Source organism: Sorex araneus, chromosome 2 (assembly GCF_027595985.1).
Source record: "Sorex araneus isolate mSorAra2 chromosome 2, mSorAra2.pri, whole genome shotgun sequence".
In the NCBI taxonomy this organism is placed as follows: domain Eukaryota; kingdom Metazoa; phylum Chordata; class Mammalia; order Eulipotyphla; family Soricidae; genus Sorex; species Sorex araneus.
Window position 1 is genome coordinate 312,251,035 of NC_073303.1, and position 266,154 is coordinate 312,517,188.

At 38.3% G+C, this 266,154-nt stretch overlaps 2 protein-coding genes across 11 annotated transcripts; one reads left to right on the plus strand and one right to left on the minus strand.

Annotated features, from left to right (window-relative positions):
* Positions 1-67,010: 67,010 nt before the first annotated feature.
* On the minus strand, positions 67,011-166,715 carry SERPINI1 (serpin family I member 1). 5 transcript variants are annotated; one of them, XM_055127130.1, is made up of 10 exons: positions 166,570-166,586; positions 151,910-152,004; positions 101,515-101,782; positions 99,798-100,028; positions 97,315-97,509; positions 95,509-95,713; positions 86,221-86,318; positions 69,636-69,722; positions 68,090-68,179; positions 67,011-67,338 (listed from the first exon to the last, which is right to left on the minus strand). In XM_055127130.1, the coding sequence occupies exons 3-10, from the start codon at positions 101,762-101,764 to the stop codon at positions 67,262-67,264; spliced, it is 1,233 nt and encodes a 410-aa protein (XP_054983105.1). In that variant the 5' UTR covers positions 101,765-101,782; positions 151,910-152,004; positions 166,570-166,586; the 3' UTR covers positions 67,011-67,261. The 5 variants fall into 5 exon arrangements, with proteins under 5 accessions (XP_054983105.1, XP_054983104.1, XP_054983103.1 ...); XM_055127129.1 differs by lacking the exon at positions 166,570-166,586 and adding an exon at positions 166,143-166,560; XM_055127128.1 differs by lacking the exon at positions 151,910-152,004 and having other exon boundaries at positions 166,570-166,715.
* A 204-nt stretch (positions 166,716-166,919) lies between these two features.
* On the plus strand, positions 166,920-222,656 carry PDCD10 (programmed cell death 10). Of its 6 annotated transcripts, none has more exons than XM_055129175.1 (8): positions 166,920-167,059; positions 183,789-183,997; positions 193,670-193,723; positions 198,926-199,043; positions 201,118-201,244; positions 218,086-218,164; positions 218,372-218,454; positions 222,183-222,656. In XM_055129175.1, the coding sequence occupies exons 2-8, from the start codon at positions 183,902-183,904 to the stop codon at positions 222,262-222,264; spliced, it is 639 nt and encodes a 212-aa protein (XP_054985150.1). In that variant the 5' UTR covers positions 166,920-167,059; positions 183,789-183,901; the 3' UTR covers positions 222,265-222,656. The 6 variants fall into 6 exon arrangements, with proteins under 6 accessions (XP_054985150.1, XP_054985149.1, XP_054985152.1 ...); XM_055129174.1 differs by having other exon boundaries at positions 166,946-167,094; XM_055129177.1 differs by having other exon boundaries at positions 166,949-167,059; positions 183,871-183,997.
* Positions 222,657-266,154: the final 43,498 nt, after the last annotated feature.

Sequence of the window (266,154 nt, forward strand, 5' to 3'; positions counted from 1 at the left end):
ACTGGAGCTGTCTGTATCCTTTACATAGAAATGCAAGAAAAGAACAATGACATCTCACTAACAGAATTCTTGAAAAAAATATTGTTGGTTCTATAAATATGATAGCTACTGCACCACAGGAATGACTCAGAAGCAAAAATCACTCTCCTTGCAAGCCGTTGAGGCCATGAATGTCTATGGTTATGAATTCTACCTGTTGTTCTATCTGCATCTGCTGAACATGTTGCCAGAGACCAGAGACTTTTCTGTTTCTGATAACTAGTACTGCCGCAGTTTGCTATTGTGCAAGATTCACAACTGAAAAGTATGTTCAAATACTACAACCAGGTATATGGCCCTTAGCAAGCAGATGTGCATAATCCACAACTAAAAGTACTAAGAAAGTCTCCTGAGAAGCACCACCATCATCGCAACAATTACCAACAGAAGGGGAAGGGAATGAAATTGTGGCTCTGGCTAACAATTTCAAATATTCAAGTATGTTTCTTTCATACCATTTATTGAAATATCCTTCAAATTTTAGTTTGCTGTCAATAATAGCAATAACCAAATTAAGTCAGTAAACATTGTAAAACACAATAGTCACAAAATATCATACAACAAAAATGTGGGATCACAAAATCAAATTTATGTTTATAAAAATCATTATGAAAATGTATGAATGTGTACATGTCTAATAAAAGTGATGCTTTTCCATTTGTTAAATTTCACGGAATCCTGGTAATAGAAAAGCAAGTATAAATGAGGTTGCAAAGAAAACATATGCAATAATACAATACCAGATGTTTTATGGGATTATCATTATGTCCTTTATTACATTGTCTATGGTTGGAAGATGTTTGAATTATTGATAGAATTTAGTTATAATTCAATGCATTATATATTCAAGGAGAAATTAATGTACACTTATTTACATAACATGTATACACTTATGGACAGAAGTTGAAGTATGAATGGTAGTGTCTGCCTGGGATCATATATTGACTTTGCTACTTCCAACATTTACACTTGGGTAAATTCATTTGTCTATTCAATTTTCTCATCTGTAGTTGATATAACAATAGACTTAGGATGCCCACTCTCACCACTTCTCTTCAATATAGTACTGGAAGTACTTGCGATAGCTATTAGACAAGAAAAAGAGATTAAGGGCATCCAGAGAGGAAAGGAAGAAATCAAACTCTCACTATTTGCAGACGATATGATACTATATCTAGAGAAGCCTAAAGCCTCTACTAAGAAACTCTTAGAAACAATAGACTTATACAGTAATGTTGCAGGCTAAAAAATCAATACCTAAAAATCCATGGCCTTCCTATACACAAACAATGAGGCAGAGGAAAGGGACATGAAAAAAGCAATCCCATTCACAATCGTGCCCCAGAAAATCAAGTACCTCTGAATCAGCTTAACCAAGGAAGTAAAAGACCTCTTCAAAGAAAACTATAAAACGCTACTCCATGAAATAAAAGAGGACATGAGGAAATGGAAACATATACCCTGCTCGTGGATAGGGAGAATCAATGTTGTAAAAATGGCAATACTCCCCAAAGCATTATACAGATTCAACGCGATCCCTATAAGGATACCCATGACATTCTTCAAAGAAACGGATCGAGCAATCCTAAAATTCATATGGAACAACAAACGTCCACGGATAGCTAAAACAATTCTTGGGAAAAAGACGATGGGAGGCATCACCCTCCCCAACCTCAAACTTTATTACAAAGCAGTAACAATTAAAACAGCATGGTACTGGAACAAAGGCAGAGCAGCAGACCAATGGAACAGGGTGGAATATCCCTACACACAACCCCAAATGTATGATCATCTAATCTTTGATAAGGGAGCAAGTGATGTGAAGTGGAGCAAGGAAAGCCTCTTTAACAAATGGTGCTGGAACAACTGGACAACCACATGCAAAAGAATGGGCTTAGTCCTCGACCTGTCACCATGCACAAAAGTCAGATCAAAATGGATTAAAGACCTCAACATCAGACCACAAACATAAGTTCATTGAAGACAAGGTCGGCAAAACCCTCCAGATATTGAAGATAAAGGTATCTTCAAAGATGACACAGAACTAAGCAATCTAGTAGAAACAGAGATCAACAGATGGGACTACATTAAACTAAAAAGCTTCTGCACCGCAAAAGATACAGTGACCAGAATACAAAGACTTTCTACAGAATGGGAAAGGATATTTACACAATACCCATCTGATAAGGGGTTGATATCAATGGTATATAAAGCGCTGGTTGAACTCTACAAGAAGGAAACATCCAACCCTATCAGAAAATGGGCCGAAGAAATGAACAGAAACTTTCCCAAGGAAGAGATATGAATGGCCAAAAGGCACATGAAAAAGTGCTCTTCATCACTAATCATCAGAGAGGTGCAGATCAAAACAACCATGAGATACCACCTCACACCTCAGAGACTAGGACACATCCAAAAGAACAAAAGCAACCGCTGTTGGAGAGGATGTGGGGAGAAAGGGACCCTTCTACACTGCTGGTGGGAATGCCGGCTGGTTCAACCCTTTTGGAAAACAATATGGACGAGTCTCAAAAAATTTGATATTGAGCTCCCATTTGACCCAGCAATACCACTTCTGGGAATATATCCCAGAGAAGCTAAAAAATATAGTCAAAATGACATCTGCACTTATATGTTCATTGCAGCACTGTTTACAATAGCCAGAATCTGGAAAAAACCCGAGTGCCCGAGAACAGATGACTGGTTGAAGAAACTTTGGTACATCTATACAATGGAATACTATGCAGCTGTTAGAAAAAAGGAGGTCATGAAATTTGCGTATAAGTGGATCGGCATGTTAAGTATCATGCTCAGTGAAATGAGTCAGAAAGAGAGAGACAGACATAGAAAGATTGCACTCATCTGTGGAATATAGAATAACAGAGTAGGAGACTAACACCCAAGAATAGAAGAATAGTAGAAATAAGTACCAGGAGGTTGACTCCATGGCTTGGAAGCTGGCTTCACATTCTGGGGAGAGGGCAACTCAGAGAAGGGATCACCAAGTATAATGCGGTCAGAGGCCATGCGGGGGAAGGGTGATGCGGGCTGAATGTGGTCTAGAGACTGAACACAGTGGCCACTCAACACCTCTATTGCGAACCACAACACCTAATGAGAGAGAGAACAAAAGGAAATGCCCTGCCACAGTGGCAGGGTGGGGTGGGGGGAGACGGGATTGGGGAGGGTAGGAGGGATGTTGGGTGTACCGGTGGTGGCAATGGTGAAGGGATGGGTTCTCAAACTTTGTATGGGGGTAACATGAGCACAAAAATGTATAAATCTGTAACTGTACCCTCATGGTGATTCACTAATTAAAAATAAATAATTTTTTAATAAATAAATAAATAAAACAATGGACTTAAAACATAGTGGATGTGAGAATGAAAGGACTTGAAATATAATATATATATAATACATATTATAAAATAAATACTTTTTAAAAATGTAACAAATACTTAGTGTCTTCTTTGTGCCAGATACTTTTAATTCTGGGGACATCAAGATAAACAAGAAAGAGAAGACGTCTGTCCTACTGTGAATGTGGCTGCTATTACAGAACAGAGACCACTAAGAAGCCTGTACTATTGAAACATCAAATAAGAATTGTAAGTGCTAAAAGCACAGCAAAAGATTTACTTGAGAATGACTTAATTCACAAAATAGCTCAAAAGTAATATTTTAATTTTAATAAGTTAATATAAACTTGCATATATACAAGTACATAGGAGTGACTTGTATATATGCATATATACAAGTACATAGGATTGGATTTTGATGCCATCTTAGTCAAGACTGATAATTAACTTTTCTAGATATACCCAAGTAATGTGTTTCTGCTGAACACAGGCTGGATGCTTCTTTCATGTTTTATTCATGTATCTTCTATGAGCACACCACTTATTTTGAAGACTATGCCTTCCAACTCCATTATACTTCTCATAGTGAAGACTGTGAGTCACAGACTGCTGAGAAACGGGACATTTGCCTTGCACGCAGCAAAGCTAGGTTGGATCCCGGTGTCCCATATGGTCCCCCAAGCAGCCCCAGGAGTCATTCCTGAGTGCAGAGTCGGGAGTAACCCCTGAGCATCACTGAGTGTGACCCAAAAAGCCAAAAAAAGAAAGCTCACAGATTACTGCGAAGAATCACTCCAAGTATATTTTGGGGGGTGGGAGGGAATGCCTTGGGATAAGAGCTTTTATTAACAAGGTATGTCTTTTCTCTGTTTGCTGATATTCTCTTGATGCCTTCCTCAGAATCATTATCCGTTGCCTGCTGACTCTCATGATAAGTTAAGACAGAGACTACGTGGAGCTTGGAGCCCTAACAACACTCCCTTTTAGTGCTGCATTCTGGGACTCCTACATGTTTCAGGGCTCCTAAAGCAGCTAATACTGGAGGAAGGAAAACTGCGTTTCTGTCCAGCAAGGGGAGATGCTGGTGCGTCTGATTGTTCCAGCAAGATGTGTGGATTTGATTATAAAGGCTTTTTGCAGAGACAACTGCATGATCTCATGCATTTTCCCTCTGTGTGTTTGTGTGTGTGTGTGTGTGCGTGTGTTGGGGGCTGGTTGTTGGGGCCACACCTGGCTTCGAGCTCAAGGATGGAACTCGGACCTCTGTGCAAAGCCTATGTTGAGCCAGCTTAGCCATCTCTATAGTGCCATAGATATTTTTCTTTAGCATCTACAGAACACCACAAGTGCATAATGATCTCGATTTCATCCCTACAGATTGGGGGGGGGCAAATAGGTGGTTTTGTGGACATGTGTGAAAAGTAGTTGGAAGATTAAAATAGTTGCACAGTTGTCTCTAAATTCAAGTGCTTGTTCCAATTCAGGAGCCTACTTTGAACATATACAATTACCGAACTAGCTTTAGTTACTGTACTCACTGTAGCTGAGCAAAGGAAACAGTCTGGGGGCGGGGGTGCTGGAAGGGGTCAGTGGTCTCCTGGAATAGCTGATAGCAGAGTGGGCTGTAATTTGCATAATAATTACGAAGGAAGAGCTTGTTTTTAATCTATTTATATGAAAGCAGGACAGTCAATATAGTTTTATACCAAATTGCTGAGAGATTCCCCCTCTGGGAGAAACTGGCAAGCTACTCAGAGTCTCCTGCCCACATGGTAGAGCCTCGCAAGCCTCCCATGACGTATTCATATGTCAAAGCCAGCAACAAGCTGGATCTCATTCCCCTGACTCTGAAAGAGCCTCCAATGCGGGATTGTTGGGAAGGCCAAGTAGAGAAAGGCTTCTAAAATCTCAGGGATAGGATGAATGGAGAGGTTCCTGAGACCACTCAACAAATTTGATGATCAACGGGATGATGATGATGATGATGATCACGAATCACGAAATCCCCATTAATCGTTGATTTCTTGAGTGGGCTCAGTAACCTCTCCATTCGTCCTTTCCCTGAGATCTTAGAAGTCTCTCTCGACTTGGCCTTCCCAACGATGTCGCACTGGAGACTCTTTCAGGGTCAGGGGAATGAGATCCAGCTTGTTACTGGATTTAGGATGTGAATACACATGAGAAGCTTGCAAGGCTGTCCCATGTGGGCAGGAAACTCTCAGAAGAAGTAGGCTACAAGATATCTTCTGGGAGCTTGCTTTTAAGTCTCTCTCTGGATGTTGGTCATTGATGGGATTACACACACCTGGGTTCCTCTGCCAGTACCTTTATGCATGAGGCCTGTCCAAACATGTGGAGAGGGGCCTTGGGCATGGCTGTAGCTAGGTTCTGGTGGTCTTTGGCTGCCGGGAGGTCTGCTCAGGGTGGGGAGGGAAGCTGGAGCCCATCCCCTCCGAGGGGCCCCGGGGAAGATAGCCAGGCATGCGGGCAAGAGACTCTCTTGCTCTCTTCTATTTTATGATGATGATGATGAGCCTGGAAAATAAACTTTCTTTTGGGGTTGCAACTAAAACATATTTTCCTTATTGTTTAAGGAATGAGTGCCATGACACTTCATATGTAACAGAAATAAGACCGTCATGACACTTTATATGTGACAGAAATAAGAATATTATGACAGTAAGCCTCTCCTTTGCTGGAATGCCTCAGGAGTTCTACTGCTTTGCCTTTTGTGCCTGATAATTTGTTAGCATCAAAAGTTATGTGTGTGTGTGTTTGTTTATATAAATAAACAGAGCAGACCATACGGGGGGAAAATTAATGAAATTTGTAGTTGACAATATTTGTTTTTCAAACAATTCTCTGATATTAAAGTAGTGCATGCATGCAACATTTATAATAAGTTTTATATGCTGAAATTAGTATGAATTTTAAAGTCTTGATTGTAAAAAATGTAAAGAATTTACTAGCTTTTTCTGTGCAATCTCTCAAGATAATAGTAATACAGCTTTCTTAATATAAGTTGGATCTTCAAGAGCAGTGTTTCATAAATAATTTTGTGTCTGTTTTACTTTAATACATTTTTATAAAGATTGTAGCAAGGAAATTGTGTCTTGAAAGGCAGTACCTAGTTATGCAGAACTTTTTGAATGTTGGATGTTAGATAGCAGATAAAATATTCTTTCAATTACTTAAAATGTGTACAAAGCATTCCTTCAAGATATAATAAAAATTCAGTTTGCTCTCATTTCTCTCAACTCTTTTGAAAGCATATTAGCTGTATTATTTTATTCTTAGAATTCCTATGAAGTAGGTATTGGTATCATAAGACTTTTTAAGATAAACTGAATCTTGAAGAAACTCCAGCAATAAGACTGATAACAATTATATCTATCATTGGCACCATGTCGATTTCTGAAGCTAAAATTTAGGAAAAAATGCAACTCAAATTAACAATTATGTAAATAAGCTTTTATTATAATTAGGATTATTTTCAATTTCAAATGATTCAAAGTCTAAAATAGACCTCCCTAACTTTGTAAATATAAATTTATTAGGAAAGGTATTTGTCATTTGGATCATAGAGCACTGCAGCTGTTCATTGTGTTTTGAGTGAATGGTTGCTGTGAAATATCTTCATTGACAGCCTCCACAGTCTGCTCTAATATATTCTTTCTCATTTTGAATCACTTGTGTTAGTATAGGATATTTGTTCCACTTCAAAGACTGATGATGTGTTATAGTTTCTTGCCTGCATTGGCAAGGTAGGGGCTTTGCAGCTCTGACTGACAAGTGAGACACTATTGATTGAGTAGATCAACAATGAGACAGAGACAAAATAGACAGATGGCACTTTTAAAACCTATTTGTTTTGAACCTTGTTTTTGTAATGTCTTCTACAATAAAAATTCAACTCTTAAAAATAAATAAAATAATAAAAAATCAACTCTAGAGTTAGATTTATTTTTTTCTCCTCCGGGAGATCATTATAAACATTCTTGCTTAAATTAAAACAAAAAGATACTGGAGTGTATGCCAGAAATGCAATAAAGCTTGAGGAATTTTGGATTACAATTCTTTCTTAAAATAATAATAACATGACTGGGGGGGAAAGATACTTATAAAGTTTTCTTAAATATTTTATCCTAGATAAACAATTAGCAATTTATTTTCTGTTTGGATTTGCAGTTTTATTTCAAAATGTGTTATTAGGGCTGTAGAGGGGTTTTTGCTTTGCATGATGCCATTCCACGTTTGACACTGTATCATTGTATAAAGTGACGTGACCACTGGTGCCAGGAGTTATCCCTGAGCACAGAGCCAGCAGCAGCTCTTCAGATCCACGAGTCAGAACCACAACCTTCCAAAAATGATTTACTGGAGCAAACTTATTTCATAAAATTTACATAAGTTTCAGGTGAACTCCTTCATAAATCAACATCATCTCTATGTACTATGTAATATCAAAAGTCAAACTGCCTCTCCTCACAAATGAGTTTACCTATCCCCCATTTTCCTCATAATCATTGCTTTTTTAATGTCTGAAAATCTTTTTATTTTGTTCTTTTTATTCATTTTTCTCTATATTTCACATATGAATAAAACTATGCAGTTTGTCTTTATTTTTTTCACTTCACTTAGCTTATTACTCTTTCATGGTAGAGCCTGGCAAGCTACCCATGGCGTACTTGATATGCCAAAAACAGTAACAATGACAGTCCTCATTCCCCTGATCCTGAAAGAGCCCCCAGTATGCCATCGGGCTACAGTAGCACGCAGCACGGACGAATGGAGACGACGTTACTGGTGCCTGCTTGAGCAAATAGATGAACAATGAGATGACAGTGATACAGTGATTATTCTTTAATGTCAACCATGTTGTTGGAAACGATGAAATTTCACCTTTTACATCTAAGTAGTATTTATTTTAATCAACTACATCATCTTTGCTCAATAAGTAGACATTTAGTTTGTTTCTTTTGGGGTTTGGGGGGTGAGGGGCACACAGTAAGGCTTATTCATTTTTGGTGGGGGGGCACACCCAGCAATGTTCAGGTGTTACTCCAGGCTTATACCTGGCAGTGATCAGAAGACAATATAGGAATTTTAGACTACAATTCTTTTCCAAAGAAAATAATAAGAACATGGACTTAGAAATAAAAGATATTTATAAAGTTTTCATAAATATTTTATCCTAGAATAAGCAATTGGCAGGTGCCCTGCCCACTGTACTATTGCTCCAGCCCCTTAAGTCTTACTCCTGATTCCACACAGGGATCACTCCTGGCAGTGTTTGTGGGACCATATAAGGTTGCTATGATTTTACTAAAGTCAGTTGTATGCATGACAAGTACCATAACACATGACCTTGACTTAGGTTGTTTCTAATTCTTTTTTATTTTGAACCATATTGCAATGAAAGTCATTGTTCACATGAATAAAATAAACAATCATAAAAGTTCGAAGCCATAAAAGTCTAGAGTAGTCGAAATAATGCAGAGAAAAAGAATGAAAGTGGAGACATCTGCTCCCTAATTTCCTACTCTACTGCAGAATGATCATTTGCTAGCCAAAGGACTAAGTAAACACACACACACACACACACACACACACACACAAAGTGGAACAATAGAATGCTTAGAAATAAAAGTACACATATATAGACTAATTTACAACAAAGGAGCCAAAGGTATAAAATAAAGCATAAAAGCCCTATAAATATATTAAATTTGAAATACTAGATTACCACAGGCCAATAGATAAATAAAAAAACAAATAAATAAAAAGAAGGAACTGGACCACTCGCTAATGTCATACACACAAATTAATTCAACAGTAAAGACCTGGAACCATAAAATACATAGAAGACAACATAAAAAACATGCTTAACTTTGGTGTGATAAGATGTCTTAGAAAATTGCACTCCAAAGACAAGAAAAACAAGACAAAACTACATTAAACTAAAACACTTCTGCACAGCAAAAGAAATTATCACTGAAATATAATGTTGTCTTATTTAATGAAAAGTCAGTTTTATCTCATGCTTCTGAGTAGGGATTAATATTAAAAATATAAATAATTTAAATAATGAAATAGCAACAAAAAAGTTCACAAAAAAATCAAAATAAAATGTTCAGAGAATCTGAATAAACACTTCTCCAAAACAGATATACAGTCAACAGTCAACTGAAAATATCATCATCTTTTATTGTTAGGGGAATGCACTCAAAACAACTATAAGATGTCATCTCACATTTTGATAATGATTTGTTAAAATTACAAATAATTGTTTGAGAGGTTGTGATCCAAAAAAATACCTGCATATTATTCTTGAAAATGTGAATTGGCACAATCATTAAAGAAAACAAAATGAAAATTGCAAAATCAAACAAAAACCCTAAAAATCAAAACACCATATGATATAATTAAACAATGAAGATGTTTTGTAGCATTATTCTTCCCCTCTTCCTTGCTAGACTTAAAAAGTATCTGGAATTAAGACAGGTCTGTGTCGTGAAGTTTGGAGTATACGATGACCCCTCTCTTGAAGAAGTCACCTTGGTACATTCTTGAGAGCTTGTTTGGAGGTTCTAGCAGGGGAGCGCAGCTACTCGTGCACCCTCGACCAAAGATGGTTCGTCTCAATTTGGAGAAGGCCTTCCTCTTCAACCGTGTTACATTCTTTACCAATAATTGGACAAAGAGCCTTTCAAATACTGTAAAAGACATAAAGACTCCAGATTTTTGTCTAGACAATACTCATCAATAGAGACTGTGCAATGTAAACTTCCTAAACTTTAGTCATTTTTCTCATTACCATACTAAAAATTATGCCCCTAATGGCATCTCTTTGTCGTTTTCTGGATATGTAATGGTTGAAAACTGTTCATGCCCACCCATACCCCTTAAAATATGCATGAGTTTTCCTTAGAAACTACTAAATAAGTCTAGAGTGATACATCACCTTAACTTTACCTAGCATAGAACTAGACCTCCAAGTTTCTCTCTGAAGATTATTCTATAATCTATGATGACTAAAGTACTTTTACAACTTCAGTTTTTTTTCATTAGACCTATAGTTTTTGTATGGTTGGTGGACCAAAGAATATGAAAACTATAACACACTAAGATGCATGTATACACACAGCAATTGTTTATAATTCTCTCTGCATGATTTTTGTTTGTATTTATTCAAATTTTTATCACTAGAGGACATAAGTGGGCTAGAGCGATAGTACAGCGGTTGGGCGTTCACCTTTCACGTCGCCGACCCGAGTTCGATTCCTCCGCCCCTCTCGGAGAGCCCGGCTAGGAAATTAAAGGGAATTGGCACTACCTGTTTCACTGTGGCTTGCCAGTTCCATTGTGGATTGTAGTTTTGTAGATGGTAAGTGAAGGCTGGAGGTATTTTTTCTGTAAATTTTGTGAGTTGGCATTTCTTAGTGAAGATTGAGTGGACGAGTTCTGTAAGAGTTAAAAGCTCTTCTGTGAGGTAACTGAGATAGAGCAGGGATCACTAAGTCAATGATGGTAGGAGGGATCATAGGGATGGGAGATGGGTGCTGAAAATAGATAAAGGACCAAACATGATGACCTCTCAGTATCTGTATTGCAAACTATATTGCCCAATAGTAGAGAGAGAGTAAGAAGGAAATTGTCTGCCACAGAAGCAGGGGGTGAGGTCAGGTGGGGGTGGTGTGGAGAATACTGGAAACATTTGTGGTGGAAAATGTACACTGGTGGAGAGATGAGTGTTTGATCATCTTATGACTGAAACTCAATTATGAAAACATTGTAACTGTATGTCACAGTGATTCAATAAAAAAAAAGAGTTCTGTGGACTGGCATATCCATCATAGATAAGACATGTTGGGGTTCCGGGCATTGACTTTTTAATAGTGTGATTGGGATTCTCTGCCTGGGACCATTTTTCTACCATTTTCTCAAATGGACTATTCAAAGTGGTAACTGCAGTAGAGGGAGTCTTCAAGCCTAACACAGGACACTTCCTCTTGGTACCCAGGTACCTGGTACATGTTTCGGCCATATTTCATCAATATGCTATTCAAAAAGGGATGACTCTTCCTTATGTAAGCTTAAGACTGAGCATTCCCTGGAGCACAGGTCTGGTAATGGAGGCCAACTTCACACCTCCCCACATGGCGTGATGACCTATAAAGACTGTGTCCTCAATTCAGGGAGCTCCAGGCAGAGCAAAGAAGAGAATGCTGATGCTCTGGTGTTGTGATTTTAAATTTCCAACTAGCCACAAGACAACGTTCTGCTTCTGTATCCCACCTTCCTGTGGAATGTTAATCTAAATGGCTACCTCAGTTCATCACTATGTTGTCTGTTGAGTTTCCCAACTCGTCTTTGGGCCCAGGAAGGTGAAATACTAAACCACCTATAGTCCCAAGAGACTTTGTGCTATTCAAAAGATGACCTTTAGAGTGTGGCCAGAGATGTGGAAACAAATAAAGCTTATCATGGTCAGTGGAATGGAGATAGGTTAAAAGCGCTACTGGCTCCTGAGATGTATTCTGGCAATGCACAACCCACACCATTACATTTCCTGTACCATCAATCAGTTGAGAAGTACTACTTGCACTTCCTTGCAGCTACTATCCTGCACCATCATCAGTCAGCTGAGGAACAGCCAAACTGTACTTGCACTGACAATGCAGTGAAAATGGTGGCAGCTCCTTCACAACAATCTCATCCCCAAATCCCAGCAGTGGTTCCTTTTCTGCACCCCACCTCTGAACGCGGCTGCTTCTCACAAATCCCTGTCTATGATTAACAAGGCCAGTAGGGTTTGAAGGAAACTTTAAGAAAAACTGGTAAGGAACCAAGTCTCTGTGTCATATTGGACCAGCCAATATAAGATCCTGCCATAACTGTTCCCACACTAGACAGAGATCTCTTTGCATTCCTGACTGAGGATCTGCTGATTGGTCTCAAGGGACCTTGGCAGTTTGACTCATGCTCTTGTACGTGACTGGAAATTGCCAGAAATAGGCCTGAATCCTTGCCAGGCTTTCCCTTGATTTCTTTGTATGACCTTAAGATAGATACTAGATAGGTCAAAGCCTGAAATAGTTGAGCTTTTACAGGAATATAATTTTGGTCTTTCACTTTCTTAAATTAATTTTTAATTGTTAGATTTCAGGTTCTTTTTAATGATATTAAAAAACTCCAGGCAAGAATGTCATAAATTCTGATGTGTGGTTCTCATAAAATGAATTAATTTGATATTAATAATCATTGTATTTCTACTCTATCTGGTGGTTGTTTATTAGACTGTTATTGGTTATTCATGATTTTGTTGATTCCTACTATTACCATATTTCATGAGAACCTGAACTCTGCAACTCTTTATAAGATGAAGTATATGATCAAAAAATATTGTATATACTAGAAAAGAATAATTAGTCAGCTAGTAGTAGATAAAAATTTTAAATATATGTGTAACTTTATAAATATTTGAAAAGAACCCTGCTGATAATATACATTGCAGTTTTGCTTGATTTAGTTTCTTTGTATTGCTGAATAATTTGTTTTATATATTTTTGATAAAATGTGCTTGGTGAATAATAAAACTTTGTGTTATGACTTTTCCTTAATATTATAACCTCTTTGTCTCACTAAACATATTTGTTATAAATTTTTTATCTTATATATTAATATTTTCAGTTATTTTATATTGCATTTTCTTTATAATTTAAAACATCATTTTACTTTCATATTTTATCTTTAATTTTTATGTATTTCTTAGAATAAACTCATGCCTATTATATATTTTAAACCCAGTTTGATATTTTCTGGTCATAATATGAAAATGCTCCCCAAAGCTAGCTTATAATGCTAAGAAAATATTATAATTTTTGTGTATCTGCTAACACACAGAAATTAATAAGTAAATATAGGAACCAAAGTATTTACATGCCCATCACTTTCTGTTCTCTCTTTCTTCCTCGCTCTCCCTTGAGAGGAGCCTTTTCTATGGTTCTTATATTGCTCTTCCATTCTGAGCAAACTCTTCATCCTTGTTATACCTGGGTATGACAGCAACAATCTGATTTTTTTACATATTTTATGGAAGAATATTTCTTTCTGTCTAGGAATATGTGTTGAAAAGTTCTAAACTTTTAATTTATATTCATATTATAAATTTGTTCTATGTGTGTATTTTACAATCCATGGCATCTCATGGTTTGTCATTTAAGGAATTTATCACTGTGACTCCACGCCAGGCTGTTTTCACTCGGGGCGCCCCAGAGGGGGCTGGTTGAGAACCCTTCCCACCCCAAGGGACCCAGCCCCCCAGCAGCCGACCTCTACTACCCAACCGCCACCAGGCTTCAGGCTCCTTTCTGGACATACACATTATAAGACACTTCCTACCCAATTTCCATAATTACCACACCATTTTTGATGGTGTTCAGACAGTCAGCAACAAATCATAGAGAGCCCTACCTTTCCGAGAGCCTGCTACCGAGAGTATCCCGCCCACACAGGCAGAACCTGGCAAGCTACCCGTGGCATATTCAATATGGCAAAAACAGTAACAATAGGTCTCATTCCCCTGACCCTGAAAGAGCAGACGAGTAAGGAGAGGCTGCTAAAATCTCAGGGCTGGGAGGAATAGAGACGTTACTGGTGCCCGCTCGAGTAAATTGATGAACAACAGGATGACAGTTACAGTGACAATGAGTTATTAAATACTCAAATGAAAGGCAGAATATAGTACTGCCTTTTTATGCCTTTGACTTTAGTATATCTTTCACATTCATAAATCAGATAGGGACTGGAGCGAAAGCACAGAGGGTAGGATGTTTGCCTTGAACGAGGCTGACCCGGGTTCAATTCCTCCGTCCCTCTCGGAGAGCCTGGCAAGCGACTGAGAGTATCCTGCCCGCATGGCAGAGCCTGGCAAGCTACCTGTGGCGTATTTGATATGCCAAAAACAGTAACAACAAGTCTCACAATGGAGATGCTACTGGTGCCCACTCGAACAAATTGATTAGCAACGGGATGACAGTGCTACACTGCTACAGTGCTATAATTCAGATAGTAGTATAAGCAAGATTCTATCATCTGCATCTTGCTTTAAATATTCTTATAAACTGAAAAAGAATTAATTGATAGCAATTAGTTAAGAGCTAAACTTTAAAGATATATATATATATTTTTTTTTGCTTTTTGGGTCACACCCAGCGATGCTCAGGGGTTACTCCTGACTTTGCACTCAGGAATTACTCCTGGCGGTGCTTGGGGGACCATATGGGATGCCGGGGATCGAACCTGGGTCGGCCGCGTGCAAGGCAAACGCCCTACCCGCTGTGCTATCGCTCCGGCCCCAACTTTAAAGATATTTTAATATAATTTTCTGCTGAAGTAATCTGCAACTTAGTGATATGCCAATCCCATTTTATAACTCAGAAAACTAACAGATTCTGCACTATAATATCCTTGATTTGGGGCTGGAGAGATAACACAGTGGGTATGGCATCTGCTTTGCATGCAGCCAACCCGGGTTTGATTCCCAGCATTCCATAAGCTCCCCTGAGCACCACCAGGGGTAATTCCTGAGTGCAGAGCCAGGAGTGACCCCTGTGCACTGCTGGGTGTGACCCAAAAAAGGAAAAAAAAAAAGAAAAGAAATCCTTGAGTTGAACTTGATATGTTCAAGCCTCCATGGGGCATTAAATGCTTCACAAATATCACATATTCCAAGAATTCACATTTTTTATTGGATGTAGCATTGTTACGTCTTTCAGAAATAGCTGAATAATTATTTTTTTATTATCTCAAACCTGTTAAAGCAGAAACTATGAAATAGCTCGAGGGAAGCACTGAATAATTTTATCTTATTATATTCAATAATGAGGCTCTTTCAGGGTCAGAGGATTGAGTCCCATCATTATTACTGGTTTTGGCATATGAATACACCATGGGAAGCTTTCCAGGATCTCCCATGCAGGCAGGAAACTCAGTAGCTTGCCAGGTTCTCTGAGGGGGAGAACTAGGCTTTAAGATGTTGAGTGGCCGCAAACCAGCGGCACGCTTCTGGGAGGTTGGTTTTATAGTCTCTGGATGTTGGCTGTTGATAGGATTACACGGCGCTGGGGGCAGTTTCTGGGTGTGACCACCTAGCTACTAGATAATGGGGGATCTGGGCAAAAGAGGCCCAGTCCCAATCTGAGTGGGCTTGGAGATCTCAGCCTCTGGTCCCAAACACCTGGGTTCCTCTGCCATTTCCTTCATGCTTGAGGCTCATTCGAGCATGTGGAGAGGGGCCTTGAGCATGGCTGTGGCTGGTTTCTGGAGGTCTTCAGCTGCCAGGGCTCAGCTCAGGACAGGGAGAGAAATACCACCAACCCCCCTTCGAGGGCTCAGGTGAAGACAGCCAGGCATGGGAGCAAGAGACTCTGTGTAGCTGTTTTCTGGGAGCTTGGTTTTTCAGTCTCTGTGTGTTGGCCACTGATGGGATTTCATGGCACTGGGGGCAGGTTTTGGGTGTGACCGCCTAGCTACTGGAAAATGGGGGATCTGGGCAGAAGAGGCCCAGTCCCAATCTGAGTGGGCTTGGAGATCTCAGCCTCTGGTCCCAAACACCTGGGGTCCTCTGCTGGTTTCTTCATGCATGAGGCTCGTCTGAACATGTGGAGAAGGGCCTTGAGCATGGCTGTGGCTGGGTTCCAGAGGTCTTCAGCTGCCAGGGCTCTGCTGGGAGCGGGGAGGGAAACTCACCCTCACCCCCTCCGAGGGGCCCCGGTGAAGACAGCAAGGTGTGGGGCAAAAGACTGTTGTTGGGAAGGATGAGTAAAGAGAGGCTTCTAAAATCTCAGGGCTAAGACGAATGGAGACATTACTGAGACCGCTCGAGAAAATTGATGATCAACGGGATGATGAGGATGATGATGATATTCAATAATGTGCTTTTGTTCAAGTCACATATGAAAGGATAAGGACAAATATAAATTGAAATTGAATTTTGCAGTAGAGGTTGGAGGATATATTAAATGCAGAGATTTAATATTGATGTAGGTCATGATTTCAGTCCTACACAAACTGAAGGATGAAGCAGTTTTGTGGGCATTAGAATATATGTAGCAAGAATAGTCCTACTTTCCCAGATATCTACAGAGTTTGTTTAATAAGGAATAACACAAGTTAGATGAATCTTATGAATATTACACACCTTTATAAACTAATTACTTTAACTAGTGGTAAGAATATAAATTGGTATGAATTTTAAGAAAACATATTGATGTGTCTGAATAACATTTCTTATATCTATACTTTGTATTAAGTAGTTTAGATACTATTCAAAATATAATTTCTTCAAGCTTTATATTAAGTAAATACTTATGTAATTGTGTAAAATGAATGTAAAATTAAGTTTACTCACTATTCTCAATAGAAAAACTGTTTAAACTTTTACAAACACTTATTAGTGAGGTATTTATTATTTATAGTATACATCCATATATTGAAGTTAAAATGGTGACTTGAATTTCTATGTACAGACATTGAATAATAGCCACAATAAATTAGTTGAAAGTGTAAAGATATCGACAAACATGTCCGTGTCTAAGTAGAGAATGTGTGCATTTCTACTAACAGATACATGAAAAAGAAAACTGTAAGACTGCAATCTAAAATCAAGCCAGGGATGTAGCTAAAATTTCAAAGTTCTAATCTCTGGTTTTCACCCCTAACATTACATTAACTCCCTAAAATTGTTATATTATCTGTTTAATGAGATCATATTAAATAAAATCTTAATTGTGGTGCTTATTTTTAGTAGTGAGAAATGTTTCCCATATTTGTTATGCTGTGGGTACTTTCATAAGTCACTGCCAGTACTTCTTATTCCCTGTTTCTTTTCTTTTCCTGTTTTGCTTTATCCTTCTCATTTTCTGCCTCTTGGGTCAACTCTGATGAAAACAAGAAGAATGAAAAAGAAGATTAATATAAAAAAGTAAAACAACCTGAATTTAAAAATATGAAATGTAAATACACGCATATTACTTTTCTAAAACAAAAGAACAAAGTCACTATATTGAATGTTGTTATTTTAAATTCATTCCCATGTGAAATAACAAGATGAAAAATGCCTACTAACACTGAAATCATGCAATTTTACTTTCTGGTAAAATTGTGCATTACTTCTGAAATTAAAAGTAAAATCCAGCACGGTAGAGAGATAGTACTGGGGATAAATACTTGGCTCATGTGCAGAAAACCCAGTTTCATCCTCAGAATCACAGATTGTTCCTGAGAACTTTTAGGAGTGAGCCCTTAGCAGAGAACCAGGAGGAAGCTCTGAGAACAGCTGACTGTGACTGAAAACCCAAAATTTAAAAAATAAAATAAAATCCACTAATTTTAATGTTGTGTCTGTGCAACATCATATGCTCTTCATTATCCGCAATAGAAAACAAATTGTCTAATGATGCCTCTTCGACAGGTCTGATTGTTGGGGGAAAATTCCAAATAATAATAGTGGGTTTGCTGTCTAAAATTGAATCTAATCAAAGCAAAGAGAGAGTAAAGTGAAAATTATCTGCCACATAGGCAGGATGGGGGATGGGATGGAGAGTATACTGGGATTCTTGGTGGTGGAACATGTGCACTGGTGAAGGGATGGATGTTTGATCATAGTATGACTGAGACTTAAACCTGAAAACTTTGTAACTATTCTCATGGTGATTCAATAAATCAAAAAAATTTAAAGTATTTTCTATTTCTTTAAAAATTGTGATCAACAAATGGATTAAAGACCTCAACATCAGACCACAATCCATAAGGTACATTGAAAGCCCATGAGTAAATCCTGCGGTGGCTCTTAATGTGGAGACTGGTTTTTTCCTAGTCTAGAAGTGTATAAATGTAGGAGGCCTATCACTACAATATACTTAGTCCAAGAGACAATTACATAATTCTCCTGTAAAGAACAGTAAAAAGGAGGTTATACTACCATCCCCCTATATCCTGTGACTCTCAGAGAAAGTAGAAGAAACCGCTCTGATTTCCATGGACTGCTGTCCAGGAGTACACAAGTCATAGTAGTAAAGGCTATAGGACTATATAGAACTATAAGAATTTTTTCATATTCTTATTTTTCTCCAGTGCTACTTATATGTGTGTGTTTGGTTAGTAGGGGAGATTCAGGTTAGAGGAGTTGTTCAGGGAAGGGTAAGGTGAAATGTTGCTATTTTATTCATAATACTTGGCACTAATTTTCACCTATGAGACTTATTCCACAAAATTTGAAAACACCAGTAACCCATAATGTACTTACCTGTGTCACTGCTATTATTTCCACTGCTCTACACTATTAATGCCTTCCCATTGCCTTTGAGAAAATGTAAAGTCATATTTAATGTATTTGTGTTTTTTAATCTAACATTTTGGCTCCTTTAATCTGTTATATTACAAATTCTTTATATTTTTACAAGATAGAATATCCTGGAAGATTGCTATATTGCTCATCCAAATACTGAATCAGGCACTCTTACAAGAATCAAGAACATTAGGGTAAACCAGGAGTTCTTCCTTAAGAAACAAAAATTTTTATCTAAGAGCAGAATATTTTTTAAATGTAATATTTTATATTTATTCTTTCTGCTACAACAGCTAAAACTCTTAGACATTACATATAAGACACAAATGTACAAAGATCAAAATGTGAAAAAGGATGGCAGATCAACCAAGAAATCCAAGAAACAATGATGGTTGATTCCTTGGGATTCTTTTTGATTCTTATATCTCAGATTGGGATTTAAATAAGCAATATAAAATTTCAAGTTATAAGGAAAGATGCGAGACTGAAAATTTTTATTTTAAAATCGCTTTATATACAATCTCTCAGCTTTCCCTTTATACTATTTCCCAAATCATTTATGAATTACATAATGCTTAATTCAACTCCTATGTAATATTTTGTATACCCTTTGTTGCTATAGCAATTTTAACAAACAAAATATAGTGACTTGCAACATAAATTTATTACCTCACAGTCTTGAAGGTAAGAGTCAGAAATAGACTGGCAGCATCATACTTCCCTCCTCCAGTGAGAATCTCTCTTCTTGTATTTTCTAGTTTCTAGATATCATGCAGCATCCCCTGATTATCTCTGTCACCTCCATTTCCATTCCCACATTTACTTCACTTAGAGAAACCTTGAGCATTACATTAAGTTTATCCAGATCATAATCCAGTACAATCTTCCACCTTGAGATCTTTAAGCAAGCATATCTACAAAGTCCCTTTAGACATATAATGATCATATAGATATTTTTCTGAGCATGAGTCACTGCACATTTGGGAGAATGGTAGCAAATATGCCTCAGATTTTGCTTATCAAATATGAAATCCAATTTCCTTGTATATCTGTACTGTAGCACTGATGTCCTGTTCATCGATTTGCTCAAGCGGGCACCAGTAACATCTCCATTGTGAGACTTGTTGTCACTGTTCTTGGCATATCAAATATGCTATGGGTAGCTTAGAGCAGAATATTTTTTGGTCTTGGTAAATTCTGTTTTTTAGATCTAAATTTTCTTCCACCACTCTTCTATCATAAATTAAATATTACCTTCACTGAGAAGTCTTTGCTCAGGTAGAGCCTACCTGTATCTATATTTTGTATTTATTGTTTGAAAGAACTTTGTCTCTATTTACTCAAATATCTCTCAGCTTATTTTGAGATCACACTCATCACAAAAATCTCTGATCTATCTTTGTATGTAGAACATCTGGTTTACTATGGATGCTTAAAAATGCACATTGAAAACAAACTGGCAAAATACAGCAAAAATAACACCAAATGTGAAATATATGAAGGTTACTAAAAGGAAGGGGGAGAAGAGTGGAAAGAAGAGGAAAGGGGGGGTCAGTATTTGGATTATGTGGTAGCACTGAGACTCTGGTGGTAGGGTTTCTATACCCATAGAGGTGTGTGACCATATTCCTGAAATTTTGTACTGTGGGCCAATGTAAATCAATAAAATTTGTTTTAAAATCTGAAAACTAAAATTTTAATGGGAAAATTATTTCCGAAATTATACCTTCTTTTTTTGAACCACACTCAGAAGTAGCCAAACAGGTTTGGGGGGAAATTCAGTGCCTAGAATCAAATCCTGAAATGCCACACACAAAGCATGCGATTCATTCATTTAAGCCATCTTCCAGCTTCAAGCTACAGTTGCAAGGCCCTTAATATCATTATTCCTGAAAAAAAATAAGAGGCTGAAAAAACTCAATTATATATTCCTTTCTTTCTTTCTTTCTTTCTTTCTTTCTTTCTTTCTTTCTTTCTTTCTTTCTTTCTTTCTTTCTTTCTTTCTTTCTTTCTTTCTTTCTTCCTTCCTTTCTGCTTTCTTTCTTTCTTTCTTTCTTTCCTTTCTTTCTTTCTTCCTTCCTTCCTTCCTTCCTTTCTTCTTTCTTTCTTCCTTCCTTCCTTCCTTCCTTCCTTCCTTCCTTCCTTCCTTCCTTCCTTCCTTCCTTCCTTCCTTTCTTTCTTTCTTTCTTTCTTTCTTTCTTTCTTTCTTTCTTTCTTTCTTTCTTTCTTTCTTTCTTTCTTTCTTCCTTCCTTTCTTCTTTCTTTCTTCCTTCCTTCCTTCCTTCCTTCCTTCCTTCCTTCCTTCCTTCCTTCCTTCCTTTCTTTCTTTCTTTCTTTCTTTCTTTCTTCTTTCTTTCTTTCTTTCTTTCTTTCTTTCTTTCTTTCTTTCTTTCTTTCTTTCTTTCTTCCTTCCTTCCTTCCTTCTTTCTTCCTTCCTTCCTTCCTTCCTTCCTTCCTTCCTTCCTTCCTTCCTTCCTTCCTTCCTTCCTTCCTTTCTTTCTCTCTTTCTTTCTTTCTTTCTTTCTTTCTTTCTTTCTTTCTTTCTTTCGTTCCTTTTTTCTATTGAACTTTCAAGAGGCAAAATTCCTCACTTTTATTAGAATTTTCATTGCTAGGAAAACTTGCAATGCTGAGCCATTTCATGGAAAAACCCACAATTTTCAATGGGGATTCAGAGATCCAGACTAACATGACTAGTTTTACATGAAATCATTATTTCCTGGAAATTACATATTTCACAAATTATCCTCTTTATGCAGAAAGACTCTTGCTTGAGTGCCTGACTGTCTTCTCCAGGGACCCTTGGAGGGGGTGGGCTCCAGCTTCCCTTCCCGCCCCCAGCAGAGCTCCTGCGGCAGAAGACCTCCGGAGCTTAGCCACAGCCATGCTCAAGGCCCCTCTCCACACGTTCGGACGAGCCTCATACAGGAAGGTGCCGGCAGAGGAACGCAGGTGTGTGGGACCCGGGGCTGAGACCTCCAAGCCTGCTTGGAGAAGAACTAGGCCTCTTCCGCCCAGATTTCCCATTTTTCAATAGCTAGGTGGTCACACCCAGGGACTGCTCCTGGCGCCATGTAATCCCACCAACAGCCAACATCCAGAGACTTAAAACCAAACTCCTGGAAGTGTGCGGCCGCTTTGCGGCTGTGAGACATCTTATAGCCTACTTCTCCCTCTGGGAGAACCTAGCAAGCTACTGAGAGTTTCCTGCCCACATGGGAGAGCCTCACAAATTCCCCATGCTGTATTCATATGCCAAAACCAGTAACAATGCTGGGTCTCATTCCCCTAACCCTGAAAGAGCCTCCAATGTGACATCGTTGGGAAGGATCAGTAAAGAGAGGCTTCTAAAATCTCAGGGCTAGGATAAATGGAGACATTACTGAGACCGCTCAAGAAATTCAACAATCAATGGGATGATGATGATGATGATGATGATGATGATGATGATGATGATGATAATGATGATGATGATGATGAAGATGATGAAGATGATGATGATGATGATGATGATCCTCTTTATTGGAAGGTGGGTAGATGGGGACAGGCTAACCAGTGCTCAAGGAGACCAGAGACCATGTCTGGTCATATTTGGGTGGCTGGATGATTCAGTGCTTAGGTTCCAAAGGACCCTACCATGGTCACATCTAGTGGTGCTCGGAGGATGATGTAGCACCTGGGATCACATTCCAGGGCTCTGTTTGCCAAGCATGCACCCCAACCCTTTGTGCCCCCACCATATATTCCCAAATTTGCTATTTTGTATCTTTGTCCTCAAACTTAGGACCTCTATCATATTCTACCACCAAGTTATATCCTGGCCCCAAATTTGTTCTTTTTTTTTTCCTTTATTGAATCACCATGAGAACAGTCACAAAGCTTTCATGTTCAAGTCTTGGTCATACAATGATCAAACACCCATCCCTTCACCAGTGCACATTTTCCAACACCAAAACCCCAAGTACACCCACCATCCCAACCCTACCTCTGCCTGTATGGCAGATAATTTACACATTACTCTCTCTCTACTTTGATTACATTCAATATTTTGACACCAGTCCCACCATTATTATTTGGAAATTTCCCCCCAATGCTCATACCTGCGAAAAAAGGCAATACTAAACAATTTGTTTTATATTATGGGTTATGAATAGCATATTATGTCATGGCCACACAGTCTTGGAATTCTAAACTTTAATAACTAGGATCTGGAGAGATCTCTGCCAAGAGCGGCTCGGTTCCAAGATTTGTTTGTGTGTTTCTGGGATCATTGCCATTAAGGAGCTTAAGAAGTAGCCAGGAGCCATTCATGGGTGTCATCTCAGGGTCCTGTTGGGGCATGGGAGTAGAAGGGCCGGCTCCTGCCCTATCCCATGAGGCCTGGCGTTTGCCGCTACTGCTGGCCCATACCTGGGTTTTCCCATGAATTCTGGAAGATGGCGGCTGCCGGGATTCCTGGGGAACAGGTGGAGGGATGGCATCTGCTCCTGTCTGGAGTGGCCGGTGAATGTGGCCTAATGCAAAGTCCAGAGACATTTCTGCCAAGAGCCGCTCGGTTCTGAGATTTGTTTGTGTGTCTTGTATTTGTTTCTTAAATATGTATTTTCTAAGCAGTCCATAACATTCAGAGAGTTGGTAAGCCAAGTTTAGCTCAGAACACTTACACAATAAAAAATACTTTGAAGAAATCTATTCAACACAGCAAAAGTTGAATGATTTAACATTTTTTTCTATATCTAAACAGTGAAGTTATTTCTATCTTTTGGGGGGGAAAGTAAAGCACATAGTTCCCCAATTATCCTTAAAATTTAGAATAAGAAGCTGCTATCATCTTGAAAATATTAAACTAGTTTGGCCATCAGAAGTTCATTTCAATGCATACAAAAATAGAGCTATATATAGTTAACAGAGAAGTGCATGTTGCTAAGTTATAATTACTGAGTCACTGATTAAGGAGCAGTTTACATCTATGGTTTGTCCTGAAAACTAGATTTTTTTAATCATAATTTTCTTCTTTCTCCTGTATTTTATAAAGTAGTACATAATTTTAGATGGCAACCTGATAGTTTCAGTACTAATAGTTGGAATTTATTGGTCTATGATATTAGAAAGCTGATGCATGTATATAAGTAGTTGATTGAAATCCTATTTAGCCTTGGAATCTACAAAACAAGATGATCTCAAACATATGAATGTGACACTAAAGAGTGACGATCTCAGCCTTCTATAGTGTCAAGCAACCCACCTGAGAGGAAGATAAATAAGAGAAACTTCAGGAAGATAGTACTGAAAGGAGTAAATGGCACCTTATGGCAGCAGAAATATATACCAAGAGAATGACTGCTATCTCAGGTTATAGCAACACAGGCTTATTATGATATGAGAACACACAAACACATATTGACATGCACACAAAATATTCAGCTCTGTGTCTATCCTGGTCCTCATATGTACTTCATTAAAGTGTCAGGGAAGGAATCCTGAAATGAATGATATTTAATTCTACCACATGGCATGCTAGTTTTGAAATATAAATCAATGGGGCCAGAGGTATAATACAGTCGGTATTGTGCTTGTCTTGCATGTGGCCAATCCCAGTTTGATCCCGAACCTTCCATAAGGTATTCTGAGTACTGCCAGGAGTAATTCCTGAATACAGAGCTGGGAGTGACCCTCAAGCGCCACCAGGTGTTGCCCCCAAAGCAAAGAAAAACAGATTTAAAAAAGAAATATAAATCAACTTGACTTATTAGGGAACACATTGTACACTTGGTTTTAAAGTTGATATGCAAAATGTTGCACTGAATTCCTGTTATGTATATATCTAAAGGATTCTAGAAGTACAACTTATAGGTCAAAATATATAAATATATATTGAAATATAAATATATGCCTACATATTTATATATTTCACATTTGTGTAGATACTAACAAATTTCACTTTAAAATTATATATATTTTATTTCTTTATTAACCATATACAGAAGTGTCTTATGTCTGATGTCTATACCAATATTTTGTCAGTAGTTTTCAAAGATTCACTAACCTAAAATATAACTTTCAATTTATTTTCACAGAAATCTCTCTTTTGGTTTGCTTTCAAAAAGCCCTTGCCCCAAAATAACTGCATTTAGCTCAATTCCAATAAAATCAAATATCATGAATTCATTTTTATCATCTACTTGTTTTGCTTTGAGGGCACATGGAATAGACACAGGACTATAGACTAAAATTTATTAGGTGGTTACTTCAAGCCACTATAATTTTATCATCCTAATCCCATTATTTCAGTAGCTCTCAAAGAGTGATCTCTAGGCAAGATTCATCTGGTATCTTTAGATATTCCAATCCTCAGGTTTCACACTACACCAGAGTAACCCAAATCTGCATAAAAGTCCACCATTCTTTTTGTCTCTTTTTGCAAGCCATCCAGATAATTCTAATGTGTTTTGGAACCTAAAAACATAGTATTCATTTTATTGATGGGGAACTTTTAATGTGCTCTAGAATTCAAGAACCAAATGATGAGTAGATGAAGCAAGCAGTTGGTTCAAAGTAACACTTTTATAATGCTTGCTTGGCTTCAAAATCAGCCCAATGCCTTTTTCCTGAGTGTAGAGGTGAATTTTATTATATACAAGACATAGTATGTGCTATTTGGATAGAGAGGACAATGCTGCATAGTATGACAGTGCAAAACTCAAAAAACCAAAAATCAGCAAGTCTTTGGTTCTTCCATCTACAGCTAAATTATATCATTAGTTTTCCTGGCTCTCCAGCTTTCAGCAAGCAGATTGTGAGACTTCTAGGACTCTATAAGCGCATGAGTCAATTTTAACAATTAAATCACCTCTATTTGTGTCTCTCTATATATACTGTGTTCTATTTCTGTGGTAAACCCTGACTAATGCAATATGTGTTTTACCCTTCATTTTTACAGTTAAAACACAAAAATCATTCTATTTTTTTTTCTCCAGATGGCTCTGCTTTTCTTTTCTTGGTTTAATTAAACTTATTTTCTTTTGTATGGCAAAGTAGGTGAGCAGTCTATCACAACTATAAACTGGGAATTCTAGTAGACCTTTGGTTTCCTACCCAATAACCAATTATGATTTTGTCAATGGATATTAATTTTTTTTAAAAGAGGAAGTAAGCTTGTATTAAAGAAAAGAAGTTTTTTCCTTAATCAGAAGTGTGAATCTGTCTGGCTAAAGACCATCTTGGTAATCAAATTTTTCCCTATATGAAAAGTAAGTAAATCAATTTATGCATTTAATTTACACAGTAAGTCCAAATTTAATGTAATTAAAAAGTTCTTGAAAACTGTGATTCTAAGTGAAATTATGTTTAGAAAAAACAGGCTTTCAAATTTTATTGTTTCATCTAACATCCATAATATTTTCTTTGTTGCCAGCATTAAAAATAAGCAATGTTGAAAAAAGTGGTGTTATTTGAGGACTCGCTGTATTTTTATTTTCAGAATAATCACGGTTCTTGGTGTTGAGGTATAAGCAAGACTGGCTAACAGCCCCAAAATGGGAGGCCTATGTTGAATTAAAAAAAAAAAATAGCACAAAAAAATTCTACCATAAAGAAAAGTTACTGTGTGCAGTAAGACTTTAGAATTGAAATTCTAGCTTATTCTGGGAGAAGACAGAGAAATAGGGTTCAGGACAATGTTTTTAGTTAGAAGAATTTAAATTAAGAAATAGTACAGACCGCGGTGGGGGGGCCTCCCCGGGGGAGCTGGGAGGGAGGGTGCATTGAGACATTGGTGGGGTAAGTTGACCCTGGAGGTTGGAATGGTGTTGGGATATTTATGCCTGATCTGCTATAAGAATCACTATGTAAATCACAATGTCTTAAAATATGATAATAAAAAGAATCCATAATAAACTTGTGAAACTTATATAAAACAAATATAAAAATATGTTTAGATTATACAAATCACAGGTACTAAATGGGGTTATATCATAGATGTTAAAGATTGTGTTGGGAATTTTAAACCAGCTAACACAAAATATGAGAAGTCACTGAAGGATTTTAAGTCATAAAAAATTGATTTTTCAGAGACATAATTAAATCTCTACAGAGATCAACTAGCCACAAAAATTCATTGGCTACCAATTCCTGGCTGAGACCTCCAGGACAACCTCATAGAGGATGGGCCAGCTTCTGCCCAAACCAAGCCCCAGCAGCTGCTTCCACATCCCAACCCACCCCCCACAGTACCTTTGATTCCCACTATGCCTCCTACTGGACTGCCCACTTAAATACTCTAGATTTTCTGGAGGGATGTCTCCAAACTTGACAACACTGACATCCCAGTAGCAGCACAGCAGATTGGATGGGATTTGACATGGAACCCAACCAATCGCAACTAACAAAAACATTAACACAGAGGGTTCAACTTGCAACTGCTTAATAAACACTCAGACAAGGATTTAATATCCTGATGGTAACATACAACAATTTTCACAAATGTTCATCTATGGAAATATTTTTTGTTCATCCTGTTAGCTATTTAATGGTAACAAGCAATGCAAAATAAATTATTGTGGGTCTGCTAGGGAGGCAGGCTTGTGGGATAGTTGGGAAAATGAAGAAAATGGTGAGAAATGTTGACAGTGGTGGTGGGATTGGTGTTGGAATAGCTGTAATAAATCATCACGAACAACTTTGTGATCCACGGTGTTTAAATAAAGTGGGGAAAATTAAAGTAAACAAAATTTTGACTTTGAATAAAAATCTGATTTTGTTAAAAGAAAAATGACTCCTTTTAGCCATAAAGAACGAATTCAAAGGGGACCAGATGGTCATGGGTAAAGTTCAATAGACACTACAACAAGAGATAGTTCTTGCTTGTACTACAGTTTTCGGTCCAATTTTTTAGGCACTGGGTAATATGGCTACTGAATGCTGGAAATGTGACTTGTTGTGGTTATCATAAATATTTAAAAAACACTTTTAAAAGTAAATATCTTTGGGCTGGAGCAATAGTAAAGTGGCTAGCAGGGTTGCCTTGCACGCAGCCGGCCCTGGTTCAATTCCCAGCTCACTTCCAGGAGTAATTCCTGAGTGCAGAACTGGAAGTAGTCACAGAGCATAGCCAGGTGTGATCCAAACACTCAAAAGCCCCCAAAAAAAGTAAATATGGAAATAACATTTTATACTGATATTTTAAAATTACAAATGTAAATGATAATTTTGGATATAGTGAACTAAATAATATACCATACCATTTGTTTTTGCCTATTTTTAATGTGAATTCTAAAAGTTTGAAATTATTCGTGTGATTTATATCAACAGATTCAATTATTGTTTCTCTGATAGAATTGGTCATTGTGGTGACAGTAGATAGGGAATGGTAGTGACACACCTGAAAACTATTTAGGATACTAAAATGATTAATTTCATAATTTACTGTGAAAGAGAAGATTATCAAGGATCTTGTTGCTGTTTCTGGCATGAATAATTAAATGCCTTTGTTACATCTTGATACATTGAAAGAGAAGCTGAATGAGGCAAAATTTGAAATATAATAAGCTCGTAGCCACATTGAGTTGAGAAAATAAAATAATAAAATAAAATTATTTTCCTCTGAAAATAAATTTGAGGCTGGAGATATAGTACAGTGATTAAGGCACTTGACTTGCATGGAGTTGACCCTGGATCAAAATCACCTCCTATCCCTTCACTGTTACCACCAGGTGGAATCCCTCAGTACAGAGCTAGGAGGGATAAACCCTGAGCACTGCCAGGCATGGCAGAAAAGAAGAAAAAAAATAAGAGAAAAAGTAATTTGAGTATGACACGTAAACTTAAAAATTTCTCAAATAGAATAAATGAAGTCATGGGAGTGATTGAAGTCAAATGTGAATTGATAATTTAAGAGATGGATGCACTGATGAAGACAGAATATTATCGAAAGAAGAGGATGATGGTGTTACCATACCAAAAACTACTGAGACAAAAAAAACCAAAATGTTAATAGCAACAAATATTTTTATGGACAAATTATAGTTCACTATTATTAGTCTCTCTGTTTTGTATATGTTAACATTAAAATCGTGAGAGTGGATTAGAAAGATAGTACAGTGAGTAGGGGCACTTGTCTTGCACATGGCCGACCTGTTTCAAGAAGTGGCACTCCTAATAGCCCTGAGAACCTTCCAGGAATGATTTCTAAGTACAAAACCAGGAGTTAGCCCTGAGCACTGCTAGACATGGTTGTTGAGACACCTAGACATTTAGGAATATATCATGGCCTTGAAACATTTGGGGGAAGAATTCAAGAAAATCATAATTTTTATCAGAGTTAGTCTAAATTTGTAGCTCAAATATAGAAAAAACATGTTCTAATCTTGTGTTTTTCTGTTACTATCACTTTGCCAATGGGCACAGAAGAGAATTTGAATATTTGAAGGATACAATTATTTTTTCCTTGCTGAAATTTGTTAGTTTTATGTTGTCCCATTTATTTTTTATTCTATCACCTTTGCCCATGGCATTGTGCCATTGAAAACACCTTTGAGGTTCAGATCTTGGAGCATTATGCCTACATTTTCCTCAATGTATTTTATAGATTCTGGTCTGAAGTTATGACACCAATAAGATACGACCTCACACCAGTGAGAAAGGTACGTATGAAAAATACTGGGAACAATCTTCGGTGGGGATAGGGTGGAAACGGGGACTCTTATCTACCGCTGGTAAGAATGTTTTTGGTTCAGCCTCTATGGAAAACAGTATGGAGAGTTCTCAGAAATTTAAAATTGAGCTACCATATGACCCAGCAAATCCATTTTGAGTATATAACATCAAAACAGAAAAACATTCGTTCAAAAGGACATATGTCCACCATTATTCATTGGTATGAGAGCTCAGTATAAGAGTCCAGTGTAGGCAGTCTTGAGCCGGGGCCGGTGCTGGCTCAAGCTCCGCCAAGATTCGATCCGGGTGGCCATGCCTTTGCACAGCCGCTTTGCTGCTGAACAAGCAGGATCCAGAGCCAGCTATATGACTTGGGGTTCCAGTGAGTGCTTGCAGCCATGTCTCCAGACTGTGAACTAAGCTTTTGCTCCATGCTGCCCCAGGAAGGGAAATGATTCAATTTCCAACTTAAATCTCCCTGGACTTAATTACTAAAATACAGAAATCCTAAACCTAGACTTTATATTTCTTCATTCTCATCAGTGGAAAAGTAATTATCAAATATTTCCCTGTCAATAGGGCCGTGTTCTTGGGGGATAAATTCCAACAAGAATAGTGAGTTCTGTGTTGAAACTCCAACAACAATAGTGAGTGTTGAAATATAGAATGTAATCAAGGTAAAGAGAAAAGGAAGTGAAAATTTTCAGTTATACAGGGGGGTGGTTGGGGGTGGGGTGTGGAATGTATACTGGGTTTTTCTTTTTTTTTGGTGGTGGAATATGGGCACTGGTGAATGGACAGGTGTTTGAGCATTGTATAACTGAGACATAAGCCTGAGAACTTTGTAACTTTCTACATGGTGATTCAATAAAATTAATTTTAAAAAAAAAGGAAAAATAAGAGCCCAGTGTAGGATAAAACCTGAGTGCCCAAGAAGAGATGACTGGTTAAAAAAACTTTGGTACATCTATACAATGGAATACTATGCAGCTGTTAGAAAAAATGAAGTCATGAACTTTGCATATAAGTGGATCGACAGGGAAAGTATCATGCTAAGTGAAATGAGCCAGAAAGAGAGGGACAGACTTAGAAAGATTGCACTCATCTGTGGAATATAAAATGGCAGAGTAGAAGACTAATACCCAAGAATAGTAGTTTATAATACCAGGAGTTTGGCTCCATGGCTTGGAAGCTAGCCTCACACGCTGAGGGAAAGTCATCCCAGATAGAGAAGGGAACACCAAGTAAAATGTGATTGGAAATCCAGAGTGGGGAGGGAGATGCACGCTGAAAGTAGACTAGAGACTGTACGTGATGGCCTCTCAATACCCCTATTGCAAACCACAACACCCAAAAGGAGAGAGAGAGAACAAATTGGAATGCTCTGCCACAGAGGTGGAGTGAGGTGGGGGAATGGGATGGGGGTGGGACGGATATTGGGTTCATAAGTGGTGGAGAATGGACACTGGTGGAGGGATGGGCTCTCAAACATTGTATGAGGGTAAAACAAGCACGAAAATGTGTGCATCTGTAACTGTACCTTCACTGTGACTCACTAATTAAAAAATCAATAAATTATTAAAAAAAAGAGCCCAGTGTAAGAGCTCTCAGTATAAGAGCAGAGATTTGGATTTAACCTAGGTGTCCAACATTAGATCATGAAGATGCAGTGTGTATATATACATATATAAACATATAAAAATTTATATAAATATATATAATGGAATATTATGCAACTGTAAGGAATAATGAAATCAAGCATTTAGCTGCAATGTGAATGGGACTGGAAGATAGTCTATTAAATGAAGTAAGCCAGAAGAAAAAGGACAAATACAGGAGGAAATCTCTGATGTGGCATTTAGAATAACTTGGATGTGGGGGCAGGAGAGATAGCACAGCGAGTAGGGTGTTTGCCTTGCACACGGCCGACCCAGGTTCAATTCCCAGCATCCCATATGGTCCCCTGAGCACCGCCAGGATAATTCCTGAGTGCAGAGCCAGGAGTGACCCCTGTGCATCACCGGGTGTGATCCAAAATAAAAAGCAAAATTAAAAAAAAAGAATAACTGGATGAGGAAAAGCAATTGTTTGAAGTGGGGGGCTGAAGTAATGCCCCCAAAAGATTACCCTTGGACCCAGAGTATCGCTGTATCACTGTCATCCTGTTGTTTGTCAATTTACTCAAGCAGGCACCAGTAACATCTCTATTCTTCCCAGACCTGAGATTATATTTTTAAAAATTTTTTAATTTACTTTTTTTTTTTTATTAATGAGTCACCGTGAGAGTGCAGCTACAGAGTTTCGTGCCTGTGTTACAGTCATACAATACTCGAGTACCCATCTCTCAACCAGTGCCCATTCTCCTCCATCGATAGCCCCAGGGTCCCTCCCCCTGCCGCGCAATCCGCCCCCGCCCCCACACTCCCGTGACAGGAAATTTCTCAGTGTTCTCTCTCTCCTTTGGGGTATTATGGTTTGAATGGAGATACTGGGTAGCTATCCTGTTCAATCTATAGTCTGCTTTCAACCCGCCTCTCCTATCCTGAGTGAATCCTCCACTGCACTTTTGTTGGTGTTCCCCTCTCTGTCTGACCCAGCATGTGAAGTCAGCTTCCAAGCCGTGGAGCAGGCCTCCTGATACTTATTGCTACTATTCTATTTTATATTCCGCAATTGAGTGTGATTTTTCTGTGTCTGTCTCTTTCTGACTCATTTCACTTAGCATGATACTTTCCATGTTGATCCACTTATATGCAAAGTTCATGACTTCATCCTTTCTGACAGCTGCATAGTATTCCATTGTGTAGGTGTACCAAAGTTTCTTTAACCAGTCATCTGTTCTCGGGCATTCGGGTTTTTTCCAGATTCTGGCTATTGTAAACAGTGCTGCGATGAACATACAGGTGCAGATGTCATTTCGACTATAGTTTTTTACCTCTCCGGGATATATTCCCAAAAGTGGTATTGCTGGGTCAAATGGGAGCTCAATTTCTAATATTTTGAGAAGCGACCATATTGTTTTCCAAAAGGGCTGAATCAGTTGGAATTTCTACCGGCAGTGTAGGATGGTTCCTATTTCCCCAAATCCACGCCAACAGCGGTTGCTTTTGTTCTTTTGGATGTGAGCCAGTCTCTGTGGTGTGAGGTGGTATCTCATAGTTGTTTTGATCTGCATCTCCCTGATGATTAGTGATGAAGAGCATATTTCATGTGCCTTTTAACCATTCATATTTCTTCCTTGAGAAAGTTTCTGTTCATTTCTTCGCCCCATTTTTTTTGATGGGGTTGGATGTTTTCTTTTTGTAGAGCTTAACCAGTGACTTGTATACCCTTGATATCAACCCCTTATCGCATGGGTATTGGGTGAATATCCTTTCCCATTCTGTAGATTGCCTTTGTATTCTGGTCACTGTATCTTTTGCAGTGCCGAAGCTTCTTAGATTAATATGGTCCCATTTGTTTATTTCTGTTTCTACTTGATTGCTTAGTTCCGTGTCATCTTTGAAGATACCTTTGGCTTCAATATCACGGAGGGTATTTCCGACCTTGTTCAATGTACCTTATGTATTGTGGTCTGATGTTGCGGTCTTTAATCCATTTTGATCTGACTTTTGTGGATGGTGTTAGGTCGAGGTCTAAGCCCATTTTTTTGCATGTGGTTGTCCAGTTATGCCAGCAACATTTGTTGAAGAGGCTTTTCTTGCTCCACTTCACATTTCTTGTTCCCTTATCAAAGATTAGATGATCATATATTTGGGGTTGCATGTAGGGATATTCCACCCTGTTCCATTGATCAGCAGCTCTGCCTTTGTTCCAGTTCCATGCTGTTTTAATTGTTACCGCTTTGTAGTAAAGTTTGAAGTTGGGGAGGGTGATGCCTCCCATCGTCTTTTCCCCAAGTATTGCTTTATTCGTGGGGGTTTATTGTTCCATATGAATTTCAGGAGTGTTTGATCAATTTTTTTGAAGAATTTCATGTGTAACCTTATAGGGATCGCATTGAATCTGTATAGTGCTTTGGGGAGTATTGCTATTTTGACAATGTTAAGTCTTCCTATCCATGAGCACGGAATGTGTTTCCATTTCCTCGTGTCCTCTTTTATTTCGTTGAGTAGCGTTTTGTAGTTTTCCTTGTAGAGATCCTTTACTTCCTTAGTAAGGCTGATTTTTAGGTGCTTGATCTTCTGGGGCACAATTGTGAATGGGATTTTTTTTTTAATGTCACTTTCCTCTGACTCGCTATTTGCGTATAGGAAGGTCATGGATTTTTGGGTATTGATTTTATAGCCTGCAACTTTGCTGTACAAGTCTATTGTTTCTAGGAGTTTCTTAGCGGAGGTTTTAGGGTTCTCTAGGTATAGAATCATGTCATCTGCAAATAGTGAGAGCTTGATTTCTTCCTTTCCTATCTAAATACCCTTAATGTCTTTTTCTTGCCTAATTTCTATTGCAAGTACTTCCAGCTCTATGTTGAACAGAAGTGGTGAGAGAGGGCATCCTTGTCTTGTCCCTGATCTTAGAGGGAAGGCCCTTAGTGTTTCTCCATTGAGGATAATGCTTGCCATGGGTTTGTGGTAGATGGCTTCAACTATCTTGAAGAAAGTTCCTTCTAAACCTATTTTGGTGAGAGTTTTCATCATAAATGGGTGTTCGATCTTGTCAAATGCTTTCTCTGCATTTATTCATATGATCATATAGTTTTTATTTTTACTTTTGTTGATATGATGGATTATGTTGATTGATTTCCAAATGTTAAACCATCCTTGCATCCCTGGGATGAATCCTACTAATTGTGATGTATGATTTTTTTTATGAGTTGTTGTATTCTATTTGCTAGTATTTTGTTGAGAATCTTTGCATCCGTGTTCATCAGGGATATTGGCCTGTAGTTTTCTTTGTTAGTGGTATCTTTGTTTGCTTTTGGTATTAGGGAGATACGAGCTTCATAGAAACTGTTTGGTAGAGTCCCTGTTTCTTTAATTTCCTTGAATAACTTGAAGAGGCAACAGGTCCTCTTTAAATATTTGGAAGAATTCGCTAGTGAATCCATCCGGGCCTGGGCTTTTGTTTTTGGGAAGACTTTTGATAACAGTTTTAATTTCCTTGATATTAATGGGTCTATTCAGGTATTCCAAGTCATCTTGATTCAGTCTTGGGAGATTGTAGGAATCAAGGAATTTGTCCATTTCTTTTAGATTCTCTTGTTTCATGTCATAGAGATTTTCAAAGTAGTCTCTGATGATCTTTTGAATTTCATTGGTTTCTGTTGTGATATCCCCCATTTCATTTCTGATTCGGTTTATTAAGGTTCTCTCTCTCTCTTTCTTTGTGCGTCTTGCTAGTGGTTTATCAATCTTGTTTATTTTCTCAAAGAACCAGCTCTTTGTTTTATTGATCTTTCGGATTTTTTTTGGGTTTCCATATTGTTAATTTCTGCTCTTAGTTTTATTATTTCTTTCCTTCGGCCTGGCTTGGGTTCCTTTTGCCTTTCCTTTTTTAAGATCGTGTACTGTGAAATCAAGCTCTCTATGTAAGCCCTTTCCTTCCTCCTGAGGAATTCTTGCAGGGCTTTAAATTTTCCCCTTAACACAGCTTTAGTCATGTCCCATAGGTTCTGGTAGCTTGTGTCTTCATTCTCATTTGTTTCGAGGTATCTTTTAATCTCTTCCTTGATTTCCTTTTTGACCCACTTGTTGTTTAACAGGGAGTTGTTTAATTTCCAGATGTTCAATTTGGTGCTCCGTGTCTGTGTGTGCTTAGCTTCTATTTTCAGTGCATCATGGTCTGAGAAGATGGTTGATACAATTTCTATCCTGCTGATTCTGTTGAGGTATGTTTTGTGACCCAGCACATGGTCTATTTTGGAGAATGTTCCATGTGCACTGGAGAAAAATGTATATTCTTTCTTTTTAAGGTGTAAAACCCTGTATAGGTCTATAAGCCCTCTCTCTTCTATTTCTTCCTTCAGGGCCATTTTTTCCTTGCTGAGTTTTGTTCTTGTTGATCTATCCAGAGGTGATAAGGCGGTGTTGAAGTCGCCGACTACTATTGTGGTGCTAGTGATGTCCTCCTTAAAGTTTTTTAGGAGTTGTTTTAAATATTTAGCTGGTCGCTCATTAGGTGCGTAAACGTTTAAGTGTGTGATTTCTTCCTGTTGTACATGTCCCTTGATGAATAGAAAATGACCGTCACTGTCCCTTCTAATGTTTTTCAGCCTGAAATCTATGTCGTTAGATACTAGTATGGCCACCCGAGTTTATTTGAGGGAGTTGTTTGCTTGTAGGATTGAGCCTGTGTTTGTTCTGAGTATTCAGATGTGTTTCTTGTAGGCAGCAGAAAGTTGGGTTTAGTTTCCGAATCCATTTTGCTACTCTGTTTCTCTTGATTGGTGCATTTAGACCATTGACATTGAGGGAGATTATTGTCATGGGATTATGTGTCATCTTTCTGTAGGATCTGTTGTTCTTGTTAGGGTTTTTTCTTTGTCTTACAGCAGCCCCTTTAGACCTTCTTTTAAGTTTGGTTTTGAGTCTATGTAGTTCTTGAGTTTTTGTTTATCTGTGAAATAGTGTATGGTTACTTCGAGTTTAAGTGAGAGTTTAGCCAGATAGAGTAACCTTGGTGAGGCTTTCATTTCATTGAGCTTTTTTACTATGTCCCACCATTGTCTTCGGGCTTGGAGGGTTTCCTCTGATAGGTCTGCTGTAAATCTAAGGGGTGCTCCTTTGTATGTGACTTCCTTCGTTGACCTTGCTGCTTGCAGTATGGTGTCTCTATCCGAAGCATCCATCACTGTGACTATGACATGCCTTAGAGTTTTTTTGTTAGGGTCCCTTTTAGCCCTGAGATTTTTGCAGTCTCTCCTTACTCGTCTTTCCCAATGATTGGAGGCTCTTTCAGGGTCAGTGGAATGAGACCTATCCTTACTGTTTTTGGCATATTGAATACGCCATGGAATATATATATATATATATATACATATATAATTTGTTGCCTACTGTCTGAACTCCATCAAATATGGTGTGGTGATTATGGAAAATGGGTAGGAAGTGTCTTATAATGTGTCTAGAAAGCAGCTTGGAGTGTGGCGGCAGTTGGGTAGAGGAGGTTGGCTGCCGGCGCTGGGGTGCCCCATGTGAAACAGCCTGATGTGAGAGCTGCGACATCTGTCACCCATTGATTGCCAGGGTTGATTCAACTAATCTGGCTAGCTAGGCAGGTGTCCCCTTCCTCCCTCACTGCTCCATGTGCGTCCCTCCCGAATCTGCGCACTTGGTCGAAGAGAGCTGCCTTCCCTGAATAGAGATGGACCCAGAGTACAGGACAAAAAGAAAGAAACAGAGTGAGGGGAAGGGGGAAAATATATAGATGAGAAGTAATGGGGGAAGTGGTCGGGGGGGGGTCAGGGGTATCAGTAGTGCTAAGAAATTATAAAGCTAAATATCCAAATCAAAGACTCAGTAACACTGAAATCATGAAACCCAACTTTAATACCACATTTAAAAGATGTATGTCAAGGGGGCAGGAGAGAGAACCTGGGAATACTGGTAAAGGGAAGTTGACACTGATGGCGGGATCAGTGATGGAACACAGTATGTCAAAGCCATTTTTTTCCAAATTTTTTTGGAAAAAAATCAAAATTTAAATCTAAAAATGCTGCATATTTTTTAGTTACTAGACTATACTTGTACTTGAGACTATATCTTAGAGACTTACTTCACTGTATCACTGTCACTGTATCACTGTCATTCCGTTGCTCATCGATTTGTTTGAGCGGGCACCAGTAACGTCTCTCATTGAGAAACTTATTGTTACTGTTTTTGGCATATCCAATACACACAGGTAGCTTGTCAGGCTCTGCTGCACAGGCTTGATACTGTCGGTAGCTTGCCGGGCTCTCCGAGAGGGGCGGAGGAATCGAACTTGGGTCAGCCACGTGAAAGGCGAATGCCCAACCGCTGTGCTATCGCTCCAGCCCAGAGACTTACTTATGAAACTAAATTTCAAGGAAATTTTCATGGTGAACTACAAAAAAATACATGAATATGTGTCAGTCCTTTGAGCCATCTCCTTGGCTCTGCTATAGAAAGTTTTAAATGCTAAAAGTTCTGGTTCAATTTCCCTTATATATGGTGAAATATAAACAATACCAGGTTGAGCAAGGTACTTTTGAATTGTAGTATTAAGGTGGTATAATAATAAAAGTTTATTTTTGATTTAACAGTTCAGTGTAAAAACGAAATTCACTTTATCAAATCAATCCACTGAAATTTATGAAGCACTATCTTTTGAAAACTTTATTTTCTTTTTTCGGTGTTTAGAGGTTATACCTGCAGTTCTCACAGGGCCAGTCTGTGCCAAGATAAAACCCATGTTTATATTACACGTGATAGGCATAAACTGGATTCAAAAGTGTTTTTCATTTTGCCTTCAGAAATGTACTTTTTAAAGTTTTGGCAGAATATAAAATATGGCAAGGTTTGAACATTCAAATGATATAATGTTTAATTTAATAAACATCACATAAATGAAATTTTCTAACATTACTAAATTGCAGTAATGTTTTCTTTTCCTTTTCAAAATTTTTCTTTTTTCTTCATAACTAAATAATATTTTACACAGCAAGCCAGAATACAATTTTAAAACTCAAGAGTTGTGAAGTTCTTAAAAGAACTTCAAAATTTAAATTAGAGAAAGCGACATATTCTCGTCAATGGAGAAATGGCAGCCAGCATGAGACTCTTTAGGCAAACAGAGCAGATGAGCCTTAGCATAATCCAAATGTGCTGCCTGGCTGAAATTTTCTGTACTACAGATACATTTGACATCTTCCTCCTCGGATACCCTTCCTTGGTTTTCTTTCTAGTTTCGCTATCACCACTCTCCTACTTTTGCCGTTTATCAATCTACATAGACTTGTATAATTTGATTCTGGGCATTTATATAGGAGCTTATGGAATTTTTTTTTGGTCTCTAAACTTTCATGGAATTGGTATCATATGACATCTATTTTTTTTTGCTCAATTCTGTTTTTTTCCCTTGTGTTAATCGCTGAAACTCTACAGACAAAAAGCGTTGTGTTTTTAATCTATGATAATCTACTCACCCATTCCTGTTTTGATGGATATTTCATTTATAATAGAACCAATACATATAGCTGTTACTCTAGCAAAATCACGGACATTATTGAGCTGTTGAGAGTGAAAATATTACACTATAGAATTCAAACAAAAGATCTGGTTTCAATAACTTGCAGGGCTTCTCTGATTTTGCCACTAAAATGCAAATATCCAAGTATTCCCCTATAAAGAAATGAAGTGTGTTGAACTGACAATAAATTAAAATCTCATCTTAAATTTCAAAATAGTTCTTCACTCTGAAAATGTAAGAATTTACCAGAGGCACATGCGCCCCCACCCAGAACCCAGACAGCAACTTCTCCTAGCATCTGCAGGATCTGCAGACTGCTTCCAGTGCTGCCCCAATTCCCTCCACTAGGTGTGCGGACTGCCCTGGCTGGTGACCCATTCCCCACGTGCATGTGCTCCCCAACCGGAACACGGATGGCAACTCCTCCCAGCATCCTATGTGACCTGCAGCCCGCTTACAGCACTGCCCCAACTCCCTCCATCAGGTACAGTGTGACGGGGGGGGCGTGGCCTCCAGGGTGGCAGGTGCTCACATAGCCGAAGTTACTTTCCCCTTTCCCAGTGCTCCGGACTCACATCTCATCTCGATCTTCGTTACCTAATTCTGAGGAGAACATCCTGTCTATCCCAACACATTAGACCAAGCCTATTCTAATCTCACCAAAATAATGGTGAACACAAGAAGCTGTACAAGTGTAATATAAAAAAACACATCCTCAGAAGCTTCACTAAAGGCCTCATGTAAGTCACAGAGGAACACCAAAGAGGAAGGTAGTATTTAAGAAGGGGAAAAAGGCAACCACCATCGACTGATCTCATCCAGAATCCTTTCTCGCATCAAGAGGGGTACACTGATAGTGAACTGGAGGGTCCCACCTCCATACTACCACCACAACATGAAGAAACAGTGCAAATTACCACCACAAGGAGAGGATGAAGAAAAGAGTCCAGAGGCCTCAACAGCAATTACCCACAAATATGATCTCCCTGATAAAGAATTTAGAGATGAAATGTTAAGGATGTTCAATGAACTCAAAGAAATGGGAGAACAGACATCCAGTAAATTAAAGGAGAACATGAAAGAAATAATGGAATGGACAGCCAAGAAAATACAGGAAAAAACAAGAGCAGAAATCAAAACGCTACCAACAGAAGTGTCACTAATAAAGGATTCGGTAGATGAAATAAAACACTCAATGGGTACCCTCAACAGTAGAATGAATACAACCAAAGACAGAATTAGTGAGCTTGAAGATGAGCAGATGAGCTGCAGAAAGCCAACAGGAAACAACATACAATCGGAAAAGACCTCAAAATAGCTCAAGGTATTTTGAGCTATTTTGAGTCAGAGACCTAGGGGATGAACTCAAGAGGAACAACATAAGAATCATTGGAGTAATAGAAGAACAGGGAGGCAACCCCAGTGAAACAGCAACAGTTAAAGATATCATTGCTGACAAGTTCCCAGAGCTGGAGAATGGCATCAGATCGGAGGCATCAGATCGGAGGAGCCCAAAGGGTACCAGCTAAAAGAAATCCTAATAAAAAGACTCCAAGACATATCATAATCAGAATGATTGATACCACAGATATAGACACAATACTGCAAGCAGCAAGGTCAAAGAAGTAAATTGCATACAAAGGAGCACCCCTTAGATTTATAGCAGACTTATCAGAGGAAACCTTCCAAGCCTGAAGACAATAGTGGGATGTAGTGAAAAAAACTAAATGAAATGAATGCCTCACCAAGAATACTTTATCCAGCTACACTCTCACTCAAACTCAAAGGAACAATACACTATTTCATGGGTAAACAATAGCTCAGGAACTTCACAGACTCAAAACCAAACTTAAAGGAAAGACTAAAGGGGCTACTGTAAGACAAGTCAGACCTCTACAAGCACAACAAACCTCTACAGAAAGATGGCATAAAACCCCATGACAATAATCTCTCTCAATGTCAATGGACTAAATGCACCAATTACAAGACACAAAGTGGCAAAATAGATTAAAAAACTGAATCCAACATTCTGCTGCCTACAAGAAACACATTGGTACAGTCAGAGTAAACACAGACTCAAAGTTGAAGGATGGAAAACAATACTTCAAAGCGAACAACTCCCTCAAAAATGCCAGGGTGGCCATATTAGTATCCAATAATATACATTCCAGGCTGAAAAAGATTAGAAGGGTCGCAGAGGCTATTTTTTAATAACCAAGGAATATGTACAGAAGGAAGAAGTCACACTCCTAAACATATACGCTCCCAATGAGGAACCAGTTAAATACTTAAAACAACTGCTAATAGACTTCAAGAATGACATTGGTAGCAACACAATAATAGTTGGAGACTTCAAAACAGCTTTATCACCTCTGGACAGATCAACAAGATTAAAACTCAGCAAGGAAGCATTGGCTTTGAAGGAAGTAATAGAAGAGAGAGGGCTAATAGATCTATACAGGGCTTTCCATAAATACACATTCTTTTTTTTTTTTTTTTTTTTTTTTTTTTTTTTTTTTATCATAAATTTCTTTTATTTTTTTTTTTTTTTTTTTTTTTTTTTTTTTTTTTTTTTTTTAAGTTTTATTGAATCACCATGTGGAGGGTTACATAGTTCTCAGGATTATGTCGGTTATACAGTTCTCAAACACCCTTCACTTCACCAGTGCCCATCTTCCATCACCAACCCCCCCAGTATACCTGCCGCCCCCTCCCACCTCCCCAGTCCCAACCCTTGCACATGATATGTTTCACTTCGTTTACGCCTTATTTCGATTACATTCCATGTTTCAACACACAACTCACTACCGTTGTTGGGGTTTCCCCCAAAAAAGAAAAGCAGTCCTATTGCCAAGGAGGCATTTGATAGTTCTCCATTGCTAAGAATATAGAGATATTAAGTCCCGCTGTTTGTTACATAGTTTTTCTTTTTCCCCCTTGCCCCGCGCCACCGAGTTCACGCCTGTTTTAGTAATCGCCACGCTGCCTGACAAGGGAAAAAAAAACCGAAAAGGATGGTTATTTCCCGTCATCAGCAGGCGTGGGGCTCTGGCTTAGTTGATAGACTTGTAGAGTATCTGCAAGCAGTCTCTGGAACCGACGGTCTTGCGCTGGTGTCGGCTCCGGCTCGAGATTCCACCAGCGTCCCGCTGTTCCTTGTACATAATTTTTCCCCTTATATCCCATTCCCACGCCACCAGGTCTGTTTGCTTAATGGACATCACACTGTAGTTGATGACACGCCGCGTTTCTTCCCGAGAAAGAAGAAAATTTCTTCTCAGCCGGCGTGGGGATATAGCTTAGTTCAGTCTAGTGAGATGGCTACCACTTAGATTGCCTTCAATATTTCAGCAATAGACTTACTATTAGGATCTCCCACAAAAGTCCGCCCCATTAGAAAGGAACCATTACATATTGCTCATACTACGATGACATTAAGTCGCGCGGCCGCGGCAGCGGCCGCGCGGTTTTGGGTTTCTGTATAAAGTCCAGGGAAAGTACAACCAGAAATAACATCACTATAAACTTTTACCCTTTTATGGTGCTCATAAGATGGAGAAACCTAGAGAGAGGCTCGGCGTCTCCGTTTTGCGCTCAGGAAAACCGCGGCCCCTGCGCTGTGCTCGGGAGGGAGGAGTTGAGAGAGAGACAGGTTAAAAGAATTGGGGGATGCCCGGGTCCCACAGCTTCCGCACGCCGTGGGGTCTCTGGTCCCATGCCGGAATTAGTTCAGTGGGCTGTTTGGGGTCCGAGGGCGCTCCCTCGGGCCCCTCCATCATGCTCCTTCCACAGCCGGGTCCAAAAGGAAGCACACGTGGGGGAGGTGGGTTTAAGTATCTAACTGCGGTGGGCGGGGGTCGCCGCCCCCGCCCCCTGGGGACTCCCGCAAGCGCGCTCACGTCCTGTTTTGGCTGAATCGGCGACTCCGTTTTGCGCTCAGGAAAACCGCGGCCCCTGCGCTGTGCTCGGGAGGGAGGAGTTGAGAGAGAGACAGGTTAAAAGAATTGGGGGATGCCCGGGTCCCACAGCTTCCGCACGCCGTGGGGTCTCTGGTCCCATGCCGGAATTAGTTCAGTGGGCTGCTTGGGGTCCGAGGGCGCTCCCTCGGGCCCCTCCATCATGCTCCTTCCACAGCCGGGTCCAAAAGGAAGCACACGTGGGGGAGGTGGGTTTAAGTATCTAACTGCGGTGGGCGGGGGTCGCCGCCCCCGCCCCCTGGGGACTCCCGCAAGCGCGCTCACGTCCTGTTTTGGCTGAATCGGCGACTCCGTTTTGCGCTCAGGAAAACCGCGGCCCCTGCGCTGTGCTCGGGAGGGAGGAGTTGAGAGAGAGACAGGTTAAAAGAATTGGGGGATGCCCGGGTCCCACAGCTTCCGCACGCCGTGGGGTCTCTGGTCCCATGCCGGAATTAGTTCAGTGGGCTGTTTGGGGTCCGAGGGCGCTCCCTCGGGCCCCTCCATCATGCTCCTTCCACAGCCGGGTCCAAAAGCTAAATACACATTCTTTTCCAGTGCATAAGGAGTATTTTCCAAGATAGACCACATGCTGGGTCACAAAACATACCTCAATAGAGTCAGGAAGAGAGAAATTGTATCAACTGTCTTTTTAGACTGTGATACACAGAAGATAGAAGTTAATTACACACAGATGCAGAGAATCAAATCAAACACCTGGAAATTAAACAACTCAATGTTGAACAGCGAGTAGATCAGGGAGGAAATCAATGAAAAAAATCAAAAGATACCTGGTAATAAATGAGAATGAAGACATAAACCACCAGAATCTGTGAGACACAGCTTAAGCCATGTTAAGGGGAAAATTTATAACCCTGCAAGCATTTCTCAAGAAAGACAAAAGGGCCCACACAAACAACCTGACTTTACAGCTCAAGATCTTAGAAAAGAACCAACAAAAGGAGTCCAAACCTGGCAGAAGGAAAGTAATAATAACACTTAGAGCAGTAATTAACAACGTGGAAACCTCCCCAAGAAACGCCCCCCAAAAAACCCAAAGATCAATGAAACCAAGAGCTGGTTCTTTGAGAAAATAAACAAAATTGATAAACCACTAGCAAGACTCACAAAGAAAGAGAGAGAACCCTAAATATCCGAATCAGAAGTGAAAAGGGAGACATGACAACAGAAACAAAAGAAATTCAAATGACCATCAGAGATTACTTTGAAAGTCTGTATGCAAGATAGGAAAGGAAGAGGTCAAGTTATCACTATTTGCAGACGATATGATACTATACTTAGAAAACCCTAAAGATTCTACAGAAAAGCTCTTAGAAACAATAGGTCCATATAGTAAAGTGGCAGGCTACAAAATTGACACCCAAAAGTACATGGCTTTCTTATATAAAAATAATGAAAGAGAAGAAGGAGACATTAAGAAAAATCAATCCCATTCACAATAGTACCTCAGAAAATCAAGTACCTTGGAATCAGCTTAACAAAAAAGGTGAAGGATCTATACAAGGAAAATTACATAACACTACTTCAAGAAATAAAAGAGGACACTAGGAAATGGAGACACATCTCTTGCTCATGGGTAGGGAGAATTAACATTATCAAAATGGCAATACTGCCCAAAGCACTATACAAATTTAATGTAGGCCCTATCAGAATACCCATGACATTTTTCAAAGAAATAGACAAAACACTTCTAAAATTCATATGGAACAATAAACCCTCATGAATAGCTAAGGCAATCCTTGGGAAAAAGAAGATGGGTGGCATCACCTTCCCCAACTTTAAACTCTACTACAAAGCAGTAGTAATTAAATAGCATGGTAGTGGGCTAGAAACAGACCTGTAGACCAATGGAACAGAGTTTAATATCCTGTCACAGATCCCCAAATATATGGCCACTTAATTAACTTTGACATAGGAGCAAGAAATATGAAGTGGAGCAAGGAATGACTCTTCAACAAGTGGTGCTTGGAAAACTGGAGAGCTACCTGCAAAAAAATGAACTCTGACCTCTGTCTAATGCCAGGCACAAAAGTCAGATCAAAGTGGATTAAAGACCTCAATATCAGACATGAATCTATAAGGTACATAGAGGAAAATGTAGGCAGAACTCTCCATGACATTGAAGCTAAAAGCATCTTTAAGGATGAAACAGCACTGACCATACAAGTGAAAGCAAGCACAAACAAATGTGACTACATCAAACTAAGAAGCTTTGGCACTTCAAAAGAAACAGTGACCAAAATACAGAAAGAGACCCCAGAATGGGAAAGAATATTTACCCTATTTACCCAATAACCATCTGACAAGTGATTGATATCCAGGATATACAAGACAGTAGTAGAATTGTACAAGAAAAAAACCTCCAACCTCATCAAAAAATGGGAAGAAGAAATGAACAGAAGTTTCCTCAAAAAAGAAATACAAATGGCTAAAAGGCACATGAAAAAATGCTCCACATCATTAGTCATAAGGGAGATGCAAATCAAAACAACAATGAGATACCATCTCACACCACAGAGACTGGCACACATTCAAAAGAACAAAAGCAACCAGTGTTGGCATGGATGTGGGGGAAAAGGGACGCTCCTTCACTGTTGGTGGGAATGCCAACTCGCCCAGTCTTTCTGAAAAACAATATGGACAGTCCTTCAAACACTAGAAATTGAACTTCCATATGACCTTGCAATACCACTTCTAGGAATATATCCCTAGGATGCAAAAAATCACAGTAGAAATGACACCTGTACCCATATGTTCATTGCAGCACTGTTCACAATAGCCAAAATCTGGAAACAACCTGAGTGCCCTAGAACAGATGACTGGTTAAAGAAACTTTGGTACATCCACACAATGGAATACTATGTAGCTGTTAGGAGAGATGAAGTCATGAAATATGCTTATAAATGGATATACATGGAGAGTATCATGTTAAGTGAAATGAGTCAGAAAGGGAGGGACAGACATAGAAGGACTGCACTCATTTGTGGAGTAGAAAATAGCATCACATGAGGCTGACACCCAATGACAGTAGATACAAGGGTCAGGAGGATTGCCCCATAGCTGGAAGCCTGATTCATGAGCAGAGGGGAGAAGGCAGAGGGAATAGAGAAGGGATCACTAAGAAAATGATGGCTGGAAGAATCAGTCAGGATGGGAGATGTGTGCCGAAAGTAGATAATGGAGCAAACATGATAACCTCTCAGTGTCTGTGCTGTAGGCCATAACGTCCAAAAGTAGAGAGAGAGTATGGGGAATATTGTCTGCCATGGAGGAGGGGGAGGATGTGAAAGGGGGGGTACACCTGTGATATTGGTGTTGGGAAATGTGCATTGGTGTTTGATCATTGTGAGATTGTAACCCAAACATGAAAGCTTGTAACTATCTCACGGTGATTCAATAATTTTTTTTTTAAAAAAAGAAAGTCTGTATGCCACAAAACAAGAGAACCTAGAAGAAATGAATAAATTCCTGGATTCTTATAATCTTCCAAGGCTGAACCAAGAAGATTTGAAATACCTGAATAGACCTATTCCTATCAAGGAAATTGAAACTGCAATCAAAATCTCCCTGAAAACATATGCCCAGGTCCCGATAGGATTCACTAGCGAATTCTTCCAGACATTTAAAGAGGGCCTTTTGCCAGTTCTTTTCAAGCTTTTCTTGGAAATTGAATAAACAGAAACAATCCCAAATAATTTCTATGAGGCACATATCTCCCTAATACTAAAAGCAAACAGAGACACCACAAAAATGAAAATTACAGGCCGATATCCCTGAAGAACACAGATGCTAAGATCCTCAACAAAATATTAGCAAATAGAATCCAACAACTTATCAGAAAGATCATACACCACAATCAAGTGGGATTCATCCTGGTGATGCAAGGGATTGACTTGATTTGCAAGTCAATCAACATAGTACATCATATCAATAATAGAAAGGATAAAAACCATATGATCAGTAGATGCAGAGAAAGCATTTGACAAGATCCAGCATTCATTTATGAAAACTCTCACCAAAGTGGAAATTGAAGGAAATTTCCTCAATATAGCCAAAGCCTATGGCAAGTCTATGGTAAGTATTATCCTCAATGGGTAAAAATTAAGAGCCTTCCCTCTAAAATCAGGGACAAGACAAGGATGCCCAATCTCACCTCCTAATCAATATGGTACTGGAAGTACTTGCAATAGCAGTTAGGCAAGAAAGAGATATTAAGGGCATCCAGATAGGAAAAAAAGAAATCGAGCTCTCACTATTTGCAGATGATATGATACTATATTTGCAGAGCCCTATAGTCTCTGCCAAGAAGCTCCTAGAAACAATAGACTTGTATAGTAAAGTTGCAAAAAATATATAAAATCAATACTCAAAACTCCATGGCTTTCCTATATGCAAATAAACAGGGAGAAGAAAGTGATATGAAAAAAAGCAATCTCGTTCACAATCATGCCTCAGAAAATAAAGTACCTCGGAATCAGCTTAACTAAGGAGTTAAAAGACCTGTACAAGAAAACTACAAAACGCTATTTCAAGAAATAAAACAAGACATGAGGAAACGGAAACAAATCTCCCCTGTTCATGAATTGGGAGATTTAACATGGTCAAAATGGCAATACTCCCCAAAAGTATTATAGAGATTCAATGTGTTCCCTGCAAGGATACCCATGACAATCTTGAAAGAAATTGATCAAACATTCCTGAAATTCATATGGAACAAATAACCCCCACAAATAGCGAAAGTAATTCTTGGGGGAAAAAGTTGGGAGGCATCACCTTTCCCAACCTCAAACTCTACTACAAAGGGGTAATAATTAAAACAGCATGGCATTGGAACAAACACAGATCCACAGCCCAATGGAATAGGGTTGAATATCCTTACACTCCAAATATATGATCATCTAATCTTTGATAAGGGAGTAAGAAGTGTGAAGTGGAGCAAGGAAATCCTCTAGCAAATGGTACATGCAAAATAAACAGGCTCAAACCTCTAACACCATGCACAAGAGTCAAATCAAAATGGATTAAAGACCTCAACACCTCAACATTAGACTAGAATCTATAAGGTACATTGAAGAAAAGGTCGGCAAAACCCTTCAAGAGATTGAATCTAAAGGTATCTTCAAAGACAAAACTCCAGTGACCCAGCAAGTGAAAACAGATAAACAAATGAGACTATCTTAAACTAAGAAGTTTCTGTACCTCAAAAGAAAAAGTGACCAGAATACAAAGTCAGTCTTCAGAATGGGAAAGGATATTCACCCAATACCCTTCTGATAAGAGGTTAATATCAAGGACATATCAGGCACTCTACAAGAAGAAAACATCCAATCCAATCAGAAAATGGGGTGATGAAATGAACAGAAATTTTCTCAAAGAAGAAATACAAATGGCCAAAAGGCACATAAAAAATGTTCTTCATCACTAATTAATCATCAGGGAGATGCAGATCAAACCAATGAGAAATCTCACACCACAGAGACTGGCACGCATCCAAAAGAACAAAAGCAACCATTGTTGGCATGGATGTGGGGAAAAGGGGACTCTCCTTCACTGCTGGTGGGAATTCTGGCTAGTTCGGCCCTTTTGGAAAACCATATGACATTTATCAAAAAATTAGAAACTGAGCTCCCATTTGACTCAGCAATATCACTGGTATTTGCATCCCAGAGATGCAAAAATACAGTAGAAATGATATTTTCACTTGTATTTTTATTGTAGCCCTATTTACAATATTGTAGCACTATTTACAATAGCCAGAATCTGGGAAAAACCCGAGTGCCCGAGAACAAATGACTGGTTAAAAAACTCTGATACATCTATACAATTGAATGCTATACAGCTGTTAGAAAAGATGAAGTCATGAAGTGAATCAACATGGAGAGTATCATGCTTAGTGAAATGAGTCAGAAAGAGAGGGACACACACAGAATGACTGCAGTTATTTGTGAAACATAAAGTAACAGAATGGGACACTAACACCCAAGGATAATAAAGGTAAGGACCAGGATGATTTATCCGTGTCTTGGAAACTGGCCTCACATGCTGGGGGAAAAGGCAGCTGAGACAGAGAAGGGACCACCAAGTAAAGGATGGTTGGAGGGCTCACTCGGGAAGGGAGATGCAAGCTGAAAGTAGACTATAGACCGAACATGATGGCCACTTAATACCTGTACTGTAAACCATAATAGCCAAAAGGAGAGAGAGAGTAAAAGAGATTGTGCCTGCCACAGAGGTGGGGGAGGGGTAAAGGAGTAGGGGGTGCTGGGAGGGATATTGGGAATATTGTTGGTGAGTAATGGGCACTGGTGGAGGGATGTGTACTTGATCATTGTATGACTTAAATGTAATCACGAAAGTTTGTAAGTCTGTAGTTGTATCTCACGGTGATTCATTCAAAAATCTTAAAAAGAATTTACCAGAAAAAAATCAAAAATCTACTTTAGCTTCTGATACAATGTAATGGAATGATACAGTGTAATGGAAGTTTCCTAAGCAATCACACATCCAGCAAGAGACAGTTTCGGTCTTTTTAAAAGGTCAACTGAATTTTAGTGTATATTTTACTATCAGGTTGATAAAGAGGTGCTTACTTTTCTTAACCCAAAGGTCAGGCTAATGTTCACTATTTAATTCAAGGGGCATATAATGAATGGCCAGCAAATATTTGTTGAATAAATTGATATTTAACATATTTATTTTGCCTTTGAAAGAAAATCAGAGCAAAGGCATATTGGCCAAAACATATAAGTTGAAGAAACACTTATGTGTTTTAGAATTAAGAGCATAGAGGCCTGAGTAGGCACAGCAGGTAGGGAATCTGCCTTGTACAAGGCTCTGGCAGTTCTCTCGAGCACTGCCAGGATTAAATTCCTGAGTGCACAGCCCCAAGCAACTACAGGATGTAGCCATAAAACAAAACAAAACAAAAATAAAAGAGTACAGACACAACATACACTTTAAATTTATATTTTCTTAGAAAATCTGGGGCTGGAGTGATAGAACAGTCCATTTGCCCCGCACACAGCCAACCTGGGTTCAATTCCCAGCATCCCATATGGTTCCCTGAGCACTGCCAGGGGTAATTCCTGAGTGCAGAGCCAGGAGTGACCCCTGTGCATCGTCGGGTGTAACCCAAAAAGAAAAACAAAAAAAAAAAAAGAAAGAAAGAAAAAGAAAACCTAATATGTGAAATCTAAGATGTGAAAGATATGAATATGGTAGATTATGGCAGATTCTTTTCTTCATTACTCATTTATTACATTCAACCTTCAATGAGGCACAGAATATTTCCATATACATCAGCTCCCATTTAAGAAATAAAGATTTGTTTTGTTACGTGAGTGACATGGTTATCACTATATACTCTAAGATCATCATTTTGTTAGAAACACCCAAAAGTTTGTACTTTATTAATTATTTTTAAAATATATGGCAACAGCTTTCTCATTATTTGCTATTTCCTTTAGTTAAAAACTTCTATGCAGAAAATGCACAATTTTCTACATACTGTGTTATATTTTATTTTCTGTTAAAATAGCTGTCATAAGAAAAGGTAAGCTTTAAAGGAAATTAAATATGTGACTGAAACCATCTTTTTTAATGTGCCGGTGAAATTTTATTTCAGAAAAGAATTGTATTTTACGTGTTATTTTTCATTCATTCATTCATTTGCTCAGCAATGTTTTTGAGTGTGTAAAGTGTGGCAAATTAATTGTGTGATAACTATATTGACTCTGGTTATTAATTCTGACTCATGGTTAGTAATTATAATATCACAACCAATAAGCTATTTGGTGCAATGATTGAGAATGTAGGCCCTTCACTACATGGTTTGAGAACCACTAGATGTGGCACTTGGCCCTTGAGCACCCTAAGATATGACCCATATACATAATTTAACGTTATATAAACAAATCATAAGTATTATATAATTACATAATTTTAATAATATAATTTTATTAATTAAAATTACGTAATTTTAATTAATATGAATTAATATACACAAACAAATTAATATATTTTTAAAAGTAATGACAGCTCCAAGAAGGAACCCAACAACTTAAAATTTTAGCTCTGCAATCCTAAGCACATTATATGATTTTTATATAGAACATTTCCTCACTAATAAATGATGAGTAAAACAGAGTTGTTAAAAGAGTGACATGGTGTAACGTATGTACAGCATAGAGATAAGCACACAGGAAGGGCAAAGCAAGTGTCAACATTATTGTCAAATTGATAAAGATTGTTGAGCAAGAGCTGTAGCTCTTAGGATCTCAGTTTCCACAATGTAAAGCTATAGAACTGGACTAGGTTCTCAAGTGTAAATACATTACTATTTACTGTGGCCAGGGGAAGCTCCAGTAGAAAATATTTGTGCCCCTGTCACTGTCACTGTCATCCCGTTGCTCATCAATTTGCTCGAGTGGGCAACAGTTAACTTGTCTCCATTGTGAGACTTGTTGTTACTGATTTTGGCATATAGAATATGTCACAGATTTCCATGTCTTGCCTCATAATTATTACTGCAACGACACAGTATAGTTAATATCTTGATGATCACTGCCAAAAACAGTAACAACAAGTCTCACAGTGGAGACATTACTGGTGCCCACTAGAGCAAATCAATGAGCAACGGGATGACAGTGGCAATGACAGTAACATGTGTACAGTATAATTTCATTGTGATTTTGACTTGCATTTCTCTCGTAATGATGTTTAGCACTTCTTCAAGTACCTATTGTCTATCTGAATATCATCTTTGCAAAACTGTCTCTTCTGTTTCTTTGGCCATTTTTATTTAAATAGTTTGAGTTTTTAATTTTTTAGTGAATTTTTTTCCATGAATTCATTAAATGATTTTATTTAGGGAAACAAGAAGGAGGGAAGGGAAAGTAAGGTAGGGAAGCTCCCAGATTATGGGAATGGTCTCCTAAAGTAGGGTTTTCTACTGAATCTTATAAATAATTGTTTTTAAACTAAAAATGATCTGGAGTATATATCTACTGTTTGACAATAGTTCAGGAGTTTTATTTTAAGTAGAAACCATAATAGGTATTAGACCAGACAAAGAAGTTGGGGGTACAGATAAGATGTGGGGATAACTTGGACTGAATGTGGAATGGCAGGACTTGAGTCTACTCCACAAATATAAATGTAATGCAAAAGACAAACTTTAAAAATAACATTCCAGGTAGTTTGTCCTAGTGTTAAGGATTCTTGCAGTATCTTTGGTGGGAAAACATTCCAAAGGGAAGAACTTAAAGATTTTGAACTTCCTGCTCCTTACCTCCCAGCCAGGTCAGTACCAGGAACAATTTATATGTGTGTGTATGACTATAAACCTGCAACTTAATAATCTGGTCCCTTTGTAAATATGTAGTTGTCCCCTATTTATGATTTTGCTTTCTGCAGTTTCAGTTTTGAATCTAAAAACATTGCATTACTTGAGAGCCAAAAAACATTCATAAACATTTTATTGTACTGTCGTGCTGTAATTCCTCTATTTTATAGTTATTTTTGTCAATCACTTAACTGAGTGCAATTTATAAATAACATTTCATCATATATATGTCTGTATAGGAAAAGACATAGTGTATCTAAGAGCATTGAATAACCTCTGATGATAAGCATGAAAGAAATATTTTCTTAAATCCAGAGACCAGTGTTAGAGAATCCAAAATAGGCTTTATATAATGTGGAAAACAAGTGCAAGTGAACAAAAACTAGAAACTCCATCCTGTCCTCCACAGTATTTTTAGATCATTCTCTCTAAGATCACTCTCTCTGCCTTTCCCCTAGAATTAAGAAATGTTTCTATAATCTATGAATTTAGTGTCAAACTTAGATTTAACTGTAAATGAGAGGAATGAAGAGACAACACATACCTGATGATGTCAGAGACCACAAAAGGCCAAATTTGTAGAATGGTGTTTAAGCTATACCAGTTTTAGCTATACCTATGACTTCTTCAAATCACTCATGTTATCAAGGCACTTTAATGGACACTGAATCCCCCCCAGTCCACCAATTCTTTTCTGTATGGCTAATTCACAATCAGATTGTTAGCACTGGAAATGAACTTATTTATCTCCCTTCAATTCTTGTGTTTCTCGTGTCTAAAAATCAACCTTCAAGCAATGACCATTCAGATCTTGGACTCAGGAATAACTCATAGTCTATTGTATCTGTTTTCCCCTGTATTAAAGTGGATTGTTTTTTGCCTTTTTTTTTTTTTTTTTGCTTTTTGGGTCACACCCGGCGATGCACAGGGGTTACTCCTGGCTCTGCACTCATAGGAATTACCCCTGGCCATGCTCAGGGGACCATATGGGATGCTGGGATTTGAACCCGGGTCGGCCGCATGCAAGGCAAACACCCTACCCGCTGTGCTACCTCTCCAGCCCCTGTTTTTTGCCTTTTAAACAGACTATTACATCAATAGATAAGCCTACTTTTGCAATAAGTTGTATGCAGAATATGTGCTGCTGTCACTGTATCACTGTCATCCCTTTGCTCATCAATTTGCTCAAGGGGGCACCAGAAATGTCTCCATTGTGAGATTTGTTGCTGTTTTTGGCATATTGAATATGCCATGGGTAGCTTGCTAAGCTCTGCCCGTGGGGGCGAGATACTCTCATTAGCTTGCTGGGCTCCCCGAGAGGGGTGAAGGAATCGAACCCGGGTCGACTGCCTGAAAGGCAAACGTCCTATCCGATATGCTATCATTCCAGCCCATGTGCTGCTAATAGAATTCAATATGATTTTGCAATCATATAAGCATTACTTTAGAAACATGTTTTTATAAATGTTTTCAACACACTAATAAACAGTTTATTATATTTCTTTTGTGTTAACTATGTCATTCAAATTAGAAAATGTTGATTTGATTGTCAAGTAATTTATCAAACTTAAAAAAAGTGATAAAAGGAAAATCTACATTTTGGAGGTTTTCTTTCAGCAAGGGGGAAATAATCAAGTAAAAATGCAATAGCTAACAATCACTGTTACTTCCCATTTGGAATTTATTTAGAACTGAATCCCAATACCTGCCTCTTAAGAAATGTAGCATTTTATTTATGCCCCAGCTCCACTCAAAATGAGTTTTTGCTTAATATATTTGCCTCTTTCAAATAGATTTAGAGTCATTTAGCAGTATTCAATTTATTTCTACATCTCCAATAAGTCATAAGCCATGTGAGCAAATTGGGGGACAACTTCAATAAAAGGAAAAGTAAGGGACTGGAGCGATAGCACAGCAGGTAAGGTGTTTGCCTTGCACGCGGCTGACCCGGGTTCGAGTCCCAGTATCCCATATACTCCCCTGAGAAGTAGTTCCTGAGTGCAGAGTCAGGAGTAACCCCTGAGCATCGTCGGATGTGACCCAAAAAGAAAAAAAAAAGAAAAGTGAACACAAAAGTGTCTGGCAGTAAAGATTTTCCTGTTAGTTATAAGTGTTTGGTTTTTGAAGTGTTTTTCCAATGGGCATTTAAGAAGAAATAGGAATCACTATGCCCACATACAGTAGTCCTAAAAGGGAGGAGCATAGGTTAGGCTGTGATTGGAATCGAACACAAGGCCTTGAGCTACCTACTCAAACTCAAGGCATTTGTTCTCACAAAGTAAAAAGAGCTGCCTTCAAATTCACATATGTAAAGCAATAAGTCTTGTGTAACTAATTGCTGAAAACCCTGAATATAGCATCATTTGCAGGCTCAAAGTTAGAGGGACTTTCTTTAATGAATGATGTTAATTTCTCTTGAAAAATGGTTAAAGCAATCTGATAAGAGCCAATAAAACTCCCATTTTTCCCATGGGTATGTCATTATATTTGAAATAGGGTTAAAATTTCTCCTTTCGGGATGAAGAGACAGTACAGTGGGTAGGGCACTTGCCTTGCACCTGGCTGACAATTCAATCCACAGCATCCCACATGGTCCTCGAAGCACTGCCTTGAGAGCAGATCTCTAAGCATCGCATTGCCAGCTGTGCCCTTCCTGACCCCACTGACCTCCCTCCCAAAGCCTTTCACTCGTTATTTGGATATAGATTGTGAATCAGCCTTTAATAGAAAATTTGATTATTTAGTTCATTTTTATTTGTGTCTCAAAAACTCATGAGGTTTATTTTCTCTCTCTATATATATATATCCTTTTTCTGTTTTTCTTTTTCTCTCTCCTTTTTCTAACTTTCTCTTTTCTCCCTGTCTTCCTTCATTCCTTGTTTTCCTTTCCTTCTTCCTTTCTTCCAATAAATTAGTGACTTTCCTCAGAATTTTATCTTTACTTTGGCCAGCAGTGAAATATTTCCTAGGCATTAAGGACATCATCCATAGATTGGGAATAAAAAAGCTTTACTGAATCTTTAATATGGAGTTTTGATTTCCAGCAAACCAAAAGTATTATTACTGTTTAATCTGAATCAGAAATAGATTAGATGGAATTGTGTTTCTATTGAATGCCAGAGCTCTTTCCAGAGTGAACTTTTTATAGCTATATTTAGATTTGGAAAAATAAGCTGAAGCATTATTAACCCTTTGTGTCTGTTCAGGAGACTTTCCCCCCACCTGTTCCTTTAAATGCTGAAATCAAATCAATTACTCTTATCAGTTTATCAGAACTACAGTGACATCTTGTGGCATATCATTTCCTTTGAAAATTACTCAGGTAAACGTTTAACAAGTTAAATAATTTTAACTTCATTGACATAATACATATCAATGAAAAAGCTCATTAACTACTGTGAAGTAGAAGTCAAATGAACAAAATGCATTCCACTTTACTTAGCTACAGCAATTTTTTCTTAGTAATTTCTGTTAGAATTTTTCTTTTCAAAAATAACAAAGTCTGGGATCAGGAATGTGCTTAAAGTAGTAGAGCATGCCTTGCATATGTAAGACTCTTAGTTCGATGCTTCACACCAAGCACCACCATGTTTGACCATCAAGTACCATTGCCACAACTACAACAAAATAATAATGATCTTGTTGTGCTTATTTTAATTCTCATCCATGGAAATTACTAGGACATAGGAAAAACCCAGAAGATTATTTCAATATGACTTAGTCAATGAAATTAAAAATGAAAACTCCTACTAAGGAAGTTTTGTGTGATAATAGCTTCCTTGAGTTGTTAAGACCAGCTAGTAAAAGCAAGATTATTGGAGGAAAGATTTTATTAAAAATTTCTTTCAGAGAAAAATAAACTTGTTATTTGAATTATTAGATTCCCTCTGAATTCTAACTAGTAGTATAATACTAAAGTGAGAATGCTATATTAAAAAGTGTAATTTTTTTTTGGTGTGTGTGTATGTGTGTGTGTGTGTGTGTGTGTGTGTGTGTGTGTGTCTGTGCTGGCTCTGCACTGGTGGGCTCCTGGGACTATCATCCCGCTGTTCATCAATTCATCAATTTGCTCCAGCAGGTACCAGTAACATCTCCATTGAGAGACTTGTTGTTGCTGTTTTTGGCATATCCAATAAGCTATGGGTATCTTGCCAGGCTCTGCCGTGTGTGTGTGGGATACTCTTTGTAGCTTGCCGGGGTCTCCGAGAGGGACAGAAGAATCGAACTCGGGTCAGCCGCATGCAAGGCAAATGCTGTACCTGCTGTGCTATTGTTCCAGTCTGGGACCATATGGTATTATGGGAATTGAACCCTGACTTGCCCTGTGCAAGGCAAGAGCCTTACCAGCTATACTATTGCTCTGGCTCTAAGAGGTGTGATTTTTTTTTTTTTAAAGAGAAACTGAGTTTGCCCTGTCAAGCCCATGTCCTTCCTTGGTCACATCTCTTGTTGCTTGTCTCTATGTATCTTTGCTTGTTTTATCTGTTCTGGAAAAGCCTGTGTTCTCTCATAAACACAAAATTCATCTTTTTCTCTCCCCTCACATTTAAGTTTCCTTCATTAACAAGCAATATGAAGTGAATCTGTTTGCGCTAAGAGGGCAAGCCAAGTTGGTGAGTGGGAAATGAGTCACACTGGTGGTATTACTGTCAGAACCTTTACTACCTGAAAATCCATATCATGAACAACTTTGTAAATCATGGTGTCATAATACAATTTTGAAAAGTCTATCTTGTTTCGTTATTTCACCTCCTCCTGAATTTTTTTTTTTAATGTGTGGGAAAGTGATGAACCCAGGATGAGAATGTCTGTGAAGAAATCAGGACTGACTTTTCTTTCCTGCAAAGAGCAATTCCTTGCTCCAGCCTGAGTTGACAATAATTCAAGAAATAGGGATCATCCTCTAAGCTGTGCAGAATCAGTGGACTCCAGGGTCAGCTTGATGGTTGCCTTGTGGGGCTAGCTGGATGTGCCTTGTAGGTGCTCCCAGAAAACTTTGCCAGTCCTGACCCACACCAGCCATTTCTCGAGTGCTGTTGACTGAGATAGGACATGTAGAGAGGTAGAAACTTTCTTTTCTCGAGTCTACTTTCTTTGCTTCCCACTTTACTGAACCATCAGCAATGTAGGAAAGGTAACTTTAGAGGAGGAAGAAAGTCCTAAGTATCTGTGTGTGAAAGCAGTATTTGGAGTATTAAAGATGGTATGGTAAAAAGTAAAACTAAACAAATGATTCAAATCCCTGTACCTATATATGTACATTTCAATCATTAACATTCACTTCTACATAATGGATGTCCGAAAATTTCTATCAGATATATTTCAGTGGTCACATTTATCCTACTACAGGTACCACAAGGTCAGTGTACCGAGAATAATTACCATTCACAGCATTCACAAATATCTTGTGAATATTTGTTTTTATCCTCTTTCCTTCCTTTCTTCTCCCTCTACTTCCTTCTTGCCCTACATTTTATTTTAAACATCTAAATATATGAATAAAAGCAACCCCTTTTGTACACTGTAGATAAAATTATGACTTGCTATTTGCTTTTGGTAATATGATACTCTAAAAAGTCTAAGTATGAAAAATATGCTATTTTATTCAATTTGGACATCAATTAATACATCCCTTTTTTATACACTGTTAAGAGAAAACTCACCGTCTGTAGTCTGTAGCACATTAAATAAAATGTTTATTTGTATAGGTGGTGCGAGTTAAACCTGGTGGTATTTGGTGGAGGGGACGGGAGTCAGAGGACTACTCTATATTCTGTACTAATGGGTTGTTCGAAGCAACACTAAGGGACCATGTGGTGCCAGGGTTAGAACCAGGGTTAATAACAAGTAATACTTACCATGGTACTTTATCTCTGACCTTAGAATGTTTATTTAAGTGATATTCAAAACAGGATGCCTTCAGACTAATAAATACATTTCATTCTGTATTATGCTTATGTATTTTAAAATGAAATATAAGAAAAATAAAGTATTTCTAATATACTGCCAAGTTCCAACTCTTTCTGCGCAGTGTTTGATGACCATGCCTATGTCATTAAAAGCCTTGGTGACTTAGACCAGAGAAAAACCTCTGTCTCTAGAACTTTCTTCCAAGGTATTCCACAAGCTTTGAAACAACTACTTTATACTACAGAAAGTAGAACATTTTTAGTGTTACCAAGATCTACAACAGTTCTCAAATAATGATATTTTTTTTTCTCAAGTGGTTTGTTGACAAGAGTCAAGAGTCAATAATCAAGGGATTATTAGACAAAAGTCATTGTACCAAGATCACTGCATACACAGGCAATGTATGCCAATGTCAATTATAAGACACGGTGGAAGTTATTTTTACTCAAACAGACTTTGTCTTGCTTCAACTGTCCTGATGATAATTTTAGGTGAGGGGCTGGAGCGATAGCACAGCGGGTAGGGTGTTTGCCTTGCATGTGGCCGACCCGGGTTCGATTCCCAGCATCCCATATAGTCCCCTGAGCAACGCCAGCGGTAATTCCTGAGTGCAGAGGAGTGACCTCTGTGCATCACCGGATGTGACCCAAAAAGAAAAAAAAAAGAGAATTTTAGGTGAAAAGCAAGCAGCTTACCTCAACTCTCTAGTGGCAACTACAAAAGAACATCAACTCACTAAATCCCCTTTATCTATGTCTATTAAAGAATACCTTGTTCTCTCCATATAAAGAGATGATTAGAGAAGAAATAAAAGGACTGTTATTGACTGTTACAAAAGACCTTAGAGTCCAACTTTCTGTATGAAGACTCTTGTCAAAAGTTCTAAAAAGTTTGAATAAATGGCAAGTTTATTTGACCCATTTCCCTCTTTGAGCTTTTTTAAGAAAACTTTCCCATGTTTTAACTTTGGTGGAATACACCTTGGGACTTCCCATTGGTTTTGGATCTACATTATGACTCCTGTTATCAATCAAGCACTTTCTTGCTTATATTATTTTAATTATTATTTTAAACATGATGACACTATTATCACCCCATTTTCATAACTGTTAAGATGTGAAAGTGATTTACAAAGTAAAGATATGGTAATGCCTAACTAATAGTTTTTTAGGAGTGAATGTCATATGTCAAATACACTTATCTATTTTAGTATTTACTACTAAATTATAGTAAAGTGATCCATAATATTTTAAATCACTTGTTAATAATCCTGTAAAATTAGATTCTATTATATGATGATATAAATGGCAATTAAACGACTTTCTTATTGTAGGACAGACATCTATTGTGAGATATGGGTTTAAAGTTGAGTCTTTCTTATTTCAAAGCACATTTTTTCCATTACTACCTGGTTATAAATATTTAAGCAAAAATACAAGAAAGGAAATTCAATCACATGGAAGAAGACAATCTCTTTATCAGCAATTTTCCTTGAACAAAGGAGAAATAAAAGAGCATGTGTATGAAAAATGTCAGACTTAAAAATTTATGAATTAACACAAAACTCACAGTAAAGGAAAAAATTTCAATGTCTCCTACTTAAGAAAGAGGGAAAAAAATCTACACAGCTAGAAGCTGTGATGACTAATGAAGAAACATTTCCTGAAACATACCATATGTTACAAATAATCATTTTGTTTTTCCCCCAAATAAAAAAAACTTCAGTTTTCAGAAAGTTGGTTTGTTTTCTTCTTCCTTCCTTCCTTCCTTCCTTCCTTCCTTCCTTCCTTCCTTCCTTCCTTCCTTCCTTCCTTCCTTCCTTCCTTCCTTCCTTCCTTCCTTTTTTTTCGCCACACAAGGCAATGCTCAGGACAAAAGAGTTTATTATGCATAATGTATATGTGAATTTAGAAAAAAGGAAATATGCTTTTTGCTTGCATTGATATTTCATTATTAAACATCATTTTCCACAAATCTATGGATCTCTAATAAAATAAATATACGGTTTTATTTTTTGTTCTATTAATGTTAAATTATCTCTATACTTTGATTGAAAGAAGCTAATAAAAACAAGTTAAGCATTTCTCCTCTGGAAATTTCTCACCCTGCCTTCATAGAACACGCTTTTTTTCTCTCTAAGCTATTTTCATATTCATTTACAGTCTTCTACATTTCTTCAAGAATAAATTTGTTGGCTTACATAAAAGAAATTGGCAGGGATAAACATTACATTTTCTGTTTGCACAAATCAAAGAAGAAAATGTGTAAAGCATCAATTTCTATATCCTTTAATTGTTTTTAATTTAATTATGTCAATACTTTGCAGGGCTTAGGGATTACTCCTGGCTCTATACTCAGGGACACTCCCAGCAGTGCTTGAGGAAGTACCATATAGAATGCCAAAGATTAAACCCAGGTCAGCCCCATGTGAGGCAAGGACCTTTCCTGCTGTACTCTCCAGCCACCTCTCGATCCTTTTCAAAACAGAAAGTGTTGGACATTCATCATTCTATGACATTTAAGTGTTTATAAATGAAACAGGCACAGATAATCTCAAATTTGCTTATTTTACAAAAGATGTTTTATCTGACAAGGTCAGAGATGACTGTGTAGTTTTAAAATAACCAAGGAGGCCAGGATAATAATACAAGGGTTAAGGGAGGTACCTGCTTTGCACACTACTAGAATAGGTAGGTGGGCAAAAAGAACAATTTTATGGTGAACGAAAGGATTAAACTATTTTCATGCAGTATATAGACATTTTTATTCTTATCAATGCACACTTGAATGGCCAGAACTAAACTAAAAGCCACTGTGTCCTTTGCACATAGAAGGCCCAGGTTCTACACCCAGCATTGTCAGTGTCCATGAGCACCCCTGGGAGCAACCCCAAGTACAGCTGGTAGTGGCTGATCACCACTGGATGCGATAAAAAACAATATGTGTATTTAAGCATATATATTGCACATTTGAAAGTTATATGTTAAAATGAATATTACATCAGTTAATCATTTAATTCAAATATTGCAATATCCAAATTAAACTCATTCAAGATGAAACATCTTTATAGCCTTATATCCATTAAAGAAAATTAAATAGTAAGAGTAAGAATATTCTAAAAAATGTGGAACTGGAATAATAGTACAGGGGATAAGGTCCTTCCCTTGCACACAGCAGACCCAAGTTCAATCTCCTCCACCTCATCTGGTCCTCCTGAGCCCCGCCAGGAGTAAGCTCTGAGCACCATTGGGTGTGGCCCCAAAAACAAACAAACAAATTATTTTTAAAAGGTAAAGGTAAATTCAGGTCATATGAATTCACAGGTGTAATCTATCAAACATTTAAATGAAAAAAATGATTCTATACAGTATCAGCCAGAAAACTGAAGAAAGAATACTTTTGTATTCATTTTGTAAGACCAATTTTTCTTTCATTCTAAAATTAAGTAAATACAGTACAAAAAATTAAAGAACATAAACATGGGGTTGAAAATCTTCAACAAAACATAAGCACATTGCATTTGTAATATGTAATATATTATTTTATATACTTGTTTTCCAGTAAAATAAGAAAATTAAATTGAAGTAAAAATACAAAGGATGGATATATTTTTATTCATTCATTTATCCATTCATTCATCAATTGTTCATTTAAGTTTATTTTTGTTTAGGTAGTTCCATAGTATTAAGATTAATGGTATTAAGACGCAAAATTATGACACCCACCCACCACCAAAGTGGCCACAACACTACACCACAGTCTCACATCATCCAGCCTGTCCCTTTTTTCCCTGTATTTGGCAATTATTTTTGAATTTCAAAAGTAACACTTTTTTTTTTTCAGAAATCAGGTTTTGAGAGATCCTCAATGGACTCTGTGCATGCTTTTTATTGGGAGAACCTCTGGCACTGCATGTTTATCTGAGCACTACTAAGAGAGACACCCAACTAGCTAAAAGTAGGTTAACTAGAAAAGAGGAATATAGGACCAAAGAGATAGTACAGTGGGTAGGGCGCTTGCTCTGCATGTGGCTGATCTGGGATCTACACATGGTCTCCCAAGCCCTGCCAGGAGTGATTGAGTGATACTTAAAAAAAAAAAAGAGGAAAACAAAAATTCTCTCTTGTCAGAGATAATGTAATAATTTATATTCTAGAAAAATCTTAAAATATCTACTAAAACCATTAGAATAAATTAGATATCTAAACAAAACCACAGGTCATATTGATTAACAATAATCAATTTTAAACCACTAACTTTTTTTTTTCTTTTTTGGGGTCACACCTGGCAATGCACGGGGGTTACTCCTGGCTCTGCACTCAGGAGTTACTCCTGGTGGTTCTCAGGGGACCATATGGGATGCTGGGAATTGAACACTGGTCGGCTGGGTGCAAGGCAAATGTCCTACCTGCTGTGCTATCATTCCAGCCCCCTTAACCACTAACTTTTTAAAGAATTATTTACATAGAAAATTAAATCTTTAGATAAAGTCCATAAACTGTATTCAAAATTATTGTGCTACAAATGACATGACACTAATAAAACAAAGTAAAAATATCAAGTAAAGCTAGAGTAAAATACAATTTTCATGAACTGAAAGATGTAATATTCTTAATTTTTCTAAAATTGTTTCATAGACTTAATGTATTCTCATAAAATGAATTCTTATAGATTTTGTACAGTGTAGATATACACAGCAAATTCTAAAATGCATTTAGAAATCTTAAGGAGCTAGAAGACCTCCAGAGCCTAGCCACAGACATGCTCAAGGGCTCTCTCCACATGAGCCTCATGCATGAAGGTACCAGCAGAGAACCCAGGTGTGTGGGACTCGGGGCTGAGACCTCCAAGGCTACTCGGATCAGGACTGGGCCTCCTCCGCCCAGATTTCCCATTTCCCAGTAGCTAGATGGTCACACCCAGGGACTGCCCCCCTGGTGCCGTGGAATCCCATCAACGGCCAGCATCCAGAAACTTAAAAGAGAGCAGCTGGAAGCGCACGGCCACACAATATCTTATAGCCTTCTTCTCCCTCTGAGAGAACCTGGCAAACTACTGAGAGTTTCCTGTCCACATGGGAGAGCCTCGAAAGGTACCCATGGTGTATTAATATGCAAAAACCAGTAACAAACTGGGTCTCATTCCCCTGACCCGGAAAGAGTCTCCAATGCGGCATCATTGGGAAGGATGAGTAGAGAGAGGCTTCTAAAATCTCAGGGGTAGGACGAATGGAGACGATACTGAAACCACTTGAGAAATTCGATGATCAATGGGATGATGATGATCATGATGATGATGATGAAGGAGCTAGAAGAGTCAAGGTAATTTTGAAAAGCAAAGGAAAAACACTCAATTAACTATTTGAAGATTATTCTAAAACTATGGTAATAAAGATAGGATAGACACATAGATTCATATGATGAAATAACTGAGAATAAGTCTGAAAATTAATTTTTTTCAATTCCTATGACATTTCAGTAGGAATTGACTAATCTTTTCAATCATTTTTATAATATAACTAGATATCTGTATGTCAAATAAGCTATACCCTATACCTTATTCAAAACTTCACTGGAAATGAGTCATATACTTAAATATAAAACATAATAAAACTATTAAGGGAAATCAGGTGAAAATCTTCATGACTTTAGGCAAAACTTTGATATGGCACCACAAACAATATAACAAAAATTAACAAATTTTATTTTTTGTAATAAAAATGCTTACTAAATAAAAATCAGTGGTAACATTAAGAAGACAAACTGCAAACTGGGTGAAAATATATGCAAGTCATAGGCTGACAAACTCTTGTGTATGATGTAAAACTTCACTCATCTAAAACAAGAGGCCAAAGACTAAAAAATGATTGCCAAATAAGACATTCAAATTAAAAACAAGCAAATGATGATAGTCAACTCTGGGAAAGAAAATAAAATAGAACAGTTAAGGAATATGATTTTTAACAATAATTATACACATAACCATACTAGCAGGCTAAAACCAATAAGCCGAAGACTGACAACACTGGCACGGACATGGGTCCCTGAGAACGTTCATACATTACTGACTGGAGTCCAAAAGTGGGACAGTCACTGTCGGGCAACATTTCAACAGCTTCTTGAGAAATTAATAAAGTTATTACATGAGCCAAACAATTCCAATATTGTATTTTCATTGAATTTTTCTTAAAAGTTTCAATAGGGTAGGTACATACATGTATATGAATGTTTATAACAGCATTATTCACAATTGTCAACAATTAGAAATAGCATTATTTTATCAGTTAAAAATAACATTCTTTTAATAATGTTAAAATGAATAAACAAATTGTGACACATTTATGCAATAAATCACTGCAAACCAATAGAGAGGAATAAACTACAGATGTTTCATCTCTTAGATGGCTTTCTGGAGCGTTACTTTTGAATAGAACAATATCTCAAAAGTTAATGGCAATTACATAACACCCTGAAAAAAGACAAAACCATAGTGATAGAAATTAGAAAAGTAGTTGCAAGCCAAGATAGAATATGGTTATTAAGGAGTGGAAAGAGAGTTTTAGGGGTAAGGATATATATGTATCTTGTTTGTAGTATTTTTTTTCAGGAATCTACACAGATTTTAAAACTCATGTATGTCTAGGGAATAAGTCAATAGCTTGAAACACCTACCTTGCAAACATAAGGTCGTAAATACAATCTCTGGTACCACCACATGTGCAATCCTTGGAGCTAACCTCTTTGAGACTGACAATAATGCAGTTTGTGATTTCTGGCCACAGGTGGTTTCTGTCCAAAACACCTCACAACCATCTGTGTATCCACCACAACTAAAGGTGTGTGACCATAACCTTCACATCATGAGCACCCCCAAAAGATGTTTGAGAATCATGACCAGGAAGTAAAACCCCAAAAGAGCATCACTGTGTGTACTTCAGGGATCCCTGTACACATTACAATGAGAATGTGTCTGAGTATAATTAAAAAGCTCAGACTCTGTCAGGCACATGTTTGAGCACCACAATTATGAGTGCAGCCCTTGGTGAGTATCAAAATAGGTTATACAAATAAATGCAGCTTGTGTGCTATCCCCACAAGTACCACCATAAAAGTGCATAAGCTCTGCAGTTAGGTGTATGGGAAATCTAGTCCTGGATTAGCCCATGTGCTAGCTCTCTATACCCAAAAAACCACATCTTCATAAAAGTTGGCACTGAATTACACTGAATGTATAATTTACGCTCACTTAAATTATAATTTTATTTTTGCTTTCTTAGATGTTCTGTTTCATATTAAACAAGAAATAATTCATACTGCTTAGTTGTCCTGTGTTTCATTATTTTACTAGAAATGATACTAGATGTAATAACTACTAAATGAATACTGAGCTGGCAAAAAAAATTGTTCTTGAAATGCTGAAGGGTTTATAAAAATAAAACAGTGAACAAAGTATTTTTATACTTAGAAATCTGGAGCTCATCTCATTGGTGGGAATCCTGTAGCAAATTAATGTCTTGATATATCTGACATGTATAATACATAACTGTATACCACACATATATGATAGTAGGAACCTCATATATTTCTCAACCTATTTCTCACATTAGAAATATGTGTGCTCTATATGTGCATACATAGTAAATAAACAGTATACCTGTATCCCTTGTTTTGGTAATATTTGTGGTTCAGAGTAACCCAGAAAACATAAATACTTATTTTAATACTTTTTCTGTTTTAGTTTAGTTTTGTTTTGTTTTAAACCATTCACAGTCATTTTCAGGGCTTATTCCCAGATCTGTGCTCAGGGATCATACCTAGTAGTGTTCAGGGGAACATATGTGGTGCCAGAGACCAATTATGGATTAGCTGAGTACAAAGTAGGCACCTTACTCGCTGTACTATCTCCACAGACCACCCATTTTCATTTTAAATAGTTTTTCCCTTAGAGTTTAGAATTTTGTAGGCCTAGGGTTAGCCTTGGTTTTCCAAACCATAACTTCCTCTAACAATTAAAGTTAATGATGTATCAATTCCGTTAATAGCTCCAAATCACAGCAAAACCCCTAATCCACAGAAAATAATATGCAATCTATATTGGCTACATTTCGATACATCTCTACTGTTCTCTAAAACCATTAATCATAGAATGAAAGTTGTGGCATTAAATGGGCCTGGTTCCATTCTTGATAAATATCATTATTATCATTATTATTATTATTTGCCTGAAAGAATAACATTATTTCAGCCAAAGACAGCAAAGTAACTTACTGGAAACTTTAGAAAACTGATAACTGCTCCCCTTGGAATCAACTGCTTCATGTATTAGAAACTAAGACCAAAATATCCTTCAAAGTACTAATTTAACTCTCCAGCGGTCTCAAACACAAAAGAATCCGGGAGCCATCAGGAAACCAAGCAGAGAAGCAAGGAACATGATAACCCAATTACAGACACTCAGATTCAAAATGGAAAAACCTCCCACACAGAACAAAGTAGCACACATCTGTGGGCAGCATTTAGTTTGTGACATCTCAGCTTTTGGTAGCTACATTTGCATTGTTCTTCTAGTTAACCATGCCAAAGGGCTGAGTTTTATTATTAATTTGCTCATCTGTCTCATTTGGGGATTTGGGGGAGTTTGCTTGAGTTTGGATTTTACTTGCAGCAGAAAAAATATAATAGACCTGGAATCAACATCAGACTTACAACACCAAGTGGAATGTTAAGGACACAGTAAATAGGCAACTGCTATAATCTATGGATTTTCATGGTCTGATGATGAGGAGGATGATACATTCAGCTTGTATTATTATTTATTTATATTTTCTCACTTTTTTATGTTGTTTTTACTCCATACCCGTGCCCTCAGGGATGCGCAGGGTTACTCCTGAGTGCGTGTAGTGTGCTTAGGGATCACTCCTGGCAGTGTTAGGGGCAATAAGCAGTACCAGGGTTTGAAACTGAGTCAGATGCGTGTGGCTTACCTGCTACATCTCTTCAGCCCAACATTCTTTTCTTTTCTATGGTGCTATACAACAGCCTTATATAAATGACAATTAGAACTTTTGCAACTTACCTGTATTCATCTCATTTGTTATTATTATGTATAAGTGCACAATACTTTTTATTTTGGTGCTTTGATTCTGCATACTTATGAAACATTTAAGATATCTAGAAACCTCCTTTCACTAGAGGTATATTTTACAGCTTCTAAAATGAAAAACAGGGATATTTAAGTATTCAATATGTACTTTTATTTTAAATATCAGCACAACAAACACAATGACATAACAGGACCACTATCACCTCAATAATACTGTTAACATTCCAGGACAAGTTAGCTAGTCATTTACATACATTTTTTAAATCTGGAGCTACTTTAAATATGATCTAAAGATATAATGTAAAACACAAGTCTTAAATAAATACTGGTTGCAAACATAATGTGCTTAGTTGTCTTTCTTGTTAGTAAATGAAATGTTTTAAAGTTCCTCAAAATCATGTCCACTTGAGTTCATTGTCTCAGGATGCATGACTCGCCCCATGAATAGAATTGTACCTGTATTGGATTGGAAGTGAACAATAAAAGGAGTGAGCAAAAAAATAGGCTTATAATTAACAATGTGTTTAAAAGTTAAAATATGGGGGCCCAGAGAGATAGCACAGGAGTAAGGCTCTTGATTTGCATGACGCTAACCTACGTTCTATCCCCTAGGAATAAATTCTGAGCACAGAATAAGGAATAAGCCTTAAAATACATTTGGGTGAAGTCCCACCACCCCCTACCCCCAAAATCCAGAAGTTAAATATATAGTATTTTCATTTAAAAAATTATTTTGAAGGGCTAGAGAGTTGGGGAGCTTCAAGAGCTGGTTCCATACCAGCTGGGAGCCCGGCACTGCATGCCACACTACCAATCCCTGGCCTGATGAGCAGCCTGACTTATAACTAGGTTCAAGGATCACTGAACCATCTGGCCTCATTGATCAGGAGCCCCCTACCCCTGCAGAACAGTCATTTGAACATTAGGAATAACCTGACTAATGTGGATAATTTGTTCTCACTATTTTTTACTATTTATTCATTTATTTATTATTTATTTATTTATTTTGGACCACACCCAGCAGTGCTCCAGGCTTATGCCTACTGGGGCTCAGGACACTATATGGGGTGCCGGGGGTCAAACCCTGTTCAGCAGCATACAAGGCAAGACCTTTAGCTGCTGTACTGTATCTCCTGCACCACTTACTTTTTAAAACCTATTTCTCTTGGGTCTACATAATGAAATTCTGTTCTCCTAATGGATTTACCTGTTTTCCTGATCCTGATAAGAAAAAAAAATGGATGGTCGACAATAACTTGAGGGTACAGTACCGCCATCCTACTGATTGCAATCATTCCTACAATGCAGAGAGAGAGAGTAATTACATGCCTGAGGAAGTGCAAGGACTGATGAGTAATTCCTCCAACTCATCTATGTTTAATGCAAAGGCAGAAAATTACAGCAAACTAGATTTTAAAGACTTAAGGAGTTAAAAACTGTAAATATGTTAATATTTCTATTTGTTATTTGAACAAATACGCCATCACACACTACAGTTTCCTTTCTCTACCTCACCAAAATACTATGACAATTCATTTTGCCTATTCAAAATTCTTAATTTTAGAAAATATTTGTCTTTTTTTTTTACTAAAATAACCTTTGAGTTAAGGGAAGGAAGAATTTTTTAAAAAATAAACAATTAAAAATACACCCAAAATAAAAACTTAAGGCCATTTCTTAATAATTTTAAATCACTATATCTTTTGTATGAAATGGGTATTTTTACACAGCAAGTTTATAGGGTTCTTACTAGTTGCAAGAATAGCAGTGATTAAAGGAAAGACAGACCGGTGACAGAAGAGATGGCGTTCCCTACAGCTGGGAAACAGTTCATACTTGCTTAGAGTGACTCATTCTCAGGAAAAGGTCAAGATTAAATTATGTAAGATTTCAAGCTTTCTTGTTGACCCCTGAGAATATTCTATTTCCTTCTAAAAAAAAACAATTTTAACTTGATGATATCCCTTAAAATTAGATAGAACATGTGCAGACATAATTATGTTACCATTTAAATTTGGAGGAAGAGACTGGGGGGAGACTAATTTTATCAAACTGTTATGATAGTTGTTAACTCTGATACTGAGAAAAATCCAAAAATATAAAAGTAGGAAAAGAAAAGCAACAGAAAAATCATTCTCACTTAACTGGGGAGTTCAGACCTCACAAAATGATCAAGGCTGTTTAGCATGTTGCTTTGGACGTATGACTTTGTAAAAAAAAAACAATAATTATTTAAAATTACTGTTTTATTAACATTATTTCTTTAATGTGTACTTTGCAAAGTTGTATACTCTTGTTTGCTTTTTCAAAAAGAATTAAACTTTTCATGAACAAAATTTAAAACTGTCTTAAGAACTAACTGCCTTAATTACCTGTTAGTAATTAACTTAGTTAATTACTAACAGGTAATTAAGTAGAAAAAATATTTAAATGGATAAGGAAAATACTTAAAATATTTAAATAGCCTCATAGCAGGATAATCTATTCTATGGAGCTGCCAATATTATCCACCTCTCATTAGACAGAAAACAGAAGGAGGTTTCTATGCATCAGGCACTGAGTGAGTGACCGAATGCTTCATGGCTTAGAAAATTCGAAATGGTTCAGTATTAGCCTGACTTCTTAGAGCAGAACCAGAACAGTCAGGTGTTTATCTTGCTTCTGAAAACAACAACTAACACCCCTTGACTTCCCCTCATTACCTTAAAAATACAAATCTAGAAAAGGTGAGATTTTAGAAAACAGCTTAGCACCTGAGGTGGCAGCAGCTTCTGAGCCTTCTTCATTAACCTCGATGAAAGACTTGTGAATTGCTTTGGAAAGGAAAATCTCTTTGCTATCTGCAAAACAGAAACAAGAGAAGCACTCACTCAGTATTAGAGATGGGGGAACATTTTACATCAGTTATTCTGATCTGAGGAATATCTTGTCATAAGATATTGAGACAAAACATAAGAGATAACCGTGTGAGATTACATATATGATTTGAGAGAACCACTGAAGATGTTTTCAAAGTGGTCTTCCTTTTATGTTATTTTGTAAATTTCCCCACTCTATTTAGTGCCACAAAATCCGGAAACTTGACACTATTTTAACAATGACTTAATATTAGTTCATAATTCAAGATAGAACCATATTAAATGTTTAAAACCTACTTTAAAATTTAAAAACACAAAATATAAAGGTAGGAATCCAGATATAATTCTGAATAAGAAATGTCAAAGAGCTAATTACAGTGATAATGTAATTATACTTGGCAAAGATAAATAAAATAGATTTTTAATTTACAAAAATGTGAATACATTTTTAAGGTTACTTTCCATGCCAAGTAAATGATTTACTAAGCATTAAAAAGTATGCTTTAACCGGCATTGGCGTGGATGTGGGAAGAAAGGGACTCTCCTTCACTGTTGGTGGGAATGCTGACTGATTCAGCTCTTTTGAAAAACAATAAAGACAATTCTCAAAAAGTTAGAAATTGAACTTCCATTTTACCCAGCAATACCACTCCTGGGAATATATCCCAGAAGGAAAAAAGGTATAGTAGAAATGACATCTGCATTTCTATGTTCATTGTAGCACTGTTTACAATAGCCATAATCTGGAAAACACTGGAGTGATTAAAGGAACTTTGGTACATCTATACAATGGAATACTATGCAGCTGTCAGAAAAGATGAAGTCATAAAATTTGCATATAAGTGGATCAACATGGAAAGTATCATGTTGAGTGAAATGAGTGAGAAAGAAAGAGACAGACATAGAAAGATTGCACTCGTGGACTATAAAGTAGCAGAGAGGTACGAGCTTGCAATGATGCAACTTCTGGCAGACATTTCTCTGGACTTAGTTACTAAAATACTAAAATACAGAAATCCAAAACCACATGGCCGTTATTGTGGCCGCTTGACCTCTTATCTCTTTATTCTCAGCAATGGAAAACATATTATCAAATGCTTCCTTTTCAGCAGATCTGACTTTGGGCGGGGGAAACTCCAAACAATAATAGTGAGTTTTTTGTTGAAATATTGAATGTAATCAAAGTGAAGAGAAAGTAAAGTGAAATTTATCAGCTACACAGGCGGGGTGGGGGGCTGGGGGGTGGGGGGTCAGGGGGAGGTATACTGTGATTCTTGATGGTGGAATATGTGCACAGGTGAAGGGATGGATTTTCGAGCATTGTATAACTGAGACTTAATCCTGAAAGCTTTGTAACTTTCCACATGGTGATTCAATAAAAAAAAAAAAAAATTAAAAAAAAATGCTTTATCCTAATGTAAAGGGAATTAACATTTTCAGCATTAGGGGGGCTTTTTGTTTTGTTTTGAACTCTTTCTATTTATGCTTATTTTAAGTTAATAGCTATTATAAACTGGATTATAATTTCTCAAAATTCATATATTGAACTCAATCCCTACGACTTCACAACGTGAACTTATTGGAAATAGTATTAAAAATTGGTTATCAGGGTCGGTCTTGAAAATTCAACACGGTTGATACCCTTATGAAAAAAAATTTGGACACAGGCATGAAGGTCATGATAAGATTTTTTGGAATGAAAATACCATTAAATAAATGAACTTCGAATAGCAGGTAACTCTCAGGGTATGCAGGGTCTCAACTAATCAGGTGATGTTCCGAATAGAGAAAAACGGACCTCTAAGCAAAAAGAAATTCTGACCTGTGACTTTGGAGACAACTGAAACTCCTCCCTGGGTCTCCAGCTTGCCAGTTCTCTGCAGATTTTATATTCCAAAGTCTCCAAAATCCACTAAGCCTGTTACTTAAAAGGAACCTCTCTCTTATTCTGTGCACACAATCATACACATACAGACACATGTACCTTTTATTATATTCTTCTCTGGTGAACCATTATAATACAATATGTGAAGACACAGGGAAGAGACAGATCTCTATAAGTCAAGGAGGTAAGTTCAGGAAACAAAACAAGATAAAAACCAGCGCCGAGATGCCTTGGTCTTGTACTTTTAATCCACAGAACTGTGAGAAAACACCTATTATTAAGCCACTCCATCCATGGTGCTTTGTTGTGGAAGGTCTGGCAAACTATACAATAACTTTCAGTTTTGCGATTCCAAAGTATCCATGTGATGGAATAAGCAAATAAACACCCCAGATAAGAAAATATAGTGAACAAGACACAGAATTTCCAAAATTTTACCCTTCTTTTCTTCAACTGTAAGTCTGAGTCAAATTTAAGATAAATAACTCTGCTGTCAATGCCAAGCATCATTCCACAAAACACAATTGATTTTTTTTTTTTGAGAATGATTAATAAGACTTTGTAAGTAACAAAATCCCACTACACAGCACATGTTTTTATTTTAGGATTTTCAAAAACAAATAATTCTCTTACATACACAGAAAATTATTTTTACCAATATTTTTGGTACATCTGTCACAGAGCATCTTTAGATTCTGAATAGCTTTAAGAAAACTAATAGAGCCATTCTGAATATATTTTTAATGAAGATATTACCTCCTCAGCTAATATACATAAGCACACTGTATTATGAAATAATTTTTCATATTATGACACTTATTTTTAGAATGTATTTTATGAAGAGAAAATTGAAAGTAATAACATTTTTACTTTAAACATTTGTGTATAGGAGCCGAAGAGACAGTACAGCAAGTAAGGTGCTTGCCTTGAACCTGGCCTGGGTTTGGTCCCCTGATCCCTCAGTGTTCACTGAGCCTGGAAGAGTAATTCCCTCAGAGGTCAGAGCAGAGCCAGGTGTGGCCTCAAACACCAAAAACAAACAAACCATTAAACAACAGTATTTTTTTTTAAAAAAATCCTAGTTTCTAACAGTGTTCACCTTCTAATGAGTGTTCACCTTGCTATCTCAGCCCTCTTAAAAATTCCATGGAGAGATCACAAAGACCGAATGATATTTCAGTCAATTCAACTTACACTGTGAAAACTGCCACAAGAAGCCCAAGAACCTAATTTTCCAATTGCTCTGGGTATGGAAATATCCTCTCTTCAACTCCTACATGCAGCCTCTGCCCAAAGCTTTCCTTCTAGCCTTCTCTCATTGCACACACTCTCATTTACCTACATAAAATAGTGAGAGAAATACTGGGAAACAGTTGATTACAGATCAACAAAACAAGAATATTGAGGGTTCTTCCCCAAAAGCTAGTTTTATAAAAAATAATAAAACAGAATCATGAAATAGAAAAAGATGTCGAGAAAATAAATAATATTAAAACTGGAAAAGAACATATCTAAAATACAGTTAATTTTTTAAAATACAAAAATCATACTGTTGGGGGAAAAAGCAGAAAGATTCAACAGGTAGGATGTTCAATCCCTGGCACCACAAATGGTCCCCTGAGCTGTGATAAGAGTAACTCCTGATGATTACATTAAACTAAAGAAACTTCTGCACTTCAAAAGAAACAGTGACCAAACACAGATAAAGCCCACTGAATGAGAAAAATTATTACCCAATACCTATCAGATAAAGGGCTAATATCCAGGATATACAAGAAATTAGTAGAACTGTACAAGAAAATAACCTTCAACCCCATCAAAAAATGGGGAGAAGAAATGAACAGAAACTTTCTCAAAAAAAGAAATACAAATAGCCAAAAGGCACATGAAAAAATGCTCTATATCACTAATCATCAGGGAGATGCAAATCAAAAGAACAATGAGATATCATCTCACACTACAGAATCTGGCACACATCCAAAGAACAAGAACAACCGGTGTTGGCGTGGATGTGGGGAGAAAGGGACTCTCTTTTATCATTGGTGGGAATGCTGACTGGTCCAGCCCTTCTGGAAAACAATATGGGAATTCCTCAAAAAACTAGAAATTGAGTTTCCATATGCCCCAGCAATACCACTTCTGGGAATATATCCCAAGGGTGCAAAAAAGCACAGTAGAAATGACATCTGCACCTGTAGGTTCATTGCAGCACTGTTCACAATAGCCAGAATCTGGAAACACATGAGTGTCCTAGAACAGATAACTAGTTAAAGAAACTTTGGTACATCTGCACAATGGAATATTATGCAGCTTTTAGGAAAGATGAAGTCATGAAATTTGCTTATAAGTGGATGGACATGTATAATCATCGGTGATGAGGAAAACCTCTCGGGTCTCTCTCACCGCCTGCATTCAGTGGTCTCAGGCCACTTTCCCACCTGGACAGCTGATGCCATGAGCAGACAAAGGAGGAAATGAGGGCCAGGCTGGTCGGTGTCAGTTGCTGTTTATTCCATTCTCCCCATGCACCTGCTCCAATCTCACTAAGCCCCTCATTCCCGTCTCCTGTCTCCCTCACTCATCTCTCCGCACTCCCACTACCACCTTGGTCTCTCTCTTGTCTCACCAACTTCCAACCTTGGTGGTAGCAAACACACACTCAGGTCAGGTAGCACAATGAACATATCAAAGCCCTTCCTGATCACCAATCAGGCTCAAGGGCAAAATACCACTTAGGGGTTTTTCTCTTTTCCTTAGTCCAATAACTTAATTAACATCTTAATTAACATCCTAATTCTACTTCTTAATATTAATTATTTTGTATGGATACAGAGATACATTAAGCTTATAGGGTGGCTCTCTTGAGGACATTTTGTTATAGATCTCAGACTACAGTGCTCAGGCCAGATTAATCTTTCCTAACCCTAGCAGGATGGATCCTAATCTAGTTACTTTTTGATCATGAGAGAATTTGTCAATGACCATGCTCTTAACTTATAGCTAGGTATTATGGCTCTTTGGCCTGGCCCATTTCGATGCCAGGTAGCTCATACCTTGCCCTGGGTCCATCCAGTCCCTCGCTGGGGCCCTGCTTTTGGGGTGCTAGGAAGTAAGGACAACTAAGGCTTACGTCGAGAGAACAGATGCCCAGGAGTGAATACTATTTGGAGCCAATTAACTCCCAAGTTACAAAAGCATAGAATTAACCATCTTCCTGTGTCTGTACAAAAAGGACATTGCTTTGAATCAATTATGCAAAGGACTTAAAGAGAAGAGAAAAGCAATATTTACAAGTTAACAGAGTATGATTACGACATAAAGGTGACTGACCTGTTGGGGAAGCAGAGCACAAAGAAAAAGTTTACAGATAAACACAGAGGAATGGGAGCACTGGGATGGGAGCACCTCAATAAACATAAGATCCCTGTGGCAAGGCAGAAAGGACAAACCAATGTTATCCTACAGACATGGAGAGTATCATGCTAAGTGAAATGAGTTAGAACTAGAGGGACAGACATAGAATGACTGTACTCATCTGTGGAATATAAAATAACATAATATGAGACTGAAACCTAAGGACAAACATTGGATTGTCTTGCCACAGGGAGCTTATGTTTATGGTAACTCCCATCAGAGTAGACACAAGGGCCAGGAAGATAGTTCCAAAATTGGAACCTGTCTGATGAGCTGGGGAAGAAGGCAGCTGGAATAGAAGAGGGATCACTAAGTCAATAATAGTTGGAATGGGAGATGTTTGCTGAAAGTAGATAAAGGACCAAGCTTGATGGTATTTAGTATCTGTATTGCAAACTGTAGGATAACATTGGTTCATTCTTTTGCCTTCCTTTCTCCCTTGCCTCAGAAAGCTTATGTTTATTGTTTTACACCCATAACAGTGCTCCTGAGGCATTCCCATTCCTCTGTGTTTAACTTCTCCTTTGTGTTGTTTCCCCCTACCTGCTAATCACCTATATCCCCAAATCAGACCCTGTAACTTGTAAGGTCAGATACTTCTAAGGACTCTGGACTTTGCATTTGTAAGTGAAATACTGCTTTTCTCTTTCCCTTATGTCCTTTGCATAGTTTAGTTTAGAGTAATGTCCTTGTATAGACACAGGTAGACAGTTAATGCTATGCTTTTATAACTTGGGAGTTAATTGACTCCGAATAATATTACTCCTAGGTTTTTGTCATATTTACTCAACTTAAGCCTCAGTTGCCCTTAGTTCCTAGGACCCCCAAAGCAGGGTCTTGACAAAGGGATTGGATGGACTCAAGGCAAGCTGCAAACTATCCTGGCATCAAAACAGGACAGGTCAAGCCCTATAAGATGTAACAATAAGTTAAGAACACGGCCATGGACAAGTTCTGTCATGATTCAAAGAGAAACAACTGGATAAGGTTCCTGCTGGGGTTAGGAAGGACTAATTTGGCCTGAAGACTGTAGTCTGAGACCTATAGCCAGATGTCACCAGGAGAGCCACTCTATAAGCTTACTGTATCTCTTACTGTGTGCATGTAAAATGACTAATAATTATTAAGAAGTAGAATTAGGATGAATGTTTAAGTGGTTATTGGACTAAGGAAATGAAAAGTATACCCTTAGATGGTGTTTCCACCCTTAGGCGGATTACCTTGCTGGATGAGACTTTGTCCTAGAAAGAACTTTACATCTAATATAAAGGAGACCTCAGAAAATGTAATTTATAATAAACAAATCCCCTCACTGGGGCCCAAGCAATACTGCAGCTGAGAAGGTGCTTGCTTTGCTTACAGTGATCAAGATTCAGTCCTTGGCATCCCATAAAGTCCCCTGAGCCTGTCAGGAGTGAACTCTAAGGCAGAGAGCCTTGAGTAATACCTCAGCACTACTGGGCATAGTCCAGAAAGCAAAAAGAATAAGAAAAAAATATCCTCTCATTCTCTCATTTATTCTGGGGGCAGGGGGGTAAGAAAATGAAACATTTTTCCTTGGGCAGAAAACGTTCAAGTAGTTACATTAAAATAAAATATTAGCTGAAAGTTGTTTAAGCAAGAGTGTCTGCAGTCACCAAACCTTAGTTTAGGTCATGCAGGCATACTGGCAAGTGCACAGCTTTCTGCAACTCATTCATCAATACTGCCTGGCCTTTTGTAATTATGTGTTGCCTTTTCTGCTAGGCCATACTCTTACTCTAAGAGTTTGGAGCTGGCCTCTCCTTTTCATTTCTCATCCACAATAATTTTCATATTGCTAGACACCCAGTAGGCACTGTTATTTAATGACTAAGAACATGAGATAATTAAGATTCCATTGATGATTTACATGGAAGAAGTAGAGAAAAGTTAATTGCTCGCTAAATAAGAAAACATAAATTAAAGATGGAGCTATAAAGCAACACAAAATTCCCAACACTAGAACCAAGCGGTCTTTCCCTCTTGCCAAGTGACTAGTCCCATCTTCCTCTAGGCAGTCTGGAGTCAGGCTTTGGACGAGGGATGTGATGGGAAGAGGGTCAGAAAAATACTAGGTTCTCTAGATAAAGAGCTGGGCAATAATTCAAGCTCTTCTGAACAAGGTAGGGAAAAATAGAAGGCATTAATTTGGATACTGAGCAATGTATATTCAGGACCCTGTTCCCATGAGACTTTTGTGTGGAGCACCAAACACTAAGTATCTATAATTAGTAGAATGTTGATGTGGTGCCCATCCGACACTCGGATGCCATTCCTTTCTTTGGACACTGTTCCCAAACACAGCCAATTTAAATAGATTTCTGCGTCACCAAAGGCAAGCTTAAAATAACAAAATGAAGACAGTTCCATAACAGAACCCTAAAATACTAATCACAATCTTTGTGCTTTTGTTGCTGAAATACTTTTAGCTTCAGCACAGCCCAGGAAATTTAGAAAGATTTATAAAACCTTAGTTCATTTAAGATAGGAAGTGTTTGTTTACCTGAACAGATGTTATTATTGAAGCAATAACCATTCATTCATTCATCATTGTTTATTCAATCTTGAACTAAGTACTCCTATGCACTGCACATGTTGGTGCACTGGTTATAATCCAGTGATCTAAACAGGTCCTTCATAAGAAGGGAACTGCAGACATCAAATAATAGGAAAGGAAATAAGCAAAAGAGCTCAGCTTCAGAGTGCAGTAAATGTAACTAAGAAAATAAGATAATAAAGTAAGATAAGATGATTGGGTTGCTGATGACTATGGAAGACATGTGCTCTTAAGAAAGCCCAAGGAGGACCTTCTTTCTGTACCTTGGGGGAGTGACGACAGGTACACGTCCAAGAGGCACCTGCATGCCCAAATCTACAGCAGAGTGGAGCCTACTCCCAACCCTTTACAGCATGCACCAGCCCACCCACCCTGTCTGTTCTGCTGCCCACATTGTGTGAGACTCAGGACAGAGAAGAATCTAGAATACAGTCCCTTATCAGGAGACCTGTGAGGTCAGAAACATGAATTTGAACACATTTTCTTAGGAAAAGGTAAAAGTGGTAACAGAGAATAGGGTAAGGGCTGTCAGGAGAGGTGACATAATTAGAATGAGAAAAAGAAATGGAGAGATGTTGGGGGAAGCTTCTCAGAGGCCAAAATATTTAGATTGGCTCTTGAAGATGAAATAGAATTGTAAAAGCAAAGACTAAGGCAGATACAGATGGGCAAGTAAGGTTAGTAAGGTTCTTGCATAGCACATGGCTGGCCCAGTGTTGGTCCTCAACACCCTGTAAGGTTCTCTCAGCACTGCCAAGAGTGATTCTTAAGAACAAAGCCAGAGTGGGGCTGGAGCAATAGTCTTGCATTGGGTTCAGTGCCCACCATGGTTCTATGATTCCCTGAACCTCACCAGGAGTGATGCCTGCGTGTGGAAGCAGAAGAAATCCCTGAGCACAATGGGGTATAGCTCCAAAACAAAACAGTAAAAAGAACAGAGCCAGAAGTAAGCACTGAGCACCACTGGGTATGACAGCACTCCCACCACCAAAAAACATTTTTAAAGAACAAAAGGAACAGAGTAGGGCGCTCAGAACATAGGAGTTTACTCACAAAGCAGCCTGATGGAGGAGGATGAAATCGGATGTTAAGAATTGGACCTTGATGGCTAGAGTATCTAGGCTGCTTTGTCTGGGGGCATAGCTGCTCTGATTTTAGAAGCTACATAATAATAATAATAATAAATCAATTATATTATTATATTATTTATAGACAATAATAATATTAATAATAATAATAATAGAAGCGCTGCAAAGGGTGAATGAGAAAACAGCAAGGGGCAAGAATATGGTATGTGTTAACTGAGAGAGTAGGAGGAGAATTGAAATTAGGGAAAAGGAAGAAAAATACCATCCTCTGGTTTCCAAGTTCCAAGAGAAAAAGCACAAGCAAAGGCAGGGTGTGAGCACCAGAGCTGCACTCAAGTCTGACCTAAAAGCAGCATTTGCTGTATTCCTTCCTAATTCCTCTATTTTATTGGCTTCTTTATTAAAGAGTGTGCTTGATGCTGAAGGATTTAGTGTTCTCATTCTCCTTCCCCTTACACCTTCCAAGAGGATTATATATTAATCCAAATGTTGACAATCAATCATTTCCATTATCAAAATAACCCTACTCTATAACAGGATCCTTGCTGCAACTAGGTGAATATTTTAAATTGAGCCTGAGAAGAAAACAATCATCATTACTCTCTAGATGCTTATCATATGAATCCTTACTGTGTTTTTTCTTACAGTTACAAACTTATGAACTTTCATGTTTGCATTTCAGTCATACAATGATCATATACCTATCCCTCCACCAGTGCCTATTCTCCTCCACCAATGTTCCCAATACCCCTCCCACCACCCTCACCCCACCACCCTACCCTGCTTCTGCAGCAGGGCATTCCCTTTTGTTCTCTCTCCTTTTGGGTGTTGTAGTTTGCAATAGAGGTATTGAGTGGCCTTCATGTTTGGTCTATGGTCTACTTTCGGCACGCATTGTTCCCTTCTCTATCTCAACTGCCTTTTCCCCCAGAATGTGTGGCCAGTTTCCAAGCTGTGGGGCAGACCTTCTGGTCCTTATCTCTACTACTCTTGGGTGTTAGTCTCCCACTCTGTTACTTTATATTCAAATCCTTACTGTGTTTTATGTTAATAGAATTTAGCATCAAAAGCAATAGACATCAAATTTAGATGAAAAAACAGACCCAATAAATATGGAGCATTTCACCTTAGATCATGCAATGAGTACTAAGCAGAAAGCACAGTGCTAGGTGCTTGCGAAATAGACATAAGAATTAACCAGTGGGAAGGGAAATTTAAGGGCTGGTAAGGAAGAAATTATACATAAATAAGACAATGAGACTACATGTGACATAAAGAAGTATAGACTATTTAGAATTTAAGAAGGATTAGTACCGACTGGTTGGTGTCATTAAGGTTGAGTTGGGGATATCTGAACTGAGGCAGTTTGAGCGAACAAAGCAATTGTCCAGCAAGCAGGGTAACTGGCTCGTATGTGTCCAGCTGGTTCATTCTCAGCATCCCATAATGGTTCCCTGAGCACCAACAGGAATGATTCTCGAGTGCAGAGCCAGGAGTAATCCCTGAGCTTTGCTGGGTATGGCTCCAAACCAAACTAACAAAATAAAAAGGGTGTTTGAGAAGGAGAGATTTCATAAAGGAAGGGGTAGGTAGACAGGAGGCACAGAGGGGCTGCCAGATTGGTTGGAGCACAGTGTGTATAAAGAAGCCGCCAGAGTGAGGATCTGAGGGAGCTGAGGTTTTGATGTCCTGGTGAGCAGCGGGAGGACATTACACTGCACACTGGGGGAAACTAACAGAAACTGGATGATCTGAGAGCCAACTGTTAGATGATTAATCTTGGCCAGGTTAGATAAAACAGATTAGATGGGAGATGGATTAGAAACAACTTAGGAGGTTACTGAAAGAGTCTGGGGCTGCAATAATGAGAGTCTGAAATGAAGGTGAATATCATGGACTTGAAAATGAAAGAGCTCATTCAGGATGTGTTAGCAAAAGACTCAATCTTGCTTTTTTCAGACACAAGAGAAAGTGAAAGTGCTTATGTATGTTTAGGTGGTTTTATTTCTGTGATCTCTGCTAAATCACATTTGCTATTTTTGAAGAAAAATGAAATGTTCATTACTTAAAAAGATAGAAATGGGGGCTGGAGCGATAGCACAGAGGGTAGGGCATTTGCCTTGCATGCGGCCGACCCGGGTTCGATTCCCAGCATCCCATATGGTCCCCCGAGCACCGCCAGGGGTGATTTCTGAGTACAGAGCCAGGAGTAACCCCTGAGCATCGCTGGGTGTGACCCAAAAAGCAAAAAAAAAAAAAAAAAGAAGATAAAAATGTCATAATAATACTGAATGGTTTACTTGGTGCTTTCAATTTCTAGTAATATATGATTTTTAATGTTTTCCCTAGTTATTAAGTCAGAATTTTAATTGAGGAAGTAACATACATTGGTAAAATGCTGAACAATACACAGGTATATGAAGTAAAATTGCTATCATCTAAAAACCTCTCACATTTTACAACCAACTACTCCTATTATTTTCTAAACTGTTGTTCAAGAGGTTCTATGCATTTAAAAGTCTATATTCACATCTATATTCTCCTGTGTTTTGCCCCAAAATGATCATATTCTGCCTTTATATTTCTCCGCACCTCCACCATCTCTGCTATCACGATGCTTTCTCTAATACAGAGTTCTCTACTCATCAAATATGACACTTTTGTCTATGTAACTCTTTGGCATTGTTACGTGCTCTCTAAATGACAAGGCTGTAGACCTCTTCCTTGTGCCCTCTCCCCCAGTAAGTGCCAGTCCCACTTCTAAAATCTAACAATCAAAACTGTTTCCAGCAATTACCAAATGAACCTAGGTGTCAAAAATGGTCTTGATTGAGAACCACTCTCTTGGAGGACCTTGCTCATTCTACCTGCCACCTTGGAAAAGTTGGTTGATGAAAGGAGTAGACATAGAATGGATGATAACTAATGTTATATATCTTCAATATCACAGATTCCCATTAAAGTAGAACATAACAACCAAATGCATGATAATAAATTTTGTGTTGTTGTGACTTATACTTTAATCATTAATATTTTCACATAATTTGGAAAGGTAAAAAACTAAACATGTGAAACATACAGTATCCAAATAAGAAGTGCTAAAAAGGAAACAGAAAGACAAGTTTCACAGTTGTGAATAGAGAGCTTTTAAATGAATGAGATCATAAATCAGTGTGTGAGTGAATGTGTGTGTATGTGAGAGAGAGAGAGAGAGAAAGAAAGAGAGAGAAAATGTAAAGATAAAATATATCTTGGGTGGTTGGCATGAACTTAGGAATCAAAGAATTTCTACTGTAAGAGACTTTCATTAACAATTTCATCAAATTATCCTGAAGATCTGAATTGGGTGGTGTTTGAGGACAATCACTCCTGTATTCTTTATAAATATATATTTTAAATTTTACTAAAGCACCATGATTTACAATGTTCTTCATTGTTGAGTTCCAGATACACAATATTGCAGTACCACTCTCACCACCAGAGTCAACTTGCCTCCACCAATGTTCTCAGGTTACCTTCCAAGTTCCCAATACCTGTCCCATACAGCCTTCCCTCTTGGTAGTTTGGTTGTTAAAGTCTGGGTCGCTGGATTTCAGTTTTGTCGACTTTGTGGTTTGGATATTTGGCTCTATCATTCCTTAGCACAAACTTTGTACCATCATCCCCTGGCCTGGTCCCTATTGCTCCCACCCTCGCCCACTCTCTCTTTCCTTCTTCTCCCTATAGGGCCATGTTCTGGGAACCCCCATTTTAAAACATGGTATTCCCTCATTCAGTTATTCTAATTACCACATATAAGCAACATTATCCTGTGTTTATCCTTCTTCTGGTTTACTTCATTTAACATTATGACTTCCAGTTTCATCCATGTTGTTCCCAAAATGTAACATATGAGTGTGCCCCAAGAAACCATCTCTCCTTTCCTCCCTCATTTAATGCTCTATTGGATATCTACCAGGTGCCTAAGAAGACCCTAAGAATAATTTAATTCTGGTTGATGTTTTCTTTAGAGATTTCACATACAGAATGAATGAACTTGAAAGATCCCTGTATTATATCAAATCTAAAAATCATCCGCATTAAGAATGTGCATGCATGCCTTTCTACAATTGTAATAAAGCAATTAACTTTATTAATTAACTTTATTTTATAAACCTTCCCCAAATTGTCAAGCTACACCAGTCACAACACTTTATTTGCCACTGCAAAGCTACTCAGGGCTATGTATTTCAAAGAACTGCCTGGATGTGTGTATGTGACTGAGGAATCCCTAATCAAACTGAAAATAAAGTGTTAGTAGAAAAGAAGAATGCAATTAACCAGCTGGAATTTGTCCGGTTGGTAAGACATAGTCTATCAACTACTAAAGAAGAAATCTTAAGTGTGGGAAATCTGCCCTCCTGACAATACCCCCAAGGCTGGAATAGTCCCCTGGGAAAAGGAGAAAAAAATGCCTCTCACAGAAGCAGACGGTGGGTGGAAGCGGAAAAGGAACTGAAGGATGCACTGTAGGAGGGGAGTGGACACTGTTGAAAGGATCAGTGCTGAAACACTGTATCCCTGAGACCTAGTTATTAATAAATAATTTATGGGTGACAAAATGTTTTATAATAAAAAATTAATTTTTATAGAATATAATCCAGGCAAACAAAAATATTCCAGGAAAGAAAATAGCTTATAGGAAGGGCAAAAATGCTCCCAGTAAAGAACAGAACAAAACACTTTAGAGTCTTTGAAATAAAGAGGGCAATACAGGGAAAAATCAGAATAGGAAATTCTTAGGACCTTACTTTATACTTTAGGGGTGCCACTGAATGGAGGTCAAAGGTGCCAATCTGAAGGTGCCAAATCTGTTTCAAACACTTAAGAAGGTTAAAATGCATTTCTCAAGTACAAAGGTACCCATTCGTATGGAATCTCCACCAGTCCTGGCTTCTTGACAATCCCACTGTAAAAAAATTCAGAGTCCTGGAAGTTTAGATACCTGGCATGAAAACCTCTCCTGGGGAAAAATTCATTAATTTTCTATATACAGGAACACTTGTATAGTTTATATTTAGAAAAACTCTGTTATTTTCTGAGACTGTATTTTTTCCAAGTCAGAGGTCAAAATTGTACAACAAAATACAGAATGTTATTTCGTTGTTAGAAGCTGACTATTGCTCAAGAACTTAACCAATCCTAAGTCTAATAAGGTAAGGCCTGTTGATCATAGACTCCATGAGTCTCAAAAGTCAAGAACCCACTCGGTCCACATTGTTTCTCTTCTCTGTGTGTGGAGAAACAATTCTGTGGTGTGGAGACATCAATATCAATGCATTCAAGTCACAAGTCCTCACACAGTGGTTTCAGAAGTTATTATTGGTCAGCTTGATCCTCTCTAGGATGCTGACTACTTCAGGAGAGGAAAACAAAATACTTTCTTGTAACATGTCCATTATTAAGGGACCCTCTATCTTCTTAGCAATTTTTAGATAAAAAACATTTTCAATAAACTGCACATAAAAGGTCTTATGCATTACATTTCTTTCTTCTTTATATATATATATATACCTTTTTCTTTTATGTGCATATTATTAACAGCCTAAAATATGTTTTTATTTCATCAGAAAACATTGTTTTATTTTCCCTGTTTTATAGAAGTGATTGAAAATAACCATTACATATAGAGTAACATAGTATGAGACTAACACCTAAGGACAGTGGAGATAAGGGCCAGGCAGATCACTCTATACTCTATACTTCCATATATATATGGAAGCCTGCCTCACATGCTGGGAGAACTGGAATGGAGAAGAGAACACTAAGTAAATGATGGTTGGAGAGATGGCATGGGAGATGTGTGCTGAAAGTAGATAAAGCATCAAACATGATGGCCTCTTTGTATCTGTTTTGCAAATTATAAAGCCCCCAAATGGGGAGAGAGTAAGAAGGAATATACTGGACACAGAGGCAGGGAGTAGGATGGGGTGGGAATGGTGGGAGGGATACTAGGAACATTGGTAGTGGAAAACATGCATTGGTGCATGGATGGGTGTTCAATCACTGTAAGACTGAAACTTAATCATGAAAGTTTATAACTGTATCTCATGGTGATTCAATAAAAAATAAATAAATAAATAAATAAAATTTTTTAAAAAGGAAAAAAAATAACCATTACATAAATTAGCTTTAAGTTCATGGGCAACTTATTAATGATATATTTCTTAGGGTCATGTCTTAAAATATTTCCAGTAGGATTCTGCATGTTACAGATACTTTAATACTCCTTACTGCATTATAATTTTATCCTACAAATAGAATATTTTCATATAATAATTAGATTGGATTCTATTTCTTGGAATATTTAATATAAAATTTTCAATAATCATATGATAGATACATTTTGGCACCTGCTATTTACTGAAGAATTCTCACTTCAATATATTGGGCATTCTTTTTAAAATGTCTAGTTCTCATGGAAGGCCCTCATTTATCTTCTCTTCTTTCTTTTCTCTATGATTTATTGTAACTGGACATATTGAGATGTTCAATCAACACATTTATTGATTACCTTGAAGGCATTGTGTCAGATTGCATGGAAAAAAATAGAAGATGTTTAAGAGAGTTTCAAGAAAATATACTCTATTATCAAAGGTAAGACTGTAGCATGGTAGTACTGTTGTCCCGTTGTTCATCGATTTGCTCGAGCAGACACCAGTGATGTCTCCATTGTGAGACTTGTTACTCTTTTTGGCATATTGAATACGCCACAGGGAGCTTGCCAGGCTCTGTGTGAGGGCGAGATATTCTCGGTAGCTTGCTGGGCTCTCTGAGAGGGACAGAGAAATTAAACCCAGATCGGCTGTGTGCAAGGCAAAAGCCCTACCCGCTGTGCTATCCCTCCAGTCCAAAGTAAGACATGGAACAAAAAAATTTTTAAAATGTTTGCTTATTTCTTAAATTAAGAATTTTAATATATCTTTTATATGTCAAATGACATGTAACTTTAGAATGATGTAATCAAGAATGATGTAATAAAATCATTCTAAGAATTTTTATAGAAACATAGTTTAGCTCTGAGGACTAGGGCAGGGATTGAATCCGAAGCTTTTTATTGCTTGCTAGAAACACTATCACTTTTTTAAGACACTGTGATTTAAATAGCTGTTAATAAAGTTTTATGCATAAAGTGTTCCAGTTCTGAAACCGCCACCAGTCCCAGCATGCCAGCATCCCTACACCATGTCCAGGGTTCTCTTCCACCATCCACTCCACCTTCTAGCAAACTCATTTTTTGGTGTGTTATAGTTTCGGTAATTGTTTGCAATAAAAAACAAATTTTTAGCATTATTTATGGATTCAGGGAGGTGCTTCAAAGGGCTCTATTAGATCACATGCATCGCATATATGATAATCAAGTTTCAATTCTCATCACCTCATATTTCCCCAGCACTATAAATAGCACTGGGAGTAAACCCCAAGTATCACTGTGTGACTCAAAAAGTAAAATGGAAAGAAAATATTATTTCCTACCAGACAAGGCTGTCAAATTTGCATTTTTGATAAAAACTTCAGTTATTCCAAGAGTCTTCAAAACATCTTTTAAATCAATTTCTTGCTCCACAGTGAACCTGAATAACACAGAGGGGAACATGCCTTTAGTTACAACAGCTTGTTACTTGGAACAAGAATAAAATGTTAGATATGTTGATTTAGAAAGTTAGCGTTATACATGGAAAAAATTTTAATGACTATTGAGAGTAGTGTTTGCTTGTGCTCATACAAAAAGGAGACATCACAGACAGTAACAAAATTGTTATTGTTATATTTGTAATTAGAAACAACTTATAATACGGACACAAAACTGTGGTACAGTAAATGTTTTGTTACCAGGAATCATTATCAAGGACTGGATAGTAGTACAGCAGGTAGGGAGCTTGCCTTGCATTTGGCTGAACCAGGTTCGAGCCACAGCATTCCATATGGTCTGTGGATAACTGGTCAGCTGATCACTGAGCACAGAGCCAGGAGTAAGCTCTAAGCACAGCCAGGAGTAACCACCCACCAACAAAAAAAAGACAGTAATGAAGTTAAAAGGTCAAGTTTATGGTTGAGATCTACCCTAGTAAGGCTGGAGAAGTAGCACCTGATGTGCTAGGGGGATCTGAGGCCATAACTGGCAGAGCTTAGCTTAGCCTATCACTGTCAAGGCCTGTGGAGCTTAAGGGCCACACCCAGTCATGATCGGAGGCCACCAGGGCTATATCTAGCAGTGTTCTGGGGGTCCTGGTTGTATCAAGCCTAGAACGTAGAGGCTCAGACACGCTAGGCATGCATTATATCACTTGAGCTGTCATCCAGACCCTATTTTTATACTCAATGGATTTTATGTGTTGTAAATTACAACACATAAATGCTCATAACTTTGGTAAGAATAAAATATTATCTAAAAACAAAAATAAGAACAGTAGTCACAAACATAACATTAATTTTAAAAATACCCAAATTTTACTGAAATCCAGATTGCTCCTAAAATGGAACCACTTTCTATTAAATTAGATCACCTGACTTTCTAGTAAGCAATATGGACCAAACATAATTGCATAAACAAACATTATTTTTTCTGATTTAAAAATAAGTACTTTCACATTAATTTTTTTTTTGCTTTTTGGGTCACACCCAGCAATGCACAGGGGTTACTCCTGGCTCATTCACTCAGGAATCACCCCTGGAGGTGCTCAGGGGACCATATGGGATGCTGGGATTTGAACCCGAGTCAGCTGCGTGCAAGGCAAATGCACTACTCACTGTGCTATCATTCCAGTCCCCTCACATTAATTTTTAAGACTGAAAACACTTGGTAGCAACTAAAAGTTTGCACATTTCCTAAGATGCCAAAGATCATTAACAGTAAATTTCTAAATATAGCTGTGTCCTTAAAATTGCTAACTAGAAATTGAGCTTCCATATGACCCCACAATACCACTTCCGGAATATATATCCCGAGGGTGCAAAAAAACACACTAGAAATGACATCTGCACCTGTAGTTTCATTACAGCACTATTCACAATAGCCAGAATCTGGAAACACCCTAGTGCCCAAGAACAAACAACTAGTTAAAGAATCTTTGGTACATCTACACAATGGAATACTATGCAGCAGTTAGGAAAGATGAAGTCATGAAATTTACTTATTAGTGATGGACATGGAAAGAATTGTGCTTAGTGAAATAAGTCAGAAAGAGGGGGACACACATACAGAATGACTGCACTCATTTGTGGAATATAAAGTAACATAATGAGAGACTAACACGCAAGGATATTAGAGATATTGACGAGGAGGATTCCTCCAGGGCTTGCAAACCAGCCTCACATGCTGGGGGAAAAGGCAGCTGGGAAAGAGAAGGGATCACTAAGTCAATGATGGCTGGAGGGATTGCTCAGGATGGGAGATGTGTGCTGACAGTAGATAAAGGACCAAACATGATGGCTTCTCAGTATCTGTATTGCAAACCATAATGCCCCAAAGTAGAGAGTAAGAAGAAAATTGTTGGCCATAGAAGCAGGAGGTGGGGTGGGGTAGGGGTGGGGAAAGGAATACTGGGGACATTGGTAGTAGAAAATATAAATGGTGGAGGGATGGGTGTTCGATCATTTTATGACTAAAAGACAATCATGAAAGCTTTGTAATTTTATCTCACAGTGACTCAATAAATAGTAAGTACATAAGCACTAAATATAGTGTGGGAAATATGCATACCCTGCATGCATAAAGCCTTGAAGTCTATCCCTGACAGCAAATACACACACACTCACACACACACACACACACACCTGCTAAGCTTGCCAGTCTTTAAATATTATAGTGTTCCTGATTTCTGGTGCTTTATTTTAAAGGGTTATGAAATGATTGCACAAACATGATTCAGATATCAAAATGAGTTAAGTCAGGGGCTAAGAGTTTAGCAGGTTCTAGTTCTCTTGTTCATGGAAAATATGACCAACAGATTGAAAAAATGTATATCAAACATGCTCTAATTTAGGTTTAGCAATGTTCATTTTGTTTTCTGCTTAAATAAAGCAGATATTGTCTATAACAGTAGAACTGTTCCCTGAACTGAAGCAAAAGTACAATGGGTAGGATGCTTGCCTTGTGTACTACTGACCCATGTTCCATTCCCAATAGTACACAAGGTCAGCCAAGCCGAGCCAGGATTGATCCTTGAGTGAAGACCGGTGAGTAAATTCTGAACACAGAATAGCATGGCCACAAAACAAAACAAAACAAAACAAAACAAAACAAAAAGCAGAATTGTTTTCTTGTATGCTCTATAAAAAGTGAGTCAATAGGAAATATGACCAATATTTTTGGTGGCTTGACTCAGATGTTTGTGTATATATTTTATCACTGTATTTGGACTGGAGCGATAGCACAGCAGGTAGGGCATTTGCCTTGCACGCAGCTGACCCGGGTTCCACTCCTCCATTGCTCTCGGAGAGCTCAGCATGCTACCGGGAGTATCCTGCCCACAGGGCAAGAGCCTGGCAAGCTACCAGTGGCATACTCCATATGCCAAAAACAATTACAAGTCTCACAATGGAGATGTTACTGGTGTCCGCTAGAGCAAATTGATGAGCAATGGGACGACAGTGCTACAGTGATGCACTGTAGCACTGTAGCACTGTCGTCCTGTTGTTCATCAATTTGCTCGCGCGGGCACCAGTAATGTCTCCATTTGTCCCTGTTGTGTTCAGGGTCAAGGGAATGAGGCCCATACTTGTTACTGTTTTTGGCATATCGAATCCGCACGGGTAGCTTGCCAGACTCTGCCATATAAGATTCTGCATCACTCTTTTCCGGGAGCAACTATATATTAACTTTTTTGGATTAACTATATATAACAAGTTCTGTTCTAAGAGTATTAAAATTACCAAGAGTATTAAAATTACAGACTAATTTAAAGTCACTACATTCTTTGAACGGTTGTTATCACTCTCAATCAACAGAAGAAACTGAGGGGCAAAAACATGAAATAATTGAATCAAAGTTTTACACCTATTAGCATAACAAGAATATGGATCCAGGTGTTTCATGTAAGTACTGATTCACCTAAAATAAGAAAATGAAGGCAGATATCTGTAGGGGTTTCTCAATTCTTAAAAGCAGCTTGATTTGTTTCACACATCTGAGGCCGTCATTTTAAGTGAGAATGATTTATTAAAAGAAATGAACTTGGGCAAGTTCCATAATTTTTGAGCCTCTGTTTGGTAACTGGAAAATAATAATACCAAACATTCAACACTAATGTTGAAGAGGCTAAATCGGTTTTCTGAAAGCTTGCCACTACTTTAACTGTACATTAGTCATTAGTCAAGGAGGTTTTTTTTTTTCTTTTCAGTCACCCCCAGGTGCTGTGCTCAGTGCTTAGCTATTTCTGCCTGAGGACTGGAGACTGGAGCACAGCGGGTAAGGCATTTGCCTTGCACACAGCCAACCCGGGTTTGATTCCTCCGTCCCTCTCGGAGAGCCTGGCAAGGTATCAAGAGTCTCTCGCCCGCACAGCAGAGCCTGGCAAGCTCCCCGTGGCATATTTGATATGCCAAAAAACAGTAACAGGTCTCACAATGGAAACGTTACTGGTGCCCACTCAAGCAAATCGATGAACAACAGGACAACAGTGCTACAGTGCTACATGCTCAGGAATCTTTCCTGGCAGAGCTCAGGAACTTTATGTGTTTAAACCCGGTTGGCGGGATGCAGGGCAAGTGCTTTATCCTTTATCCAAATCAGTCAAGTCCTAATTAATATAACCATCATAGTATCTAGCCTAGGACAAAACACATAAGTTGAAGTAAAATAAAATTGATTTTTCTGAGCTTTTTTCAAAGTTAAAAAAATGTAAATAATCTCCTAGTATTCATTCTTTATATTTCCTTCCTATACCAAACAGTTAAAAAAAATCAACTAGTATTCATTTATAGTCTCATCCTAGTTAATGTAGGCAGGTGTTAACATAAACATTCATTATCTCCCATATAACAATTGAATGCTTACTTTGTCCCAAGCACTAAAAAAATCCTTTCATGTATAGCATTTCATTTAATCTTCCTAAATGCAAATCTTTCAAAATGCAAAGCACCTGCCACTAATCACTATACTTTCACTAATAGCATATTTTAAAAGAAAAACTAAACGATGTGCAGATTTTACATTTCACCTACTGATTTTAAAAATAAAAAGTTCCAGCACGGCTGTTAAAAAATAAAAAAACCATGCAGGTGGGAGAGATAGTACAATGGATAAGGAGCTTGCCTTGCATGTGTCTGAGCGGGGTTTGATCCCCAGCATCCTGAGTGGTCCCCTGAACACTGCCAGGAAAAGTCATAAATGCAGAAACGGGAGGAGTAAGCAGCCCTGAGCATACAGGATGTGTTTTCCCCTCTCCAAAAAAACAAAAACAAAAACAAAAACAAACCAAGAAAAGTCAAATGGTTTGTATAACAGTTTTATTTTACAAATGCAAAGTTGAAATTCCTTCGAAAGAAAATAATTCCAAAATAACATGATGCTTCTTGGGGTGGCGGGGGTGCACAGGGTGCTTTGGGCCCGGTCCAGGGCCTGCTCCTGGCTCTGCTCAGGCAGCACTCCAGATGAGGCTCAGGGGACCACATGTGGTGCTAGCAGCCAGCGTAGATGCCTGTAAGACAAGTGTCTTACTACTGTCCTATCCCTTTCATCCAACATGATGTTTCTCAGGACTCATTTTATACCCTGTAGTTTCTAGCTTTCTAATCATGAATGAAAATTTTAAGACTATGAATGTCAGAGAGTAAAGACAGTATGATCTGGCACTTCTGAATTCCAAATACTAAGATACTTGATTTTAGAAAAATCTTATACTTAAGTAATATAAGTATAATGGAAAAGCAAAAGTGTACAATGAATCAAGTTTTAAAATTTTATTTAGAACTCCAGAGAGATTGTTCAATGAACTGGATCACACGATTTGCATGCAGAGTCACTGGGTTAGATTCTTCACATAAAGTCCTGCAAGCACCATCATTAATGTCCACTGAGCACTGATCCTGGAGTAACTAACACCTATGCATACACTGGTCCCAAAACAAAACAAGTAACAACAAAATATTCCACTTGGGAATAATAAATCTACTTGTTTAGCAAAAGAGAAATACTAATATTTTTTTAAAGTAAGCTAAAAATTAATATATGATTTTTTGTGCTAGTTATTTCTCTAACGTACTTTATATGCTACACATGGATTTTGCATGTTAGTTGAGCTATTTACCATAATTAATAGTTTAAAGATGATATAGCAACCTATTTTACAATTTAGAAATATATGACTACACAAATCATGTGGCATTTCAATCTGTTCAGTGATATCACATCGGGATAACTATCTTCTCCTCTTCTAAATAGATTTTTTGTTGGGGATAAAAAATCAATCAATTCAGCATCTAATTGCTGTAGCATTTATTTCTCAAGGGAAAAGTAACAAAAATAAAAAAATAGTCCCTTTGTCCTATCCCCCAAATACCATATATTTCTTAAGGGCAACATTTTAATGTTATTTCAATGAAATCTAATAGAATAGAAATCAAAGTACCTCAAAAGCAGTTCAAGATTATAGTCAGAAATGCAAAGCTGAATAACATTTCTCTCTATATATGAATAAAAATATAGTAACTATTTAAAACAAACACTGAATAAACCTAGAACATAATTGAGTAAAGTTTTACCTTTGATAGATTGGGTTACACAAAAAATGACCGTTAGAAAAATTTAGTAGCATCTAATGATGTAAGATAGAGAAGGTAGTTTCCTAATGATCATTGTTTTTGCATGATTATTATAGGGTAGTAAGTACTACAAAAAATTGAACAAATTTATCTCATCTAGCCAATAATATCCCTATATTGTATTCGTCATGTAGAGAGTTCAATGAATCTTGGAGAAATGAATGTGTGGTAATTAGCTGTGCCTCATTTATAACAGGAATTAACATGAGGTAGCAAGTGAAATTATTTTACAATTGAAGTATATCTCTAAAAAAATTAAAATATAATTTTCTTCTGTTTGTCGTATTCAGTTTCTTCGTGGGCAGGATCTGAAGGCCACATTTTCTAGTGGATATGGTTGAACTGAACTTAATATACTTATTATACATTCATTTAGAATTCTGTTATTATAATCCTGAATAACTTCACATTCTCACAAAATTGAAGCATTTGGAGATTTTGCACTTAATTCATGGAATTGAATATTGGAAGCATTAACACTATACTGAAATTGTTATATTATCAAAAGAAAGTATATAGTAAAATTAATAATAAAAATTTACTAGTTTAGTATAGATTATTATTTACATATAAATATTAATGCTATAAATAATTTTACAGTCATGATTTTATATATAATTAGATAGATATTGATGTAGGCAGGTAGGTTAGGGAAGGGCTTCCCATGGCAATGAAATTCCTGGGGAACAGTACACCACCTAGTCATAAAACTGTCAGGACCCACCTGTGACTACAGCAACTAAAACCTGATAAGACCATTACCTGGAATTAGCCCAGACCAGAGAGAGCTGGACCTATATCCCAAGAGAAGCTCCAGTGGGAACCAAGGGCGAGAAAAGGAATTTCAGAGAAGACCATCCCTACTCTGTGCCCCTTGGCAGTCACCCTAGCAATGGACTCTCACCTAGGGAGAAACCCTTCATGGTGGGGGTGGCTTGGGAAAAACCCTATGAAAACCATCCTGAATAAAGGAAGAACTTGCACATGCTAATGGAGCGTGTGCTGCTTGTGCCCATGTGACTGAGCAATGTGTGGCCTGCATCTCCCCTCTTAAGGTATGTACTTTCATGTCTAATGCTGGGATGTGCGTAGGGGCTCCCTCCGTCTTTGGAGAAGCCCGAGTTCTCTCATTAGTGTGTTACTCTGACTTTTCTCTCCCTTCTTTCACTTCCTCAAAACCTCCAAATAAAATTTGTTTTTATTTCACTGCTCATCATCTCCCGAAATTCCTTTCTGTGAGATAGGACAAAGACCTGAAACCCTGGGTAAGGCTTAGGACTGGCTATCCTTTCCTGCAAAGAACAGTTTCCTGCTCCAACCTGAGTCGATGGCTCCCTGAGAAATCAGTTGGTGAGGATTAACTCACAGGCAGAGAAGACCGAGCAGACATCAGGTGTGCTCGATGGTCATCTGGCAGAAGTGGTGGGGCCTGGCCTACGCTGTGCAGGGTTCCTCACAGATGTTATCTGTCCTAGCCTTCCCAGATGGTCCTAGGGTGGCAGAGGCGGATTGGGAGAAAGTGACCCTCTCTCTCCTCTCCACTTCACATAAACCACCCATCTTCAATACCAATGTAGTAAAATGGAAAGGTTTTTTTTTTCTTTTTGGGTCACACCTAGCAATGCACAGGGGTTACTCCTGGCTCTGCATTCAGGAATTACTCCTGGTGGTGCTCTGGGGACCATATGAGAAGATGGGAATCAAACCTGAATCGGTCACATGCAAGGCAAACGCCTTACCTGCTATGGTTTTTACAAAAAATAAGTATTTATATAAGATATAACTTTTAAATAGCAATTTCTATAATTAGAACAAATAAAATGAGTTAATAAATTTGCCTCTCAATGTTCATATCTCTCAATGTTATCACCTCAACATTCATACTAATTGTGTATTTTGTACAAGTTTTAAAATATGAAATAACCATTGTAACTATGCCTCCATGTGCAAGTAAAAACATACACATATGTCTATATGTGTGATTTGTCTACTTTAGATTTTTTCACAGTATGTTTATAAACAGATTGCATATGTTTATTGGTTTAGTTTCCTCATTGGGTTTTAAGGTACTCAACATCTTCTGCTGGGTGTAGCTTTGCAAACACTTGCTTTTCCTCTATTATAGGTAAGAGAAATTACTGTATTCTAGAAGAACATTAAAAAAAACCCGCCAACACCTATGAATGTTCATTTCTGGTTGCTGCCAGACAGCATAAGAAGGAGTTATCTTTGTGGTCCAAAGTTAGGATCACCTACCCCAACAGGCAGTCCGTGGAAGTTTTGTAGAATAACCAATGTAAGAACTATTTTCTGAAGACAAAGTTAAAAATACAAGGCAAATAAATGTAAGGAAGGCATCTTAGCCAATGCAAGAATATACATAGAAAAATATAAGCATGAAAAACAGATGATGTATATGGCATAACTAAAAGCCTATGGATGTTTCAAAATATTTAATGTAGTGAGTGGCAGAATTGAGAAAGCAGTTGGGCAGTCAAAATACATCAAAGCTCTGATTTGATTTTATTCTGATCAGTCGAAAAGAGGACTTTAAGCTTTTTCCTGCTAACTTATGGATGAATCTTAACAACAAACACAGATATCTGCTTGCATATTCCTCAACAATATCAGAAATTCTCTCTGGCTATAACTAATTTTAAAAATTAATGAAATACAGAAGATTCACTACAAATGATATTCAGATACAATCTATTAAAATCTAAAGCTAAATATAAGATTCATATCTGAAATTAGGTCTTTATAACAAGTACTGAATGAATGACTAAATGATGATATGTCTCTAGGTAGACCAGTGAAAAAAAGAGAATGAAAGAACATAAAAGAGAGAGGAGGAGGAGGAGGATAGAGGTGAGAAAGCAGAAGAGGAAGAGGAAAAGCATAATGTAGCACAAAACTTAAGTCAAAGTAATTTTTCTGGGTCAGACTCTTCATTGATATCATTCTGGCCAAGCTCTTAGTCACTTGGCAGTAAACTCTTACCTGGGCAGGTACACTTCCACTTTTTGTTTCTTGACAGAGTTCGCCCATTCTTCAATCAGTTGCACTTTAAGCAATGGTTCCAGAGTGGCCAGTGGAACTTCCTGTCTGGACAACACCAGCATCATACTTATCTCCTCTCCTTCATAAGGTATTTCTAGGACTTGATAGATACCACCAGCTTCATTGGACCCATCACTAAATTCCCCTAAAACCAAAGGTGATAAAAGCCTCATCTCAAAATTTAAACAAAGGGTTTTAATTTCTTATAACTGTAGTCCAAAATTTTGTGCATTATATAAGAAATCTGGGCAGTTAGAAATAAAATATTAATTTGAAAACAATTTAAAATTCAAGTTAATCTTCACCATACATATTTTTTTAATTGCAGAATAATTTTGCATGTCACAGTGTGAGCTCTGGATTTGATTCTCATTTTTAATGAGCTCTAAATTAGCTAATGAGGTCAAATGGGCATATATTTAAAGAATATAACTGGAAACAATAAACTGCTATGGTTAGGTAAATAAAGCCCTGAGTTCAAGATGGATACAAATCATATTTACAAATATTCACATAATTTCTAAAAAGAGAAAATATCTGTTATGCTACTTTGATAACAGTTAAAAGCTTAGAGGTCAAGTTTGCACAGTCAGAATGAAATCTAGACATTCCACAATAGTTGTGTATAGTATGTTTGTGTCTGTGATGTTTTTGATATGTTCATGTTGTGTAGTATTTATGATGACTAATACCTTAAAAATAGGTTATTGAATAAAGTAGATAATTAGCTTTGTGTTCTATTAACTTAGATAAATTGAAGAGGTTTTCAGAAAATAGTGAAAATATCTTTAAGACAAATGGACTTGCACTAGTTAAAAATTTTCATTTTGGGTATTAAAGGATAGTAAAGCAGGTAGGCTATTTGTCTTGTATATAGCCCACCCTGATTCCGTCTCTTGCACCCCGAATAGTCCCCTAAGCCCTTCCAGGAGTAATCCCTGAGTGCAGAGCTAGGAGTAAACCCTGAGCACAGTTGGGTATGGCCCCAAACAATACTTTTTCTTTTTCATGATAATTTGCAATAAATATTTTCCTGTAATTGATCTATATTCATCAAACATCACACTAAGCATTTGCATTATTATATAACGGGAATGTTTATTATATTTAATTTATAATCTGATTAACTGTGATAACAATCTTTTGATTTTACAATCTTTTTTAAATAGAGAAAGCTATTAGTTCTAACATATACTTAGCTTAAAATTACATTTCTGACTTAGGTTACTATAGTTCAACAAATTGAGTAAGAATTATTAGCATCTTAATTTATAAAAAAAATTAATGAAACTTTGAAAATGCCAGTAATATTGAGTTATATAATGAATATAGGCTTTTAATAAGTTAAACTGTGATTGAGTAGTTAACTCTGCCCATATTTATAAGTCTGACAGCAAAAGTCTGAAAGAATTCAAAAAGTGATGAGTAAAAATCAAGAGCAACATATGGTTCACTACAAATCACCCTAAAGCTAATGACATTTTGGAGTAACTCAGAATGTTCTTACACAAGGTCAGAAATTTTCACATGAATAATGCTACTCTACAACAATAAGCTTTATGAATTAAATAAACATTAAAAAAGTGTCTGTTTACATAACATTTATTCAGAAGCAAATTAGAGACCCTTGAAAACTGAGTCAAGAGAATGAAATTAGAATCCAATCCAATTTGAATAATGCACAATCTATGTTCTTACTTCAAAATGTGAAGAAATAAAAGGGAAATAAAAGTCAAAATATTTTACCATAATAAAATTCTCCTTGTTGATACATCATTGGAATTTGGACTTCACTCTCATCATCTTTAGTGAAGGAGAAAGTTCTGGTATTTTCAGGTCTAAATTGTGACTTCCAATTCCCCTTGAAATATACAGCATTGATGAGGGCCAGGTGAGTGACAGGGTCAAAGTCCCTTGGAGATACCAAATCTTTCACTACACCTATTTTTAAAAAAATAGATGGAAATTTATATTACATTGAAATGTGAAAGGAGACCAAAAGGTGATCAACATTCATTTTTCAGAGTGACCCAGAAAAAATATATCATATGCAAATTTGCAACAAAAATTAAAAGTACATTCAAAGGGAATAAATGTTGCATGCACACATTCACACACCTATACAATCTGCTATTAAGAATATCTAATCCAGACATCACCTACACTCATCCATAGAACCTATGACACACTTGTAGCATCTTGATCAGGGCACAAACTACTGACTACACACAACAAAAACAAACAAACAAACAAAACGAAACATAAAAAAACCCACCAGAGTCTAAGGTTTTACTGTTTTCTAATTGCAATGAAGCCTGTGAAACTCAAAGAGCTCGTGCCCAACACACATTCCTAAGTTTATTCTTGAACAATATACACAATTTTATTATGATCCAATTTAAACTTTGGCCCTGTAGTCTTTCAATATATATTTCTACCAAAATTTTTTTTTGAAGACGAAAACAGTCAAAATATGAGTGATACCCAATTTAACTCAGGAGATCATGTTTTGAGTCATTAGAAATAGTGCTTTCCAAATGGCACTATTTTGTTAAGATATTCAAATGTCTTTAAGTATTTGAAAAGTTTGGAAACAATCTAATTCAATCTATTTCAGGTATATTATTCACACTTATTCTTTAAAGTTAAAAAAGTTTATGCCTTTCTTTGTTTAAATCTTATGATTTAAAAAATTGCTGTACCACTGTCATCCCATTGCCCATCGATTTGCTCGAGTGGGTACCAGAAAGGTCTCCATTGTGAGACTAGCTGTGTATTATTTCATTTTATTAACCAGCGCTTTTGGGGAGAGGAGGTCCACCACACCCAGCTTTGCTCAGGGCTTACTCCTGACTCTGTGTTCAGGAATCACACTGGGCTGTGTTGGAGGGCGTTCTGGTCTCTTTTAATCATATTGTTGAGAGTCATCACATATATGTGGTGCTTGGGATCAAACTAATGTTGGCATATACAAGGCCAACCTGTACTATCTCTCCATCCCTACTCAGTACTGTTTTAGGGTATAAGAAGATGAGTTATGGACCTGGAGACATAACACAGTGGGTAGGGTGCTTGCTTTGAGTGCTGTCAACTGGAATTGGATCTCTGGCACCCAAATCATTCCTGGAGCCCTGCCAAGAGTAATCCCTGGACTCAGAGCAGGGAGCAAGCCCTGAGAAATGCCGGATGTGGCCACAAACAAACAAAGAAGAAACATAAGTTGGCTCAGCATTTTGGAGTCTATAGGACATAGAATATATGTTTGTTTGTAGTTTTAACAAAAATTTTATTAGGTTAACATTATCAAATATAACAAACAGCTACATTTTTTTTTGGGTCACACCCAGCAATACTCAGGGCTTAGTCCTGGCTCTGCAATTAGGGATCACTCTTGGCAGAGTTCCGAGGACCACATGGAATGCCAATGATAGAACCCAGGTCCCTCCGTGCAAAGCAAGAGTTTAAATTCTATACTATCACTCTGGACCCACAGTTTTTAGATTAGAATTTAAGTTACTATTATGTTTAAGTTTAAAATAAAAAACAAGAACGAAGAGCTAAATGGACTTCTTTTAAAAGAAATTCTACACATATTTTTTGATTACCAATCAAGTTCTGGGTTTAGGTCAACAAATACCTTTGAACACTGAGTTTTAACTTTCTTCTGTTTTGTTTTAATTATATTGTTGAGAGTCACCAACTACTATTTTAATTAACATTTACTTTTTAAAGTTGTTCAAGCAAAATTCCATACGGTGGTAGAATTATTATACAAAAGAAATTCATCATTAGAGAATACATGTTTTAGATTAATTTATCAGTGTCCAATCCCATATTTTCCAGAAAAACCAATACTTTCTCAAATATTTACCCAAAAATACTTTTTCTAAACTAAACTTTGATTAGTTTAGAGAGAGAGTAAAGGGGTTAAGGTACTCACCTTCCATGAGGTTGACCCTGATTTGATCACTGGGATAGCATTTGATCCCTTGAACATATCAAAGAGTGATCCTTGAGCTCAGGGTCAGGGATAAGTCCTGAGCATTCCCAGGTACAGCCCCCAAATTTAAACAAATTAGCAATACAATAGACTGACCTTTCCAAAAGAATTACTAATTACTCAATTAAATGATATTTACAATACAAATGCAAAAGGAATAAGGTGACATAATCTCAGAAATAAGAATACAACTAAGCTCATAAAGAAAGAAAGGAACAAAATAACATACTATTTGTATTATTCTCCACCCACTTATTGATATAGTTAGCCACTGCAATACTGTGACTGAAATCCACATGATTTACTTCTGCATTAAAGTATTTCTTCACCATTTGCAAAAACTCATCATTCACATGAAATCCATTCTGCACAAAGAGGGAATTGGCAATTTTCATCACATGGTGACTCTCTTCAGTAGTTGCCGTGTTAGTAAAATCCTTCAAGAAAGAAAATTCTTCATCTGCAAAATAATAAAGGATAAATTTTCCAGTGGAACCAAAATGGCAAAAGAAAAAAAAGTGGAGAAAATGGAGGAGATACTAAAATGCTACAAGAGCAATAGCACAGTGGGTAGGGCGTTTGCCTTGCTTGAGGCCGACCCGGGTTCGATTCCCAGCATCCCTTATGGTCTCCTGAGCACTGCCAGGGGTAATTCCTTAATGCAGAGCCAGGAGTAACCCCTGTGCTTCGCCAGGTGTGACCCAAAAAGCAAAAAAAAATAAAAATAAAAATAAAAAAATAAAATGCTACAAAAAAGAAGAGTGGAACAGAGACTCAGGGAAGAACAGCAACTTATTTCACACAGTAATTGGTAAGAGGTTTCTAATAGTTCTTTTTTACATTATTTTTACATTTTTACATATTCATGGGCTGGAGCAATAGCACAGCGGGTAGGGCGTTTGCCTTGCATGCGGCCAACCCGGGTTTGATTCCTGCTTCCCTCTTGGAGTCTAGCAAGCTACTGAGAGTATCCCGTCCGCATGGCAGAGCCTGGCAAGCTACCCGTGGTGCATTTGATATGCCAAAAAACAGTAACAAGTCTTAGATTGGAGACGTTATTGGTGCCTGCTCAAGCAAATCTATGAACAACGGGACAACAGTGCGACAGTGCGACATATTCACATTAACTTTTTTGCTCCTTAGTATTATCAACTGACTTTTTTTAAATTGTTATCTTAATATCTACAGTTTTTGGCTCTTTCTTTGCAAAGTACTGGTGTTACTTTTATAAATTAGTCTTATTTTATAATCATCAGGAATAAGAATTAAGTTTATATGCTATGAAAATAAAAATACTCATTTATGTTTCATAGTTACTAAACTTTTAACTTAATTACAATGAAATTCATTAAAAATTCCCTTAGTTCTTAACTTCTGTGTGCTAAGTGTATATAAAGAATCAAAATAAAAATAATCCATGGGGTCCATGATTTCAAAATAACATTTGGCTAGAAATTATTCCTATATATAATTTTTATAACAATATACTTCAAAAACATTGGATGCCCTATAAGAATTCAAGATAAAGTTATTAAATAAAATAAACCTTTCTGATATTCTTAGAGAATCTTATTTTCTTATAGCATTTATCAGTTAACATTGCTTATTTATTTATATATAATTTGTTAGCAATTGCCTCTTCTTTTTTGATTGGAATCAACAGAACCATGTTTTCTTTTGTTTATCATGAGTTAAATTTTGTTTATTATGGTGGCTTTTACTTAAATATAATGATAATAATATATGAAATTTTTGAAAATTCACTGACCCTGGGATAGTCAGGAAACCTTTCTTGAGTTTCTAAATTCTTCTTCTGTGTTATATTATTTCAATGACATCAACTTTCTTACCCTGAATAAAATATTGCTGCCTCTGGCATAAGAAAACATAACCCATTGAAAGGCAACATCAAGCCATCTTGAGAAATCAAACTTAAACACACTTACTATTTTTCAGGCTGTCATATCCCATTGAATGACGGATTTCTTTCAGGGTAGATCCTTGGGCCCCTAGTTCCATAATGCCCATTGCCAGGGCTATGCTCAGTGGAGAGAAAAGAATATTTTCATCATTCCCACTAGCTCGGAGATGATTATATATGTTCACTGAAAAATCAGCAACAGCTTCATCAGGAAAAGTAGCCCCTGATGTCACACTTTGCAGAACAAGCAAAAAGAAGAGTCCAAGGAAAGCCATGTTAGACCAGTTTCAAACCTGAAAGACATTAATTTATATATTAGTTATTAATCATCTAATATTTCAGGAAATGGGGCAAAAGTTTCAAAGTCATGAATTATTACATTCTTTCGTTTTTATATTTGTTTTTGTTTTTGCTTTGGGGACACAGTGGGCTGTATACAAAGATCACGCCTGATAGAACTCTGGGGAACTCATGAATGCCGAGGATTGAATCTGGGTCAACCGCATGCAAGACAAACCCCCTTCCCACTGTACTATTGCTTTGATTCCCACAAACAATTTCCTGATAAAGTTACAAAGCAAGCCAAAAGGATCTTTTTTCAATTCTTAATTGGCAAAGAATGGGTAAAAATTGACAAAGAATGGGTAGCAGGGAGACTCCTCATTTGAGGAAAAGGCTATGTTTTTCTTTCAACAGATAACCCCACCGAGAAACTTTGGGTCCCGTTTTGCATTTCGTCAGGAGCCGAATTCATCTGCCTGCTTTAACTTTCAGAACTTTGCAGTTTTACAACCCTCCAAATTCCAGCCACAAGCTATCACCAAACTGATTTCAGCTGGAAGCCACAAGGAAAACTAGAGGAGGAGTTTGCATCAGAGGGCCTGCAGCAAAGGCCTCTAACTCCTCCAACATATCATGAAGTCACATTAAGAGCATTCCTTATACCCTTCTTCTACAGGCTGTGGAATGGACCATGCCAGGACCCCGTGTCTGGACTAACAATTCTTTACTTTTACCCTCTCCTTGGAATTCACAGGTGCCTCAGTTTCCGAAAGAATGACTTTTAATAGGAAAACCTTTTAATTTCTCTCTGGGATAACTGTTCGTGTCGGAGTTCCCCCTGTCTCTTTCTCTACCCCTAGGCATGGAGACGTACCAAACCCCAATGGTCAAGCCTCTAATAACTTTAAAAAAGTATTTTTTCCAAACATAAGCTAGGTTGCACATATATGACTGCCAGTGAACCTGACCAGAGAATGGCTGCATTCCCCTGCTGAAGGACTCCTGACAGAAGTTGTGATGCTCCTGTTCCAGTGCTCCCTGCCTGATCCACTACTCATGAAGCTCATGAAGTTCATCAGACTCCTATAGCTGCTCCCCTAGGGCTGGCTCATTGCTGTGACCACTACTGCTGCTGTTGCAGAAACAACTCTTCAATCTTGATCCAGACACTTCATTTCTTCAAAATGGGACTAAATGACTCTCATTATTGGTGACTCTCATCACCCTGGGACAGTGCAGGACAATTGGATGCTTTACTACAAGCACTGCTTTGGCCAAGGGTCGGACTGAAATTTTACTACAACTTATAAGACTGTATTGTGTTTGGAATTGTTCCTCTTTCTATTTCAAATTTTTGTAATTTTGTAAACAGAAAAGGGGGAGATGTTGGATATCATTAGTTTGTCCTGCTCCCCTTGCCACTAGGAGCTTAGGTATATCAGTCACACCCATCAAAGTGCTCCCGAGTCACTCCCATTCCTTTGTTTATCTGTAACCACTTCTACCAGTTTATCTGCTCTTCCTCTAATCAAACTGTTAATTTATAAGGTCAGACCTTGCTAGGACAAGTGAACTTGTATTGTAAGTTAATATTGTCTTTCTCCTCTCTTATGTGTTTTGAATAGTTTACTTTAAAACAATACTGAGCTCAAGGTATCTACTGATGAAATTGAATGTATGCTGCTTACAAAAAGTATGATGATGCATAACAACTATGACTTTAACACCAGAACTGAAAATTCAGTAAAATATTGTAATTGCTTGCAGACTATCTGGATGCATACCGGGGTTTTGCTTTGCTCAACAATAAAATAAGCTAGTTCTAAACCAGTAAAAAAAAATAAATAAATAAATAAATAAATAAAACAATATCCTTTTTGTATGGACAAAGAAAGACATTTATTAATATGCTTTGGTAACATGGGATTCAATTGGCTTCAAATATTATTCATTCCTGGGCATCTGCTTTCTCAACTTAAGCTTCAGCTGCCCTTGCTTCCTAGCACCCCCAAAAGCAGGGTCCTGACAAGGGACAGGACGGACCCAGGGCAAGAGGTGAGTTATGTGCTACTCTGGCATCGAGATGGGCCTGGCCAAAGCGCCTAATGCTTAACTATATGTTAAGAGCTTGGTCATGGACATGTCATGTCATGATCCAGAAGCAATGACGAGACTAGGACCCTGCTAGGGATAGGAAAGACTAATCTGGCCTGAGCACTGTAGTGTGAGATCGAGGTGACCCCTGGAGAGCAATTCTATAAACTCAATGCATCTCTTACTATGTCCATACAAAATGATTTATAATATGAATACCTATATGTTAGTTGGACAAAGAGAGGAGAAACACACCCATGGGATTCCGCTCTTGGGCTGATGTTCTGCTGAAAGAGATTCTGTCCTAGTGAAAGCATCCCCTAGGGGACAGAACTTTACCCCCTATTGATTGTAACCACATTATGCATAAGCCCCTGCCTGCCACATGGGGAGCAGGATGCGGGGGATTTAAGGTGGCTGTATGAGGGGGCTGGGGGCGAGTTCCAGGGCAGATCCAGGAGAAGCAGAGAGAGAGACTGGAGTGTATAGAGAGAAGATTGGAATAAACGGCGATTGAGACCAACCATCTTGCCTCTGCTCCTTCATTCGCCCTGTGCCTGGCTCAGTGAGGTGAGACGCTCCTCCCGCCCCCGTTCTTTTTCTTTTAGTGTTTTTACACAACCATGAGCTACTGAATTACAAAGTTATTCATGATTGAGTTCCAGGCATGCAATGTTCCAATATCAACGCTTCGCCAGTTATCCACTTCTCTCCACCAATGCCCCCCATTTCCTTCCTGCTCCCAGCCTGCCTCTGTGGTAGGCATTATTTTCTTTTACCTTTTAACCTTTTTGTCCCCTTTAACAACTGTGGTCTATCATATGCCAAAAGTTTTAAACACATAGAGAATTAATTTCTTTATAGTAAAAGCCATACTAAAGTACATGATAGATACCACTATTTATTGTTTAAATAAATAAATAGCCCTATTTATTTATTAATGAACAAATAATACTGCTGAGTTCTGAAGAATCAGAAATAAAAATTTCTAGTCCCATATCCACAAGATTTGATATAAATTCTAAATAAACTTCACAAGTATGTATAGAAATATATATAACAATCATAGGTCATGTCTGACGTGGCTGACTTGTTGATTTTACATAGGTTCACAATATATATTGTAGTCATGGCTATTAGAAAGTTCATTCAAGTTTTCAGTCAACAATGAAGGCTCAGGACAACTACTGGGAATTTTTTTTACATATAGCACAGTGGGTAGGGCGTTTACCTTGCACACGGTCGACCTGGGTTCGATTCCTCTGTCCCTCTCAGAGAGCATTGCAAGCTACCAAGAGTATCCTGCCCGCATGGCAGAGCCTGGCAAGCTACCCATGGCGTATTTGATATGCCAAAATCAGTAACAAGTCTCACAATGGAGACATTACTGGTGCCCGCTCGAGCAAATCGATGAACAATGGGACAACAGTGCAGTGCTATTATGTATAATATATATGTTTGATTTATATTACGTATACACATTAGTGTTAAGATGAATGAGCAAACCTAGATATTCCACAATGACTTTTATGGACTGGCTATAATTTATTCAACGTATGTGCTATGCAGCTGGGTTAGCAACTGGTGGTAAAATATCAAAAATATATCTGTCACAAGCCCGTTTATTGGCCAGGCTGCAGAAGCCACAGAAAGTGGCGACTCAGAGAAGCAACACATCCTTGTGTGGTTTTCCCATGCACATGTGTTCCCTAGGAGCTACTGCTCCCTCTCACAATTATCTGGCAGAAGAAGTCTCATGAAATGCTGTCATTTTACACTGAGACATGTGTTAATATTTCAGCTTCTGTCAATGAACATGATTCTCTATTTAAGTGAATATTTTTAAATATCAGGATCATATATTTTTAAGAAATTTTCTTTTGAAATGAGAAAGCAGGGGCTGGAGCGATAGCACAGCGGGTAGGGCGTTTGCCTTGCACGCGGCCGACCCGGGTTCGATTCCCAGCATCCCATATGGTCCCCTGAGCACTGCCAGGAATAATTCCTGAGTGCAAAGCTAGGTGTGACCCAATAAGCACACACACAAAAAAAAAAGAAATGAGAAAGCAGTATCAGTGTCCAGATATCCTTGAATAACATTTTGGCGCAACTCCCAGGGCTCCAGAGGTCCTTTCCCTCCACAGACGGCCTGACTAACACACTCAAGACAGGATTCCCTCTTCTAATTCTCTTATTTTGTTCATTTGAGGCGCTCCAAGGTCAATCCTGGTTTATGCCTGGAGTTTGCTCTTGGAAGTGACTGTGAGGAATGTGGGGTGTGGAGGATCAACACCCAAGACTTCAGCAGACAAAGCATGTGCTCAAACCATTTAGCCTTTCTCTAGTTCTTTCTTTTCCCTTTTTATTTTGTCTGCCTATTTATTCCTACATTTGAGTTATCACTGCAGGCAGCTAAAAGCTAAGCCATTCATTCAAACAACGGAATAACTTCTTGTCCTTTTTTTAAAAAAAAAATCATTAAAACAGCATATAGAGTAATATCAAACAAACACATCAGCAAAATCGTGTTTTAATTAGTGTGGGTTATTAACAGTCTCCGTGACTCAATTAACAGAGTACATGGGGGGAGTTGACCTAAAGGCACAGTTTTCAACAGACTTTGGAGTCAAACATCCTGATCAGCCCTGTAATGTTTCTAATATAATTTCAGAGTTTTCTGAGCAACTTACAAGTGCTTCACATTTTGGGGGGCAATTTTAGGGATCAGATTTTTTTGGCAGGGAGTTTCCAGATTTCCAGGTACCTCGAACTCTGCTCTTGTATTAAGGTTGAAGTAACTCTGACTTGTTTAGGCAGGAAAGATTCTATCTGTATGTAAGTATAGGCTCTCAGACCCTGCACTGTGAGGAGGTAATGAAGGCTCCTCTAGGGTGATCAAGTACAGAACTGTGGTTGTCATGTTTGTAGCATTGTAGAAACCAGATGCTGGGAGCACAGCTGACTTGCTTACTATACTAATTTGCCACCTGAAGAGATACTGCTATGGCATTATTACTCTCTTTGTATTCTAGGGAAACCCAGGAAAAGGTGGACAGAGTATAAGTGGAGCTTTCTCCCAAGATTCAAATAGAAATTTAGCACCTACCAAAGTTGGAAAAATTTTTAGATGCAATACTATTTTGTGAAATGTTAAAATCCAAGAGAGACTGAATATATATAAATATATGTACATAAAATATATAAATATATATATGTTGTCCATATATATATAATACCATTACCATTCCACAGTCCAACTTAACTTTCCTCCAGTAAAGATCCAGATCTGAGTGAGGATGAGTTCAATACTCTCATTTAATATTATTCAGCACAAGCTGAGAAACTGAAGTCACTATATGTTAGAAACAGCTGTAAGCCAGTAACAAGTATATAAAAATCATGGTATCTAACATGTCCATAAAATTCCAGTAATACAAAGATTTCATTCCTGTAAAACAAAAACTAGCTATTGCCAACCAGTAAGCATTAGAGAAAATGAGACTAAGTCTATGATATTCATAGGCAATAAAATTATAAGTGAGAGCTAGAGAGATAGTACAGGGAAATGAGAAGATATTTTCATCTTCCCAAATAGCTCAAAGATTCACTTAAAAAACAAACAAACCTGGTTTGATCCCCAGCACTGCTTATCATTTCCCAAACACTGCCAGGAGTTATCCCTGCACTCAGAAGCAGGCAGAAGCCCTGAGCACCACCAGATATGCCCTTCTAAAAGAATGTCCCCCCAAATTAAAAAATAAATGAATGAAAGATAATAATAGCTTGTTTGATGTGACCTTCAAAGTCACATCAATTCTCTCAGTATAGCTTTCTTGTTCATGAAATAAATATACTCAGCCTTTCACAATTATCTTATTTTATTTTGGTTTGGGGTTACACTCAACTCTTCTCAGGGCTTACTCATGCTCTGTACTTAGGTTCACTCCCAGTGGAAAACATGAAGTACAAGGATCAAAATGCAAAAGAATGGGCTTAGACCTAACCTGACACCATGCACAAAAGTCAGATCAAAATGGATTAAAGACCTCAACATCAGACCACAATCCATAAGGTACATTGAAGACAAGGTCGGCAAAACCCTCCACGATATTGAAGATAAAGGTATCTTCAAAGATGACATGCAACTGGCCAAAAAAGTGGAAACAGAGATCAACAGATGGGACTACAAACTAAAAAGCTTCTGCACTGCAAAAGATACAGTGACCAGAATACAAAGACTATCTACAGAATGGGAAAGGATATTTACACAATACCCATCAGATAAGGGGTTGATATCAATGGTATATAAAGCACTGGTTGAACTCTACAAGAAGAAAACATCCAACCCCATCAGAAAATGGGGTGAAGAAATGAACAGAAACTTTCCCAAGGAAGAGATACGAATGGCCAAAAGGCACATGAAAAAGTGCTCTACATCACTAATCATCAGGGAGGTGCAGATCAAAAGAACCATGAGATACCACCTCACACCACAGAGACTAGCACACATCTAAAAGAACAAAAGCAACCGCTGTTGGAGAGGATGTGGGGAGAAAGGGACCCTTGTACACTGCTGGTGGGAATGCCAACTGGTTCAGCCCTTTTGGAAAACAATATGGACGATTCTCAAAAACTTATAAATTAAGCTCCCATTTGACCCAGCAATACCACTGCTGGGAATATATCCCAGAGAAGCTAAAAAGTATAGTCGAAATGACATCTGCACTTATATGTTCATCGCAGCACTGTTTACAATAGCCAGAATCTGGAAAAAAACCAATTGCCCTAGAACAGATGACTGGTTGAAGAAACTCTGGTACATCTATACAACGGAATACTATGCAGCTGTTAGAAAAAAGGAGATCATGAATTTTGCATATAAGTGGATCAGCATGGAAAGTATCATGCTAAGTGAAATGAGTCAGAAAGAGAGAGACAGAGATAGAAAGGTTGCACTCATCTGTGGAATATAGAATAACAGAGTAGGAGACTAACACCCAGGAATAGTAGAAATAAGTATCAGGAGGTTGACTCCCTGGTTTGGAGGCTGGCCTCACATTCTGGGGAGAGAGCAACTCAGAAAAGGGATCACCAAGTATAATGCGGTCGGAGGCCATGCGGGGGAAGGGTTATGCGGGCTGAATGTGGACTAGAGAGTGAACACAGTGGCCACTCAACACCTTTATTGCAAAGCACAACACCTAATTAGAAAGAGAGAACAGAAGGGAATACCCTGCCACAGTGGCAGGGTGGGGTGGGGGGAGATGGGATTAGAGAGGGTAGGAGGGATGCTGGGTACTGGTGGTGGAGAATGGGCACTGGTGAAGGGATGGGTTCTTGAACTTTGTATGAGGGAAACATGAGCACAAAAATGTATAAGTCTGTACCCTCACGGTGATTCACTAATTAAAAATAAATAAATAAATAAATAAAATCTGAGTCAGCCAGTTGCAATACAAACACCCAACTCAAGGCACTATCTCTCTGGCCCTGTTTCTGCAACCACCAGTGAAGAAATAAATGAGACAACACATATTAAACATTTGTTATAAGTTATCACTTGCCATGGCCAGACTCTGATGGGCAGCCTTGGGCCTGGGACCTTAGGGTCTTCCTATTCACCCATCTCAGAGATTTGCAGTTTAATGCCAGCTCTAATTCTGCAAGCCTTGGAGTGTGCTTCAGGGCATTCAGATTCCACCCCTTCCCACCCTCTCTCAACAGCCCTGCCCCAGTAGACAGGGCTACTGAGGGCCTCCTAAATGCCAGTCCCAGCTCCTTCATCGGGAGTCACTCAGTTTTATATCAGCTCTAATCCTCCAAATCCTAAACCGCTCAGATCCTAATACATTCATGCAAAATTTCTACTGAATTATTCCTCATATTAAACCTGGTAGGATGCAACAGTCATAATTTACCGACCTTAAACTCATAATCTCAGTTACTTTAGGAGGGTGACTAGTTGAAGGCCCCCTTGTCATATGCAAATAAAGTAAAAGAAATAATCTGAACAGAAAGGTATTATAAGTAGTCCTCTGGTATAAACAGCTGAACAGATCAGTTCTTAAGTAACTGGGAATCTAAACTTCCAACATCAATCTACATAAAAGTCCAAGAACCGTGGAGAAATTAGAAAACCCAACTGCTGTGTCAGACAGAGATAGAAACCCAGGCAGATCTTCAAGCCCATTAAAACTCTCAAGCTGTTCAATGAGGACCCAAAATCAATACTTACTACATTGGTAATAGAAATTAAGTGAGCACTAGCCAGTGAAATTAAGCAGTCATTAGTTGAGAAATATGAGCAACTCAAAGAAGACCAATGTAGTGAATGACAAATTCAGTGGTGTGTTGATCTTTAAGCTTTTATTGAAGAAACAGGAATTATTCCTAACATCTCCCCTTGACCAAAGTTCCTAACCCATGCCTCTATTCCTCTCCATGCCTCTTACTTCCCCCTCAATTTCTTTGCTCCACTGTCCTTCTCATTTCTATTATCTAGAGTCAAGGATAATCTCAGGTATCCTCTCTTTGATGCTTTGCATTTCCTTGTCCTGTCAATCCTATATAGCACAGATAAATTAGATCAACTGGCATTTGTCTTTTTGACTTACTTCATTTAAATGATATATTCCAGTTCCAACAAGTTTCAGAAAATTGTATGATTTCACCATCCCTTGCAGCTGCATAGTATTCTATTGTGCATATATACATATGCATATATATATATATATAAACATCCACACCTTCATTATCCCATTTGTTTTTGCTTTTGTTTCATCAGTGGAATCTTATCATTGAAATAGACTTTTATCTTTAAGGAACTCATATCATTATGCGTATGTGATTTTTGACAGCAGTTCTTACTTTTGAAGTTTTAAAAATTTTTTTTAAAATTTTGTTGAATCACCGTGAGATAGTTACAAGCTTTCATGTTTGGGTTACAATCTCACAATGATCAAACACCCATCCCTCCACCAGTGCACATTCCCCAACACTAATATGCCGGGTATACTTCCCTTTCCCACCCTCCCCCTGCCTCTATGGCAGACAATATTCCCGATACTCTCTCTCTACTTTGGGGCATTATGGCTTGCAACACAGACACTGAGAGGTTATCATGTTTGGTCCATTATCTACCCCCGGCCTGCATCTCCCATCCCAACTGGCTCCTCCAGTCATCATTTCCTTAGTGATCCCTTCTCTATTCCATCTGCCTTCTCCCCTCCACTCATGAAGCAGTCTTCCAGCTATGGGGCAATCCCCCTGGCTCTTGTATCTACTTTTGGGTTTTTTTATTGTTGTTTTTTCCATGCATAGCTTGGGATAAAACTCAGGGCCTTCACAATAGAAGTTAATGCTTTACAATAAGCCAAATCCCTCACTCAGGTTTTAACTTTTTAAGAAAATATATTCTCTTCAGAATTAGGGGAAGGATAAATAACCTCTTCAGAAAGTGATCTGAAGAGGTTATTTATCCTTCCCCTAATTTTCATATATCATTTAATATATCATTTAAATGAAGTAAGTCAAAAAAGTCTATGTGTATAAAAACAAAAAATTATATTTAGTTGTCAAAATGACAACTGACTGCTTGTTAGGAATCCCTGGTTTATGAGCTACAGAAAGAAGCTGTACTTAATGAAGCTGTGGCCTTAAGGCTTCTGTTACTGGAAGAAAGAGATGTCAAAACTCCTAACACTGGGCTTTCAGAGGACTCCTGGGTGAAGCCATCACGTGGCCGTGAGACAGAGCTTGTTTCAGGTCACTGAGCAGCAGACTTACATGCTCTGCTAGAAGTGAGAAAAATATGCAAATAAATGAAGGGAATGGGTCATCTCTAGATGCTCCTTATAACAATAGAAATAATTCTATATTGGAAATAAACATTTTATATGCACCATTAAGTGCTCCTTTCTCTTACTGAAATGTGGAAATTAAAATAATCTCTGCTTGTCTGGTCTAACCTTTTGGATTGTTTCCATCCCACTTCTGTCCATTGTCCACCTTCACCTCTGATATTACTCCGCTTGAGGGTTTTCTCTTTTTCTGATTTGTTTTTTGAGGGGAAAGAAGGAAACATTTATTTTCTGCCTTCCACCTTCTAAGCATAGGTACAGCTGTCCTCCACGACCTGTTCCTGCTCTCCTCTCTTCTCTGTAACAGCTTTATGTCAGTGAACTTCTCTCACAGATACTTCAACTACTCTCCCATTAATAATATTCCAAAATATGTAAAATTCTAACTTTACTTTTTATCTTAAGTTCTGACATGTATTGCATATTGCTATTAGGTTATTTATTCATTGACTCTTGCCAACACTTCAAATGTAAGTCAGTTCAATCAGGACTACTTGTCCTATCAAATTCACTCCTCTTTCCTTTAAAGCATCAAAGACAAGGGCCAAGCCTTTGTATAGTGAGCACTTACCATGCATGCTGCTAACCTGGGCTCGATCCCCAGCATCCCATATGGTCCATAGAGACCTGCTAAGAGTTATCCTTGAATGCAAGGTCAAGAGTAAGACCTGAGCACTGCTGGGTGTGACCCCAAAACCAACAATATTTTTTAAAAAACCTCAAAGACAGACTCCTTTCAATCTCTCTTTCCTTTCTTTCTTTCTTTCTTTCTTTCTTTCTTTCTTTCTTTCTTTCTTTCTTTCTTTCTTTCTTTCTTTCTTTCTTTCTTTCTTTCTTTCTTTCTTTCTTTCTTTCTTTCTTTATACAAAGCTTTCAGGATTAAGTCTCAGTCGTATAATGATCAAACACCCATCCCTTCACCAGTGCACAAGTTCCACCACCAAGAATCCCAGTATACCCCCTATCCTGCACCTCCCCCTGCCTCTGTGGCAGATGATTTCAACATTACTCTCTCTTTATTTTGATTACACTTAATTTTTTATCAGAAGACCCAACATTATTATTGGAATTTCCCCCCAACAATCAGACATGCCAAAAAGGTATCATTAGATAATTTGTTTTCTATTTTTTCTATTGCTGATAATGAAGAGCATATGATGTTGTGTGGCCGCTGTTGCAGCCCCATGATTTTGGGTTTCTGGTACTTTCCAGTAATTAAGTCTGGAGGAATTTCTGCCAAAAGTTGCTGGGTTCCAAGATTGGTTTGTGTGCCTCTGGGATTACGGCCATTCAGGAGCCAGTGGAGCTGTTTGTGGGTGGCAATTCGGGGTCTCATCAAGGTGGGGAGAGGTGCCGGTTCCACCCCCCATCCCGAGAGGTCCCACATGTCTCGTCACTGCAAGCTCATACCTCTGTCCAACAGGCTCTGAAAGATGGTGGTCACCACACTGCCACCGAAGGGACAAGGCGGAAGGGACAATGCCCTTTCCTTCCCTTGGTAGCATGGAGCCATAGTTTAATTCACAGTCCAGGAGCATTTCTGCCAAAAGCCGCTGGATTCTGAGACTGGCTTGTGTGCCTCTGGGATCATGGCCGTTCAGGAGCCAGCAGAGCTGTTCCTCTCTTTCTTTTGTTTAATAAACCACCAGCATTTATTCCATACTACATCTCTTATACATTTGTTCATCATCTCATGACCATTCCTATGGTTTACAGTGGAAGTTCTTAATAATTCATTCTCAAGGACCACACCAACAGCTACTAGTTACTCCCTGACTACTGCCCTCAATATAACATATGAAAGCATCCTTGGATGAGTTGTCCTAATGTATTATGTCCAGTACTCCTATATTTATAAAATATCAAAAGCTCTACCTATAAACTAAAGCCCCAAATCCTTAGTCTTAAATATAAACCACTGCCCAGTGTTCAAGGTAACATTCTACTCACTAAACTGTAGATCCTGCAATTATAGCCAGAATCTCTTTTGAAATACATAGAGAATGTCTTTTTCTCCTGCTCTCATGTGTAATTCTCATAGAATAACTTCCTGTTTTTCAGGCAAAATAACAATGTCCAGGGTAGGAGCAGTAGTCAGTAGATAGAGTGCTTGCCTTGCATGTGGCCAATCTTGATTAAATATCCAGCACCATATACAGCCCCACAAGTCAGCTGGGGGGATCCTTGAGTGCAGAGCCAGCAGTAAACAATGAGCACTGCCAGATGTGGCCCTTATAAACAACAACCAAAAAATTGAATAATTTCCGCCTCATCTAAAATACTGGCTTCCTAGTTTTGTTTTTTTTTTAAAGGCACATTTATATTAAGATAACTGGAATAAGTATTTAGTGCATTACACTTGGTAGGCATTAAATATTTGTTCAATTAATATAATGTGAGCTACAAAGATGAACGATATTACATGATAAGGAACAACAAGAATTCCTGCACTTTAAAAATTCTCAAGGCTAATTTAATCTGAACCCACGAGCAGTAGTTCATTTCCATTTTTTATTCCCTTTGATAAAATGTTTCCTTATTGAGTCTGAGACCGTCTTTCCTGGTTGACAGAGTAGCACTGTCACCAATGCTGGCATAATGCAATGGCTGGACATGGCATGCATTAACAAACAAGTATACCACCTTGAAAAATCACAGGAGGTGGTTCCCAAAAGTTACAGTCTTAACGTAACTCTACAAAATGGCAAGGCCTCATCATTAATCATAATAATCAACCCATTCTAAAATGAGTTATTCACAGAAGGAGGAAGGCTCTGTAGATTAATTATTTTCAAGCCACAGAATAAATGTCATTACATAAAAACAAAGAGCTTCAGTACCAGAACACAGTAGATAGTCCTGTAATGCTAGAAAAGGCAGAAGTAGTTTAGATATGATTAAATTTTGACTTATTTTTGCTTTCCTTCTCCTTATTGCTGATGACAGGGCTGTGGACATGAATATGGATATATACTCTTTAGAAAATACTCACTGAAGCAGGTCAGGGAGCTAAATATTTTTGTAACTGAATTATTAAAAAAAAACACAAAACAAAAGCTAATATAAGGAACATGAGTTATTAAAAAAGAATATTTCCTTTGTACTTAGTCATGTTTTTAGGGGATTATTCAAAAATTTTAAAATGGATTACAATCATAAATTGGAGGGAAAAGAGTTTTTTTTGAAGGTGAGGAAAAAAAAGGAAGTTCCCTCTCAAAACAAACAAACAAAAACAACCAAAAACCCACCATAAGAAAGGAGAAATTCCTAATGTTTCTATCTTAGAAGCCCTCTGAGTTATTAATTATTAAATATTTTCATGTAATGTAATGAGCAAATTTTTAAACTAAGGAATTAAATTTTTAAAAATAATTTTTAATTAAATTAAAACCTTTACTTTTTATTAAATAGTAAAAGTGAGTTGCTTAATATTTATTTTTCCAGTAGATAAACTGAAATCTATTGAGTTGAGGATAATTTTTTAAGTGATGCCTCTTACAGTCACACAAGAGGATAAACATATCAATCACCTACAAAAATCAAATGCAGAAATGTTCTTTACAATATATGTATTTGAATTCACAAATTTCACTACTTTTTTTTTTCATGGGCAGGAAAGAAATATGTTTGTAAACCACTGTTCTAACTTTGGCTACTATTAGCTATATGATAAAATTTGGGACATAATAAAGTATTACTTGCATTGCTTTTAAATTTATTACAGGATAGGTTTAACTTAGATGAATATCACTAAAGCTATACTTATTGGAGGGCTTAACACATAAAAAAATTAAAAAGTCATTTTTTTGTTAAAAAAAGTCAACCTAGTAAAACAGGCTGTATAAATAATCTGTAATTAAGAAATTCCCTCAATTGTAAATATGTATGGTATGTTCCCCCACTCCCAAAGTTAAATCTTTTTAAATTCAAATAAATCTTATTATTGGTGTTACAAGAAACAACCAGTATTCCGAGAGGTAGGTTTGGTTGGCACTGTCTTCATGTCCTGTGCAAATGTCATAGCCTGGATAAGTTTGAGCTCTAAGCTTTGTTTATCCTGATCCTTCCTTCTGATTTTCATTGGTGGTACCTCCAGGTTACAATTTTGCTTAAACTTGGATCCAGTATTGCTTTCAGTAAGATTGTGTTATGTAGTGAAATCGATCATGTATATCCAAGTGAACAGAAAGGCATAAATTTATCACAAATGATGAAAATATTCATCACTTGAGGGATGAACTTACTGCTTTTCTTGTAAAGTAGCAACGAATTATTTTACATAGGACATAAGAATAGAAGATATACGCAAGGATGCAAGTAGTTTGTGAAGGCATATATGTGATTTGTCCTTAGGACAACAACTGTTGGTTATCAGGTGGTACAATTTAATACAGATAAAGCTTGCCAAGTATCTCAGGATAAATCGAATTTTTTTTTCAAAGTTAGTAAAGGTGAGTGACCTATGCGCCCTCACCTTTGTATAGTGACCTATGCAATTATTACAGTTGTAATATTTGTTACAATTAATTGTCAGGTGCTAGGCTGTCAAAAACATTCTGATAACTTTCAATATTAAAACTAATGGAGTCTGTAGGATTGGGGTCCTGGGTTTGACTGGTGAAATAATAAAATGGAAATATATAGAAAATATATAGAGTATAAATATATAGCATATAACAACAAATGCCTTAAGATTGTGTTTTAGTCGGAAGGATGCTAAAAAAGGTTCTGATCTGAGTTACATAATGAAAGTACAATGTTGTATGTCTAATAAAAGATGGCCAGAAGTGATTAGAAAATATTAAGAAGACTTAGATTTAGTTTACAAATATAATATACTAAAGTATCAATAAACATTGTGATATATTTTATAAATGAGGTACACTGTTTTAAAAAATGTTCTCTTTTAAAATATTATAAGTTGAGCTATCACTTAAAATTAAGGTATCAGAACAAAGGAAATAATAACAAGTTTAATTCTTAAATTATTCAGCATTGTTGGGGCCAATTATTAAGAAGATGAACTGTGACTTAGAATATCCCCATACTGTGGCATTGCTGAGGACTTCAGAAAATTTGAAGTTTTTAACTTATCTTCTGAACCACAACATTATCTGTGAACCTTTAGGAGTTTAAACCTTCTTAGAACATTCAAGTACCAGCAAAAAGAGACCCGAATAAAAAGACTCCAAGGCACATCATAGTCAGAATGATGGATGCTGTGGATAGAGACACAATGCTGCAAGCAGCAAGGTAAAAGAAGGAAATCACATACAAAGGAGCACCCCTTAGATTTATAGCAGACCTATCAAAATGATGTCGGTGGGCCCCACGGGTGACTTACATGAAGTGGGGAGGAGAAAGACGGTCACTTTCTCTCTAACTGCCTCAAACACCCAGGACCCAGGGTTACTGGGTTCTTGTCTCACTCACGGAAAAGAATTTCAGGAGTAGACAAGCAGTGAAGTAACAGATTTTATTTAGAGGTTTCTGAGGGAAGGAGGAAGGGATAAGTGGAAAGGAAAAAACAGTAGGAGTAATGCGCTCAAGAGAGAACGCGGGCTTCTCCAAGGGTGGAGGAAGCTCTACACACATCCTAGCACTGGACACGAAAGCATGAAAAGTACACATCTCAAGGGGGAAGATGCGGGCAACACATGTGCTCGGACACCACATATGCTCGGCCATGTGGACACAAGCAGCACATGGGCTCAGGCAGCATATGCGCGCACTTCCTTTGTTCAAGGTGGCCTTTATAGGGTTTCTCCAACCTGCCCCCACATGGGGGCTTCTTCCCAGGTAAAAGTCCGTTGCTAAGGAGGTTACCAGGGAGGTTGGGAGTGGTGATGGTCTTCTTTAGGCTGGATCACATTTTAATCAGATTAAGGGAGAGGTCGATAGAATTCCAGGAACTTCATGGGGAGGGGTCCAACCTCCTCAGGGTCTGGAGAAGGTCTTATCAGGTCTGTTTTTTTCATCCACGGGGTGGGTCAGTCTCAGGATTCTCCTTCCCAGTGACTTTGTTAATCTGTTTCATTGCCAAGGGCCTTTCTCTATCTACCTGCCTACATCATATTCCCCCCCCCCCAGAGATTTCACCACCTTAAATCTTTAAGGGGAAAATGGTCTGATCTTTTCTTTCAGATAACTTCAGGATCCCAACCAGTTCATTGCCTGGGGCCCACTAAACTAAGGTAGCATGAGGTTTCACCCCTTGTGCAGGCAGGGCCAGCGCCCCTCTGTCAGCATGAAGCAGCTTCAGAAGATCAATCACCAACCATTTTCCCCTTAAAGATTTAAGGTGGTGAAATCTCTAGGGGGGAATATGATGTAGGCAGGTAGATAGGGAAAGGCCCTTGGCAATGAAACAGATTATCAAAGTCTCTGGGAAGGAGAATCCTGAGACTGACCCACCCCATGGATGCAGAAAACAGACCTAATAAGACCTTCTCCAGACCCTGAGGAGGTTGGACCCCTCCCCATGAAGTTCCTGGAATTCTATCGACCTCTCCCTTAATCTGATTAAAATGTGATCCAGCCTAAAGAAGACCATCACCACTCCCAACCTCCCTGGTAACCTCCTTAGCAACGGACTTTTACCTGGGAAGAAGCCCCCATGTGGGGGCAGGTTGGAGAAACCCTATAAAGGCCACCTTGAACAAAGGAAGTGCGCGCATATGCTGCCTGAGCCCATGTGCTGCTTGTGTCCACATGGCCGAGCATATGTGGTGTCCGAGCACATGTGTTGCCCGCATCTTCCCCCTTGAGATGTGTACTTTTCATGCTTTCGTGTCCAGTGCTAGGATGTGTGTAGAGCTTCCTCCACCCTTGGAGAAGCCCGCGTTCTCTCTTGAGCGCATTACTCCTACTGTTTTTTCCTTTCCACTTATCCCTTCCTCCTTCCCTCAGAAACCTCTAAATAAAATCTGTTACTTCACTGCTTGTCTACTCCTGAAATTCTTTTCCAAGAGTGAAGACAAGAACTCAGTAACTCTGGGTCCCGGGTGGTAGAGGCGGCTGGGGAGAAAGTGACGTCTTTCTCCTCCCTGCTTCATGGAAGTCACCCGTGGGGCCCACCGACATCAAAAGGAAACCCTCCAAGCCCAAGACAATGGTGGGACATAGTGAAAAAACTCAACGAAATGAATGCATCACCAAGAATACTTTATCTGGCTAAACTCTCACTCAAACTCCAAGGAACAATAACACAATTTCTCTGATAAACAACAGCTCAGGAACTTCATAGACTCAAAACTAAACTTAAAAGAAGGACTAAAGGGGCTATTGTAAGACAAGGAAGTATCCTACAAGAACAACAAACAAACCCCAAAGGAAGATGACAAAAAACCCAATGACAATAATCTCTCTCAATGTCAACGGCCTAAATGCACCAATTAAGAGACACAGAGTGGCAAAATGGATCCGGAAACGAAACCCAACATTCTGCTGCCTACAAGAAACACACCTGAACAATCAGAACAAACAGACTCAAAGTCAAAGAGTGGAAAACAATCCTGCAGGCAAATAACTCCCTCAAAAAAGCTGGGGTGTCCATACTAGTATCCAACAACATAGAATTCAGGTTGAAAAAGATTCAAAGGGACAGTGAAGGTCATTTTCTATTTATCAAGGGATATGTACAACAGGAAGAAAAATCACACTCTTAAACGTATACTCACCTGATGAACGACCAGCAAAATACTTAAAACAACTCCTAACAGACTTTAAAGAGGACATCGCTAGCAGCACAATAATAGTTGGAGACTTCAACACTGCCTTATCATCTCTAGATAGACTGAAAAGAACAAAAATCAGCAAGGAAATACTGACTCTGAAAGAAGAAATGGAAGAGAGAGGCCTAATAAACTTATACAGGGCTTTACACCACAAAAAGAAAGAATACACATTCTTTTCCAGAGTACGTGGAACATTTTCCAAGACAGATCATGTACGGGCCACAAAAAATACGTCAATAGAATTGGAAAAATAGAAATTGTATCGACTATCTTTTCATACTACGATACGCTGAAGATAGAAGTTAATCACACACAGACACGGAGAATCAAAGCAAACACCTGGAAATTAAACAGCTCGGTGTTGAACAATGAGTGGGTCAGGAAGGAAATCAAGGAAGAAATCAAGAGATACCTCCAAACAAATGAGAATGAAAACATGAGCTACCAAAACCTATGGGACAGAGCTAAGGCTGTGTTAAGGGGAAAATTTATAGCTCTGCAAGCATTCCTTAGGAAGGAAGAAAGGGCCTACATAGATAGCTTGACTTCAGAGCTCAAGATCTTAGAAAAGGACCAGAAAAAGGAACCCAAACCTGACCGAAGGAAAGAAATAATAAAAATTAGAGCAGAAATTAATGACATGGAAACCCAGAAAACAATCCAAAAGGTCAATGAAACCAAGAGCTGGTTCTTTGAGAAAATGAACAAGATTGATAAACCGCTAGCAAGACTCACAAAGAAAGAGAGAGAACCCTAATAAACTGAATTAGAAATGAAAAGGGGGACATCACGACAGAAACCAAGGAGATTCAAAAGATCATCAGAGACTACTTTGAAAGTCTCTGATGCCACAAAACAAGACAATCTAAAAGAAATGGATGAATCCCTTGATTCCTATAATCTCCCAAGACTGAACCAAGAAGACTTAGAATACCTGAATAGACCCATTAATATCAAGGAAATCAAACCTGTAACCAAAAGTCTCACCAAAAACAAGAGCCTGTGTCCAAACGGATTCACTGGCGAATTCTTCCAAACACTTAAACAGGACCTGCTGCCAGTTCTCCTCAAGCTTTTCCAGGAAATTGAAAAAACTGGAACCCTCCCAAATAGTTTCTATGAAGCACATATCTCCCTAATACCAAAAAAAACAAAGACACCACTAACAAAGAAAACTATAGACCAATATCCCTGATGAATAACGATGCAAAGATCCTCAACAAAATATTAGCAAATAGAATCCAACAACTCATTAAAAAGATCATACATCATGACCAAGTGGGATTCATCCCGGGGATGCAAGGATGGTTTAACATTTGGAAATCAATCAACATAATCCATCATATCAACAAAAGTAAAGATAAAAACCATATGATCATATTAATTGATGCAGAGAAAGCATTTGACAAGATCCGTTCATGGTGAAAACTCTCACCAAAATGGGTTTTGGAGGAACTTTCCTCAAAGATAGTCAAAGCCATCTACCACAAACCTATGGCAAGTATTATACTCAATGAGGAAAAGCTAAGGGCCTTTCCTTTAAGATCAGAGACAAGACAAGGATGCCCACTCTCACCACTTCTGTTCAATATAGTACTGGAAGTACTTGCGATAGCTGTTAGACAAGAAAAAGATATTAAGGGCATCCAGATTGGAAAAGAAGAAATCAAACTCTCACTATTTGCAGACGATATGATACTATACCTAGAGAAGGCTAAAACCTCTACTAAGAAACTCTTAGAAACAATAGACTTGTACAGTAAAGTTGCAGGCTACAAAATCAATACCCAAAAATCCATGGCCGTCATATTTGCAAACAATGAGACAGATGAAAGGGACATGAAAAAAGCAATCCCATTCACAATCGTGTCTCAGAAAATCAAGTACCTTGGAATCAGTTTAACTAAAGAAGTAAAGGACCTCTACAAAGAGAACTATAAAATGCTACTCCATGAAATAAAAGAGGACATGAGGAAATGGAAACATATCCGTTTCTCCTGGATAGGGAGAATCAACATAGTCAAAATGGCAATACTCCCCAAAGCATTATACAGATTCAATGTGATCCCTATAAAAATACCCATGAAATTCTCAAAGAAATGGATCTTGCAATCCTGAAATTCATATGGAACAACAAACGCCCACGGATAGCTAAAACAATCCTTGAGAAAAAGATGATGGGAGGCATCACCCTCCCCAACCTTAAACTTTACTACAAAGCAGTAACAATTAAAACAGCATGGTGTTGGAACAAAGGCAGACCCGCAGACCAGTGGAACAGGGTGGAATATCCCTACACACAATCTCAAATATATGATCATCTAATCTTTGATAAGGGAGCAAGAAATGTGAAGTGCAACAAGGAGAGTCTCTAACAAATGGTGCTGGCATAACTGGACAACCACATGCAAAAGAATGGGCTTATACCTTGACCTGACACCATGCACAAAAGTCAGATCAAAATGGATTAAAGATCTCAACATCAGACCACATTCCACAAGGTACATCGAAGACAAGGTTGGCAAAACCCTCCATTATATTGAAGCTACGCAACTGTGCAACAAAGTGGAAACAGAGATAAACAAATGGGACTATATTAAACTAAGAAGCTTCTGCATTGCAAAAGATATAGTGACCAAAATACAAAGGCATTCTACAGAATGGGAAAGGATATTCACCTAATACCCATCTGATAAGGGGTTGATATCAAGGGTATATAAAGCACTGGCTGAACTCTACAAGAAGAAAACATCCAACCCAATCAGAAAATGGGGCGAAGAAATGAACAGAAACTTTTCTAAGGAAGAGATATGAACGGCCAAAAGGCACATGAAAAAATGCTTTGCATCACTAATCATCAGGGAGCTGCAGATCAAAACAACTATGAGATACCACCTCACACCACAGAGAATGGCACACATCCAAAAGAACAAAAGCAACCACTGTTGGAGAGAATGTGGGGAGAAAGGGACCCTTGTACACTGCTGGTGGGAATGCCAACTGGTTCAGCCCTTTTGGAAAACAATATGGACGCTTCTCAAAAAATTAGAAATTGAGCTTCCATTTGATCCAGTAATACCACTTCTGGGAATATATCCCGGAGAAACAAAAAGGTATAGTCGAAATGACATCTGCGCTTATATGCTCATCAAAGCACTGTTTACAATAGCCAGAATCTGGAAAAAACCCGAGTGCCCGAGAACAGATGACTGGTTAAAGAAACTTTGGTACATGTATACAATGGAATACCATGCAGCTGTAAGAAAAGATGAAGTCATGAACTTTGCATATAAGTGGATCAACATGGAAAGTATCATGCTAAGTGAAATGAGTCAGAAAGAGAGGGACAGACATAGAAAGATTGCACTCATCTGTGGAATATAAAATAACAGAGTAGGAGACTAACACCCAAGAATAGCAATATATAATACCAGGAGGTTGGCTCCATGGCTTGGAAGCTGGCCTCACATGCTGGGGGAAAGGTAGCCCGGATAGAGTAGGGAACACCAAGTAAAATGTGGTTGGGGACTCTGAGCGAGAAGAGAGAAGCGTACTGAAAGCAGACTAGAGACTGAACACGATGGCCGCTCAATACCCCTATTGCAAACCACAACACCCCAAAGGAGAGAGAACAAAGTGGAATGCCCTGCCACAGAGGCAGGGTTGGCTGGGGGTGGGAGGACGGGAGTGGAGATTGGGAGGAATACTGGGTTCATTGGTGGTGGAGAATGGACAGTGGTGGAGGGATGGGTTCTCGAACATTGTATGAGGGAAACACAAGGACAAAGATGGATAAATTTGTAACTGTACCCTCATGGTGACTTACTTATTAAAAAATAAATTTAAAAAAAGAACATTCACGAATCACAAAGTCCCATTGATCGTGGAGTTGCTTGAGCGGTCTCAGTAACCTCTACATTAGTCCTGTCCCTGAGATTTTAGAAGCCTCTGTCTTCTTGGCCTTCTCAATGATGCCGCATTGGAGGCTCTTTCAGGGTCAGGGGAATGAGATTCAGCTGGTTATTGGCTTTGGCATATAGAACATTAAGAACATTTGGAACATTTCATACAAAAAAATAAGCGCTTGGAAAAGTATTTTGACCCAATAATATTTTCCATTTTTAGGCCATAGTAAATCTCTAAGACTATGATGGAGGGAAGTTAATACCACTGGTGGGATTGGTGATAGAAAATTATATGCCTGAAACATAACTATGAACAAATTTATAAAAATTAAAAAGAAATATTTAAAACTCTAAAAACCAAAACACTTAGTTATTTTGTGTCTTCCAAACGTTAGTAAAAGTGCTTTCTTAGATGATATAAAAGTTGGATAAGTATCCCTATTCAATACTGCAGTTTTTGCCACTTATGACTATTGAATGCTTTAGTATGGTTAGTAAATTGAGAAATTAGAACTTAGTATTAATTGTAGCTAGAGTTTTCAATATATGACAGTGCAGAGTTAGAAGGAAGCTAAACCACAAAATGTTTCCTTACCTAGGAGTTTTTATTTAAAAGCATTCTTCCTTTCATCAGCAGATATCAACTGATAAAGAGGCTCTACTTAGAATTTCCAGAACTTTTGGTTAAAACAGATGACTACTGCAGAAAATAGAGTCAATGCTAACAAAACCCAGTGAGTTGGCAGATATCCAGCCATCCTGGAAATGTGATTTGGGCTTTCCACAAAATGGTAATGAATAATTCTTTTTGGCACAAAGGAGACAATTTGTGCTTGCCAATGAATGATTTCCTTTGGAATCCTGTCAGGAGAGTTAAGCAAGTGACACACGACACACAGGCTGTAAAGCAAAATTCAGTGAGTGGTTTCAGAGAGACAGGTTAAAAAGTCTTTATCAGTCAAGGTCATGCGTGGCCCAAGGTCATTTGGAGTTAAGCCAGGCATTAATGGTCTTAGCATTTCCATTAATGTTTTAGCATTAATGTTTTAAGAAATCTACTGATTGTTTTTTCCCCCAGACTATTTGGCTATTTCTTTTTTAAATTTTTTAAAATTTTATTGAATATTTGGCTATTTAGAGGTTTGGCTGGGCTGGAGCGATAATACAGCGGGTAGGACATTTGCCTTGTATGCAGCCAACCTGGGTTCGATTCCTCCACCCTTCCGGGGAGAGCTGGCAAGTTACCGAGAGTATCTCGCCCGCACGGCAGAGCCTAGCAAGTTACTCCTGGCGTATTCGATATGCCAAAAACAGTAACAACAAGTCTCAAAATGGAGACGTTATGGTGCCCGCTCGAGCAAATTGATAAGCAACGGGATGACAGTGACAGTGATACAGGGCTGGCTATTTACAGATTGTTCCTCCTGGAAACACCTTGTCCAGCTATTCATTAGTACAAGAGGGACTTATTTATACTGAACAAGGTCTTTCTTGTAATGGAGCAAGAATATGTCCGTCTAACCTTCTGCCATCCCAATATATGTCTTTGGCCAAAGGTTAACTTTCTGAGGGTCTTTCAAAAGCTGGTTAAGGATTAGGTTGCCTTTGTAAAAGATACTTGGTAAACCTCTTTCTGAAAGTAAAAACTTACTTGTATAAACTAAATATCTTCAAGGGGGAAAGGCCAGAAGTTAATCTTACACTGCTCAAGTTACTGTACCCTTTCCCTGATAATCTCCCTAAATGAACTCTCCCCAGTTACTAATGTCCTCTGCTTTAGCTAAGCTACTTTATGATAACCTCTAAAGCCATGTTTTAAGTTGTTCAGTATTATATAGGAGGTAATCATGTAATTAACAATCCTACTCTCAATTTTTCCCTGTCTATACATTTGAAACTGTTCTCTTATCTATGTGTCTGATGCTAGTTTGGTTCTTGGTCTAGTTCCTTAAGAATCCAGAGGGGTACAGAATTATTTGCTCTGTACTCTCATCTAGAACACCAAGGATATATAATAAAGCTACTATATGTTATAGTGTGTAAATAATTACAAGGGTGCGCGCGGGTGGGGGGAGGGGGAGATGTGGTGTGTTTGTCGTGTTCTGTTGTCCGAGGGCATTCGGGCAGTTCTCTCTCGCACGTGTGACACTCACATTTAGTGTTCTTTTTTTTTTCAAAAGAGAGTGACTTTGGCTTTATTTTAATCTTTGAATTCCCAGGGTGGGTGCTTAAGCATTGTTTTATTTTTTTTCCTTTTTTCCCCGCCCCCCACACCCTAGAGCCCCCCCCCCACAAACCCCTAGCCCCCCCACCTGTGTGACTGCTAAATTTCACTTTACTTTCACTTTGATTACATTCAATATTTCATCAAAACCCACTATTATTGTTTGGGGTTTCTCCCCCCTAAAGTCGACCTGCTGAAAAGGAAGCATTTGATAATTTGTTTTCCATTGCTGAGAATGAAGAGATACGAGGTCGAGTGACCGCACTTAGCGGCCTCACGGTTTTGGGTTTCTGAATTTCAGTATTTTAGTAACTAAGTCCAGAGAAATATCTGCCAGAAATTGCATCACTGCCAACTTGTACTTCTCAGTTATATTATATTCCACATATGAATGCAAGAGACAGACATAGAAAGATTGCACACATTCACTGTTCTTGAGCCACTGTGCATGGACCAGATCAGAATGGCTCCTCCTTGTGCTCTGCTTCTGTGTGCACCGCTGTGCTCTCTTCTGTCTGTCTCTCTATCTCCATCTCTGTCTCTGTAGTCTCTCTTCTGGTCTCTTCCAACCTCTCTCTGTCTCTGTCTCTGCTTCTGTGTCTTCTCTCCTGTCTCTGTCTTCTCTCCTTGCTGTCTTCTGTCTGTGTCCCGCTGCCTCTTCTGTCTCTGCTATCTCCTTCGCTTCTGTGTCTTCCCTGTGTCCATGTCTCTCCACGTCCAAGTCTCCCATGTCCGTGTCTCTTGCTATTTCTGCTACAGTCTTAGTTTACAGAGCAATCACATAGGGCGGTAACACAAAGGTGGGTTGAACATTAACAAAATCAAAATAGAAGGGTAAGACCATTTCTCAAAGAGATTAACAAAATCTCATCTAAGAATATTACTAGTAGATCTGCTCAAAGGTGCGATCCAAACAAGGGTGTGTCAGGGTGTGTCCCTTTCTTCCTTTCTTCGCTAGGAATTCACTTAAATAGTTGTAGTAAATCTACTTCAAAATTTCTAGCAATGTCATTCTGTATGAGCACAGTAAGAGATGTATCAAACTTAAAGCTTGGTTCTTTCTGAGGACATCTCACTATATTTTCTAGACCACAGTCCTCAGGTCTTCCCAACCCCAGCAGAGTCCTAGTCTCATTGTTACTTTTCGATCATGACAGCATTTGTCTATGACCATGCTCTCAACTTATAGTTGAGTATTGTGGCGCTTTGGCTTGGCCCATTTTGATGCCAAGGTAGCTCACAGATTGCCCTGGGTGCATTCTGTCCCTCATTGGGACCCTGCTTTTGGGGTGCTAGGAATGAAGGGCAACTGAGTTGAGAAAGCAGATGCCCAGGAGTAAATATAATTGGAGTCAATGAACTCCCAAATTACAAAGCATAGTATTGTCTTTCTGTGTCCATACAGAAAGGTCATTACTCTAAGGTAAACTAAGTTTCCTGCAGCAAGGCTAAAAGGACAAACCCCATTTTTGCCACTCACCCACCTGACCAGACAGAAGCAGGGCAACTTGGTTCTTACCCACATGCATATGGCTCTGGTCAGTAACTAAGGAAAGCCGAGGGGCTGGTGAGCTGCTGGGGAGAAGTCCTAGAGAGATCAGGCAACACAATACGGAGTGCAAACTCCAGCAAGGAGACACAGTTCCAGCAGCAATATGCAGAATAGGAAACCATACACTGGCAGAAAATGATGTAGAGATCGGACTCAGGCACCATGCACTGAAGGGGAGCAGACGGCAGAATTGGGACACCACAATCTGGGCAGAGCATTAAGGGATAGGATGAGTGATGTCATATATGAGTAAAAGGAAAGGCTTGACATTGGGAAGGGACCTAGGTCCATCTACTTAAACTGTACAATAAACTAACTTTTAAATATATATCAGTTTTGTATCCAAATCTTTTATGCAATTCTGAGGATTCTAGAAACTCAGGAATAAATCCACTTTGGGGGAACATATAGAGGTTTAAGTTTAGAAAAATTCAAATGTGTGTGTAATACCTCAAGTTTCAACTATTCATTCAATAAATGCTTCTGGTCAAATTCATATGAATTTATCACTGCTAGAAGCTAAGGGTACAGAAGAAACCAGGATAACATAAGCTATGTCTTCATGGGAATTTCCTACATATTAGATTTACATTGTTCAGAGAGATTATCAATCATTGTATTCAGCTTTAAAATATTAGATTTTCTGATTTTTCAATTTTGGTTATTAGATTGCTATTTGAGGAATTTTTTTTATGTTTTCATGTTCCTGGATGTCTAAAGATACCCAAAGTCAGTTTTATCTCAATTATTTTGCAAATCGGAGGAAATGTAGTCTGATTCACTCCCCAATCATTCACTAACACTTAAGAATATCTCAGAAGACTGGGGTATGGGGTTCAGTAGCTATAGAAGTTATTTCATACACAAAGATAAAGGGAAAATATCTCAGAGACCTTAAAGCATTTAAATTTATATTTAAACTTCTCTTGACAATGAACAGTCAGACCTGTGAATACATGATTGTAAAGTGATGAAATCCCACTAGAGGAGAATAGATTACTAGGCTGACAATAGACCAAAAAATTCCAAATACTTGGTATTTATGTTTAATTCTGTTTGTGTTACATTTATAGATTGTTCTTCTCTTTCCCTTTTTTAGTTCTCTCACTCTTCATTACAATGTAACAGCTCTCACAGCTGCTATTTTGTTCTTTTAGCTTTTCTCCTTATTTAATATGATCATATGTAAGGATTTAAAGATGTTCCTAGTCAGCTGAGGTGGAAATTAGAGGCCTTCTTTCACCAGTGTCTGTTGAGACCCCTAAAGCCAATTCCTTATTATGGCTAATAAACTACAATATTCCCTTAGCCTGAATGACCATTTAGTAAGATAATTTAGGCTTCTGGGGTTCTGGCACCAAAGTGAATATATAAAGATATTAACATTTGGTTGAATCTTGTGAAACTGCCACTTATGCAAGTCTGCAAATCAAGCAGTGACAACATCAGCTACTTTAATATTCTACTTCCTGATCATTTGCCAGGCAAATAAGAGCTTTCATATACTTTTGTTACTTCATAATTTATACAATTGTTTAATGCCTTGAAAAGTCACAATATTGCCTCATTTTGAAATTGCATAATAGTTGGGTTGGAAAGATAGTGCAACAAGGGTCAACCAGGGTTCTTAAAAACACAGTATACATGTGGGCCACAGGTACTTTACCCTGGGAAATTAAGTTACTTACATTACTCCTCAGTAGTTCCCCCCCCGCCCCCCCCCCCCGTGGTCTGGCAAGGATGATGAAAGTGAAAGTAAAAAAAAAGAATATTTAAGAATGTAAACTTGTAGCTGTTTATTATAAAAAATTTAGAAACTTAAAAAAGTGTCCTGATGTTGATTGCCTAGTAAACTAATGTTACTTAAAAATAACTACCTGTTTTCTCTATTTATAAACCTGAAGCACAATGGTAATAGAGGAATTTCTAAAAGTAACTTTGGTTTCCTTTTCCTGTTCATCACTGTGAATGACTGAAAAGACAACTTGTAATCTTTACTGCAAGTGTGGACAAACAAGTTAAACATAAATAGCTAAAAAACAAGACTTTTTGAAAGCATTCTGGGTAAATTTCCCTGTAATTTCATGACATTTACAATATAATAATAGCATTAAGAAGTTTGCAGCAGGATGAATCTCAAGGAAGTAAGTTAATTTTTGTGTTGCTTAAGCAAAAAACAAAAAAAATTAAATCATTTCACTCTGCATGCGTGTCAAGTCCCCTGTGTACATCTTAAAATTTGGCAGGTAAAAGTAAGCGAAATGTATCTTTAAAAAAAGCAGAATTAAAAAAATAGCTAGAGGAGATAGTGTTCTTCGGTAGAGTTAGGTCATTCTAAAGAGTAATCAGCCACTTTTATTTTAGGAGATATAAAGAGAAATGAATATAACTCTTCTGAATCTCCATGCTTAGTAGTCCTCACTGACTGAAAATTGTTCCTTACTAAAATCTTTACAAATCACAGATTAAAGGTTTTTCCTTTATTGGACAGGTAAAACAGTAGGGCTGTTTTATTGATCGCCTATGGCAAGCATCAGTGCTCACTCTTCTTGGGACATACCCTTGGGGAAGCATCGTGCTTTTCAGTTACCCGATAAAGGATCTCAGAAGATCACGTGGAAACACAGACTAAGAGTAGCTCTGTTGGGGGAGAGGGGCCATGGGTTAACTTGTGATCTGCTCCTTACGTGTCTTCAGCATTACCAACATTTATAAAGCTAGTTATAGCCAAATAAATTACAAGAGATGGTTCCAACCAAATGCTAGAGTCACACTATGTGTAGGAGAGACTTGGCTCTAAGCAAATCAAAACAAAATAAATGTTTTTTATAACTTAACTTTAAAAATGATACAGAAAATTAACCCTGCAGAGATGAATGACTGGCACCAAGCTTCAGATTTTATATTGTAATAGATCTATATTTTAAAATATAGTTCCATAGTTCCATAAAGAAAAACAAGAAGAATCAAAGTTCAGCTTGAGATTAATGCATGAGATTATTTAAATGGGATGGGATATAGTTTCATACTTCTCACTTCTAGGACTGTTCGGAGTCTACATGTTGAAAAGTTCCAGAATTAACCAGCAAGGAGAAGAGGCAAAAACACGCACTCAGAGGAATAAGAAACCCTCCGAAATTTTTAGCACTGGTGCTGGGCAAGTGAAGTTGCCTCCAAAGACTGAGTCCCCAGCCTAAGGCTCAGGCCACATTTATACAGAATGCATACCCAGGCTTAGGGTGGTTTACACTGGGAACATGCTGTGGGGGAGGGGAGCAGGTGCTATATGACAAGGTGACAGAGCTCACAAGTATGTCAAAGTGAGGAGTGCACAGATATGGTAAAAGCAGGGTCAGGACTAAGGCATCCCGTGATACCGACAAGACGAAAAAAGCAAAAACAGGAAGCAGACCTTCCTTCTCAGGAATCAGACCTCCCTTCATTAAAATGTACGTAGGTCTCAGAAAATGGGTCCTTCCCTTCACAGAATGACTGAGTGCTTGGAGATCTGGGAGGTGTTAATTTGGAAGGAATAGCTGTGTTTCAAAATTAAAATAAATCATAAAAATTTACTATTTGACCTCAATCTTATCCCCCAAACCAATTAATTCATGGTATTCTAGAGTACACATAATGGTAGAATGAAATAGGCATCTAGACAAAATGAAAATTAAATGCTAATCCTTAGAACAAGTCATAATGTAGACGAAGGCAACTCCGTTATGCAGATTATGAAAATGAAACCTGGAGCCAAAGAGATTACTTAATGAGCTATTCATGAGATTGACTCCTGGCACCGTGAAAGCGGGAGTGTAAAGGTGGAATGCCAGGTGAACAAGTTACTTTAGTTGGTCACCCATCAAGAAGTGATACAATCAAAATAGATGATGGAATGACTGGGGTGGAAGGGAGACTGCAGCAGATTAAAGAAGGCCCCCAGTCCTTCTCTCTCTCTCTCTCTCTCTCTCTCTCTCTCTCTCTCTCTCTCCCTCTCTCTCTCTCTCTCTCCCTCTCTCTCTCTCTCTCTCCCTCTCTCTCTCTCTCTCTCTCTCTCTCCTCTCTCTCTCTCCCTCTCTCTCTCTCTCTCTCTCTCTCTCTCTCTCTCTCTCTCTGCATGAAAGAATAGGAAAACCTCAGGGTCAGGTAGGGCCTGCCTGTCTGAATAGATGGCAGAGTACATGCGGTGTTCATAGGCTACAGAAGATGCAGAAACAGGCAGGGCCTGAATATCCAGACAGCCAGAAGTCAATGGAAATAGACATCAGGACTGACTGAAGACTAGGAAAGCTGGGAAAGGACAATGGGGGGCAGTGGGGGACAGTCTGAGAGAGGCCCAAGATTTCAGGCCAGGAAAGCATGCACTGGAGAACAGTGTAGAAAAAGACCAGCCTGTTATGCAGTAGAAGGGAGCAGATGGGGGGACAGACCTTAGGGTGCCATCCGCAGGACCATGTGGCACTGGAAGGATGAGTAGCACCTCACATGGTTAACGGAGAGGCCTGAGCATTTGGGCAGGGACACAGATGGACCTACTTGAACTGTATGATAAACTCGAATAAGTTGAGCTTCTGATTTGCATATGCAATTTTTTCATATAATTCTCAAGCTCACGAAAATCCACTTTCAAGGTAACAGCACTAGTCCCCAGAGCACCACTGGGAGACACAAAACTCCCTCCTCACTTTTTAACCCCCCACCCCACCCCCACCTCCCAGCACAGAGCTGAGAATATCCCCAAGCATCACTGTGTGTAGCCCCAAAACAAAATGACAAAGCAAAAAGGAAAGAAAACCAATATAGCTACACAGGGACAGGAGGGAAACAGGCAGGGTGAAATTAGCAGAAAGAGCATTACCCAAGAGAAAAATCCTTAAGAACTGGCGAGAATATGCACCAGGACACACAGGTCATAATCACACCAAACACCTTGCTCTGTCCCAGCCCCTTTATTTTACCACATTGCATGTCTTTTGTTTTGCTTTACTTTGGGGCAACACCTGGCTATGCTCAGAACGTCCTCCTGGCTCTGTGCTCAGGGATCGTTCCTGGTGAGCTCTGGGGAATATAAGGTGCTGGTGATTAAACCCAGGTTGGCCACACGCAAGGTAAACACTCTGCCCACTGTACCATCTGCCCTGCTCTGTCCTAACTTTACCTAACCTTCCTCAAATAAATTTTCTACTGAATTCCATCATCTTATTCCCAGTTTTCTAGTTTCAGTCATGACTACCTGAAGATAAGCTGAGTACACTATCACAAAAACCAGTGAGTTGAAGATAGTTCAGTGTTCAAGCAATTTACAAAGAAGTAGAAAGGAGTTGTAATCTAAAGTTGTAACCTAAAGCCTTCAATCCATGCTATTTTTACAATGCCACACTACCCCACTGGGAGGGACTTAGAAGAAGTCACTTGGTCTGCTTTTCATACTGACTACAAGACTCACTCTGCTTAAGCTGTACGTGCATGCGTGTGTGTGAATGTGTGTACACAAATGTGTGTTACATATAAATGTGTGTGTGTATGAGTGTCCATTTCAGTGTTACACTGATTTCTTTCTCGGTGAATTATTTCTTAATACTTACATGAAATTTCACTCCCTTAACATGTGCACAGGACTGGAGTGATAGCATAGCGGGTAGGGTGTTTGCCTTACACCCGGCCAACTTGGGTTCGATTCCTCTGTCCCTTTTGGAGAGCCTGGCAAGCTACCTGTGTGTATTGGATATGCCAAAAACAGTAACAATAAGTCTCTCAATGAGAGACGTTACTGGTGTCTGCTCAAACAAATCGATGAGCAATGGGATGACAGTGACAGTGACTTACATGAAATTTCACTCCCTTAACATGTGCACAGGACCGGAGTGATAGAATAGCGGATAGGGTGTTTGCCTTACATCTGGCCAACCCGGGTTTGATTCCTCTGTCCCTCTCGGATAGCCCGGCAAGCTACCAAGAATATCTTGCCCGCATGGTGGGCCTGGCAAGCTACCCATGGCGTATTTGATATGCCAAAAACAGTAACAAGAAGTCTCACAATGGAGACGTTACTGGTGCCCGCTCGAGCAAATTGATGAACAATGGCATGACAGTGCTACAGTGCTAACATGTGCACTCTATTAATATTTGTAATGCTAGAAGAGACTTTGAAGGTAAAGCATATTAATTAGTAACATAAGTTGCATATGTCACTAAAATAAAATTCTAATTTATAATTTTTTATCAATACAAATTTTTACTCCATTTAGCAATATATCCTGAAAACTACTTCCTATTATTACATAAATAGCTTACTCATTTTAAAAAAAGTTTCACCACAGTTTGCTGTATGAGTATGCCTTAATTTATTTAATAGTATCCGATGAATAAGAATTTAGGTTATTGTAATATTTTATATTACCAACAATAAGGAGCTGAGCAGTTTCAGGAATATTTCATGGGTGTCCAGTTACCTCTGCAGAATAAATTCCTAGGAATTAACTTGTTAGGTAAAAAGACAAAAATACTTAAAATTCTAATAAATATTCCCAAACTGCTCTCTATAGAAGTTATTTCATTAAAAGTCCCAGACATACACTTAGGAAAAAATGAAGATCTGTAAAAAACCAAATATTTATATGCTGCTGAGGAATAGACAACAACAAAAGACTAGAATACTTCATCCTTTATTGTTCTTTCTAAGGAAAAAAAACAGACAGATTACATGTTAACCAACACTATAGGCTTATAATCAGCACAATCCAGATGGTAGGAAATCTACAGGACAATTGATTCAGTTTCAATGAATAATATATAGAAATAAAAGACAGAGTTTGGAAGCAGGGAGACAGATGGCTTAATAGAGACTTGAGAGACACATCAATGATTTACCATGTCTGGACTTTGAATGTTGGTTGAAACAAAAAGTAAAAGCCTTTAGTACTGACACAGCTGTATCTATGATAAGTAAACATCTATATCTTATTTGTAGAAATATTAACTATTGCAAGAATATTAATTCTTCTACTGCTGATACACGTAATACAATTTTTAAAAAATATAGCTTCCAAAAAGTGGTACAGTTCATCTAAAGTTATGTAGAAAAAAATTAAGAAGCCAAAGCAGTAAGAAAATTACTAGTTTAAAGTGGCAGTAAACAGATAATAAAACTCACTAAAGGCCACAATAATTGGAGTAGGTACTAAAAAATATAATTTAGAATATTTAGAGTAATATTGACATATTAAATGAGAAAGTAAGAAGGATAATTCAGTAAATGATGACTGGTATTGTCACATATTCCAAGAAGAGAATACATATTCTAAAAAATAAAATTGAATGCTTTATATTTTAAATCAAAATGGACCAAACTCTAATGTAAAAATGCTAAACTCTTTATTTCATGTATGTAAAAAAAAGATCTACAAGCATTGGAATCCTGTCTGTCTCCTTGAGGACTATCAACCGAGCCCACTAGTTAAGACTGCCTGCCCTGAGTGAGTGATTTTGGTATATTATCTTCACTTAAAGTTGAGCAAACTGAGATTTAGAGAGTTGGTAGATGGTTTAAGAAGCAAATAGTTCATAGTGAGTCGAGAGTCAGTCAGGCCCCCTTCTGCACAACAGTCCCTCCTTGTCACAGAGCTGTCAGAAGAGACCTATAACAACTTTGCCTATTAAACATTTAAATCCTAAAAAATACTGTAATGGAATTTACATAGAAAACAAAGTTAATTGAATGATATTTTAGAATGTAATGATGGTTGGAAGTGAAAAGAGACTCAGCAAACAGTATTTAAAAGAATAAGGAGGTGAGCAGCAAACAATTTTAATAAAAAGATTAGAATGATGTTATTGAATTGGTGATTATTTCATAAAAGCTTTAAGCAAAAAGTAATCCACTGATCTCTGGGGTCAGAGGCAGGAATTAGCATGAACAAATGCAAGGAGAAGGACGTGCCTTTTCAATTGAAGATCAGAAAAGGATCTGGTATTGTCACATATTCCAAGAATGGTATGGCAACAAATGGCATTGAGGGGATGAGTGAGTGAAAGTTGATTAGAATGAGTTATGAAATAATAATAATGTAGTGAGGGTTTAATAACTGAGCAAGGTAACTTATTTCAAGACCAGAGAAATTAATAGCTAGAGAATGGAGTAGTCAGATGTATTTGTTTTAAGAAAGATGGAGAAAAAGTAATACTCCAGGAAGGATAGTGAATAGATTATTTATTTTTATAAGTGCCTTGCAGGAATGGTATTATGAGAGGAAGAAAAGACGAAAACCTGTACATAAGGAGGGAGTGACTTTATAAAAAAAAAGAACAGGAAAATAATTTATAGAAAAGAGAAAAAACAAAGTATATAGGTAACAGATACCTGTAGAAAGGACTTGTAGCAGTCATGAAAGACTGAAAGTTTTTGTTGTGCTCCCTTCGGATGCAAGGTCATCTGCTGAGAACAAAATTATGAGCAGACATAATTTTGCTCATATTTTCTCATAGACACCAGACTTTGGGAGATTTTCCACTATACTTTCATATAAGAACTATTCTCAGTATTTCTGCCAAAACATATGGAAATATTTTATGCATATAATTTTGCCAAAGGAGTGTCATTCTTTTTTGCTAGAAAGTAGACTATGCAAACAAGCTATTTTTTAAAAATTAACATATATGGAAAGTTTTGTTATGATGCCATTTGTATCATAATTCTTTTACTTTCACAAAATATTGCTTTATTATACTAACAACTTTTAACTTTATTATTAATTAACATTGGTTTACAAGAACATAAATAATTTAAAGACAATGTTATCATGATGTGCTAATTTGCACATTGACAATGTTATTAATGAAAGTGCTAATTTGCAGTTCACTTGAACCTTTCAGCCCACTCCACTCCTATCTTGGAAACCTCAATTCTGGGATCAAAGTATATAGTTTTATTTTCACTGGACATTACCTATTCCTTGCTTTTTCCTCTCTATAACTACGTATTATTGAGATTGTGTGTTTTTCTTCCTTTTAGGAGGTGTCATACCTGGAAGTGCTCAGGGGCTTCTATTTCTGTGTTTGGAGGATTGTCACCACGCAATGCTCAGGGGTCCATGCAGTGTCAGGGATCAAACTGGGTCAGCCACATGCAAGACAAGCACCTAAACCCCAGTTCTATGTTTATGGTCCAAGATGATCTAGTTGTTATCTTTCTCCTGAATTACTTTTGCTTTTCATGTCCTCTCCAATTCTGTTATAGTAAAAGGCAAGATTTCATTTTTTTCTTATAGCTGCCTAGTACATAAGCCATATCTTTCCCACTAATCTGCCATCAAATATTTGAGTTATTTCCAGATCTTGGCTATTAAAAATAGCACTGTAAGGAGCTGGGTTGGTATGCATATATCTCTTCAAATTGCTGTTTGTGTGTGTGCATGCAATTGTGTGTGTGTGTGTGTGTTGAGGTAGAAAACTAGGAATCACTGAATCATATGCTAGATCTATTTTTTATTTTTTGAAGTCTTTGTACTGTTTTCCATAAAGGGTAGATTAATTTATATTCCCATTAACATTAACATTGATAGTTCCTTTTATTCCATTATCCTACCAGCACTTCTGTTTGATATGGTTCATCCTCATCAGTGTGAAGTGATATCTCATTGTCATTGTGATTTTCATTTTTCTGCTAAGTACTGAATATGAGAATTTTCACATGTGCATATTGGCCACCTGTATACAGTATGGGTTTGATTTTTGGGACATGCTTGGTGGTACTCAAGGCTTACTCCTAGTGGGACTTGGTGGAGCACATAGGGTGGGTGCCGTGTGCAAGGCAACCGCTCCACTGGCTGTACTATTTCTCTAGTCCACATCTCTATATCTTATTTGGGAAAGTATCTGTTTCGTATTTTTTTTTTCATTTTTCTGGACAGGGTTGTTTGTATTCGAGTTTTGTGTTTTGTGTCATTGAGATTGTGTGTTTTTGAATATTAGCACTATAACAGATTTATGGTATGCAGACATTTTCTCTTTTTTTTAAGAGATAGTATCACAGTACAGAAGCTTTTTAGTTTGATGAAATGCCATGTGTTGTCACTGTCACTGTCATCCCGTTGCTCATCGATTTGTTCCAGTGGGCACCAGTAACGTCTCTCATTGAGAGACTTATCGTTACTGTTTTTGGCATATCCAATACGCATGGGTAGCTTGCCAAGCTCTGCTGTGCGGACTTGATACTCTTCGTAGCTTGCCGGGCTTTCCGAGAGGGGCGGAGGAATCGAACTCGGGTTGGCCGCATGAAAGGCGAACGCCCAACTGCTGTGCTATCGCTCCAGCCATGTGTTAAGTTTTGTATTTATTTCCTTTGTCTTAGAGTTGAAACCTGAGTACATCACTAAAAGCCAGTATCATGAACTTCTTTTTATATGTTTTCTTCAATGTTTTTTATGGAAGTAGGCCTAAAATCTGTATCTTTGATTAATCCTGGGTTACCTTTAACGTATGGCATGAGATCGTTGGTGGGCATAATTTAGGTGGTCTACAGAGTGGATTTTTATTGTTATTTAATTGGAAGGGTCAGAATCAGCTTTTATTCAATTGGCTGCCAAATCTGAAGTAGACATTACTGAGCACATTGAAGGACACATTATTATAAGCAGTACAGACTTTTATTTACACAGCAGAAATGATAATGACATTTCACAAAATTAGAATATCAGTAGAATATAAAGATGTTATGTTGTTGACAAAGAATAAATTATTTTAGTTAAAATAACATTAAAGTATATATAAATCACAATTAGAACACTATCACTACTGTTCCATCCTATATTAGTCAACATGCAAAGCTAACATGACTTTAAGCTAATATAATTGATGATAAAATTAGAAACTGATACATTTTGGAATTTACTTTTACTAACAGGAAATCTGGCCTGTTCTTCAGCCATAAAGGCATGTAAAAATTTTTTTTTTTTCTTTTTGGGTCACACCTGGCAATGCACAAGGGTTACCTCCTGGCTTTGCACTCAGGAGTTACTCCTGGCAGTGCTCAGGGGACCATATGGGATGCTGGGAATCGAACCTGGGTCGGCCGCGTGCAAGGCAAACGCCCTACCCGCTGTGCTATTGCTCCAGCCCCAAGGCATGTAAAATTTTTAACCTGAAGACAATGGCTTATCAAATTTGACAATATCAAGCTTTCCACTGTTTATTTGGACTATTCAAGTCTCAAAGGTTTTGCAATTCAGTTTTTGCTAATTTTACTTATAACAAAACTTGCAATCCCAAAGCCTTTTGTTAGAATATCTGAAGATATGTTGAAAACAAAAGATCATATATCAGTAAACCACATAAAGGACATTGTTTTCTTGGTTTTGTTTTGGCAGGTGCTACACCTGGTGATGTGCAGTTAATTACTCCTGACTTTGCACTCAGGAATCACTTTTGGCAAGCTCAGGGATATTGGGGATCAAACACAACCCACTGTACTATCCCTGAGACACTGTTTTTTCTCTTACCAGGTCTGGTTGAAGAGGGCTCTTGTATAAACAAATCAAAGTTAATGTGAAGAAAACAATGATTACTTTTAAACAGCAGTCCATAAGTGGCTCTTCTATTGTGGAGGGCACTAATTACTTAGAAGTTAAAGAAACCTCGAGAGTGGTAAACTTCAGTACTAATTCTGCCATACTTTTTAACTGCCATCTTCAGGAGTTGTTATCATCATCCTTGATTAGAATGACATTCCTAGCCTTTGTCACTTGGCTAAATTCTATTTCTCTTTCAAAAGTCTCTTCGAGGAGGGAGGGTGCAGGGTGGGGGCTAAGGTGCCTCCAGCAGGTCAACCTGTACCTGCGGGGTGAGTGTGCCAGCAGTCTGATGGTGCTTTCAGGCTTCCTGATACCACCAAATTGCTGCTGTGCCCTTGGCTGGACTCCAATAACTTGGAGCCAAGTTTATCAAGAATCTAAACTGTCAAAAGTTAGGTATATGGGAGCCACACACAGACACACAGACACACACCACCTCTGGCTCAGCCACACAAGCTCACTTATTGGCCTTACTTCAGAGACCCATAGATAAATCTTGAGAGAGATCAAAAGCCACAGTTAATCTCGGACCTATGCATGGCTGAACGAAATGGGGTAAAAAAGAAGGGACAGGTTGGCCTGCTGCCCACCCAAGCAGCAGCCACTTGCTTCCACAATCCAAAATTGCCAGCACAGCCCCAGCCTGACTCCACCATCTCAGGACAGACCTCACCAAGATATAATCTGCTGAAAATTTGGGCATGTGGGTTTTGTGACTCCAAGCTTTCTCAGGGTCAGGATAGGTTATCTCCTCACCACCCCCCTGTACTTCTGGAAGCCTTGGCTGTGACATCTATACCCCAAAGTGCCACCCAGTTGAAAAGCTACTTCAGCTTTATTGTCCTGGTAAAAATGCCCTGAACAAACACCATGATCTCGTAGCACCTGTATTACAAACCATAATACCCAAAAGGAAAAGGAGAGAGAAGGGAGGCTGGGGATTGAGCGGTGGGGTGTTGGGGGATAGTGTTGGGGAAACTGGGGGCATTGGTGGTGGGAAATGTACAATGGTGGAGGGATGGGTGCTGGATCATTTTATGACTGAAATCCAATTATGAACAGCTTTGTAATGTTCTATCTCATGGATATTTAATTAAGAACAATTTAAAAAGTAGTGTGGAGTTCATGCCCAATTCAATCAGCTTAATCAATGGCTGAATAAATAGCAGTACTTCTACATTTAAAAAAAGTCATTTCACTAAAAGATAGGTCCAAAAAAGTAGTCTATATTTTGATACGTATGCCTAGAGCTCAGTGCAACTGACTTCATTAGAAAAGATTTTTTTTTTCCCCCCAACGATATGGTAGATAGACGCCTGGCCTTCTTCAGGACTTACTCCTGGATCTGGGCTCAGGGATCACTCCTACTAGTGCTCAGGGATATGTGGTGCCAGGGGTGGAACTGGGGTCAATAACATGCAAGGCAGTCTTCCTACCTGCTGCACTATCTGTCTGGTCCCACAACTTTAATGAATATTTACTAGAAATGATTGCAATAGCACAGTACTAGGTCGTTCGCCTTGCATGCAGCTGACCTGTGTTCGATTCCTCCGCCCCTCTGGGAGAGGCTGGCAAGCTACCAAGAGTATCTCGCCCCCATGGCAGAGCCAGGCAAGCTACCTGTGGCGTATTCAACATGCCAAAAATAGTAACAAACAAGTCTCACAACGGAGATGTTACTGGTGCCCGCTCCAGCAAATCGATAAGGAACAGTGATTACAGTTATGCAATGTTGATGGAAAGAAATCTCTATTAAAATCGAGAAAACTTGAACTTGATTCTGAACTCCACCACTCATTAAAGGCAATTTTTTTCCTCAGAATATTGTCTCTAGCCTACACAATGTGAATAACCATGCCTTCTACATCAGCACTGGACGGCGGTTATAAGAATAAAAGGGCCTAGAGTGAGTTAAACAGATGCGAACGCAGCACTTGGCTCCAGTAGATATTTCTCTAGACAAGTCACCAAGCTGACTTCTATCTCGATGTAAAATATGAATCAGAAACAGTTTCCATTCTCTTGGGCTTTTTAAAACAAAGTTTCCTAATCTTTTAATGGATTTTATTGTAACTTTATACAGTTTATTTACACCAATCCTTCTACTTGTGTTAAATACCTAAAGGATTAGTAAAATGTTCTATCAAATCTCATAATAACTTCATTTGAATTTATCTGATAAAAGGTAACATATTTCATTTTAGAGTTGTGATATTCCTTCCATTTCTCTAATATTCAATCAATACTATTTCAGTTAAAGGGCAGTATAATTTTCAGCTAATAAGATCACAGGGTTCTTATACAAAATGATATGAATGTTATTGCTTGCATTTATCATGTTATAGTATGAAAAACTGTAACTGAATGTTAATTTGAGTTTTCAATTTTAAGTCACTTTTAAAAAAATATATATATTTTTTTGATTTTTGGGTCACACCCGGCAATGCACAGGGGTTACTTACTCCTGGCAGTGCTTGGGGGACCATCTGGGATGCTGGGAATTGAACCCGGGTTGGCCGGGTGCAAGGCAAATGCCCTACCTGCTGTGCTATCGCTTCAGCCCCAAATAGTCACTTTAAAATGATTTTAGATCAACAAAGAACTTGAAAAGTATTTTAATATATATTCCACCTCATTTACCCAATGAAAACATCTTTTAAAAGATGTATAATTCACTGTAGCATTGTCCTCCCATTGCTCATTGATTTGCTCGAGTGGACTCCAGTAATGTCTCCATTGTGAGACTTGTTACTCTTTTTGGCATATAGAATACACCATGGGTAGCTTGCTAGGCTGTGCTATGGTAGCTTGCCGGGCTTTCCGAGAGGAATGGAGGGATTGAACCCAGGTCAGCCGTGTGCAAGTCAATGCCCTACTCGCTGTGTTATCGCTCCAGCATGTATAATTAAACCCAGAAAATTAACATTGATATATTACTAATCTATAGTTTTTTCCTTATTCAAATTTTTACTGTCAGTCCATGAATGTATTTTTTTCTAGTCCTGAATTCTATCTAGGAACCCACACTGAATTAGTTTTCCTGACTCCTTAGTTTCCTCCTCCAATGATTAAAACAAAGTTTTCTTGGTAGATACATTAAGATTATGTAGGGGCAAGAGTGATATTACATTGGATATGATGCTTGTTTTGCACATGGCTGACCAGGATGTGATCCCTGCTACTCCACACAATACCCTGATCTGCACAAGTGATTTCCTGAGTGCAGAGTCAGGCATAAGCGCTGATGGGTATGGCCCCCAAACCAAAAAACAAACAAATAAAAAAAACACACAAAAAATAAAAGATTAGATATTCTATATTTTTTTGTATTTTTGTCTACTCATTTTTACAGCTGTCACTTATTTATTTTATTGTTGATGTGTGCAGATGTCACTCAAGGAGAGGCTTTGGGTTCATCATGCTTCAACAATTTCATGTGGTATTCACCAAAGAATGATTTTTTAAAATTAATCCTATAATTCTTTAAATATTATTTAACTGGAATTCTACTGAGGAAGATGTATCCCTTTAATTCACTTATGTATTCAAGATATTCAAATTATTTTTTATATAAGTATTTTATTCTATAGGTTAAAGTCCACTGCCATCATAATTTTATTGCTCAAAGTTTTGTGTGCTTTTGAGCTATGGGCTTTTTTGATTCTTCAACTCACAAAGATCAATGTCTTGCTAAAAATCAATTTAGCATATTAAGAAAATGTCTGCTTGGAGAGATGACACGAGAAAAATTTAAAATGTGTAACTATAGATATAGCTAGAGTTAAATAAGAAAAAGTGTTGGAGATATCAAAGACACTGAATACTAAACCCAAGTACCAACAGTTCCAAGAAGGAAGACAGAACTACAAGAATATGAAACTTTTTTTTTTTGCTTTTTGGGTCACACCTGGCGATGCACAGGGGTTACTCCTGGCTCTGCACTCAGGAATTACCCCTGGCCGTGCTCAGGGGACCATATGGGATGCTGGGATTTGAACCCGGGTCGGCCGCGTGCAAGGCAAACGCCCTACCCGCTGTGCTATCTCTCCAGCCCCAAGAATATGAAACTTAGTACCTTTGATATGTATACTCTACTGGGAGATGTAGGTAGTACAAGAAAAACACTTAGGGGAATTTATATCTTGGGTCAATCTGAATATAAAACGGCCAGAAACTAATATAATTTGTCTATATCTCAAATGTGTATGTGATGGGAGAAAGAGAGAAAATTGGGCTGCAATAATGAGAATTTTTAAAACAGACATTAAACTAGTCTTAAATGATTGTGTGACACAAATGCTGTGCAATAGATTGGTGACCATATCTGTTCATAATATCACTTACTGATTAATCACACATATTCAGATGTTGAATGTTCCTAAAACTATGCAAACACTACGGATATAAGCAACAATTAAATACTGCTTTCAGTGACATTGTATTCCAGTGGAGTTGAGTTCCTTTTCAGAAGGTGAACTATTTCTGGTAGATTTCTTCAGTAAAGTGGGAGGTTGGTGTTTGTATTAGAAATTCTTTTGAGCACTGAAGTAATTTTATACTGCAATTCAATAATTTGATTATTTTTCAAAAAGACGCTTTGACTTGGAGATAGATTAGGAAATGAGGCACTTCCTTGCCTTGCATTAGTTTAACCCTGGTTTTATCCCCTAAGCATCTGTGGGTGCAGGTCTGGGGATCCAAAGAACTACCAGATATGGCCCTGGAGTGCTTCAGAGAACTGCAGGTCTCCGTAATCAAGAGTCACATTGTCTGGGGCTGGAGCGATAGCACAGCGGGTAGGGCGTTTGCCCTGCATGCGGCCGACCCGGGTTCGATCCCTGGCATCCCATAAGGTCCCCCAAGCACTGCCAGGAGCAATTCCTGAGTGCAAAGCCAGGAATAACCCCTGAGCATCGCTGGGTGTGATCCAAAAAGCAAAAAAAAAAAAAAGTCACATTTTCTGGAAAGGTCTCTGGATCCTATGGAGACCACTTTGGTGCCCCACACCCTGACTGAAAAAAAATAGTGCTGCTCAATATGTATTTCTTTCAAAATAACCTAATCACTAATTATGCAATTTTATTTAATACATTTTTATATCTAAATCATCCCACCAATTTGATTCCCTATGAATGAAAAAAATCTTATTTACATACTCACCAACTCTTATTTTTCACTCAGTGATTTAAACTTATGATGTAACAATCAGCTGAGACTAAGAATACATTACTTTTAAGGTCAGATGCAGATAGTTGGCTGAATATCTAGTTACTTTGTTTCCTTGCCTTCCTATAATCAAACAATTATAGTTATAGATTATAAATTATGTTTATTACTATGATTTAGTAATTAAAGGAGCAAATGCATATTTACATATTAAACAGTAAGATGTCTTATCTTAATCTTATGACTAATGACTTATTTTTGAGAGTTTTATAAAGAAAAAAATAAAAAATTGATAATATCTGCTTTTTTAATAGCTAATAATATAGGCTTTAACTTTATTAATCTAGACCTAAATTATTTCATTCAGTCTAGAATCTGAGACTGCGAGAAGAAAGGGCAAAAAATAGATGAAAACCAACATTTTTTTTTTTTTAAGTAAACAGATTTTATTTGGAGGTTTCTGAGGGAAAGAGGAAGGGATAAGTGGGAGAGAGAATAGTAAGAATAATGCGCTCAAGAGAAAACTCGGGCTTCTCCAAGGGTGGAGAGTACTCTATACACATCCTAGCTCTAGACACGAAAGCATGAAAGTACACATCTCAAGAGGGGAGATGCAGGTGACACATGTACTTGGGCCCCCGCATGTGCTCGGCCACGTGGGCACAAGCAGCACATGGGCTCCGGCAGCATATGCGCCGAAAATCAACACATTTTTAAAAAATTATTTATTTGATAAAATCAAATCCACATTTTATGTTTACTGAATTTAAGTTTAAACAGTCGGAGAAATAGATCTGTATTTTACAAGGTTACAGTATTAACCACTGCCTCTCCCAACCTCTTCACCTCTAAAATAACATATTATTTCACAATGAGTAGTTAGACCATAATGGAGTTGCCTGAAGGAGTCTAATATTCTATCATTTCATTTATTAAATGTACCTATTTTCATGCTGATTGATTTTATTATACTCAATACATCAGTATTGTTGTCTATTTGCTTATCCAAAATCAGAGACTAAAGTGTGTTGCAGATTGAAAAATCAATAAATTTAGGTTCAGAGACAGTACAATGAGTGGGTAGGGTGCTTACCTTGCATTCAGCTGACCCAAGTCCACCCCTGGTACCACAGAAATGTCAGGAGTGATTCCTAAACATAAAGTCAGAAGTAAACCTGAGCACAGAGAGATGTTGTCTCCAAACTAAACTCAACCATGAAATGAAAATCTATATTGGCTCTATATTGGAGGTCAGAGTAAGGTAATCATCACAATACCATGTGCTATCTTTCAGTTTAGAAAGTGCTTCCAAATTAGCATCCTGAAACATAACATGGGTTAAACGGAATCATTCTCTACCCCCAACATTTAAACTTATGAAATGTGGACATGCTAATACTGTGACATCTAGTTCTGCAAACTGCTAGGAAGGTTGAAAGATTCAGAGAGAGGAAGGAATAGGAATTGCTGAATGAATATATTCCTAGAACTATCACTTTGGACAATGAAAAGACTCACTGAGGTTCCTGAGGCTTACAGGAAAGTTGGCAAAGGTAACTTGTGAATAGCAGGAGATCAGTAACAGGGTGAAAAAGTGCTGATGGCAAACCAGAAAGCAAAAATCTACTAAATTAGGAGGACAGGAACGAAACCAATTAAATCAAGTCCATTTAACGATGTAGGCACAAAACCCAGCAATCAAAGACAGAAATCCTGAGCTGGAGGAAAATGAAGGGACTTCGCTGATCAAAAATGGGACTATGAAAAGAGTAGAGCCAGACAAAAAGCTATGCTATAACTATAAAAATAATGAGGATACATTCAATTAAATTTCCTTCCTGAATATAGCTTTTCCAGAGTAGTTTTACTTCTAATAGATACATCTGATTAAAGAAACTGCTAGAGTGCCTCAAAGACAAGGAAATTCAAGCTATGCCCCACTGCAGATTTTCTTAAAGTGAGGTCATAAAACTTAATTTTATTCTATGTTGACACCTAAAATATTCAAATCTGATAAAAATATTCAACTTATAGAAAATACATTGTTACACTGGAATGTTAAAAATATTTTCCTCCTAAATGTATGGTGTTTAGTTTGCTTAAATATTTCAACTGCATAAACAATACAAATACTTGCAAAATGTTTACAATTGTAAAGCAGTAGAAAAACGGTAAGAAATGATTTCATCTATTCTATTGGCTTGAATTCTATCTCCCAAGTCCAACATTTGGCTAGAATGTGAGATCCTATTAACTAATAAATTCTTGCTTTTCCTATTTTGGGTATTTAAGGACACCATATGGTGATTCTAGCCCTCATCCCACTTCTCACCTGGATTTAAAGCCTAATTAAGTGATATAAAAATAATTATAGTTATCAAATTCTTAAACTGAAATAAAGCAAAGGTAAATATAAAATAACTCTTTCAGCAGCATCATATATATAATCATTTCTCTTACAAAAGAAACTTAATGTAAGTTTGATAAATTAGTTTTCAGAGCAAAAAATTAACCTCTCCTCCCAAATTATGAGGTCATAACTGTCTTTGGAATGAAATCCAAAGTATATATCCTTGGTAGGGTTACTATAAAGGATGCAGTGGTATTTCTTGCAAACATACTGTAGTATAACTATAAATACCTGCAGTTTAAAAACTATATACGTATCTCTATGCATATATATATATATATATATATTGCTCAGTAACATTTTAAGTTTTGCCTAATAGCATTTTTAAAGTTTTTGTTTTGTTTTGTTTTTGTTTTAGGGCAACATCCAGCAGATCCAGCAGCGATTAGGAGGATTTCCTCTTGGCTCTGTGCTCAGGGATCACTCCTGGCATGCTCTGGGAACCATATGGGATGCCAGGGATGCCCAAGATGGGTATTTCTTAAACTTAGACTCAGCAAGCACATGTAAAGAATAAATACTATATGTCCACAAATAGCCATTCTGAAGTAGGCAATTAAGGAGAGGTGCAAGTTTAGGTAATTTCAAATAGTGATATTCTGTTCCCTATACCATTCCCAATCTCTGTGAGGAAGCAGGTTTTTCAATAATCACTGGCAGTAAAAACATATAAATGTTTTCAAAAAATTAAAGTTCATAAAAATTAATGAGCACTTGCTATAGGTTTTCTTATCTAACTCCCATCATGGTATTTTGAGTGAAGAATTTTGGAAAAGAGTAAACAAATTTATTCAATATTTACAATATATATGCACTTTTTTTTTAGGTGCTGGGGACAAAGATGAGCTCAAATTAAAGTGTCTGATCCCAAAAACTTAAAACCTAGGGACAAGAAAAGTTGTATTACTTCATTTTCCATATATATATGTATATATATGGACCATATTTCTAGAGTCCCTTTATTGTTGTATCTTCTGAATAATTTTATTTCTTTGTGCTTCAAGACATTTTGTGTGTCTGTGTGTGTGTGTGTGTCCCCAGGGGTCACATACAGCTGTGCTCAGACCTTCTTTCTGACTCGGCACTCAGGGATTACTCCTGGTGGGATCAGGGGACCACAGGAGGTGTTAGGGATTAAACCCAGGTCAACATGCCTTATCTCCTATACTCTCTCTCGCCCAATCCTAGACAATTTTATATACCTGGTTCTGGATACATTGTGGACACAGAACAGGGGAAGCTTCTTTACAGAAATGATGCCCAACCACAGAAATGAACCTATGACTACCTAATTTCCAACTGTATTGAATACTGTAAAAAACAAAAACAATACTGTGCTCTAGGGGAAAAAAGAAATCTGGAGCCTACTTTAAATTTACCAGGGGATGAGGGAAGTCTTCTTGGAGCAAGTGTCATTAACCTGAGAGTTTAAGAATAAAAAATATTTAGAAGTGAAATAATACCAAATGGAGGGAATAATATGAAGACCAAGTATAGGAAAAAAAAAACCACTGTAAGCAGCTGAAAGAAAAACATGAATATAAAAGTAAAAGTATAGGATGGCACAAATACTAGGGGCTGACCTATATAGAAGATGGTATCACTGTCACTGTCACCACTGTCATTCCACTGCTCGTCAATTAGCTGGAGTGGGTACCAGTAATGTCTCCATTGTGAGACTTGTTACTGTTTTTGGCATATCGAATACACCATGGGTAGCTTGCAAGGCTCTGCCGTGTGGGTGAGATACTCTCGGTAGCTTGCCGGGCTCTCCAAGAAGGGCGGAGGAATCAAACCCAGGTCGGCTTCATGCAGGGCAAACGCCCTACCCACTGTGCTAGAAGGGGTAAAGATTGAAAATCTTACACTTCCAAAAAGCAGAACAATTTAAGATGCTGATAATTATAGCATGCATTATAGGGCATCTTGAAGTAGAAAATTTAAAAAACAAATTGGATAGTTATTGTTGGCGAAAGGAAATATTAACTGTATTAAGGTGAAAGCAAGAGAAATTAAAGAGAAAAATCAGGATATTTTTAGTTAGGAAACAGACTGTGTGCCTTGATGGCCTCCTAGTTCAGAACTCAAGGCTCCAACAGTGCTGTTTTGCCTGTCAGAGCGCTGGAACTTTCAGCCCAATTGGCCGAGTACCCTGGACTTTATGGCAGTAACTGAGAGATCTTCTCACCACACTATCTCCCACCTCTTCCCCCCACAAAAGACCAGAAAGGATATGTGACAGAAATGATGAAACAGGAAGGGCCCTTCACTGAGATGGAAAAGGCTGAAGAACGTAGTACAGAGAAAGATGAGAAAGGAGGCTTGAACAGATGTGAGATACCCAAATATACCAATGGAAAGTTTAGAAAATAGTGCATTAAACAAATAAAAATGTCAACAGCAACAAAAGTTAAAATTCAGAGTTTGGATCTGGAATATAAATGCATTTGGGAGTTGTCAGTACATGTGTGATTACTGGGAAGGCTGAGATTCTGGGGGAGTTAGTGGGGTCTGACCTATGGTCTTAGGAAGATAAAGAGAAAATGGCTATCCATATAGACAAAGGGCATGGCAAAAGCAGAGGCATGATGGTATTTCACCTGACATGTATTCATCTAAAAAATACATTCGTAGTTTGGTAGAAGACTATCTACTTTGGATAACTGACATATTTTATTTAAACAGATTTTTTCCTGTAGGTAAAAAATAGTAACATTTTATTGATAATATAAACTTGAATCTAATAAAGACATGAATTGGAACAAAATTCATTTATATAGTGGGGAAGTATACAGTTCTAAAATGCTGCTATTTCATACATAAAGGCAATTACTTATATCAAAGGCTTATTACTTCAGATTTTTATAGAATATTTTATAGTAGGACTGCACTGTTGTCTCTGTTGTTCATCGATTTGCTTGAGCGGGCACCAGTAACGTCTCCATTGTGAGACATGTTGTTACTGTTTTTGGCATATCGAATAAGCCACGGTTAGCTTGCCAGGCTCTGCTGTGTGGGCGGAACACTCTCGATAAGAAAATTTTACAGTATCTTTATGAATATTTCATAACAAATTAAATACTTCAAATCTGCTCTTTACTAATTTACACATTCCTGATAATCAAGCTAATAGTCTGAAAATGCCATTGAAAACCTAAATAATATTTCAACTATTAATTCCAATAATATTTCTTGGTGTATCTACATACTCAGCAACATAAGCATTTGCAATTTCACACATCTCAAATTTTTTGTACACCACAGGAAAAACATCTGATATTCCACTCCTTTCTAAGGGCAGAAAACACTGAAGGAAAATTAATAGATAGCTCTATAATTTAACTTAATCTTAGTGTATAGACTGTTTTTAAAAAATATCTTTCCTTTCTTTTTTTGGGGATTTGGTCCACACCCTGTTGTTCTCAGGAATCACTCCTGGTTGTCTTGAGTGCCAGAAATCAAATCTGGATAGGCTGTGTGCAAGGCAAGTGCTCTACCCACTGTACTATCGCTTCAGCTCCTAGAATTGAGTTTGATATTAGCTGATATTAAGCAGTGTTTTGTACTATTACTGTACATATTCTAGCTTTGTCTGAAGTCAGAATTATATATATGTATTACCCCAATTACCCGAGTTCTTATTCTAAATAGGCCAGATGTGTAGTTATAAGTGTCTCAACTTTTTTTAAAATGTAGGAGAACTTCAAGACTGGGGCTAGCTCAGCAGTAAACACGTGCATCACAGGCGTCTTCATAGTTGCAGAATGCAAGGCACACGACACAAACACACATAACTGGGGGCCATTCTAGAGAAATACACAGAGGATTCAGTCACTTCTGAAGTAATGAACACAAAAGTATTTAGGAAGAAACAATCCAAAATTGGTAGAGAGTGCATTAGGGTTACCTATGTTACTTTCTATGCCTTGCTGGCGTCATCTGTGCAATGGAAATTTAAGTAGTGGCATATTCGATATGCAAAAAACAGCAACAAGTCTCTCAATGGAGACGTTACTGGTACCCTCTCAAGCAAATCAATGAACAAGGGAGGACAGTGCTACAGTGCTACAATTCTCTCATAGGATTATTATAATAGGGAGGATAATACATGTAGGTAGATATTAACATTGGTTATAGCTAAAGTCTAGTCTCAAAACAATTTCTCTTCACACACTAATAATAGTCTTCATAGATATGCAAACTAGAACCAGGAATAGTGAAACATTGTAGAATATGACTGAAAATTCATAACTCAATGTTGCAGTTTCTTTTTCATTAGCTTCTGTGTGCAGACATCGTGTTATTCCTATTAAATTGTGCTGCTCAAATACATCTCCTAGAATTTCTAAATTCATCATGGAAAAGAGAAAAAAACCTACTTAACATAGTCATTTAATATGCATATCTCTAAAACCAACATTACAGTAACAAATGTTTTCTGTATTTAATATTTATATGCAAATTATACACAGAAAAGGCAAAAATTCATTTTCATCAATTTCTTTAAAACTGAATAAACCCAGTTTTGCCAAACTGGGTGCTTTGCCAAAAGTGGTGAATTTAGGGGCTGGAGAGATAGCACAGCAGGTAGGGCGTTTGCCTTGCACGCGGCCGACCCGGGTTCGATCCCCAGCATCCCATATGGTCCCCTGAGCACCGCCAGGGGTAATTCCTGAGTGTAGAGCCAGGAATAACCCCTGTGCATCACCAGGTGTGACCCAAAAAGCAAAAAAAAAAAAAAAAAAAAAAAAAGTGGTAAATTTATTACTTAATCATCAAACTTTCATCATTTGTATGAAACTTTAAGAATATTTATATTTATTTACCTTTAACTCAGAAAACTGGAAATACAAAATTTATACTTTGTTCCATCAGCCTCATCACTCATTTAACAAACACACACTGAGCACCTGACATTCTCCCTATGTCTTTGGACTTCACTGAGGTATCAAGACTTGTGCCTTTACTTTTGTTTTGGAGCCACACCTGGCAATGCTCAGGGGTTACTCATTGCTCTGCATTCAGGAAATACTCCTGAAGGTGCTCAGAGAATTCTATGGGATGCTGAATATTAGACCTCAGTTGGCCATCTGCAAAGCAAATGCTGGGAGAGAAGGCAGTTGGGATCGAGAAGGAACCATCTATGAAAAAGATATTTAGAAATGATCATTCTGAATAAGAAGTGCGCTGAAAGTAGGTAAAGGAACAAACATGATAAACTCTCACTATCTGTTGTATTGCAAACTATAATGCCCAAAGGGGGGGGGGGAGAGAAAGAGAGAGGGGAGAGGGAGGGAGAAGGGTGGAGAGAGTGAGAGAGGGGAGAGACGAGAGAGACAGAGACAAAGAGAGAGTGAGAGGGGGAGAGACAGGGAGGGAGGGGGAGAGAGACAGAGAGACAAAGTGCTTGCCACAGAGCATAGAGATGGATGGGGATGGATGGTGGTAGCAGGAGGGAAAATGAGGATACTGGTGGTGGGGAAATGTACGCTTGTTGGAACACTGTATGACTGGAACCCAATCATGAACGGCCTTATAACTTGTATTTCATGGTGATTCAATTAAAAACACATAAATAAAAAGCAAAGTGAAGGTGGGGCTGGAACAACAGTGCAGCGGTACACTTACCTTGCATGCTGCCAATTTGGGTTTGATCCTCAGTATTGCCGACAGGGTCCCCCAAGCCTACCAGGAGTGATCCATCAATGCAGAACCAAGAGAGTCTGAGCACCACCAGGAGTGGCCCCCAAATAAAACAAACATAAACAAAATAAAAGCAAAGTGGATTTCTAGAGTGATGCATTATTATTTCAATATAAAATATGACCTAGGAAACTGAGTGCTAATACGTACAATCCTTTTGAGAGAAATGGATTTCAATGATCCACTGACTTATTATTTATTTTAGTGTTTTAATTTTATTTTGGTTTCCCAAATGATGCTCAGGAGGCCTGCGGATCTCGCCTGGTAATTCTAAGGTAACTGGGTTGGCATGCAGTGCTGCTCAAGGCTCACTGTGCCGAGAACCCAGGCCACCCCAGCAGTGCTCAGAGGGCATACCTGGCAGTGCTCAGGAGTCTCTAGGACTGCACTTAGTGATACCTGGGGTCCCACAGGCTGCGCCTGGCAGTACTAGGGACCTATGGGATTGCACCTGGTAATAGCTGGGAAACCTTATGGTGCTGGGGTGAACTGAGGTCTGATACATATGCAAGGTGCCTCAACCACTGTACTATCTTGGGTCTCTATCAACTATCTACTACCTTCAGCTGATTTGCAACACTAACTATAGTGTAAAAGGTGTAAACTCATTTTTTTTTGTTGTACAGACATATTAAGAAACTTTTTAAACAATTCTTAAGGACATACAATTGCTTTTTAATATCTACAGCAATTCATTCTCTCTTACTGCTCAGACACTCAAATTTTATAGCCATTCTTCCTTAAACTTAAATTTTGCAGGGAGCAGGATGGGCAATTTCAATAACCCCAACTATATAGCTAAATATAAAACATTAGAGAATAATAGTGATTATGGAAAGAGTATTCATATAAAGTAAATCCACACACATAAACTCATACACTTACCTATTATCTAACTTCTGATTTATCATTTTTCGCACTGTAGCAAATACAGGACCAATTAATCTCAAATCTGTGAATGTTTCATCAATGCTCTTTCTAGTCCATTATAACTACCTTTGCTTGTACCTATGGCAATTTAGTCCTTTACTATTCTTGATTTATTCATTTCCTTTGACCTCAGCCTTGACGCCACACCTTGTTTGTTTTGCATCTGTTTTAAGTATTTTAATATCATGTGATAAGCACATTAGGTTTATGGCTATTAAAACTTTTCTGTGAATTACATTCTTACCAGTATAAATAATCCTATTGACCAAGTCAGTTTTTTTTTTCCTTGAATTTTTATTGACATTTATCATGCTTCACAAACACAGCCCTACTACATTTTTATGGTTATTATTGTTTTGCTATCTTTTTACGTTGAATTAAAATGATTTTGCTTACCTTTGCCCTCCTCCTCCCCTTTTTTGATTTGGGGCCACATCTGGCCTTGCTCAGATTTATTCCTCATTCTGTGCTCAGAGATCACACACTTCTGGTGGTGTTCAGGGTAACACAGACAGGGCAGGGGATGGAATCAGGGTTGGCCTAACAACCAATTTCTTGCTTGTCAGGTCACACCCAGCGATACTCAGGCCTCTGTACAATCTCTCTGACCTGGCTTTGTATATTTTAAAAACTAATTTAGCATTTTCTAACTTGTTTATTCTTTTACTTTCACCATACTTCTTTTCTTTGTTCTTAAACTACTCACTTTTCCCTGAAAGTGAAGGCAAAAATTTACTGGCAGTAAAACTTATAAAATATTGAAAATGCTTCGTCTTCTTTTTTTTTTTTAATGGAGGTCACATGCCGAAGAGCTCAGGGGATCAGGCAGCATTACAGTGACTCCTGTTGTGCCAGAGTCTAGTGCTCAGCCTGCCGGTGCTTGGGCACCACCAGTATCACATCTGGGGCTGCTGAGGAGAGAAAGCACAGAATGCCAAGAATCAAACCCAAGGCCATGAACATGGTGAACATGTGATCTACACTTGAATGATCTCTCCAGTTCTAAATATGCATTCTTATATAAGCTTCTTTTTGTCTTCTAAATGATACTTGGCATTCAACCAAGAACATTATTTTATTCTACCTAAAGACATCTCATTTTGAAATAACTGCTCAATTATTTTTAACATTTGTACTGTTTTGGAACAAAATAGTATCTACTTCTTATTTACTTATTGTTATTTTATTTCAGCTATGAGGACATGGAGTGTGCTCAGGAGCTACTCCCAGCTCCGGGCCCCCCTCCCAGTAGAGCTCAGGGGTCTCAGCCTGGAGTCTCCGGCAAGCAAATCATGTACACCAGGTTAGGCAATCTCTTCAGTCATCCCTATTTATTTTGGGCCTCTGCAACACTGGTTGGGCAGGAGCCACAGTCTGATTCGGTAGGCTGGATGGTTCTATGAAGGCCCACTTATACAAACGAGCATTTTTTTGTACTAGGGATGCAGCTTAGTGGCAGTTAATGCCTTGCATACATGAAACATTTGTTTGATTTAATGATTTTAGTATGTTCATTAAGCTGTTTAACAGTAACCAGTAATTTTATATTGTTCTAAAACGCCAAAAAAGAAATCTTCTATTATCAGTCACTTCCCAATTCCCATATTGCTTGGTACTAAGACTCTTTGTGATCTTGTGTGTCTACTTGGTTTAGTATATTCTCAACATGTTATCCATGTAATAGTGTATCAGCATTTCTATCTTCTTTTGATCAAATAATGTCTCAAATGATATATTTTGTTTACCCATTTTCCACTAATGAAAGCTGGACTTTTCTCCATATTTTTTAACTAATAATGCTTCACTGTCACTGCCACTGTCATTCCATTGTTCATCGATTTGTTTGAGTGGGCACAGTAACGTCTCTCAATGTGAGACTTATTGTTACTGTTTTTGGTATATCCAATATGCCACGAGTAGCTTGCCAGGCTCTGCAGTGCAGGCTCGATAATCTCGATAGCTTGCTGGGCTCTCTAAGAGGGGTGAAGGAATCGAACACGGGTCGGCTGCGTGAAAGGTAAACGCCCTACTGCTGTGCTATTGCTCCAGCACAACTAATAATGCTACTGATTTTTTTTTTCTTGCTTGTTAGGTCATACCTATCGATACTCAAGGCATTACTTCAAGCTCTGCACTCAGGAACCACTCCTGGCGGTGCTCGGGGGATGATATGGGATGCTGGGAATCAAACCCCAGTCAGCCGGGTGCAAGGCAAACGCCCTATCCACTGTGCTATCACTCTAGCCCCCTACTCTGATATTTTTAAGTCTTTGCACAAACCTATTTTTTTCCCAATTCTAAAAAATATATATGCCTAGTATGTCTTCTTGGCCACATACTACTATCTCTAAGGGTAATACTTTGAGGAATAGCCACACTATTTTCCAGCTTAGCTGCACCATTTACAATACCATAAATAATTTAAGGGGTCAAGTTTCTTCACAATCTAATACTTATTCTTGTCTGTCTTTTAAAATTTAAGCCATCAAATGGGTGTGAACAATATCTTATTGTAATTGATGTTGCATTTATTAACTAATGACATATAGCTTCTATGTGTTTATTGTGCAAATGCAAATTTATATAGCATGCCTGGAGAAAGGAATGTCTGTTCAAATCTATTTATCTTTCTTTGGGGGTTGGGGCTTGGAGGATGTGCTGGGTGGGGAATCCAGGGGTTCCTTTCAGAGATACAAGGCCTGTTGGTGTTGGGCCTGAGTGTCAGGGGACATCAGGGAATAAAGTACTGGTGGAGGCCTGCAGAAGTGAGGGGCATCAAAACCACTCTAGCAATTCTCCTGGGGCCTCCTCAGTTCCCAGGCTTAACTCAGGGACGTGCACACATGCAAAGGCACGAGTGCCAAACCTTTGAACTATCTCCCTGGTCACCCCTCACATCTATTTTCAATGGAATTTTCTTTTTACTTTTGAGTTGTAAGAATTCTTTATGTACTAAGTATCCTACCTATTTAATTTGCAAACATTTGCTCCCATTCTTTGGCTTGCCTTTTCTTGATAGTTTTTTTTTTTTAATGCAAACTTTTAAAATGAGCAGCTAGAATATATTTTACTTGTGCCTTCATGTCATACTTACTGAAGCAGAGTGATAATGTAAGCATACATTTCATCTATGAGTTTAATAGGCTTATTTCTTTCATTTAGGCCTATGATCCATTTTGAGTTTTACTTTTGGTGTGAGGCAGAGTTCAATTTAATCCTTTCACATGTGGATTTCCAGTTATCACCAGTAGTAATTATTAAGGAGTAGATAAGTTTACTATAAATATACAGATTGATGAATGGGCTCCTAATCCTATTTCACTAATACATACATTTTTCTTTGCATTTACATTCAATTTTATGGATTAGTTTTGTCAATTTCTGCAAACATGCAAAAAAGATCATTTAAAAATTCATTTATTTAGTTTTGGGCTACACCTGGCAATGCTTAGAGCTACTCCATCATGGTGTCCAAGACCATGGGATACTTTCCCACGCAATCATACAGATTGGTTGATATATCAATATCATCATTCCTATATAATAAGTTTGTTCAATGCTTAAAAATTTCTTCCAATATTTCCCAGTTTAAAATAAGTAATAAAATATAGAATTCAATAACACATGACCATGTATTGTATGCCAATTATTATATAAAGTGAAATCTCATTCAATCAACACCAACAATCTGACTCAAGTCACTGTCACTGTCATCCCGTTGCTCATCAATTTGTTCGAGCAGGCACCGGTAACATCTCTCATTGAGAGACTTATTGTTACTGTTTTTGGCATATCCAATACGCATGGGTAACTTGCCAGGCTCTCTGAGAGGGGCGGAGGAGTCGAACTCCGGTCGGCGTGAAAGGCTAACGCCCAACCTCTGTGCTATCGCTCCAGCCCCTGACTCAAGTAACATCATAAAATCAAATTTGATCCCAGTTTCTCTGAATGCAGAGTCACACAATTAACCATGAGTTAAATACTCTTAAAAGGATCAGTAAGACTCACTTTAGACTTATGGGCCATAAGGTCTTTGCTACATTCACCCCATTCTGCTATTATAGGAAGAAGTATCAATAATATCTAAATGAATAGGCACATCTATACTCCAGTAACATTTAACATACCAAAACACATAGTCTGACTGCAAATAGTTTATTGTCCCTGATCTGAACAAATATAGGTTTCCCTACCTCTGCCTCATAATTTTCCCTGGTTACCATATAAATCAATCTCTTATTTCTGGACCACTACCATAGTAATCATAATGCCATAATACTAAATAATATATTTTATGTAATCGTGTCTCACAGTGTCTTTTTTAAAATACTGACAAAATATGTCAAGGAACGATTTCATATGATTTGTTGCGTTTCTCTATAGTACCCAATTTAATGCTATGAATTGTAGAAGTAGTTTTAAAAAAAATTACCATGATTGTATCCAGAGGGTTTTGTTCCAACAAAACCATTCACCCAAGGTTAAATAATAGGAATATAAAAATTGGATAATAACGGTATTGGTATAGACAAATGAGTGTAATCAACAATCTGTGGTAAATAACTTTTTATTTTATTGTGGGGAATTAAACCTGAGGTTTCATACATACATGGCAAGTACTCTATCCTGAGTGACATCCCTGCACCCTTAAATATCTTGGATCATGAGATTTTTCCATTTTCAGTTTCTAGTGTCTCCTCAGATTTTACTACCACAATGGAATCACAATTTATCACAGCTGTAAATCAAAAATTCATCATTACAAGACTGAAAAAATATTTAGATGTCTCATAGATATCAATTATATTTTTCACTATTTAGGAATGAGTAATAACACTATTTCCCAAGATTATTTTTTTTTCTTTTTGGGTCACACCCAGCAATGCACAGAGGTTACTCCTGGCTCATGCACTCAGGAATTACTCCTGGCGGTGCTCGAGGAATCATATGGGATCCTGGGAATTGAACCCGGGTCAGCCTCGTGCAAGGCAACGCTCTACCCGCTGTGCTATCGCTCCAGCCCCCAAGATTAAAATTTTTTAGTGAGTTCCCTTCTATGAAATTGATGGTCTATTTTTCTTTTTCAGGTAATGAAGAAATACTTTTAAAAACAATCCTAATATGTAAACATTCATTTTATTATTTTCGTATTTAATTGTGGTTTATCCAGAGCTTCTTTGATGTTTTATGACTGAAAGTTTACAGAGTTTACATTCTTTTAAGTGCTGGTAACTATAAAAAAATGTATTAAATATGTTACATACATGATATTCAGGAACAGTAACTGAAACAGGATAGGCAGCCCTTTAAAGCAGAGAAACAATCCTTGAGCAATGTCATTAAGCAGAAAATTGAAATTTGGTAATTACAGAAGTGAAGCTTGGTTTAAAGTTAGTTTGCTAAAAATTTAGGAAAAACAAATAAAGGTATTGAGACAGAACAAATGATTAAATTAACAAATAAATAATAAGTAGGACAAATACTTAAAGGAATTTAAAATACAATTTAAATTTAAAATTAAAATACAAAATAAATTTAAAATACAAAAAGGAACTTAAAATGCAATGATTTTAATTATTTGACTATGGCTAAAACTATTGCCTGGTTACCCCCAAATCATTCTCAAACCCGTTTCCATACTTTATTTAGTACAGGCCAAAATTGCTTTGTTTCAGTATCTCTTAATGTTCATTGTTGACTTACTGACCAAATTAACATTGCTAGAGGGATAAAACTTTGGGAAAGCTTTCTTTCAGTATAGAAAATACTTTGGATACTTTCAGAATGCAAGGACTTTCCTGCACACATCTTGTTCTGGATATATAGATCCCTATTATTTTATGCCATCAAGTACAACATTTTCAGCTGACATTAGAAATAATTATAAATAATTTATGTACTTTAAAATGTTTTTACACAGCAAATTACATTTAGGTCACAATGAAAGTAAAAATTTGCTTCAGAGATAACCTTAAATAATATGTCTTGCTCTTTCAAAATGTTTATTTACATATTATTAGCTATTCTGCTATTATACTCAACCAGGTATTATAAGGTGTTCATAACTTTTAACTATAGAAATTTAAAATATATTAGAAAAAAAATATTTTGCAGTCTCTTGCCCCCATGCCTGGCTGTCTTCATAGGGGCCCCTTGGAGGGGGTGGGTTGAGTTTCCCTTCCCGCCCCAAACAGAGCCCCAGCAGCCAAAGACTTCCAGAACCCAGCCACAGCCATCTCAAGGCCCCTCTCCACACATTCAGACAAGCCTCAAGCATTAAGGAACCGATAGAGGAACCCAGGTATGTAGGATTAGGGGCTGAGATCTCCAAGCTTGCTCGGATCGGGAGTGGACCTCTTCTGCCCAGATCCGCCATTTTCAAGTAGCTAGGTGGTCACAGCCAGAAACTGCCCCATGTGCTGTGTAATCCAATAAATGGCCAACATCCAGAGACTGTAAAACCAAACTCATCTTTTAGCCTAGTTCTCCCTTTGGGAGAACCTGGCAAGCTAGCAAGAATTTCCTGTGTCCATGGGAGCCTGGCAAGCTCCCCGTGGCATATTCATATGCCAAAACCAGTAACAATGATGGGTCTCATTCCCCTGATCTTGAAAGAGCCTCCAATGCGATATCTTTGGAAAGGATGAGTAAAGAGAGGCTTCTTAAATCTCAGGGCTAGGACAAATGGAGACATTACTGAGACTGCTCGAGAAAACTGATGATCATCGGGATGATGATGATGATTAGAAATTCTGAATTAAAGGAAATTATTTTCTTACAGGTTTAATTAATGTAACTTATACATAAGACCTCAAAATTTTTAAAAAGTTGAGTTTGCAGAAAAAAACAGATATCAGATATTAGTAGCTGTGAGAGTTCTGGCATTTTGCAGCATTATATGTCAAGTGATTTATAAAATACACTCTATTTTGGCAATAAAGAAATTATCTATAAGCAATTTAGGATATTTTGCAGAGGTTTCCTAACTAGAAAGCTAAATGTACTCCGGAAAATTGTTTGTCTCAATGATTTAAAAATGCTTTGTGATGTATACAACAAATGCTTCAATAACTGACTTAATTCAAGTGAATACAATTATATACTATAATTTAGTATTGAGAGTAATTACAAAAATTTGGAAAACCAATAAAATTAACTCTTTAAATTATACTGGATAAAAAACTCAAATTAAACATTTTATTTCTTTTTATAAATTATGCTATTAAGAAAATGACAGAAGCAATCCAGTGTGGGGAAAATATAGAAAGTATTCCAATGAGCTTTTTTGGGTCTATTTATGACCCAAGGTCCTAAATGGGGGCAGACTTGAGATGACAGGTACTCAATGCATTGCTAAATGTTGCTGAAGAAATCATCATTATGATATTTCAGTTATGGTTACTGGAAACTCTGGTTTGTAATACACGTGAAAAGTGGGGTTATTAAGTCACAGTAAATTCCATCTTGTCTTTACACACTAAACTTTTAGTAGGGAGGAGTTAGGAAGGCTTCCTTTCCAAATGAACAGAAGGAGGTCTCTAAACAAGAGGAGCAGGAGGCAGCATATCAGCACTGAGGCAGTTATGCTGGACATAATGTCAGGAGTGAGCATGGCTCATCCCCAAGCTCAAAACTTATCCCTTCTCAGTATTTTCTCAGAAGTGACAGCAATTGATATAATCTAGATTATATCGCTTGATTAAGAAGTCTGAATGCAACCTTTCACTGAACACAAAAGTCAAGATTGTTATATTTAAGATAAGGCCTCATGTTATAGTTATGTTTTCCATAAATTTCTTTTGCACGTGTGTGTCAAAAGAAAAATGTCCGAGAAAGGGTGCTGAAGCATAGGTGGGAGCGTGACTTGAAAGTACATCTTTCAGTCAACAAAGTTTTAGAGGAAAGGAAAGACCACACATATTCCGATATCCAATTAATAAATTTACATAAAAATACACTCAAATGCAAGCTGTACTTAATAGCAATATTTTCTCTCTTCAGAAAGTCAGCAACTAGTTGATCTAATATAAGCAAATGTTGTGGGCAGAAGACTGAACTGGTGCTAGCTGGCACAGATGTCTAAGAAATGTATTTTTTTTCAGTTATACTTGTTATTAAATATAAAACCATGCTTTATTAAAGGTTATAAAAAAATAGACAAATTGTTGCCATAGACAGACTACAGATAAAGCTCTCAAAGTGAATGCAGACTTAACTCAGAACGTAGCATTTATCAGTGAGGAAAAGAATTAAGAACTCAGCTAAGTGTCGCAGAATGCTAAGAACAGCAACGCCAAAGGGCCAAGAAAAGGGGAGTTCAATCTACACCAATCAAAACCTATGTAGAATAGCAAGCGTATGGGGAAAAGCAAATGATAGCATCTAAATGTTAATAAAATGATTGCCGAGCACCTACTATAATTAGAATTTTCTAGATCTTACAAATAAATAAAAGTCACATTTTAATTCTTAAGTTTTCTCTCATGTCTCCTAAGCAATGCCCAGGAGGCCCTCCCAGCAATTCTTGGCCAGCACAACCTGGTCCTGCTCAATGTGATGGCACCTGGAAGCAGTGCTTTGAATTATCCAGACCAACCCAGAAGCACTGGGGGAGGAAGAGAGGGGGCGGGAGAACACGGAGGAATGAATCTAGGGACTATCACCTCTATAACCTCTCTCCACTCCCTCACATTTGAATTTTTCAGGGTTTGCTTAGACTACACGGCTTGTGTTCAGGAGTGAGCCCAGGTCATGCTCTGGGAACCAAATGTGGTGGTGGTGAGGATTCAACTAGAGATCTAAGAAGGTGAGCTGTGACTAAGGCAAGCGACTTTCCTCCTGTACTGGCACTCTGTTCCTATAAATTCTCAGTTTTAATACTAATCATATTAATTTGTGTCCAGAAGGAAACCATATGTGCCCAGTTTCACATGTGCTTAAACACAACCAACTTTATTTCTTCTTGTGAAGATATAATTTAAAGTACAGGAGAGAAAATTCACGCTTTACAGAATGAATTATGCCTACAGATAAGCTTTTATTTAAGGTAAAACAGTGGTGACCCAAAGCATTCTCTAGTGGTAAAACACAACTCTGGGCATCAGTGCTGTATCTTTTTTCTCTCACGCGTATCTCTTATCTCTGGGATGAATTTAGAAATAATGGTATGCATTTATAGACAAACGTTTGCAGCCCACATAATGTAAGTCTAATTAAGATCACTTGCTGCTTTTGTGAAAGCTAATCATCAGACAGTCTAAGAAAGGTTAACATATCGTAATTGTTCTGTTTGACTATTGTACTTCACAGTGCACTGTCTCAATGCACACATTAAAGTATTTGCCAATAGTTGTAATTCAGCAAATACTTATACAGCACCTTATTTGTGCTGAGTATGATAAAAGATGATGAGAATGAGCAGGACAGGAAGGAAAGTACAGAAGTAGCTACAGGTACATAAGTATACTTACCTTGAATGCAGCCAATCCTGATTCAATCCCAGCACCACACACAGTCCCCTGAACAATGCCAGGAGTGCCTTCTGAGCACAGAGCCAAGAGTAAGGCCTGGGCACATTAAGGGGTGACCCCAAAACCAGAAAATAAAAATAAACCACGGGAATTAGCAGAATAAAAAAAAAATGTATGTGGTTCCCAGTAACAAATAATTTAGTGACTTAAATCATCTCAAAATTTAAGGGTTAGGGGGCTGGAGCAATAGCACAGCAGGTAGGGCAATTGCCTTGCACGCGGCCAACCCGGGTTCGATTCCCAGCATCCCATATGGTCCCCTGAGCACCACCAGGAGTAATTCTTGAGTGCAGAGCCAGGAATAATCCCTGTGCATCGCCAGGTGTGACCCCAAAAAGCAAAAAAATTAAAAAAAAATAAAAAAATTTAAGGACTAAATTACAAAACCATTAATAGGTAAGACAGAAACTCGGCCAGAGAAACAATAACGTAGGCAGGGGGCTTGCCTTGCATGCAACTGACCCGGGTTCAACCCCTGCCACTGCATAAGCTCCCTGAGCTCAGCCAGGAGTGTTCTTGGGGCATAATGCCGGGAGAGAGCCTTCAGCACTGTGGGGTTTGGCCCCAAAACCATAAAGTTAAAAATTAAAAAGACAGAAACAAACAAACCAAGCCTTATCTGTGTATACTACTTCATAAAAAATACATTTTATATTTTTCTTTTTAATATGATGTCCAAATTATACCAAGCTCACCTAGAAGTAAATGCATACATGCATGTTTCTTTCTGTTTCTTTCAATACCCATGATTACTCAAAATATAACATGAAATGTCAGTCTCACCCCAATTAAAATAATGATATGTACTATTTCCCACTTTAGATAGCAATGCTAGCGGGAAAGGGCCATTGAATCAGTTAAAAGTACCTAACAGAAAAGACCTAGTACCTTTACTCTCTCGATAAGGGTATGTTTCCCGAACAGTTTTTTTTTTCACATCTTTTCCCTCCTAATAATCCCACTCTCACCCAACCTCACATGGCACTAAAACCACTTGATTTCAAGCATTTAAGTCTTGCTCTTTTGTACTGCATGCACCAATGAGCTGTCCTGTTAGAGAAATCCACACTACTTATTTATTTTTTCTCAATTCAGAGTCAGAATTTAAAATAAGTCAAAAATACATTGTAATTTGACATTATGGAAGATTATTTTTAGATAAAGAACATTCTCAGAGTGGCTTCCTTTCAAGAAAGACAATCTGCAGTCTGGCTTTCTCATTGTTCCATGCACTTACTGACAGCAACACAACTCATAAAAATCAAGCACAGAAAAAAAATTATTTTGGCCTTGGTAATGTTTCACATAAAATGAAAACTGTCATACAAGAAAACTTCTTAAATGCCCATAACATGCAGTCAAGAAATCAACAGATTAGCTAAGGTTTAATGTAAACACCAATTTAAAAATGTAGCAAGAGTTCAAGGTAACGAATTCCTCAGTACCATACATTGCTAATAATTTTATGGCTCATAAAGACACGGTCTTCTCAACTAATACAGACACTCAATTTCTTTCACTGATGTGTTGAGCAGCAAAAGCATCTTAGAAACAGGGAAAATTCAGCGTTTTAATGTCAAAAAATTCATTCATAATTAAGATTATTAATAAGACACCTCAGAGTATATGACCTACATATATACAGTTGAAATTTAAAGTACATCCGAATTTCAACTATTGCAGTATTTCTTCTCTATCTCATTTACTTGATAATATGCTGATTCCCAATCATATTCTTTAAAAAGGTCTTTTAGTACATATTCTCAAAGAACTTAATTGCCACTATTATTATTATTATTATTATTACCTAAGGGAATTACTTCAGTGGCAGCAAAGTTTTAAATTCTAGTATTAGAGTCTGAGAGACCATCTAAGACTATGATTCAGAACAATCCACTTATATAAAAATAACAAAGACCTCTCCACCAATAAAAAAAATGTTTTTTTCTAGCTTCATTAAACATTAGTACTTATTTTCTCCCCTATATCATTTTCACAAGGTCATATCACCTATGTGAATTAATAGACTCACCAGGGATGGAGCAAAGGAAACAGGATCCTTACCACGGTTAAGTTTAATGGTTACTACTACTTTTCCCTCTTCTAAGCTCTGTGCAGTTTCTAATACTTACCTGCTTTGCTTGGGGACAATAAAAAGGCAGCTGTTTTTCTAAGATCTGAGATGTGTATATATAACATATATGCTATAAATTATACACACATATACACATACATTTATACACATACGCACATGTATACATACACAACACATACATATGTAATATATATATAAAACATGTTATATGTATTTGTCTGGTGTGTGAGTGTAGGAAAAAGTGCTGCACTGGAAGAGGAGATATAAACATTGATAAATCAGGCTTATCCCTAGGATTGAACTTCAAACTGAAAGAAAATTTCTTCCATCCATTTCTTTGTATACTATTTTTTGTGAGCATTACAGAAATAAAATTCAAAAATCAAAAGTAAATCAAGGCAGCTTGAAAACGTGAAAACAGAAGGTGGTTGCTCCATTTTATTGATTCTAGTTTAAAAATTAAAAAATCCAGATGAAAGTATTCAGATACACTGAATATATAACTGTCACAAGAAAGGTCTCGGAGCAAAATGTGCTGCAATATGCTACTATGATTAAAAGCCATGCAATCCGGGAAACCTCTGTAACAAAAAGGAAAATGAACTAAACAAACAGCTTTTCACATACTTCTGGGAAAAAAATACAATAATTTGTCATAGTCACACAGAGGCAGGTACGACTTTTTTCCTTACCTAGCATTAAAACATATTTTCATCCCTATTTAATTACATCCAAAGATATCACACATGGTCAACCCGTTAACATATAATACGATCCTATTACATGTGTTTTTAAGACTGATCCCACCATTACTGTTACGTGTTAACGGGTGGCTAGTTAGCAAGTAAGTCTCAAGATAGAGGAAAGATCTACAAACAGCTTTTTTTTGTACTTTTGTTTTTTCAAATGTGTATTACCGGACAGAAATGCGAGAATAAGGATGGGTGATGAAGCATACACCATCTGTTCGCACTGTAAGCTGAGTTCACGTCTTTGTCTGAGAATTCTACAGCCACTGGAAAGACAGCGTAGAATCCATCTATTAAAACATTTTTTCACATTATTGCTGGCAAAAGTTAAGTTTCCTGATAGGTCCAGTTTCCTTGGTTATTCTTGCCTGCATACGCGATTCCAGCCCTAGGAGCCTGCCGCACTACACCCCAGAAGCAGAAGCGGGTCGGCAGCGGGACGCTCTAATAAAGCAACGTAAAGGGTGAATACTGAACAGAAACGCAAAGTTATTTTCCCCGAGTTCTGAAGAAATTCTGTATCAATGGCCAATTTTTCATTCTATTCTCAGCTACGCACCTTCCCAGCTATCACCCACCGCGTCGTCCATCAGAAAGGGTCCCTCCAATTCCCAGCTCTCCCCCGAACAGTTTCAAACGCACAACTCAGCCAGCAGCAGCAACCACGCCCTTCACAGCGCCGGCCGGCCGCTGCCCGTCCCCCTGGGGGTCCGGAAGCGGCCGTCTCGCACCTAGACCGCTCTGCCGTCAGTTCCCCAGCCCGGGCGTGACCCTTCCCGGCCGTGCCTCGCTACAGTCCCTAGTGGAAGCGCTGCCCCGGGCGTGCAGGCGCCCGGCGACGCTCCCTCGCTTACCGCCCGCTCGGCGACCCGGCCCGACGCTGCAGCTGTGGCTCGGTGGACTGTGCCCCGCGCGGGTTCCCGCCGCTCTCCCGGGAAGCACAACCCGGGCGGAGCCTCCGCCCGCGCCGCGCCCAAGCCCCGCCTCCCCGTCCGCGGCGGGCGACACGGCAGCCGCGGCCCCGCCCCCCGCCGTCCCGGCGGCCGCGCGGGCGGGGCTGTGCCCGGGAGCTCCCGGCTCCTGCTCCTTCCGCAGCTGCTCCTCGTCGTCCCCGTCGCGAGGACCCCGCGTCCCTCGTTCCGCGACCGCACACACGCACTGCCGCGAGCAGAGGGAGCCCAGTCGGTCCCCTCCCGCCGTCTGGCCGCCAGCGCGCTCACAAGGAAGCTCCTTCCCCGAACACGCTTCATTCCCACACTCGCGCCATCTGTTAACACCGACCGTTCCCTCAGTGCTCCCCTGGCCGGAGCGGAATTCACACTCCGGAGCCCGACTTTCCACTTCAAGCCATCCCTTCTCTCGCCCCCGCAGCGCCCTGCCTTCCTTAGGCTCGCGCGCCCGGGGCTCGGGGCTCCGCCCGCGGGGCCGGGCCTGCACCCTGATTGGCGCAGGTGAGCTGGCTCCGCCCTTCCCCTTCTCTCCCGGCACCCTCTCTCCGCCGCCTACCTCCTCCCGTAGAGTCAGGAAACTCTACCCCTATTGGCTGGACGTGTCCCCACCCAGGGCGCTAGACTCTGCCGCACGGCCTGCTGGGAAATGTAGTCTCGACTTCCGCGAGCATCGCGGAAGCCGACGGTGACTAGTACTACGAGTCCCCATAGGCCTTTGCGCAACTACGGCCGGGCAGGATTCCGGACAACGCCTGGTTCCTCTCGGGTCCTTCCGGCGTCGCCGGAGTGAATTGATCCGGTAGTTGAAGAGGACTCCAAAGGTGGGAAGTGAAGTCAGGGCTCAGTTGCCGGGAAGGTACGGTGGTTCTCTCCCAGCCCCTGCGCCCCGCCCCGAGCACAGGCGGTCTGGGGCCCCGGCGCGGCCGAGGCTGCGCCCCTCGGGCTCGGTTCTGGCCGGAGTTCCGGACGGGCTCGGCGCGGGGCCCTCGGCGGCGGCGGCGGCGGCGGCGGCGCGGCCCCTGCGCGAGTGCGTGCGGCGGGCTGGGAGTGCCGCCCGGCCGGCCTCGCGCCCCGGGAAGCCCCGGGTGGGGGCCGGGGAAGGGCGAGGTCGCGGAGGGCGGATGTGCGGGGTGGGGTGCCCCGAGGTGTGGCCGGGGCGGGACCGGGCTGCCGTCCCCCGGCGGTCGGAGGGCGAGAGGGAAGCCGTGCGGGAGGAAGAGGTACGTCCCTGGGGGTGGGCCGGGGGCATCGGCCGGGCCCCTGGTTCGGGGGCCGGGGGCGGGGGAGCCTCCCGCGGGCTCCGGGTCAGTTTCCTGCCGCGGCCCCTCTGAGCGCGAAGGACGTCTGGTCGCCGCAGAAACGTCACCTCTGCTGTTGACCCTTCCCACTGTTTGCAAAGAACGCCCCCGTTGGGGATGCTGAGGAGGAAGCGAGAGGGGGTCAGCGACGTGCCCAAGGTCACACTCGAGGAACAGCACCACAGTCCGCTCAGTGCCCGCGTCCGCATCAGTGACTCGGGAGTTAGGTCATGTATTTTGAGTTGGGTGGCGGGAGTTGCCAACTAATGCCCTTCGTGAAAATCGTAAGGTTCAGTTTCAGTGTTGCATATTTCCCCTTTTTATTTGGGGAATATTAAATGATGCACTACTACACATTTTAAAAGGAGAAAAATGGGGTGTGAGAATGTTTGCAGTTTCCCATTCTTAGAATTAAAATATCCTTTATTGCCATATAGCGGATTTTGCTCATGTTGAAAACCTGAACAGTGAGATTGAAATTACTTCACAAAACTTTTTTACACATTTAAAAATAAAACTGGAGAGTTAAGTGTTCTCATTACTATAAAAGAAGATACTTTGATTTTGGGGGGTGATCTTTGGTTTGGTTTGGTTTTACTTTCATCTTCATTTCTACATGTTAGTAACTCAGGCTTTTGAATACTGTTTATTTCCTTTCCGTCCCATAGTCGTTAACTCCTTATTTTACCTGAAGAATGAAAAATTAAGTTCATTCATATTTCATGTTGAACATAAAGTAGTGTGTTCCTTCTAGTCTTATTCTTTCCCATAGTTAATTAACTAAAGCCTTGAATAAGGTCGTGGTTTTGGGTTAGGTGACAGTTGAAATATGCTGACTTTTTAGTTCACTCTGCAATTAATACCATCAGCTTGTTTGACTTTTTTGTTTTGTTTTGTGGCCACAGCATGAGGCATGAAGGGGTTGCTCAGGCTACGTGCTTGGGGAAGGATGCTGTGACAGAATCCAAAGTGGCACTCTTGCATGTAATATGTGCTTGCTCCAGCCTGTTGAGCCGTCTCTCCTGTCCATTTTGTGTTTAACTTTTGAATTAAAACCACTTTATCCGATCACAGGTATTACCTTTCTGTGATTAAAGGTTTGTGAAGATTAATATGTTTTCTAAGATTGAAGACCAGTACCAAAGAAATAAAATCAAGAATAATGTAGAACCCAGTTAATGCAGTGTACTAGGAAGGAAATCAACCCAACAATTGGAAAATTATGTGGGAATAACTGACTTATTGCTATATTAGAAGGGTGTGGTAGCTTAAGTTGATTATAAACAGCCTGAGTCAGTGGTAGTAAATATATTTTTTCTAGATGGCAGTGTAGGCATCTACCTTTTATTGGGATGTGACATGAATTCCAACTTTTTAGCATGAGGTTGTAGATTGGATTTTTAAACTAAAAGTTAGGAAAACTTGTAAAAACTGAAGTGAATCTGATTAGCCTGTCAGCATTTGTTATTTTGGTGCCTCAATTTTTGATTCTAGCACTAATTTCTCTTCATTTCTTTGGCTTATTGTAGTTTAGCTATTTCACCTTTGATGCAGTAGCCGTTTCTGTTGTGTTTATTATCTTTTAGTCACATGCCACATGCAGGACTGTGTATTACCTTTTTTTTTTCCTTTTGGATCGCACCTGGCGATGCACAGGGGCTACTCCTGGCTTTTCACTAAGAAAATTACTCCTGGTGGTGCTTCGGGGACCACATGGGATGCTGGGAATCGAACCCTGCTCGGCCGCGTGCAAGGCAGATGCCCTACCCGCTGTACTATTGCGCCAGCCCCCTGTGTATTACTTTCATATGCCTGTTTACAAAGAGAATGAAGAGGTGATCAGGATAATGAAATGAAGACTCATGTATAGAGTAACTGAAGGAGCGAAGCATAATTGACCTTTCCTGACTGCAACTCTTTAATATCGTGGAATACTAACTTCCTTAGGTTATCCTGCTTGAAAAAAAAAATAATACGTATTTAAGTACTATATTGTCCTTTTGTCTAATGTCAGCAACTAATTATTTTATCCTATCTGGTCCTCTTTCTTCCCCCCTAACCCTGCTCATTGACTGTGCCTTTTAGTTACTACATAACATAAACTTTCTGAGGAGTTGGTCTTTGATTTGGTGTTCAGTTTCCCAGCCTGGTATACTCCTTCCCTTTCCAAATCCAGCCAATACCCATGCTGTTTTCAAGTTTCAGTTTAGAAACTTCTACTAGGAACCTTTCCTGACCCTCTCTGACCCTTTCTTTTTCAAAACTAAGAAAGTGCTGTATCATCACCATACTCTGAACTGCTTTGTAGTTCTATCACAGTAGAAGCTTGATTCTTTTTGTTTTGGTGGGTATAGGAAGTGGGCTACACTCAAATATGCTCAGGAATCATTTAAAGCAGCACTCAAGGAGGTTCTTGTGGTGTTAGGGACTGAACTTAGTTTTGCCCTGTGCAAGGCAAGCACCCTACCCGCTGCCCTATCTTTTTCGACCTGAAACCTTAATTATTTCTCTACTTACTTGATACTCTTCTACATTATAAGCTTATATTATTTGTCAAGTGCTCCGTCTTACCACTTACATAGTACTTGATACAAAACCAATGTTCAACAAATAGCTGAATAAATGAATACATGATCAAATGAATTGGTGTGTTCACGTACAGAGTACCTAGTACTCAGCTAGGTACTAAACTGCAGAAAGTTGTAAAACATGCATGCTTCTCATTCTTAGCTAAAGGAGTTGTCAGATGTTTAATATAAATTGCAGAATGATGTTTATTCTTTTATGAAGGTCTCTAAAATCAGAAGTTTACCCTTCATATGTGACAAAGAATCATTTTCAGTCAGCATAATTTGTGTAACAGCATTTGGGAGATCTTATACCATCTTATTTTTTTGAAAGCGGCATTCACTATAACGAAGTACAGACATGGGGGGGCAAAAGCTCACTTTTAAGTAGATTCTGTTTTTCCCTGATGTTTTCTCATTTTATCTTCAAAACACGTATATCATGTGAAGTAGTATTTACACTTTTATAACTGAGGTCTCAAAGTTAAGAGAAGATTAATTAAATTGCTGATGTTTATAGGGAGTAAATGCTATGGAAGATTTTAATCTGGAGCTTTCCCCCAAATTAATTTATTTCCCCTTTTTCTTTTCTTTTTTACTTTTCTAATTATGTCTTCTGATTTTGGGGACACCTGATACGCTCAGAGCTTACTCCTGGCTCTGCATGGGGACCATGAGGTGCCAGTGATCGAACCCTGCTCAGTCACGTGCAAGGCATATGGCCTTTTTCTTTCAAATTTACTTTTAATACCTTTTGTTTTAGACACATTGACATTTTTTGTTTGTCTTTGGGCCAGACCAGTCTTTTCAAGGCTTACTCCTGGCTGTGCACTCAGGAATCATTCTTGGGAAACTCATGGAATCTCACAGAGTTCTGGGGATTGAACCCCAATTGGCCACATGCAAGGCAAGCACCCTTCTCATTTGGGGCTGTTGCTGTAGCCCCAAAGTGACTTTCAAAAATTGAGTTGTGTCTTTTTTTCCAAGACTTTTTTGAAATTTCTGTATATTTCACTGGCTGTCAGGTATTACAAGAGTTTTAAAAATGTACAGTAAATTTAATTTCAGGAGTAAACTACTAGAATTCGCTCCTGAAAACAAGTCTTTCAATTCTTCACCTTTTATAGTAATGACATGGAATAAATTTAATAGTTCTCAGTTGCTGTAGCATTATACGCCTTCATAAATTTACCAATTCCCTCTCCCACAGATATTTTCATTTTAATTATTTTAATTTAATTTATTTTAATTTATTTTAATTGCTGATACTTGACTTTAAAATTTGATAATGTCTTCAGTTTTTATTGTTAAGTTTGTCTTCAATAAGTCCTAAAATTTTTTAAAGTTAGTCCTGATGTTTGAATAAAAAATCTCGTTTATGAGTCAGAGATAGTACAGCAGTTAAGGTTCATGACATGTACATTTAAGAACCTTTAAGAACAGTTAAGCTTACAGTTAAGTTTACAATTCTTGAAACATACATAACTGACCCCACTTTGATCCCTGGCACCCTCTATGGTATCCAGGCACCACCAGGATCGATCAGGAGTTAGTCCTGACCAGCTAGATATAGCTCCCCTCATTTCATTTAAATAACATGACCAATGTAGGAGGATGAAACTGAAGTGCTTCCTATGTGCTGTTGGATTAAAGTCATTATAAGTAATGTTGCTAAAAATTTTAAACTACTTCTGATCATTTTTCTCTTTAACTGTAAAGATTTAGCAGTTTCGTGTGATTGTGTAACATTTGAAACGTAGAAAACTATAGACTTAATATTTAGAAAACTATAGACTTAATATTTTAGGAACACTACAACGTAGAACATGAAAGCACATTTATTGCAGCAGTTAGAAATAATTTATTAAAAGTAATAGTGTAGTTTGTCTTTATAAGGATAAAAAATCAGTATTGCATCTTGGATTTAATTTAATGTTATAATCTTATTTTTCACAGTCATCCTTTTTTGATATAAATAATCCATTTCTTTTCATGACCCCCAACCCCAAGTGATATGACTCTTCTCAATCTCGAGCTCACTTTTCTGTAATTACTTAGAACCAAGGGTTGCTGCTACCAGGTTAAAAACAAAAGGTATGACAACAAAAGGTGGAGTTTTATTACCAAGGATATGAATTATAGCAATGGAATCTACTATATGGTAGTCATTAGTCTTACTCACGTCAATCCTTTACCGGAAGTACGTATAGACTATATAGTGATGATACTTTCATTTATTCATTTATTAAATATTTACTGAGTATTAAGTCTTTGACTTAAATCTTTGTAATGAGCTAGAATGTATCAAACATTTATTGAACAGTGACTTGCATGCCAGGCATCAAGGTAATCATAATATATAATCTTATATAATCCTCGTAACAACTGTGAGGTATGAATACTATTAGCCCAAATTTTTGAAGTAACTAAAATAATGTGTTATTAACTAGTACTGCGTCAAGGGCACAACTAAGGCTGGCTGACATTAAAGGGTTTATTTTCAGTCATTGCAGTAAAAAGGTGGTTATTGATTGGCCTCCATTGAAGGACAGCTGTGTTTAGAGTTGCAGTTACAGAAAGTTGTATTTTAGGCGTTTAAGGTCACTATAGTAGGTGATAATAATTAAGTTCAAATTTACTCTGAAAGGAATTAAATGATATTCTTAAAGATTCAAAATACTAAAAACATTCAAGCGAAAACAAAAACCACTAAAGAAACCCCTTGAAAATCTATTACATTGTAGCTTAACAGCAATAAAGCCTTTTTTTCTCTAGTATTTTAATAGGATTGCTTTTCTTTCTAGTATCAGGTAAAGTATTTGAGTTATTTAGAAACCATGTCGTAAAAGAAGCATGTATATTGTAATAAGCAGTGTGGCTAGCTACTCATTTTGAAAGGCACTGTGGTTCAAAGAGTGGCAGGGAAATCTTATTTCTATCTCTTTCTGGGCTTATGTTCATCAACTAGAATTATGATCACCTACATGTGTCAATAGTTCCCCCCGCCCCCCATTCCTCCTTCAGATGCAATGTTAGGCATGTCTCTTGAACGTATATGGAGTAATTGTACGTATAAAATGGTGCAGTTATGTTCCCAGAATGTGTGCATTCTGGCAGTTTGATCTATGTCCTACAACTTTGTTCTTTTCCCTGCAAGACTACACCTTTACGGAGATGAACTGTATCTGACTTTTCATCACCACATTCCTAACAATTTTGCTGGCGTTGACTATGCAGAGTACTAGGAAATAGATAATATAGTAAACATTCTCTTTGGGGCATTTATAAATTAGTGGGAGGGAATGGGTAAGTATAGGCATGAAGCCTTTTTTAATATATTACTTTCACATGTGTCAGTTTGTTCAATAATTTTGGGTCACAGGTGGTAGGAAGGGATAAAAATAGTTCCTCTAACATATAATTTGATGCTCAGGACTGAAACTTGTCTTTCCTCATTCAGCTAACCACCATTAACAATGATACTATCTCCCTTGTCTTATATGCAACCTATTCCCGTTTTGCAGCCTTACCTGGGTTTGATGTCTAGGCACCACATATGGTTGCCCTTCACCCCTGCACCACCACCAAGAGTGATCTTTTAGTGTAGAGCCAGGAGTAACCCACATAATCAGGTGTGGAGAAACTCATACCCTCCCACCCCCCCTGCCACACGCAAAAATGAATAGTATGAATTAGAATTCTGATTGGAGCTAAAAAAAAGTCAGTACCCTAAGTTGTTATACCCTTGCTGATTTATGTATACGGTTTCTACAGACAGTTGGAAATGGTAAATGTATCAGACTTGCCTCTAAGCTACAAAATCTTCCTGTATTATGATTGTTGCAACGACCTATTGATTTAATTCCAGAGGATTTTGAATACTGTTGTAATCTTTTTCATAAATATAAATGCATTGTCAAAGCCTTTATAATAGAATTGGCATTTTTGTCATTATTGTCAAAAATCAAGAATTCTGAGGTCTAATCTTAATTTTGGTGTGCTTACTACTTTCAGTTGGAGACAGTATTTCCTTGTCTATGTACAAAATAAACAGATTGTATTGTTTCCCTACTAATGACATTTGTATTTGAAGTGATTGGACAGCTAAAGGTAAAGGGAAATGCTCTGATCAAGATAAAACCTTTTTCTTATTAGTACATGTTAGTAAAAAATGGGCCAGTGTCAGCTTATTATCTGGTGCTAATAATTTTATCAACATTTGGGGCTGTGTTTTGGAGAGACATTCTGTTGGGTAAAGAAAAAACATATTGCCTACCATGGAAGACTTTAGACTATTACAAGCCATTAAGTTAAATACTACGTTACCAGGATTATAAATGCTACAGAGTCAGTCTTGACTCCACTGGTAGTCCCCTTAAATTGTGCTTTCAAGCATAGAGAACATAGGAATAGTATGATGGCTAAAGTTCAAGGAATATCTAAAGGATTTTAAAGAAAATGTCCAGCATTATATTGACAAAAGTCAAGAGATCTTAATTACTATATAAAAAGGAAAATAGATGTACCTTGAACACCAACCAACTATTGTGTTAGATTTTATCTAACTTTTTAATCTAATGGGCAAAAGGTGAACATATTTCAAGGGCACAGATTGTTTTCTGATCTTTCTCCAAGTGTTTTTCTTTAATCCGGACCATGATTTGACAAAAATGTAGACATTGGAATAGGAAAAAGTTGACGATTCTCACAACTATAGGTGTTTATTTTTTCCTCAGAACCAGTTGTTCAGAAATATCCTAAAAGTTATTGGTTGCTATTTCTGTTGTTCCTATTTCCCATCAGCTAGTTCAGAGACAAGAAATTAGCTTATCTAAGGAACCCTTGGTTCTGTTGTGAACTTTTTAATTATCCTGTATGGTTTACCTTTCATGAATTATCTGAGGTCTTTGCAGCTTGATTTTTACTTTGCTATGCAGCACAGCCCTACTCTGTATCACAGCTTTTAAGTTAATCTATGTGCATTTAAAAAAGTTTTAAAATTTTATTATTTTAAAAAATCTTTGAGCCACACCTGGCAGTTCTCAGGAGCTATTCTTGGCTCTGCTGAGGATGGATCTCTGATGCCTCTCTGTGACCATATTTGGTGCCTGGGAATTTGAATTCAGATCAAGCCTCATGTAAGGCAAGTGTCTCAACCCCTGTGGTATCTCTCTGGCTTTGAAAATTGTAATACAGGCTTGTCACATAGTTTTCAAATGTGTTTGACAGCCAGTTTCTTTTAAGCACTCCCGGATTAAGTAATTTGCTTTAGATGATGATATATATAACTTTTTTTCTCATGATGGTCCATAGGTGGGGGTGGAGGATGGAAAGGCATGTAGCTCCAGGTATTTCCAATAGCTTCTGTCTTTGAACATTGTGGAGTTTGAGGATTGTGGCTTACACAGATGACGTAAAGAACGGAAAAGATTAGCTCTAGAAATAGTTATGTTTGGCATACTAATATGTCTGTTTCTATAGTCTGTAGTAGCTAAAGTACTTATTGCCATCCTGTTTTATCTCTTTGGGTCATTTTCCGTGGACTTCCTTTATCAGTTGTGAAATTTGAAGATTGCTCTAGCTGTTGGCTGTTTTGCCATTTTAGGTTCTTAAATTTTTCAGATGCATAATTGTGTAACAAGAGTTTAAGTAAATTTACTGATGAGATGTGGAGCCACTAGGCTTATGGAAGTATCTAAATTGTGGAGAGAGATGCTCTTATGTGACAGGTAAGCTGTGGTTACTTAGTACATTTACTGGCATCTTGCAAGGTGCCTTACCTGCTGGACTGTCTCTCAGACCCTGATAGATGGAGTTCTGATATTAGTTTGTGGTATGCAGTACCTGGAAATTGTAATAGAGGAGATGTCTTTATAAATTTAATTGAGTTGGTTAAACTTTTTCAATAAAGCAACAACTCATTGTGAAAATTATACTTTTCTTCTGATAGTTATTTTAAAAAAGAAAAAATGCAGTGCTTAGTAAGTTAAAGTAATTTAATATAAGGTCTTATGATTTTATTTCAAAGTGCATCTTCTATTGTGACTACAGTGCTGTTTTTGTACTCCGTAAAGAAGATAAAAGTGAAGTGACTAGGGAAAAGATGACAGTGGCAGTGCTAGAGTTTGATACCTTTTTTTTATACCTTAATTCTTCTCTCCTATCTCCACATAAATTATCTATTTGATATTATGAATGCCATGTTTCTGATGGAGAAACAAGGGCAATAAATAAGTGAAGCTTCTCAAAATCAGGATCATAAACCTGTCTCAAGTGTGTAGGTGTAGTCAACATAGTATAGTATTAGATATGTTCATGAAACAGGTCTTACTCATTTTTTCTGATTTTGGCTACTGTTTCCATACAAGTGGTTTCTACTCTGTTCTTTAAGAATCATCTAAACTATCTGCTAATAACACAATTTCCTGTACCCCTTTTTCTTTTTCTTTTTTTTTTTTTTTAGATTCTGACAGAAAAGTCTGGGGCATACATGGCTTTGATAGGCTCTGGAATGATTGTGATGGCTTAGTATCAACATTGGGGACTTCCAAGTACTTCTGTGTACTGTCCCATGGAGAAGTTTTGATTTTAAACTAAAAGCTGGGTAACTTTGCATTTGGTTTATGTGTTAAAGTGAGGGAAAGAATAAGAAGTTTCATATTTTTGAGTATGTTTGGAACAATGCAGTTTGTGACAGTTGTGTCTTGAGATTAAAGACATCAAGACAACCCTAATAAAAGCAAGGTTTTTCATTTATAATCTGATCTATTAAAATTGCTTTTATATATAATATATATATAATTTTATAAAGTAGTTCACAATATTTGATTACATTTAGTATTCGAACACCAGTTCCACCACCGTAACACCTTCCTACCACTGTATTTGGATGTTTCCATCCAGAACCCCAACCCTGCCCCAAAGCAGAACTGAAATAATATATTTTGTATTGTTTGTTATGAATAAACTGCTGAAAATGCTCCCAAAAAACTTTCCTTAGAGGAGAGTGTGTGAAGATTTTTGTATTTCACCCAGGGGTCATTAAGCCCTCCTATAAGAGATTACATGTTGTTAAGGGTTGAGCCTTGTATGCTTTTAATATGTATATATATATATATATAAACACTAAATATTGGTAAAATGTATTGCCCTCTAAGATTGGTTGCCTTTTACTTTAAACCCATCAATTGTGGTGCGTACTCTTGGAGTATGTGTGGTGTGAGGTATGTGATGTCTCGGCCACGCTGTCCAGGGGATAAGTTTACTGTGGGTAACATTCAGCCCAAGCCTGTGGAGAGCAGCCGTGAGCATGGCGGTGGTGGAGTTCTGGAGGTTTTCAGTTGCCTGGGCTGGGCCCCTTGAGGCAGGGAGGGACTTGACTCCCGCCCCCTCCGTGGAGCCCCAAATGAAACAGCCTGGCTATGGCAGTGCCTTGTTGTGTTGTAGTCTCTTCAAGAGAGAAGGACAGTGAGTCTCTGGATTGTGGCTGTTGATGAGATTATCTGGCATCAGCCAGAGGTGGTTTGTGGGTGTTTCCGGAAATGTGGGGGGACATGGGCTGAGGTCACCCATTTCCAAGGGATCCCTTTTTTGGGGGCTTGGAATACTGTATGGGGTTCTGGGGGTCGAACCTGGTTCAGCCCTAACTGCTTTAGTATTGCTCTGGCCTGGGTGAACCTTTTTAAGTTAAATGTTACCCTCTTTGTGGGAGGAAATTAAAGGATAAGAATTAAGGATCACTTGAGGGGGATTAAGCACTGGATATGAATGACTGTGAAGAACAGTGCAAATAGAGCTGCCTGCACTTGTTTTAATGTTTACTTGGGAATCTTCTTTTCTGCCCAGGAGGTGCTTATAGTAGTACAAAGGATTTTACTTTTCCATTCCTTTATTTTAAGTAGCCTTGACTCTTATTCTCTCTCGACTAGTGCCACTGTTCTAGGAAATGCGTATTTTAAGCCAGGAATGTAGTTCTTTTGTAAGTATAAAACTAATATTGAGTGGTTGGGCAGGGCAGGGCAAAAACTTCTAGGACTAGAATTTGGTAATGGAATGACTAAGAACCTGCTTTTGAAACCTCCTTGAACTAAGCAATAATTGTTTCAAGCACAGCAAAATATTCAAAATTAATGTTATTTTGAATATTTAAGAAGATAAGGGTTAGTTTATGCATTAATGCCTGCTTATATTGTGTTAATATTCATGTATAAGGATATTTTTGAAGAAAAGATTATTGAAAAATATCTTTTGTCTAAATAGCATTTCTATTTTTTTTTTCATAATTCTGTAGATGCAGACTGTTAGAAACTAAGCATATTTTTAAGGTGAAGACTTTTCTTCCAAAGCACATTTGAAGTGGGAAGCTAGATTTTTCTGCTGTGTTCCCACCAATTCTACATTAAAATTTCATTTATTTGCTAGCAATTGTCACTCCAGGCAATATTTTGGACTTTGGTTTCTGTTATAAACATAGAGGTAAATGAGGTGGCATTTTAAGACTTTTACTGATTTGGAATTTGTAATTGGCAAAACTATAAAAACTGATATCCCCTTGAGTACTAAAGCTCTGTTAATGTTTTGCCTACCAGGCCTGGGCCTGGTAACACCCATCCGGGAAGGAAAGAACCTTAAGGAACAGAGACATGGCTGCAGCTGGTTCTTTAGATTCAAAGCAGGCTGGTGCTTCAGAGTAATTACAGGTTGTTCATTGAACTAGTTCAGTTGTTTTGGTTTTGTTTATTTTGGATTTTGGTTTGGGGTCATACCTGGTGGTGCTCTGGGCTTACTCTGACTCTGTGCTCATGGATCACTCCTGGAGGGGATCATGGGACTATTTAGGGTACCAGGGATCAAGTCCAAGTCATCCACATGCAAGCCAAGTACCCTGCTCACTGTACTCTCTCTCCAGCCCTGTCAGTTATTGAACTATTTCAGAAGAAACATGGAAGGGATCACTAAGTATATTTTAACTTGAAATTGGAGGACAGTTTAATATTTTAAGAACCCTTCTTGGAATTATAATTCATGTAATTTCCATTTCATGTAAGCATCAATGAAACAATAGTGGCCTCAGTTTTTTAATGTATTCTGAAAAGTTGTTAATTGATTTTTTTATTTTTATAAAGTTGTTAACAATAATTCATTACATTTAATATCCAACACCAGTCCCAACACTGTTGCACCTTCTACCACTGTAAGAGGAAAGTGTGGGAAGATGTATTTTTTTTCTTGCAGCCATTAAGCCCTTGTGTAAGAGATTACTGACATGTTTGTTTAAGCCAAATAAATGTTGTGCGCTACTCTTGGTACAACAGTGGTGTAGAGTATGAAAGGTTCAGGAATTCTAAAATTTAGAATACAATTATAGAGCAGATTAACTCAGGGGTGAGGCCTACGTTGCTCTCTTCCAGGAACTTCATTTCTGAGTCTCTGGATAATGGCCATTGATGAGATTCTGTGGCGCCAGGGACACTTTGTGGGTGTGACTGCTAAACTACTGGTAAACTTGGGAGATGTGGGGAGGAGGCCCAGTCCCTCTCCAAGCAACCTTGGAGATTTCAGTCATGCATCCCACATACCTGGCCTTGTAAATTGATTCTTTGCAGCATTTCCCATAGGTATGCTGTTAAAATGTTGCAAATTGAATTTCTATCACCACCTGTTTAGGTCATAATACTGCTATAGTGTTTTTATTTCAGGTAAGTATTCAACTACTTACTATAGTTCTAAGGAAAGGGGAAGAAAAGATTCATATGTATGTATATAACACATAAAATGCAAAAGACATTTTTGAAATTAGATAATTTGGGGGGGGCTTTGTTTGGGGCCACATCACTCCTGGCAGTGCCTGGGGTACCGTATGCAGTATATGGAAATGAACCCAGGTTGGCTGCTTTCAAGACAGGCACCTTATTTGCTGTATTGTCACTCTATCCCCATGAATTGCAAGTAGCTTAAGGGAAATTTTGAAATTTTTTCTGATGTGTTCAATGATACTTATTAAATGCTGCCCGTCTGTTTATTTATTCATTTTTAATTTATGATCCCTTGAGCACACCAAGAGTGATCCATGAGCCCAGAACCATGTGTAAGTTCTGAGCACAGCAGGGTGAGGCCCAACACTCCACCCCCAATTAAAATTAAAGAGTATTTGGATAGCTTCTTAGAGTAGCTAGGTAGATATAAGCAGGAATCTGAAAGTGTGTACAACCATTTTACTGCTTCCTTTACCATAGCTTGTCTGTATATGTGCAAGGAAAGGTACATTAGTCCAAAACAATAAAACCGTGAAGACCCAGTTAGGCTGTGTATGCTTTTAATGTTACTCCTTTTAAAAATTATTTTTATTTGGGGGCTTCCCAGATAGTGCTGAAAGTTCTCAGGGGTATCTCACCTGCCAGTACTCAGTAAACTAGACTTGGTTTGGACAGGAAAGTGCCCCTGCTGGAGCCTAGGTGCTGCTAGGTGCTGCCCAGTCCCAGCAGGACATCTCAGAGTTCTCGGGCACACTGGGCTAACATTTGGCTATATCAGGGACCCACTCGGTTCTGGAGCTTGAACTTGGGATCCTAAACATTTAAGGCATGTGTTTCAGGCCTTTCAGCAGTCTCCTCAGCCCATTTTACCTCATCTTTTTTTCCGGGGTTGGGGCAGAGGGTGGACCACATTAAGCTGGTGGTCAGGGCTTACTTCTGGCACTGCGCTCAGGAAACAGTCCTGGAAGTGCTGGGGTGTTAGGGATTGAACCCCAGCTGGCTGCATGCAAGGTGGATGCCTTAACTGTTCATCTCAGGTTGGTAAAAGTTTCTTTCACCAGATCTCCTTCTTTAATAAATGACACTATTCTTTGGGTGTTATTTTGACCTCATCAATAAATCAGTTTTTAAGTTATTGTGAAGTTCTAGAGCTTTTAAGACTGTTGATCAAGTGTGATAGCTCTTAAAGTAAGTTTATGTTGTTGATCGTGTATTACTAGTTTCTCACTGCTGTTTTCCCTTAATTTAGTACCTTCTGTACTCTTTGCTGGTGTTGACAGCCATTGTTTAGATTTAGCATTTAAAACACACCACTGCATTTTTCTTTATTTATTTTTTTCTTTTTGGGTCACACCCGGCAATGCACAGGGGTTACTTTTGGCTCTGCACTCAGGAATTACTCCTGGCAGTGCTCAGGGGACTATATGGAATGCTGGGATTTGAACCTGGGTTGGCTGAGTGCAAAGCAAATGACCTACTCGCTGTGCTGTCGCTCCAGCCCCTCACCACTGCATTTTAGCTCTCTTTCTTTGTTCCATGTTCATTATGAAAAACCATTCACAGTTTTTATCAAAATGGAAAAAGTAAACTAGAAAATGACTGGGTAAGCAGCTAAATAGAAACCACAGAACTACAATTGATTTTTATTCACCTCTTTTTATTCAGGTATTATCTCTTACACCAGATCTCTTAAGGTTTCCCTTCTTTATCCTCTTTTCCTCTTTTTGTTTGTGCTGTGATTAAACAGTTTACTTATTTCAAATCAGACGATTTTATTGAGTAATGATTTTCTTTCTGCCCTGTAGACTCAAACTTGGGATTTGATTGCTCTTTTTATTTTTAAAAATGTTTGGTTCTGTGATGTGCTATCATGTTAGAGAATATTGCAGCTTAGAAAAACGATAACCTAACTTCCAGAAATTGTACTAATTGATTTTAGTAGCTCATTTGATTGGCAGGGGTATGGAAGGATATAGAAGTAGCTCTCAGATGGGATAGGTCCTTTAAACTTTGTGTGCTCCAAGACTGAGAGTTTATTCTTTTCAGTTGCTAAGGTTTTTTACTATTTGGTCCAGATAAATTTTTAGGATTCTTATTTTATCTCATTTATTCTGTTTAGTGCACTCCTACTTAGTAGATGCTATATGTACGTTTATTCAATGAATGTATAACTATTTCAGGGTATCTTTTCAGGTAAATGAGCTAATGTTTTTCATTTCATTTTAAACTTTTTTTTTTTTGGTTATGTGGTTCATACATTTAATTCCGAGTTCTGGAGTGACATCAACTTGTGAGATCTTACAGAAGTTATTTACTACCTCAGCATAATTTCTCCACAGTGGGGGTCAAGATGTTGACTTTTGATTATACCCAGAGGTACTGCTTCCAGTTCAGTGCTTGGAAAATACATCTAGAGGTGCTGAGACATCTATGCAGATCTGGGGTGTTGGTGGTCTCCTACAGCACAGAACATATACAAAAATTCTTCTGTTATCTCCCCTGCCCCTTAGCATAGTTGTTTTATCTGTAAAATTAAAATGGTGCTTACTAAAACAAATAAGTCACCATGGGGACTAAACCTCATGTTTTTTTTTAACATGAAAATGCTTTCCAACTGCTAGAAATTCAAAATTTACAATTTCATCATTAATGAAAGGCAATTAATACAATTTGGTTTTTCCTAGAAACACTGCTTTTTCTTAGCTTCTCAATGAAAAATTTATTTTACTGTGGAATTCTCGATAATTTAATTCCCAGGTAACCAGATTTTGTTGCATACAGATGCTGAAATTATACCCATTATTGATAATTTTCCCCAAGTCATACATGATAGGATTGCAATGTTATTCCATGGTACATAGATCTCTAGTGTCAAGATGAGTGGGTTTGTGAATCTGAGCTTCATGAAGTGATACCTAATGAGATTCACGATCATGATCATGAAATTTCGTTAATCACCGATTTCTCGGGCGGGCTCAGAAACCTCTCATTTCGTCCTTTCCCCGAGATCTTAGAAGTCCATCTCGACTGGGCCCTCCTAACGATGTTGCACTGGGGGCTCTTCAGCGTCAGGGGAATGAGATCCAGTTTGTTACTGGATTTTGCATATGAATACACCATTAATACACCATGGGAAGCTTGCAAGGCTGTCCCATATGGACAGGAAACTCTCAGAAGATTGCCATTTTCTTCCAGAGGGAGAAGTAGGCTAAAGATATCTCGAGGCCGTTTTGCAGCTGAGCACTTCTGGGAGCTTGCTTTTAAGTCTCTCTCTGGATGTTGGCCGTGGATGGGATTACACACACCTGGGTTCCTCTGCCGGTACCTTCATGCATGAGGCCTGTCCGAACGTGTGGAGAGGGGCCTCGAGAATGGTTGTAGCTAGGTTTTGGTGGTCTTTGGCTGCTGGGAGCTCTGCTCGGGATGAGGAGGGAAGCTGGAGCCCATCCTGTCCGAGGGGTCCCGGGGAAGACAGCCAGGCGTGTGGGCAAGAGACTCTTTGCCATACTGAGATTAGCTATTAGAAAATGCCATTTCTTTAAGTTTTGTGGAGCAAGTAATGTGAAGTAAGTTTGTTACATGCGTGCCAAAGCTGGAGGATGTCAGGGAACCTGGGGACACTGCAGGAGGAAGGAGGATATTGGTGGCGGGATTGGTGTTGACAACCCTGTATGCCTGGAACAACTCTATTATGAACAACTTTGTAAATCATGGTATTTTAATAAAAATAATATGCATATATAACAATTTAAGAAAACAAAAAAGTACAGTTTTTAGTGTGATAGAAAAATGGATGTGTTGTCATTACTTTCTCATAATTATATTTAACAATTTTTTCATAAAAAGGGGGACTCGAAGTAGAAAATGAGTAGCATTTGTATTCTTTTAAAACAATAAATTATTGTTTCTTTTGTTTCCCCCTTTACCCAGGTCAGTATATGTCTTGCCGTATTTTTTTATAACTAAAAAGAGAAGAAATACTGTAGTGAATGAAGATTCCTCTACATTTTAGCACTACTTTTTCTACTGTAGTTGGCTTTTGAATGAGGATGACAATGGAAGAGATGAAGAATGAAGCTGAGACCACTTCTATGGTTTCTATGCCTCTCTATGCAGTCATGTATCCTGTATTTAATGAGGTAAGGAGGTAAATATTTCCTATGTGGTAGCTGCTTTTTTTTTTGCTTCTTGGTTCGCACCTGGCAATGCCCAGAGGTTATTCCTGGCTCTGCACTCAGAAATTACTCCTGGTGGTGCTCGGGGACCATATGGGATGTTGGTGCTCAAACCTGGGTCAGCTGCATGAAAGGCAAATGCCCTATTCGCTTTACTATCCCTCGGCCCCTCTACTATTTCTTGATACCTGCTTCATTTATTTGTTTTGATTGTTCATATAGAAGATATACATATAAATGAAGTCCCTCTCTCTGTTAAGTATTTTGCTAGGGCTAGTATGAAACAGTGTGGGAAAATATATATATATATATAACCTGGAGATATCACTCTCATGGGAAGAGAGATAAACATTGAAAAAAAGAAAAGAGTAAAAGTAATTATGTAAAGCAATAGTTGTGGTAAATGTTATAAGGGTAAAAGAGAATAGTGTGATGACTAGTCATTCACATGCTATACATATGAGAACTTGGATTTATTCCACCACCACCTCCCCTTCTAAAGTAATAGTGTGTTGAATAACGTGACGTGGTCTTTTAGGGTTCATGATAGGCCTCAAGGAAAGAGATACATACTAAGATCTGAAAGTGAGAAATATGATTTACGGACTTGAAAAGTCAGGGATAAGCACATTCTTGATAGGCATAAAAATTCATAGGCATAAAATTTACAGTCATCAGTGACAATATTTTTACTGATGTTAGATGGAAGATTCACTGCTTTATATCTTGAGAGGACTCCTATTCTTTGAATTTTCTAGTGCATATTATTAGTATATTTTGTGCTAAGCTACAGACAATTCTAAGCTGCATGTTTTGTAGATATCACATAGTATGACTGCATGAGGTCATGAATGTGAATTTATTTTTCTGAAATTAACCAGAAACAGAGTACATGTTTCCAAATTCAGTAGCTTCAGATTCTTTGTCTGTTTACGGGGGTTCATTACTGCTGTTTTTTGCTAGTTTGGTTATAAATTAATTATAAATCTATTGATATCTCATTCTTGCTAATGTAACGTGGAAGACTTACTATACCCACTGATTTCTCTCTCTTTTTTTTTTTGTAAAATTTTATTGATAAAGAATAAGATTCCATGTTTCAAAACCATTTCTTGTTGTTTACTAGTATTTATATTTTCTGGTTTTAGTTTTGGGGACAGTAGAACATGATAACTACTCCTTTTTCAACTTTTTCTTTATATTCATTGATTCTTCGATTTGGGGGCCACACCTTGACTTACTCATGGCTCTGTGCTTAGGGATCATTCCTGGTGGGCCTCAGAAACATATTGGAGTGCTGGGGATCAAACTGTATACAAGGCAAGTGCTCTACCCATTGTACTACCATCTTTCCAGCTTTAGAACCACAGACTTAATTGCCATTTTTGTTACTATTTTGTAAGTTCACATCTTACTAAATAGTGTTTGTTTAGTAACCATAAAAGAAAACTTGAACTATCACATGGGTAAAATTTTTTTATATAGACATTCTGGATGTAAGTAGTAACACTAGTATTGTTATGGCTCAATTTTTCTCTTTACTGTTCTATCAGCCTTGTGCTTTTTTTCTATTATGAAGATCATTTCAGCATGCAGGGACAGAGATTTTATCCCTCATATTCTGAGCATTATAATCTGGAAGGGGGAACAATGAAGCAGGCTCCTGGGGTATTACTTCTAGCTGAGTTTTCTCATTTAGTGGAAGATTACAATTATTTTAAGAAGTACTTCAGTCTGTTTAGTAAATATTTACTAAATACCAACCATTTGTTCATTGAGTATTGTACTAGGATATGTAAAGGTGGAGAAGAAAATAGCATTACCATATACTTTTCAAGTCACAGAGAACATATACTTAAGCAAAGAAATTAACTGTTCTTTTACCAGGTATCTGTTTGTAAACAGTTGTCTGTAATCTGTTTTGATGATTTTTATTTGAATTTATTAAGTACTTTAAGAACCATTTGATAGTTCCACTCAGGCTCATGCCTATATGTACTTAATTCAGTGAGATTTTGGAACAAGTTTTGGTATTTTTAAAGTATTTCATGTATTTACTTGAAAGAATGACATTTCACATAGCAGAGCTTTAGTTGTTTTTTTTTTTTTTAATCCTCAGTTAATGAAAAGGAACGAGAAAACTTTTTCTAGCAATTTTACCATTTTTTGCTCATAGAAATATGGATTTATTTTAATCTAAACTTTTAATCTAAAAATGGGTTTATTTTAATCTAAATTTAAGAATTAGTTTGTACTATTCTGGTAAAATGAGATACTGAGATTAACACTGATACATCTTTTCAGTTTATTCACATGTAAAGAAAATTTACTTAAAAGAAAAATAAACAGATGTGAATGGACTGGTAAATTTCTTCCAGAAGTAAAAATAGTAATTCTTTCAAGTGAGACAGGTCTGTAGGTTAATAGCCCTCAGTTACAATTTACGGCCAGATAATACATAGTTTTTTTGAAGAGCTAATTGCTAAAAGTGAAGTTATAAAATGAAACTGTTAAATGTGACAGTCTGAGAGATATACTGCATGTCAAATTCATAGGTACTAATTCTCAAATTGAGAATACTAATCTAACATGGTTTCAGACTTTAAAAAAAAAATCTGTTCTATTTTAAAACAAGTGTTCAGAAAAAAATGGTAGTATAGATTTTCTTTTGTTGTGTTTTCCTTTATTCTTATTTGTTTGGGGGATATTCCCAGTGGTGCTCAGAGACCCTGAGCTGCTTTGAGGTCCTCCCTGGACTGTCCGTAGGGTGCCCGGGATAGAACTGTCCTTACACAGGGACAGCATGCACGCTAGGCCAGCTTCTGGGCCAAGTTTTCTCTTTGCAAGAGATGCAGACTAGGGCTTGTTTAGGAATAGAGTGAAGAAAACAAACAAAAGAAAACCTCTTTCCTTTTAAATGTGTAGTGTTTGGTCAGATGTTGTTCCTCTTGAATTCATCCCATCATCTTACTCGCACTTGAGCTATTTTGAGTTCTTTTTCCATCTTCTGTTGTTTTCCTGGACACTTTCTGCAGCTCATTGTCAAGCTCACTAATTCTGTCTTCGACTGTTGTCATTCTACTGTTGGGGACACCCACTGAGTTTTTCATTTCATCTACCAAATTTTTTATTTGTGACACTTTTGTTTGTAGTTTTTTTATTCCTGCTCTCATTTCCTTCTGTCCATTTCCTTCTTTCTTTCATATCCTCCTGTATTTTATTGGATGTCCGTTCCACTGTTTCTTTGAGCTTATTAAACATCCTCACCATGTTGTCTCTTTTTATCAGAGAGATTATGAGCTGGTATTTCTTGTTGAGGCTCCAGGGCTTTTTTCTTCATCTGCTCCTCTTGGTGGGGATCTGCGCTGTTTCCCATGATGCAGTGGTAGTCTGGAAGTGGTTTGTTGCAGTTCATTGTCAGTGTCTGCCTCTCACTGTTGTGGAGGACTTGGGGGGAGCTCAGAAGATGGTGCTCTCCTTTTTTTCCCTTCAGTTATATTCCCTTCCTCTTTGCTGCTCCTATGACTTGTGTGGGGATTCTCTAGCGCTGATTCAGGGGATTTGTTCTTTGGCCTGTACTTGCTGATACTTTTAAAATTGGGGCTGTACTGATTCTTGTGTTCACCATTATTTTTGTGTTTGGGGGTATGTTGATTGGAATAGGCTCATGGGCTGTTAGCCTAAACTGGTTGCTGTAGCCAGACTGCCCTCATAAGAGTTCGTATAAGAGACCAAGATATTGGTCCAAGATTTCAAATTACTTTACTCATCTTGTAATACAGAGGGAAAAGACAGCATCAAACAAGAAAAACAAACCCTTGGTATTACCAAAACCCTCAGTATTACGAAAATACTGAGATGTTAATTCCTTCCCCAGAGGAAAGGAATCTCGAGGTGGTTTTCTCAGGAGATATCAGGCACCCAGCACACAGAATGGCTCAGCAGAGACTTCCTTCTCCAAAGTTCCTCCATGAAATCCTAGAATACTTCCTCCTTCTTTGTTGTAATGCCACTACCTGAAGACAAATGGTGTTGCTGGGTTTTGTTTGGTCCACGGCAAAATCAAATTCCAAAGGAAGGGCTGTCTCAGTAATTGTAGGTAGGCCCCATATCTAGATAAATCTTTACATACTGATCTGTTTGGTTAGAAAGAATAAAATGCTAGCTTGTTACCTGACTTTTCTCATATTAATGTAATATCTTAAAGATATCTAACATTACTACTCTTTAAATATGAATTTTTCTGTAAATCTATCTCGGGGATCTTTAGTTCAACTCAGTTTTTTCTTTGCCTTGTAGATTTAAAAAAAAAAATGGCTATAAAGTGAATCTTAGAGAAAATAGTACCACTGTGGGGATGGACATTTTACTTGAAACTTGGTGATTAAATTTTTTTTACAGTGTATTCTGAATTTAAAATCTTATAAGCGTTCTTGCCATAATAGTAATTATAGAGTCTACAAATAACCTTGTAAAACAGATTGTTGTTGTATAGGACATCCTTATATCTAGAGACATTTCAGTGCAGCTTTTCTAGTTCAGGAGGCAATGTTATTGAAGGAATTCTGGGACTTGGTGCTTGCTAAACTTAATGCAGTTGCTAAGATAGCTGAGAAGGTGTAGACTTCTTGTTTAATCAGTTGCTGCAGTGTTCAGAGTCCAAGTATCTTGTATGTGTTGTAAATGTAGTGTGAAATAGGTCTCCTGGTTGCATTATGAAATGAGTTACTAGAAAGATCAAGCTAAGTCTTATATCAGGTTCTCATGTGTTGTATCATTTCTTTTTGAGGAAAAGTGTGATGTAGTTCAGTACTTCGTATCAGAAAAAAAAATGACGTGACTTCTTTTTTATGACCTTTAAGATGAATTATTTTAAGGCACAGCATAATTTCTGAATATGTATTTATTGTATGTGCATATGATTTGTAGCTCAGTACAGAAATAACAAGCTTGTAACAAAATAGGATTTTAGACTATCAAAGTTACATGCTTGGGGTTGGAGTGATAGCACAGCGGGTTGGCCATTTTCCTTGCACACTGGCCAACCCAGGTTTGATTCCCAACATCCCATATGGTCCCCTGAGCACCGCCAGGGGTAATTCCTGAGTGCAGAGCCGGGAGTAACCCCTGTGCATCGCCAGGTGTGACCCAAAAAAGAAAAAAAAAGTTACATGCTTGTTTATTCATAAATCAGAAAGCATACTTCTTAATATGTTTTAGTATCCATCTCTTTCTTAATAGGTATCAAGAGCAGCTATTTCTGCCTGATCTCGAGATACGTAACTCTCAGTTTTTTCCAGTAAGCACATGAAATCCTAGAATACTTCTCCAGTTTTGTTTACCTACCCTATCTCTTTTTGCCTATTAAAAAATAGAATCAAGACATGGCTCTGTTTGGGCCCTGTGGTGCCAGGTACCACTATGGCCACACCAGACCATACTCAAAAAGTATGTAGATCCAGCGATGGAAAGTGGGTTCCATACATTCGTGCATGTATCCCAGCCACTGTACTAGTTCTTCACTTTTCCTCCTTTAAAAAATTTGGGTTTAAGCAGCTAGACAATCTAGTATAGGAATGTACTTAAACTTCGGAGGGAGGAGTATAATAGAGGAGTGCTATATAGGATAATAATTAGATATTAAGTTTAAAAAGTATTTTTAATAAATGATCCAGAGTGCATTAAAATGCTTTCAGGTCTGAATTGATACAGGGGTTAAGACAATTGCTTGCATACCATCAATCCTTTTGTCCTAGTCTCTTAATGTAACAGAATATTCCCTTTTCAGGTTCAAAATACAGTGTATGCATTCTCACTTACTACTAAGGAGATGTTTGCATGACTTAGAAGTGATTCTGCATTTGATTTCCAAACGATTTCTCCCAAACTTAACAGATGTCTGAACTCAATAGTAAAGGTGTTAGAAGCAAAATGGGAAATCTTTCCTATTTTAACCTAACTTATAAAATCATTTCACTCCTGTATGCTAATCATGAAGAGATCAAAGAAATGGGAGAACTGCCAAACTCTTCAAGGACCTGTTCAGATCTCTTCTTCATATAAACTTCCCTTTCTGTAGCTCAAATTGTTTCTGCCAGTTTTCAAGCAGCTGCTTCCTTAAAGTGATCTGATGGGGAAACTGGATCTTATAATCTGGTTTCTTTGTGTCTATAACACTAACTTACACATGGCTAAAGTCAAGAATTTGGTTCTTAAGTAGTTAAGGCAGTTGAATTGATGAAATAGATTTCAGTCTAGGAAGGGATGAATACAGGGAGTCAAAGTAACATGAGTGATTTGTGCACAGATAATAGAACTCATACAGATCAGGTGTAAATTTTGTCTGTGATGTAGTAGTTAAATTGGGGAAAATTATGCAAACAAAGTTTATTTCTTGTAAAATAGAAATAATGACAGATTTGTTGTATGGATTTGAAGCATTCTATAAAATTTTTCAAATAACAAAACAGTGCTGACTTAAATTTAAAACAATATATATGTCTACAAAAATCCATATGGTTGCTTGGTCATTGATACTTGTTACTAGAATATTGCTGAAATATGATGGCAGTCATGATTGGAACCAGTAGGGTGAACATGGGTTTATTAAAAAATTGTGTATCACAAGAGACATACCTTAAAAGGAAACATTTTAAAAATAGGGAATAAAAGTAGGTCCTGTTGTGAAATTATAAAGGTATTCAATAACTATTTAGATGAGAACATTGATGAGATTAAGTACTACTCAAAGCGTGCATTTGTGACCTTTTGACTAATAAAGCCTGGCCATTCAGACTATCATATGAGTAATGAAACCCAGTTGAGTTTATTACAGGATAAATATATACATACATGTAGTTTCAAAAAATGACTTCCAGCAGAGTTCTGCCAAGTGTTTTTTCTACTCACTTTATAATGTCAAACATCTCCCTTTCTTTTTTAAAGTACACTTGTGTAAACAATCTAGAAATCTAGAGATTTTAATGACTGTTAGCTAACTTTATTCTTCATTGAGTTTTTCTGCCTCTCTTTCCTTACCTTAATTTTTCACATACCAGTCAGGACAGTACAGGATGAGTTAATAATGCTGATATTGGTGAACTTACATTTGACTCAGACCTTTGACTTGTTGAAAGAGGTCAGAGTGGGGTGTTAACCCAAATAAGGAAATGGATTTCTGTTAGGAGGAAACACTCATGCTATCTGCGCCGCCTTCACGTTACAAGAACTTAAGTTCAAGGGTCCCGAGATAGCACGGTGGGTAAGATGCTTGCCTTGAATATGGCTGACCTGCATTCGATCCCCAGCACCATATATATCCCATCCCCCTCCTCCTCAAAGGTCTGTATTATTGTTAACTTTAATCTTAAGACTTAACTATAACTGAGAGAACTAAGAGAAGAAAGTATTTCGTTTATAAACTTATATAGTGGCTGCTTTGCTGTATTTCCCTACCTCGGGCCCTTGTGTCTTCCCTTTACCTACCAGGGCAGTGAGTGTTACATCTTACAAGATTTGTAGAAAACTAGTTCAAAATTAGATAGTTTATTGTTTTTTTTTTTTTAGAGGTAAATTATCCTGGTAGGTTTAGTTTAGTTTCTCTTCCCGTATGTTTATATCATGTCTGTGTGAAAACTTATTTCCTCAAGGGATTTTATACACACACACACACACACACACACACACAATCTATCTGACAGATAAATCACATGATCATAAGATTTTGGCAAAATACTTGTATAAAAATTTCTGAAGAGTTATTACATGATAAAGTGCTCTACATCACTAATCATTAGGCAGATGCAAGTCAAAATAACAGTGAGATGTCATCTCACGCCACAGACTGGCATGCACCCAAGTGAACAAGAATAATCAGTGCTGGCGTGGATATGGGGAGAAAGGGACCTTCCTTCATTGCCAATGGGAATGCCAATTGATCCAGCCTTCTTAGAAAATAATATGGACATTGCTCATGAGACTAGAAACTGAGCTCCAATTTGACTCAGTAGTACAATTTCTGGGAATATACCCTGTGGGGTCAGAAACATAGCAGAAAACACCATCTGCACCTGTATGTTCACTGCAGAATTACTCATAATAGTTAGAATCTGGAAACAACATGAGTGCATGAGAACAGACAACTGGAAAAAGAAACTATGGTACATCTACGCAATGGAATACTACACAGCTGTTAGGAAAAGTGAAGTCATGAAGTTTACCTATAAATGAACAGACTTGGAGAGTGAAATGAATCAGAGGAGAGGGACAGATACAGAATGACTAAATATATTTGTGTGATATATGAAAAAGTAAAAGTATGAAACTGATATCCATGGCCAGGGAAAACAGGACAGGAGGACAGGTCTATGGTTGGTCAGTGGTGTGGAAGATGGAAAGTAGTTAAGATATAGGAGGGTCCATTATGATAATGCTAGTTGGAAATGATCACTCTGGACAAGAACTGGGTGTTGAAAACAGGTAACGGGATATACCTGGTAATGTGTCAGTATCTGTATCGCAAACCATAATGCCTAAAATAGAGAAAGAAAGAGAAGAGAGGTGTCTGCCATTGAGGCAGGCCGGGTTGAGGAGTGGCTTGAAGGGGTGGGAGGAAAACTGGGGACACCAGTCCTGGGAAATTACACTGGTGGTTGGATGGGTGTTGGAACATTTTATGACTGAAACGCAATCACGATCAATTTTGTAGTACTGTATCACGGTGATTCAGTTTTTAAAAAGTTATTATATTGATTATTAAAGAGAAAAAAGTTTTAAGTTACTACAGTGTCTTTGAACATTTTAGTACTATACTCTACTAAAGGTGCATGCAGCTATTTACTGAATTAACTCGTCAAGTCCTTGAGAACTAGAGATCTGATTTTAAAATTTTTAGTCTGTCAGTTGACTCTTCAATGAATGGGGTTAATTTTATAAAATTGGATGTCTTCGTGACTCACTGAAAAGTTAATTACAAAAGTGTATAGTAAAGATATTTATCTGACAGATTTGTAGACTTCAGACATTTGACTTTTAAAAGCATTTGATTCAGTGGTTAGATATTTTTCAGTTTTAATAAAAGAGAAAATGTATAAGTATGTCTAGGATTAGATGCTTTACAGTCTTCAATTTACTATCAAACCTTTTATCAGTGTTGTTTGTTAATAAATCTCAGCTTAATCCTGACTGAGGTATTGAAAAGAAGTTATAAAGGATTAATGTTATAGATACAAAGAAATTTGAGTAGTATTTTTTGTGTGTGTGCTAATAATTTTATTTTCAGAACACATATGTAACTTGGTTTGCCATGTATTTGCACCAGAGCATTGGGAGTTTAACCTTGAACCTGTATTCAGTAATTCAGATACTCATTTTTTTTTCTGTAGAACTTACATTATTTTACATTTTGCTCTGATTTTAAGTAAATCTAAGGATGTATTTTTTTTTTAAATAAAGAACTATACCTTAATTACGGTTTCTAAAGAAAATTTCAGATACTCTAAGAATTGTGATTTCTAACTGGAAGTGTTTTTGTTATGTGACTACAACATTAGTGGTGTTAATGATGGTAAAATATCAAAAACATGCTTTTTCTCAAGTAAAATAGATATTAATAAAGATTTAAAATTTTTATTGTAGCTAGAACGAGTAAATTTGTCTGCAGCTCAGACACTGAGAGCAGCTTTTATTAAGGTAAGCACAATACTCTTCTGATTATTAAAATGAATGTTATCTTTAAATATGTATATATTATGTGATAACTACAAATTTACTTTCTGTGAAAACTGTTCACCTATTCTGTGTCTGTTTCATTGTTCACTGTAAAGATTAAAACTTGTAAAGTAAGCTGGAATAAATGCTCTTTCCTTAGCTTTATTTACTTTGAATCACTTACTTTAGATTCTGTGTTGGAGTGTTTTCTGACTTTAGAGCATGTTGTCAAATTCTTACTGTTACCTGACTTGTTAAAAGAACTTATGTGAAATCATAATATGGAAAATTTTTCTTATTATGGAGCATAACAATATTTTCAAGTGGGAAAATAAGACAAAAATCTATATATGTAGGAGTAAAGGCTGTTTTTTAACATAGTTAAGTCACTGAGAATAAATTTTCCATTGTCTGGAGATTGTGCTGCTCCATTGATGATCACTTGCCACGTGTTTGTGTTTTAAGCACTAATGAGTTGACTACTGCAAATTGAGTTGTACCTTAGAGTATTAAATGCTTTCTATACTTTGAAAACTTAGTGCAAGGAAAAGAATGTAAAATTGGATATTAGAGAAAATGAGAAATACTATCAGTAGATATATGCACAAATATGTGTATGCTTATGTTTTATGCTATGCTTATGAATACTAACAGAAGTTTGGGAAATGTTGAATAGCAGTCAAAAGGGACTGTGCATCCATGCAGGGTAACGTTTCCCAGCCACTAAGAGGAACTAGGCAATATTCTTATCTGGGAACAGAGAAACAAGGTATAAAATCACTTGTGAAATGTTACTATTTATTTAAATATGTTCATTTATTTAGAGGATTTTTATGGAAAGATCACAGGAGCGTGATGGCAGTTGATTTAGTAGATCCTTAAGGGAATATTTGGCCCTCAGTATAAGTCCTGAAAAATCTTGATCACTTTTTACATAACTGAACAGATCCACAGACTTCTCATAGCTGCCCAAGTTCTGTCTGCCATGTTGTAATGTGCTCGAATGATACTTTTGTATTCAATAAGAGTAATGTTTACCATATTCAAATGACTTCATAATAAAAAGATTTCCCATCCCTGCCTTAAGGTAGTTGAGACTTTTATTGTATATTCTTTTACAGCTTTTAATATATCACTAAGTATATATAAAAATCAGTTTCTGGAATGCAGTAAGTAATCTGGCAAGATTATTGTTAGTTATTGTCACCTGTAAAGAATATACAAAGTGGTCTCGAGTTTATAAACTGTTAAATGGCATAGACTCAAAAAGAACTGAGAAGTTTCATATTGTTTGATAAGAGTATATTTTAAATGTACTCTTAAGGTAATTTTCTCTTTTTTTGTTGGTCACTAAAATGTTAGAAATTGCATAAGCTTATTTTTATTTGTAGGTTGCAGTATGTTTCTATTGAACAGTCGAGCTCTACATATCGGTTTCCAGTTGTTCCTGTAGATTTACTTAATCTTTATTGAAGTTTAAATTATAAACCCATCCAGTTTAATTTCTTTGCTTGCTAAACATTAGTATTGATATCATTTCTGGTTAGTAGCATGTATACTGTTTTTAGATATCTTACCCTCCACCACAAGAATTTTTGTTATGAGTATTGGATCAAAGCTATTTCTGATATGCTTAATATTCAGAAATATATTTCTTGTTTATACATTCAGATCAACTTTATTACATCCTTTCAAATCCTTGGGTTAATTTAAGCAGCCATTATATTTTTGCCTTTGTCTTTTACTGTTATTGAGATTGTGAAATAAGTATGTTTAGCATGATTAAGACATGATAGGAACACTTTGAAGCATCTTTGTGGTAGAAACAAAGAGGAAAAATGTACCCATTGCACCAATATTGTATCAATAAGGCAAAGCTTAGTTCTTCAGCTTTTTTAACACCAAGAATACAAGTTCTTCCACATTTGAAATTCCAAAATTTTCATTAACAGGTCCTTTCTAAAGCAGTTCTTAGTATTCAGTAGCATTCCTGAAAGATTAATGAATTTTCTGAAGCTTTCTCTTTTCAATGAAATTTTTCTTGATTTTTATTAGTTTTGCATTGATTTATGATTTTTTAGTTTGTTAGTTTCAGATTGCTCAGATGGACTGGAGCAATAGCACAGCGGGTAGGGTATTTGCTTTGCAAGCGGCCCACCCAGGTTTAATTCCTCTGTCCCCCTCAGAGAGCCCGGCAAGCTACCGAGAGTATCCCGCACACACGGCAAAGCCTGGCAAGCTACCCGTGGCATATTTGATATACCAAAAACAGTAACAAGTTTCACAGTGGAGATGTTACTGGTGCCCTCTTGAGCAAATCAGTGAACCACAGAACGACAGTGCTACAGTGCTAGTTGCAGATGAATTTAAAGGAGGCATTTATATAATATATATGTAATATATATACGATTTTGTGGGCAGGAGAGAGGTAGATGTTAAGGTGCTTGTCTTTTATAGAACTGACTCTGGTTTGGTCCCGGGCACCATATATGGTACCCTGAGCACTTCAGGAGTGATCCCTGACCCCACAGCCAGAAGGAAGGCCTAAGCACAGTTGAGTGTGTTTCTCACCTAAAGCCCCTCATTCCTCCCCATGCACAATAAATTAACAGACTTTAGAATTACATTCTGTGGGGAAAACAGATGGAGTCTTTGGTGTAAGGACTAGTGCATTTTGTTGTCACTGCTGATAGAGACATTGAATAAAGCTGATTCTTTAAAAATAAACTCTAACCTACACAAAACTTTATCAGAAATATTACTTGACCCATACCACGTTCTGAGATCAGGTATCTCACAATAACCTCAAAGAAGGGTTGCTTTGAGATATTTTAAAGTTTTGAAGAAATGCAGTGATAATCAACATTGTTTTACATTTTTATGAACTACTAGCCTGAGGTAGTTTTGCGTTTCAACATATTTATATTGGACTACATTCCTTTCAGTAATACAATTTTGTGAAGTTGAACTTTAGTTTGTTACTGTGATAAAAGCAGATGTAACAGATAATTAGTGTATGATAGGAAATGAAGGTTCCAGAGTCTAACCTAACTTGAACATTTATGCCTTGTTCAACAGCTGCAGACATTAATAATTAATCATGGTTATTTAAGAATGAGGAAATATTTTCCTTTGATTTTAATTTTTAAAACTACTAAGTTGCTAGTAGGTAAGTACTTAAATTGTTTGAGCCTAACTACTTAATAGACATCATTGTTAGGTGATTCTTTGGAAAACAAGTACATTGAATGAAGATAGTTAGGGACCTTTTGAGATTTCTGAGATGTTCTAGCTTTTGTCAGTTTGTGGCCTCAGACAAACTTGATACTGAGAACATTGTTTTCAGGTTTGCATCATTCATTCATTTCAGCACCTTATTGTAATCTAATCAGAGGTTTTTAGTTTTTTTTATGACTTCTCTGAAAGTGCAGTGTGAATGCTGCTTTGCTTCATAGAATGCACACATGTACACAACAAGAATATGTGCACCCATGGGAGGAGAAGGAGAGAGAGAGGGAGAGCGCTACTTAGTGAAGGGAAATAAATCATTACTAGTTACTAACTACTGACTTAAACTGTATGGTATGTTATCTGCGGCATTTTATAAAATCAATATGATAGCAGTTGTAACCATATTTATATTACTTTTAAAGGTAGCTCTTGTTTTTAGAAAAAAATCTTCTGTCTTGGAACCCAATGATAGTACAGTGTGTTGGGCACATGCCTTGCACACAGCCCACCCAGTTTCCATCCCAGCACCACTCAGGAATTACTCCTGGCGGTGCTCAGAGGACCATATGGGATGCTGGGAATCGAACCCGGGTGGCCGCGTGCAAGGCAAACGCCCTACCCTCTGTGCTATCGCTCCAGCCCAATATATTTAATATTTTTTAGTCCACACTCTTTAGCACTGTCTGTAGCACTGTCCTGTTGTTCATCAGTTTCCTCAAGCAGGCACCAGTAACGTCTGCATTGTGAGACTTGTTGCTGTTTTGGGCATATCCAGTATGCCACGGGTAGTTTGCCATACTCTGCCCTGCGGGCGCGATACTCTTGGTAGCTTACCGGGCTCTTCGAGAGGGACGGAGGAATGAACCTGGCTTGGCCTTGTGCAAGGCGAACTCCCTACCCACTGTGCTATCAATCCAGCCCCCACACTCTTTTAAAGTTTTTGATATTTGAAATCTAGTGAGAAGCAAGATATTAAAATGGAAAAAGTAAGAATCAAAAAATTCTGGGTCTGCACGGATATCAGAATGGAATTAAAGAAGCAGAATTTTTTAGGATTAAGAGCAGAAATTGCGTCTAGATGTTCTTTAATTTTATGGCAAAAAAAGAAAGGAAATCTGCATGATGATTAAATGCTGGTAGATATTTAAAAAGAAACAGTATGGATTACAGCTTCTAAGAAACTAGTAAAGGGGATAAAAATTATTGGGGAAAGCTAAAATTTGAAAATTAACCAATAAAACCAGTACCTTCAGAAAATAATCAGATTTTACTGTCTTAGAGATTGTAGGCAGCATAACTTTTGCAAATTCCTAAAGAAAACAGCTTTTGGAGGTAATAAAGGGATTTTCTAAAAACTAAATGATACTTTTAAGAAAGTGTTCCAAAGAAATCTTTCTTCTTTTCTTGTTAATTTGTTAATTTTAATTCAAAGATTCTCTAAAATAATGTAGATATTATTGGATTTATTACTTGTTCTCAATTGAAATATCAGCTAATTGGGAAAAAGCTAAATATTCACTATCTGAACTAAGAAAGAGTAACTGGTGGGTTACCAAAATGTATAGTTTTATTCCCCTACTTGTTATTGGATTCATTGCAGAAGATAAATAGAGTAGAAATGTGTTAAATACTTTATGTTCAAATGGAAAATGAGGTCATGACAGTAATAAAGTTACTGATACAGAAACTACCAAAACATAAATGCATGCCACCATTACTTTTTTTTTTTTTTTTGGTTGTGTCAGGGGTTGAACTCTGGGCTGACATGTGCTTTACTATTGAGCCATATCTCTGGTCCTCATGCTAACTTCCTTTTAAAGATTTCTGCTATTGTAAATTATCAGTCTCAGAAATCCTTACCAGATACTAGCCCATTAAATTTTGGCATTGTTTAACCCATAAACATTGCTATTTTATTTTGGAAAGTTAAAAAGAGGTTTTTCTTTTTTCTAGGCTGAAAAAGAAAATCCAGGACTCACCCAGGACATTATTATGAAAATTTTAGAGAAAAAATGTGTAGAAGTTAATTTCACAGAATCCCTTCTTCGAATGGCAGCTGATGATGTGGAAGGTACCAGAACTAACATTTGGTTTTCTTATTTTTTCATCGGGGCAAGATGTGTCCTAAGCAACATAGAGGCCCACTCCCAGTGATATTTGGTTTACCAAATGGTTCAGTGCTTAGGTTCAAAGACAAGGTCCTGCTTACTAACAGGGCCACTCCAGTAGTGCTCAGGGAATTCAACTAAGGATTGAATGCAGTGCTGGGGATTGAACTCAGGACCTTAAGCATGTAAATTTTGCATCCGTGAATAATCTATTTTTCTGTTGTTTAGGGTTCTTATAGTTGTTGAAAAATAATTTCTTATTTTTGCAACTCTTTTATTGAATCACTGTAAGATAGACCATTACAAAGTTGCTCATGATTGGATTTCAGTCATACAGTATTCCAACACCCTTCCCTCCCTCCACCAGCATACATTTTCCAGCACCAGTGTCTCCAGGTTCCTTCCCATCACCCCTACCCACTGCCAGCAGGTGCTTCCTCCGTCCCTCCTTCCCTCCCTCCTTTCCTCCTCCTTCCCTCCTCCTCCTTGGCAGGTGCTTTTCCTCTCTCCTCCCTCCCCCTCTCTTTCTTTCTCCCCTTCTCCTCCCCTCCCCCCATCCCCCTCTCATTCTCTCCCTATCTCTCTCACTCTACCCTCTCTCCCTCTCTCCCTCTTTCCTCTCCTCCCTTTTGGCCATTGTGGTTTGAATATTGATACTGAAAGCTATTAGCAAAAGGGTCTTCCCTTCTTTAATCTCCTTATTGTTTTATTGTTAGAGTTTTTTTTGTCAGTGGGAAAACTCTGCCTAAAGTAAAAAATTGTTCTTGCTTTTCTTTATATTTATAAGATTTAAATTGCTTTAAGTAAATTTCATCTTTTAATTTTTTCCTATTAATATATTTGCTGAGTTCTAGTTTCACTTGAAAATTAGCTTGTAGTATAGTTATTTTCTCTTGATTTTACAAGTAGCAATTTGAAAGGATTGAAAAAAGATAACTATTTTGATATGATGCTAAAGTTAAAAAAAAAAAAAACCAAGCTTTAGCACGACCCCCCCAGCCTAAATTCCCAAGTACTGTTCTCTGAGAAGAATATAATAGCTATTATTTTTGCTATTTTTGTTTACTTTTTTAAACAAATAAAAACACTTTTTTTTTAATTCAGAAGTCTTTGTTTCACTAATTTAGAGAAACACATAATGTTTTTCACGTTAATATACAAAAGTAGAGTTTTCTGTTTGTATTTTGGTCTTGTGCCATCCCTGTTGGTACTCGGGGCTTACTCCTGGCTCAGGAATCATTATTAATGGTGCACAGGAGACCATATGGGGTGCCAGAGATCGAACCCAGGTCAGCCATGTGCAAGTCAGGGCCCTACATGCTGTACTATCTCTCCTGCTCCCCAAAATATATACTTTGTTTCTGTGACATAAGAAAATCATCATTATTCCAAACTTGAGCATTTGCAGTCTGTTAGACCAGGTTATGCTGATCAGTTTGTAAAGTTACAATGTTTCCAGGTCTACAGTGAATTCAGTGATAAAATCATTCAGTCTTTGCAAAGTCCCTGTGAAAATCCTTTTTAAGATTGCTGGTTTTTGAGCTCAGTGTTTGTTTTATAATTACCAAATTTTGTGTGTTTTTAAGTAATATTTCAAGCACATGATAAAGATTTTTATAAATTGGGGTTTTGATATGAACTATTACATATTCACTATAAAAAGTATTAAATTTGTCTTCCCCACTCGCAAATACAGAGATCTTTTTGTTCTGTTCATTTTTGTTTTTTGTGTGAAAAACCTAAAATGATTTAATAAACTTGATTAACTCTTCCTTTTTAATTTTCACTTGTTTTTAAGTTTTTGTAGCAAACTGTATTTATCCCAAGTTGAAAATTTATACTCTTTCATCTCCTGATATTTTTCTTAGTGGGAGGCCTGATATTACTGGATTAGATTGAATTCTAGTTAATTCTATTTGCAACTTCGTTTTTCCTGATCTGACTTTTTCCTACCAGCTTTATCCTTTTGATCGACTTTGGGAATCCTTAAATTTGGGATAGGAAGTTTTATGATACTTTTTATTATGTATTTATCAGAGTATATGATTGAACGACCAGAGCCAGAATTCCAGGACCTAAACGAAAAGGCACGAGCACTTAAACAAATTCTCAGTAAGATCCCAGATGAAATCAATGACAGAGTGAGATTCCTGCAGACAATCAAGTAAGAAACATTTTGTTTTGCTTTGTTTCTGAAACATATTTCAAAGGAACCATTTATTTTATTTTTTTTAATATTGGTATGTCAATAATAAATAATTTGAGCTAACATTTGAAATTTTTAGAGGCTGCATTGTATTTTTAATTTTTTTAAATTTTATGCTTTTTAATTGAGACACCGTGAGAACAGTTACAGGGCTTTCAGGATCAAGTCTCTGTCATACAATGATCAAACACCCATCCCTTCACCAGTGCACATGATCCACCACCAAGAACCCCAGAGACCCTCCCTTGGACCTCTCCCTCTCTGCCTGTGTGGCAGATGATTTTCAATTCAGTGTCTCATTGCTATGATAACATTCAATTTTTAACCAAAAACTCACTATCATTATTTGGGGTTTTCCCCCCAACAGTCAAACCTGTCAGAATGGCATCATTAGATCGTATGTTTTCTGTTGTTGATAACAATGAGCATATCATGTTGCACGGTCGTGAAATTGGCCACCCAGTTTTGGGATTCTGCTTTTAAGACCAGGGGTATTTCTGCCAGCAGCCGCTGCATTCCAAGATTGGTTTGTGTGCCTCTGGGATCATGGCTGTTCAGGAGCGGAGGAGCTGTTCATGGGAGGCCTCTAGGGTCTCATTTGGGTAGGAAGCTGGGCCGGTTCTGCCCCCCCCCCTCCAATCACGAGATTCCCCTGTGTCCCATCATTGCAAGCTCCTACCTCTCTGTCCAATCGGCACTAAACGATGGTGGTCACCATGCTGCCAAAAGGGGAAAAGGATGAGAACAAAAACCCTTTTCCTCCCGGGGCTGCACGGGACTGTAGTTTAGTAGAGGCTGCATTTTTGTTAGTAATTTTTTAAACTGTCCCCTTATTTTCTGAGTATGAAAACGTTTTTTCAGAATAGTTAAGAAATACAAAATAAAACATACATAAAGTGGAATGTAATTAAAATATAAATAACAGAAACATAAATATCAGATTAAAGTAATCTGTAACCAAGAGAAGCTTGGTACATTAAACATTGGTGAAAAGTCTATTTCAAAAATGACACAAGTCATTAGACTGAAGAATGTACTCTCAGTGTCAGCTGCATTTTCTAATATTAAGTTGTCAGCATCCAGGTTTTGAGGAGATTGTTCAAGAATACTCCACATATCCATGTAGTCTGGCTGGTGAGCAGTACGCAAGAAGGGTGGCACCCTAGAGCCACCAGGGATGGGAGTGTTGGAAAATAAGGGGAACTCCAGACATGTATTTAGATGAATAAAAAGTCTGATTATTTCCCCCATCCCAATAACAGAAAGCAAAAGATAGTTGGGAATAATAGTATCACTGTATCACTGTCATACCATTGCTCATTGATTTGCTCAGACGGGCACCAGTAACATCTCCATTCTTCCCTGTCACATTTAAGGGTCAGGAGAATGAGGGGCATTATTGTTACTGTTTTTTGGCACATCAGATACAACACGGGTAGCTTGGCAGGCTCTGCCATGCGAAATTCTGCATCGCTTTCTTCCTGAAGCTTTGTTTTATAGTCTCTGGATCTTGGCCGTTGATGAAATTATATGGCGCCAGGGGCAGTTTGTGGGTGTGACTGCCAAGCTACTGGAAAACTGGTGATCTGGGTGGAGGAGGCCCAGTCCTGATCCAAGCAGGCTTGGAGATCTCAGCCACGGGTCCCACATACCTTGGTTCCTCTGTCAGTTTCTTCACGCAAGAGGCTCGTCCGAGCGTGTGGAGAATGGCCTTGAGCATGGCTGTGATTGGGTTCTGGAGGTTTTCAGCTGCCGAGGTTCTGCTTGGCGTGGGGAGGGAAATTAAGCCCGCCTTTCTCCGAGGGTCCCCGGTGAAGACAGCCTGACACAGGGGCATAGAATTATAGTAGTAGTAGTAGTAGTAGTAGTAGTAGTAGTAGTAGTAGTAGTAGTAGTAGTAGTAGTAGTAGTACTATCATGCAGCTCTTTTAAATGAAGTTCAGGCAAAAATTGTTAGGGACTATTTAGCTTAGTTCCCTCTGGAACTGGCTGCATTGATTAATGCTTTAATGAATCTGCAGGAATGCAGTATAGAGTAATGGCATTCATTTCTCCTGAATAGTATGGCAATTCACATTTCAAAATATGTGTCAACTGGTTTGGGTCCTACTAAAGTGGTTTTGAGGAAGAATATGAATAAACCTTTTTGGAAAATGCTGTTTTATTATGAATATCCATCTAAAGTATCAAAAAGTGAGTCTTGACAATAATAGAGGACTGGAGCAGAAAGTAGGCCCTCACTGACAGAAACAAGAAACAAACCCTAAAGTAAACATGTTAGCTTTGTACCAAAGTCCCAACTTCTTTAACTATTTTTAATATGTGAGGAAGGAAGATAGCGAACTGTTTCTGGATTTTCATTTAATTTATTTATCTTCTAAAATATTTAGTGAACATCTGTGAGATAGACTATTACAAAGCTGTTCATGATTGGGTTTCAGCCATACAATGATCCAGCACCCAACCCTCCACCAGTGTACATTTCTTACCACTAGTGTTCCCGTTTCTCTTCCACCATCTCCCAGAACCCCACCCCTCACCCTCAGCCTGCTTCTATTGCAGACACTTTTTTTCTTTGTCTCCTTTTCCTTTTGTGGCATTATGGCTTGCAATACAGGTACTGAGAGGTCATCAAGTTTGTTCAGGACATTCAATATTGTTATCAGGAAGGTAAGACTGGAGTGGCTTTTTAACTGGGTGGCAGCTTTGGGGTGTGGACATGACTGCCAAGATTTCCAGAAGTACAGGGAGGCGAGAGGAGGTAGCCCCATCCAGCCCCAAGAAAGCCTGGAGATTTCAGTCACAAAACCTGCATACCTGAATTTTCAGCAGATTTTATCTCAGTGAGGTCCGAGAGAGTCTCTTGCCCCTGTGCAAGAGGCCACGGAGGGCGTGGGCCTCAGCTTCCCTCCCCGCCCCAAGCAGAGCTGCCACGGCCAAAGACATCTGGAACTTTAACCACAGCCATGCTCAAGGTCCTCCCTCTCCACACGTTCGGACGAGCTTCATGCATGAAGGAACCGATAGAGGAATTCAGGTGTGTGGGACCCAGGGCTGAGACCTCTAAGACTGCTTGGATCAGGACTGGGACTCTTCCGCCCACATTCCCCATTTTCCAGTAGCTAAGCGGTCACACCCATGGACTGCCCCTGGTGCCATGTAATCCCAATAGCCAACATCCAGAGACTATAACACCAAGCTCCCAGAAGCACGCAGCTGCTTCATGGCCGCGCAGCATCTTTTAGTCTAGTTCTCCCTCTGGGAGAACCTGGCAAGCTACCGTGAGTTCCCTGCCCACATGGGAGAGCCTCGCAAACTTCCCATGGCATATTCATATGCCAAAACCAGTAGCAATGATGGATCTCATTCCTCTGACTCTGAAAGAGCCTCCAATGTGGCACCATTGAAAAAGACGTGTAAAGAGGGGCTCTAAAATCTCAGGTATAGGACGAATGGAGATGTTACTGAGACCGTTCTAGAAATTTGATGATCAATGGGATAATGATGATGATGAGATGATGATGATGATGATGATGATGATGATGATGATGATGATGATGATGATGATGAAGAAGAAGAAGAAGTCCGTCCTGAGATGGTGGAATCCAGCTGGGGATATGGCAGCGATTTTGGATTGTGGAAGCAGGTGGCTACTGGGGGCACCGCTTGGGTGGAAACCAAGCTAGTTTGCCCCTCTTTAACTGTTCAAACAAAGCCCCTGGTCTGTTCAGCCTTGTGTGGGTCTGAGATTAACTGTGGCTTTTGATCTCTTTCGAGATTCACTTATGGCCAATTGCTGAGCTAAGTTATAACTGAGCCAGTGGTGGCTTGTGGACATGGCTCCTAATATTTAACTTTTGGCCTTTAAATTTCTCAGGAAACTTAGTCCTGAGGGACGAGAGGGACAGCAGCAGTTTGGGGGTATCAGGAAGCCTGAAGGCATCAAATAGCTGCTGATACACTTGCCGTGGGGTACAGGTTGATCTTCTGGCAGCACTGTACCTTCTGGATTTTAATTTCAATTTGGTATAAAGTAAATATGTTCGCCCCATAAAAGGATAATGGCCAGTGATCTCAAACACAGCAGTTTATTTATTTCTGTAATTTTTAAATGGTATGATTTGTTATTCTTGGGTGGCTGAAAAAAAAATGCTATCTTCACTGGGGCCCCCTCAGAGGGGTTCGGGTTGAGTTTCCCTCCCCTCCCCAAGCAGAGCCCTGGCAGCCAAAAAGCTCCAGAACCCAGCCACAGCCATGCTCAAGGCCCCTCTCCACACGCTCAGATAAACCTCACCCATGAAGGAACCAACAGAGGAACCCCGGTATGTGGGACCTGTGGCTGAGATCTTCCAGCCTGCTCTTATCAGGACTGGGCCTTCTCTACCCAGATCACTAGTTTTCTAGTAGCTTGGCAGTCACACCCACAAACTGCCCCTGGCGCCATGTAATCTCATCAACGGCCAAGATCCAGAGACTAAAACAAAGCTCCCACAAGAGAGCTATGCAGAATTTCGCATGGCAGAGCCTGGCAAGCTACCTGTGGCGTATGTGATATGCCAAAAACAGTAACAAAAATGCACCTCGTTCCCCTGACCCTGAATGTGACAGGGATGGATGGCGATGTTACTGGCACCCACTCAAGCAAATTGATAAGCAGTGGGATGACAGTGATACAGTGATGATTTGTTTTGGTGATCGTGTTTGTTGTTAATGTGTATATACCCCATTTCTATGAAGACTAAAATTAAAAGTATTATTAGCAGATTTTTAGGTTAATGAAGTACAGTCATATAATGTCATGTGATAGCAGTGGTTCTTACATTTTAAGTATTATAAAAGCATTTTTGTCCATATATTAACTAAGCCTGACACCGTTACAACAGGTGAGTAAATTGAGTTATTGATCTGATGATTCAAAGAAAAGTTTCCACTATTTGGGAGAGGTGTGATAAGTAAAATTTTTTCTCAAAATTTCAGAATATAATGAAGAGAACAATGTTGTGCTTGTGCCTGGGTTAGAAATATTAAACCTTGGGCTGGAGCAATAGCACAGCGGGTATGGCGTTTGCCTTGCACGCGGCCGACCAGGTTTGATTCCCAGCATCCCATATGGTCCCCTGAGCACCCCCAGGGGTTAATTCCTGAGTGCAGAGCCAGGAGTAACCCCTGTGCATCGCCGGGTGTGACCCAAAAAGCAAAAAAAAAAAAAAAAATGAAATATCAAACCCAGAACCCAGTGTTACTGGAACACTATTCTACTTCCATAGGGAATCTTAGGCATTTTTGTTACATATATTGTAGCTCTAAAGAAACCCATTTTATTAACAGCCAAGTTTTAATCATAAGGAATCATGTCCCTATAGTCAGGGAGAGTTTTCTGGCTTTTAATTATGGGGCAATGGAAAAATGTTAGTTCAACTGAAATTAGAGTGTACTCAGCATAGCAAAATTGAGTAACAGCAGGCTAAGTAAGTGTTCAAGCACTTCCTTGCCTTAAATGTATTATGCTTTAAACACATACAGATATAACATGTAAACACACAACATAATAATAATGGCAATTAATCATATTTCTTTACCTTTTTAATAGGGCAGTTTGCCAGTTTTATTAAACACATCATTTCTGAGAAAAGAAAATTCAGCTTTTTGTAAATTAACCTATATGGCTATTGTATTATTATTCTATGATTGATATATTGATATATTATGATACAGATTACTAAACATTTTTTTTATTGTTTTTGTTTGGGGGTAGCACCTGGCAGTTTTAAGTACATACCTCTGGCTCTGCACTCAGGGGTCCTGCCAGGAAACGTATGGAGTCCCGGGCTTTGAACCTCAGTTGGCTGTGTGCAAAGCAGCACTGGCTGCAAAATAATCTCCATCCTTCAGTGTAGTTGCCCCAGAGATCTCCCTGACAGTGGGAGGGAAACTGACAGTGAAATGGAAAAGATATACCTCCTAGACTACAAATGGGAGCATGGTGAATTAGTGCAGATCCCTATCACAGATAGTGACTGAAGATTGTAATCCTGAGGACTCAATCAGTAATAACCCATATGTAATCTTTGTAAAGGAATTCAGAGTGTAAGTGCTTAGAATTTTTAATGAGCTCAAAGAAATAATGGAACAGATCACCAATTTTAAAAAAAAGTATATGAGAATGGACACGAGAAAACTACAAATGACAGAACTGAAAAACCTGGTGAGTATAATCGAAAACTCACTGGAAGGTCTCATCAGCAGAGTAACAGCTACTGAGGACAGAATCAGTGAGCTCCAAGATGAGGTACAGAAAATATCCAAACCATACTAGAAGATAGAAAAAAGACCCAAACCAACAGCTAACAAGAATAATTTGGGATGAATTCCAAAGGAACAACATACGAATCATAGAGCCAGGAAGGCAACCTGATGAAGAAACAAAAGTGAAAGCCATCGTTGATGAGAAATGCCCAGAGCTGAAGGGCACATGCATGAGTTCCAAAAGATCCAACTAAAGAGATCTAAATAAAAAGTCTCCCAAGACATATCTCCCTAATCAGAATGATGAAAACCATAGAGATAGAATACTGAAAGCAGTATGATCAATGAAAGTAATTATATACAGAGTAGTTTCCTTAAGCTTTATGGCAGACTTATCAGATGAAACCCTCTAGGTTTGATGACAGTGGGGGGATGTAGTGAAAAAAAAAAACTTCATGAAATGAACGCCTCATCACTGTCACTGTATCACTATCATGTTGTTGATCATCTGTTTGCTCGAGCAGGCCCAGTAAACGTCTCCATTCATCCTAGCCCCAAGATTTTAGCAACCTCTCTTTACTCATCCTTCCCAATGGTGCTGCATTAGAGGCTCTTCGGGGGTAGGGGAATAAGACCCGTCATTGTTATTGTATTTGGTATATGAATACGCCACAGGGAGCTTGCCAGGCTCTTCTTTGTGTGGGCAGTAAACTCTCAGTAGATTGCCAGGTTCTTTAAAAGGGAAAACTAGGCTATCAGACGTTGCGTTGTGGCCACACACTTCAAAGAGCTTGGTTTTATAGTCTCTGGATGTTGGCCATTGATGAGATTACACGGAGCCGGGGGCAGTTTCTGAGTGTGACTGCCTAGCTATTGGAAAATGGGGTATCTGGGTGGAAGAAGCCCAGTCCCGATTCGAGTAGCTTTAGAAATCTCGGTTCCAGGTCCCACACACACCTGGGTTCCTCTGCTGATTCCTTCATGCGTGAGGCTCGTCCAAACTTTTGTACATTTATATGTTTATATGTGTCATAAATGTCCATATATATATAATATGGTTGTCCAAGGACTTTCAGTTCTTTTTCATTGATTATTCTGATTCTTTACTCAGCAACACTGTCCTCTTTTAATTACTTTTGCTTTATAGCAAGTCTTGACAGTTGATTATATCAATTTGATAGGATGTAACATTTAGGAAAAAGTTTTCCTAAGAATTTGCTGGGAGTCAACAACATACAAATATATTATCATGTGACAGGGATGTCTCACTGTTCACCAATCCAAGCATATATTTTAGTCACATTAATTTTAATAAAACTCAGTACCTCCAGGTCTGTGCCTAATGAAATTTTAGTCGTACAGCATTTGTACTTTTTTTTAAAAGTTATTTATAATTCCCCATTTTTCATTTTGAAAGTTGTTCTGGTGGCAGTTATTTAAGGGCTCCATTGTAGGTTACAAAAATTTAAGCTATGTTTATTAGCCTAATGACAAAAGTGTTGTGTTATTCTGAGATCAATGTTTTACTTTATCCAGCCAGATTCTCTTTCACATTTGAAGGAATGATACACAACTTCAGGGGTACAAAACAACTTAGGAACTTCATGAGACTCAAAACAATTTTTACAAGCAGAAATAAAGGAACTCCTTTAAGACAAGATGAATCCCCACAAATGCACCAAACTACTGCAGAAAGGGGCCACAAAATTCCATGATGATAGTCTCTCAATGTCAGTGGCTAAATGTACTGTTAGGAGAAAGAGTGGCAGAGTGGTTTAGAAAAGAGAAGCACGTTTGAATAGTTAGAGCAAACACAGATTCAAAGTCAAAGCTTGAAAGACATTTCTTCAAGCAAACAACTCCCTCAGAAAGACTGGGTGGCCATACTAGTTCAGACAACATAGGCTTCAGACTGAAATAAGCTAAAAGAGACAGCAAAGGTCCTTTTTTTAATGATGAAGGAATATGTGTATCAGGAGCAGCTCACACTGCTAAACAATAATGTACCTAATGAGGGATCTGCAACATACTTAACTATGAATAAAAAGAAATTAATAGGGGCTAGAGCGACAGTGTAGCAGGTAGGGTGTTTGCCTTGCACATGGCCGACCTGGGTTCCATTCCCAGCATCCTATATGGTCTCCTGAGCGCCGCCGGAGTAATTCTTGAGTGCAAAGCCAGGAGTAACCCACCGTGTGCATCGCCGGCTGTGACCCAAAGAGGAAAAAAAAAAGACAATAGCAACACAATAGTAGTTGGAGAGTTCAACACTGCTCTTTCACCTCTTGATAGATCAACTATATTAAACGTCGGTAAGGAAATACTTGATGCTTACCTTGAAGGAAGAAATGGAAGAGAGGGGTTTTACATATTATAAAAGACAAATGCATATTCTCTCCCATGCACATGGGATAGTCTCTGTGATAAACCATATTCTGGGACACAAAACGTATTACCACAGTCAAGAGGATAGAAATCATATCTGCTCTCTTCTCAGATCTTTGAATATAGAAGGTAATCAGAAATGATGAAAATACTTCATAAAATTTAAAACATGTTTTTATGAAGCGAACATCAGCTGAATGCCAAAGCAAACAGCACACAAAAGAAAAGAGAATTATAGACCTGTGTACCTTATGAACATTATATTAATAGATGCAGAGAAAGCATTTGACAAGATATAGCATCCATTCATGATAAAAATCTCAACAGACCTCAACATGATCAAAGCCATTTACCAGAAACCCACAGTAAACATTAATGTCAGTGATAAAGCATTGAAAGCCTTCCCTTTAAGATTAGGCAGTGGGCAAGACTGGCTACTCTTGCCACTTCTATTTTGTATAGACTGGAAACACTAGGCAAGAAAAAGATAACCAGTGCACCCAGATAGGGAAGGGAAGGAAGAAGTCTATAGCTTTTACAATTTGGAAAGGACATCATATATTTAGGGAATCCTAAATATATACAGAAAGCTCCTTAAGACAATAGACTTGTATATTAAAGTGACAAACTACAAAATGAGTATGCAAAAGTCCATGGTTTTTCTCTGTGCAAATAATAAGATTTTAAAAACAATCCTGTTCACAGCTGTGCCTCAGAAAATCAAGTATCTCAGAATCAGCTTAACTAAAGACATGAAAAACCTATACAAAGTAAACGACAAAACACTATTCAAGAAATAAAAGACATAGGAAAATGGAAACACATTCTGTACTCATGGATTAGGCAGATTAAGGTCATTCAAAAGCATTATAAGATCATTTGTAAAGCATTGTCGAGATTTAATGCTGTCCCTATAAGGATACCCATGATTAAGAAACAGATCATTAAACACTCCTGATCTCATGGAACATTACCTCCCCCACACCCCAGTAGTTAAGCAGTCCTTGGGAAAAATAAGTTGGAAGACATCATTTTCTCCAACATCACACTACTACAAAACTGTAGTAATTAAAATAGCATGGTACTCAGGAGGTTGTCTCCATGGCTTGGAGGCTGGTCTCTCATTCTGGGTAACTCAGGGAAGGGACCACCAAGTAAAATGTGGTCGGAGGTCATGTGCAGGAAGGGTGATGCGGGCCGAATATAGACTAGAGACTGAACACAATGGCCACTCAACACCTTTATTGCAAACCACAACACCTAATCAGAGAGAGAGAACAAAAGGGAAGACCCTGCCATAGTGGCAGTGTGGGATGGGGGGAGACAGGACTGGGGATGGTGGGAGGGATGTTGGATTTACTGGTGGTGGAGAATGGACACTGGTGAAGGGATGGGTTATCGAACTTTGTATGGGGGAAACATGAGCACAAAAATGTATAAATCTGTAACTGTACCCTCACGTTGACTCTCTAATTAAAAATAAACTAATAAAATAAAATAAAATAGCATGGTACTGGAATAAAGACAGACTCTTGGATCAATTAAATGGAGTCGCATATTCTAAGATGGACCCTCAGGTATCAGATAAATTGATATTTGATAAAAAAAAAAAATGAGGCGGTGCAAGGAAACCCTCTCCAACAAGTAGTGTTGGGAAAAAACTAATCATCTGCATGGGAAAAAAACAACAAAAACCTCAGACCTCTTTCTAATGCCATACACAAAAGTCAACTCAGTAGTTTAAGGACCTTCATATCAGACCTGAATCCATAATGCACAGAGAGAAAAACATAGGCAGAACTCTGCATGACAGTGAAGCTGTAGGCATCTTTAAGGTTCAAACACCACTGACCAAGCAAGTGGAAGTGGAGATAAACAAATAGGACTACATTAAGAAGCTCCTGCACCTCGAAGGAAACAATGACCAGGATAGGAGTAATCATTTACTCAGTACTCATAAGGGGTTAATATGCACTGATAGAACTTTACAAAAGAAAACCCTTCCAACCGCATCAGAAATGGGGAGGAGAAATGAACAAAAACTTCCTCAAAGAAGAAATACATATGGCCAAAAGTACATGGAAAAAATTGCTCTGCGACACTAATGATTAGGGAGAAGCAAATAAAACAAGGAACCCAGTACTGGCATGGATGTGGGGGGAAGGTGACTCATTCACTGATGATCATAATGTTGACTGCTCCTGCATTTCTGAAAAAAATATATAGACATGCCTAAAAAAATGTAGGAATTGAGTTTCCATTTGACCCAGCAATTCTACTTCTTAGAATATACCCCTGGGATATATTGGGGTACAGAAAAACTATATACCAAAAACAAAATAGAAGACATTTTCACCACTATATTTGTTACCCAAACATGGAAACAACTCAAGTGTTCAAGAATAGATGAATGGATAAAGAAACCACTGTACATATACACAGTGGAATACTACTCAGCCAGAAGAAAAGAAAAGGCATGCAATGTGTTGCTAACATGGAGGAAGCTGGAGAGTATCATCAGAGTATCAGTGAAGTTTGTCAGAGGGAGAAATACACAGATCTCTCAGACATAATAATCTCTTACGCAGGATATAAAGAAATATGATGATGGAATAATGAATACCCAAAGACAGTGAAAACAACATAAAAACTGGCATTCACTAGAAAACATGCCAGTTGAGCATGCTGGGGGACAGGAGAGGGAAGGCACAGCATCTGTGGAAGAAAGCCTTCAGCCAGGAGGAAGAGGTAGTGTTGGAAGGTGATCAAGAGTTCTGCATGAAACCCTGTTATCCATAGTATCTTAAATCTCAGTATGAAAACTTGAAAGAAAAATTCAATAAGCATCTCGTGAAGCAGACTGGTGGGTGGGAACCAAATTGCGATGGAAGTAGGGGGTATGTATTGCTGGAGGCCAGTGAACACTGAAGCGAGGAGTTTTGGAACATTGTACCAACATGCCTGAAACCCAGTGATTAATAAGTTTGTAATTTCATGATGACTGAGTTAACATATTTTTAAATATGTTAAGAATTGTTTTTTAAATTATTTTCTGTATACCAGGTACACTCTTAATTTCTTTTCTTGTCTTTTATTGAACCACAGTGAGATACACAGTTACCAAGTTATTCATGATTGGGTTTCTGTCATGTTATGTTCCAACACTAATCCTTTCAGCAATGCACATTTCCCACCACCAGTGTCCCCAGTTTCCTTCCTGCCCCACCCTGTCTTGGGGCATTATAGTTTGCAATACAGATACCGAAAAAATTTCCATATGTATTCCTTGACCTGCTTTCCATACTCAGTTCTTGACCTCAGTGATAATTTCTAGCTGTTATTATACAGGTCCCTTTTCTATCCTAAGTGCCCTTTGCTCCCCACACAGTTGTGGCAAGCTTTCACCCATGGACCAGTCCTCCTGGCCCCTGTTTTTCCTGGCCTTGGCTATTAGTCTCATCATACACACACACACACACACACACACACACACACACATACAAGTACGTCTCATTTTATATGTGTGTGTGTGTGTGTGTGTGTATCTTACAAATGAGTGTAGTCATTTTATATCGGTCCTCCTTCTGACTCATATCACTCAGCATGATCCTTCCCATGTCCATCCAATTTTAAATCTCATGACTTCATTTTTCCAAACAGCTTCGTAGTATTCCATTGTGTAGGTGCACCATAGTTTCTTTATCCATATGTTTGTTCTCAGGTATTCTGGTTGTTGCCAGATTTTGGCTATTGCAAATAGTGCTGCAATGAACATAGACGTGTAGATGGTGTTTCTGCTGTGAGTTTTTGGGCTCCCAGAACGTAGCACAGAAGTGGTATTGCTGGGTCAAATGTGAACTCAGATCTAGTCTTTTTGAGTAATGTCATATTGTTTTCTAAAAAGGCTGAAGTAGTCTGTGTTCCCACCGACAATGATGTGAGGGGGCTGGAATGATAGCATAATGGGTACAGCATTTGCCTTGCACATGGTTGACCCAGTTTCTGTTCCACCCATCCCTTACAGTCCCACGAGAACTGCCAGGAATAATTCCTAAGTGCAGAGCCAGGAGTAACCCCTGAGCATTGCTAGGTGTGACCTAGAAAGCCAAAAAGAAAAAAAAAAAAATGTGAGTCCCTTTCTTGCTGCATCTGAGCCGGCACTCATTGGTCTTGTTCTTTTGGATGTGTGCCAATCTCTGTGGTGTAAGATAATATTTTCTTTTGATTTGTATCTCCCTGATGATTAGTGATGTAGAGCATTTTTTTTCCATTTATCTTTTGGCCATTTGTATTTCTTCTTTAAGGAATCTTCTGTTAATTATTTCTCCCAATTTTTTGATGGGGCTGGATGTTTTTTTCTTGTAAAGTTCTACCAGTTGGATATTGACCCCTTATCAGATGTATATTGTGTAAATAGTTTTTCTCATTCCATGGACTGTCTTTGTATCTTAGTCCCTGTTTCTTTTGAGATACAGAAGCTTCCTGGTTTAATGTAGTTCAGATGTTTATCTTTGCTTCCACTTGCTTGGTCAATCTTTGAAGACACCTTTAGCTTCAGTATCAGGAAGGGTTCTGCCCACATTTTCCTCCATGTACCTTATGGAATAAGGTCTGATAATGAGTTCATTAATCCATTTCAGTCTGATTTTTGTTCATGGCGTTAGAAAAAGGTGTGCGTTTATTGTGTTTATAGTAGCTGCCCTGTTTGCCCAGAACATCTTTCTGAAGAGGCTTTCCTTGCTCAACTTCACAGTTTTTAATCCTTTACTAAACATTAAGTGATCATATATTTATAGGTCTATGTCAGGATATTCAGTTCTATTCCATTGGTCCGAGTGTCTGTCTATTCCAGTACCATGTTGTTTTACTGCGTGGTAATACAGTTTGAGTTTGGGGAAACTGATATGCCTCCTATGTTCTTTTTCCCAAGGATCACTTTAGCTGTTTGTGGGGGTTTGTTGTTCCATATGAGTTTCAGGAGTGTTTGATCTGTTTCTTTGAAAGATGTTATGGCTGTCCTGAATAGGGAATGCATTGAATCTGTATCGTGCTTTGGAGAGTATTGCCATTTGACAACGTCAGTCTCCCCGGTCCATGAGCAGAGGCTGTCTCCATTTTCTCATGTTCTATTTTATTTCTTGAAGTAATGTTTGTAGTTTTCTTTGTACAGGTTCTTCACCTCTCAAGTTAATCTGATTCCAAGGTACTTGCTTTTCTGAGGGAAGATTGTGAACAGGATTTTTTTAAATGTATATTTTCTTTCAAAATTTGTGACTTAATTCTTTGTAACAGCTGCATAGTATTCCATTGTGTATATGTGCCATAGTTTCTTCATCCATTCGTCTGTTCTCAGGAATTCAGGTTGTTTGCAGATTCTGGCTGTTGTGAATAGTGCTGCAATGAACATAGGAGTGCAGGTGATGTTTCTGCTGTGTGCTTTTCAGCCCCCTCGGTATATTCCCAGAAGTGGCATTGCTGAGTCAAATGGGAGCTCAATTTCTAATTTTTTGAGGAATGTCCATATTTTCCAAAAAGGCTGAATTAGTCAGCATTCCCACCAACAATGAAGGAGAGTCCCTTTCTCCCCACACCCGTGCCAGTCTGGTTACTCTTGTTCTTTTGGATGTGTACCAGTCTCTGGTGTAAGATAATATCTCATTATTGTTTTGATTTGCATCTCCCTGATGATAGTGTAAATCACTGTCATCCCGTTGCTCATCGGTTTGTTCGAGCGGGCACCAATAACATCTCTCATTGTGAGACTTGTTGTTAACTGTTTTTGACATATCCAATACGCACGGGTAGCTTGCCAGGCTCTGCCGTGCACGCATGATACTCTCAGTAGCTTGCCAGGCTCTCTGAGAGGGGGGGAGGAATCGAACACAGGTCGGCCGTGTAAAAGGCAAACATCCTACCACTGTGCTATCACTCCAGCTTTGATGATAGTGATATTGTGAAAAATAAGTATTTTTTCATGTGCCTTTTAGCCATTCAAATTTCATCTTTGAGTAAATTTCTGTTCAATTCCTCTCCCCAGTTTTTGATGGAGTTGTTTGTTTTTTTCTTTAAAAGTTCTGCCGGTGTCCTGTATAATTTGGTATTGACCCTGTATCAGATGGGTGTTGGGTAAAGAATTTTTCCCATTCCATGGGCTGTCTTTATCTTAGATACTGTTTCTTTCGAGGTGCAGAAGTTTCTTAGTTTCATGTAGTTTCATTTGCTTACCATTTGTTTATCGTTGCTTCTACTTGCTCTGTCAGTGGTATTTCATCTTTGAAGATGCCTTGAGCTTCAGAGTCGTGGACGGTTTTGCCTACATTTTCTTCCATGTACCTTATGCCATAGTTTTCTATGCCATAGTTTTCTAATGCAGCCACTGTTGGGACTCTTGAGTTGTTTCCTGATTTTAGCTGTTACATAGTTCTGCAACGAAAATAATAGGTATGCACATATATTCTTGAATTAGTGTTTTGGAGATATAAGTCTCCAGGGTATTTCCCATAGAGGTTGTTTACAGTCTCACCAGGAGTGAATGAGTCGTCCTTTTTCACAACATCCTGAGGAGCACTGAATGACTTTTCTAGGCTTTTGGAGTATAAGCCATTGTCACTGGTATGAGTTTATCTTTCATTGTTATTTTGACTTGCATTACTGAATAATCAGTGACGATGAATTCTTTTACAAATGGTGCCTGTCTGCTGTTTATGTCTCCTTTGTGGAAGTGTGTTTAGCTCTTAACATTTTTGATAGGGTTGTTTTTGCTGTTGAGCTTTGTGAGTACTTTATGTATTGTGAATATTTGTTAGAAGCATTTCCTCATAATAATATATAGAATGTCCTATGACACTGTTTTATCACTGTTTTATGAGTCAGGGTAGATATTTGTGCCCAGTGTTTGCAAAAAGACTTGACTTGGTTTGATCGATAAATAAAAGGATCAGTTGTGGAACTTTCAACAGCTCTTTTTTTTTTTTCTTCTTTTTTGCTTTTTGGGTCACATGCGGTGATGCACAGGGGTCACTCCTGGCTCTGCACTCAGGAATTACCCCTGACAGTGCTCAGGGGACCATATGGGATGCTGGGATTCGAACTCAGGTCGGCCGCGTGCAAGACAAACGCCCCACCTGCTATGCTATCGCTCCAGCCCCTCAACTGCTCTTTTTAAATGATGCCCAAAAAATAAATTGAAAACGTACTTTCAAAATTAGCGGACAGATTATCTGTGTAACATTTATTGTCTTACTTTTTGACTTTAATGTTTTAATATTTCAGCCTGGTATCAATGTTTGACATATAAAAAATATCAAAGAAATATTTTATTTTTTGGTTTTGGGCCACACCAGCACACTCATGGCTTAGTCCTGGCAAGGTTGGAAGACCATATGTAGTACAGGCTATTAAACCTGGGTCAGCATGTGCAAGGCAAGCACCCTACCCACTGATCAGCCCTGCCCAGATTTACTGACTTTCTGTCTTCTTAGCAGGGGAGGGAGGTGTTGCATGGCCAAATAGCGTATGCTAGAAAGGTTGAAATAGGAGAATATCCTAATACTGTCTCAAAAATTTAAATATTTTCCTAGTGAAAGTTTGGAAGAGAAGAAGATGCTATTTTTTGATAAAGGCTTAAGATAATCTTAAAATATTAGAACCACTCTGAGGGAAAATTAATTTTTCTTAAGCTTCACACCTATCAGGTTTGTAAATTGAAATGTTGGCACATACAAAAATAAGTTGCGTGGGGAACCAAATTTTTATTTGGTTTACATATATTTACAATATTTTCATATCATTAAAATATTAAGTGAGTTAGCAAAAATGAGGAATGTGACAGCTTGAATTCAACTATGTTAGCCAGAGGGGAAAAAACATTTTAACTGGAAAAGGTGAAAGGTAGAAGTAAATTCTTATAAATCTGAGTAAGCAGTGCTGACTGAAATACTACTTACTGATTTAGGAAGGTTGGTGTTACTTATGGAATGTTTAAGCAGTGCAAGAGAAGTCAGGTTCCAGAAGGTGCTAATTCAAACACCTGATTCAACATCTGACACAGTATGATAAGATATTCATATGGAATTTAATAGTGTAATGTATAATTCTTAGTAATGTATGTTCAAACTTCTTTCACATATAACTCATTTTATGAAGATTCCTTTTAACTTTTTCAACAGGGATATAGCTAGTGCAATAAAAGAACTTCTTGATACAGTGAATAATGTCTTTAAGAAATATCAATACCAGAACCGCAGGGTAAGTTTGAAAGCATTCTTATTGTCTGCCTCCCTAGATGTTTATATCATTATTCACAAATTTGTCCTCGAATATGCTATCATGTCTATTTAATGTCTGTGTTCCTAAAACGTATCTGTTCATTCTATCTGCTATGTAACCTGCTGTCCCTGGCTTTAGTTTTGTGCTATTTAGTATTTTTCTTTTCTTTTTTTTTAATATCTGTAGGCACTTGAACACCAAAAGAAAGAATTTGTAAAGTACTCCAAAAGTTTCAGTGATACTCTGAAAACCTATTTTAAAGATGGCAAGTAAGTATTGTCATTTCTCATCCTTTTAAGATTAATGTACTTTCATATATTATAGTCATATTAAATTATTATTCACACTCAAGACTAATTAAGGTTGATTATTAAAAATAGCCAATTAGAGGCCAGAAAGATAGTGCAGGTCTTGACACTTGGCCCTGCGCACAGCCGACCTGCACACAGGAGTGAATCCAAGTGTGGATCCACAAACCCCCCAAAAAATTAAAGTGAATGGTTGAGAATCCAGCTGTAACATTAGTCTAGAGCAAATATTTCTGAAAAGGGATGAGATGTTTTAGATTTGTTGGTTTTATGGCCCACTTCACCTCTACTCTTAGAATGAAAAAGCGGCCTTACAACCAAAATTTGAATTTCATATGATTTTCACCTGTCACATAAGTACTGTTTTTTTGGTTTTTTTTTTCCTGGTAATCTTTGAAAGTCATTTGGTTTTAGATAGGGACTGCACCTGGTGATGGGAAGGTGTTTGTGTACTTGTAGATCAACTTCAGGGTCTCACACAGACTACGATATTTTGAGATTCATACCTTTTTTTACCTGTAGTTTGCCACTTCAAAATGTAAAAATGTTCTTAGTTTAAGGCCTTAGACCTAATGAATGAGAGTTAGATTACTGAATAACTTCACAAACCCGTGAAATTAATTCAAGTTTGGTCTCAAACTTGAATAGCATCAGAATTTGTTTGAAGGGCTTGGTAAAGTCCAGATTGCTTTGAGGCTGCCTCCCCAGGAGTTCTTGATCATTTATGTCTGGACCCACAGACGATTACTTCTAAGAAGTTTCTGGGTGTTAGTGATGGTGCAGGTTTACTGAGAGCTTCTGCAGTAAAATGAAAGTAGTGATTTCAGTCCTGTTTGCATATTAGAGTTTGGGTTTTTTTTTTGCGGGGGTGCTGGGGAGAGGGCACACCTGTCAGTGCTCAGGGGCTCCTCCTCACTGATGGTATAGGGTGCTGGGGTTACTGGTGTTGGCTTTGTGCAAGGCCAGTCTTAGTATCCCTGTACTCCCTTTTGCACATTTGAATCACTAGGGGTCAGTTAATGTCTTAACTGTCTCTTTCCAGGCCTAGTTTAGTAGCAGCCTTATCACTAGCTGATACCCTGATGATTACATCTCGGTTTTTTTGTCAAAATTTAATTCAGAGTTGGAAACAAACTTCCAAAATTCTGATTGTTTACCTGAAGCTGAGTCAGGGTTTAGGTGTTTCTGGTGGATGGGAGCTCTCAAGCAATATTCAAGAGGGCCCCGGTTGCTACTCAGGCAGTATCTGGCCTCGCTGTGCAGGTCAGGCAGCTTCGTATTCAGATTCACAGATGTAAGGTCCCACCCCGGTGTTGTGAAATGTTTTGTGAAAATGTTCTAGATGATTTTAAAATGCTGCAAAGGTTGTGATTTATTGTGGTACAAGGAGGGGGCTTATATGGTGTCATTCTGTAAATCAGGAGCTAACAAGAAAAGGTAAATTACATTATTTTAAAATATTTACAAAATGGACTGGAATGATAGGACAGCGGGTAGGGTGTTTGCCTTGCACGTGGCCGACCTGGGTTCGATTCCTCCGTCCCTCTTGGAGAGCTCAGAAAGCTACTGGAAGTATCCTGCCCGCACAGCAGAGCCTGGCAAGCTACCCGTGGCGTATTTGATATGCCAAAAATAGTAACGAGTCTCACAGTGGAGACGTTACTGGTGCCCACTCGAGCAAATTGATGAACAGTGGAACGACAGTGCTATTTGCAAAATATTTAAATTGTATTTAAAATAATTTAGCAATTTTAAGATCTTACATACAGTTGACTTTAGAACACTCCAGAAAACCAAGAAATTTATGTTTTTTACATATGTGAAATGTATTTAAAATTATACAGAGGCATGTCTTTTGCTACGTTATACCATATAGAAGTTTCTTTGTTCCTCAGGTAGAAAGCTAGAAAATTATTGGACGGGAACATTTTCTGTTTTTTTTCTTTTTCTCTTTTTGGGTCATACCGACATTGCACAGGGCTTACTCCTGGCTCTGCACTCAGGAAATACTCCTGGCGGTGCTCAGGGGACCATATGGGATGCCAGGAATCAAACCTGGGTTGCTGCATGCAAGGCAAACGCCCTACCCGCAGTGCTGTGATGCTCCAGTCCTGGACAGGAACATTTTCTAATACTACTTGCAGTCAGAAAAATTATCTGAGTAATTATTTCATGTAAATTGAATAGCTGTTATCTAAGATCCTACTCTACCACTGAAAGTTCTAGCATACATATATGCATGTCAAATTATTAAAATTTTGCTGTGACAATTTATAGAAATATCAGATTGTTCAGTTAATTTTCAAAGGTACAAGTGGATAAAAGTGTCATTGATAAAAGGTATTAAAATAAATTCCACTAATGGTTTTTGTATTGTTTTATACTGCTATTTATCTAGAGGAAATGTTAGGAGGTGTTTGGGTTTTTTGGAGGTGTATTCTTAAAATAAACTTACATCTGTATTTTGTCTGGGTTTTCTGGTTAAGCCTAAATAACCAAAAACACATGAGAAAAATAACTTACATGCTGGAATCATTTTTTCATTTTTATTCTATTTTGTTGCATATTAATAATGGAATTAGTACTTCATAACTACAAGTTCTCAGAACTAACCTAGTTTTTATTAATCTAAAATGGTTCCATATGTGGATTTTTCACTCCCTATTACTCTTTTTCATTTAGCAGCAGCTTTACATTTTTATAGTGAATAATATGTATGAATAAGGTACTAGGAGTATTTCTGCCTTTTCATCAAGACTGAAAATTAATACTAGAGTCTGATCTTAATGCCATTTTTCAATATGTATAGAATTTTCTTAGATTCAATTAATTTTTTCTGGTACTTCTATTTTGAGAATTGTCTAGGGTGAAGATAGAAGCTTTAGCTAAGCTGCTAGGAGATTGGATGAGCCTATACAGTGAGACTAGGGCATCCTCTAGTCCCAGTGAAGATGGGCTGACAGGAGATGTGGTGCAATACAAAGTAATTTTTGTTTTGTTTTGTTTAGTGGGGGGCCATACCCAGTATTGCTCAGGGCTTACTCCTTCCTGACTCTGCACTTAGGGGTCACTCTTGGTAGAGCTTGGGAGACCATCTTGGGTGCCAGAGATCAAACCTGGGTCAGCTGTGTGTCTCTCCAGCTCCAATACAAAATAATTTTTAAAGAACATATTTTTATATGTTAGTACCCAAATATTGGAATTATATTTTTTTCAAAGTAGATTAATTCTAAAAGTAGTTTGGTGTTTTCACTTTTTCTCTTTGAGGAAAGAAGAGAAATTGTAACCTTTTTAGAATAATTTTAAGTGTCATTCCCATTGATACACAAGTTTTGAGTCTACACCCTAACAAATTTTATTTGGTAGCTTCTGTGACATTACTGCTGGAGACCACTTCTGAGTCCTCTTTGACCAATGTTTATATTCTGACTATAAACTATTGAGGCACCACCTATCATGGCATCCCTCCAATACCTTACTGCCATCCAGAACCACTAGGGGGCAGTAATTCCTAGACAGTTTCAAATGACGCAGGACTATTCCAGTCCCAAGATGGAATATAAATTATAGTCAATACTAACTTGTGTTTACTTTTTAAATTGATACAGTTTACCTTACTGTTGGTAGATGACATCAAATATAAATATCTTTAAAGGATTTTTTAATGAATTTTTTTTTTTTTCAAACAGGGCAATAAATGTGTTCATAAGTGCCAACCGACTAATTCATCAAACCAACTTGATACTTCAGACCTTCAAAACTGTGGCCTGAGAGTTGTATATGTTGAGATGTACTTCTCAGTGGCAGTATTGAACTGCCTTTATCTGTAAATTTTAAAGTTTGACTGTATAAATTATCAGTCCCTCCTGAAGGGGTCTAATCCAGGATATGGAATGGGATTATTGCCATCTTACACCATATTTTTGTAAAATGTAGCTTAATCATAATCTCACACAAGATTTTGCATCACTTTTGCTATTATCATTCTTTTAAGAATTATAAGCCAAAAGAATTTACGCCTTAATGTGTCATTATATAACATTCCTTAAAAGAATTGTAAATATTGGTGTTTGTTTCTGACATTTTAACTTGAAAGCGATATGCTGCAAGATAATGTATTTAACAATATTTGGTGGCAAATATTCAATAAATAGTTTACATCTGTTTAACATTTCTTTACTTGAAAAATGCATAGGGGTGTGTGTGTGTGTGTGTGTGTGTGTGTGTGTGTGTGTGTGTGTGTATTTTAGTGAGTGTGTGTGTGTGATATCAGTATACTAAATTATGTGATATAATGTCCAAAGAACTTCTAAGGGGAGCTAATTTTCATTTTATCAGATAATAAAGCAATAAGAATTTATTTTTTAAAAAAAATCCTTTCACCACCATGGATATAAAGCATTCATTGAATGTATTTTTCTAACCCTTGTCTCCAGATTCCACTCAGTACCCTTCTAGTATTGTGAAAGCACATCTTGTTTAGAGTACTGAAGTACTGATGTTCAGTGATGTGAACAGAGCTCTCCTTGTTAACAGCACAGGAAAATGAGAAAATGTAGCTCAAATACATTGGTGAGATGAGGGTCTTATTCCTGGCCCTGCTTTTGGATCAGTCCTAACGGGGCATGGGGACACAAGACAAGTGCCCAGCCACACTGTGCTCTCTCTGGCCTTCAGTGATTTTTTTTCGATTTTAAAAGTCTTTATTTGAAGGTCATTATTTTAGATAACTAAAATAATTAGACATTAAAGGTTTTGAAAATTATAGTTCTAAATGATTTCATATTAATAAAGCTTTTTTGGGTAAAACATGGGGTTGGCAACCCAATGGAAGTGAGTTCAAACTTACAGAATATTTGCAAGAATAATATTACAAAGGATGAGAGGGTGGTATAAAGGGAAAAAAATAGTACAAAATTAAAAAATTGTATACTTTGATTTTCGTTTGTTTCATTTGCCTGTTTGTTTTTCATGCCACACCTGGTGGTTCTCGGGGCTTGCCCCTGGCACTGCACTCAGGGATCACTCCTGGAGGGTCTTTGGGTCTCTGTGGGGTCTAGGGATTGAGCTGGGGTCAGCCCTCTCGAGGCCCTACCCACTGTAGTTCCTATCTCCTCAGACCTGATTTGCCCTCTCAAATTTTTTTTTTTTTTTTGCTTTTTGGGTCACACCCGGCGATGCACAGGGGTCACTCCTGGCTCATGCACTCAGGAATCACCCCTGGCGGTGCTCAGGGGACCATATGGGATGCTGGGATTCGAACCCGGGTCAGCCGCGTGCAAGGCAAACGCCCTACCCGCTGTGCTATCGCTCCAGCCCCAACCCTCTCAAGTCTTTACATCATTTACATGACTCCCTTTTATCTTTGATGGTATTTAAGTGACGTTTCTGTGAAATAAGTCTTGTGTCTGCCTTTTAAATAGGGTGTTCCTCATTGAGGTTAATTATTGTCAGGTTACATGTTCTTAGAAAAATTCAATATTGATGATTCAGTGTCATCAGTTTCTCAGAGGTATGCATTTTCATTGCTGTTTCTCATTGGTGATTGTTAATTTTGTCTTATGTATAGGGCCCAGGCCCACCTGAGATTCTCAGTCAAGTTCAGGATAAGGGCTAGAGGCTATGATGTGCACAGGCTCTGTGGTGCCAGGGATTACCCAGTTGCCCAGTCAAGGCTGCTGACCTCCATGACCATACTTGGTGGTGTTTAGGACCCCCTCAAGGACTATAGCAGGAAGTGCTCTGGAGATCACAGAACCCAGGCCAGCTGCGTACTAGGCTTGCTCCATAACTTCTGTACCCAGTCCCAAGTCCCTAGACTAATGCTTTTTTGGTTTTTTTGCATTGAATATGTAATCTGTGGGAGATTGTATACTCATGAAAATTTCTCATTTCCTCCCAGAATTTAGCATCCATTGATGTTGTAATTTATTCTTTGATACTATTTTTCCAGCTTTAGCATTTCTTCATGTACCTATTGACTGAACATTCTCCTATATGTAGGGATCATCTGTATTTGTAATTGTATTTCCCCAATCCATTGGCATCTATACTTCCCTATGCATTCACATGTAATCTCAGACACCTTTTTATTTTGGGAAGCTTGGTGGGGCACATCTGGCAGTGCTCAGGACTTACTCAGGTATCACTCTTAGAAGTGCCCAGGGGACTAATGGGATGCTGGGGATTGAACCTAGGTCAACCCTGTGTAAGCAAGTGCCTGGTCATCGTCCTATCTTTCCAGTCCTCTACTATTATTTTGGACTTCCAGTTATCTACATTTCAGTGATTTAAAATTCATTAATTTGGTGCTTTAATTAGATTGTTTTCTATTTGGTAGCAAGAGCTCCTTCAGATTGACTCTTTTGCCTGTATTATCCCCCTCTACCATTATTTTGTTTAGCATTAATTATCTTAAGAGATGTTCTAGGACCTGAAATCTGCAATGTATTGAAGACCCATAGATGACGAGATGTGTCTGTAGGGTGTGCTTATTGATGAGTAGGTATCTTCCTCTAGGCTTATTCAGACACCATTAAAGAATGCGCATATACATATGTACCTAAGTGTATATTGTGCACACCAACATACAGATTTATATATGCTCATGTTTGATCTCATAAATTGAGTTCACGCCAAAGTGGACTCCAGCCCATACTCAGAGTGCTCTTTGCTTTCCCTATCCCATGTTTCTATATCCTGTGCTTAGAATTCTGGGTCCCTAGGAGAAAATTGATTTATTCACTTGTTAACCCTATGCGGTATCTTTTTTTCTTTATTGAATCACAGATATAGTTACAAGGTTGTCCATGACTGGGTTTCAGTCATAAAATATTCTAATACCCATCCCTTCATCAGTGTACCTGTCCCACCACTAATGTCCCCAGTTTTTCTCCTGACCCACTCACCCCTACCTTCCTCTGTAAAAAGCACTCTCTCTTTCTCTCTTCCTCCCTTCCCCCCTCTCCTCTTTCTTTCTCCTATGTCTTAAAAGTAGTCCCTAGAATTGCTTCCGCCTCACCAATGTAAAGAATACACCCAAAAGATTACAAAATTGTATACAGTCTGTCAAGTCCTGCGCTTATCTATACTCTGCCCAAAGTGGAGGATATATAATTAGGTTTTGTGTTAATAAACTACTTGATTATTGTTTTTTCCACTGAAATTATTTAAAATAAATCATGTCATATGTTTTACTTATTTTTCAGACTTGTCTTCCCTCTCCATGCCAGACATTTCCCGTTTTTTTGATTTAAAATGCTGCTGAGAGAACTATACCAAAAAGTATACTTGGAGGTGTCACTACTCTTTCTGCCCTGCTCCCCATCCCGACTCTGGGGGTATCCATCTTCATAGGATTTTGATAAACTGTCCCCTTTGTTTCTTAAGTAATAAAATATATTTTATTATACAAATTTTCTTATACAAGAAGTAGCATGTAAATCAAGTGTCCCAATTTGTTTAAGGACTAAGAAGTTTCTTGGAATGGAACTCTAGTAAAACTGGGCAAGGGAATCCAACAAGCTGGGAAAGCTGGTCACTATATGCATACATGGTCTTTTAAAAAGAACAACTTTATCAGTGCATTTCTATACTAAAATTTACACACCTCCTTAAGAATGGAAATATTGTTTTCAAAAATGGCTGAGCCAGTCGGCTCAACATCTTTACTGACACTTGTTGATGCCTATTTTTTAATAGACATACTTGTATATACAAAGCGTTGTCTCATGATTTACATTTGCATTTGAGAGTAGTGAATTTGAGTATATTTCCATGTGGATTTTGGTTGTTCGACATACATGTTCTTATAGAGTTGCTATTTTTCCACTCGGGAGATCCAGAAGTCAGTCCATGTAAATTCACAGTGCGGCACACTCTCTTCCTCATTTTTCTCTCTCCTTTCAATTGTAACCTTTCATTCCTTGTATAGGTACATAGTTTTCTCTGCTTGAGTTTAGTTTGTTTATTGTATTTTCCCAAATTACAAATTCTATAATGAATAAACATGTATTTCTGTTTTATTTGAAGTACACTCAGAATAAATTCCCATAAATTGGGTTGTTATGTCAAGGGACATACTATTTTATTTAAAACTTGAATTTTTAAGGCACTTTGATATAAAAAATTATTCATGATTGACTTTCAGGCATACAAGTTCCAACAACAATCCCATCACCAGTGCCTGATTCCGTTCACCAGTGTCCATCCAGCTTCCCTCCCCACCAACCCTGCTGTTTTCTTCACACCTGTAGGATCTCACGTGATCAATCTGCTGTGAATCTTATGGATATACTCCTGTTTCATTTCTTTCTTTGATCTTGCTGCTTTTAACATTCTATACCCTTCATCATTCTTTCGCTTTCATCATTCTGATTATTATGTGTCTTGAAATACTTTTATTTGGGTTTCTTTTGGCTGGTGCCCTTTAGGCATCTTGAATGTTAGGTGCAAATTCCTCAATTCTGGAAACTTAGCTGTGAGATTTTTGGCTATTTCTTCATTGGGATTGCCTTTTTATTTCATGGGGATTCCGGTGATTTTTATTTTGTTCCTCTTGAATTTATCCCAGAGTTCTCTCTACTATTAATTTATCTTGAGACTTTTTCTATCTTTTGTTGTTTTTAAGAAGTTCTCCTGCATCTCATATTGGAGCTTATTGATTTTATCCTTGGCTGCTGTTACTCTGTTGCCAAAGTCTTCCACCGAATTTTTCATTTCTCACTTTGCTCTCATACTTGCTTTTCCTTTATTGACACCTGTATTATTCTTTGAGTTTACTAACCATTCCCAACATTTCTTCTCTAAAATCCTTATCTGAGAGGTTATCCAGCTGGTTAGTACTTTTTATTTTTTTAATTTTATTGAATCACTGTGAGATAGTTACAAAGCCTTTATGTTTGAGATTCAGGCATATAATAATCTAACACCCATCCTCCACCAGTGCACAGTTTCCACCACCAATGTCCCCAGTACCTCCCCACCTTCCATCCCAGTCCTCACCCTGCCTTGAATCCTAGATTGTAGATGGTTGGGTTCCAGAAACATCTCTGTAGGGCACTAGTCCATTTGGGGATTCAGTTGGGCATCTCTGGGCCAGGGCTATTGGTGCGCTAAGATGACGCCGGGCGGGAGCTTGTGGGTGTGACAGCTAGACCATGGGGCCGGTGGGAAGCTGGGGAGGGACAGCCCGTGCCTCTGCTGCCACTCGGCCTGGAGATTTTAGTCCTGGAACCCACATACAGGGCCTGGCTTGGTTAGTGCTTTTGAATCATCAGGGTTGCTCTCTCTACTCCCTAAGCCCCGTGGGCTTCTGTGCCACTTTCCCATTGTCACTTATGGTTCTGGGTCCAATTCTCAGCGCTCCCCAGGCCCCCCACTGCCAGGACTTATCTGGGGAACTACTTGGTGGTGCTCTCTAACTTCCCTCTTGAACTTATGCTAAACAAAACTGATGCTACTATCCAGTCGGTAGAGCTTCTTGCGCTCAGTCCAGTAAGCCATTTTATAACCTGGGCTCTGCTGCTGCTGTCTTTAATGTAGGGTCCTGTTATTTATTTCTCACCACACAGCTGCCTCTTTGTTTCTGAGGGGATGTGGACTGAAGCTCAGGTTAAGTTAATATTAGCACAGTGTGGTTGGTGGTAGCCGAGCTATTTCAGTGTGCAGTCAGAACAAGAGGTCAAGGTGTGTTCCCTGTGGGTATGAAGGAGGGAAGTGTCTTAAGGTTTTATTAGTGGCCCCACCCTTTAGAGGGAGGGTTTTGTGGGGGAGGGGGAGGTTATCTTGTGGGTGGGGACAAGCATTGGCTTTGTTAGGTAGTGTACTTGGGCATACTGTTCAATATTCTACTTGTGTGCATTGGGCACAGGCACCAGGCAAAACAATCAGAAACTGAATTTTTTTATTTCTGTGTGTGGTTTTATTAGACATTGCCTTTCTACAAAGTTGTGAAAGTTCACTTTACACTCTTTCCACTATGTTTTACTAATAATTGTCAAATTTTGAATTTTGCCAGTCTGATAAGAAGGAGCATAAATTCATTATAGCTTAGTTGCATTTCTCTACCTGACTGAAGTTGAATATCTTTCTTTTTTTTATTAAATCACTGTGAGATACAGTTACAAGCTTTCATGTTTGGATTACACTCTCACAATGATCAAACACGCATCCCTCCACCAGTGCACATTCCCCACCACCAATCTCCCCAGTATACCCCGCTTTTTGCACCCTCTTCCTGCCTCCATGGCACACAATTTCCCTCATATTATCTCTCTACTTTGGGGCCATACAGATATTGAGAGGTTATTATATTTGGTCCTTTACCTTTAGCACACATCTCCCATCCCAACCAATCCCTCCAATCATCGTTTTTTAGTGATCCCTTCTCTATTCCAGCTGCCTTCTCCCCCCGCTCATGAGGCAGGTTTCCAACTATGGAGCAATCCTCCTGGCCCTTGTGTCTACTGTTCTTGGCTGTCAGCCTCATGTTAATTTATACTCCACAATGAGTGCAGTCTTTCTATGTCTGTCCCTCTCTTTCTGACTGATTAAACTTAGCATGATACTCTCCGTGTCTGTCCACTTATAAGCAAATTTCATGACTTCATCTCTTCAAACAGCAGCATAGTATTCCACTGTGTAGATGTACCAAAGTTTCTTTAAGTAGTCGTCTGTTCTCGGGCACTCGGGTTGTTTCCAGATTTTGGCTATTGTTGAACAGTACTGCAATGAATATGTAGGTGCAGATGTCATTTCTGCTGTGCTTTTTTGCATCCTCGGGATATGTTCCCAGAAGTGATATTGGGAGGCATATGGAAGCTCAATTTTTAGTTTTTGAAGGACTGTCCATATTGTTTTCCAGAAAGACTGGACCAGTTGGCATTCCCACCAACAGTGAAAGAATATCCCTTTTTCCCCCACAACCATGCCAGCACTGGTTGGTTTTGTTCTTTTGAATGTGTGCCAGTCTCTGTGGTGTGGGATGATATCTCATTGTTGTTTTGATTTGCATCTCCCTGATGACTAGCAATGTTGAGCACTTTTTCATGTGCCTTTTGGCCATTTGTATTTCTTTTTTGAGGAAGCTTCATTTCTTCTCCCCATTTTTTTGATGGGGTTGGGGTTTTTTCCTTGTACAATTCTACTAGTGTTTTATATATCCTGGATATTAATCCTTTGAATATTGGGTAAATATTATTTCCCATTCTGTGGGCTCTCTGTATTTTAGTCACTCTTTTGAAGTGCAGAGGCTTCTTAGTTTGATGTAGTCCCATTTGTTTATGTTTGTTTCCACTTGCTTGGTCAGTAGTTTATCCTTAAAGAAGCTTTTAGCTTCAAATGTTTTGGAGGGTTCTGCTTATATTTTCCTACATGTATCTTATGGATTCATGTCTGATATTAAGGTTTTTAATTCACTGTGATCTGACTTTTGTTCCTGGCACAAGACAGAGGTCAGGGTTCATTTTTTTGCAGGTAGCTATCCAGTTTTCCAAGCACCACTTGTTGAAGAGGCTTTCATTGTTCCACTTAACACTTCTTGCTCCTTTGTCAAAGATTAAGTGGTCATATATTTGCTAGTCTGTGACAGAATATTCAACTCTGTTCCATTGGTCTGCAGGTCTGTTTCTAGTCCAATACCATGCTATTTTAATTACTACTGCTTTATAGTGCAGTTTGAAGTTGGGGAAGATGATGCCACCCATCTTCTTTTTCCCAAGGATTGCTTTAGCTATTCGTGGGAGTTTATTGTTCCATATGAATTTCAAGAGTGTTTTGTCTATTTCTTTGAGAAATGTCATGGCTATCCTTATACGGACCGCAGTAAATCTGTATAGTGCTTTGGGCAGTATTGCCATTTTGATAATGTTAATCTTCCCTATCCATGAGCAGGGGATGTGTCTCCATTTGTTAGTGTCCTCTTTTTATTTCTCGAAGTAGCGTTTTGTAATTTTCTTTGTATAGGTTCTTTACCTCTTTAGTTAAGCTGATTCTGAAAAATCAAAAAATTGATTTTTTGAGATACTATTGTAAATGGGATTGTTTTCTTAATGTCTCTTTCTTCTATTTTGTATTTTTTATATAAGAAAGCCATGGACTTTTGGGTGTTGATTTTGTAGCCTGCCACTTTACAGACCTATTGTTCTAGGTGCTTTTCTGTAGAGTCTTTAGGGTTTTCTAAGTTTCTGTCATATTGTATGCAAATAGTGATAGCTGAAGTTGAATATCTTTCATATTAAAGGACAACTTGTGTTTTTTTGTGATCTTGAGTTTTTAATTTTTTTCTGTCATTCAAACTTTTATTTTTATGTCATTAAATGTTCCGGATCCTCCTTGAAGTTATCTGGAGTTGGTGATTCTTTATTAAATAATTCCTTGATAACTTTATTTTTCTATGCAAATTGGTTTGCTAACCTTTTTTACAGGAATAAAGTTCATTAAATTGCACTTTTCTAAGAAGTTATCTCTTCCCTGTAGATTTTCAGATGCATTACTACTGAAGTGAGTGAAATAATAGTATTATAAACTACTGAAAATGTAGCTTTGCTTGTCAATTTGTTTATATTTGTTTCCTAAGAAGTATGATGTTTGATGTTTGTCTAAGTATCTTACTTTTGCATTATTATATCTCTCTCCCTGCCCCAAGGAAATCTTGAGGGTTTTAAATTATTTTTAGATTCTAAAAACTTGGCCAGGGTCTTTATCAGAGTTGATCATTTGGTCAATTCTCCTGATCTCTAAGGGGTGTGTGTTTGTGTGTGTGTATGGAGGGGGGTGGGGTTGTCTTTGTATGTATAAATTAAGGTTTACTTAATACTTGGAACATTTCCTTGGGTTAAAAATTTAAATATTGGGCCACAGTACAGGGATTGTAGTGCATGGATTACATGTGGCCGATTGATTTCATCTGTGGTCCCACAAACACTGCTTGGTGCAGACCTCTAAGTTCCCGAGCACCACCACTAAAGGTGATCCCAACACCCAACTGAGCACAGTCCAGTCTTGCTGAGAAATTTTGAGAAACACCTCTGAGCTTTTGAGTACCTGGGGGGTCGGGGACTGGGGGCAAGGAAGAACAAAAATCATTCTTTAAAGCCTAAATCTACTTTTTCTTGATTAACTTGTTATTTAATCTTTTTTTCTGGTGTAATTTTGCGTTTATTTATTTTCTACAACTAATTTATTTCCCTAGTTTAATGTACTTATGTTCTTAGTAATTGTACTTTTGACTCAAAATAATCTTTTTTAATATGTTCATTGTTGCTTGAAGATATTTGATTTAATTAGCCCCTTGGATTTTTCTGAAAGGAAAGAGACTTTCAATAGCAGAAATTAATTGTGTTAATTGTGTTATGGGGGAAAAGCTCACTCTGCTTTTTTGATTTACCGTTACCCGATATTTAATTTGGTCTTTTCTTCTACTGCTTTATTCTTCTCACACTACTTCACTAAAGCTGCTACTTTTAGTCCCACCTCTTTTCACTAGTCCTAAAATCTATCTGGTACCCAGTTTTGTTCAGAATTTGACTTTCAAATTTAACTTTTGTTATTAGGGATAAGTTTAACTTTGCTTATTCCAAGTTCCATGTTTATTTCAACTCCTCAAATAATCTTTTAGCTCTGCTTAATGCAAGTCAGTCTATGTAATACATTCTATTTGTATAAGAAAAAGTAAAAATATCCTAGTATCATACAATAGGTGTAGTGAAAGCATTTGAAAAATATTCAACACCCATTCATGATAAAAATGCTCAATAAAATGAGGGTAGATGAAACTTTCCTCAACATAGTCAAAGTCATTTATCGTATGCCCACAGCAAACTTCATACTCAAGGGCAACAAACCAAAAACCCTTCAGGTATGATCAGGATGAGACAAAGTAGTCCACTCTCACAAACAGTATTCAATATGGTTTTGGAAGTCCTTGCCAGAGCAGTTAGGCAACAAAGAGATTATTTAGGGCATCCATATCAGGAAGCAGGAAGTAAAATTCTCACTTTCTATACACCACATGATTCTATACTAAGAAAACTTTAGATACTCCACAAAAAAGGACCCAGATACAATAGATTTGTACAGTAAAGTGTCAGGCTATATAATCAACGCAGAGAAATCCATGGCTTTAAGAGAGAAATGAATATCACTCACAAATGTGCCTCAGAAAATCAAGTACCTGGGAATCAGCTTAAGAAAAGAGGTGAAAGATTTGTTCAAAGAAAACTCTAAAACACTTCTTAAGTTAATTAAAGGGGACACATGAAAACAGAAATGCATCCCCTGTTCATGAAGGTTTAGTATTATTTAAATGATAGTCTTGCATAAAGCACTATATAGATTCACTGTGGTTGCCATATTTTTTTAAGGACATAGATCAAACACTCTTAAATTTTATAGAGAGAAACACCTCCCACCCCGCCCCCCCAAATAGCTAAGCAATAACAGGGAAAAATATGGGAGTTTTTTCTTTTTCTAACTTTAAACTATATTACAAAGTTGTAATAATCAAATAATAAAACTGTGATACTGGAATTTAAGTATAGGCTCCTAGACGAATGGAATAGAATTGAATTCAGAGACAGATCCCAAGGTATATGAACATTTAGTCATCAATAAAGGAGCAAAAAGTATGAAGTGGAGCAAGGAAATCCTCTTCAACAAATGGTGCTGGGAAACTGGTCAGTAACATTTCCCCCCCTACCCCGCCCCCTACCCCCCACAGAAACACAAAAATAATTCAGATCCTTTCTAATATCATGCACAATAGTCAAATCAAAATGGATTAATGATCTTGACATCAGACTTGAATTCATCCATTATTTTTGAGAAAAAAACATAAATAAGAACCCTTCATGACATTGAAGCTAGAGATATTGTCAATGATTCAAAACCATCGGCCTGTAGAGGCAGGCTGGGGTGGGGGTGGGGAATAGGGGTGGTGGCTGGAGGGAAACTGGAGACATTGATGGCAGGAAGTATTCACTGGTAAAGAGATGGGTATTGGAACATCCTATGACGGAATGGTAAGGATTAGGAGTGAAGATAGACGGTTGAAAACTACACCTCCGTTTTTCTAATGACATCATTTTCATAACACCAAACATTAGCCAAGTGGCATGAATGCTGGCCAACTTTGACCATGAATGTGGAAAGGTCTAAATTCAGGTGAATCTCACCAGACAATGTTCATGAGAAACGAACTAGTTCCTGACGTTCCATTTTCTCTAAACAAAACAAACATCTCTTAATGTAGCAGTTACATGTACCTAGGTTGAGAACTCAACATGAGGAACGACCTGGCACCTAAACTGCGCAGGAGGAAGAGAGCAGCATGGAATGCCTTCAAGAGCATTGAAGACATGGTTAAGAGGATGAAGAACCTCTGGCTCTGGGCACATCTATTCCACTCCACCGTTCTTCCTGCACTAACATATGCCTCAGAGACCTGGGCCCTATGAAAACAGGATGAGAATGCTGTTCAGGTATCCGAAAGAGGAATCGAAAGAGCTATGCTTGGAGTATCACGCTTCACTCAAGTTAGAGAAGGAATCCGGAGTTCCGACCTCTGTCAAGGATCAAGAATCAGGATGCTGTCTCGTTTGCCAAGGCGTAAAAAATCAGATGGGCTGGACACGTAATGAGATTCAGAGATGCTGTTGGACTAGAGCTGTTACCAACTGGATTCCATGGGACATCAAAAGAACGCATGGCCGCCCACCAATGAGATGGTCAGACTTTTTCGTCAAGACCCTGAATGAATGGTTTGAGGCTTTTCGTGTTCCTGGAGCGAGCAGATGCCATTGGGCTACACTAGCATGCGTCAGGGATGAATGGATGCCTACTCGAGCAAATCAATGAACAACGGGATTGACAAGTGATACAAGTGATGACTGAACAACTTTGTAACTGTGTATCTTATAGTAATTCAACTGTGAGAAAAGATAAAAAGAAAAGAAAAAATAAAATAAACAGGTACATAGTAAAGCACATAGTAAAATGAATAGTCAGTCTTAAAAAACTGTATTCTTACCCTACTTAGTAGAAATGAACTTATACTTGTTTTTTTATTTTTATTTTTAATTAAATTTTATACATCTTAATTTATAATACTGTTAATGGTATGGTTTCATAGATAAAACATTCCAACACCACAAAAACAAACAACATTGGCCAAACACTGAAGCAAAGATAAAAGAAGTTAGTCAGGAGAGGGATGAGAGACAAAGGCAACAGAAGCTGGTGTGGTGTCCTCAGTAGGGATTTTACCATGGGAATGGGGGGACATACTGGGACCACGGTGGAGAAAAACAGACACTGGGGTAGAAGATGTGGTACTGGAAATTTCATGTATGAAGCCCTACTAATAACACTATATGAAACATGGTGTTAAAAATAAAATTTTAAGTTTTAAAAGGTCTCTATTTCTCTTTTGGAAATTGGTTTTTAAATTGAATCACTGTGAGATAGACAGTTGATAAATATGTTCATGACTGGGGCTCAGTCATACAATGTTCCAACACCTGTCTCTTCACCAGTATACGTTTCCCGCCACCAATGGAAATCAAAAACCAGCTGTTTTTCTGTTTCCACTCAGCTTGCCACCAGCAGCGGAGAAGCCCGGGCTTAGTTGGAACTCTCCTTTCTTTACAGGCATTTTCTCTCATGGTAATGCTGATGGCATGAGTCATCTAAGGTTTAATTACTCGCCTTGAATGTAACATTTCATTTAAGAGGACATAAAGAATACTAAAAATTAGTCATCACTGTTCTTTAAATCTGGAATTTTGTTTCCAAGTTTTTAAAATGTGGCTAGCTTACAAAATCGCTTGAGGTAATTCATCACTCTTCTCTTTCAGAACAGGTTCAACCATCGCATTTGGGTTTCCTGCTTTTTTGTTTTTCTTCCTTCTCCCCTGTTGGTTTTGCCAGTTGGAAACAAGCTCATTATTTCATTTTCCTGGTTTTGATATGTTTTTGCCATTAACTTGCAGGATAATTTAAAGTGCTATTTTCTCTTCTGAGAAAGTGCTAAATAGTGTATGAATCTGTCAAAAATGGAATACTCCTGGGCATTGAGTTATGAAGTAATATTACTAAATCTGGTGATTATATTTTGGTTAGCCAATGAACTGTGCAAATTAAGTGTAATAAATAATAGTATACATTTTGAGTAAAACCAGTGCTATTTATGATAATTAAAACAACTTACATTGGTTTTGTTGGTTGCTATATTGAAATATTATAGATTTCTTGACTCAGATATTAAAAAGATGTTATCTCAAAGCCTGGAGATGTCTGAGGTTAGGATCAGGCATTTACGAGGACTGCTCTCTGGCTTGTAAATGAATCCTCTCTAACTTCCCTGAGAGAAAGACAACAAAACTCTGGGATGTCTTTCTTTTTGTCTCTTCTGTTTTGGGGATAGGGGCTTCCAAGCAGTGCTCAGGAGTTCCAGCGAAACCAAAGACTATTCTCGGCCAACTTGGCCGGTAGTTTAGTGCAAGGGCTTAAGGATATGATGCTGCTCGAGCCCTGGAGTGCCAGGGATACCTGGGCCACCCAGCCGGGCTGGGAGCCTCCAGGGACACACCAGCACTGGCCAGGGACTTTGGGTCCTGGGAATAGAACTGGGACAAGTACTATCATTTTCTGATCTCTAGAGTCTCCTTTTGTTGTCGTTAGGACACTAATTTCATTATGAAATCCACACCTCACAATCTTATCTAAACATAATTGTGGATTGAAAAGCTCATTTGCAAATGCCATCACCATGCACTGTTATTCTAGACATTTCTGTGAATATAATTCAGTCAATAATATGCTCAAAAAACTGCCTGAAGTATGGATTTCAGGATATGGGGCCCTTTGGTTATAAGAATATTTATGAGAACATACAAAAAAGTTCTATTATTATCTCATGATAAAATGTAGGTGTACCCCACAAAGAATAGAGAAAGAGGACACAGGAGAAGTTATTGGAAAGAAATGGTAAAATCTTGTTAATAAAATTCTGTAGGGCAGTGTAAAATCACAGAGGAAATCCACAAAAGTGAAGGTCAAAGAGATAAGACTTAGACTTCATTAGTACTGAAAATATCCCAAAAGAGAAAAATTAAAATAGATATAGAAAGTCTGAAATTTAATTTCCTCACATATATAATCTCTCTTGATACATAAGAGGTTCTTCCAAATCTATCCCAGATCCCTTTGACACCTCAGTGAGGAGGCCATACTGTTGAATCTCAAGAAAGCTTGGATAACCTTTCTGCTTTTTCCTCTTAGAAAAATAAAGGATTGGGGATGGACTGTAGGACTTTGTGTGAGTTAAGCTGTTTCTGTCCAAAGAAACAGAATCTGCTCAGTAGTTTGTATATCATTAAGGTTGACAAATTCCAGGATCTGTTAGTTGGAGACCCAGGAGAGTTCACAAGTTTAAGTTCCAGTCTTAAAGCTAAGAAATAATGAAGTTTCAGTCTGGGAGTTAGAAAAAGTTGGGATGGGGAGAAATCTGGGAACACTGGTGGAGGAATTCGTGTTGAATTATTGTATGCCTAAAACTCAGCAATCAGTGTTGTAAATTATGGCTCCTTAATTAAAATATATCACTGTATCACTGTCATCCTGTTGCTCATCAGTTTGCTCGAGTGGGCACCAGTGATGTCTCCATTGTGAGACTTGTTACTGTTTTTGGCATATCAAATATGCCACAGGTAGCTTGCCAGGCTCTGCCGTGCAGGCAGAATAGCTTGCAGGGCTCTCCGAAAGGGACAGAGGAATCGAACACGGGTCAGCTGTGTGCAAGGCAAACGCCCTACCCGCTGTGCTATCGCTCCAGTCCACTAGCAAAATAATAATCAAAAAAGTATTTAAGCCACAGACATAACTGAAAATAGATTACTTTTGTTGCTATTGACCAATATTTATTTAATTCACTTGTGCAACCTGTCTGGTTCTTTTCCTCATCCCTCAATAAAGCTATAATATTCAGGCCAGACCAATGAGTAATATACTTCAAACAGATTCTATTTATAATCAGATCAATAAATGGGTGCTTACTATGGAGGGGGTAGAAGGATAAATGAGAATTTAGGATAATTTTTAATTAATTTCTTTACATAAAGGACACTAGAAAAATATTAAAGCAATAGCTAGTAATACCACTCTTCCCTGATCTTGTAAAAGACTTAAATGCTGAGGGAAAAGTAGTAGAAAAGAAACAATAGGTGGAAAAGGACCTAATATCCACTATTGTATTTAAAGAATAGCAATTCACGAAAAATGGGAACAATTTAATGGTAGAAACTCAAACTTAATTCTCCAATTAATAAATGACAGCTCTTGGAAGTGCTAAATAAATAAAAATCTAGTTACTTTTAAAAAGTCAATATCCTTTGTGAACGAGTTTTGGAAGAAAACAACATGAGAGAAAGTTCCTTATTATTCCGGAGAAAGTCAATATTTTCGTCATAGTGAGTCTTCTATCGATAAGATGAGGCTTGTCCATACAGTGGAGGTAATCTACTTAGTCTCTGATTTAAAAGTTAATCTCATCCACACATACTCTCATACCCAGAACAATGTTGAACCAACTCTGTGGGGCATTCTCTGACCAGTCCAGCGGACGCATAAAGGCAATCATCATAGCTGAAACAAGGGCATCATAGATATGTTCACTAGATTCATAAAGGGAAAGAAGAAAACAGACATGGGGCCTAGGGATGTAGCTTAGCATGTGAAAACATGCCTGGCATGTGAGGCCCTGGGTTAAATGCTCAGCATTCTGTAAAAGAAAAATAAAAAGCAATACAATATTATAGAAGTGACAAATTAAAACTAATAATTTATAATGATTTCACATGCTAAATACTCCATTGTCTCTGAAAAAATATTGTAACATCACTATTAAAGTCAATCATTTGGTAATTGGAGTTCTAAATATAAAATCACATAATAGTTTTTCAACTTGGCAAGTCAATACTATGTTTTGGATTATCCCCCCTCCCAAGAACCCAACTTAATATAGTTTACCAATAAGTATGCCTAAAGAGAAGTATACACATAGTGTTTTTTTAAGTGGAAATAAATAGGACTTGAAATAATGTTTGTTAAGTTATTTTATTTTTGTGGCCCATTTCCAGCAAGTTTATAGATTAAACCTTACTTCTGCCTATCTTGCTTTCTGAATCATCTATGTAATTTCTGACTTCCTGCATCTTACTTTATTGAATGTGAGGCAAATGACCTTAAAAAGTTCTCTCTATTCATTCTCAATTCCCTTCCCTCCTGTCAGAGAGAAATATGTAGATAAGAGGAAAACATCTAGAAAAAAATGGTGATCAAAGAGAAATTATTTTACAAAGGTGCTATTCATCCTACATGACTCTTACAGCAGTCCATGCAGTTCTTCATCACAGAGTTAGATCTTACAAGGAGTAAGATCAGAATGATATTAATTCAAGATGTTAATTTCTCTTGAAATTAAACAAATATGTACAGGCTCCCAGCCCCAATGATGCACAGAAAAATCCTTAGGCATATGGAATAAACGGTATAAATTTTTAAAAATATATTTTATTTTTTAATTGATTAATTTTTATTGAATAGACCCTTACAAAGCTGTTCATGATTAGGTTTCAGCCATACAGTGTTCTAACACCCATTCCTCCACCAGTGTACATTTCCCAGAACCAGTGTCTCTAGTTTCCCTTTAATCACCCACCTCACACTTTTCTTCTGTCTCTCTATCTCTGTCTCTGTCTCTGTCTCTCTGTTTCTCTCTCTGTCTCTCTGTTTCTCTCTCTGTCTCTCTCTCTCTCTCTCTCTCTCTCTGTTTTTAGGCATTGCGGTTTTCAATACATGTACTGAAACGTTATCAGGTATATCACTTTATCTAATTTTAAAAATCAGTTCTTGTCCAGCGTGATAATTTTTAACTATTATTGTCATGCTGGTCCCTTCTCTATCTTATCTACCCTCCACCCCACTCAAATGTGGTTGATTCTAATCATTAACCAATCCTCATAGCCCCTGTTTTCCCTGGCAATGGATAATATTCTTCTAATTTTAATATATATAATTTCTAATATATATACATATATATTAAATACCAAAAATGAATGCAGTCGTTCTATACCTGTCCCTTTCTTTTCTTTCTTTCTTTCTTTCTTTCTTTCTTTCTTTCTTTCTTTCTTTCTTTCTTTCTTTCTTTCTTTCTTTCTTTCTTTCTTTCTTTCTTTCTTTTTTAAATTTTTAAATTTTTTTTTAATTGAATCACCATGTGGAAAATTACAGAGCTTTCAGTCTTAAGTCTCAGTTATACAATGCTCAACGCCCATCCCATCACCAATGCACATATTCCACCACCAGGAGCCCCAGTATACCTCCCCCCACCCCTACCTGTGTAGCTGATAGATTTCACTTTACTTTGATTACCTTCAATATTTCAACAAAAAACTCACTATTATTGTTTGGAGTTTCTTCCCCAAAGTCAGACCTGTTGAAAAGGAACCATTTGATAATGTTTTCCATTACTGACAATTAAGAGATATGAGGTCACCCGGCCGCGACAGTGGCCCCACAGTTTTGGATGTCTCTATTTTAGTAACTAATTCCAGGGAAATTTCTGCCAGAAATTGCATCACTGCAAGCTTTTACTTCCCTTTGTGGTGCTCATAAAATGGAAAAGCCAAGAGAGAAAAACCCTTCCCCTCCTGGTGGATCATGGTGCAGTGGCTCAGTTCACAGTCTAGAGACATTTCTGCAAGCTACTGGTGCACAACGTAGTTTAGTTGGCCTCTGGGATCTTGCTCATGCAGCAGTGGAAAAGCCGCACCCGTGTGGCTGCTGCGCTTAAATCTGGGTGGAGAGCGGGGCGGGTACCACCCCCATCCCAGGATCTCCTGCACATCCCTTTGCTGCAGACTTGTACCTCCTTTTTGTGCTCATAAAATGGTGGTCGCCATGCTGTGCCCGGATGTCCCTCTCTTTCTGACTTATTTCACTCAACATGATACTCTCCATATCTATCCACTTATAGGCAAATTTCATGATTTAATTTTTCCTGTCAACTGTAGTATTCCATTGTGTAGATGTGCCATAGTTTCTTTATCCATTTGTTCTCGGGCACTCAAGTTGTTTCCAGATTCTGGCTATGGTGAATGGTGCTGCAATGAACATAGGAGTGCAGATGGTGTTTCTGCTGTGTGTTTTGAGGCCTCACCATATATTCCCAGAAGTGGTATTGCTGGGTCAAATGGGAGTCAATTTCTAGTTTTTTGAGAAATGTCCATACCAGTCAGCATTCCCATCAACAATGGAGAGTCCCCTTCTCCCCCACATCCGTGCCAGCACTGGTTGGTCTTATTCATTTGGATGTGTATGAATCTCTGTGGTGTGAGATGATACCTAATTATTGTTGTTTTGATTTTCATCTCCCTGGTGGTTAGTGATGAAGAGCATTTTTTTCATGAGCTTTTTGGCCATTCATATTTCTTCTTTGAGGCAGTTTCTGTTCATTTCTTCACCCCAGTTTTTGATGGGGTTGGATTTTTTTTTTCTTGTAAAGTTCAACTACTGCCTTGTATATCTTTGATATTAGTCCCTTCTCAAGAAAAGGATATTGGGTGAATAAACTTTCCCATTTGCAGGCTGTCTCCGTATCTTGATCACAGTTTCTTTTAAGGTGCAGAAGCTTCTTAGTTTAAAGTAGTCCCATTTGTTTATCTTTGCTTCCACTTGCTTGATCAGTGAGTAGCGTTTTGTCTTTGAAGATATCTTTAGCTTCAGTATAGTGGAGGGTTTTGTCTACATTTTCTTTCATGTACCTTTACCTTATGAATTTGGATCTAATGTGGAGGTCTTTAATGCATTTTTATCTGACTTTTGTGCATGGCATTAGATAGAGGTTTGAGTCCTTTTTTCTTTTCCTTTTTCCTTTTTTTTTTTTTTGCATGTAGCTGCCCAGTTTTTCCAACACCACTTACCAAAGAAACTTCCCTTGCTCCACTTCAAATTTCTTGCTCCCTTGTCAAAGATCAAATGATCATATATTTGAGGCTGTGTGTCAGGATATTCAACCCTATTAAGTTGATCTGCAGGTCTATCTTTATTCCAATACCATGCTCCTTCATTTACTACTTCTTTATAGTACAGTTTGAAGTTAGGGAAGGTGATGCCTCTCATCTTATTTTTCCCAAAAATTACTTTAGCTATTCATGGGAGTTTATTTTTCCATATGAATTTCAGGAGTGATCAATTTATTTTAAAATTGCCATAGGTATCATTATATAGACCCCATTGAATCTGTATAATGCTTTGGGGAGTATTGTCATTTGGACAATTTAATTTACCCAATCTATAAATAGGGGATATATCTCCATTTCCTTATGTCTTCTTTTATTTCTTGAAGTAGTGTTTTGTAGTTTTCTTTGTGCAGGTCCTTTACTTCCTAAATTAAGCATTTTCAAGGTACTTGATCTTCTGACGCATGATTGTGAATGGGATTGTTTTTTAAATATCGCTTTCTTCTCTTTCATTATTTGTATAAAGGATAGCCATGGGCTCTTGGGTATTAATTTTGTAACCTGACACTTTACTATACAAATATGTGACTTCTAGGAGCTTCTTGGTAAAGGCTTTAGGGCTCTGTACCTACAATATCGTGTCAGTTGCAAAAAGTCAGATCTTGACTTCTTCCTTTCCTATCTGGATGGCTTTGATATTTTTATCTTGCCTAATTGCTATGGCAAGTGCTTCCAGTACTATACTAAACAGAAGTGGCAAGAGTGGGCATCTTCTCTTGTCCCTTTGAGGGAAGGCTTTTAGTTTTCCCCATTGAGCATAATGCTGTGGGCTTGTGGTAGATGGCTTTGACTATATTGAGGAAAGTTGCTTCAATTCCCATTTTGTTGAGAGTTTTCATGATAAACAGGTGCTGGATCTTGTCACATGCTTTCTAAGCATCTTTTGATATGATCATATGTTTTTTTTTCTTTCATTCATATGATGAATTGTCACTGTCACTGTCATCCCGTTGCTCATCGATTAGTTCGAGCGGGCACCAGTAACGTCTCTCATTGAGAGACTTATTGTTACTGTTTTTGGCATATCCAATACACACGGGTAGCTTGCTAGGCTCTGCCACGTGGGCTCGATACTCTTGGTAGCTTGCCGGGCTCTCTGAGAGGGGTGGAGGAATCGAATTCGGATCGGCCGCGTGAAAGGCGAACGCCCAGCCGCTGTGCTATCGCTCCAGTCCATAATCTATATGCATATGTATATGCATATGCATATATATACGACCCCCATTTGATGAATAGCTGTGCTATCGCTCCAGCCCATAATCTATATGCATATGTATATGCATATGCATATATATACATGCCCCCTATTTGATGAATTATAATGATTAATTTGCAACTGTTAAACCATATTTGCATCCCAGGGATGAATCCCATTTGGTCATGGTGTATGATCTTTTGGATGAATCACTGGATTCTATTTGCAAATATTTTGTTGAGGATCTTTGTGTGCATCAGAGTTCATCAAGGATATTGGTCTGTAATTTTCTTTTTTTGTGGTATTTGTCTGCTTTTGGTATCAGGTGATATGAGCCTCATAGAAACTTTATGAAAGTCTTTCTGTTTCTTCAGTTTTCCTGAAAAAGCTTGAAAAGGACTTATTATAGGTCCTCTTTAGAGGTTTGGAAGAATTCAGTAGTGAATCCACCTTAACCTGGGCTTTTGTTTCCGGGAAAACTTTTGATTACCGTTTTAATTTCCATGATAGTGATAGGTCTGCTTAGGTATTCCAAATCGTCTTGGTTCAGCCTTGGGAGGTTATAGGAATCCAGGAATTTTTCCATTTCTTTATGTCCGCTTGTTTTGTGGCATACTGTCTCTCAAAGTAATCTCTGATAATCTTTTGAATTTTTATGGTTTCTGTGGTAATTTCCCCCGTTTCACTTCTGATTTGGTTTATTAGGCCTCTCTCTCTTTCCTTGTGAGTTTGCTAGTGGTTTATCAATCTTGTATGTTTTTTCAAAGAAACAACACTTGGTTTCTTTGATCTTTTGGATTGTTGTTTGGAAATCCAGATCATTGATTTATGGTCTAAGTTTTATTATTTCTTTCCTCCTTCCTGGTTTGGGCTAATTTTGTTGATCATTTTCTAAGATCTTAAGCTGTGAAATCAAGTTGTTTATGTGGGCCCTTTCTTCCTTCCTGACAAATGCCTGCAGAGCTATAAACATTACTCTTAATACTGCTTTAGCGATGTCCCACAGGTTCTGGTAGCTCGTGTCCTCATTCTCATTTGTTTCCAGGAATCTTTTGATTTCTTCCTTGATTTCCTTCATAATCCACTGGTTGTGCACTTCTGAGCTGTTTAATTTCTAGTTGTTTGATTTGATACTCCATTTCTGTGTGTAATTAACTTCTTTGTGAATCATGGCCTGAGAAGGTAGTTGATACAATTTCTCTCTTCTTGATTTTATTGAGGTATGTTTTGTGCCCTAGCATGTGATGTATCTTGGAAAATGTATCATGTGCATTGAAGAAGAATAGGTATTAGATTTCTGGGGCATGAAAAGCCCTGTATATATCTGCTATCTGTATATATCTTCCCTGTATAAAGCCCTGTATATATCTTCTATTTCTTCCTTCTTAGCCAGTACTTTCTTGCTGAGTTTTAGTCTTTTTGATCTATCAAGAGGTGACAAGGCAGTATTGAAGTTTCCAATCACTATTTTGTTACTACCAATGTACTCCTTGAAGTCTTAAAACAACTCCTGTTGTTTTAAGTATTTTTCTGGCCCCTCGTATATTCTTAGGAGTATAATTTCTTCCTGATATTAATATCCCTTCATTATTAAAAAATGGTCTTCACGATTCCTTTTAATCTTTTACAGCCTGAAATCTATGTTGTTGGATACTAGTTATGGCCACCACAGCTTTTTTAAGGGAGATGTTTGCTTGAAGGATTGTTTTCCATTCTTTGACTTTGAGTCTGTATTTGCATCTACTGTTCAAATGTGTTTCTTGTAGGCAGCCAAATATTGGATTTAGTTTTTGAATCTATTTTGACACTCTGAGTCTCTTAATGGTTCATTTTGTCTGTTAACATTGAAAAAGATTATTGTCATGTGGTTTTGTGCCACCTTTCTATAGAAGTTTGTTATATTTGTAGGGTTTGTCTGGTTTTATGAGCGTCTCCTCAGTCCTTTCAAGGTTGGTTTTGAGTCTATGAAGTTCCTGAGCTGTTTAATCCATGAAGTAGTGTATTGTTCTGAGTCTGACTGAGATTTTAGCCAGTTAAAGTATTCATGAGGCATTCATTTTATTGAGTTTTTTTTTAAATTTTATTTATTTTTAATTAGAGAATCACCGTGAGGGTACAGTTACAGATTTATACACTTTTGTGCTTATACTTCCCTCATACAAAGTTCGGGAACCCATCCCTTCACCAGTGCCCATTCTCCACCACCCGTAAACCCAGCGTCCCTCCCACCCTCCCCAATCGCATCTCCCCCCCACCCCACCCTGCCACTGTGGCAAGGCATTCCCTTCTGTTCTCTCTCTCTAATTAGCTGTTGTGGTTTGCAATAAACGTGTTGAGTGGCCGCTGTGCTCAGTCTCTAGCCCTCATTCAGCCCGCAACTCCCTTCCCCCACATGGCCTTCGACTACAATGTAGTTGGTGATCGCTTCTCTGAGTTGACCTTTCCCCGGAACGTGAGGCCAGCCTCGAAGCCATGGAGTCAACCTCCTGGTACTTATTTCTACAGTTCTTGGGTGATAGTCTCCCACTCTGTTATTCTATATACCATAGATGAGTGCAATCTTTCTATGTCTGTCTCTCTCTTCCTGACTCATTTCACTCAGCATGAAACTTTTCATGCCCATCCACTTAACTACAAAATTCTTGACTTCCTTTTTTCTAACAGCTGCATAGTATTCCATTGTATAGATGTACCAAAGTTTCCTCAACCAGTCATCCGTTCTGGGGCATTCGGGTTTTTTCCAGATTCTGGCTATTGTAAACAGTGCTGCGATAAACATACATGTGCAGATGTTGTTTCGATTGTACTTTTTTGCCTCTCTGGGATATATTCCCAGCAGTGGTATTGCTGGGTCAAATGGGAATTCAATATCTAATTTTTTGAGAATCGTCCAAATTGTTTTCCAGAAGGGCTGAACCAGTCGGCATTCCCACCAGCAGTGAAGAAGGGTCCCTTTCTCCCCACATCCTCTCCAACAGCGGTTGCTTTTGTTCTTTTGGATGTGTGCTAGTCTCTGTGGTGTGAGGTGGTATCTCATGGTTGTTTTGATCTGCATCTCTCTTATGATTAGTGATGCAGAGCACTTTTTCATGTGCCTTTTGGCCATTCGTATTTCTTCCTTGGTAAAGTTTCTGTTCATTTCTTCGCCCCATTTTTTGATGGGGTTGGATGTTTTCTTCTTGTAGAGTTCAACCAGTGCTTTATATACCATTGATATCAACCCCTTATCTGATGGGTATTGTGTAAATATCCTTTCCCATTCTGTGGATAGTCTTTGGATTCTGGTCAATGTATCTCTTGCGGTGCAGAAGCTTTTTAGTTTAATGTAGTCCCATTTGTTGATCTCTGTTTTTACTAGATTGCTTAGTTCCGTGCCACCTTTGAAGATACCTTTATCTTCAATATCGTGGAGGGTTTCGCCGACCTTGTCTTCAATGTACCTTATGGTTTGTGGTCTAATGTTGAGGTCTTTAATCCATTTTGATCTGACTTTTGTGCATGGTGTCAGGTCAAGGTCTAAACCCATTTTTTTGCATGTGGTTGTCCAGTTGTGCCAGCACCATTTGTTAAAGAGGCTTTCCTTGCTCCACTTCACATCTCTTGCTCCCTTATCAAAGATTAGATGGTCATACATTTGGGGTTGTGTATAGGGATATTCCACCCTGTTCCATTGGTCTACGGCTCTGCCTTTGTTCCAGTACCATGCTGTTTTAATTGTTACTGCTTTGTAGTAAAGTTTGAGGTTGGGGATGGTGATGCCTCCCATCATCTTTTTCCCAAGAATTGTTTTAGCTATCCTTGGACGTTTGTTATTCCATATGAATTTTAGGATTGCTTGATCCATTTCTTTGAAGAGTGTCATGGGTATATTTATAGGGATCGCATTGAATCTGTATAATGCTTTAGGGAGTATTGCCATTTTGACAACATTGATTCTCCCTATCCACGAGCAGGGTATATGTTTCCATTTCCTCATGTCCTCTTTGATTTCATGGAGTAGCGTTATGTAGTTTTCTTTGTAAAGGTCTTTTACTTCCTTGGTTAAGCTGATTCCGAGGTACTTGATTTTCTGGGGCACGATTGTGAATGGGATTGCTTTTTTCATGTCCCTTTCCTCTGCCTCATTGTTTGCATATATGAAGGCCATGGATTTTTGGGTATTGATTTTGTAGCCTGCAACTTTACTGTATAAGTCTATTGTTTCTAAGAGTTTCTTAGTAGAGGTTTTAGGCTTCTCTAGATATAGTATCATGTCGTCTGCAAATAGTGAGAGTTTGATTTCTTCCCTTCCTATCTGGATGCCCTTGATCTCTTTTTCTTGTCTAATAGCTATCGCAAGTATTTCCAGTACTATATTGAAGAGGAGTGGTGAGAGTGGGCATCCTTGTCTTGTGCCTGATCTCAGAGGAAAGGCCCTTAGTTTTTCCCCGTTGAGGATAATGCTTGCCGTAGGCTTGTGATAGATGGCTTCGACTATCTTGAGGAAAGTTCCTCCAAACCCCATTTTGGCGAGGGTTTTCATCATGAAAGGATGTTGGATCTTGTCAAATGCTTTCTCTGCATCTATTGATATGATCATATGGTTTTTATCTTTACTTTTGTTGATATGCTGGATTATGTTGATTGATTTCCGAATGTTAAACCATCCTTGCATCCCTGGGATGAATCCCACTTGGTCGTGATGTATAATCTTTTTGATGAGTTGTTGGATCCTATTTGCTAGTATTTTGTTGAGGATCTTCGCATCGGTGTTCATCAGGGAAATTGGTCTGTAATTTTCTTTCTTAGTGGTGTCTTTGTTTGCTTTTGGTATTAGGGAGATATGTGCTTCATAGAAACTGTTTGGGAGAGTTCCTGTTTTTTCAATTTCCTGGAAAAGTTTGAGGAAAACAGGCAGCAGGTCTTCTTTAAATGTTTGGAAGAATTCGCCAGTGAAGCCATCTGGGCCTGGGCTTTTGTTTTTGGGGAGGTTTTTGATCACAGCTTCAATTTCCTTAACATTGATGGGTCTATTCAGGTATTCCAAGTCTTCTTTGTTCAGTCTTGGGAGATTGTAAGAATCGAGGAATCCATCCATTTCTTTTAGGTTCTCCTGTTTTGTGGCATATAGACTTTCAAAGTAGTCTCTAATGATCTTTTGAATCTCACTGGTTTCTGTTATGATGTCCCCCTTTTCATTTCTGATTCGATTTATTAGGGTTCTTTCTCTTTCTTTCTTTGTGAGTCTTGCTAGCGGTTTATCAATCTTGTTTATTTTCTCGAAGAACCAGCTCTTTGTTTCATTGATCTTTCGGATTGTCTTTTTGGTTTCCATGTCATTAATTTCTGCTCTAATTTTTATTATTTCTTTCCTTCGATCTGGTTTGGGTTCCCTTTTCTGGTCCTTTTCTAAGGTCTTGAGTCGTGAAGTCAAGCTGTCTATGTGGGCCCTTTCTTCCTTCCTGAGGAATGCTTGGAGAGCTATAAATTTTCCCCTTAACATGGCTTTAGCTGCGTCCCATAGGTTTTGGCAGCTCGTGTCTTCATTCTCATTTGTTTCTAAGTATTTTTTGATTTCTTCCTTGATTTCCTTCCTGACCCACTCATTGTTCAACATTGAATTGTTTAATTTCCAAGTGTTTGACTTGATTCTCCGTGTCAGTGAGTGGTTAGCTTCTATCTTCAGCGCATCGTGGTCTGAAAAGATGGTTGATACAATTTCTATTTTTCCGATTCTATTGAGGTATGTTCTGGGGCCCAGTACATGGTCTATTTTAGAAAATGTTCCGTGTGCACTGGAAAAGAATGTGTATTCTTTCTTTTGGGGGTGTAAGGCCCTGTATAGGTCTATTAGGCCTCTCTCTTCAATTTCTTCTTTCAGAGTCAGTGTTTCCTTGTTGAGTTTTGTTCTTGTCGATCTATCTAGAGGCGATAAGGCCATATTGAAGTCTCCGACTACTATTGTGCTGTTAGTGATGTCCTCTTTGAAGTCTGCTAGGAGTTGTTTTAAATATTTAGCTGGTCGCTCATTAGGTGCATATATGTTTAAGAGTGTGATTTCTTCCTGTTGAACATATCCCTTGATAAACAGAAAATGACCTTCGCTGTCCCTTTTAATCTTTTTCAACCTGAAATCTATGTTGTCGGATATTAGGATGGCCACTCCAGCTTTTTTACGGGGGTTGTTTGCTTGCAGGATTGTTTTCCATCCTTTGACTTTGAGTCTATGTTTACTCTGTTTGTTCAGGTGTGTTTCTTGCAGGCAGCAGAATGATGGGTTTAATTTCTGGATCCATTTTGCCACTCTGTGTCTCTTGATGGGTGCATTTAGGCCGTTGACGTTGAGAGAGATTATTGTGATAGGATTTTGTGTCATATTTCTGTGGTATTTGTTGTTTTTATGTGGCTCCACCTTGTCTTACAGTAGCCCCTTGAGACCTTCTTTCAAGTTTGGTTTTGAGTCTATGAAGGACCTGAGCTGTTGTTTATCCGAGAAGTAGTGTATGGTTCCTTCGAGTTTGAGTGAGAGTTTAGCCGGATAAAGTATTCTTGGTGAGGCATTCATTTCGTTGAGTCTTTTCACTATGTCCCACCATTGTCTTCGGGCTCGGAGGGTTTCCTCTGACAGGTCTGCTGTAAATCTGAGGGGTGCTCCTTTGTATGTAATTTCCTTCTTTGACCTTGCTGCTTGCAGAATTGTGTCTCTATCCATAGCATCCGTCATTCTGACTATGATATGCCTTGGAGTCTTTTTATTCGGGTCTCTTTTTGCTGGTACTCTTCGGACTCCTTGTATCTGGATGCCTGCCTTCTCCAGCTCTGGGAATTTCTTAGCAATGATGTCTTTGACTGTGTTTTTTTCATTGGGGTTACTTCCCTGTGGTTCTGGTACTCCAATGATTCTTATGTTGTTTCTCTTGAAGTCATCCCCCAGGGCTCTGATTCGCTCTATAGCCATTTTGAGGTCTTTGGCCATGATTTGTTGTTGTCTATAAGCTTTCTGCAGCTCATCTTCCAGGTCGCTGATTCTTTCTTCAGCTGTAGTCATTCTACTGTTGAGGGCATCTAGTGAGATTTTTATTTCATCTACCGATTCCTTTATTTGTGAGATTTCCGTTCGAAGATTTGAAATTTCTGCTCTCATTTCTGCTCTCATTTCTTCCTGAATTTTCTTGGTAGACCGTTCCAGCGCTTCATTCATCTCCTCCCTTAGTTTATTGGATGTCTGTTCCATGGTTGCTTGGAGTAGGTCGACTCTCCTCCAGATCTGCTCTCTAAATTGTTTATCTGAGAGGTCATAGATGTGAGTAGCCCCCATTGATGTTTCTGGAATTTTTTCTTCTCCCTCTCTTGGTGGAGGGGATTTTCGCTGCTTCTTCATATTGTTACGGAAGTATAGAGTTGGAGCTCTGTAGTTATTTGTTCCTTTTTCCTTCTTGTGGAAAGAAGGTTTTCTGATCGTGCTAAACTTCCCTTATTAACTGAGAGCTTTTATAGTGTCAGACTAAGCTAATGGCTATTTTGTGTGTTAGAGATTGCAAAAGTGAATTTTCAAAAACATACAAGTACTGATTGAGCTGAGGTAACAAAGAATAACTGCGGCCGCGTTAGCGTTGGCCGCTCTGAGAGGAGGCCACGCCCACTTTTAGACCACGCCCACTAACATACAGGACACGCCCCCAGTGTCTTCCTGCGAGGGCGGGCCGCAGTTAGGGGGCCCGGGGAGGAGCCGGGGCGCAGAGGACACGGGCTGGGGCAGCTGGAAGGTCTCGGGGAGTCCAGGAGGCGGGAAGCGGGGCGCGGGAGGGCGTGGCCGAGGGTCCGGGAAGTTTATTGAGTTTTTTTTTTAACTATATTCCACCACTGTCTTCGGATCCAGATGGTTTCTTCTGATAAGTCTATTGTAAATCTAAGGCATGCTCTTTTGTATGTAATTTCCTTGTTTGATTTTGCTGTTTTCAGTTTTGTGTCTCTATGGTTTTCATCGCCTGATTAAGAAATATATATATCTTGCAGTCTTTTTACTACGGTGTCTTTTAGCTGGGATCCTTTGGGCCTCTTAGATATGGATGCCTGCATTCTCCAGCTCAGGGAACTTCTCAGCAATGATGACTTTACTGTTATTACCTCATTGGGGTTGCCTCCCTGTCCCTCTGGTACTCTGATGTTTCTCTTAAAATCATTCCATAGGTTCCTAACTCTCCCTTGAGCTTTTGTGAGGTCTTTTTTCATCTTCTGTTATTGCCTGGATGCTTTCTGCAGCTCATCTTCAAGCTCACTGACTCTGTCTTTAGCCATTGTCATTCTACTGTTGAGGGTATTCACTGAGTTTTTCATTCCATCTACCGAACTTATTAGTGATACTTCTTTTTCTAGCTTTCTTATTCCTGTTCTCACTTCTTCCTGTGTTTTATTGGCTGTCCATTCCATAGTTTCTTTCATATCCTCCTGCATTTTATTAGATGTCAATTCCATCTTTCTTTGAGCTCATTAAACATCCTCACCATGTTTTCTCTGAATTCTTTGTCACAGAGATTATGTATGTGGGAATTCCCTGGTGAGGCTTCAGGGCTCTTTTCTTCATGTACTCCCCATGTGGTGGAGATCTGCATTGTTTCCCCATGGTGCAGTGCTAGTGTGGAAGTGCTTCCTGCCAGGTCACTCTTAGTGTCTCCCTCTCACTCCTGTGGAGGACTGTGAGGGAGCTCAGTAGATGGTGCTCTCCTTTTCCCCTTCAATTATTACCCTTCTCTTTGGTGTCCTATGTGACTTGAGTAGGGTGTCTAGCACTGACTCAGGGGACATGTTCTTCTAGATTGGCTTTGTACATAGTCTTGTCTTCACCATTATTTTGGTGAGCTTTGGGTTTTTTTTTTATTGGAATAAGCTAGTGGACTATTGACCTAATGTGGTTGGAATATCTAGACAACCATCATAAGAGTTTGTTAAAGGAAGCTGAGGTATGGGTCTAATGCACTATGAAAGGGGAAACTAACTGGCCATCTCAGACTCCACACCCCTCACTGACATTGTAGCTGTGGGAGAGGCCCTGCACTGGTGTAGACCCTGGATTACATAACCTCAGGTGTCCCTTCTGGCTTAGTCACTCATTTGGGCACCTTTGGCAATAGAGGGACTTCCTGTTCACTTGTTAAATTATTTTATTGTCATAATGTTTTGGGATAAAATCCTCATCTTAAAAGATACACAGAGAAACACTTGGAGTCCAGAACAGGAAGGGCAACATATCTGACCAGGCAGCCAGCACTAAATGCTCAACACTTTGTTGACGCATCATTAATACAGGATGACTTTTTATTCAGTAACATTAAGTGTATACTAAGTGTAGAGATATGTAAATATATTAGGAAATAAAAAAGGTGTTCATCTCCACAGCTTTTCTTTTATGGAGCAACCAAGAAAATAATCTGGGAAGAAAATGCAGTTTAAAAATGACGAATTGTCAGATATGAAAAATCTAGGATGGTTTCATTGCTAAAATTAATACTAAAGAAAGAAAGGAGAAAATTGATAAAATACACACACAGGAATGTGACAATTTTTATTCTGCTTTTAAAAGCAGTAATACTTATAAAACTAAATCAAAGGTAGAGGGGGTATTTTTTGAGGATGACTCTCAATAACATTTACTTTATAAATGTATTAAAATATTTTAGTCAGCATAATAATTTATTTGTTTTCTTATGATAGTGCTAAATAACACCTGAGAAAAAGTGTTCATGGATTGCCTGAAAAACAAATTACCAACAGAAAAATTCTATCTAAACTCTATAATATTTGGCATTTGTATCTGAGTTCTTTATAATATTCATGCATTTCTCATTTTGCTAAGAAGTTTATTCAAAAATGATTTGGGAGTTATTATATTTTTGACAAATTGACATTTATATTACAAGCAAAGATGCTAAGATTTTTAAAGCATATATTACTAAGGTCTTTAAGAAAATAAGTTCAATAATCTGTTAGTGTTACAGAGAGCAGTTATTTTTTCTAAGTCAAATCAGGTATTCATGTACTCATTTCATACCTAAATTTATTCTATGATGCCAAGTTTGTATGTAAAGATGGAAGCTATTGCCTGCATACCAGTGTACTCACTAACTTCTTCCTTCCTTTCTTCCTCTTCCCTCCCTCCCTCCCTCCCTCCCTCCCTTCCTTCCTTCCTTCCTTCCTTCCTTCCTTCCTTCCTTCCTTCCTTCCTTCCTCTCTCCCTCCCTTCCTCTTTCTTTCTTTCTTTCTTTCTTTCTTTCTTTCTTTCTTTCTTTCTTTCTTTCTTTCTTTCTTTCTTTCTTTCTTTCTTTCTTTCTTTCTTTCTTTCCTTCTTTCTTTCTTTCTTTCTTTCTTTCTTTCTTTCTTTCTTTCTTTCTTTCTTTCTTTCTCTCTCTCTCCTTCCTTCCTTCCTTCCTTCCTTCCTTCCTTCCTTCCTTCCTTCCTTCTTTCTTTCTTTCTTTCTTTCTTTATTTCTTTCCTTTCTTTTTTTTTCTTTCTTTCTGCATATACTCAGAGCTCACTCCTTACTCTGCACTAAATCCACAGGAATAATTCCTGGTGGGGCTCCAGGAACCATATGTAGTACCAAGTATATAACCTGGGTTATCCACTTGCAAGGCAAGTCTTCTACCTGCTATCATATTGCTTTAGTCTTCACTAACTTAAATTGTATCTCCACCACTTTTGTCACTAGTGCTAAATGAATTATCTTGGTTTAACCATACTTTCCTGAAGAAAACTACTTCACTAATGTTCAATGAGGATCTTCGCCATTTCTATGTGATCTTGTCCAGTTATGCTAATTGGAGCAGAACTGAAATCATACCCAAGGATAAAAATTGTTGAAGGATGGCTTTGCGATGTCTAATTTCTAGTATAGCTCTACATTGACATAATAAAATGGGCCATTCCAGATATTTAAATGTTACTTATTCTAAAAATGGACTGGCAGTGGGCAAGTTACTTGAAAGAATACAATGAAGATCCAAAGGTGTACAGTGAAGGGTGTTCCTGAGCCAACATTAGGAGGAAGCAGAAACCATTCCTTTAGATAAAATGGAGAAAACGTATCACAGAGTAAGTTGTTAGTTTGTAGTTCCAGAGGAATATAGAAACACACACGCAAACAATATCACTTGTATCACTTGTCATCCCATTCCTCATTGATTTGCTTGAGCAGGTGCCAGTAATGTCTGCATCCACCCCTGTCTCGTGCTAGTGTAGCCCAATGGCATCTGCTCACTCCAAGAACATGAAGAGCTTCAAACTTTTCACTCAGGGTCTTGACAAAGAAGTCTGACCATCTCGTAGGTGGGTGGCCAGGCATTCTTTTGACGTCCCATGGAATCCAGTAGGTAATAGCTCTAGTCCAGCAGTCATCTCTAAATCGCATTATGTGTACAGACCATCTGATTTTCAACGCCTTGGCAAACCAGGCAGCTTCCGTGATCCTTTATCGTTGATGGAGATCGGAACTCCTGATTCCTTCTCTCACTGGAGTGAAACATGATACTCCAAGCATAGCTCTTTCAGTTCCTCTTTGGGAGACCTGAATAGCATTCTCATCCTGTTTTCGTAGGGCCCAGGTCTCTGAGGCATATGTCTCTGAGGCATATGTTAGTGCAGGAAGAATGGTGGAGTTGAAAAGATGTGCTCGGAGACAGAGGTTCTTCATCCTCTTAACTTTTATGGAAATTTTTTTTCTTTTTCTTTTTTAAAGATATCTCCTTTTATTTATTATTTTATTTTATTTTATTTTTGCTTTTTGGGTCACACCCAGCGATGCTCAGGGGTGGCTTTGCACTCAGGAATTACTCCTGGCAGTGCTTGGGGGACCATATGGGATACCGGGGATTGAACCCAGGTCGGCTGTGTGCAAGGCAAACGCCCTACCCGCTGTGCTATCGCTCCGGCCCGGAAATTTCTTGAAGGCATTCCACAATGCTCTCTTCCTCCTGCACAGTTTAGGTGCCAGATTGTTCCTCATGCTCGGTTCTCGACCCAGGTACACATAGCTGCTGCATTCAAGATATTCGTTCTGTTCAGAGCAAATGAACGTCAGAAACTAGTCCATTTCTCATGAACATTGTCTTCATGAGATTCAGCTGCAGTCCGACCTTTCCACACTCGTGATTGAAATCAGCCAGCATTCATGCTTGTTGGCGTTTGGTGTTATAAGAACAATGTCACCAGCAAAGCAGAGGTAGTATAGTTGCCAACCATCTATCTTCACTCCCATTCCTTTCCATTCCAGTGGTCGCATGACATTCTCAAGGGTGGCACTGAAGAGTTTCAGTGAAATGCTATCACCCTGTCGAACCCCTCTCTTTACATTGATGAACACTTCCTTGTAGAATGGTGAGATCCTGGTGGTGAATACAGCTCACGAAGGATCCTGATGTACTGAGTTTGAATGCCCTGTTTGGCTAGGGCTTCTATGACCGCTTCAGTCTCAACAGAATCAAAGGCCTTCTTTAAATTGATGAACGTTAGACAGAGTGGCATCTTGAACTCTAGTGAAACCGAAATATACACATCATATATCTCTCTCACTCTGTCTCTCTCTCTCACTATATATATATATATATATACACACATATATATATGGAGAGTTGCTCAAGTTATATTAATGGAAAATTCAATTAATATATATTTAAATAAAATAATCCAATTCCCTGTTCTGGTTCTGTTGCATAATAATATTCAAGTACTACATCAGCCTTTGCTCTTCAATGTGTAATTAATAAGGACACTCAAACCCCTTCAATCTTTCTCCTTTCCCTCTTCCTTTCCTCTTTTTTTTTTTTTGCTTTTTGGGTCACACCCAGTGATGCTCAGGGGTTACTCCTGGCTTTGCACTCAGAAATTACTCCTGGCGGTGCTTGGGGGACCATATGGGATGCCGGGGATCGAACCCGGGTCGGCCGCGTGCAAGGCAAACGCCCTACCTGCTGTGCTATCGCTCCGGCCCCCATCTTTTTTTTTTAATTTTAATTTTATTCTTTAGTGAATCACCATGAGGGTACAGATACAGATTCACACATTTTCGAGCTTGTTTTTCCCTCATACAATGTTCGCAAACTCATCCTTTCACCAGTGCCCATTCTCCACCACCAATAAACCCAGTATCCCTCCCACCCCCAATTCCATCCCCCCCACCCCACCCTGCCTCTGTGTCAGGGTATTCCCTTTTGGTTTCTCTCTCTCCAATTGGGTGTTGTGGTTTGCAATAGGGGTATTGAGTTGCCATTGTATTCAGTCTCTATCTACTTTCAGCATGCATGTCCCTTCACGCGTGGGATCTCCAACCACATTTTACGTGGTGTCCCCATCTCTATCTGAGCTGCCCTTTTCCCCAGCATGTGAGACCAGCTTCCAAGCCATGGAGCCAACCTACTGGTACTTATTTCTACTATTCTTGGATATTAGTCTCCTACTCTGTTATTTTATATTACACAGATGAGTGCAATCTTTCTATGTCTGTCTCTCTCTTTCTGACTCATTTCACTTAGCATGATACTTTCCATGTTGATCCACTTATATGCAAAGTTCATGATTCATCTTTTCTTACAGCTGCATAGTATTCCATTGTATAGATGTACCAGAGTTTCTTTAACCAGTCATCTATTCTCGGGAACTCGGTTTTTTCCAGATTCTGGCTATTGTAAATAGTGTTGTGATGAACATATAAGTGCAGATGTAATTTCGACTATACTTTTTTGCTTCTCTGGGTTATATTCCCAGCAGTGGTATTGCTGGGTCAAATGGGAGCTCAATTTCTAATTTTTTGAGAAGCGTCCATATTGTTTTCCAGAGAGGCTGAACCAGTCGACATTCCTACCAGCAGTGCAGAAGGGTCCCTTTATCCCCACATCCTCTACAACAGCGGTTGCTTTTGTTCTTTTGGATGTGTGCCAGTCTCTGTGGTGTGAGGTGGTATCTCATAGTTGTTTTATTCTGCATCTCCCTGATGATTAGTGATGTAGAGCATTTTTTCATGTGCCTTTTGGCCATTCGTATCTCTTCCTTGGGAAAGTTTCTGTTCATTTCTTTGCCCCATTTTCTGATGGGGTTGGACATTTAATTCTTGTAGAGTTCAACCAGTGCCTTATATACCCTTAATATCAACCCCTTATCTGATGGGTATTGGGTGAATATCCTTTCCCATTCTGTAGACTGTCTTTGTATTCTGGTCACTGTATCTTTTGCGATGCAGTAGCTTCTTAGTTTAATATAGTCCCATTTGTTTATCTCTGTTTCCTCTGGTTGGTCAGTTGTGTGTCATCATTGAAAAAACTGTTAACTTCAATATTGTGGAGGGTTTTGCTGACCTTGTCTTCAATGTGCCTTATGGTTTGTGGTCTGATGTTGAGGTCTTTAATCCATTTTGATCTGATTTTTGTGCATGGTGTCAGGTCGAGGTCTAAGCCCATCTTTTGCATATGTTTGTCCAGTTGTGCCAGCACCATTTGTTAAAGAGGCTTTCCTTGCTCCATTTCACATTTCTTGCTCCCTTATCAAAGATTAGATGGTCATACATTTGGGGTTGTGTGTAGGGATATTCCACCCTGTTCCATTGGTCTGCGGCTCTGCCTTTGTTCCAGTACCATGCTGTTTTGATTATTACCGCTTTGTATTAAAGTTTGAGGTTGGGAAGGGTGATGCCTCTCATCGTCTTTTTCCCAAGAATTGTTTTAGCAATCCGTGGGCGTTTGTTGCTCCATATGAATTTCAGGATTGCTTGATACATTTCTTTGAAGAATGCCATGGGTATCCTCATAGGGATGGTGTTGAATCTGTATAATGCTTTGGGGAGTATTGCCATTTTGACAATGTTGATACTCCCTAACCATGAGCAGGGGATATGTTTCCATTTCCTCATGTCCTCTTTTATTTCATGGAGTAGCGTCTTGTAGTTTTCTTTATAGAGTTATTTTACTTCCTTAGTTAAGCTGATTCCGAGATACTTGATTTTTCTGGGGCACAATTGTGAATGGGATTGCTTTTTTCATGTCCCTTTCCTCTGTCTCATTCTTTGCATACAGGAAGGCCATGGATTTTGGGGTATTGATTTTATAGCCTGCAACTTTACTGTACAAGTCTATTGTTTCTAAGAGTTTCTTAGTAGAGGATTTAGGCTTCTCTAGATATAGTATCATATCATCTGCAAATAGTGAGAGTTTGATTTCTTCCTTTCCTATCTGGATGCCCTTGATATCTTTTTCTTGCCTAACAGCTATCGCAAGTACTTTCAGTACTATATTGAATAGAAGTGGTGAGAGTGGACATCTTGTCTTATCCCTGATCTTAGAGGAAAGGCCCTTAGTTTTTCCCCATTGAGGATAATGCTTGCCATAGGCTTGTGGTAGATGGCTTTGACTATCTTGAGGAAAGTTCCTCCAAAACCCATTTTGGTGAGGGTTTTCATCATGAATGAATGTTGGATTTTGTCAAATGCTTTCTCTGCATCAATTGATATGATCATATGGTTTTTATCTTTACTTTTGTTGATATGATGGATTATGTTGATTGATTTCCAATTGTTAAACCATCCTTGCATCCTCGGGATGAATCCCACTTGGTCATGGTGTATGATCTTTTTGATGAGTTGTTGGATTCTATTTGCTAATATTTTGTTGAGGATCTTCGAATTGGTGTTCATCAGAGATATTGGTCTATAGTTTTCTTTCTTAGTGGTGTCTTTGTTTGCTTTTGGCATTAGGGAGATATGTGCTTCATAGAAACTGTTTGCGAGGGTTCCTGTTTTTTTCAATTTCCTTGAAAAGCTTGAGGAGAACTGGCAAAAGGTCTTCTTTAAATGTTTGGAAGAATTCGCCAGTGAATCCATCTGGTCCTGGGCTTTTGTTTTTGGGGAGACTTTGATTACAGTTTCAATTTCTTTGATATTAATGAGTCTATTTGGATTTTCAAGTCTTCTTGGTTCAGTCTTGGGAAATTGTAGGAGTCAAGGAATTCATCCATTTCTTTTAGGTTCTCTTGTTTCGTGGCACATAGACTTTCAAAGTAGTCTCTGATGATCTTTTGAATCTCCTTGGTTTCTGTTGTGATGTCCCCCTTTTCATTTCTTATTCGGTTTATTAGGGTTCTCTCTCTCTCTCTTTGTGAGTCTTGCTAGCGGTTTATTTTCTTGTTTATTTTCTCAAAGAACCAGCTCTTGGTTTCATTGACCTTTCAGATTGTTTTCTGGGTTTCCATGTCATTAATTTCTGCTCTAATTTTTATTATTTCCTTCCTTCGGTCAGGTTTGGGTTCCTTTCTCTGGTCCTTTTCTAAGACCTTGAGCTGGGAAATCAAGCTATCTATGTAGGCCCTTTCTTCCTTCCTAAGGAATTCTTGCAGAGCTATAAATTTTCCCCTTAACACAGCTTTAGCTGCGTCCCATAGGTTTTGGTAGCTTGTGTCTTCATTTTCATTTGTTTCGAGGTATCTCTTGATTTCTTCCTTGATTTCCTTCCTGACCCACTCACTGTTCAACACTGAGCTGTTTAATTTCCAGGTGTTTGCTTTGATTCTCTGCATCTGTGTGTGGTTAACTTCTATCTTCAGTGCATCGTGGTCTGAGAAGGTAGTTGAAACAATTTCTATTTTTCTGATTCTATTGAGGTATGTTTTGTGGCCCAGTACATGGTCTATTTTGGAAAATGTTCCATGTGCACTGGAAAAGAATGTGTATTCTTTCTTTTTGGGGTGTAAAGCACTGTATAGGTCTATTAGGTCTCTCTCTTCTGTTTTCAGAGTCAGTATTTTCTTGGTGAGTTTTATTCTTGTAGATCTATCCAGAGTTGATACGGCAGTGTTGAATTCTCCGACTACTATTGTGCTGCTAGCAATATCCTCCTTAAAGTCTGTTAGGACTTGTTTTAAGTATTCTGCCGGTCGCTCATTAGGTGCGTATACGTCTAAGAATGTGATTTCTTTCTGTTGTACATATTCCTTGATAAATAGAAAGTGACCTTTGCTGTCCCTCCTAATCTTTTTCCAACCTGAAATGTATGTTGTTGGAAACTAGTATGGCCACCCCAGCTTTTTTGAGGGAGTTGTTTGCTTGCAGGATTGTTTTCCATCCTTTGACTTTGAGTCTGTGTTTGCTCTGACTGTTCAGGTGTCTTTCTTGTAGGGAGCAGAATATTGGGTTTTGTTTCCGAATCCATTTTGCCCATCTGTGTCTTTTAATTGGTGCATTTAGGCCATTGACATTGAGAGAGATTATTGTCATGGGGTTTTGTGTCATCTTTCTTCGGGGTTTGTTGTTCTTGTAGGGTTTTTTCTTGTCTTACAAAAGCCCCTTTAGTTCTTCTTTTAAGCTTGATTTTGAGTCTATGAAACTCCTTAGTTGTTGTTTATCCATGAAATTGTGTATGGTTCCTTCGAGTTTGAGTGAGAGCTTAGCCGGGTAAAATATTCGTGGTGAGGCGTTTATTTCATTGAGTTTTTTTTTCACTATATCCCACCATTGCCTTCTGGCTTGGAGGGTTTCCTCTGATAAGCCTGCTGTGAATCGAAGTGGTGCTCCTTTGTATGTGATTTCTTTTTTTGACCTTGCTGCTTGCAGTATTTTGTCCCTATCTGTGGCATCCATCATTCTGACTATGATATATCTTAGAGTCTTTTTATTAGGGTCTCTTCTAGCTGGCATCCTTCTGGCTCCTAGGATCTGAACATCTGCATTATCCAGCTCTGGGAACTTTTCAGCAATGATTTCTTTAACTGTGGCTTTCTCATTAGGGTTGTCTCTCTGTCCTTCTGGAACTCCAATGACTCTTGTTATTCCTCTTGGTATCATCCCCAGGTCTCTGATTCGCCCATTTTAAGATCTTTTCCAATTGTTTGTTTTAGCCTGTGGGCTTTCTGTTGCTCATCTTCCAGCTCACTAATTCTCTCTTCAGCTGTAGCCATTCTACTGTTGAGGGCTCCAACTGTGTTTTTTTTTTTATTTCATCTACCGTGTCCTTTTTTCGTGACATTTCTGAATGTAGCTTTCCTATTTCTGCTCTTATTTCTCCCCGTAATTTCTTTGATGATTGCTTCACCATTTCTTTAAGTTCGATGAACATTCTCAGGATTTCTTCTCTGATTTCTTTATCAGAGAGATCACATTTGTGGGAAATCCCTGCTGAGGCTTCTGGATTCTTTTCTTTGTCCTCTCCCTGCTATGATGATTTGCGCTGTTTCTTCATGCTGTCACGGTTGTATGGAGGTGGGAGCATCCAGTTCACTAGAGTTAATCTCTCTTTTCGTGAGTTCTCGATATTTTGTGCTGCAATTTGAGTAGGCTAGTGGTTAATTTAGCCTTTTGTCTTTGAGGTAACTGGGGAGATCTCCGCAAAGTTAGTTAATGGAGATTGCGACCTCTGTCAAGTAAGCTAGAAAAGGGGAAAATAACTGCGGCCATATAAGCAGCAGCCGCCCCCAGCAACCACACCCACTGCAGCGGGGCCATGCCCACTACCAAAAAGCCACGCCCCTTCTGGCCACTGGACACTGGCTGGAGATAGGGTCCGGGGACCACGTGCACAGCATGCTCGGGCACTGAGGGATGGGAAGCTCAGTGAGGGAAAGAGGCACACCTGGATGAGGGAGCAGGAGGCACAGGCTCAGCCACGGCGAGGGGCGGGGTCCCTGTCCGCTAGACACTGGCTGGAGATCGGGTTTGGGGTCCGCGCGTATAGCGCGCGCAGGTACCGAGGGCTGGGAAGCTCAGTGACGGCTCTTCCTTTCCTCTTTTTAATGGCACTATGAATATTTGGCCACCTGAGTTAACTTGACTTTTTATAACAAAATAAAACACCACTAAATAGTAGTGCTTTTATTTGCATAGTAATGATAGTTAAGTATTTATATTTATTTTTCCATTAGTAACAAAAATTCTCCAATATATGCCTCAAGTTCCTCTTTTTTTTCCTGATAATTTACCATTAATTTGCCCCTAAATGAAAAAGGGGAGAAAAGAAGAGGATAGACTGTGTAATTCTTCTCTGCTCTTTCTGCTATTTTGCACAGTAATTTCTGCAAATATCTATACTGCCTTGGGTCGGCCATGTGAAAGGTGAACGCCCAACCACTACAGCTGAAGCACAGCGGTTGGGCCTTTGCCTTTCACGCGGCCTACCCGAGTTCGATTCCTCCACCCCTCTCGGAGAGTCAGCAAGCTATGGAGAGTATTGAGCCCGCACGGCAGAGCCTGGCAAGCTACCTGGCAAGCTATTGGATATGCCAAAAACAGTAACAATAAGTCTCTCAGTGAGAGACATTACTGGTGCCCGCTCAAACAAATCGATGAGCAACGGGATGACAGTGATTTCTCAGTGATCTATACTGCCTAATTAGAACTTTCTGGAAATTTAAAAAAGACTAAATTTTACTATATTATCTATTTATCTATTGTATATATGTAATATATACATGATTGCACATTTTAAACATTCATTCAATTTTCACTTTTTCTTTCATCCGTAAGAAAAAAATACCAAACAAAAACTTTCCAGATAACGACTCTCAAAAAATTAGATATTGAATTCCCATTTGACCCAGCAATACCACTGCTGGGAATATATCCCAGAGAGGCAAAAAAGTACAATCGAAACAACATCTGCACATGTATGTTCATCGCAGCACTGTTTACAATAGCCAGAATCTGGAAAAAACCCGAATGCCCCAGAACGGATGACTGGTTGAGGAAACTTTGGTACATCTATACAATGGAATACTATGCAGCTGTTAGAAAAAAGGAGGTCAAGAATTTTGTAGTCAAGTGGATGGGCATGAAAAGTTTCATGCTGAGTGAAATGAGTCAGAAAGAGAGAGACAGACATAGAAAGATTGCACTCATCTATGGTATATAGAATAACAGAGTGGGAGACTAACACCCAAGAACTGTAGAAATAAGTACCAGGAGGTTGACTCCATGGCTTCGAGGCTGGCCTCACGTTCCGGGGAAAGGTCAACTCAGAGAAGCGATCACCAACTACATTGTAGTCGAAGGCCATGTGGGGGAAGGGAGTTGCGGGCTGAATGAGGGCTAGAGACTGAGCACAGCGGCCACTCAACACCTTTATTGCAAACCACAACAGCTAATTAGAGAGAGAAAACAGAAGGGAATGCCTTGCCACAGTGGCAGGGTGGGGTGGGGGGGAGATGGGATTGGGGAGGGTGGGAGGGACACTGGGTTTACGGGTGGTGGAGAATGGGCACTGGTGAAGGGATGGGTTCCCAAACTTTGTATGAGGGAAGTATAAGCACAAAAGTGTATAAATCTGTAACTGTACCCTCACGGTGATTCTCTAATTAAAAATAAATAAATTAAAAAAAAAATTCTGAATAAAAAATAAAAAAAATAAAGAAAAAAAAACTTTCCAGATAACATAAAACACACAAAAGAACACTAAAATTTACCTGTTACTTTGCTTTATTTTGTCCAAAGTACAAAAGGCAAAGGAACCTAATAACATTACTTCTAGTATTTCTGAGTAGCAGTCAGAAACTATACTGATACCCCATCTTGATCTTCCTATAGACACCTTCTCCCCAAATAGAGAAAAACAATAAAAATACTTAGACAATTTTTGTTTTGGGATCCTACGTGATAGTGTTTAGGGCTCATTCTACTTTATTCTCAGGGATCATCTTATTACATCTTCAGATCCACATAGATGAATGTGAATGTTTGGATGAGCCTCACGCATGAAGGAACCCGCAGAGGAACCCAGGGATGCAGCACCCGGGTCCGAGATCTTCAAGGTTGCTCGGATCGGGCCTCTTCCACCCAGATCCCCCCATTTTCCAGTAGCTAGGTGGTCACACCCAGAAACTGCCCCTGACGCCATGTAATCCCACCAACGGCCAACATCCAGAGACTATAAAACCAAGCTCCTGGAAGAGAGAGGCACAGTCTCTTGCCCTGGTACCCTCAGAGGGGACAGGTTGCATTTGTGTTTCCTCCCCCCGCTCCCACTGTGAGCTGAGCCTCAACAGTTGAAGACCTCTGGAACCCAGCCACAGCCATACTCAAGGCCACTCTCCACACTTTTGGACGAGCCTCACGCATGAAGGAACTGGCAGAGGAGCCCAGGTGTGTGGGACCTGGGGCCAAGATCTCCAAGGCTACTTGGATCAGAACTGGGTCTCTTCCACCCAGATCCTCTATTTTCCAGTATCGAGATAGTCACACCCAGAAACTGCCCCCGGTGCCATGTAATCCCATCAATACCCAACATCCAGAGACTATAAGACCAAGCTCCCAGAAGGACATCTAATAGCCTAGTTCTCCCTCTAGGAGAACCTGACAAGCTACTGAAAGTCTATTGCCCACATGGGAGAGCCTGGCAAGCTCCCCATGGCATATTCATATCCCAAATACAGTAACAGATATATACATACCTCTCGGAGAGCCTGGCAAGCTCCTGAGAGTATCTCTCCCGCACAGCATAGTCTGGCAAGCTACTCGTGGCGTATTCAATATGCCAAAAACAGTAACAATAGGTCTCATTCCCTTGACCCTGAAAGAGCCTCCAGTCGTTGGGAAAGACAGTAAAGAGAGGCTGCTAAAATCTCAGGGCTGAATGTAATATAGACATTACTGGTGCCCGGTCAAGTAAATTGACGAACAATGGGATGAGAGTGATATAGTGATACAGTGATCCACATAGACAATCGGTTATTAATTAGATACCCCATTTAACATAGATTCAACATGTGTAAATCTGCACTAACGACTTTATCAATGCATATTCTCTAATAAAGCAAATATTATCTTTTTAATTGATTGTATCTTTTAGAAATGTATTCAGTTGCAGATAAGATAAAACTAATGCTTAAATAAATTGAAACAAAAATATAGTTTCTACTGTTAAAACAAAACTATAATAACAAATAAAATAAGTAGGAGTACTTTTTGTGCCATAAAAGAAAATTAGATAAAGGCAATTGCTGATGGTTTTTAAATTATGAACTTAAAATATATTTCTAGTCTTCCTTTAGCTGTTTTAGTCTTGACACATCATGAAAAATTGAAAAAGGAGGACATCTGCTGTCTCACACTATAAAACAAAAATCTTTATTTCTCAAAAATATCTACAAGTTATCGTTTTTAGTCAGAACTGTGTCATTGATTTGCATGACTATTAATGTCTGTAAGGGAATTTGAGAAAGCAAGTTTTTGTGTCTGGTGTTGAGTGCAATGTCCCCTCTGTACAAATGGGCTTTTGTCAACAAGAAGAAATAATGGAGAGAAAACCTAAATTGTTTACCCGATGATTAGAAGGAAAGGTACCGGTTCTTTCGACCATTTTGAGTCTCAGAAATTCCAAGAAACAGCATTTGCAATTTTGTAGGATTTCTCTTGCTACATTAACTTCATAAGCTAGTAAGAATTTACCTAACTAGATCTAAGGAAAATGAGAACACAATCAAGGATTGTAACAGCCCAAATGCTTATACTTCCTGTTGCAAATGAATATGGGCGGGTTAATGAAAAACCACCATAATTAAGGAAATGAGAGTTAAATGGGAAAATGGACTCCTTTATGTGAACATAGCTGGAAGAGGAGTGCTATGTGATTCTCAGGTATATAAATGCTGAAGTGACCCCCGAGCCATAAATTCTCTGTGTGACAGTCCTCATACACACAGCTTAGTATCACTGTTACTTTAACTACTCAAACTCAAATATTATATCAAGCTCAAAGAGAAGGTTATACTTTTATCTTTTTTAATTTTTATTCAGACACCACCATAATTCACGAAGTTGTTTACAAAGAGTTCAGGCATACAATATTCCAACACCAAAGCCACTATCAGTGTCCTCCTTGGCTATTCCACCAGTGATCCTAGGTTCCCTCCCACCTTCCAGCCTGTGTCCTTGACAGACGTATAAAAATATATTCATATTGCTGTTCAAACAAAACTTAATAGCAAGTGAAATTATCAATAATAAATCAATAAAAATAAATTTGTGATGATTGATTGCTAAGTGATTTTAACTAATATACATAAGATGTGAATTTATTATTAAAAGTGTATAAAATTCCTTAGCAAGCTTAATCTAGTAGAGGGAAGCCATATGTACTGTTAGTGAGTGCCATACCCAGTGCCACATGTCGGGAAGTTTGCTCTGTCCTTTAGAGAAGCTCTTTTAATGCTTCTTGGAAAATTGGTTTCAAGCAATGAATTCTCCAAGTTTTTGACTGTACATGGATATCTGTATTGTTTTTTCAAATATTAATTGTAATCTAGCTGGAAAGAGTATTCTTGGTGAGATGTTCATTTAATTGAGATTTTGTACTATATCCCTATAAACTCTTCTGCCCCACAAAGTTTCATTTGATTATATCTGCTATATATCTTATGGTGTTCATGTGTTTTTAAGTTTCTTTTATGATC

Coding starts and splice junctions, on each gene's coding strand:
- SERPINI1 (XM_055127128.1), bottom strand. CDS start 101,764: ATGGCTTTCCTTGGACTCTTCTTTTTGCTTGTTCTGCAAAGTGTGACA. Junction 100,029..101,514: donor ATATGACAGCCTGAAAAATA/GTAAGTGTGTTT, acceptor ATTATTTTGCAG/ATGAAGAATTTTCTTTCTTG. Junction 67,339..68,089: donor TATCAGGATCAGGAAAACAG/GTAAATCCATTA, acceptor AATCCAATACAG/GTACAATTCTATTCATGGGG.
- PDCD10 (XM_055129175.1), top strand. CDS start 183,902: ATGAGGATGACAATGGAAGAGATGAAGAATGAAGCTGAGACCACTTCT. Junction 199,044..201,117: donor GGCAGCTGATGATGTGGAAG/GTACCAGAACTA, acceptor TGTATTTATCAG/AGTATATGATTGAACGACCA. Junction 201,245..218,085: donor AGATTCCTGCAGACAATCAA/GTAAGAAACATT, acceptor CTTTTTCAACAG/GGATATAGCTAGTGCAATAA.